At 39.5% G+C, this 265,147-nt stretch overlaps 1 protein-coding gene and 1 long non-coding RNA gene across 5 annotated transcripts; one reads left to right on the top strand and one right to left on the bottom strand.

Annotated features, from left to right (window-relative positions):
* Window positions 1-37,114: 37,114 nt before the first annotated feature.
* LOC130906121 (seizure protein 6 homolog) lies at window positions 37,115-264,343 on the bottom strand. Of its 3 annotated transcripts, XM_057820081.1 has the most exons (18): window positions 263,910-264,343; window positions 133,745-134,422; window positions 129,120-129,241; window positions 102,297-102,489; window positions 81,534-81,719; window positions 75,631-75,799; window positions 72,528-72,694; window positions 72,266-72,460; window positions 66,716-66,854; window positions 54,840-55,036; window positions 50,353-50,547; window positions 50,086-50,277; window positions 45,474-45,668; window positions 43,699-43,737; window positions 43,482-43,590; window positions 43,299-43,392; window positions 39,945-40,017; window positions 37,119-38,022 (listed from the first exon to the last, which is right to left on the bottom strand). In XM_057820081.1, exons 1-17 carry the CDS (start codon window positions 263,995-263,997, stop codon window positions 39,991-39,993), a joined length of 2,985 nt encoding a protein of 994 aa, XP_057676064.1. In that variant the 5' UTR covers window positions 263,998-264,343; the 3' UTR covers window positions 37,119-38,022; window positions 39,945-39,990. The 3 variants fall into 3 exon arrangements, with proteins under 3 accessions (XP_057676062.1, XP_057676063.1, XP_057676064.1); XM_057820080.1 differs by having other exon boundaries at window positions 37,118-40,017; XM_057820079.1 differs by having other exon boundaries at window positions 37,115-43,392.
* On the top strand, window positions 99,686-123,516 carry LOC130906124 (uncharacterized). Of its 2 annotated transcripts, none has more exons than XR_009061225.1 (4): window positions 99,686-99,899; window positions 99,995-100,207; window positions 115,960-116,064; window positions 123,248-123,516. It is a non-coding gene; the product is annotated as an uncharacterized LOC130906124 (long non-coding RNA). The 2 variants fall into 2 exon arrangements; XR_009061224.1 differs by lacking the exon at window positions 123,248-123,516 and adding an exon at window positions 118,093-119,021.
* Window positions 264,344-265,147: the final 804 nt, after the last annotated feature.

The following is a 265,147-nucleotide window of genomic DNA, read 5'->3' as shown; positions in this document are numbered from 1 at the left end:
TTGACAATTACAGGCCTCTGTAATATTTTCAAGTGGGAGAACTTGCACAATTAGTGGTTGGCTAAATACTTATTTGCCCCACTGTAATCAATCAGGGAATAGTGTCGTTTCTCGTATTTACTGTTTGACTGTTTTTATTATCACTTAACACACCCAATATAAAATCAATAGCACTTATACCATAGTTTAAGGAAAACAAGCAGAATATAGGGCATAAGAGATAAACATCTTATCTTAACTTCTTATCACGGAAGCCCAGTGCATGCGTCATGCAACTGACTAAGCATGATTGACGCACCAACTCTCGCAATCAGTTCTCCCTGACAGTCCAGAACAAATGGCGGGACGCTCTGTCCCAACACAAGGAACACCGGAGAACGCCCGATATCCAACTGATAACACGACTGACAAGACTCCAAGATCCCTTTTGACGCTGAGGTGGCAAAATCCACAAGCCTCGTTGCCCTGACAACAGTAACTCCCGAATCTTCCTGTCCAATCCACAAACAGACAATAATCTTAAACAAACACACCCTTCTACCTGCCCATGGCCCGCCCAGCGAGAGCTTTCAAAAGATTGAATGTTTAACTAAGCACCACACACATCATACTCCACAGGAGAGCTCTGGCAAAGGGCGGTGGGACGGACAGTTGGGCTGAATTTCCATGCTGCGGTCCCACTGCCCCAAGCCAAACGCTCCTTTTTTAATGCATACATTGCACTACCCTCCCCTCACAATCCCATCACGGTGCTGGGTTATGGCTGCCAGCCGGGAACCTGGCAGCCACAGTAATAGGGTGGTAGGTGGGTCCCACACTTTATTTTTCTATGGCATGGCTCCCGAGGCGTGGCCTCCTCTCTGCCTGGGCTGACGGCCGCAGGATTGGGGGGAGGCCAGGGCACCGGTCTTGCATCGCCCCATGGTGGCTCCTCGGCGACTCCTCGGCGTTCTCCTGCTTCCGCCTTCCCCTCTCTTCTCTAACTGGGTATCCGCCCTGTGCTCCACCGCAGATCGCTGGCTGGGCGGCGGTGTATCGGCTGGATGTTGCCCGCTACGGCGGGGGACCCTGCCCTGCCCTGGGCTTGGTGGGCCGCTGGGGGCCCCGTGGCGTGCCGTGCCGGCTGGGGGGCTGCGGCGGCAGCTCGGGGCCCGGGTGGGCGGACGGGGTTGGGGACGGGCGTGGGGTTGGTGGTGCGACCCCTCTTGCCATCCCTGAAGGCCGGTAGATGGGTGCGCGGGTGACCCAGGGGACCACCCTGGATTCCGGGGGGGTGGGGGGTGGCCTCCTTTGCTGGGCAGCGGGAGGAGGGATGGGCTGCGCTGCCCCCCCCGGCACCGCCCTCCCTCCCCGGACTGGCTGGGTGGGGGCCGTGGCCCTGTGTCGGCGCCCGCGTGGCGTCTTCGCTCGTCTACGTGGCTGTTGCGTGCCCGGTGGGGCTTGCGTGCGGCTGGATGTGGTTGGGCACGCTCGGGCGGGGGGGACTGGCGATGGGGCGGCGTAGGGTCGGTCGCCAACAGGCTTACACTCACAAGGGATTCACACGATTACTGGGTTTTAGATCACAGAGATGATTTGTGTACACTCTACCCCTTTCTATCACTTAGCTTATAGACTCTCCCACCTCCTTCCCCCTCTTTCCCTGGTCAACAGGCCTCCCACTTGGTGTCAACCGGAAATACATTTAGCTGACGATAGCACCAACATATTAGAAGTTAGTGTAGTTAGGCGTTCAATGTATTTCTTGTTGCTGTTTGTGTTTCTTTTCTTTCTTCTCTTGTGTTTCTTTTCTTCAGTTCCCCCCTTAACCTCGTCCTGTTCAAGAATGTTTAACTAAGCGTTGTCATTTTTCTCGGGAACCTTTTGTTGACGTGTGATAGGGTGACCTTGCCTTAGTTGAATTCTGTGACTGCAAATACTTAAGGGTTTTCATAATTATTTCGATTCTGTCGTGTACAAAGCGCGCTTTGCATGTAACCAACACAAAACAACACACGTCTGTTTTTTCTTTCGTCTCTGCTAATCGGTGATGAGGAATACATAGCGGCTCTACCTTTTAGGAGTTGTTAGGCAAGTGGAGCGAAGCGGTGGGGGCGAGCTCTGTTTGTGTTGACAATTGCCATCTCTCGGCCTCTAATGATGGCAAAACAAACAAGCGTGAGTTGCACGACAAGCTCAGTGTGTGTCACTTCATAATTTAATAGCATTTTGATTGCCGGCTCTGCAGGCGGTGGAATTATCAATTGGATAGCACCGCTGCTGTTGTGCCGTCTCTGTTATTGGTGGAGCATAGATAACGCATTATAGAGACCATTTGCCCAACAATCAAGTCTTTTGTTTTTCCAGACATTTTTTTTTTTTACTGCCATTCTCTATATACGCAGCACGCTATGGGTTTCTGGCTGAGAAAGAGCCATTGTTGGTAAAATGATAATGTGTGAGCATGCTATGCATTTCTTTGGGGTGGGGATATCTGACTTTAGGCGAGCCAAATTTGCTATTAATGCATGCAGCCTTCTTTGTATCAGTGTTCACCTTTGGCTCGTCACTGGAAATGCCGAAGCTGCCCTTTGTGATGGCAGAACGGAGGTGAGCTAGATGGTTTGTCTCACGGAGGTATTTCAAATGGCTTCATTTACATGATAGTGTTGCCACATTGTTACTACCGCCTCGCCGGAGGGCCAGGTGGCTGAACTATAGCTTGACACGTGTAAGAGATTGCAGAGGTTATCGGAATGAGCGCACCCAAAAGAAAATAAGGTTGCCGTATTCCCAAGAATACGTGATAATGACAGCGATACACCAACAAGCAGAAGTGGGTAGAGTAGACAAAAATTTGACTCAAGTAAGAGTAGCGTTACTTCTAAAAAATATTACTAAAGTAAAAGTAGTCATCTAAAAGTTTACTACATTACAAATAAAAAAGTATTCGTTGAAAAGAATGCTCAAGTAATGAGTAACATTGCGAGTGACTGCTTACAATGTCTGCTTTTTAAAAATAATGGTGTACTGTGTTTTTTTTTTTTTTTCTCTCAGCACAGCTTCATTTTCAGGGGTCGGCAATCCAAAATGTTGAGCCATATTGGACCAAAACAACAAAAAACAAATATGTCTGTAAAAAAAAATAAAAACCTTAGATAAGCCTAATAATGACGGCAACACATGCTGTAGGTAACTATATTAGCTTGAAGGAGATAGTAACTTTTCTCGTCAGCACCGTCTAACTGTTTGCGTTAGTTAACACACTTAATATCATCAATCAGGGGATAGTATTGTTTCTCATATTTACGGTATGACTTTGTATTACTCTAACACACCCAATATAAAATAAATACCACTTATACCACAGTTTAATGAAAACAAGCAGAATATAGGGCATAAGAGGTAAACAACGCCTTATTATCACGAAAGCCCAGCGCATGCGTCATACAACTAACTGCACCACCAAGTCTCGCAACCAGTTCTCCTGGACTGTCCACAACAAATGGCGGGACGTTCTGTCCGAACACAAGGAGCACCAGAGAGCGCCCGGTATCCAACTGATAACACGACTGATGAGAATCCAAGAGCCCCTTTGACACTGAGGTGGCAAAATCCACAACCCTCGTTGTACAACAGTAACTCCCGAATCCTCCTGTCCAATCCACAAACAGACAATAATCCCAAACACACCCTTCTTCCTGCCCACGGCCCGCCACGCGAGAGCCTTCAAAAGACTGAATGTTTAACTAAGCGTTGTCATTTTTTTCTCGGGAACTTCTGATATGGTGACTTTGGAACGAGTTTGCCTCCTAACCTGAGTGTTTCTGTTTCGCCTTGCTGTTTTGATCTCTGTTGATCCTGAATAAATTGCCATCTTGTTTTCAGTGAGCCTCCTTTAAACCTTTCTAAAATGGAGTCAGTACAAAGGGTTAAGACTAAGGTGAACGCGTGGAGTTTGCCCTTCTGGCCGGATTGCCGGGGTACCCTCGGCCCGGACCGTTGGATTTGTGCCAGCGCGGATCCGGCGGTTCGGCTGGCGTGATTCCAGCGATCTGGCTAGAAGGTCAGATTCCTTCAAGCTATATTAACCTACTATCCAAATGACTAAGTCAGCTAAAAATACATAATTAGCCTTCATGATTTAATGTTTATTTTCCCTGCAGTGCATCCAACGCACCATGTGACTAGTGACTAGTTTAAATTCATTACAATATTAATGACTTGTTTCATTGCTATTATGCAATTATAGAAATGCAATAAAGAAATCTGATTTTTGATATCATTTTTATTTTTGAGCTTTCAAAAACAACAAAATGAAATGTGCATAACATGCCCCTTATCTGGGCATTTATTTGATTTTCTTTAGTATCTCGGTTTTGTTTTTGAAGTCTGCAAATAGGTGTTCTGATATGTTGATGAACGTCTCCTTCATGTACTCACCATCTGTGAACGGTTTTCCACGCTTTATATCTCCCGCGTTGCAACAAAACATGCAGCGGTTGTGGAGTTTGGCGATGCAATCCACTTCTTAAATCTATTTTTGAGCTCCTCTAGGTTCTGCAGAAGTCATGGAATCGCACTTTTTCTCTCACTCCTAACTGGGTACTTGGCTGCTGGTTTGTTTACAATAGCCACCTTCCAGGTAACATGTCTGGGAATGGTTGATTTAAACTGCGGCTAGGAGAAATCCCCGAAGACCCGAAATGGCTCAAAATAGACAGGAAGTGAGCCGAGATCAACCATCACAGCGAAGCCACCATCGTAATTTCTCCATGTTAGGAATCCTGCCCCCTGAGCCCTGCTCCTCCTCTTGTGTGAGTGAGTGCGTGTGTGTGTGTGTGTGTCTGCCTTGATTGCAGGATTGGACAGATGAGTGAGCCTGGGACCAGGTGCAGGTCATCATCGTTTACGGGTTACTTAAACCAGGCCCTAGCCTCACCTCATCGCCAGATCAACAACTCAGCTCAACGAGTTCGGGACTCCAGCCTCAGTCAGAAAACCTGAAAATCTGCTATTTAGCTAATTTTTCTTCTGTTCCCTAGATCCTGTAAAACCTGCCTGCTTGCTCATCTGCTCACCCACTGCAAAGGCTCACCTGACTGATACCTTCTACCAAACCTGTCAATAAATTGTTGTCACTGCTAGTTATGCCTATCATCTCTTCGATTGTTGACCTTGTAATGATCAGAATTCATCATTTTTGGTCAAATTTGTTAAAACACCAATGGAGTTTGCTCAAGTTTATCAACAAATGTTCAACAGATTATATGGATTAAATATAATGAATATAGAAAACATTTTGCCGCGCATATTTTGCCAATATTCATTGGAATTAAATCGACAGATCGCTATATCGATTCATTCCGGTGTATGATGAATCCATTGTCTCTGTCTCATTTGCACATGCTGAGTGTAAGGCGGCCGTGTTCTCCGCTTCATCTCGAAAGACACCCGGGCGGGCAAGACTCGGTAACACCCATTAAGGGCAGGGGGCCTTTCTCTACTTTCTTGATCCTTGATTTTCTTTCATTGCTTTTCCCCTCCTCCTGCCACGACGGCGTGATTAAGCATCAGCCGCACAATGGGGGCACATGTCCCCGTGGCCGCGGACAGTTCCCGCAGACCTGCGAGTCCTAATAAGGATTAGGCGAGAAGTTAACAATGAGTCCTTCAGGGGCCGCTAATGCTATTCCACTCAGTGTCACTTCTCATCCACGGCTATTCACGATTCCATGTTTGAACATTAGCTATAATCCTCTTATATATCAAAGGTGAACAAATCATATTAATTTAGACATTGCCACCTCATGGCACATTATGCACTCCCTGCAGAAAGCCAAATCTGGCCATCTGCTCTACCTTCTCCACTTCCTAGTAACCCTGTGTACCTCAAATTGGCTTCTTTGTCCATGTTTTTACACTTGATTCCTAAATTTTGTTGCAATTTCAAATATATAAGGCGGAAAACACAGACAAGGCTGAAAAAGCAGTTTCTGCTCTTTAAAAAAAACTGCTGTATTTAAAGCCAAAAGAACTGTTGTGTTTGATAGAACAATATGTCTATATGCTGCCATAGCAGTTTTGTGACGCATTAAGCCCCCAAACTGTTTTTAATCTGTTGTTTACAGACACAGCAATCACTTTGTTTCAACCCAGCCATAGAAAGAAGGTAAGTAATTACATTTATTATTCGTAATTTCCATCATTTTTAGCTTAGGATCATTTATTGATTTAGAAATATGACTTTATAAAATCATTCCCTCGCGTATTTTAAACATTTAAACAAATTACGTCACAATGAAAAAAATAGTGTCTGTAAATAGGTCACACATACAGTGCTGGCCAAAAGTATTGGCAACCCTGCAATTCTGTCCTAAATTCTAACCCAAATGCTCAATTTCGCCCAGAAAATGATTGCAATTACAAATGCTTTGGTAGTAATAGCTTCATTTAGTTTGTTTGCAACGAAAAAACAAATAAGTGAATTAAAAAAATGAAATCTTTACCATTTTACACAAAACTCCAAAAATGGGCCGGACAAAAGTATTGGCACCCTCAGCCTAATACTAGGTAGGACAAACTTTAGACAAAATAACTGCGAACAACCGCTTCCAGTATCCATCAATTAGATTCTTAGAATGCTCAACTGGAATTTTAGACCATTCTTCTTTGGCCAATTGCTCCAGGTCTCTGAGATTTAAAGGGTGCAGTTGTCAGATCTCTCCACAGGTGGTCTAAGGGATTCAGGTCTGGACTCATTGCTGGCCACTTTAGAAGTCTCCAGTGCTTTCCCGCAAACCATCTTCTAGTGCTTTTTGAAGTGTGTTTTGGGTCATTGTCCTGCTGGAAGACCCATGACCTCTGAGGGAGACCCAGCTTTCTCACATTATGCTGCAAAATTTGTTGGTCGTCTTCAAATTTCATAATGCCATGCACACAGTCAAGCAGTCCAGTCCCAGAGAAAGCAAAGCAAGCCCAAATCATCAGGGATTCTCAGCCATGTTTGACTTTGGGGACCGTGTTCTTTTCTTGAAAGGCCTGTTTTTTCCCCCCGTAAACTCTTTGTTGATGCCTTTTCCCAAAAAGCTCTACTTTTGTCTCATCTGACCAAAGAACATTCTTCTAAAACGTTTTTGGCTTTCTCAAGTAAGTTTTGGCAAACTCCAGCCTGGCTTTTTTATGTCTCATGGTCAGAAGTGGGGTGTTCTTGGTTAGAGTCCCTTTTCATTCAGACACCGACGGATAGTACGGGTTGACACTATTGTACCCTTGGACTGCAGGACAGGTTGGACTTATTTGAATGTTAGTCGAGTTTCTTTATCCATCATCCGCACATTCTCTCGTTGAAATCTCTCGTCAGTTTTTCTTTTCTGTCCACATCTAGGGAGGTTAGCCAGAGTGCATTGGGCTTTACACGTATTGATGCTACTAGGCACGGTAGACACAGGAACATTTAGGTCTTTGGAGATGGACTTTTAGCCTTGAGATAGCCCATGCTTCCTCACAATTTTGCTTCTCAAGTCCTCGGACAGTTCTTTGGTCTTCTTTCATTTCTTCATGCTCAGTGTGGTACATTCAAGGACACAGGATAGAGGTCAAGTCAACTTTAAAATGTAGGGCTGTCGAACGATTACATTTTTTTAATCGAGTTAATTGCAGCTTAAAAATTAATTAATCGTAATTAATCGCAATTCAAACCATGTATAAAATATGCCACATTTTTCTGTAAATTATCGTTGGAATGGAAAGATAAGACACAAGACGGATATATACATTTAACATACGGGACATAAGTACTGTATTTGTTTATTATAACAATAAATCAACAAGATGGCATTAACATTATTAACATTGTCTTAAAGCGATCCGTGGATAGAAAGAATTGTAGTTCTTAAAAGATAAATGTTAGTACAAGTTATAGATATTTTATATTAAAACCTCTCTTAATGTTTTCGTTTTATTAAAATTTGTAAAATTTTCAATCAAAAAATAAACTAGTAGCTCGCCATTGTTGATGTCAATAATTACACCATTCTCACCCGTTGTGCTGAAAGCGCCAGCAGAGGGCGCCAAACATCAAAAAACAAGTAACAAGAGGACATTACACTGCTGTCATTTTAATCTGAGCGGGGCATGTGCATTAATTGCGTCAAATATTTTAACGTGATTGATTAAAAAAATTAATTACCGCCTGTTAACGCGATAATTTTGACAGCCCCAGTAAAATGATAATGATTTAAACAAATTCTCCATTTTCTTTTGGTTTTTTTCATCGCAAGCAAAATAAATGAAGATATCACTACCAAAGCATTTGTAATTTCAATCATTTTCTGGGAGAAATTGAAACCCTAACCCTACCCTACCCTAAATAAAATGAATTTCTCAGATTTATTACTTACCAAAAATATTTTGTATTCCAAGATAAGAATTAACGCGACTATTTTGGGTTCTGGTTATCTTCCTTGTTGACTTGTTGTCTCTTGACATAACATAGTTCATGCAATATTGTCTCATCACGAGATTTACACGCCTATCAAAATATGATGCCTGAAATGTTCTACTTAGGCGGTACCGTGTGACCTGCGGACGGCTCGAAGCAGACCACGTGAAAATTTTCACCTCGGGCTACCTCAAAAATGACCTTTTTCAAAGCAATCTATTTCCCGTTGTTGCTTTTGTTCCCCCGTCTTTGTCGGGAGTGACGCAACACTGTGCCCCCCGGCTTTTGTTTATACTCACAAAATTGGACCTGTTAAGGAACAAAATCTAGCACCAATCTGAGCAACAATTCGACGGTTTGCACCCTTTCATTTACTGAAGAAAAAAAAAGTCTATATTGTTCCCATTAAATGTGTTGTACTGTACCTGAAAATAAATAGCATGATTGCAGTAGTTAGGTGGGTAAAAGCTCTCTAAGCTGCCATTAGAGGCCAGGAGAAGGAGCACAGAAAGCAGACGGCAAGGCGACGTGCAGTCGTCCCCGTCAATTATCCATAATAGTGGTACCATTTGCTGTCTCCCGCCGAGGATCATTTAAACAGTTTGTGGAGTTTGATGGGAAGTTGTTTTGGCTTTACGCTGTTAAGTCCATGTACGCCGTGAGGTGAACCTTTTGACAAATATATTTTCACTCTTTTGTTTTAGTGAAGCATAGACTTCATAACCTATTGACATGACACGGGAAACAGGGCCAATTCGTAGTAGGCCTATTTTCAAAAAAAAAAATGTAATTCAAATATTTACAAACTCAAAGCTGCTACCAACCTAAAACCAAAACAGGCACCTATCTTAGCCATGTACGAGTCTCCATGAGCAGCGTTACCTAAAAATTCAAATTCATTCCCTTCTAAAATCATGATTATTTTCTATATAAGTAAATAATATAACACAACTTCAATGGCTATAAAAGTCTCGGATTTAACACTGGATGCACAAAAATCACCAAATGCAGAGGTAATCACCTATATTTTCATTATCAATAGCAATATTTGACATACCATATAAGTTTTTGACCAAAATAGCAACTTTTTTTTTTATTTACTGCAAATTTTCAACAGCTAATAAATCACTCAATTTAACATCAGAATCTTAATACTTGAGGAAAACATGCAGAATCAATTAGAATAATATATAAATTGATTATTAACAAATTCTATATACAACCACTTATTATAGAATAGAATAGCCCCTTATTATTATTATTATTATTTTTCACTATATACTGTTAGCGAATGAGACTAGCAGCCGCTTGGCGAAAAAGGAGCTTTTCTGGCGAAAATTCTTGTGAAGAAATGCTTAAATCCTGGAATTCTTTAAAGATATGGATGTCAAACAGTCTTGATTCTTGGTTAAAAGCAAAGAAACCGTGAAGTTCGCGTTTATTTTACGTATATTGACGAAGCACAATGCTACTATGTTAGCAAATGAGGCTAGCGGCCGCCTGGCTGAAAGGAGCTTTTCTGGTGAAAATTCTTGTGAATAAATGCTTAAATCCCCGAATTCTTCATAGATATACACATAAAACAGTCTTGATTATTAGTTAAAAGCAAAGAAACCGTGCAGTTAGTGTTTTAATTTACGTCTATTGACGAAGTACAATGCTACTATGTTAGCAAATGAGGCTAGCGGCCGCCTGGCTGAAAGGAGCTTTTCTGGTGAAAATTCTTGTGAATAAATGCTTAAATCCCCGAATTCTTCATAGATATACACATAAAACAGTCTTGATTATTAGTTAAAAGCAAAGAAACCGTGCAGTTAGTGTTTTATTTTACGTCTATTGACGAAGTACAATGCTACTTTGTTAACGAATGAGGCTAGCGACCGCCTGGCTGAAAGGAGCTTTTCTGGCGAAAATTCTTGTGAATAAATGCTTAAATCCCCGAATTCTTAATAGATATGGACGTAAAACAGTCTCGATTCATGGTTAAAAGCAAAGATACCGCGAAGTTAGCATTTATTTTACGTATATTGACGGAGTACAATGCTACTATGTTAGCGAATGAGGCTAGCGGCCGCATGGCTAAAAGGAGCTTTTCTGGCGAAAATTCTTGTGAATAAATGCTTAAATCCTGGAATTCTTTATAGATATGGACATAAAACAGTCTCTAGTCTTGGTTAAAAGTAAACTATGAGGCTAGTCAGCAACGAAAATTAGCGGCCTCCATGTGTAAACAAAGAAGAAAATTGCGAATAAATGCTTCAATCACGCATGCATGGTACGAAATATACAATATTTACCTTGAATCCTTGAACAAATCACTCCTTAGACAATCCTTCCTTTTTGTATGTGGTACAACTTTCGTAGTTAAATCCAATCGTAAATAAATCCAAGCTTAAATCCGACATGAGTGTGTGCCGTCTTCGGCTATTACTTAATGACGCTCGGCCCCCTCTGATAAGGCATTGCGCAAAGAATGAGGAAGTGACACGTCAATAGTGATGATGTCTATGAGTGAGGCACCTTTTGCCAGGAAGAGAAGGGACATCTCATCCCAATCATTGTCTCCTTAATTACCAGTAAGAGCTTTTAATTTGCGATTTGTTACACGTGTTAAAACGAGGTTGATGGGACCTCTTTGATTAGTCTGTCCACTTCGTGGTAAAACCAAAGAGCGGTTTGTGACTTGTTCAATGTAAAGAAGTGGAGCGTTTGCTGGCGGCAATAACATCCTATATATGTATATATATACTGTATCTTATTATTATAATCATTATTACCGTATTGGCCGGAATATTAGACGGTGTTTTTTGCATTGAAATAAGACTGAGAAAGTGGGGGTCGTCTTATATTCACCGTCTAGACATTATACCCATTTACGACGATAGATGGTGCCAGATATCATTGAAGTGATGCTCTGTCATGACAGATCTCTGCTACTCTCAAGTTTAAGCAATTTGCATTTTTTTTAATTGCAATGTTTTTCCTTATTCAGATTTGTTTCAAGACTACAGTTAGTTAGAATTCACTTTGACAATTTTGTTGCTTCATCACAATAGATTTGTTTATTTACATTTCAAAAACCAGAAGCCATTCATTTACAAATGTGATTGCACTTTAGTTTACATATTTAGATTTTCAGATTAGGGCTGTCAAAATTATCGCGTTAACGGGCGGTAATTAATTTTTTAGATTAATCACGTTAAAATATTTGACGCAATTAACGCACATGCCCTGCTCAAACAGATTAAAATGACAGCACTTGCCACGTTTACATGGAGCCAAATATTCCAATTACAATCGGAATATTTGTTCAAACCGAATAAATGTGTTCCATATAAACACCTCATTCGGAATGAACAGGCCCAAACCGAATGGAATTTCATTCCGATTCACAGGGGTGGAATATTCCTTTTCCCAAACCGATTAGAAGTAAAATTATATCATGTAAACAGGGAAGCGGAATGGTGTCTGGTTGCGTTCTTTCTGCGCATTCTCCGTACTGACGTGGTGACGTCACTCGGTGACGTAAGTAACGTCACTTGCAACATGGCTTCCAAGCACACGCACAGCGCACCCACACAACTTTTTAAATGAACGGCGTATCATTCTGAAGTTTTGTTTCCACTCGAAAAGTTAAAACAGCAGCTGATCTGACGATCGATCTCCATGTTTTGCACCGTGACGCTTTGTTTTGATTAATCTGCGCATGTCAGACGGCAGTTGTCAAACGTCCTTTCGGAATAAAGGCAGTCACATGTAAACGCTGGATCGGAATAGATGAAGTGACATGTAAACAGCTGATCTGAAATTTCCATTCGGAATGATTTGAATCGGTATGAATGAAAGTCAGCATGTAAACGTGGCTAGTGTAATGTCCACTTGTTACTTGTGTTTTTTGTCTCCCTCTGCTGGCGCTTGGGTGCGACTGATTTTATGCACCATGAGCATTGTGTAATTATTGACATCAACAATGGCGAGCTACTAGTTTATTTTTTGATTGAAAATTTTACAAATGTTATTAAAATGAAAACATTAAGAGGGGTTTTAATATAAAATTACTATAACTTGTACTCAAATTTATCTTTTAAGAACTACAAGTCTTTCTATCCGTGGATCCCTTTAACAGAAAATGTCAATAATGTTAATGCCATCTTGTGGATTTATTGTTTTAATAAACAAATATAGTACTTATGTACAGTATGTTGAATATATATCCGTCTTCTTTGTGTCTTCTTTCCATTTCAACAATAATTTACAGAAAAATGTGGCATATTTTATAGATGGTTTGAATTGCGATTAATTATGATTAATTAATTTTTAAGCTGGGATTAACTCAGTTAAAAATTGTAATCATTTGACAGCCCTAGTTCAGATATTAAGATTTGAATGGGGCAAAATAACATGCCTTTTCTCTCAAATATATTGTTATAATCATTTTTTTCAGATGCACTGTAATTATTTACTGTATAAAAATTAATTTGGTGTTCAAAAACTCTTTTTTCAAACTTGAGTCTTGAAAAGAGGGGGTTGTTTTATAACCAGGGCCGTTTTATATTCGGGCCAATACAGTATTAGCATTTTCGCGTCATGTTAGAATGGACACAACGAGGCAAACATAAAATCAACACAATGACTTGTATCGCAATAATGTTTGCTCTTCAGGGTCATTTTGACTGCAGACAGAATTTTATTCATTTCACAAGCTAAGATTTACTTGTAATATAAAATAAGTTAGTCTATTAGAAGGCCTCGAAAGCCGCTCATCCACCCCTTCACGCCGATTTTCTTTTCATTAAATTCGCCTTGTGTCTTATTGGTTGTCCATTTCTACATTTATTGTGTCAAAGTCCAAAAATTAAATGTCCAATTTGTAAGAGCTGAGGTATTGATTATTTGGGCAATGTGCGATTTGCACTGTTGCAGTGTTTGCTGTCATTTATTCGTGCTGTATTAAATCAGTCTTGATAACAAACATACATTTATTGTTATGTCACACTAACCATGAAAATCAATCACTGGGATAACATTTATAACCGAGAATGTAATAATCATGTCATTGTAATCCATCTATTTTCTACCACTTATTCAATGAAGAAAATAGATGTGGGGATTTATTTTTCCCAGTAACTGCAGCAAGCCCAGAGTTAGGTATTGTCATTGTGCATCCAGTATACACTGCTGGCCAAAAGTATTTGCACCCCTGCAATTCTGTCAGATAATGCTCAATTTTCTCCCAGAAAATGATGGCAATTACAAATGCTTTGGTAATAATATCTTCATTTGTTTTGCTTGCAATGAAAAAACACAAAAGAGAATGGATTTTTTCTCTAAAAATCATGATCATTTTACACAAAACACCCAAAATTAGCTGCACAAAAGTATTCGCACCCTTTGAAAAGTCATGTGATGCTTCTCTTAATTGTGTAATTAACAGCACCTGTTACTTACCTGTGGCACATAACAGGTGGTGGCAATAACTAAATCACACTTGCAGTCAGTTAAAATGGATTCAAGTTGGCTCAACCTCTGTCCTGTGTCTTTGTGCGTACCACATTGAGCATGGAGAAAAGAAAGAAGACTAAAGAACTGTCTGAGGACTTGAGAAGCAAAATTGTGTGGAAGCTTGGGCTCCATAGACCTGAATGTTCCTGTGTCTATCGTGCGCAGTGTCATCAATAGGAGTAAAGCCCACGGCACTGTGGCGAACCTCCCTAGATGTGAACGGAAAAGAAAAATTGACGAGAGATTTCATCGAAAGATTGTGCGGATGGTGGATAAAGAACCTGGACTAACATCCAAACAAGTTCAAGCTGTCCCGCAGTCCGAGGGTACAACAATGTCAACTCATACTATCCGTCGGCATCTGGATGAAAAGCGACTCTATGGTAGGATACCCAGGAAGACCCCACTTCTGACCCAGAGACATAAAAAAGCCAGGCTGGCGTTTGCCAAAACTTATATGAGAAAGCCAAAAACGTTTTGGAAAATGTTCTCTAATTAGATGACACTAAAGTAGCGCTTTTTGGGATAAGCCATCAACATCGAGTTTACAGGGGGAAAAAAAAAAGGTCTTCAAAGAAAAGAACACGGTCCCCACAGTCCAACATGGTGGAGGTTCCTTGATGTTTAGGGGCTGCTTTGCTGCCTCTGGCACTGGACTGCTTGACCATGTGCATGGCATTATGAAAACTACCAAGAAATTTTGCAGCTTAATATAGGGCCCAGTTGTGTTGGTTCCCTCCGAGTGTGTTCCTGTGACATGTCTGAACCTGTTCTCGCCAGTTTTCTCCAAGCCCTCGTGTTCCCCTCAGTAAGTTTTGAGACCCAGCCTTTTGCTAGTAACCTGAGTTTTGTTTGCTGCTGTGTTTTTTGGGATCTCGTCATTATTTGTTGGTCCTTTGTTATTTGCTTGCCGTAATTAAATCATTTTTGCACCCTCAATCTGCATTTGGGTCCACACACCACCTGCCTGCCCGTTTCCTGACACCAGTGTGAGAAAGGTGAGAGGTCATGGGTCTTCCAGAAGGACAATGACCCAAAAAGCACTAGAAAATGGTTTGAGAGAAAGCACTGGAGACTTGGCCAGCAATGAGTCCAGACCTGAATCCCATAGAACACCTGTGGAGGGATCTGAAAATGGCACCCTTCAAATCTCAGAGACCTGGCGCAGATGGCCACAGAATGGTCTAAAATTCCAGAAGAGCATTGTAAGAAACTCATTGATGGATACCGGAAGTTGTTGTTCGCATTTATTTTGTCTAAAGGTTGTGCTACCAAGTATTAGGCTGAGGGTGCCAATACTCTTGTCCGGCCCATTTTTAGAGTAAAATGATCATGATTTAAATTTTTTCCCCCCATTCTCTTTTGTGTTTTTTCATTGCAAGCAAAATAAATGAATATATTACTACCAAAGAATTTGTAATTGCAATCATTTTCTGGGAGAAATTGATCTGACAGAATTGCAGGGGTGCCTATACTTTTGGCCAGCACTGTATGTATGTAGTATTAGCAGTGCAACGGTTTGCGGTTCAAAGCCGAACCGTACGGTTCGCCCTGTACGGTTCAATACGCCTTTATGAACCGCGCCTTTTCGGTTTTGCAATTAATTTATTCCGATCGCTTGTGGAATGAATTGGTCGAGCTCTGTGTGCCTGTGTGTGACATGAAGCACCGCTGTGGAGAAATTCACGCCCCGCAAGTAAATGTCCGATCGCGTGTGTGTGTAATAGAAGCCAAGTAACGCCCTCTCTCGCTTACGAGCGAAGTGAAAGTGAATCAAGAAAGAAAACAAAAAGCTAAGGCGAGCACAGGAGTGGAGAGACTGAATTTTGAGGAAGCACTGGCTTCTTTCAAATCTGCGGTGTGGCAACATTTCGGTTTCCCCATGGACTACAACGCGGTGGGAGAGAAAATAGGAGGGAGAGAAAATATTGAAAAAAACCAAAACAATTTGCCAGCATTGCTCAGCGCTTGTTCCCTATGCTAATGGCAACACTTATAACATGACTCCGGCACCTCAGCCGGCATCACCCACAGATATCACTTTCTCAGAGCAGGACAACCCCGAAGAGGACACCAGTGAAAACACACGGCGGGCTTCATTAATTTATTTGTAACGCTTGACCCGCGTTACATTGTTCTCTTGCGGACATATTTCTCCAACAACGTAATTCCCGACATTTATGAAATGGCACGCAAAGCCATCGAAGATGATTTCGCTAAAGCACATTGTTTCGCCCTGACCACTGATAGTTGGTTGCCCGTGCTACAGAGTGCTGCTACCTAACTGTGACGGTCCACTATAAAAAGTTGTACGGTCTTGGCGTAATTTGTACAAGTGAGCACTGATTTTTAAATGTGTCACCGTACGTTACGTTCAAAATCTGTACGTTTTTCTTGCATTACGTTTTGTTTTCCTCCGTTCAGATTTTATCACCGTTTCGGCAACGAGACAACGTGCGTTAATACGTTGGTTGAATGACGCGAGAAAAGTCAGAGACACGGAGAGGGAAGAGTGTTTGTTATGACGCTCTAGCAAACGCGATGGTAGGCTAGGTGGCTCCAATATTTCCTGACTGTAGCCGACAGCCTACAACCTGCGCCTAGATATCTCATGCATATAGAACTATATGTGAAATGACAGACTCGGTAGCGTTAGTAAACAGCCGCCATTTTAGAGCAGTAAACTTCTCAGAAAGGCTCTGTTGGAGTGAACCTTCCTAGCGAACCTAAGTAACTTTTTATCTAAAATACTCCTAAATCGGCAAAATCTTGACTTGAGTCTATCTTTAAAGGATGAAACAGTTTTAAAATGTTCATGTGTCAAAAGTAGACAGAAGGGAACTAATGCAAAAACGGGAGCATTTGTATCAACTTTAACGGTTGATTCACAACATTAAATGACCTCCAAACATAGCAAAGGTTACTATGTTTTTTGTTGTTGTTGAAAAAATGAAAAAAAAAAACATGAAAGGCTTTTTTACTACTGTGTGTGTATTTCAGTAGTCAGTCACTACACTAGCCAAAGAGCTAAGAGGTATTTTAACAGTCGAAAATTTTTACATTTTAAGTGTTTATTTAATTTTCTTAAAAGCAAAATAAAGGCAGTTTAAAAAAAGAAAAAAATGCAAAACGTGAACCGAAACCGTGATCCCAAAACCGAGGTTCAAACCAAACCGCGGGCAAACTGAACCGTTGCACCCCTATGTAGTATGTGTATGATGGGCCTCAAATCCTAAACCTCATTAAACAGGCAGACATTTTTCTTCCAATGATGATATATACTTCGACATGAATACTTGGTTATATTAGACTTGAATAAGTGAGCGTTGAGATAATAAACTCTACATCTAATCATATAGTGTACACTTCAATTAAACTGTGACTGAAAATGAACAGTAGCCACGACAGTCAGAATGTAAGGACAATCAGTAATTACCAGTATTATTCTGATTAATGTATATATATGAGGAAAAGTATATCCATAGCAGTCCAGATAATTGGAGCAACATGCCAAATCCAAACGAACAAAAAGTATCATCCAATATTGCGTTAGCCCATTAAGGAAATATGATGCATGAGACACTAAAATCAATGGTCGTGCTTCAGCACCATTAGCGGCAATAGACGTCCAACCAGTGCAGCCAGCGGGCAGTTCATATTTGATGGAAACACTGCATAAATGTTCCCTGCTATATAATTTCAAACGATAAGTATTTTGGTTAATCCTCGCCTTCCGCCCTTTTTGTTTGACTTGAAACAGAAAGGGACTAATGATAGTCATTTGGAAAAGCGTGCTGAAAATTCATCCATCAAGTCACATGATTAACATATTAAGGAATGTGTTAATATTTCATGTTTAATTAAAATGAAATATTTATCAGCTTTCAGCTTCCAGGTGCTGACGCTCATTCCTAATGTGCAGTCGTAATGGTGGCAGTGTTTTATAAAATGAAAATGTCTGCGTTCAATAGGTTACCTAAATGTGCGTATTTCTGGAATGATTTTAGTTTAATATATCTGCATCGAGTACATCACGGTTTGTCATACGGCGGAATACACAGACAAGACTGAAAAAGCAGTTTCTGCTCTTGCAACGCTCTTTAAAACGAACTGCTGTATTTTAAGCCAAAAGAACTGTTGTGTTTGATAGAACAACATGTCTATATGCTGCCATAGCAGATTCATGGCGCATGAAGCCCCCAAACTGTTTTTAATTTGTCCGTTTTACCCTGAAAACCCCCATTTACAGACGCTTTTGTTTCAACCCAGCCCTAAAACGAAGGTAATTAATTATACAGTGCCTTGCAAAAGTATTCGGCCCCCTTGAATCTTGCAACCTTTCGCCACATTTCAGGCTTCAAACATAAAGATATGAAATTTAATTTTTTTGTCAAGAATCAACAACAAGTGGGACACAATCGTGAAGTGGAACAACATTTATTGGATAATTTAAACTTTTTTAACAAATAAAAAACTGAAAAGTGGGGCGTGCAATATTATTCGGCCCCTTTACTTTCAGTGCAGCAAACTCACTCCAGAAGTTCAGTGAGGATCTCTGAATGATCCAATGTTGTCCTAAATGACCGATGATGATAAATAGAATCCACCTGTGTGTAATCAAGTCTCCGTATAAATGCACCTGCTCTGTGATAGTCTCAGGGTTCTGTTTAAAGTGCAGAGAGCATTATGAAAACCAAGGAACACACCAGGCAGGTCCAAGATACTGTTGTGGAGAAGTTTAAAGCCGGAATTGGATACAAAAAGATTTTCCCAAGCTTTAAACATCTCAAGGAGCACTGTGCAAGCCATCATATTGAAATGGAAGGAGCATCAGACCACTGCAAATCTACCAAGACCCGGCCGTCCTTCCAAACTTTCTTCTCAAACAAGGAGAAAACTGATCAGAGATGCAGCCAAGAGGCCCATGATCACTCTGGATGAACTGCAAAGATCTGCAGCTGAGGTGGGAGAGTCTGTCCATAGGACAACAATCAGTCGTACACTGCACAAATCTGGCCTTTATGGAAGAGTGGCAAGAAGAAAGCCATTTCTCAAAGATATCCATAAAAAGTCTCGTTTAAAGTTTGCCACAAGCCACCTGGGAGACACACCAAACATGTGGAAGAAGGTGCTCTGGTCAGATGAAACCAAAATTGAACTTTTTGGCCACAATGCAAAACGATATGTTTGGCGTAAAAGCAACACAGCTCATCACCCTGAACACACCATCCCCACTGTCAAACATGGTGGTGGCAGCATCATGGTTTGGGCCTGCTTTTCTTCAGCAGGGACAGGGAAGATGGTTAAAATTGACGGGAAGATGGATGCAGCCAAATACAGGAACATTCTGGAAGAAAACCTGTTGGTATCTGCACAAGACCTGAGACTGGGACGGAGATTTATCTTCCAACAGGACAATGATCCAAAACATAAAGCCAAATCTACAATGGAATGGTTCAAAAATAAACGTATCCAGGCGTTAGAATGGCCAAGTCAAAGTCCAGACCTGAATCCAATGGAGAATCTGTGGAAAGAGCTGAAGACTGCTGTTCACAAACACTCTCCATCCAACCTCACTGAGCGCGAGCTGTTTTGCAAGGAAGAATGGGCAAGAATGTCAGTCTCTCGATGTGCAAAACTGATACCCCAAGCGACTTGCAGCTGTAATTGGAGCAAAAGGTGGCGCTACAAAGTATTAACGCAAGAGGGCCGAATAATATTGCACGCCCCACTTTTCAGTTTTTTATTTGTTAAAAAAGTTGAAATTATCCAATAAATTTTGTTCCACTTCGCGATTGTGTCCCACTTGTAGTTGATTCTCGACAAAAAAATTAAAATTTTATATCTTTATGTTTGAAGCCTGAAATGTGGCGAAAGGTTGCAAGGTTCAAGGGGGCCGAATACTTTTGCAAGGCACTGTATTACTCAAAATGTCTGTCGTTTTTAGCTTAGGTTAGGGTTAGCGACTTTTGTTTAAAAAAAAAAAAAAAGACTTAAAAAAATTATTCATCCACATATTTTAAACTTTCAAACAAAGTATGTCACAATGAAAAAAAAGGCGTCTGTAAAGATGTCACGGATATCTACCTCATAACTATCACTTTATTGTATTTTTTTTTTTTTTTTTACTGTCGCATTTTCTCCGATATGTTAGATGATAAATAATCGATCAAAAAAAAAAAAAAAAGTTTAAAATGGGAAATATATGAAAAAGAAAATCTCGACCACTCCTTGATGTCTGCGATTTCTGCATCGCGACCCTTGCTATATGACCATGTTTCACCCATAAAATCCCCCAAAAATCCAGCTGTAGCCATTCACAGCTGTGTCTTGACACTCGATGATACATGCTACATGGAGTTTTTGGATCGAAAAAAGGTCAGTAATTGATATCTCCTTAAAGTCATGGCGTCTGTAATTCTGCTCTCGCGTGCTCTCACCTCCAGATGGGGTTTTGCTGTCTAAAAAACATGCCCTCTTGTTCAAAATTTTTCTCCCCCGAGAAAATTGAGATTTTAGCCTTTTCAATGATGTATCACACATGCATATCGGACAATTTTGAAAGTTAGCTAAATTTGGTCTCAGAGCGGAACTTCAAGTCACCTCAGTGTTTTCCGCCATACGGAAAATTTACCTAATGAACTTAACAAGCTGTCAAATGTCATGTTGATAAGCATAGTTAAAATTGGCCTATGCACTGTTGGTGTTTTGTTTTTTTTCTCCTATTTTATTTTGATTAAATTCCATATCAGGAATTTGTGTTTATGCACTAGAAGCAAACATCTTTGGCTTTGGATGCAATGAGCCAAAACATATGTAAGTGCTTGTTCATGATAATCATTGTTTTCTTTCAATTTCCTGCTGCTTATGATTCTCTCCGGTGGTCACACACACACACAAAAAAATAAGATGCGAAGGCGCATGCTCTGCAAACTATGCGCTGTTTACTCCCCTTTGCATCTCATGCATCCAAATTAAGCAGCAAAACAAATTTTTGCCCATGCCATAAATTAGGGGATATTTGAGAAGGACTGTGTAGTGATATTAAACCAGAGGTAGGATTTTACTGTTACATTTAAATTCAATGAAAAATGTACTTCCAAGAGTAGTTTTAGCATGCCGTACTTATGAGTTTTACTCTTTCAGATTCGTGAAGTACAAACCCTACTCTTACTCTTGAAGGAATCTGACCCTTTAGCCAGATTGCCGGAATCACGCCAGCCGAACCGCCGGACCCGTGCTGGCGCAGCTCCAACGACCCGGGCCGGCGGAAATCCGACAACCCGGGCAAAAGGCCAAACTCCGCGCGTTCACCTTAGTCTTAACCCCTTGTACTGACTCCATTTTGAAAGCTGGAAAGGGACTTTGAAGCACAAGTTGACAATCAACGGCAAGGCGAAACAGAAAAAGACCCAGGCAGGGAGGCAAGATCACCCTATCACACGTCGACAAAAGGTTCCCGAGAAAAATGACAACGCTAGCTTAAACATTCAGTCTTTTGAAGGCTCTCGCCGGGCAGGCAGTGGGCAGGAAGAAGGGAGTGTTTGGGCATTGTTTAAAGTGCCTACGACAGGAGAAAAAAAGTCTTAAAAAGCATTATTATGCGAATTAGAATCATGTTTTGAGATGATTCAACTATATACAACAATTTAGCAAAGTTCAGATGACGAGAAATTTGTCTTTTAATCTGCCGTTTAGCCACGCCTACCATTATAGGCCCTACTCACGTGACGTCACAGCCACGCCCCCGCGCCATGTTGTCCGTCTACTCGTCATGTTAATGCATTAGCGCTTCGTAAATTCCTCCTATTATGGCGTGTTTTTCTGCTCGTTAACATTAATAATCAAAATGGTGAAGTCGTGTGTGGCGGTCGGTTGCAAAAACAGAGAAGATAGACGGAGAGACTTGAAGTTTTACCGTATTCCGAGAGACCCGGAGAGGAACGCGAGATGGACTGCTGCAATTCGACGAAAAAACTGGGCTCCAAACGACTACCACGGATTATGTAGGAGTCATTTTATATCTGGTAAGATGCATTTAATATATATTTAGAGGGTTTTGGGGTGACAACCACAATTAAGATCATTGCTAGGCTAATCGCCGACAACATACACTCAGACGTTGTGAATGAACTACCTGAAAATATGTAATTATAAGGGGATAATAAGACAGTTGTCATACAATTAATTTACAATTTCACTATTGAGGTCAAAAGCCAAAAAATAAATTCAACTAGGGACAATCTGGAGTAGTGCTATCGCACTTCATATTTATTACATATTATATATGTATGTAGTGAGAGTGTTATCGCTAAACCATATAAACATTAAAAGCCCTAGCTCCATTGACAAATGACATGAAATACATTAGACTTGACGGTGGATGTTAGCAAGAACAAAAGATTTTGAATTGAAAATTTCGTAACTCACCTTCCCGAGCACAAGATAGATTCCTGCCGAATTTTCGTGGACGAGGACCTGTTTCACCCAACCAGCAACGAAGTATTTATAAGCCTCCAAGGTCTGAAAGTTTTTCAAACTTTCGTGAGAATAGGCTGATTTTGTGTGGACAAGATAGTTGTAAATATCAGGGTAGCAGATGTCAAGCAAAGACGGCGAAGACAGCGGGTCGAAAAACATCGATTTAGGCATCAAATATGGATCTGGCGAATGAATAAACTGAAGCTTTTCCACATAACGCCTTTTATGCAACGCATCCAATGAGTTTACAGCGTCAGATAACACCGGGGCTTCCATGAATTGCTCTATAACTTGCACGACTAATTGAAAACAATGAGAATAGGTCTAAAAAATACGGACAATATGGCGGCCGGATACAGCGACACGTCATTTTGTGACGTAGGTGAGTAGGGTCTATAGGGCTCTAGCGTCCTAAACAGGAGGATGATGTCGGCAGGGTCATGGTTTCGTCTGATTTAGAATTCAGCCCATTGAGGGGGAATTATTTAAAACGAGGAAAATGTGACGAAGATAGCCGCAAATGTCATTGTTTCAGTCTCTCTTTTTTAAAAAAAATTTTTTAGGGCTGTCAAACGATTAAAATTTTTAATCGAGTTAATTACAGCTTAAAAATTAATTCATCGTAATTAATCGCAATTCAAACCATCTATAAAATATGCCATATTTTTCTGTAAATTATTGTTGGAATGGAAAGATAAGACACAAGATGGATATATACATTCAACATACGGTACATAAGTACTGTATTTGTTTATTATAACAATAAATCAACAAGATGGCATGAACATTATTAACATTCTGTTAAAGCGATTCATGGATAGAAAGACTTGTAGTTCTTAAAAGATAAATGTTAGTACAAGTTATAGAAATTTTATATTAAAACCCCTCTTAATGTTTTCGTTTTAATAAAATTAGTAAAATTTTCAATCAAAAAATAGACTAGTAGCCCGCCATTGTTGATGTCAATAATTACACAATGCTCATGGGTGCTTAAGCCCATAAAATCAGTCGCAGCCAAGCGCCAGCAGAGGGCGACAAAACTCCAAAAACATTGCACATGATCACTTGGACATTGCACTGTGCTGTCATTTTAATCTGAGCGGGGCATGTGCATTAATTGCGTCAAATATTTTAACGTGATTAATTTAAAAAATTAACTACCGCCCGTTAACGCGATAATTTTGACAGCCCTAGTTTTTTTTTTCCTTTCTCCTTTATTTGGATTTAATCCTCCGTTGAAGAAAGACCATTGACTTCTTTTACTTGAGTAATATTATTTGGAAGTAACCATACTCTTACACGAGTCAAATAATTGGTTACTCTATGCTACTACTCTACTAACCGAAATGAGCCAGCTATTGTTCCTCTCATAGCAGAGAGGATCTTAAAAGGAAAAATCATGATTTATGTCAGCGGTAGGAGGGATGCCGGCTTGAGCGAGGAATGGAGGTACGAGTCAATAATGATAAATACCCCCTTTCACATCAGCGGCCAACCCCCAGTATTCACACCATGATTAGATGAAAAGATTTGACGACCCCTGTGTCCTATTTTCACACTTTCGTGATCCGGTCTTCCGTAATTTTCCCTCGAATAATATATGCGTCTTTTTCTTTTTTGAACAGAGGAGTCTCTGTTTTTTGCCTGCTGTCTGATATGTATGTGTAAATAGGGGTAGTATCTGTGATGTATTCCAATGATTCAGTACTTTGAGGAGCAAAACAACCCCTTCCAACAGCGTAATCTGTCCATGTCAGACGTCTTCTGTCAACAATGTGCAACACAGAGAACATAGGGAGAAAGAAAATGGGTGCATATAGTATACTGTTTGCGCCGTCTCATCTGATATTCAAACGTATTATTAAAAACAACAATTACCATTTACAACCGAACTAAAACGTGTTTAACACTTTGATCCTCATATCCATTTTTAGTTAGTGAGTTTACAGCTCGTACTACCTTTATTTTAATGTGTGAATAAAAATTCCTGAGGAACACCGGCGAGCTACACACACTGGTGTCGTCGTGTATTTTTCTCATGCGACCTATATTTTGCAGGTACCATACAATTCTGAATTACGGGCAGAAGTGGGTAGAGTAGCCAAAAATCTGACTCAAGTAAGAGTAGGGTTACCGTAATTTCCCGAATATATAAGGCGCACCCGTGTATAATGCGCACCCCAAATTTACTTGTAAAATCTAGGGGAAATTATTGTACCCGTTTATAACGCGCACCTTAATTTTAGCACCAATAAATAGAAGAATACAAGAAAACAGAGCTCGTGCACAGATACAGAAATGTCATTTTACTGACTGGTGAAACACAGCACAAGCATAGCATATTGGTAGTTCAAAACATTACCATAAACTGACAATATTTACGGTAATAATATGATTTGACAACTTCTCCAACTTACCGGAATCTAGGAGAAAACAAAACAGATGTAACTTTTCTTTTAAAGGGTGCTGTATAACTTGCTTGTTTCATCATGATGAATGAATGTTTCTTCCATGGATTGATACGGTAAAATGAAAGTGAGAACGTAAGTCGGAAATCCGAGAGAGCTCATCGCTGTCGACACGACGGTAACAATAGGAACTATTGTTATTTGGGTTTGAGTTTCCCGAGGGACAGATATAGTTGACGGACACACACAGGATGTCTGTGTTGTTATGTTTGTTACGGTCCGAGTTGCGGAGCTGCAATAAACGTTGACTCAAATGAGTTCAAGAAACTAAATTATGTGCTTTATGAAAAGTGAAAAAAGCAGAATTTAACACAGATGAAATCATTCGGCCGATTAGAGTGAAGTATTACCGAAACAAAATGGTGACGTCAGGTACCGTAATGGCCGGCAACGGATCCCCGCATACGTTTCTTCAACACAACGTGGCCGTGTCAAAAAAAAAAAAAATAATCGGTTTGTATATATTTATGATATATATATATTTCTGGCTAGTCTATTCGGAAAAGTACGGTACTTCTAAATAATATTACTCAACTAAAAAGAAAAAGCAGTCATCCAAAAATTTACTCAAGTACAAGTAAAAAAGTATTAGCTGAAAAGAATACTCAAGTAATGAGTAACATTGTGAGTAACCGCTTACAATGTCTGATTTTTAAAAATAATTAACATTGTGAGTAACTGCTTGGAATGTGTTTTTTTTTTTTTTTTTTTTCTCAAAATAATGCTATTTTTTCTTCTCAGCACAACTTCATCTAAATGAACTGTTATTATTATACTAGTACTGTACTATAACCTTTCACATGGCCATATTAGGCCAAAAAGATGACACAAAAACCATCAAATTCAGACCAGTACAACAATTCAATTCAATTCAATTCAATTCAATTCAATTTTATTTGTATAGCCCTCAATCACAACAGAAGTCTCAAAGGGCTTTACAGAGGCAATATGATACACAATTAGAAATGAAGCAACAAAGATGAATAGATACAGTTCAAGTCCTGGGTATCCCCTATCCTTAAGACCCTCCATGCCGGCAAGGAAAAACTCCAAAAACTCCAGAGTCAATTGGGAGAAAAATGAGAAACCTTGGGGAGTACCACAGTCAGGAGAGATCCACTCCCAGGACGGATAGACAGGAACCCCAGAACGGCTAATGGGAATTAGCAAGCGAAATTATAGTCCGTAAAAATACAGTGGAGTGAAGTGAAGTGAACACTATGAAACATCACCTGTCCAAAGAGCATAGTTTTGCGACGTCTCACGGCCGCTGTCGGCATCTCTGGCAAAAATAAAATCCTAGTGTAGAATGAACAGGAAAAATGTAACGACTCAAGTCTAGCCCAAACTAGCCGCCTATTTCTTCACAAATCCACTGAAGTAAAATGTATTGTGTGGTAAAACTACTCTAAGAAGTACAATTCCATCCGCGAGTCTCAAGTCGTTTTTTTTTTTTTTTTTTAGTCGCGTAAACAGTACCTTATTGTACCTTATAGTATCTTATTTTTTACTTTACTTTATAAATATGACGTATTCTGTCCTCACTGAACTTCACGTGAAGTTGTTTAGCTACACAGTGAAGGAATCTGACCTTGTAGCCAGACTGCTGGAATCGCGCCAGCCGAACCGCCAGACCCACGCTGGCGCAGCTTTAACGGCCCGGGCCGGCGGAATCCGAAAGTCCGGCCAGAAGGCCAAACTCTGCGCGTTCACCTTAGTCTTAACCTTTTGTACCGACTCCATTTTGAAAGGTTTAAAGAAGGCTCACCGAAAACAGGTTGACAATTTATTCAGGTCGACAGTGATCAAAATGACAAGGCGAAAAGAAACACTCTGGCGGGGAGGCAAGGTCACCCTATCACACGTAAACAAAAGGTTTCCGAGAAAAATGACAATGATTAGTTAAACATTCAGTCTTTTGAAGGCTCTCGCTGGGCGGGCCGTGGGCAGGAAGAAGGGTGTGTTAAGAGTGTTGCCTCTTTGTGGATTGGACAGGAGGATTCGGGAGTTACTGTTGTCCGGGCAACGAGGGTTGTGGATTTTGCCACCTCAGCGTCAAAGGTGCTCTTAGAGTCTTTCGTGTATCAGTTGGCTATCGGGTGTTCCTTGTGTTGGGACAGAAAGTCCCGCCATTTGTTCTGGAATGTCCAGGAGAACTGATTGCGGGACTTGCTGGTGCAGATGTGGGCTTGTCAGCGTCAATCTTGCTCAATTAGTTGCATGATGCACACGTTGGGCTTCCGTAATAAGAAGGTGTCATGTAGCTCTTATGCCCTATATTCTGCTTGTTTGCCTTAAACTATGGTATAAGTGCTATTCATTTTATATTGGGTGTGTTAGAGTAATACAAACAGTCAAACAGTAAATACGACAAACGATACTATTCCCTGATCGATTATATTAGGTGTGTTAGAATAATGCAAACCGTTAGACGGCTCCTACGAGAAAAGGTACTATCTCATTCTACAGACAGCAAACAAGGCAATTATGCTTTAAGAAGCTTTTTGCTTCCTTCATGCTTCACAATTCGTAAAGCTGTAACACACATGTGTACACTTATGTTCCAAATGACACTTATTTTGACAACAAAACACTTGCTACAAAACAGTATGTGTTCAAATGTCCATCTAGTCTGATCAATATATCAATTTAATAGTTTAAATTCGACCAATTTTCCTAACAATCGTCCGCTAGCTTAAATGCTACGAATGCTATGGTATTTACAATTCTCATTAAAAAATTGCTCACACTTATCTACACAAACTGTAGCTATAGACTTAATTACAAATGCATACACAAACATGTATTAGCTGAAACAACTTACAGCCTCATGTGGGCCAAACCAGAGCACAGCTGTCCTTTATCAATGTCAGATGAGAGTCTGCTCCTCAGTCATAAGGCGACAGACCAGCCAGACCCAACGCTGTCACCAGAGGGCAGTGTATCCTGCATCATTAAAAAAAAATACAATACTTTTGGACTTTTGAACCCTTTGAGAAACACTGAACTAACCGCTTAAATTAAATTCAAGTCTCACTGCCATAAAAGAACAATAAAATTGACCCTTTGAACATGAAACATGTTGTTTGTAGTGTGTTCAATTGAATAGAGATTGAAAAGGATTTTCAAATTATTTTATGTCACAGTAAACAAAAATATTTTTTGGTGTGTGTGTGTGTGTGAGGGGGGGGGCATTTCTGGCACTGTTCTCCTCTTTAATTCATTACAGACAATAAGTGGATCCAATTTTGTTTGCTTGACATTTCCAGTCTAAGTAATGATCTTACCCTAATTACTATTGAATTTAGTGTCAATGGCAGCTTGATTTGTTATAGAGTTATTGAACTGCTCATAAGTGAAATATCGGATGAAAGTGAGCGTGGCGTTATCAACATTCATTAATCACCCATCATCAGTGAGGATGATCCAGTAGGATGATTTTCTACCGATTGGACGCAGAAATGATGCTGACTTATCGTGATGCCGACCCGGACTTGTGCTTCAATTTGGTTGAAAAATTGTGATCAAAATTATCTCTCTCTCTCGAGTCCGCAGTGGACTAACTTAAAAAATATATATATATATATATAAAGCACATGGCGGAAAACACTCAGGTGACTCAAAGTTCCGCTCTGAGACCCCCAATTTAGCCAGCTTTCAAAATTGTCTGATATGCATGCGTGATACATCATTGGAAAGATTAAAATCTCAATTTTCTGGGGAAAGAAAATTTTGAGCAGGAGGGCATTTAATTAAAAAAAAAAAAATAATAAATAAAATAAACAGCAAAACCCTATCTGGAGGTGAGAGCACGCGAGAGCAGAATTACAGATGCCATGACTTTAACGAGATATTATCGCATACTTACTTTGTTTCGATCCCAAAACTCCATGTAGCATGTATCACTGAGTGTCAAGACACAGCAGTGAATGGCCAAAGCTGGATTTTTGGGGGGATTTTATGGGTGAAACATGGTCATATAACAAAGGTCGCGATGCAAAAATCGCAGACATCAAGGAGTGGTCGAAATGTTCTTTTTCATATATTTACCCTTTTAAAAGTTTTTTTTTCATCTTTTTTTTTTTTGTTTGGATCAATTATTTATCATCTAACATATCAGAGAAAATGTGGCAGTAACAAAAAAAATAAAATAAAAAATAAAAAATAAAATTAACCCTTTAATGCCACCAATATGAAGCAATTAGAATCCCAAAATTTGGAAAAATAAGGTCCTAATGAAACCTTTTTTTCAAATTTGTAAAAAGAAAAGTCAAAGTGAATATGTGTAATAAGCGCTCAGATATCTATAACCCTTGCTAAATCCTATTTGTGTTTTTTCATGGAACCTGCAGATGCATGTGTTGACTTGCATCCATCTTTTTTTTTTTCAAAAAGAAATGTCAAAATTCTGAATTAGTCTCAAAATCATGAAATTTTAAGTGTATCAAATGTGATACATTTGGCAATATAGGGTTAAGCGATAGTTATGAGGTAGATATCTATGACTTTTTTTACAGACGCCATTTTTTTTAATTGTGACATAATTTGTTTAAAAGTTTAAAATATGTGAGTGAATTTTTTTTTTTTAAGTCGTTCTTTTTTTTCAAACGAAATATGAGACATCAATGAATGATTCTAAGCTTAAAACTACAGACATTTTGAATAATAAATATAATTAATTTGTTTTATGGCTGGGTTGAAACAAAAGCGGTTGCACAACATCTGTAAACGGGGGTTTTCAGGGTAAAACGGACAAATTAAAAATAGTTCGGGGGCTTAATGTGCCAGGAATCTGCAATGGCAGCATATAGACATATTGCGCTATCAAACACAACAGTTGTTTTAGCTTAAAATACAGCAGTTTCTTTTAAAGAGGAGTACAAGAGCAGAAACGGCTTTTTCGGTTGTTTGTGTTTTCCGCCATTTAAAAAAAAAAAAAAAGTTTTAAAATTCTCACTATTTTGCACATTATATAACCTGTTTTGACCATAATACGTGTAAAGGTCAAAAACGCCTATGACCATACCTGCTGTTTGTGTTGAATTGTCAAACATAAAACTATTCAGTCTTATCTTTTTCTATTGAATGTTCATGCTAACAACATGAATAAATATTATCAAGCTTCAAAACAGTTGGTTGAGCATGTTTGGTTGTCAATGGGACATCAACATGACACATTTTTTTCAGTCTTGTCTGTGTTTTCCGCCATATACACGTGATATTTTATAGGCATTTCTGTAAAATTGCAATTTAAAAAGTAATGCCATAGTTTTAATCAACCATGAGAATGGAACCCTAACATGCAAATACCATTTTACAATTAGGCAAACATTATTTCACTTGTCATGCATTTATGAATGAAAATAAGTCATTTATTTGATTGGCAAATAAAATAGAAGCTGCTTAATATGCTGGGGTGCTTAAGTAAATAATTTTGTCATGAAGAAGTCCCACCACACGCTTTATATTTGCAATGCGGACCACGCATTCTTTAGTCTTAAGCCTCAAGCAAACAGAACTGGGTGCTGGATGTTTAAGCGGAATAATGATGACACCATTTAGATGGAGTTTTTGCTATTCAGATTTCTTCAAATTAGACTATAATAATAAAAAAAAAAAAGGATTTATTTAATAATATTTAAAATATTTAGTATGTCACTACAAAGGACTTTAAGAGTGCCGTCTCTAGTTAGGAAGATAAAAATTGGCAGAGCACGGCACTTCATTTATTCGTCTTCTATGAGCTGAAGAAGAACAATAGCAGCGACAGCTGACAAAAACGTCCCTTCCGAGTAGGAACATGTTGAAAATACTAATCAAACATCATTTACAACATGCTTTTATTGAGGCTCCTAAGAGAGCGGCTCATCCCGCTTCTTCGCCATGGTAACCGGGGATTCATTTCAGAGGTGTCATGCTGCATTATCATCTCACCGGTTCATCCGCTCCCCTCCGCCCGCCCTCTGCCTTGCTTGCTTTTGTCCCCCCTCTGTTCAGAGCCCTCAATCTCAAACCTGCTCAGCGTCCTGGAAGGAAAACATCTCGTACAAAGCTTCATCATGTGCGGACGGACTCACAATCGCGCGCTTGCATACAGATCCATTCCGCACAGACAAATGGTTTTAGTTGTGTGATAGAGCATTGCGCAAATCAAACAACGCTCTATGCTCAAATACGGGGCAAGGTTCAGACTCTGCCTAGCTGTGCTCATAGGCTACACAAGTCCTCAGGAAAATATGTTTTGAGTTAGATTTTTGTGCGTATTCAAACTCAAAATTGGCATGCTGATTCCAAAATTGCAGTCATTTTTTTAGCATGTGCCTCCTCCACCCATCCTTACCTTGTTACTATTTTGACTGGGACACATAATAGACATAGTTTAGCTTAGGGTGACCAAACGTCCTCTTTTGCCCGGACAAGTCCTACTTTCACGTAGCATCCTCGTCGTCCGGGCGGGTTTTATAAATTCATAAAAAGGTCCGGTTTTTAATGTTTTTTCACGGGACCAATTTGTAGAGAATCCCTCCGGCCGCTGGGTGGCAGCAGTTGACATGGCTCCTACTAGAGGGGAGGGAAGGAGTAGTTCTTCTTGTTTTTGTTGGCAGTTTACCCCTATCATGAGGCATTACCGCCATCTACTGGGTTGACGATTTGGCCACAACGCCTGAAGTTTTTTTACGATAAATCCGTATATAATGGCAACTGTTGACTTCTGTCGGAGCTTTGACTGTAAAATCCCATTTGGTGTCGCATCGTTGCGCTGCCGATGATTGTAAACTTTTCTAGTAAAGTTTGATTTTTGCCTCAGCTAGCGATCAGTAAGCTAAACCATGCTAGGCATTATGGGAAACGTAGTTTTGAACTGCTACGTTTGAATAGTTTTATAGTTGTTGAATAGTTTGTCAGTTTACTTCGGTTATTGTTTGTGTGCAATCCAGAACATTGAATGAGAATATCAATTGAATGGGAATAACAATTTGTCAAGGACAATTGTCGTGATAGTAATTTATAAAAATGTTTAGTTGACACATATCCTACTGTGTGTATGTGTATTGACTGGACAGCATTTCTATGGGTCTGCATATATATATATATATACATATATAATTTTTTAAAAGTCATTATTTTATTTGTTTTATTTTTTTCAAACTGCATTTTTCCATCCAGAGTGAGGGGGCACACTTTAAATATATTAAAGGGATATAGGCATCTTTGAGCGAACTTCCAGTAAAATTCAAGTATCTTGAGGCCGGGCTGAGTGTCCTCTTTTTTGGAAATCAAAATATGGTCACCCTAGTTTAGCTTAGCTTCATGAGACTCACTCAATAGTGGGGCATAGACTTCGTAATGTATTAACGGGGCACGGGGCCGATGAATAGGTGGCCTGCGTTGTTGGCGAGCCCGTCAAAGCTGAAGGAGTGGAATCACAGACAGCTTTTTTCCTTGAAAATTCTAGTGAATAAATGCTTGAATCCCAGATTTCTTTTTAGATATGGACGTAAAACGGTCTTGATTCTTGGTTAAAAGCAAAAAACCAATGTGCAGTTAGCATTTATTTTACGTTAATATGTCGAAATACAATGCTAGTCTGTTAGTGAATGTAGCTAGCGGCTGCCTTATTTAAACAGAGCTTTCCCGATGAAAATTCTTGTGAATAAATGCTTAAATCCCCGAATTCTTTATAGATATGGACGTAAAACAGTCTCGATTCTTGGTTAAAAGCAAAAAACAACGTGCAGTTACAGTAGCATTTATTTTACGTAATCATGTCAAAGTACAATGCTAGTCTGTTAGTGAATGTAGCTAGCGGTTGCCTGATGTAAACAGAGCTTTTCCGGTGAAAATTCTTGTGAATAAATGCTTAAATCCCTGAATTCTTTATAGCTATGGACGTAAAACAGTCTCACTTCTTGGGTAAAAGCAAAAAAAAGTGCATTTAGCATTTATTTTACGTAAATATGTCAAAGTACAATGCTAGTCTGTTAGTGAATGTAGCTAGCGGCCGCCTGATGTAAACAGAGCTTTCCCGGTGAAAATTCTTGTGAATAAATGCTTAAATCCCTGAATTCTTTTTAGATACGAAAAACAGTCTCGATTTTTGGTTAAAAGCAAAAAAAAACCAAAAAAAAAACAACAAAAAAAAACATGCAGGTAGCATTTATTTTACGTAAATATTGCGAACTATGAGGTAAGGAAAGTAAGTAAATTAGCGGCCCCCAAATCTAAACAAAGAGCTTTTTCCGTTGAAAATTCTTGCAAATAAATACCTGAATCCCCGATTTCTTTATAGATATGGATGTAAAACGGTCTCGATTCTTGGTTAAAAAAAAAAACAACAACAACGTGCAGGTAGCACGTAAACATGTCAAAGTACAATGCTAGTCTGTTAGTGAATGTTGCTAGCGGCCGCCCGATGTAAACAAAGCTTTTCTGGTGAAAATCATTGTGAATAAATGCTTAAATCCCTGAATTCTTTATAGATATGAGCGTAAAACAGTCTTGATTCTTAGTTGAAAGCAAAAAAAAAAAAAAAAAAGTCAGTAGTTATTTTACGTAAATATTGCGAACTATGATGCCAATGCAGTAGCGGCTAATTTCTCCCATTGTTTTTTTCACAACGTTTCAAAATGCATGCATGCATGGTACGAAAAATATAAAAATGACCTTGAATCCTCGAACAAATCACTCCTGAGACAATCCTTCCTGTTTGTATGCGCTACAGCTTTTGTACTTTTTCAAGCCCTACTTGAATTAGAGGTCTGGTGCATGACCAATCTGACCCGTCAACAAGCCCTACTTGAATTAGAGGTGCAGTGCATGACCAGTTCGACCTGTCAATACATTATGAAGTCTATGAGTGGTGAATAAACATAAGCTCTATATTTCTTCTGTATTTTATTGCATGGCTGTCACCCCAGGAGGAAGCCTCTTCTGAAGACGGTACACAAGAAAGCCCGCAAGCAGTTTGCTGAAGACATGTCAACAAAGCACATGGATTACTGGGACCATGTCCTATGGTCTGATGGGACAGGCGGGCTTTCTTGTGTACAGTCTTCAGAAGAGGCTTCCTGCTGGGGTGACAGTCGTACACACCAATTTGATGTAGAGTGCGGCGTATGGTCTGAGCATTAACAGGCTGACCCCCCACCTCTTCAATCTCTGCAGCAATGCTGACAGCACTCCTATAATGGGTCACATGACATTTTGGAGGGAAAATGACAAGCAGTACTCAATTTGGACATTTAGGGATGTAAGTAGTTTCTATGGGGCGTACTCACTTTTGTTGCCAGGGGTTTAGATATTAATGGCTGTATTTTGAGTTATTTTGAGGGGAAAATAAATTAACTCCATTATATAAGCTGCACACAGACTGCTTTTCATCGTGTCAAAGTGTCAGTGTTGTTCCATGAAAAGATATACTTAAATATCTGCAGAAATGCGAGGGGTGTACTCACTTTTGTGATACACAGTATATTGGGTACGTTAGAGTAATACAAACAGTCAACCAGTAAATACGAGAAAAGATACTATTCCTTCAGCACCCACAAAAGTCAGACGTAAGAATATTGTGGTTACAGATACAAATGCCTAAATATTAATATGAATGCATAAATAAGAGCATGAATCATTTTGACAGCTATCTTACTGCATATATCTACCGTATTTTCCCAAATATAACGCGCACTTTTTCCCCCAAAATCAACTTGTGAAATCATGGTGCGCATTATACGCGAGACAGAAATATATATATCTATATTATATATATATATATATATATATATATATATAAAAAACGATTTTTTTTTTTATTGACACGGCCATGTTGTGTTGAAGAAACGTATGCGGCGATCCGTTGCCGTCCATTACGGTACGTGACGTCACCATTTTGTTTCAGTAATACTTCACTCTGATTGGTCGAATGATTTCGCCTGTGTTAAATTCTGCTTTTTTCACTCTTCATAATGCACAGAATTTAGTTTCTTGAACGCATTTGAGTCAATGTTTATTGCAGCTCCGCAATTCGGACCACAACAAACGTAACACAACACAGACTCCCTGTGTCCGTCAACTATATCTGTCCCTCGGGAAACTCAAACCCAAATAACAATAGTTCCTATTGTTACTGTCGTGTCGACATCGATGAGCTCTCACGGATTTCCGACTTATGTTCTCACTTTCCTTTTACCGTATCAATCCATGGAAGAAACATTCATTCATCATGATGAAACGAGCAAGTTATACACCAGCCTTTAAAAGAAAAGTCACATCTGTTTTGTTTTCTCCTGGATTCTGGTAAGTAGAAGAAGTTGTCAGATCATATTATTACGTTACATATTGTCAGTTTACGGTAATGTTTTGAACTACCAATGTGCTATGCTGGTGCTGTGTTTCCCCAGTCAGTAAAATGACATTTCTGTATCTCTGTTTTCTTGTATTCTTCTATTTATTGGTGCTAAAATTAGGGTGCGCATTATAGACGGGTACAATAATTTCCCCTAGATTTTACAAGCAAATTTGGGGTGCGCGTTATACACGGGTGTGCCTTATATTCGGGGAATTACGGTATACTTTCATTCTGTTAGTGAGATCTATGAGCTGTTTCTTTTCGTAACCCCAAAAGAAACAATGCAATCTGCATTTGCTCCAAGACAAAGACATAAATACGGCCAAAATGTATTTTCGCTAAACAGTACTGTCCTTATTTTCAGACTGTTTGTAATGAATTTACATACACACGCACAGGCACTATTGCTAAATACTACTATTGAACGAGTCATTAGCCCCAATTAAACGATGTCTCATAAAATGTATCCCACAGTGCATGGAAAGTGTACTGTCTAACCCCCTCCTGGGCTGCACACACTTAGCGGGAGGTCTAATGGGCATGCCCTGCTCTCCATTGGATTGAGAGCTCATTTTCATTGGGAACAACCGAGTAGACGACGTGAGTCATGCGTGAGATACTTGCCTCGGTACTTGGTTGCCATCTGCTGGTAGGAAGTAGAAGTACTCTTGCTCAGATTTAGCAAAATTAAAAAATCTCACTCACTAGCAGCTAGAAGACTTGCAATCAAGACTGTACGTCGTGATGTAACAGGGGTATATCAAACTTGCAAATATTGTATGTTTCTATTTTATAATTACACAAAATTGATTGTTATCTTATTTTCTATTTTATTTTTGTCAATCCTCCTTCAAAGTTGGAACTTTTTGTTTGTATGTTGTTTGTTTCCCCTATGTCGGTTATTACTGCGACACCTGCTGCTTTAAATTGAGTGCACTTTATTAGTTCTCCCCTTTTTCTGTGTGGATGTCGAAGGGGAGATTGGTGGCATTTAGGTGCAGAGAGTTTTGTAGGAAAATGTGACTTCCAGGCATGCACTCATGTATAAAAATTGCATTGCATCTCTTTTTTTATTTATTTTGAATAGGGGCACATTGTTAAAGCCGTGTTTAACGGGAGGATCGACATTTTCTGACTGTTATCAGATAAAAAGCAAGTCACACCGCACTTTTGACTCCCGTCGTCATTCCAAACTACACATACAACGCAGAGTCGAAACCCACCGGTCACACTGATTTGTTGATTTACTGTACAGCATAAGCGGAGTTTAAGGGGGGGTGGGGGGTTTCATTGCATGTAATTGACTTTCCTATATTTATAAAAGTTGTAACGCAGTAAAACAAACAACAAAAATGAATGAACAAATCATGTAACGAGCACCTTAGACAGTGATTTGCTTTGCATACTATTTTCAACAACAACAACAAAAAATTAGAGGAGGGAAATTTTATTTTTCAAATGATATTTTTCTTTGTTTGAAAATATTTTTTTGATTGAAGCAACTTTTTGGGGGCTTGAATGATTTAGACACAAATGTCCTAGCCAAAATGTGGCCAAATGCAAAACATTACGCTCAGATGTTCAATAAACGCGAATGTTGTAATGATTTTGTAAGATTTCTCAAATTATATAATTATACTTAATAATAATATATATATATATATATATATATATTTACATTAGGGCTGTCAAACGATTCAAATTTTTAATCGAGTTAATTACAGTTTAAAAATTAATTAATCGCAATTCAAACCATCTATAAAATATGCCATATTTTTCTGTAAATTATTGTTGGAATAGAAAGATAAGACACAATACGGATATATACATTCAACATACGGTACATAAGTACTGAATTTGTTTATTATAACAATAAATCAACAAGATGGCATTAACATTATTAACAATCTCTTAGAGCGATCCATGGATAAAAAGACTTGTAGTTCTTAAAAGATAAATGTTAGTACAAGTTATAGAAATTTTATATTAAAACCCCTCTTAATGTTTTCGTTTTATTCAAATTTAAAAAAAATTTTCAATCAAAAAATAAACTAGTAGCTCGCCATTGTTTATGTCAATAATAACACCATGCTCGCTCATTGTGCTGAAACCTATAAAATCATTTGGGCCGAAGCGCCAGCAGAGGGCGCCAAACACACACACACACACACACACACACACACACACACACACACACACACACACACACACACACACACACACACAAAAGTAGCAAGCGGACATTACTCTGCTGTCATTTTAATCTGTTTGAGCGGGGCATGTGTGTTAATTGCGTCAAATATTTTAACGTGATTAATTTAAAAAATATAATTACCGCCCGTTAACGCGATCATTTTGACAGCCCTATATATGTGTATATATATATATACATATATATGTATATATAATAATTATATAAATTATAGTCAGGCAGGACACATGTATTGGGCAGGCAGTTTATTTACAAAGAGCAGATCCAGACAGGCAAAGAAAATACAGTAATATCGACAATTTGACAAAGGAAGCTAAATGGAAGGAATTTGTGACTAAAGTCCCTTTTCTCTTAAGGTCTGCTACTGAGGGAGTCAGGGCAGCGAAAATACAGAGATATCAAGCGATCACCTTCTGTCATCAATCAGTTTAGTTTATAAAAATATCACCATGGTGATCCACAGACAGTCAAAGACATATTTACAAGATCCTCAAAGATGAAGAGTGCAGAGGGAGATTCCAAAAGGCAAAGCTTGAGAAATGCAAGGTCTCTAAATTGACACCTTTTAATCTTTTTTTTTTTCTCATTAGTCCTGTAAAGACCAGACACATAAATTAGTGTTACATTGTTATATACATATTTGTACAGAATACAAAGAATGTCTTTATTTGTAACATACAAAGGCCAAATAATACGCCAGCCAGGTGTCAATTCAGATATATGGCATCGTGCTCACAGTGCAGAAACACTACTACCGTACCCCAAAAATATCATAGACAAGATTAAACAAATACATAGATATTGTTAACCGGTTGATTATTTGTTTCATACCCATTTTCATGGTTTTCACATGGTGTTAGATACCATACAAGAAGCAGAAATTTGTCCATTTTTAGTGCAGGGATGTCAAACTCGTTTTGTTTCACAGGTCACATTTATGGCAATATGATGTCATGTGGGCTGGACTACCCGTATTTTGCGCCAAAATAGCATTTGTTCATAGATAAGCCGCACCGGACTATAAACCGCAGCTGTTCTCATTGTACTAAGGGATATTTACACCAAATGATATTGAGCGGTAACACTTTATTTGACAGTAGCGTCATAAGACTGTCATATAACCAAATGAACCACCATGAAGCTTTGAACCAATTAGCTGCAAAGCTTCACTGCTTCAAGAAGCTTCATTTGGCCATCACTGCTCCCGTAGAAGGAGACAGTCAAGCTCTGCTGCCACCTGCTGTCGACTTGTCGTCCAACAGACCTCCTAGCATGCATTGCAGTGCTACAGATGTAAATACCAATTACAATTCATGTTCTGCGCTTATTATTTCTTCAGTTACTGTTCCAGTTTTTCATTAGTTGCTAGTTACAATATGTGGTAACACTTTATTTGACTGTGGCGCAATGAAGCTTTGAACCAATTGGCTACAAAGCGTCATTGCTTCAAGAAGCTTCATTTGGCCATCACTGCTCCCTTAGGGGAGACACTCCGCCTCTGCTATCACCTACTGTCAACACTGTTGTCGTCCAACATGCTTCCTAGCATGTATTGCAGCGCTACAGATGTCAATAACAATCAAAATTTTGTTCTATGCTAATTATTTCTTCAGTTACTGTTCCAGTTGTTTCATTAGGTGCTAGTTACAATATTTGGTAACACTTTATTTGATGGTGGCGCCATAAGACTGTCATAAGACCAAATGAACCACAATGAAGCTTTGAACCAATTGGCTGCAATAGTTTAAGTAGCTTCATTTGGCTATCACTGCTCCCTTGGGGGAGACAGTCAACCTATGCTAACACCTGCTCTCAACCCTTGTCGTTCAACATGCCTCCTAGCATGCATTGCAGCACTACAGATGTCAATAACAATCACAATTCATGTTCTGCGCTAATTATTTCTTCAGTTACGGTTCCAGTTGTTTCATTAGTTGCTAGTTACAATATTTGGTAACACTTTATTTGACGGTGGTGCCATAAGACTATAATAAGACCATCATATTTATGACATGACACTGCCGTGAGCATTAATGAATGCTTACGACCGATGTCATTTTGTGTCATCCAGCAAAGTATCTCACTTTTGAATGGTTGTAATAGATCCAAACTGGACATAAATGGAATTAGTGACAACATTTGATGGATGACACTGAATGACATCTGTCATAAGCATTCATGACAGAGTCATGTCATAATTATGACAGATTGTGGCATAATTGAATATTTATTGCCATTGACGGCAAAAAGTCCAAATGGATTGGACGTCTGTCACCGTCAATGGCAGCCGGTACCGGTTAATGGTCAATGTGGAACAAATACTGTTCTTCTGACGTTAGTGTTCATTGGTATGTGTTGATGAAGTGGTGGTGCAGCTGTTTTACGGCATTAATTTTTCATCAAGATATGAAACGATATGAAAGTTTTAGAAGAGGTAGTCAACATCATGGTCTGGCATCATGGCACAGGTGACAGAGACTTGGATGTGCTGTCAGCAACGCCCGGAGATCTCACCTCTTAGTTGTTGTGAAGTGGAGCCAACGTGAACATAGTGCTAGCATTAGTATCTAGAATGTGCTTGCCAGTGCTGAAGGAGAAGAGGAGAGGGGTCCTTTATTCAGACATGTAACGTCATGCGTGAGCATGTCATCATCAGAGGTGGGTGGTAACCATAAGCGGAGTTTAAGGGGGAGCCAGGGGGGCCAGCCCCCCCATGGCCGAAAAGTGTCATTGCATGTAATTCACTTTCCTATATACCGTATATAATAGTTGTAAAGCAATAAAGCAAGCAACAAAAATAAATGAAATGAACAAAAAAATATATTTTTATAAAGGGTCAAAATTATTTTTCGAAGAGATTATGTGACTAGCACCTTAGACGGTCATTTACTTTGCATATGATTATAAATAAATAAATAATAGAGGAGGGCAATTTTATTTTTCAAATGATTTTTTTTCTTTATTTGGAATTTTTTTGGGGGGGATTGAATGATTTAGACACAAATGTTCTACCCATAATATGGGCCAAACACAAAAAGGATAGCTAAAATCAAAGAAAACTTTTTAAAATAAAAATTAATTGTTCAAATGCAAATATTTGAGTCTCAAATATTTTTTTTGCCTTCAAAAACTTTCTGTGATTGAATTTTTTTTATTTTTTAATTGAAGTGATTTTTCGTTTGAAAATATATATTTTTGTCTGAAGCAAATAATTTTTTTGATTAACAAAGACACAAATGTCCAAGCCATAATGTAGCCCAAGCGCAAAACAACATTACTTCAATTAAAAAAAAGGTGCTTCAAATAAAGAAATTGACTTCAATCAAAAAAAAAAAAAAAAAAAAAAAAATCAAAGAAAAATAGCTTTCAAATGCATTTTTTCCCCAGTTTCAAATTTATTTTTACATTTAAACTCTTTTTTTTTGATCGAATAATGAAGACACAAATCTACCTCCATATGGCTCCCCCCAGGGGATACAAATGTTGACTGGGGTAACTACATTGGCACGACACCGGCGGGCGTACCATATTCAATGGATGACAATCTTAGTGAAGGTATAGCTGTCTAAGGTAAGCAGCCTGATTTAGAATTCTCCTCAAGAATGATGGGAAACAAAAACACGCTCATTTTCAACGTATTATTATAAATATTATTGTAAGTTTTGAGGTCATCAACATGTTGTGCCCCCCGGCCCAAAAGTCAAACTCTGCCTATGGTGGAAGCGCGTTACATTTAATGCTACTCTTACTTGAGTCATGTTTTTGGCTACTCTACCCACCTCTGTTAATACTGTGATGTGATGGTGACACAAATGGAATGATGCATTTGAAATAATGCAGGAAAAAAAAAACATGCACCCTAAAGACAACAGTTGTGAGAAACTTAATAAGCTTGTGATTTCAAATAATTTAAAACAATTTTTTTGTGCATATATTTATGTGAACGCTCTGCAGCACTCTGTAACGAATGTGGCTCAATGGATGACGAGTGTTAAAGAGCAATTCTGTGATTCTCAAAGTGGTACGTGGGCTTCCTCTAGTGGTAAGTGAAAGAATTACGTCCATTTGTACTCCACACACTGTACATACATCAACTTCAGTACATTTCAATGACGTACCGCAAGCAACACGGCACTTTTGCTCATTAATATTCATGACGTTAGCAATTGTTGCCAACCTCCCGTTTGTCCCTAATTGTAAATGTGTGCAAATAGTGTACGAACGAGATGTTTACTGAGCTAAACCTACCAATTCTGTGCGAAAATGATGTCCCTGGTGCAAAATTCACTGGTAAAGATGTGGAAGAACATACAAATGTTCAGTTAACACTGGAAGTTTTTTTTGGGGGGGGCTATAAAGAAATACCAGAAAGGCGTCAAATGACCCCGATACCAAACTCACTACTTTGTTTTGTCAAATAAAAGATCACTCAAACAGGCAATCAAGCAGCCTAGGTGTAAAGGAGCGGTTTCATTCTGGATAGCTGCAATTAGCATCTTGAATATTAGCAATTCCAGACTTTTTAACTCCTGGGTTTGTGTAAAAATGATGAGAGGGCCATGTCGCATGAAACTAAGACTAGAATCCAGAACTGTAGCTAAACCAGACTGTCTACATTTTAGAAAATTGAGTGTCTTGACTTGTCTTGACAAGTCCAACATTCAGTTGTCAAGGTTCATGGTTTATCATGTTGAAGCACACAATGACCAAAGAACTTTCCACAGCAGCTCAAACAGCTGTTTTGTCACAGCAAACACAAGATTTAATATACAGTTCATACTGTAAAAAGGTTGTCCACCCGATTGCCTGCCTGAGCGGTCCACTGTCTGACAAAGCCAAGGCAGCCCTGACCTGCAAACACTCAATGACATTCTCCTGTTTCAACAATCTATCCTTTACCACCATATGCCCTGTCTGTCTTATATATCATATCCTCTGGTTGTCTTAAGTCTCTGACTGTTCTTGGGGGCATTTTACATAGCTATTTTTGTGTAGCGATCGCAAATGCTACTCAGTGACAGCCAATGAACACTTTTAATTTTTTCATTAATAACAAATCTTAATTCTATAATTTATTTACACTTCCACTTACTTTTTTTTTTTTTTTTTTTTTTTTACAACAGAAAAGGTAAAAGTGGCAGTCAGATACCATTTAAATTTTTTCCAGGTCATTCATTGTCAGACAGAAGCAGCACGGCAAAACGCCACGCTAAAAAACAAGTCAAAATATCAAAATGGCTTACCTCTTCGTCCTCTGCAGGACCATGACCCCCAACAAAATGTTTACTGCACATTAAATGTGAATGGCTTCACATTGCTGGCGTTAAACTGGTCTTTTGGACGTCCGTGCAAGTTGATCGGTTCGTCACATTTTTTTCCTCTGAGTTTTTTGGTTTTGGGAAACGTATGAAGAAAACATCCTTCATATGTCGTCATGTCTAGAATCGTTTCTACAAGTTCCATAGCAGCAGTGTTTGATCGGCATGTTAGTTTTTGAAAGATTAACAAGAGAAAACAAGCAGAAATAACACGGTTGTATGCGAGGGCGTGTCTATAATGACCCACTTCCGCGTTACGATGGCAACGTCACAGTCTAAAATTAGCATTTGTGCGGTACGCTATTGTACTGACATTTGATGTATTTGGTGTCAACAATGGTATGCTCTTCTATATATTGCGAAGCAGGGACAAATAGCACTTGTTAACAGGCTACTGCTTGCAGCTGATGGAAGATGGTGATGAGACGATGAGTAGAGGGTGTCCTCTTGTGGTGTGACATGAAATGACCAGCCACACAGATGGCATTCAAGAAAGCACACTGGTGTTTTGTGAGTCCACATCTTGCAGGGTCACCACATCTGTACTTACTCCTCTGTCATAAACCGGGTTGTCGAAGGCCGATTCCTCTGCCATGTTGTCATACGGCGGCGACGACGACAAGCTGATAGCCTTCCCTTGTATTCTGAATGGCAATTCAACAAAGGGAACATCATGTAAATGGGATTTCTTTTGGCAAAGGTCAATCATAAACTGTTGAGTACAAGCGCTTACTTTGTTGCACAAACATAAATCCCGAGAACAATCACCAAGATAATTGCGGTTGGGATAAAGACAGCCAGTGTAATATTGGTTCCTTCGTCGCCATAATTGTTATTGACAACTGTGGGGTCAGAACACAAGTGCAAAAAAAGCGAAATGACAGCTCCGCAAATTATCACAAAAGTGACAGTGATGCATTGTTGTGGCCATTTTTCAAAGTGTGACTCACGCTCCAGCCTATCTTCATATAAGTATTGACGCGATGAAGCTGCAAAGAGACAATTAGTCAATGTTTGGTGCATTTCATTGTTGCTACACAAAGCAAAGCAACACTTGAGCAATGAAAAACTGTATTTTCCAGCAAAAAAAAAAAAAAAAGTATTAAATCAATCGCTTATGAAATTGGAGACAGAGCGAGAAGCAAAAAGTGGTATTTGCCATGTGGCAAAAAGGATTTTGCCATGTGGCCTTTTTATGCCATGTGGCAAAATTGATTTTGCCAAGAGGCAGTTTTTCTTTGCCATGTGGTATTTTTTTTTTGCCACGTGGCAAAATGGATTTTGCCATGTGGCATTTTTTTGCCATGTGGCATTTTTTTGCCCTGTGGCAAAATTGATTTTGCCAAGAGGCAGTTTTTCTTTGCCATGTGGTATTTTTTTTTTGCCACATGGCAAAATGGATTTTGCCATGTGGCATTTTTTTGCCATGTGGCAAAATGGATTTTGCCATATGGCACTTTTTTGCCATGTGGCAAAATGGATTTTGCCATGTGGCCTTTTTTTTGCCATGCGGCAAAATGGATTTTGCCATGTGGCATTTTTTTTGCCATGTGGCATTTTTTTTGCCAGACGGCAAAATGGATTTTGCCATGTGGCATTTTTGTTTTGCCATGTGGCAAAATTGATTTAGCCATGTAGCATTTTTTCTTTGCCATGTGGCATTTTTTTGCCATGTGGCAAAATGGATTTTGCCACGTGGCATTTTTTTTTTTTTGCCATGTGGCACTTTTTTTTGCCATGTGGCATTTTTTTTGCCATGTGGCATTTTTTGCCCTGTGGCAAAATGGATTTTGCCACGTGGCACTTTTTTTTGCCATATGGCACTTTTTTGCCACGTGGCAAAATTGATTTTGCCATGTGGCATTGTTTTTGCCATGTGGCAAAATTCATTTTGACATGTGGCATTTTTTTGCCATGTGGCAAAATTCATTTTGACATGTGGCATTTTTTATTGGTAGGTGGCAAAATGGATTTAGGTTTGTGGCATTTTTTGCCGTGTGACAAAATTGATTTTGCCATGTAGCAGTTGTTTTGCCATGTGGCAAAAGTGATGTCACCATGTGGCATTTTTTTGCCATGTGGCAAAATATATTTTGACATGTGGCATTTTTATTGGTATATGGCAAAATGGATTTTGGTTTGTGGCATATTTTTTTTGTATGGGGCATTTTTTGGGGTATCTGGTATTTTTGCAGGCCACGCACGTCCAAATTTTCCATTCACTTTAAATGGCAGAAAAACATGTGTGGCTGTGATTTTTGACTATACACTTACCATTAGAGCGCATTGACATTCAACTGGCATCCAAGTAAGGCTATGCCATCGATGGCTATGAACGTCCAAATTTTCCATTCATATTAAATAGCAGAAAAAACATGTGGCTGTGATTTTTGACCATACACTTACCATTACAGTGCATTGACATTCAACTGGCATCCAAGTCAGGCTATGCGACTGACTGCTATGCACGTCCAAATTTTCCATTCATTTTGAATGGAAGAAAAACGTGTGGTTGTGATTTTGACCCTACGCTTTATACTACAGCGCATCTTTTTTGCCACATACCAAAAAAAAAAAAAAAAAATGCCACATGTCAAAATATATTTTGCCACATGGCAAAAAAAAAAAAGTCACATGGCAAAATCCAAATTGCCACATGGGAAGTACCACTTTTCGTTCTCGGCCCTGCTGTGAAATTGTCAGCTTCAAAGCATTTGCTTTTTACCTCGACAAGCAGGCGGCGTGCTGTTCCACTGCGAAGGATGCCCGGGAATGCAGTAAATGGCGGCCTGCCCCTGCAGCTCGTAACCCGGGTGGCAGGAGAAGGTCAGCGTCTCACCTGCTTGATAAAAGGCCTTCTCAGAACTTAGCGCACTGGTGGAGGCGGCGCCGGGGTTCCTGCAGGGCTCGTACTTTTCGGCTGAAAGACGGAACATATGCAAATATTGCTGCAGTTCTTAGCAAGAGATGGCAACAAAAGCAGTCTCAAACAGCGGCGCAGGAAGTCACTCACAGCAGGGGGTGCTGAGGATCTTTTTTTAGTTTATCCCATCACAAAACAGCGGTTTCGGTCCAAATTTGTCACGCTCGCGCGCTTTCTCCATACAAGGCATTCACTAGAGCTGGGAATCTTTGGGCACCTAACGATTCGATTACGATTCAGAGGCTCCGATTCGATTATAAAACGATTATTGATGCACCCCCCTCCTTTATTTATTTATTTATTATTTTTTTAAAATTTATTTTAAAAAAATGTTTTGTACATTAGTTCCAAAATTGTTCAAAACTCCTCTCAGGCTAAACCAAACTACTATTTCAGTATCAAGTTAACATATAACAGTAAACAAAAATATAAAAAAATAACAGTAAATAAAAAAACTCCAGTCCCCATTCTGTATCAGCAGCTTTAAACTACATTCAATTAATTTAATGTTGTGAATCAACTGTTACAGTTGTTAAAATTGCTCCCGTTATTCCATAATTTCCCTTCTGTCTACTTTTGTCAAAGTTTTAAAACTATTTCATCATTTAAAGATAGATTCAAGACAAGATTCTGCCGATGTAGGAGTATTTTAGATAAAAAGTTAATTAGGTTCGCTACAACAGAGCCTTCTAGAGAGGTCTACTGCTTTAAGATGGCGGCTGTTAACTTACGCCGGAAAGTCTGTCATTTCACATCTCTGTTCAATAATACATGTTCTAACACCGACGTCGTCTGTCATTTTGCATCTAGTTCTATATGATATCTACTGTAGCCGTACGTTTGTAGCAACTAGCAACTGGTTGTTGTTTGTAGCGGCTGTCGGCCGCAGTCAGGTATGATTGTTTTTTTATCTAGCAGCATGAGTTGAACCTGATATTTACTCTCGGTCATTTCCTCATTGCGTCCCAAAGACCGCCCTGACTGTGTTTTACTTCCGCTTTACCTGGTATAATTCAATAATCAGAATTTGGATATTTGTGAATCGTTCTCGAATCTTCCACGGCCGAATCGTGAATAATCTAAGAATCGGAAATTTCGCACGCTTCTCGCGTTCACAATGGCATTACACACGCACGCTGGATAGTTTATGTACTACTACTAGGCTTCTACAAAGACAGCGTTCTATTTCACCTACAGTGTGTGTTAGAGTTTTTGTACTGGAAATAAAAGTGCCCTTGTATTACAATGCAAATCCCCGCAGCTAGAATGCACAATGACACACGAAAACATTTGAAAACTAAAAGGGCCAATAAGCCTCTGTTTAAAACCATCCGATTCACAACACTAAAATTGCACACAAATATCCAACAGGGTTCTGTAGCTCAACAGCAGCAACAAACAATAATATGGCTACAATGCAAGCATGTCTTACCTATTTGAAGACACCAAAGGACAATCATCTTTATTTTCGACCTCGTATTGAACTTTTAAAGAAAAAAAAAATCGCTAATTCGTTTTTGTGCCATGTTAACGCCTCCTCTGTCAACAGTTTACTTTTCCGTTCCAATAGCAAATTATTCACCGTGACCCGTTAGCAAGCAAGGTGTCAGGTGGTGTTGTTAACAACAACAAAAAAAAACTTTTTCAACATATATGTTTAATCCCCAAGTTAAATATGCTGTGGTTTCAACATGTTTTATTTATTTATCTAACAACAACAACAGAAAAAGAATCTACTAGGGGTTTAACTAACAATTATCTTTCATAATCGATTAATTGACCAATTAATTAATTGATTACTTGATTAATTGCATGAATGTCACTTTTTTAAATTACCTTCACAGCTTAAGTTGAAGTTGCATTAGGCATGCTGTCACGAACAATGAAGACAAAATCCAACTTCGAAGCACACTCTCTTGTATGACAATTAACAGTTTTAATAGGAGTTTGTGTTGAGACTCTAAGCTGTTATAGGAATGTGTTTATGTGTGTGGTTTCTATATAAAAAGGAATTTACAATCAACTTTACTATCTAACAATTAGTCAAGCGCTTCTCTAAAACACAGTACAAACGTACGCTTAGGACACTGATGAACAAAATTGCTAACTAGCTTAGTGCTCCATGATAACTTGTAACATCTCATCAACAAATAATACAAACAATGCAACTGGCTTCATTAACTCACCTTTGACGGAGACACACTGGCTCAAACTACGCAAAAGACAATCAAATTCTCAACATTTGATAATATTGATTCAGCAACCCAACCTGAGTGTAGCAGTGAACTCGCTCTTTCTCCAATCACTGATGCGCACTTAGCCGCACGTTACACACAAACAAGGACCCAAACGGGACTGCTCAGAGCTGCCGGCAAAAATCGATTATCAAATTCGTTGGTAACTAATTTATTAATCAATTTACTCGATTAGTTGTCGCAGCCTCATTAACAAGATAGTTTAGATAGCAAAATGTCTGAAAATTGGCAAAAATGTGAATTGTTGTTTTCCAAAGTAAAAGCAGATTTTTTCATGTACTACTTTGACTTAACAAAATTATCATGAAAAATCTGACAATATTTACAACTGAGAAGGTATATACAGTGCTGGCCAAAAGTATTGGCACCCCTGCAATTCTGTCAGATAATGCTCAATTTATCCCAGAAAAGAATTGCAATTGCAAAATGTTTGGTAGTAATATCTTCATTTATATTGCTTGCAATGAAAAAACACAAAAGAGAATGAGAAAAAAAAAAAAATTTACATTAAACTCCAAAAATGGACCGGACAAAAGTATTACCACCCTTTGAAAAATCATGTGATGCTTCTCTAATTTGTGTAATTAATAGTACCGGTTACTTACCTGTGGCACATAACACAATAACTAAATAACACTTGCAGCCAGTTAAAATGGATTAAAGTTGACTCAACCTCTATCCTGTGTCCTTGAATGTACCACATTGAGCATGAAGAAAAGAAAGCAGATGGAAGAACTGTCTGAGGACTTGAGAAGCAAATTTGTCAGCAAGCATAGGCAATCTCAAGGCTACAAGTCCGTCTCCAAAGACCTGAATGTTCCTTTGTCTACCATGCTCAGTGTCATCAATAATTGTAAAGCTCACGGCACTGTGGCTAACCTCCCTAGTTGTGGACGGAAAAGAAAAATTGACAAGAGATTTCAACCAAAGATTGTGCGGATGGTGGATACAGAACTTTGACTAACATCCAAACAACTTCAAGCTGTCCTGCAGTCCGATGGTACAACAGTGTCAACCCGTACTATCCGTCGCCGTCTGAATGAAAAGGGACTCTATGGTAGGATACGCTGGAAGACCCAACTTCTGACTCAGAGACATAAAAAAGCCAGGCTGGAGTTTGCAAAAACTTTCCCCGAAAAGCCAAAAATGTTTTGGAAGAATGTATTCTGGTCAGATGAGACAAAAGTAGAGCTTTTTGGGAAAAGGCATAGAGTTTACAGGAAAAAAAAAACCCAAGGCCTTCAAAGAAAAGAACACGGTCCCCACAGTAAAACATGGCGGAGGTTCCCTGATGTTTTGGGGTTGCTTTGCTACCTCTGGCACTGGACTGCTTGACCCGTTGCATGGCATTATGATGTCTGAAGACTACCAACAAATTTTGCAGCATAATGTGGGGGCCAGTGTGAGAAAGCTAGGTCTCCATTAGAGGTCTTCCAGCAGGACAATGACCCAAAACACACTTCAAAAAGCACTAGAAAATGGTTTTAGAGAAAGCACTGGAGAATTGGCCAGCAATGAGTCCAGACCTGAATCCCATAGAACACTTGTGGAGATATCTGAAAATGGCACCCTTCAAAACTCAGAGACCTGGAGCAGTTGGCCAAAGAAGAATGGTCTAAAATTCCAGCAGAGCATTGTAAGAAACTCATTGATGGATACCAGAAGCGGTTATTCGCAGTGTCTAAAGATTGTGCTACCAATTATTAGGCTGAGGGTGCCAATACTTTTGTCCGGCCCATTTTTGGAGTTTTGTGTAAAATGATCATGATTTACTTTGTTTTCATCTTCTTGTGTTTTTTCATTGCAAGCAAAATAAATGAAGATATTACTACCAAAGTATTTGTAATTGCAATCATTTTCTGGGAGAAATTGAGCATTTTCTGACAGAATTGCAGGGGTTTCAATACTTTTGGCCAGCACTGTATATGCTAGAAATGGAATTTCGAAAATTTAGACAAGTTTATGGTGGAGAAAATCCTAAAGGATTAATTGGTTATCAAAAGAGTTGTCGATGAATTTGCTAATCGATTAGTTGTTGATTAATTGTTGCATCTCTAGAATCTTCCAAAACACTTTTTCTCCCCAACACCAGGGGGTGTTGCAGCATCCTCAGTACCCCCCTTCCCGCCCCACTGGTCCAAAATCTCAGTTTGACTTACGAACACACTTTGGCGGCCGATCGCTCCACTTAGGTTTGGCAGAGTCGCGGTTGTAGCAGGTAAGCGAGCTGCTGCCTGACAGAATGTAGCCTTTATTACAGTAATACTGCACTGAAGATCCAACAGCAAAGCGGGTGCCTGTGTTCACCCGCCGACTGTGCTCCACATTTCCCGGGTCCTGACAAGTCATCACTAGTGGATAAAAAAAGGCAAATATTAGGAGCTATTACTTCACACTTTATTTTCTCTGCAAGCACACAAGCTCACCTTCCTGACATCTGGGCACATCTCCGCTCCAACTGAGATCCCATTGGCACATGAGGATCTCTGAGCCCGCCATCTCAAATCCAGGGTAGCACTGGTATGTGACGACGGTGCCGTGGATGAGGTCTGGGTGAGATGTGCTTTTCCAGCCGTTGGTAATCTCCGGCAACTCGGAGCAAGTATCGTTCCTTGGCACCTCTGTTGATATCGGTCAGGAAATAGTACAATAAAGAACGGTGTGAAATGTCAGTGTTGTCGTTTCCAACTTACAAAAACTTCCTTTTATATCATTCTCACGCTAAAAAGATGGTACTTTCTTGATCCATACAGTACCGTCTTGCCAACCTCAACTGTCCAACCACTTCCCCTGGCATCTGATGTTCGAGCCAATCAGGGGAAAGAGGCGTGGACAGGAAGCAATTATCTGCTTGAATACTGCAGCGCAATGGAAAGCGGTACTTGTAGATCGGTCAATTTCCCAAGTTTTTCATGGAACATGACTTAAACTAGAACTACCAAGGGTGGATCAGTTGATACAAATCACTTTTGTAACCAGAGAAGGATCATTTGACCCTAATCAGCATATTTTTTGTGACCCAATTAGCATCTCGAGTAGTTGCAGGGCAGGGCTGCCTTGGCTTTGTTGGACAGTGGACTGCTCAGGCAGGCAGTCGGGCGGACAACCATTTTACATATTCCAAAAGCAGCAGATTACCTACTGAATGTACTGCATACTGAAGCTTGTGTTTGCTGTGGCAAAACAGCTGTTTGTGCTACTGTGGAAAGTTCTTTGGTATTTGTGTGCTTCAACATAATACACTGTGAACCTTGACAACCAAATGTTGGACTTGTCAAGACAAAGTGGGATTTGTCCCAGATGTTTTAACACTGAATTTTCTAAAATGTAGACAGTCTGGTTTAGCTACAGCTCTGGATGCTAGTCATACCGCATGGCCCTCTCATTTTTTTCCCACTAACCCAGGAGTTAACAAGTCTGGATTGGCAAATATTCAAGATGGTAATTGCAGCTATCCAGAGTGAAGCCCCCACCCCTCTTCACACCTACGCTGCTTTATTGCTTGTTTGAGTGGTCTATTGTTTGACAAAGCCAAGTAGTCAGTTTTTTACAGTCGTATCGGTTTATCGTTCTCAAGCTTACTAAAAGAGCCGCATGCGGCTCTTAAACCACGGGTTGCTGATGCATAACACAACCACCCCAACTACTAGTACTGCTAGTGCGCCTTATAATGCGGTGCGCCCTATACATACATAACAGTTTTAAAATAGGCCATTCATTGAAGGTGCATCTTAACCCCCTTCCAGATTTATATGCCAGTAAATTCCAGTGTAAAGTGACGTGGGACACACCCGCCTCATGGCTTCCAGACATGGAGAGATGTCCTGGGAATCACCCAGGTTGGACTTTCACAGAGTTGCCCAGTGTTGGCCCGCCATGATACAGTGTATCTCAAAAGTGAGTACACCCCTCGCATTTCTGCAGATATTTAAGTACATCTTTTCATAGGACAACACTGACAAAATGACACTTTGACATGATGAAAAGTCATCTGTGTGCAGCTTATATAATAGAGTTCATTTATTTTTCCCTCAAAATAACTCAAAAAATAGCCATTAATATCTAAACCCCTGGCAAAAAAGTGAGTACACCCCTTAGAAACGACATCCCTAAGTGTCTAAATTGAGTACTGATTGTCATTTTCCCTCCAAATGTCATGTGACTCGTTACAGGAGTGCTATCAACATTGCTGCAGAGATTGAAGAGGTGGGGGGTCAGCCTGTTAGTGCTCAGACCATATGCCGTACTCTGCATCAAACTGGTGTGCATGGCTGTCACCCCAGGAGGAAGCCTCTTCTGAAGTCGGTACACTAGAAAGCTAGCGAACAGTTTGCTGAAACCATGTCAACAAAGCACACGGATTACTGGAACTATGTGCTATGGTATGATGAGACGAAGATTAATTTGTTTGGTTCCGATTGTCTCAAGCGTGTGTGACGGCGACCAGGTGAGGAGTACAAAGATTAGTGTGTCATGCCTACAGTCAAGCATGGTCCTGGGAATTACCTCTTTGTCCTCTGAAAGACCATGACATCCCAACAAAATGTTTACTGCATATTGAATGTGAATGGATTCACCGAGCTGGTGTTAAAGTCCGCGCAAGTTGATTCGATCTTCACATTTCTTCCTCCCGAGTTTTTAATTTCCGGAAACGTATGAAGAAAACATCCTTCATGTGTTGTAATGTCTAGAGTCGTTTCTACAAGTTCCAAAAAAGCAATGTGTGATCGGCATGTTCGTTTTTGAAAGATTACCGGCAAAAAGTAGCACAAATTAAGTTGTTTCTATGCGAGGGCGGGTCTATAATGTCCCACTTCGTCTTTACTTCCGCTTTACGATACGACGTCACGGTCTAAAAATAGTATGTGTGTGGTACACCATTTGGACATTTAGGGATGTACGTAGTTCCCATGCGGTGTACTCACTTTTGTTGCCAGGAGTTTGGATATTAATACCTTTATTTTGAGTGGAAAATAAATGAACTCTATAATATAAGCTGCACACAAACTACTTTTCATTGTGTCAAAGTGTCATTTTGTCAGTGTTGTCCCATGAAAAGATATACTTAAATATCTGCAGAGGGGTGTACTCACTTTGTGATTAGAGCTGAAACGAGTACTCGAGCAACTGGAGTAACACGAGTTAAAAAACTGATCCGAGTAATTTTATTCACCTCGAGGAATCGTTTAATTTTGCCAGCTCTAAACATCACATTTTGCTCAGAGTACTTTTAATGCAGGACAACGCGCTGAGGTCACGTGCATAGAGGAAGAACCAATATAAAAAAATACCTTACTGCAGCTGACAGCCGCTACAAGCTACGCCGACGTTGCTAAAAACTACGCCCGCATGATGCTACGGTGGTAGCGGGTAGCTAAGTTCTGATGCGTCTCTTAGATATATGTAAGTAGATGCGAAATGACAGACAGGGCGGCGTTAGTAAACAGCCGCCATCTTAAAGCAGTAGACTACATAGCACTAATAAATAAGATTAACGTTACTGTCACTAGCTCACGTAACGTTAGCGCTGCTGAGGGCTAGTTTTCTAATAATTATGACCACTGTCGATGTGTGGCTAACGTGTCTTACATACAGACTTTATTTAATCTGTGAAAACATAGCGCTGTAGAGTGATGAGGGTGTAAAATAAAAAATAATGCTAACTGTCAATTTTAGCTCAGTAGCTATTTCTGGATAAAACACCAAGTAGCACTGATCCCTAATGTGCTCCAATACAGCAGGTATCATACGTACATTTATTTTGAACACTGCAAAAACTCAAAATCCTATCAGGATCATCATTTTTTTATATGATCCAGAAGTTTTTTAAGTAAAAGCAGTGAATTAGTCTTTTTTTTTTTTTTTTTTTTAAGTCACATTTGAGATTGCAATTGTTGGCTGTTTTCAACAATGTACATTGAAAATAAAGACATTGATTGAATGAAAATGGTTCAAGATTAGATGAAATGTCTTGTTTTCTCATGTATATTAATAATTGCTCTTTACCTAAAAAAAAATGTTTTATCCAATTACTCGATTAATCGATAGAATTTTCAGTCGATTACTCGATTACTAAAATATTCGATAGCTGCAGCCCTATTTGTGATACATTGTATTTACGTCATCAGCCTTCGTGCTGTGACCCGGGAATTAAACACAGGCTTTCACACATTTTGCTTCCCGTGCAAGTCCAAGACATTACACAAGGACGCGACCCGGTAAATGTCCTTGTTATCACCGTCTCGGACGACCCGGGAAATTGCTTTCACACATAAGGGCTTCCCGTTTAAATCCCGGGAATTAACCGGAGTTCAGGTATGCGTGAAAGGGACTTTATATTCCCATGAGCCTTGTAGTGCGGAAAATATGGTAACCGCGTCATATATTGTTTCAAGTGAAAGAGTCAAATCGAAGGAATTGGAACGAATGGAGAACTGGATGCAGTGTTTTTACCTATTTCTCTGATTTGAGTATTGAATATTTTCCCTTAGCTAAAATCTTTTAGAAATGTGATGCTAATCCACCAGCAGTTGATATGCACAGCAAACGACAGTGTCTCAATGCTTTGTAAAGAGAGAAATTCATGTAAGAGCAGAGATATAAATGCAAGCTTTTCTATTTGAACAAAACGAGAGTGTTTCGGGAGGCAAATGCAAACAAAGGCTGGAAATGTTTCCCGCGAGGAACGCAGCAGGCGGCTCGGCACCGCTCGACGCACATGGCAAATAACACAAAGCGTCAGGCAAAGCAGCCCACAATTAAGTGTACCCAATTATAGTGTTTGTCATTGTTATCGACCGCTGCACACCTGCGATGAGCCAAACAAACACAGCAAAGAAATCAATGCGACGAGACAATATCTTGACAATTTTTTTTAGTGCATGTTGTCGGCTTTCGTATGCTTAAATCTCACCGAAAAAGTGCACCACAAATCCATTGTTGTAGCCGTAGATATTGGTGGCGGGATCGGATTGAAACTGTACGGTGACATCTGCCATGGACGTGAAAAGCTTGAAGTGAGGACGTTTACCGCTGTATTGCCCGAGAATGTTGGCGGACAAGTCATCGCCGTCGTAGAAGGTCAGAAGGTCGTTTTTGCCCAAGTTGAGCCTAAAATGCACAATGAAATATGGATTATTTCCCTATCAACTGATATTTTTTACCACCGTGGAAAATTAAAAACAAAACAAATTGACATGTTCTTGGGCAGTGGTGGAATCTGACGAAGTAAAAGTACTTCTTTACTGTACCTAAGTAACATTTTTTTTGTGCATATGTACCGTAATTTTCGGACTATAAACCGCTCCTTTTCCCTTCATTTTGAATCCTGCGGCTTATCGTCCAGTGCGGCTTATTTGTTGATTTATTTGGGTTAGTAGGTAACACTTTATTCACAGCGATGTCATAACACTGTCATAAAACCGTCATAATTAATGAAATGACACGATCATGGGCCTCACTGAATGCTCATGTTTTAGAACAGAATAGAATAGAATAGAATAGAATAGAATAGAATAGAATAGAATAGAATAGAAAGTGTCATCCGCCAAATTATGTCACTAACTCCATTTATGTCCAGCTTGGATCTTTTAAATCCATTCAAAAGTGAGATAATTTGCCGGATAACACTAAATGACATATGTTATAAGCATTCATTAACGCCCAGGACAGTGTCATGTCATAATTATGATTGTCTTATGACAGTCTTATGGCAACACTGTCATATAAAGTCTTACCAAATACCATAACTAGCAAGTAATGAAATAACTGGAACAGAAACTGAAGAAATAATTAGCACATAACATTAATTGTGATTCTGTAGTGCTGCAATGCATGCTAGGAGGCATGTTGGACAACAAAAGTGTTGACAGCAGGAGCACTGATGGCCAAATGAAGCTTCTTGAAGCAATGACGCTTTGCAGCCAATTAGTTCAAAGCTTCATTGTGGTTTATTTGGTCTTATGGCAGTCATATGATGCCACTGTCAAAGTGTTACCGGTTAATATCTTTTGCTGTGAATTTCCCATAATACAGTGAGGACAGCTGAGGCTTATAGTCCAGTGCGGCTTATCTATGAACAAATTCCGTTTTCGTGCCAAATGTGGTGGGTAGCGGCTTATAGTCAGGTGCGCCTTATAGTGCGAAAATTACGGTACTTGAGTACGATTATGTAGTGGTACTTTTTGGAAAAGACGTGTCTCTTGCAATTGTAATGTTGCAGTTGGCTTTTAAACTTTATGCTTTCATGTACAACTTTAAATGTGCTGTGATGATATTTTGTGGTTTTGAGTACGCCACAACAAGACGCTGGATTTAAAAAAAAAAAAAAAGTACAACTTTCCAGAATATTACTAAGGGATCATTTCAGCTGGATATCTTAATCTCTATAAAGGCAAGTTTGCAGCACGGCCGAGAACGAAAAGTGGTATTTGCCATGTGGCATTTTTTTTTTTTTTTTTTGCAATGTGGCAAAAATGAATTTCGCCTTGTGGCATTTTTTTTTTTTTTTTTTGCCATGTGGCAAAATTGAATTTGCAATGTGGTACTTATTTTTGCAATGTGGCATTTTTTTGCCATGTGGTAAAAATGAATTTCGCCATGTGGCATTTATTTATTTATTTATTTTTTGCCATGTGGCAAAATTGAATTTGCCATGTGGTATTTATTTTTGCCATGTGGCAAAATGTAATTTGACATGTAGCATTTTTTGTTGGTATGTGGCAAAATGGATGCGCTGTAATGTCGTGTATGGTCAAAAATCACATCTGCCATTCAAAATGAATGCAAAATTTGGACGTGCACAGCCGTCAATGGCATAGCCGTACTTGGGAGCCAGTTGAATGTCAATGTGCTCTAATGGTAAGTGTATAGTTAACAATTACAGCCACACATGCTTTTCTGCCATTTAAAATTAATGGAAAATTTGGACGTGCATGGCCGTCAATGGCATGGACATGCATGGCCTGCAAAAATGCCATATACCCCAAAAAATTGATGCACACAAACCAAAATCCATTTTGCCACATACCAATAAAAATGCCACATGGCAAAATCCATTTTGCCACATGGCAAAAAAAAAAAAGCCACACAGCAAAATCAATTTTGCCACATGGAAAATACCACTTTTGGTTCTCGCTGTCTCTCCAAGTTTGTCTGTGTGGCTGTCTGTGTGTTTGACCACATTGCAGGTCGGAGTCTTGCTGTGGACCATTTTTTTCCATTTCCACCACAGGTTTTCAACAGGGTTGAGATCTGGGATATTTGCAGGCCATGCCATTGACTGGATGAGTCTTTCTCCAAGGAGTGCTTTAACAGTTTTAGCTCTGTGGCATGATGCATTGTCATCTTGGAAAATCAGAAACATATTTTCAATTGAAGAGATAAGAAAGCTGTCTAAAATTTCAATGTAAACTTCTGCATTTATTGAAGATTGAAGATTTATTGAAGATTTAACCACAGCCATCTCCCCTGTGCCTCTGCTTCACATGCAGGGAATTTTGACGTTTACTTCAGGCAGTCATCTTTGTAAATCTCACTGGAACAGCACCAAACAAAAGTTCCAGCATCATTACCTTGTTGAATGCAGATTCTTGACTCATCACTGAAAATAACCTTTCTTGAAGAAAGACTTATCTAGTCAGTGCCATGGCCTGCAAATAGCCCAGATCTCAACCCTATTGAAAACCTGTGGTGGAAATTGAAATACATGGTCCACACCAAGGCTCCGACCTGCAACAATGGTCTGGCAACTGCGATCAAAGAGAGTTGGCACCAAATTGATGAAGAATACTTCTCATGTCCATGCCTCAGAGACTGCAAGCTGTCATAAAAGCCAGAGGTGGTGCTACTAAATACTAGAGATGTGTTTTGATTAGTGATGCACGATAATGCATTTTTCAGCCGATAACCGATAATTTCCTCCTCGTTCCAACTGATAACCGATAATGTCAAGCCGATAATTTTATTAAAAGATTCATGTAAAATTTTAAAGTATACACAAGAGAAAATATTACTGTGCAAAAATAATATTGCTCTTTTTTTTCCAACATCAAATGTGAACAAGTAGTAAATTCCAACATCTAAATAAAGACAGATTGTCTGACATTGTGTAATGGTAAACTTTTGGCAACAATTACTTACAGAGTAAATACATAAGTTGCACAAAAATTGCTTTAAAAGTAAGCCATTCCTAAAGTATAACATTACGACACAGCAAAAACACAACTCCTTAAAACTAGTTAAATTCCCTTGTTTTCAGGGTAAATCTATTGGAAATAAGTTATATTAACTGCCAGCACTTCAAGTATATTTCACTCAGATTTCTTGAAGAAAAATGGCCAGCTGAAAATAAGTTTAACAGCCTTATTTTAAGCAATAAATTATTATACATAATCCTAAAAAAAAAAAAAAAAAAAACTTGTCAGAAATGTTCTTTATTCAAGAATATGTATGGTTCAAAACATTATTTGAAAGCAATTTTTTCTTGATTTAGGTGAAAAATGACCATATATATATATTTTTTTTTAGATGTTTGGGCTTCAGAACAAATGGCAATATTTAGTTCAAGTAAGTGGAATTATCTGGCAAATTCATCTGTGTTTTATGGCCGGCAAAACGGCTGAGTGGATTTTGACAAAATTTTACACAGTTTTATTTTATGTGTCTAGGAGTGTTGTTAGAATTATTTGACCTCTGTAGGCCTCCATTTAGTGTGGAAAATTCATTCGAAACTCCACAAATTATCATAGAAAATGCCAATTTTCACTTTTTCACCCGAGCCACACTAAGTCATACTGCTCAATAAATCCATCTAGTATACATTAAAAAAAAAAAAATCATGGAGAAGCCCGGATTTCAAGGTTTCTTATGTATACATTGAAGGAATCTGACCTTTTAGCAGATTGCCGGAATCACGCCAGCCGAACCCGCGCTGACGCAGCTCCAACGACCCGGGCCGACGAGACCCGACAACCCTGTCAAAAGGCCAAACTCCGGCCGTTCACCTTACTCTTAACTAGAGGTGGGAATCTTTGGGCACCTAACGATTCGATTATGATTACGATTCAGAGGCTCCGATTCCATTATAAATCGATTATTGATGCACCACAAGCCCCCCCCCCCCCTTTTTAATTTTTTGTACACTAGTTCCAAAATTGTTCAAAAATCCTCTCAGGCTAAACAAACTACTATTTCAGTATCAAGTTAGCCGTTAAAAACAGTGAATAAAATACTCAAGTCCCCATTCTGTATTGACATTCAATTAATTTAATGTTGTGAATCAATCGTTAAAATTGCTCCCGTTATTCCATACTTTCCCTTCGGTCTACTTTCGACGTGAAAGTTTTAAAACGGTTTCATCATTTAAAGACAGATTCAAGTCAAAATTTTGCCGATTTTTTTTTCGGGATAAAAAGTAATTAGGTTTGCTACATCAGAGCCTTCTATAGAAGTCTACCGCTTTAAGATGGCGCCTGTTTACTAGCGCGGGAAAGTCTGTCATTTCGCATCTAGTTCTTGGTATATGATCTAACATGGCTGTCATCTGTCATTTCACATCTAGTTCTAGATATATGTGATATCTACCATAGCCGTATGTTGCCGTATATATGTAGCAACTAGCAACTGGGTGCTGTTTGTAGCGGCTGACGGCCGCAGTCAGGTATTTATTTATTTTTTTTCTATCTAGCGGCATGAGTTGAACATGATATTTACTCTATGTCCGTTCCTCATTGCGTCCTGAAGACCGCACTGACTGTGTTTTATTTCCGCTTTACCTGGTATAATTCAATAATCACAATTTGGATGTTTGTGAATCGTTCTCGAATCTTCCACGGCCGAATCGCGAATAATCTAAGAATTGGAAATTTCGCACGCCTCTATTGCTAACACTAGCGAAGATATGCTTTGCCCAAAGGTGGTACTTTAGGCTAGTTGTGCTTCGATGGAAGGACAGTTCATCACAGCAGTATGTGCACACAACTTTTGTTTTATCCAGATTTCCATTAGGCAATGGAATTTGCCATGGAGCAGTCCTTGGTCATCATCCTCACTCATCGTGGCGGGCTGCATTTTGTCCTGCATTGCCGCGCGGAGAACGTAAACATCACCGTGTGGGACTACGGGAGGCAGTTGTGGCCAAACTTAGTGTGAGCGGTAAATTGCGTTATTTTTTTTTAATGCGTTAATATTTCCAGATTAATGATGGTCGTTAACGCGTTATTGTTGACAGGCATAATATATATATATATATATATATATATATATATATATATATATATATATATATATTAGGGGTGTCAAACGATTAACATTTTTAATCGAGTTAATTACAGCTTAAAAATTAATTAATCGTAATTAATCGCAATTAATCGCAATTCAAACCATCTATAAAATATGCCATATTTTTCTGTAAATTATTGTTGAAATGGAAAGATAAGACACGAGATGGATATATACATTCAACATACGGTACATAAGGACTATTTGTTTATGATAACAATAAATCAACAAGATGGCATTAACATTGTTAACATTCTGTTAAAGCGATCCATGGATAGAAAGACTTGTAGTTCTTAAAAGAGAAATGTTAGTAGAAGTTGTAGAAATTTTATATTAAAACCCCTCTTAATGTTTTCATTTTAATAAAATTTGTAAAATTTTCAATCAAAAAATAAACTAGTAGCCCGCCATTGTTGATGTCAATAATTACTTACACAATGCTCATGGATGCTGAAGCCTATAAAAACTCCGGCAAAACTCCGAAAAACACAACAAGTACACCTTTCACTGTGCTGTCATTTTAATCTGTTTGAGCGGGGCATTTGTGCGTTAATTGCGTCAAATATTTTAACGGGATTAATTAAAAAATTAATTATCGCTCGTTAACGCGATAATTTTGACAGCCCTAATATGTTGATATATATATATATATATATATATATATATATATATATATTTTTTTTTTTTTTTTTAAAGTCATTATTTATTTATTTATTTGTTTTTCAAACTGCATTGGAAAACAAAATATGGTCACCCTAAGTAACTTATATGCTTGTAACTTGTCTTCATGGATTCATGGAGGCACAAGTACTGCACTTTTTCTAAATGGCTCCGTTTTTATGTGCAATCGGGGCCTTGAGACCAAAAACTACTATCCTGGTTCTGCACAGACACAACCCAGGATATCGAAATGGCCTTCATCACACATTATTCAGTACAGTAGTTAAACACGAGCAGCCCCTGAACTGGCCTCACTATAGCAACCTGGCATTGACTTGACTGAAAGCCGTTTCCGTTCATTTCATGTTCTCACTTCTAACGACAATTTACTGTCATGCGGTGCAAAGCAATTTTCTAGAAAGCGCATTTTCTCCCTTCAATGCTGTGCGGGACTTTGCGTGTTTAGCTTGAGGGGTCTTTTGGGGGGGAAAAAAAATCTATTTTTGAATAACAATGACATGGGCTGAACAATGTAAGTGAGCCTTTTGAATGTGACCTGCCACGTCTAAAGAGGCCAGCATTATCTAAGAGTCTAAATTGCTCTCAGTGTCACGCTTTGAAAAGACAGTATTGCAATATTTCTCATATTTGACAGCTAAATTGCTGGCTTGGCGCTCACAGGTTACGGTGTAGTGCTGTTAGCTTCCACGAGAGGGCTCCCCGAACCCAATGTGTGCAATGAAAAGCTTTTAAACACATTCCCTATTGTGGAAAACAGTACTGTACTGTTTAACATTTTTATAAAGCCTTGTGCAGGTGCAGATCAGCTGCAACCTCTCGTCTGCCGCCATGCTAATTAGTGAGGAGCCAGCCCTCCTGTTTGGCCCAAATTAATCAGTCCTCATTATGCACGCTGCTCCTCTGTCACTTTCAGCACAAGCACAGTGATGAATGATAATACGGAAAATGTTCTCATTAATGTGGGGAGGTGTGGACCACCTCTCCTTTAATACAGAGACAGTGTTGCCAGATTGGGTGAGTTCCCGCTGGCTCGGGGCGGGAAAAAAATGCTTTGGGCGTGTTGATCAAATTTGGGCTAATTTTAACAGAATTTTGCAGTTCGTTTTAACAGTACAATATGTGTGGTGTAAGCATGCGCGGAGTTTGAGGGGAGGCAGACGGGGCAGAGACCCCCCTCTCCCCAGTGGCCGAAAAATGTAATTGCATGCAATTGACTTGCCTATATATGATTTTACAATAAAGACCTAGCCGGTAAAATGTTGTCTATAAAAGTTGTAAAGCAATAAAATAAACAACAAAAATGAATAAAATGAACAATGATCTTACAAACTATTTCATGATGGGTGAAAATTATTTTTTGAACAGATCATGGGACTACCACCTTAGCTTTGGTTCGCCAAAATTACACCTGAGTAAGCAAGATGGATATTTAGAATTTCTTTAAACCTAAGCTTTCAAAAGCTTCAACAACAACTGAGCTTGAACTGAGGATTGAACTTAAGATGTATATATACATACATAGATCTAATAAGTTAATTTTATTGCTGACACTGCGTTTCAGGGTTATCAACATTTCACGATCATCAACTCAGTCAATGGCTCTAAGTTCACCTACATTGCTTTCTTACAACAGTATCTCAGTTGCTCTAATTCAGTACTTCTGAAATAGTGGGGCGGGGCGGGGCGCCCCCCCCCCCCCCGGGGGGGCGCAGAGTGATGCTGGGGGTGGCGCATGTGACCTTTGGGAACATACTTTTTTGCCGAACTAGAATAAAGTGTAATTGCACATCTGCTGAGTGGGTGGCGCTCTCATTTTCAGCATGTGCGCAGTATTTTTGAACCAGACAAGAGCACACAGCAAAGAGCACTGGAGATATGAAAAGCTAAGACAAAGAAATATGACGAAGCGTACATAGCATTTGGCTTTTGACTTTTAGTACAGTGGGAGACTAGGAAAGACCAGTCTGTTTACTTTGTCTAAAAATGTTCGCAGCGGACATATTGTCAACAATTGTCCCGTTTTGTCAGTGTTACATCAGTAAACCAGCGAGCACTGTCAGCATCACATAAGGTGGCATACCAAGTTGCTCAATGCAAAATAACCCAACACCACAGCAAAGGAGCTGATACTGCCTGCAGCAAATATAAAAACTGTTCCTCTTCCAATGACACTGTCGTTTTTGTTCTATTAATTTTTGTTTTTTTTTTCAGTCTAATGGTTTGGCATATTGTCCTCTTGAGTTAATGTTGCTAATCAATTTGACTTTCGGATTTTTTTTTTGATTTGATTTGATTTTTTTCAGTATCAAATGGTCAAAAAATGTATCTTGAGTCTATTTTTACAGAATGGATGTGTTCTTTTTTTAACACTTTATTTTTTCTTCTTTAATATTAAAAAGTACACAATGTTATGCAGAGGTGTACTTACATTATAATAATAAGAATTCTGTAGACAAACGATAGTACAGTATATTTACAGTGGCGGCAGAGAGTTGGGGGGGGCACGGAGCGTTTACGTCTTCCTGTGGGGGGGCGTAACAGAAAATAATTGAGAAGCACTGCTCTAATTGTATCTGGCATTTTAGTGCCTCACAGTGTGTGGAGATATGAACTGCATGCTATTTCTGATTTGTAGGTACAGTACATAGAGGTTTCCAACTATTTCTAACGAACATTGACAGACAAGCACATATTGCACACTGTAGAAAAAAAAAAGGTTCGGTCAACTCAAAATTTCAAGGCCAGAAACTTCGATAAAATTTTCAGTTGGAAAATTGAACTAAATATTTTAAGTTTTGCTTCTGAGTTTGCTTAACTCTGAGTTTTGATTTTTATCAACAGTGAGTTCTACTAACTTACAATTTTACACTGTAATAACTTCAGCTAACTTTCCTCCAAAATTGGAGTAACTTATAATTTTACATTGTAATAATTTTTTATTGTTATTTGCGCTAACTCGCTCCAAAATTCTACTAACTGATAATTTTACATTGTAATAACTTAAAGTGTGTATGACACCAAAAAGCATGTTTCTTTCATATTTCACTCGGTGTTTTATGCTCCTGAATGAAATGGACCGCTTGGACTTGTTTGGAAGTGATCGTTTTATATATTCAATTTTTGAATCCCGCGCCATGAAAATGAGTGACTTCCGGCTTCAGTCTCAGGTTTAGGATGATCGGCGAAGACAATCGACAGCCCCACCGCCGTGTGATATGATTCGGGCTGGTTTTGTGTGATTTTTCGCTATGACATAAGCTGCTATTTAAGACTTTTTTTTATCCTGTCTTACGCACTTTAAATGTTACTGGTGCTTACTCTCGCCTAAATTCTAACCTAATATTTTACATTGTAATAAAATTAAATCCTTACTTCTACTAACTGTCCTGTACATTGTACTACTTTATAATTTTATATTGTAATGACGCCACAGAATGCACTTTAGTTGAGTTAGGTATAGCATCTACAAGGACAGCGCCAACTTGGTGATTATATACACCAGGGGTCCCAAAACTACGGCCCGCGGTCCGAATATGGATTTTGATTTTTTTTTTTCTTCTTCCAATAGTGTTATTTATTTCCTGGCTTTTTTTCTGTGAAGAACCCAGAGAGGGTTATTTAGTTATTATCTATTTAATTAATAGTGGTATTATTATATGATATGATATTATATTATATTATATTTAGGGCTGTCAAATGATTAAAATTTTTAATCGAATTAATTACAGCTTAAAAATTAAATAATCGTAATTAATCGCAATTCAAACCATCTATAAAATATGCCATATTTTTCTGTAAATTATTGTTGGAATGGAAAGATAAGACACAATACGGATATATACATTCAACATACGGTACATAAGTACTGTATTTGTTTATTATAACCATAAATCAACAAGATGGCATTAAAATTATTAACATTCTCTTAAAGCGATCCATGGACAGAAAAACGTGTAGTTCTTAAAAGATAAATGTTAGTACAAGTTATAGAAATTTTATATTAAAACCCCTCTTAATGTTTTTGTTTTATTAAAATTTGTAAAATGTTCAAACAAAAAATAAACTAGTAGCTCGCCATTGCTGATGTCAATAATTACACCATGCTCACTCCCCAAACCCATAAAATCATTTGGACCCAAGCGCCAGCAGAGGGCGCCAAACAACAAAAAATAAGTAACAAGCGGACATTACACTGCTGTCATTTTAATCTGTTTGAGCGGGGCATGTGCGTTAATAGCGTCAAATATTTTAATGTGATTAATTTAAAAAAATAATAACCGCCCGTTAACGCGATAATTTTGACAGCCCTAATTATATTATATTGTATTATATTATTTACTTTTGTTCAGTGAAGAATCCAGAAAGGATTATTTGATTGTGGCTTTCTGAAAAACAATAAATTTTTACATTTAGGCACTCCTACAATCGTCACACCTTTTCTTTTACAAACTGACCTCGGCCCCTCATCAGAGAAGGGAAAAGTTATGTGGCCCTCACAGGAAAAAGTTTGGGGACCCCTGATATCCACACTCAACAGGAAAACAGTACATTATTTTCATTTAATTATAGCCACCTAGACTGTATGTGAAAAAAGTTGAGAGTAGAGGACGCTCGCCGTTAGCATTAGCCTAATGTTAACGTGAACGCGAATGCTATGGTAACGCTACGAGATACATTTAGTGTGTGTTGCAGAGCCCCATCTAATAAGGTTAATTATTGCTTATTGTGTTTGTGGAAATAACCCCCCCCCCCCCCCAAAAAAAAATAAAAATAAAAAAACCCTGCATTTTTTTTTTTGGTGAATGGAAATTTCTGGGGTGGCAAACTAAAGACAGCCTGCGTGACATGAGAATTCCAGTCGTTGTCGGTGGGTCAAACTGTTTTGGCTGGGTGGCGTGCTGAAGAAATGCCATTGGAAAAAAAAAACCCAGAATATTATAGATGGTAGCTTTTGCATTTCAGGCAAAGCTACCATCAATTTTTAACAAGACACATATTTTATTTACCTCATGCGAACAACACTGTAGCAAGCAGGAATGCATTGATAAGGTGCGTACAATGTGGCATAAAAGCTTAAATGCGCACGTGAATAGCATGCCCAATAACCAACAATAGTCTGTGATAGCTATTGTCTGCGAGTCAATTTTTCTATAGCCTGCGGCGGCATTCCAGCTGGTTTAAATTTAACCTCCCCCTGCCCTCCTGTGTGCGAGTGCTTCAGGCAATAACATCATCACTTATACAATTTTTTTTTGCCGCGTACGGCTGCGGAAAAAGAAGAATCGTTCTGATGAAAAAGCAGCTAGTTTTTGAGTGCAGGAATATGAGCAACATGTTTTATGATGCGGTCTGTCTTAAACTCTGTTGGTAACTCCTATTTCCGGGGCGTGTTAGCTTAAGAGTAACGGTCGGGGGCTAACACGTCTGCGTGCGCCTAATGTCGACATCCGTGTGCATGTGTGTTGAGTTCCAGTTGGGAGGGCCGGATAAGTGGCTCACGGTAGTTCACTGCCAGAGCATATTCATTTCAAAGCCAACTCTGAGACACACCAGGGAAGTGAGAGTAGGAAGGCTTACTGGCTAATCTGGTCGGAGAACGAGCTGAAAGCAAGGCAGAATGCTTAATGTAGAGGAGGGGGAAAAAAATCTAATTAGCGACTGCAACTATAGAAACACTTCCCCGTGTGCCTGTCATAGTGTGTCGGTGTGAGTGGAAGGGAGCGAGAGACAGCGTCTGGAGACGCCGCATTCATTGTCTCAAGGTCACCGTGACCCCTCGAGACCGCGACGTGTGAGTTACAACTCGTGTACGTGTTTTCGGTGCCTTACACTTGAATATCCAGCATGATCCTCTTGTCCTCTTCTACATGGATGCCCCAGATGCAGTCCTGGCCCTTGTCGTAGGCTTCGGGCCAGTTAGGAGACAGGACCACGCCAGCGGAGTCGGTCATCTCACCGCTGCACACGGCTACAACGCAAAAACACGCCCGGTGTTTATTATACATTTTACTTGCATTGATGTTACCAGAGTTGTCAGATTGGAAGATGAGAAGAAGAGAACCATATTAGCACTTGAGTTACTGTTAGATAGTAAATTTGTCTAATTTCTTTTTCGAAAGTAACCACACACATATGACAGCTTAGAGCACACATGTCTAAAGTCCGGCCCGGGGGCCAAATGCAGCCTGTGGTCAAGTTTCATCCGGCCCCCAGCCTCTGTCATAAAATCAATAACATCTGGCCCGCACACAGACTTAATAATTTGGTCAGCAGTACTGCTACCAGCATATGAAGTAGCTTACACACTAAATGCTACTCATCATTTACCCACTAAAAGGCAGCAGCACTCTAAGCAACATTACCCAGTGTGACCCTTTACTTCCAATTTTCTAAAATGGCGACAATCAATAAAAAAAAAAGAAAGTTGACGCTTCAAGGATAGGTGGAAATTGAACTATTTCTTCACTAAAATACGCAACAACAGTGTCTGCCTCATTTGCAAAGAGACAATGTGAGGCGATATTACCAAACAAGACACGCTGACATGTACAAGATTACAGGGAAGATACGCAGCGAGAAATTGAAGCAACTTGAAGCTAGTTTAATTTCACAGCAGCAGTATTTCGCAAGAGCCCGAGAGTCGAAAGAGAACGCCACAAAGGCTAGTTGCGAGATTGTTGAAACTATGAATTGAAAAAAAATAATAAAGCAAATGTGAAACACAGAATGGCTTGCTACAATTTGTTTAAATATATTGTTCTACGTAAAGGACGTCAGCCAAGGTCGGCCCCCACCATTTTTACCACACCAAATCTGGCCCCCTTTGCAAAAAGTTTGGACACCCCTGGATTAGAGTCTCCTTTCAACACAGACGCAAACTGTAAGTTGTCATACAAGAGAGTGTGCTTTGAAATTGGATTTGGATTGTATTTATGAACAACAGTTTGAAAAAGAAAACGGATTGATTACCGTCTGCCTCCTCTTATTCGATTTTGTTGCTTAGTTTGTTTAAAAAAAAACAAACGAGTCATTGACCCAATTTATATCAGCGCTTTGTCCACAAGAAAAAAATGTCAATCAGCAGCATTTTTTTTTTTTAATTGCTTGAACAGGATTTTTGTCTGATTTGTGTACTGAGAAATTATTTTTATGGTTTACAGTGTTGGCCAAAAGTATTGGCACCCCTGCAATTCTGTCAGGTAATGCTTGATTTCTCCCAGAAAATGTTTGCAATTACAAATGCTTTAGTAGTAATATCTTCATTTATTTTGCTTGCAATGAAAAACAAAACAAAAGAGAATGGAAAGGAAAAAAAACATTATCATTTTACACAAAACTCCAAAAATTTGGGCCGGACAAAAGTATTTCCACCGTTTGAAAAATCATGTGATGCTTCTCTAATTTGTGTAATTAACAGCACCTGTTACTTACTTGTGGCACATAACAGGTAGTGGCAAAGTAACTAAATCACACGTGCAGCCAGTTAAAATGGATTAAAGTTGACTCAACCTCTGCCCTGTGTTCTTGTGTGTACCACATTGAACATGGAGTAAACAAAGAAGACCAAAGAACTGTCGGAGGACTTGAGAAGCAAAATTGTGAGGGAGCATGGGCAATCTCAAGGCTACAAGTCTATCTCCAAAAACCTGAATGTTCCTGTGTCTACCATACGCAGTGTCATCAATAAGTGTAAAGCCCACGGCACTGTGGCTAACCTCCCTACATGTGGACGGAAAAGAAAAATTGACGAGAGATTTCAACCAAAGATTGTGCGCATGGTGGATGAAGAACCTCGACTAACATCCTAAGAAGTTCAAGCTGTCCCGCAGTCCGAGTGTACAACAGTGTCAACCCGTACTATCCGTCGGCGTCTGAATGAAAAGGGACTCTATGGTAGGATACTCAGGTAGACCCCACTTCTGACCCGGAGACATAAAAAAAGCCAGGCTAGAGTTTGCCAAAACTTAACTTAGAAAGATGATGTTCTCTGGTCAGATGAGACAAAAGTAGAGTTTTTCGGGAAAAGGCATCAAGATAGAGTTTACAGGAAAAAAACCCCAAGGCCTTCAAAGAAAAGGACACGGTTCCCTCAGTCAAACATGGCGGAGGTTCCCTGATGTTTTGGGGTTGCTTTGCTGCCTCTGGGACTGGACTGCTTGGTTGTGTGCATGGCATTATGAAGTCTGAAGACAACTAACAAATTTTGCAGTATAATGTAGGGCTCAGTGTTAGAAAGCTGGGTCTCCCTCAGAGGTGATGGGTCGTCCAGCAGGACAATGACCCAGAACACACTTCAAAAAGCACGAGTTTGAGAGAAAGCACTGGAGACTTTTAAAATGGCCAGACCTGAATCCCATAGAAGACCTGTGGAGAGATCTGAAAATGGCTCCCTTCAAATCTCAGACCTGGAGCAGTTGAGAATGGTCTAAAATTCCAGCAGAGCATTTTAAGAAACTCATTGATGGATACCGGAAATGGTTGTTCGCAGTTATTTTGTCTAAAGTTGTGCCACCAAGTATTAGGCTGAGGGTGCCAAATAATTTTGTCTGGCCCATTTTGGGAGTTTTATGTAAATGATAAGGCTTTTCATTCTCTTTTGTGTTTTTTCATTGCAAGCAAAATAAATGAAGATATTACTACCAAAGCATTTGTAATTGCAATCATTTTCTGGGAGAAATTGAGCATTATCTGACAAAATTGTAGGGGTGCCAATACTTTTGGCCAGCACTGTAAACACGTTATCTTTACGCTGTGATTGGGTTGGAGACCGTCTTTTCCATCTAGCAACTGTGGTCAACATTTGGTAATTTTTGAACAAGACAGGTTATGGCTGTGAAGGGAGGTGAAAATTTACATTCTGAACTCATGAATAATATGCATTTATAGCAATAAGATATCAAATGAAAGATCAACTCGAATTAGAATGCAGTACACACATGTAGGCTTCTCTAAATGGAGGGGAAAATGCAATTTAGCAGTAAACCACAGGGTGACCGTGACCCGAGGGTGGTGCAAACAATTATTTTATTTTTTTTCCCCCTCCCATTTTCTTGATCTGAGCTTTACAGGAACGTTTTTCAATTTTGCTGTGTTGCAAAACGAACCTGCTGGCTTGCGGTAAGGTCATTGTGCCGTGTGTGTCGATTGAGAATGAAAAGCTTGTATGAAAGCATGAAACCTATGTACAGTGGTATGAAAAAGGTATCTGAACCTTTTGGAATTTCTCACATTTCTGCATAAAATCACCATCAAATGTGATCTGATCTTTGTCAAAATCACACGGATGAAAACAGTGTCTTTTTTAACTAAAACCACCCAAACATTTATAGGTTTTCATATTTTAATGAGGATAGCATTCAAACAATGACAGAAGGGGGAAAATAAGTAAGTGAACCCTCTGCCTAAGGAGACTTAAAGAGCAATTGACAGCAATTTTTTCAAAACATTTGAAGTCAGGCGTGTGCCCAATCACTGATGTGTGGTTTAAAGCTGCCCTGCCCACTACAAAACACACACCTGGTAAGAAATGTCTTGATGAGAAGCAATGGCTGATGTGCATCATGGCTCGGTCACTGAAGACCTGCGATCAAGGATTGTTGCTTTGTATAAAAATGGGAAAGGATACAAAATCATCTCTATAAGTCATCAATCGACAGTCAGAGGAGCTGTCTACAAATGGAGAGAGTTTGGCACTGTTGCATCCCCCTCAAGGAGTGGCCGTCCACCAAAGAGGATGCCAAGAGTTCAGCATAGAATACTCAGAGAGGTAAAAAGGAACCCTAGAATGTCTCCTAAAGACTTACTAAAATCACTGGCACAGTCCAGTATCTCTGTGCACACATCAACTATGTGTATAACAATGACCAAGAATGGTGCTCATGGGAGGACTCCACAAAGGAAGCAACTGCTGTCAAAAAAAAAAACCCAACACTGTTTCTCGTTTAATGTTCGCAAAAAGACACTTGGACACTCCACAGAAGTTTTGGCAAAATATTTTGTGGACTGATGAAACCAAAGTTGAATTGTTTGGGAGTAACACACAACGTCATATGTGGAGGAAAAATGGTACAACATCAACACCTCATCCCCACCCATAAGCATGGTGGAGGGAGCATCATGATTTGTGGCTGTTTTGCTGCATCGGGGCCTTGACAACTTGAAAACATCAATAGAAGAATGAATTCAGAAGTTTATCAGGATGTTTGGCCGGAAAACCTGAGGCCGTCCGTCAGACAGCTGAAGCTAAAAAGAGGATGGATGCTGCAAGAAGACAATGATCCAAAACACAGAAGTAAATCAACTTCAGAATGGTTTCAAAAGAACAAAATACACGTTCTGGAGTGGCCAAGTCAAAGTCCAGACTTGAACCCCATTGAGATGCTTTGGCATGACCTAAAGATAGCGATTTATGCAAGACATCCCAGGAATCTGACTGAACTACAGCAGTTTTGTGGAGAAGAATGGGTCTAGATTAGTATTAATCGATGTGCGAGACTGATCAGCATCTACAGGAAGCGTCTGGTTGAAGTTATTGCTGCCAAAGGGGGGGCCACAAAATATTAAATTTGATGGTTCACTTAATTATTTTCCCCCTTCTGTCATTTTCTGCATACTATCCTCATTAAAATATGAAAACCTATAAATGTTTGGGTGGTTTTAGTTAAAGCAGACACTATTTTTTTATCCGTGTGAGTCTGACAAAGATCAGATCAGATCAGATGGTGATTTTATGCAGGAATGTGAGAAATGGACTGATGAAACCAAAGCTGAATTGTTTGGTAGTAACACACAACGTCATGTGTGGAGAAATAATGGAACAGCTCTACAACATCAACACCTCATCCCCACCCATAAGCATGGTGGAGGGAGCATCATGATTTGGGGCTGTTTTGCAGCCTCAGGGCCTGGACAACTTGAAAACATCAATGGAAGAATTAATTTTATCAGAAGTTTATCAGGATGTTTGGCCAGAAAACCTGAGGCCTTTTGTCAGACAGTTGAAGCTAAAAAAGAGGATACACACAAAATATTAAATGTGATGGTTCACTTCATTATTTTTCCCCCCTTCTGTCATTTTCTGCATACTATCCTCATTAAAATATGAAAACCTATAAATGTTAGGGTGGTTTTAGTTAACGCAGACACTGTTTTTTCATCTGTGTGCTTTTGACATAGATCAGCTCACATTTGATGGAGATGCAGAAATGTGAGAAATTCCAAAAGGTTCAGATACTTTTTCATATCACTGTATATATATATATGTATGTATTCAAGGGGGATTTTTCTTTTTCTTTAAATCCCAGTGAAGTCCAACATGAAAGCCTAGGCTCATTCATTCGATGGTATCAAGAATCCAAAAGGATCAATCAGATAGCTCACCCCTACAAGCCGGCTCGGTTTCATTCCACTGAGTGCTTTCGGCATCGGTGCACTCGATGACTACAGAGCCTTGCTCCAGCGTGTAACCGGGGTCACACGAGAATTCCACCACAGCCCCGACGCTATAGGTGGAGTCGCTGCTGCTGAAATTGCCGTACTTGACAAAGGGCTCGTAGCACTTTCCTTTTGCAAAAGCTAAGGGGGGAAATGACAATGATGAGCGAGCAGAGTGCGCAAGTGTTTTAGTCAGTGTTCAACTTGCCTTCATATCTGATGGCTGCACCCGTGGAGGTCAGCGTCCCATCTGTGGTAAACTCTACAAACAGATAACGTCCTGTGCTCAGGACTCCCTCGATAGGCAAATACTCCACCTCATACGAGTCGTACACAGGGGGTGAGTCGATATTGTTGCCGTTCTTGATCAGCAGTCTAAAAAAAAAGATGCGATGATGAAAATAGATGTAAGAGTTACCCTTGTGAGTTAAGAAATGCATAAAAGATGTGGAGCTGCGATAACGTTGTCTACCACCTTAAATTGAGGTGAAAAGTGTGGGTGATGATTGTGATTTATGCGTTCAGTTTCTCACTTTTTTTTCATATTTGCATGAAGGAAAGATGATAAAGCTTACTCGCAGCGTTGTGATCGTCAAAAATGACGATACCGAAAATACTTCGTCGTCGGACATTTGTTTTTCATGAAGATGACGAGCTAAAAACGTGGTTTGGGAGACAGGTTTTTTTTTTTTTTCGCTTTTAACCAAGAATCGAGACTGTTTTACGTCCATATCCTTAAAGAGGATTAGAGCATTTATTCACAAGAATTTTCAACGGAAAAAGGCCACTAATTTGCTTACACACTAGCATCATAGTTCGCAACATTTACGTAAAATAACTGCAACTACACGTTTTTTTTTGCTTATAACCAAGAATCAAGACTGTTTTACATCCATATCTATAAAGAATTCTGGGATTTAGGCATTTATTCACAAGAATTTTCAACAAAAAAAGCTTTGTTTACATGTGGCGGCCCCTAATTTGCTTACCGACTAGCATCATAGTTCGCAATATTTACCTGAAATAAATGCTAACTGCGCGTTTTTTTGTTTTAACCAACAATCGTGACTGTTTTACGTCCATATCTATAAAGAATTCAGGGATTGAAGCATTTATTCACAAGAATTTAACGGAAAAAGGTCTTTGTCTGTGATATGGTGGCCGCTTATTTGCTGCTTACTGACTAGCATCATAGTTCGCAATATTTACGTGAAATGAATGCTAACTGCAGGTTTTTTTTTTTTTTTTTGCTTTTAACAAAGAATCGAGACTGTTTTACGTCCATATATATAAAGAATTCAGGGATTTAAGCATTTATTCACAATAATTTTCAACAGAAAAAGCTGTTTGTTTACATATAGAGGCCGCTAATTTGCTTACTGACTAGCATCATAGTTCGTAATATTTACGTAAAATAAATGCTAACTTCACCTTTGTTTTTTGCTTTCAACCAAGAATCTTGAGTGTTTTACGTCCATATCTCAAAAGAATTCAGGGATTGAAGCATTCATTCACAAGAATTTAATGGAAAAAGGTCTTTATCCGTGATATGGCAGCCGCTAATTTGCTTACCTACTAGCATCATAGTTCGCAAAATTTACGTAAAATAAATGCTAACTGCAGGTTTTTTTTTTTTTTTTGCTTTTAACCAAAACTCGAGACTGTTTTACGTCCATACTATAAAGAATTCAGGGATTTAAGCATTTATTCACAATAATTTTCAACAGAAAAAGCTCTTTGTTTACATATAGAGGCCGCTAATTTGCTTACTGACTAGCATCATAGTTCGTAATACATACGTAAAATAAATGCTAACTTCACGTTTTTTTTTTTTTGCTTTCAACCAAGAATCGAGAGTGTTTTACATCCATATCTATAAAGAATTCAGGGATTTAAACATTTATTCACAAGAATTTTCAACAGAAAAAGCTCTTTGTTTACATATATTCATTCATTCATTCTCCATGCCGCTTATTCCTCACGAGGGTCGCGGAGGTGCTGGAGCCTATCCCAGCTAACTTCGGGCAGTAGGCAGGGGACACCCTGAATTGGTTGCCAGCCAATCGCAGGGCACAAGGAGACACACAACCATTCACGCACATACTCACACCTACGGACAATTTAGAGTGTTCAATCAGCCTACCATGCATGTTTTTGGGATGTGGGAGGAAACCGGAGTTCCCGGAGGAAACCCACGCAGGCACGGGGAGAACATGCAAACTCCACACAGGAAGGCCGAAGCCCGGGATTGAACCCTTGATCTCAGAACTGTGAGGCAGACGTGCTAACCACTCAGCCACCGTGCCGCCGTGTTTACATATAGAGGCCGCTAATTTGCTTACTGACTAGCATCGTAGTTCGTAATACTTACTTAAAAATAGATGCTAACCTCACGTTTGTTTGTTTTTTTTTGCTTTCAACCAAGAATTGAGACTGTTTTGCGTCCATATCTATAAAGAATTCAGGGATTTAAGCATTTATTCACGAGAATTTTCAACATAAAAAGCTTTGTTTACATGTGGCGGCCGCTAATTTGCTTACTGACTAGCATCATAGTTCGTAATATTTACATAAAATACCTGCAAACTGCACGTTTTTTTGCTTTTAACCAAGAATTGAGACTGGTTTACATTCATATCTATAATCAATTCAGGGATTTAAAGATTTATTCACAAGAATTTTCACTGGAAAAACTGTTTACGTATATGGCGGCCACCACATTGATGAACAGACTAGCGTTGTACTTCAACATATTTACTGTATGTAAAATAAATGCTAATTGCACGTTTTTTTTTTTTTTTGCTTTTAACCAAGAATTGAGGCTGTTTTACATCCATATCTATAAAAATGCAGGGATTTAAGCATTTATTCACAAGAATTTAAGCTAAGCTAAGCTAATTTGCTTACCGACGTGCATCATAGTTCACAATATTTACGTAAAATAAATGCTAACTGCAGGTATTTTTTTTTTTTTTGCTTTTAACCAAGAATCGAGACTGTTTTACGTCCATATTTAGAAAGAATTCAGGGATTTAAGCATTTATTCACAAGAATTTTCAACGGAAAAAACTCTTTGTCTGTGTTTCCATTTGGTCAACTTTGATGGAAATAGGCCCCCTATGAATCAGCCCCACCCCCCGTGTCCTGTCAATACATTATGAAGTCTATGTTAAGACTAAAAACTGCTAATATGTAGCTTGCCCTTTTTCTACGAAAAATGTCGGCAATGTCACTGCAGGCGTGCTTGAACCACAAGCCAACTGGCTTTTCACGTGAGTGCACGAGCATGTGTGTGCGTGTGTTTTAGCCACCTGTCATCATCCTCTGCCAAAGCCACCTTTTCGAAGTGAATATGTAGCCGATGGTCTTCGGGGGCCTCCAGGACCCAGTGGCATGTCAGGTTGTTGCTGTAGTTGCCAGGAAATCCAGGAGAAACAATGCGACCAGTGGTTGCGTTTTTCATCATCCCACCGCAGGATGCTGTATGGGGGCGTGAAAAAAGTACCATATGAGCTACGCTAATCACATGAACTAGAGGGACCTCCAGCGGACTTCAGCGTGCGGGGTATTTGTTAAAAATGGCAGCAGCGGTGGCGCTATCAGTTCAGAGCAGCTGTACGCGGGCACGGAGTAAGTCCGGATTTGGTGGATGAGCTTTTTACCAGCACGACAGGGAAAGTCATGCAACCCGGTTCTAATTAAGGCAGCCAGGTGCTAAGTGCCTCCAGACAATAACTGTCTGTGCTTCTAATCGTACAAAAACACATTCATTTGGCCCCGGATTGTACAGTCATCAAGCCACGGAAAATAACCAAGCCAGTCACAATAGACCTCCAATCCATTGGAACAGCAAGAGCTGGCATCGAGGTCGATAGACGTCTGAGCCGTCTGGACTGGGATGGGATCATGATTTCTTTTAATTAAATGTTTAAATATTGTAATATACAATATAATAAATCAAAATAGATACAAAATATAGACGATGAAATAAAACTTTAAAAGTGACACATTATTTTTAGGGCTGTCAAACGATTAAAAATTTTAATCGAGTTAATCACAGCTTAAAAATTAATTATTCGTAATTAATCGCAATTCAAACCATCTATAAAATATGCCATATTTTTCTGTAAATTATTGTTGGAATGGAAAGATAAGCCACAAGACTGATATATACATTCAGCATGCTGTACATAAGTACTGTACTTGTTTATTATAACAATAAATCAACAAGATGGCATTAACATTATTAACATTCTGTTAAAGCGATCCATGGATAGAAAGACTTGTAGTTCTTAAAAGATAAATGTTAGTACAAGTTATAGAAAATTTATATTAAAACCCCTCTTAATGTTTTCGTTTTAATAAAATTTGTAAAATTTTCAAATCAAAAAATAAACTAGTAGCTCGCCATTGTTGATGTCAATAATTACACAATGCTCATTGTGCTTAAACCTATAAAATCAGTCTCACCAAAGCGGCAGCAGAGGGAGACAAAAAACACAAGTAACAAGTGGCCGTCACACTGTGCTGTCATTTTAACCTGTTTGAGCGGGGAATGTGCGTTAATTGCGTCAAATATTTTAACGTGATTATTTTAAAAAATTAATTACCGCCCGTTAACGCGACCATTTTGACAGCCCTAATTATTTTATATTACATTACTGGGAGTTCTAAAATTGACAGTTTGCTTTATTATGTTTTTATTTTACACCCTCATCACTCCACAGCGCTGTGTTTTTATTAATTAAATAAATCCTGAACAAAAGACACGTTAGCCACACATCGACAGTAGTCATACGGTGCTGGCCAAAAGTATTGGCACGCCTGCAATTCTGTCAGATAATGCTCAGTTTCTCCCAGAAAATGTTTGCAATCACAAATGCTTTGGTAGTAATATCTTCATTTAGTTTGCTTGCGATTAAAAAACACAAAAGAGAATGAAAAAAAATTAAATCATTATCATTTTACACAAAAGTCCAAAAATGGGTCGGACAAAAGTATTGGCACCCCCAACCTAATACTTGGTAGCACAACCTTTAGACACAATAACTGCGAACAACCGCTTCCAATATCCACCGATGAGTTTCTTACAATGTTCTGCGGGAATTTTAAACCGTTCTTCTTCGGCCCGGCCAACTGCTCCAGGTCCCTGAGATTTGAAGGTTGCCTTTTCCAAACTGCCATTTTCAGCTCTTTATAAGTCTCCAGTGATTTCTCTCAAACCATTTTTTAGTGCTTTTTAAAGTGTGTTTTGGGTCTTTGTCCTGCTGGAAAATCCTCTGAGGGAGATCCAGCTTTCTCACACTGGGCCCTACATTGTGCTGCAAAATTTGTTGGTAGTCTTCAGACTTCATAATGCCATGCAACAGTCCAGTGCCAGAGGCAGCAAAGCAACCCACATTTTTCCTGTAAACTCTATGTTGATGCCTTTTCCCAAAAAGCTCTACTTTTCTCTCATTTGACCAGAGAACATTCTTCCAAAACGTTTTTGGCTTTCTCAGGTAAGTTTTGGCAAACTCCAGCCTGGCTTTTTTATGTCTCTCGGTCAGAAATGGGGTCTTCCTGGGTATACTACCATAGAGTTCCTTTTCATTCAGTTGCCGACGGATAGTATGGTTTGACACTGTTGTACCCTCAGACTGCAGGTCAGCTTGAACTTGTTTGTTAGTTGAGGTTCTTTCTCCACCGTCAGCACAATCTTTCATTGAAATGTCTTGTTAATTTTTCTTTTCCATCCACATCTAGCGAGGTTAGCCACAGTGCTGTGGGCTTGACACTTGTTCATGACACTGCGCACGGTAGACACAGGAACATTCAGGTCTTTGGAGATGGACTTGTAGCCTTGAGATTGCCCATGCTTCCTCACAATTGTGCTTCTCATGTCCTCAGACAGTTCTTTGGTCTTGTTTCTTTTTTCCATGCTCAATGTGGTACACACAAGGACATAGGTTGAGTCAACTTTAATCCATTTTAACTGGCTGCAAGTCTGATTTAGTTACTGTCACCACCTGTTATGTGCCGCAGGTAAGTAAAAGGTGTTGTTAATTACACAAATTACAGAAGCTCCACATGATTTTTCAAAGGGTGCCAATACTTTTGTCCGACCCATTTTGAGAGTTTTGTGTAAAATGATAATGATTTCATTTTTTTCTAACTACCAAAGCATTTGTAATTGCAATCATTTTCTGGGAGAAATTGAGCATTATCTGACAGAATTGCAGGGGTGCCAATACTTTTGGCCAGCACTGTATGTCATGTACTAGTATTTTATTGTTCTCATTCCAAATATTTTTGACGTAAATTTCGACTTAAACCGTGAAATCTAACTTACGTGGAATTCGGATGACGTCGCCAGCGTAGAACAGAACTCTGTCATAACTCAACGACTCCCTGTATTTGAACTATTTCTCTATATATTAGCACTGAGTGCCTTTCTCATTGAATCAATGCAAGCTCCCCGTGACCCCATCAACGCTCTCATAAATACAGTGTATCACAAAAGTGAGTACACCCCTTGCATTTCTGCAGATATTTAAGTATATTTTCATGGGACAACACTGAAAAAAATCACACTTTGACACAATGAAAAGTAGTCTGTTTTTTTTTTTTATTCCGTGTCATTTATTTTCCCCTCAAAATAACTCAAAATATAGCCATTAACATCCAAACCCCTGGCAACAAAAGTGAGTACACCGCATGGGAACTACATACATCCCTAAATGTCCAAATTGAGTACTGCTTGTCATTTTCCCTCCAAAATGTCATGTGACTCATTAAAGGAGTGCTGTCAGCATTGCTGCAGAGATTGAAGAGGTGGTGGTGGTGGTGGTGGTGGTGGTGGTGGTGGTGGGGGGGGGGGGGTCATTCCCATCAACATGCTTGACTGTAGGCATGACACACTTATCTTTGTACTCCTCACCTGGTTGCCGTCACACATGCTTGAGACATTCGGAACCAAGCAAATTAATCTTCGTCTCATCAGACCATATGATTCCAGTAATCCATGTGCTTTGTTGACATTTCTTCAGGAAACTGTTTGCGGGCTTTCTAGTGTACCGTCTTCAGAATTTGACGTATGGTCTGAGCACTAACAGACTGACCCCCCACCTCTTCAATCTCTGCAGCAAAGCTGACAGCACTCCTGTAACGAGTCTCGGGCGGCACAAGCAGTTATAATTTATACATTTAGGGATGCAGTTTCTAAGGGGTGTACTCACTTTTGTTGCCAGGGGTTTAGACGTTAAGGGCTGTATTTGAGGGGAGATAATTCTCTCTCAACTCTATAATGTAAGCTGCACACAGACTACTTTTTATTGTGTCAAAGTGTCATTTTTTTCAGTGTTGTCCCATGAAAAGTAATAATTAAGTACAGTGGTACCTCTACATACGATCGCTTCGACACACGAACTTTTCGACATCCGACGAAAAATTTGACTCGCCATTTGTTTCTACATCCGACGACATGCTCGAAATACGACGACAATGGCAGCACCGCAGACGAATGCACGGCGGATTTTCTTGTGTGACAAATCAACACAGGTTTCAGAAAAGGTTGGTACAGGTGGTGAAACAAGGAAAAAGTTGATGCTTACCTTCGAAATGAAGATGCAAATGACAGAAAAATATGAGCGTGGGGTGGGCATCCGTGAAATGGCTCAACAATACATCTCCACGGTCCTCCTCCGACCATCGTTCGCCAGTCTTTATAAATTAAGCTGACAATTCTTATTGTCTCCAAAGAAATCGCCAGCTTTCATCATTTCTTTCACAACTTATTCAACACAAAACGCCTGCTGTCTGCCGCAATTGACGGTGTTCTCAAGAGAACATTCAAAGTGAAAGTGAAACTCAAGCTCACCGGTCCGTCTCTGGCACGTGAGCCCCGCGGTGCGTTCAGGTACACAAAAAAACGTCCGCCTTATTAGAACCCGATTCGTTACACTATTACAGGAATTATTATTATTCTTTTTATTACATTATTCCAATTTTGATTTATAATTTATTTGTTTTGCTACGTGTAATTGCCATTTGTAATAGCACCAGCAGTATTTTTTAAGGATTTAGTGCAGGTTTTTGGGCTGTGGAACGAATTAATGGAATTATAATGTATTCCTATGGGAAAATCCTGCTCGACATACGACCATTTCGACTTACAAACAAGGTCCTGGAACGGATTAACTTCGTATGTAGAGGTACCACTGTATCTGCAAAAATGCGAGGGGTGTACTCACTTTTGTGATACACTGTACTGTAGATTTGACGTCGACTCCATTTTTCAGTGACTGCGAGTTACCGTAATTTCCCGAATATAAGGCGCACCCGTGTATAATGCGCACCCCAAATTTACTTGTAAAATCTAGGGGAAATTATTGTACGCGTGTATAACGCAGACCCTAATTTTAGCACCAATAAATAGAAGAATACAAGAAAACAGAGCTCGTGTACAGATACAGAAATGTCATTTTACTGACTGGTGAAACACAGCACAAGCATAGCACATTGGTAGTTCAAAACATTCCCATAAACTGACAATATTTACGGTAATAATATGATTTCAGAACTTCTCCAACTTACCAGAATCTAGGAGAAAACAAAACAGATGTGACTTTTCTTTTAAAGGCTGCTGTATAACTTGCTCGTTTCATCATGATGAATAAATGTTTCTTCCATGAATTGATACGGTAAAATGAAAGTGAGAACGTAAGTCAAAAATCCGAGTAGAGCTCATCGCTGTCGACACAACAATAACAATAGGAACTATTGCTATTTGGGTTTGAGTTTCCCGAGGGACAGATAGAGTTGGAAGTACAGGAAGTTTGTGTTGTTACGTTTGTTATGGTCCGAGTTGCGGAGCTGCAATAAACGTTGACTCTAATGAGTTTAAGAAACTAAATTCTGCGCTTTATGAAGAGTGAAAAAAAGCAGAATTTAACACAGACGAAATCACTCGGCCGATCAGAGTGAAGTATTACCGAAACAAAATGGTGACGTCACGTACCGTAATGGTCGGCAACGGATCGCTGCATACATTTCTTCAACACAACGTGGCCGTGTCAATAATAAAAAATCTGTTTTAATATATATATATGTAACATATACTATATATATTTCTGTCTCCATCCATGTACCCGTTTCTAATGCGCACCATGATTTTACAAGTTGATTTTGGGGGAAAAAAAGTGTGCGTTATATTCTGGAAATTACGGTATCTTACCAATGCACTGGGGTTCTTTCCCGCTCCAGTAGGGCGTGGTGGCGTTGCGGCAAGTGAGCGTCTTCGGTCCTTTCAACCTGTAGCCTGTAAAGCAGTTGAAGTAAGCTTCTCCACTAGCGTAGAGGTGCGTTACGGAAACTTCTCCACCGGCGGGCTCCTTGGGGAAGGAACAGCTCAGCACAAAGGCTAAATAAGAGAAACAAAGGAAAGAGTTTTTAGACCTGAATATATTTCGCAGTCACTTGCAGCTCAGTGTCAATGACCCAAGACCAGATCGTCCAAGTTTTAAATCAACCAACAGCATGCAATAGGATGAAGCTCTCCGGTGGAAACCGAGTCTAATGGAAGCTATTAAGCAAGCTCTCTTCCTGTCTAATAAGCGCACGGTTCTACCTCATTAACGAAGGCCTTCTAATGACAGCAATACAACTTTTAAACTCCAGGAAATGTGTTAGCACCACAACAAGTAAACATAATTAGACCCGCAATGGCTCCCCCGCAATAAAAGCTATTGAGTAGCAAGCAAAATTACAGAAATAGTTTGAACTTTGCCGATAGTTTTAGCGTGGCAACTTTCTGCTTAATGAGCTCGCGCAAATCCTTGGCGATGACTAATGTTATGTCGACAAATATTGAATATTGAAAGATAAGATCTGCATAAGTGCACTACTAAAGTCGTGATCAAATGAACTTCCCAGATATATGGAAATTAAGTCTGGCCAAAATCAATTGTAAAAAAAAAAAACTTTCAGAAACAGCATTTATGGCTTGTTTAAAGGGGAATTTTTGACATCAGGCTTAATCTTCGATTTAGCACGGGTTTAATTAGTTGGTGGAGTTGATTTCAACCATAGACTTCATAATGTATTGACGGGACACGGGGCGCAGGGCCGATTCATAGGGGGGCCTATCACCGTCAAAGCTCACCGAGTGGAAACAGACAAAGAGCTTTTTCCGTTGAAAATTCTTGTGAATAAATGCTTAAATCCCTGAATCCTTTGTAGATATGGACGTAAAAGAGTCTTGAATTTTGGTTAAAAGCAAAAAAAAAAAAAGTGCAGTTAGCATGTATTTTTATGTAAATATTGCGAACAATGCTGCTAGTCAGTAAGCAAATTAGGGGCTGCCATATCTAAACAAAGAATTTTTTCCCGGTAAATTCTTGTAGATAAATGCTTTAATCCCGGAATTCTTTATTGATATGGATGTAAAACAGTCTCGATTCTTGGTTAAATGCAAAAAAAAAAAAAAAGTGCAGGTAGCATTTACTTTACGTAAATACTGCGAACTATGCTGCTAGTCAGTAAGCAAATTAGTAGCCGCCATATCATAGACAAAGAGCTTTTTCTGTTGAAAATTCTTGGGATAAATGCTTAAATTCCTGAATTTTTCTTTACATATGGACATACAACAACACAACATCTCGATTCTTGCTTAAAAGCAAAAAAAAAAAAAAACGTGCAGTTAGAATTTATTTCACATAAATATTGCAAACTATGATGCTCGTCGGTAAGCAAATTAGCGGCCGCCATATGTAAACAAAGATCTTTTTCCGGTGAAAATTCTTGTGAATGAATGATTAAATCCCGGACTTCTTTATAGATATGGACATAAAACAGTCTCAATTCTTGGTTAAAAGCAAAAAACAAAAAAAACATGCAGGTGGCATTTATTTTACATAAATATTGCAAACAAAGAGGCTAGTCAGTAAGGAAATTAGCGGTCGACATATGTAAACAAAGAGCTTTTTCCGTTGAAACTTGTTGTGAGTAAATACTTAAATCCCTGAATTCTTTTTAGATGTGGACTTTAACCCTTTAACACCTAAGCCTATTTTGGCCGAATTTGCATGCCTTTGATGTTGCCTTTATATTTCAAAGAAAAATCTGTTCACAAAGGCCAAGTTGGGTCCCTTTTTTCAGGATACCTTGAACTTCATGTCCAAACTGTTGTTTTCTTCACTGACCAACTCTATTCCACATTTTGGACCCAAAAACACAAACAAAAAAAATCTCAAAATCTTTTTTCAAAATTTGTAATATTGAAGTCCCACTGACAACCAAACATGCTCGACCAACCGTTTTGAAGCTTGATAATATTTATTTAACTTGCTAGGATAAACATTCAATAGAAAAAAATAAGATTGCATTGTTTTATGTTTGACAATTCAACACAAACAGCAGTTATGGTCATAGGCGTTTTTGGCCTTCACACATACTATGGTCAAAACATGTTATATGCAGTGCAAAATAGTGAGAAAAAAAATATATATTATCCAACACAAAAAGGGTTTGGAGGATATCTCTTTGTGAAGTTAGGTATTGTACCCATCACCTTATCAAAGGTATATATGTACATGCAATCAAGCTTCTCGAACACATATCTATATAAAAATTGAAAAGATTCATCGTGAAGAAAAAATAACAAACATTGAAAAAAAAAGTATTTTCAAAAATATTGACAAGTAGCTCAGTTCAATTCAAATTTTTGTAGGCATGCGACCCAATAAAGTTTTTTCTTTTTTTTTCGCACTCAATAAAGATTGTTTTTGAATATGTCGCTAAGCTGCGTCACATACAACGTCACACAGCCTGTTTGCGCGCTGCTGTCACTTCTACTCGCCGAGACGCCGACTGATCCGAGGAAAACAATGACAAATACAGCTCATCCTATTCCTTTGAGTTAATGAAATAATGCATTAGCTTGCGCTAAATTTAGTTTTTGATTCATTCTGCACGTTTCAAAGTCGCTCGCTAAATCCAATCCAGCTGTTGCTTGCTACGAGTGTCTCCTTTCCCTTAGTTGGCGCCTTGCTCGTCAGTTTATTAAAAATGTTCACATTAGGTTCGTCCATTTTGACATCATAATGGCTCTTGGGATATGTAGTCTTTTGTGCTGCTTTCGGTTTTGAAAAAAGGACAAGAAATGATGGAAATATGGAGATAAACAAATGGTCCATGCAGAGTTTTAATGCATATTTATGAGTGCAATAAAACTATAAAACTCAAATGACATTATCTCCCGTTTTACTTGGTCGATTGACTTCAAATAATATCTGGTGTGAACATCAACTTCCGTACTTTCAAACGAGAGCAACCAGGGGCACGTGGGTGACGTAATTACAGCGTTACGAGGCTTCAAAGATGATATGCGTAAACGTGTCGCATCCGACACGTTCGGTGTTAAAGGGTTAAATAGTCTCGATTCTTGGTTAAACCCTCGCTAACTCGAAGATTAAGCCTGATGTCAAAAATTCTGAACTTCCCCTTTAATATTTACATCCCGAAGAAACAAAAATGAACTACATTATTTATGTCTGCATTAAATTGACCTATGACTTGTCTTTCCATGAACCCGTTTATGTTTAACATGCTCGCACTGAAAGATTTTCTCATTTTTTTGGTTAACATTTGGATTGTGACAAATGCGCTTTTTAAGCCAGCAAAATAAGGTGAAACCAAGCCCATCGATTCACAAAGACATCCAGATCTTGATACAGAGCCAGATTGCAACACTTGAATCGCTTTAGATGACTGCATGCTTTTAATATTAAAAATGATGATTGCAAAACTGCACAAAAAAGACTGTTTTCTATCCAGGCGCTTATCTCGGCGATGAAATTTGGACTGTATGGGAACTAGAACTCTATATTAGACGTGCCCGTGGTGGAAATTAACCTCAAGGGAAAATAGCCATGAGTGCCTAATGGCCATAAACCGCTTGTAAAAGTGCCCCTATCACTTGTTTTTAATTGAATGACTTAGGTTTTTCTTCTACGCGAGCCATTGCTTTCCCAGCGCTAATGAAACGGCGAGACCCCTCCCCCCCGCCCGGCCGGCGGCAAATCGGCGAGCCACGGGGATGGGCCGCGCTGGCCTCGGGTCGTCCGTTCAATTCATCGTTTATCACTAGCTCCAATGAAGCTAGTTATTGCTATTATCTTCCGAGCATTTACATCCCTATTGAGCGTGCGGCGGAAGAGCCCGGGGCAAAACTTGTAGAGCCAATTCCAGAAGTATTAAATTTTGTGCTGCTTCTATTCCACTAGTTGCTGGGCCATAAAGTCTGATTATTTAGCTATTACAAATAATAGCCGGACCGCACTAGAGATTCGCCGTTGGAATCGTTAAGCCGCAGATGTACGGCTTAAGTTTTCAATTGGCTGAAATTCACTGTGGTCACTTATTTCTTCCCCTCAAACATATAAGAACTTCGGACTGTTAACGTGTTCAAGTCACAGTGTAAAACATATCTATTTTGACAGATGTATTCTCCTTGATGTTTCTATTTCATGTTTTTTTTGGACTGTATGTGCGCATTTGACTTGATTCTTATTTTCTATTTGTACGTACACTGTAAAAAATGTCCGTAGAATTAACAGGGGAATACTGTGAATTCATGACATTAAAACAATGTAAATGGGAAAAAATGTTTTTCATTGTCAAGCTTACGGTTATATTCTGCAAAATACAGAACAAAGCACAACTGTTAATTCAAGGGGTATTTATATGTAAAAATAACTATACTTGTCTGTATAATGTACGGTGTACTGTAAATTAAACGCAAAATAAACATAATAAAATAAGCAATACAATACAGTAAAATTTACAAGGTGCTGAAAATATGTTTTTTGGTGTAGATTTTTCCAATAGGCTTTCCAAAAGAATAAAAACAACAAATCAATGTAATAAATTCATATGTCCTAATTTACGAATGATTATTATATATATATACATATATATATATATATATATATATATGGCTGTCCATGTTATATGATGTGTTCCGCCTCTTTGTAGAGCAGCGATTCTTGGGGTTGATTAGTGAGGAAAGAACAATGCGGCATGAATGAAGTAGAAGCGAATTGTGTGATATTCTTCCACACATTGCTTGATGCATAAACTTGGCAAAGCAATGATATTTAAAAACCAAGCGAATATCTTTTTTAATTTTTTGTTTATTTGTTTTATTTATTTATCTATTTTGATTTAAAAGCAACACGTTCGTGCTGATTTTACAGCAAATAGCTGTTGGATTTACTGGTTAAAAGTGTATTCATTTTAATTCATTTTTAAAACAGATTTTAACTGTAAAATATACACATTTTCTGTAATGGTATTAACAGTTCAACTGTATTTTTTAGGGAATTTCTCTGGCAACTACAGCTGCCAGGTTTTTCCCGTAAAATTTACGAGATTTTTTTTACACTGTATTATCTGGTACGGTGACCTTGAGTGTCATGAAATAAAATGTCTTAATGTTATGAGAGTAGATTTATGATTATTAAAGCATCCAGTTGGGCTTCACAATACAATTAGCAATAATATGCTAAGTTCACGACCGCATACAGTGGTACCTCTACTGAATAAATTGGTTCTGTAAGTAGTTTCATAACATAAAAATTCTGTAAGTAGAGACGTGTTTTCCATATAAATACCCTAGTCCCCCAAAATTCAGACATAAATCTTTTATAATGCATAAAAGTGCATCAAAACATGTGACAAATACATGTTTCAATTATGTTAGTCAAAGCTGACAAAGTGGAAACACAAAAAGCTTCTTTCATTGAAAATTCTTGTGAATAAATGCTTAAATCCCTGAATTTTTAGATATGGACACAAAACAGTCTCGTTTCTTGGTTAAAAGCCAAAAAAAAAGTGCAGTTAGCATTCATTTTACATGAATATGTCGATGTACGATGCTAGTCTGTTAGTCAATGTGAAGCCCGCCTTATGTAAACAGTTTTCCTGGTAAAAATTCTTGTGAATAAATGCTTAAATCCCCCAAATCTTTATAGATATGGACATAAAACAGTCTCGGCTGTTTGTTAAAAGAGCAAAAAAATAGGCAGTTAGCAGTTATTTCATGTAAATATGTCGAAGTACGATGCTTGTCTGTTAGTCAATGTGGCAGCTGCCATATGTAAACAGTTTTTCCAGTAAAAAATTGTAAATAAATGCTTTAAATCCCCGAATTCTTTATAGATATGGACATAAAACAGTCTCAATTCTTTGTTAAAAGAGCAAAAAAACAAGCAGTTAGCATTTATTTTACTTAAATATGTCGAAGAATGATGCTAGTCTGGTAGACAATGTGGCGGCAGCTTTACAACAAAGAGCTTTTTACGTTGAAAATTCTTGTGAAAAAACGAAAAATGTAATAATTACCTTGAATCCTCAAACAAATAACTCCTGAGACAATCCTTCCTTTTTCTATGCGGTACAGGTGTTGTGCCTTTTCAACCGAAATCCGGCATTGGATCGCAGCATGTGTCGTTGCGACCGACTGCGTATAACTGAAGCGGATTGTAGGATGGCCCCCTACTTGAAGGCATGGAGCAGTGAAGGTGGCATCTGACCCATCAATATCATTATGAAGTCTATGCTTATCCTTTTCTTCTTTTTTTTAAATTTTTTTATTATTTTTTTTATGGCTGTGCTTATGACTGTGTAAAAGCCGAGTTCAAGCTAGGCGCTAATGCTAATGCACAGCTCCATCCCTGCCGTAGATCGCCTTTTTCGCTCTTTGCTGACGTAATTGCTGCATGAATTTCGATGCTAGTCTGTTAGCCCCCTATTAATCGGCCCCATGTCCTGTCAATATATTATAAAGTCTATGTACCACTGTATATTGGTATCGGTTTGATATCTGTATCGGTTAAAAAGTCATTATCGGACACCTCTAATTAATATTCTACAAGGTAACTATTATATTTTACGGTTCAAATGAAATTGAATATGACATTCAAATATTGTCTGTGACAATATGTATGGATACTGCAATTGTGGCATTATTAGAAATAAGACTAAATTAAATAACTATTTATGTTTAAAATGTGGTCATGAAACGGCTTTATTTTAGTTGTTTTGAACTAGAATACTGTTACAAATCGAGTTAAAATGCTATTAAATATCCTTTTAATCAAAGATTATGAAAAAAAAAAAACCTAACCCTAAAACCAACCCGGCGAATGCCGATTAGATCCATTGGTTACACGTTAAAGAAATTGCAACATCATGGACAAATATATGATGGACCTGTTTGAAATGTTATTATGACTCACATCCGCATCAGGCAGGGTGACACATGTTTGAACTCGACAGTGTGTGGGTAAAATATCGTAGGTGTCCTTTTATGATGTCATGAGGTGAAGGCAAAGTGACCTGAAATGCGTTTGCATTTAAATGAAGCCCATTTATGTTGTTAAATATTCACTGATTCAGATGTTATTCGAGAAATTGAACAAACTGGCCAATTTATAGTTTTATGGTTGGAAATAACTTTATAGGTCCTCTGATATCATCGCTTGCCAATAAAGCTTGTGCTTCAATCCCAATGAGTTCTGAAGAAAACCAATGTTTGGTGTTGTAATGGTCTATAAATTTTAAGAACCCTACAATTACAGTGGTATGAAAAAGTATCTTAGGCTTCTGGAATTTCTCACATTTCTGCATAAAATCCCCATCAAAGATCTGATCTTTGTCAAAATCACACAGATGAAAATACAGTGTCTGCTTCAACTAAAACCACTCAAACATTTATAGGTTTTCATATTTTAATGAGGATAGTATGCAAACAATGACATAAGGGATAATATAAGTAAGTGAACCCTCTGCCTAAGCAGACTTAAAGAGCAATTGAAAATAATTTTTGCCAAACATTTTGAGTCAGGAGTGTGTCCAATCACTGATGAGTGGTTTAAAGCTGCCCTGCCCACTATAAAACACACACCTGGTAAGAAATGTCTTGATGAGAAGCATTGTCTGATGTGCATCATGGCTCAGTCAAAAGCGCTGTCTGAAGATCTGCGATTAAGGATTGTTGATTTGTATAAAGCTGGGAAAGGATACAAAACCATCTGTAAAAGTCTGGATGTTCACCTATTGACAGTCAGAGAAGTTGTCTACAAATGGAGAGAGTTTAGCAGTGTTGCTTCTCTCCCAAGGAGTGGCCGTCCATCAGAGATGACTCCAAGAGTTCAGCGCAGAATAATCAGGGAGGTAAAAAAGACTTCCAGAATTCACTGGCACAGTCCAATATCTCTGTGCACACGTCGACTTTATGTAAAACTATGGCCAAGAATGGTGTTCAGGGGAGGACTCCATGGAAGAAGCCACAGCTGTCTAAAAATACATTGTTGCCTGGTTTAATGTTGGCAAAAAGCCACTTGGACACTCCACAGAAGTTTTGGCAAAATATTTTGTGGACTGATGAAACCAAAGTTGATTTGTTTGGGAGTAACACACAACGTCATGTGTGGAGGAAAAATGGAACAGCTCACCAACATCAACACTGGTGGAGGGAGCATCATGATTTGGGGCTGTTTTGCTGCCTCAGAGCCTGGACAACTTGCAATCATTAATGGAAGAATGAATTCAAACGTTTTGCAGGAAAAACTGAGGCCGTCTGTCAGACAGTTGAAGCTGGATGCTGCAACAAGACAATGATCCAAAACACAGAAGTAAATCAACTTCAGAATGGTTTCAGAAGAACAAAATACACTTCCTGGAGTGGCCAAGTCAAAGTCCAGATTTGAACCCCATTGAGATGCTGTGGTATGACCTAAAGACAGTGATTTATGGAAGACATCCTAGGAATCCGACTGAACTACGGCAGTTTTGTAGAGAGGAATGGGCCATGATTAGTCCTGATCGATGTGCCAGACTGATCTGCAGTTACAGGAAGCGTCTGGTTGAAATTATTGCTGCCTAATGGGGGGCACAAAATAATAAATGCGATGGTTCACTTATTTTATTCACCCTTCTGTCATTGTTTGCATACTATCCTCATTATAATATGAAAACCTATTTGGGTGGTTTTAGTTAAAGCAGACACAGTTTTTTCATCTGTGTGATTTTGATAAAGATCAAATCACATATGATGCTGATTTTATGCAGAAATGGGAGGAATTCCAAAAGGTTCAGAATCTTTTTCATACCACTGCACATATAGTAAATTTAAAATATCACATAAGAGGGAAAAGGCATTGAATTTGAAAAGTCTGCCATTAACACACCTCCATGCCAGATTGTGTACTTGCTGTGGCAGACGCAACCCTGAGATGTTCCCGTTTCCCGTCAAATCTGGCAATCCTAGTATTCTCCTGTCAATTTAACCATATTCCCTCTCACTCATCCTGGCCTACTGTTCAGCTATAATTTACTAGAATACAGGGCCATCATCCATCTGTGCTGACTCCAGACTATAGTAGCTCTTTAACTAATCACACCCGTGCATTACCGTTCCCGCTGCTTATTAAGGTAATAAGCTAATTTATTTCAGCACTCTAGAGCTTAAGTGTCAAATTTACGAGCACAAGATGGAAAATGCATCAATTAAAGTGAAGGGAAAAAAATATTTGACTGAAACTTTTTTTTGGTATTTGAGGTGCTTAATTCAGTTCAGGTAAATCAACCTATTTTCATTGATTCATAATAAAATTAGGGCTGTCAAAATTATCGCAGTAATTAATTTTTAAAATTAATCATGTTAAAATATTTGACGCAATTAACGCACATGCCCCGCTCAAACAGATTAAAATGACAGCACAGTGAAATGTCATGTTGTTAATTGTGTTTTTTGGAGTTTTGTCGCCCTCTGCTGGCGCTTGGGTGCGACTGATTTTAAAGGCTTCAGCACCCATGAGCATTGTGTAAGTAATTATTGACATCAACAATGGCGGGCTACTAGTTTATTTTTTTGATTGAATTTTTTACAAATTTTACTAAAACGAAAACATTAAGAGGGGTTTTAATATAAAATTTCTATAACTTGTACTAACATTTATCTTTTAAGAACTACAAGTCTTTCTATCCATGGATCGCTTTAACAGAATGTTAATAATGTTAATGCCATCTTGTTGATTTATTGTTATAATAAACAAATACAGTACTTATGTACCGTATGTTGAATGTATATATCCATCTTGTGTCTTATCTTTCCATTCCAACAATAATTTACAGAAAAATATGGCATATTTTAGAGATGGTTTGAATTGCGATTAATTACGATAAATTAATTTTTAAGCTGTAATTAACTCAATTAAAAATTGTAATCTTTTGACACCCTTGAATAAAATGTTCAGTGTAATTGTATTACAGTAACAATACTTCAGTAACCTATGCGGTAATAAACAAGAAAAGGTGCTCTTACAGACCAATTGCATCACTCGAATGATAGCCTCAATCTTTGAAAGTTATCATCACAGTCGCATCGTTTCCCCTACTTCTTGAGGAAGACCACAACCTTCCTTCGTGTGTCCTGACACAGGCTTGTTTGATGCCTAGGTCCGTTTTTGGTGAATCAGTAAAAATGAGTAGCCCAATAAGAATTTATAAATGAGGCCAGAACCTTAAAGGTCAATGACAAAAATAGGAACTGGGAAATGATCAGGGGCAAACTACATATACTGTAATCTTTTGCTACTTTGCGATTCAAACTTTGCGCCCTAAGTCCATCGCGGATTTTTTTCTTCAATAAATAAATAAATAGTTTATAGTGCTGTCCCGATCCCATCAATTGATCTTACTCTCCCTCCTGCTGCTTTTCTTGGTCAGGCAGTGCACTAGAGTTGTTTGTTAAATTTAAGAATGATTGACGGGCGTTAAGGTTTGATCTTGCCAGAGAGGCTCGGAAGCCGAAACTTCAAGGCGCCTAATGTGTCAATCATCGTTTAGCTTGTGAAACACTTGCTGTGGCAACTCATTGTGTGTACTGTAAGTGAGCAGCGTGATTCCATTCAATGAAGCATTTCATAAAGACAAGCATTTTTCTACATTATTGTTGTTTAAAAATAATTCAGCGGGACAGTAACATGTTTAAAACTTATAATTATTACATTTAATACATACAAGATGGCGGAAAAAACAGACAAAGCTGAAAAAGCAGTTTCTGCCCTTTCACCCCTCTTTAAAATAAACTGCTGTATTTGAAGCCAAAAGAACTGTTGTGTTTGATAGAACAATATGTCTATATGCTGCCATAGCAGATTCATGGCGCATTAAGCCCCCGAACTATTTTTAATTTGTCCGTTTTACCCTGGAAACCCCCGTTTACAGACGTCGTGCAATGGCTTTTGTTTCAACCAAGCCATAAAATGAAGGTAAGTAATTATATTTATTATTCGAAATGTCTGTCATTTTTAGCTCAGAATAATTAATTGATGTCTAATTTTAGGTTAAAAAATGACTTTAAAAAATTAGTCACTCGCATATTTTAAACTTTTAAACATATGACGTCACGATGAAAAAAATAGTGTCTGTAAATAGGTCACGGATGTCACCTCATAACGAGAGAGAAAGCGAGAACCAAAAGTGGTATTTGCCATGTGGCAAAATTGATTTTGCCATTTGGCATTTTTTTGCCATGTGGCAAAACGGATTTTGGTTTGTAGCATTTTTCTGGGGTATATAGCAGTTTTGCAGGTCATGCACGTCCAAATTTTCCATTCATTTTAAATGGCAGAAAAACATGTGTGGCTGTGATTTTTGAATGGAAAATTTGGACGTGCGTGGCCGTCAATGGCATGGACGTGCAATTTAGTATGTTTACTTTGTAAATATGAATGTGTGTGTGAATAAATTGAAATTGAAATTTTGCCTCATACCCAAAAAAAAATAAAAAAAATGGCACATGGCAAAAAAAAAAAAGCGACAAGTCAAAACCCATTTTGCCACATGGCAAAAAAAAAAAAAAAAGCAAAATGGCAAAATCCATTTTGCCACTTACCAAAAAAATGACACATGGCCAAATCAATTTTGCCACGCGGTGAAAAAAAATCCACATGGCAAAATCCATTTTGCCACATGGCAAAAAAAAAAAACATTGCCACATGGCAAAAACCTGCCACATGGCAAAATCCATTTTGCCACATGGCAAATACCACTTTTGGTACTCGGCCCTGCTGCATAACTATTGTTTAATTTTTTTTGTTGTTGTTGTTACTGTCGCATTTTCCCCGATATTTTATATGATAAATAATCGATCCAAATAGAGAAAATTTGAAGAAAATTTTTTTTTTAAAGGGTAAATGTTTGAAAAAGAAAATCTCAACCACTCCTTGATGTCTGCGATATCTGCATTGCGACCCTTGTTATATTACCATGTTTCACCCATATAATCCTCAAAAACTGTTTTTGAGTTTTGAGTTTGAGTTTTTGGATTGAAACAAGGTAAGTATGCGATAATATCTTGTTAAAATCATGGTGTCTCATGCTCTCACCCCCAGTTAGGGTTTGTAGGCCTGTTTTTTTTTTTTTTTTTTTTTTTTAATGCCCTCCTGTTCAAACTTTTTACCCCCAAAATATTGAGATTTTAAGCTTTCCAATGATGTATCACACATGCATATAGGACAATTTTTGAAATTTGGCCAAATTAGGGGTCTCAGGGCGGAACTTCCATGTCACCTGAGTGTTTTCCGCCTAATACATTTTTTCAAATGATACTTTGGAGGATGAAAATTGAAAAAACATGTCATACATGTATATCTGTCCAGTGATAAATCTGAATAAATCAATTGAACACACGTGGTTTGCTACGTGTTTCACTGTGACTGTTGTACACATTTGATTCTTTTCCACTGAATTGCCTTGTTGGTTTATAATAATCGAGCCTAATTAATGAAGGGAAATTTAGAACCCTAAACTCAGCAGTGAGCTGTAAACGCACAACAAACCTAATATAGTACCAAAAAAAAAAAAAAACAAGATGATTGAAAAAAACAACAACTGTAACAATCACTAATGCTTGTAAAATGAATCATAGGCCCTATTCTCTCATGCATCACAACCAACCAGGACCCTCTGCTGATTGATTCCCGCCACTACAACGGAAATGTGAAGCCCATCCTATGACGTTACGTGTACGTGTAATACTAGATTAAGAGATACATTTTCCCTCGAAGAGATACTCTCCTGCAAAGTTTGTGTGTATCTCAACAATGATGTTATAGAGGCATCCATCAGTAGCAGGGCAGTGCTGATACTGCGGCAGATATTAATTACTTCTAGCCGAGGCCAAGTCTACACAACTCCATCCGCCCGCTTCTTCCATGCTTGTCCAATCACATTTCTCACAGCCCATTATAAAGGACAAGGTGCCGCTGAGGCTTGGTGGGCAGACCAACACAAATTGAAATATCTGCAGCGGCTCCAGTATGTGCACCCTCCCCATTTAGTTTTCTTTCATTTGGATGGAATTAAGTTGAAAGTAGAACTTCTGCCAAGGTCAAACAATTGGAATTTAGACCAGGGGTGTCAAATTTACGGCCCGCGGGGCGTAAGTGTCCAGCCAGGTGCACCAATCACGCCCGCCAGAGCTCATTTTACTGTATGTACAAAATCACATGCATTTATTTTGACACTGGCGCCGTAAAACCTGAGATCTGTGTGATAGACTATAACTACACTTGGCTGACTCTTACGTTCATTCGCCTCCTCCCAGTTAGAATGCATTGGAAGTCAATGGCAGCCAGTGAGTTGACAACAAAGTGACTCCAAAATGCCTCAAAACTAAAAGGAAGTGGCACCAAATCAACAGGAAGTCACCTGGATAAAAGAAAAATTCAACTGCAGTGTTATGAAAAAGTATCTGAACCTTTTGGAATTTCTCACATTTCTGCATGAAATCACATTCAAATGTGATGTGATCTTCGTCAAAATCACACAGATGAAAAAACTGTCTGCTTTAACTAAAACCACCCAAACATTTATCGGTTGCATATTTTAATGAGGATAGTATGCAAACAATGACAGAAAGGGGAAAAATAAGTAAGTGAACCATCACATTTAATATTTTGTGGCCCCCCTTTTGGTAGCAATAACTTCAACCAGATGCTTCTTGTAGCTGCAGATCAGTCTGGCACATCGATCAGGACTAATCTTGGCCCATTCTTCTCTAAAAAACTGCTGTGGTTCAGATTCCTGGAATGTCTGGCATTAATCCATGTCATTAGGTCATGCCACAGTATCTCAATGGGGTTCAAGTCTGGACTTTGACTTGGCCAGTCCAGAACGTGTATTTTGTTCTTTTGAAACCATTCTGAAGTTGATTTACTTCTGTGTTTTGGATCATTGTCTTGTTGCAGAATCCAGCTTCAACTGTCTGACAGACTGCCTCCGGTTTTCCTGCAAAACTTTTGTATTCATTCTTCCATTCATGATTGCAAGTTGTCCAAGCCCTAAGGTAGCAAAACAGCCCCATATCCTGATGCTCCCTTCACTATGCTTCACAGTGGGGATGAGGTGTTAATGTTGGTGAGCTGTTCTATTTTTCCTCCATGTCACATCATGGGGGAGTTGTGTCACGTCATTTCCTGTTTTATTTTGAAGGCTTCACCCTCCTTGTGTCTGTACACTTGCCCTTCCTCTTGTCACCTAATCACCTATTGTTTCCACATGTTCCCCATTACCTCTTGTGTATAAATAGTCTGCATCTCCCTTGTCTTGTGCCAAATTGTCTTACTACTACCCATGTTAGTCACGTCGGCCTGGTTTCACAGCAGTCATAGTTGTCTAGATTTTATCCTCCATTTGGAGTGCTTTTGGTTTGAACTTTTGATCATAGTTATCTTGGGTTTTTCCTCCATTGGGAGCGTTTTATGTTTGTAATTTTCCTCCTTTCGGAGTGCTTTTTGTTTGAGCTTTTGATCGTGATTGTCCTGACCTATTCCTCCGTTTGGAGCGCTTTTTGTTGGTATTTTCTTCATCCCCGCATGCCTGCGGAAGAACCTCTGTTTTCTCAACAAAAGGTTTTGCCTGAAACTCCGCAGCTGAGCCCGCCTCGTCATCTCGGCCTGACACTCCACACGTCGTTGTGTGTTACTCCCAAAAAATCAACTTTGGTTTCATCAGTACACAAAATGTTTTGCCAAAACTTCTGTAGAGTGTCCAAGTGCCTTTTTGCGAACATTAAATGAGCAACCATGTTGTTTTTTTTGTTGTTGTTTTTTTTGGAGAGCAGTGGCTTCCTCCGTGGAGTCCTTCCATGAACACCATTATTCGCTATCGTTTTACATATGGTTGATGTGTGCGCATAGATATTGGGCTATGCCAGTGATTTCTGCAAGTCTTTAGCAGACACTCTATTGTTCTTTTTTGCCTCTCTGAGTATTCTGCGCTGAACTCTTGGTGTCATTTTTGGTGGACGGCCACTCCTTGGGAGAGAAGCAACAGTGCCAAACTCTCTCTATTTGTAGACAACTTCCCTGACTGTCGACTGATGAACATCCAGACTTTTAGAGATGGTCATCAAGACAGTTCTTACCAGGTGTGTATTTTATAGTGGGCAGGGCAGCTTTAAACCACTCATCCGTATTGGGCACACACCTGACTTATATTGTTAGGTAAAAATTGGTTTCAATTGCTCTTTAAGTCCCCTTAGGCAGAGGGTGTACTTACTTTCCCCCTTCTGTCATTGTTTGCATGCTATCCTCATTAAAATATGAAAACCTTGATATGTTTGGGTGCTTTTAGTTAGAGCAGACACTGTTTTTTCATCTGTGTGATTTTGACAAAGATCAGATCACGTTTGATGGTGAATTTATGCAGAAATGTGAGACATTCCAAAAGGTTCAGATACTTTTTCATACCACTGTAATTAACAGTAAATGATTCCAAATGTACTGGAAGTGAGCCGTAAGTCTTAAAATGAAATGGAAGTGAAGCACAATAAAATACCATTGACAACAATAGACGTCCAATTCACTTAAACTGCTAGGGCTGGCTGTGAAATCTTCTAGTTCCACTGAGTTCACCTATGTCTGCCAAAAATAAACCAGTCATCAGCTCTAATTGCCATAAATGTGGCCATTTGTGACACTCCCGGTTTAGTACATACACAGCCCATTTCGCTAAAATGTATCGGGTTAAATAGGAAAATGTGATAGCCAAGGTAGCATATTGTATTGTAGGCCTTTTAGTATTTGTAATGCCATATGGCATCTGCGCTGACCGCTCAATGTTATAATCAAGTCTGACCACACACGGCAACAGAGCGCAAGCGGCAGAGATGGGCTGATTTATTTCCCATTGGTGGCGATGTTTGCACGATGCCTTTCATTTTAGAGCTGATGAAAGTTGCCGTAATGTGGTGGAATGAATGTTTTGTTGACCAGCTCCACCATCAACTCAAATCGATGGGGCATGTAATTGGTGGCCACTTTGTGAGATTGCTACAATAAATAGACATTGTTGTTGACATGGAAGATCAATGTTGCACACACACACATAGACATGCACACACACGGTAAATTAAAGACAAATTTAGGAGCTATCATATACTGTATATGTTCCCTAAACACACCAACAAATTATGCTAATCTGAGGTATTTGGGTTAATCACTTTTTCCATTTTTATTTTAACAATCAATATAGACGAGTTAGTACATTATTAGATTAGTATAAACAGTGTTGGGAGTAACGCTGTTATAAATAACGCCGTTACGTAACGGCGATATTTTTTCAGTAACGGGGTAATCTAACTAATTACTTTTTCCCGCTGTTACAACGCCGTTACCGTTACTGACGGTCAAAAGCGGTGCGTTTACTTACTCTGAATAAATTGAAGAAAATACCAGCCGTGTCGAGTCGACTCTCTGCTCTGTTGATTTGTCATCCAAGACTTGGGGTGCGTTCAGGTTCGAGAATAGCGCACGTACTTCTGACTCCAAGCTGTTTGTCCCTGCTCATTCAATTAGACAATGCTTTCCAAAGTTTGGTAACGTTTCTGTGTTTACTACACCTGATGCTAGCCTCGTTCCCATCTCCCACTGTCAGCCAGCAATAATTCTGCTTCCATCTTGAGGACGGCAGACGCTTTGAAGGTGACGTGAATTGTCGGAAAACGAGCCAACCTAATGCAGCCCCTCGAGAGATGCGATGGAAGTGATTGTGATTGGCTGAGGGTTAGAGTCATGTGTCGTGGTAAGCCAATCAGAGCCGGCTTTTCAGCGCTAATAAATATATCGTTACTGTCACTCGCTCACGTAACGTTAGCCCTTCGGAGGGCTAGGTTTCTATTGATTATGACCACTGTGTCTTACATACAGGCTTTATTTAATCTGTAAAAACACACAGCGCTGTAGAGTGATGAGGGTGTAAAATTAAAACATAATGAAGCTAACGGTCAGTTTTAGCTCAGTAGTCATTGCTGAATAAAACACCAAGTAGCACTGGTTCCTGATGTGCTCCAACACAGCAGGTATCATACATTTATTTTGAACACTGCAAAAACTCAAAATCCTACCAGTACTTACAGTTTAGACCAGGGGTGGGCAAACCGGTCCTCAAGGGCCGCAGTGGGTCCTGGTCTTTGTTCCAACTGACCCAGCACTGATAGTATAACCAATGAGGTTTCAGCAGAAATGAGGAGCACCTGACTGCAATCGACTGATTGCACTTGTAAAACAGCAGATTGGTGAAAATGTGTCCTCTTAATGGGTTGCAACAAAAACTCGCACCCACTGCGGCCCTTTGTGGAATAGTTTGCCCGCCCCTGGTTTAGACTAACTTAAAACTTAACTAGAACTTAAAAATAGCCTGACACAAATGGAAATTCAATTGAAACACGTGGGAAAAACACGTAGGTTTCAAGTGATGTGTGTTATGAAGCGTAATTACATTTTTAGGTAAGAAATATGTTTGTTTTTTTTTTGTTTGTTTTTATAAGATCTAGAAGTTTTATGAGAGAAAGCAGTGAATTTTTTTTCCTAGTAACATCTGAGATGCAATTGTTGGCTGTTTTCAACAATGTACATTGAAAATAAAGACATTGATTGACTGAAACTGGTTCAGTATTGGATTCAATGTCTTGTTTTCTCATGTATATTTATAAATGCTCCTTGCCCCCCCCCCCTAAAAATGTTTTATGCGATTATTCGATTATTCGATAGAATTTTCCGTCGATTACTCGATTTCTAAAATATTCGATAGCTGCAGCTCTAGGTAAAATAACAGTTAGACGGTACCTCCTTCACAGTGTGAGCGTGTCTTAAGCGGTAAATCTATAAATCAGGGGTCCCCGAACTATTCCACATCGGGTCGCAAAGGGTGCAGGAATTCTTTCCAACAAAACAGGACGACATTCATCCAAGGTGTCCTACAAGTGTAATCAGTTGATTGTAGTCAGGTGCTGCTTGTTTTAGCGGAAACCTCATTGTTAAACAGTCTGTGCTCGACCGGTAGGAACAAAAAACCAAAACCAAGAGAGGCCCTTGAAGACTGGTGTGGGCACCGTTGCTATAAACAAATTGTTGGTTCTATTCGTATTTTAGGGATTTACTGTGTTACACCTCTTTGCTTGTATTGTTTGTTTGGAGTCTGTTGTGGGTGGTTGATATATCCAAGATTGCGCCCTGGAAGGCAAATGGAGGTAGGAGGAAATTAAGCAGAAATGTATTTTATTGTTGTTGTTGGATTATGTTTTAATTGGACACCACTCTTACATTTTGTGTATTTTTTTTCTAGTTTTCACAGTGTCAGCAAAAATGAAAGCGTGACGAATAAAGAAACACCCAGCGAGGCTCTCAGCGTGTCGAATCGTTCCAAGTGGGGTGGCACAGTGAAAACACGATGGCAACTAGCGAAAATTCCCAAGCTGGGCTGACGCCATTCTACCTGAAATTCATTGACCGACCTGCTACCGCCCGCTGACTCCGCTTGCAAAGACATCTTGCTCAGGTATGATTAGGGCCGTGCACTGAAGGTAAACTACAATGCTTAAATGACACTTAGAGGAGTTACACTCACCCGATCTTAAACAGTGGTATGAAAAAGTATCTGAATCTTTTGGAATTTCTTACATTTCTGCATGAAATTGCCATCAAATGTGATCTGATCTTTGTCTAAATCACACAGATGAAAAAACTGCTTTAACTAAACCATCCAAACATATATAGGTTTTCATATTTCAATGCTTGGGGGAAATTGGGGGAAAATAAATAAGTGAACCATCACATTTAATATTTTATGGCCCTCCCCCCCCCCACACACTTTGGCAGAGATAACTTCAACCAGATGCTTCCTGTAGCTGCAGATCAGTCTGGCTGATCAATCAGGACTAGTCTTGGCCCATTCTTCTCTACAAAACTGCAGTAGTTCAGTCAGATTCGTGGCATGACTGGCATGAATCGCTGTCTTTAGGTCATGCCACAGCATCTCAATGGGGTTCAAGTCTGGACTTTACTTAGCCACTCCAGAATGTGTATTTTGCTCTTCTGAAGTTGATTTACTTCTGTGTTTTGGATCATTGTCTTGTTGCAGCATCATTCCTCTTTTTAGCTTCAACTTTCTGACAGACAGCCACAGGTTTTCCTGCAAAACATCCTGATAAACTTTTGAATTCATTCATCCAATAATGATTGCAAACTGTCCAGGCCCTGAGGCAGCAAAACAGACCCAAATCATGATTCTCCCTCCACCATGCTTCACACTGGGGATGAGGTGTTGATGTTGGTGAGCTGTTCCATTTTTCCTCCACACAGGACGTTGTGTGTTACTCCCAAACAATTCAACTTTGGTTTCATCAGTCCACAAAATATTTTGCCAAAACGTCTGTGGAGTGTCCAAATGCCTTTTTGGGAACATTAAACGAGCAACAATGTCTTTTTGTTTTTTGGGCCATAGTTTTTAATATAGTTGATGTGTGCATAGAGATATTGGACTGTGTCAGTGATTTCTGTAAGTCTAGAGGACACTGTAGGGTTCTTTTTTACCTGAGTATCCTGCGCTGAACTCTTGGTGTCATCTTTGATGGACGGCCACTCCTTGGGTGGAAAGCAACAGTGCCACACTCTCTCCATTTGTGACAACTTCTCTGACTGTCGATTGGTGAACATCCAGACTTTTAGAGATGGTTTTGTATCCTTTCCCAGATTTATACAAATCAACAATCCTTGATCGCAGGTCTTGAGACAGCTCTTTTGACCGAGCCATGATGCTCATCAGACAGTGCTTCTCATCAAGACATTTCTTACCAGGTGTGTGTTTTATAGTGGGAAGGCTCGCTTTAAACCACTCAGCAGTGATTGGGCACAAACCTGACTTAAAATGTTTGGTAAAAATTGATTTTAGTTGCTCTTTAAGTCTCCTTATGCAGAGGGTTCACTTATTCCCCCCCCCCCCCCCCCCAATCCGTCATTGTTTGCATGCTATCCTCATTAAAATATGAAAAATTATACATTTTTATGTGCTTTTAGTTAAAGCAGACACTGTATTTTCATCTGTGTGATTTTGACAAAGATCAGATTACATTTGATGGTGATTTTATGCAGAACTGTGAGAAATTCCAAAAGGTTCAGATACTTTTTCATACCACTGTAGTGGAACAGAAGCGCTGTGAATGCTCGTGTTATATTGAAGTCAAAAGGTGACTGTTGTTTCATATGTTTATGCAAGTATTACATGGGACATTTCTATTCATAAATAGGAAAGCATTGAAGCTCTATATCTATTAATGCCTACAGTGCTCATTTATGGCATCATGAGTGTCACTGTTTATGCTCAAATTCCCTTTGAACGTCCATACTCTTTGAATGCTTGATATTGTGGTGAAAGATGACAACAGCTTCAAAATGAAAATGTGCATTCTACCATGTTCTTGTTGGCTTTGGCTACACGTGTCTTCTTGTATTATTTTGCGATGGTATGCTCACAATGAGTTCTGCCGGTGCTACTAATGCCCTAAAAAGATGAAAATGAGCGAGTCTGGTTCATGTTAGCATTTGGCCAATTCATCATAGACATATTAGATCAGGAATCATCATCTCACCTTGGTAATGAAGCTGAATGACTCCCGAGTGGTGCTGTTGGTCGCTACGGAAACGAATGGAGATCTGATTGCTCCGACTGCGTAGCACAAGACCACGTATTAAAACTGACTCGTTGGCGAGAACAAAGGATTCCCGGCCACCCGTGTCCTCCAGGGTCACGCGCTGTCCCTCCGACATACTTGCATTCACCACCTGAAATAAAACCACAGAACATATACACATTGTTCCATTATATCTATTGCAATATGCTAAACCATTTCAAGTCCATCTTTGTTTTCTGGTCAATGAAGTGAAAAACACACAGCCGTAAAGTCCCAAACGTCCGTGACGTCAAATTTTGAAAGACAACAGTGCCATCTAGCACGCCGCATGCTCTGAAAACCGATGGTGTCATTGGGAGATGTGTTATGCCGCTGAGCTGAAAATGTGTTGCCTGCCAAGTGATATGTGAGTGAGGCGGTTTGAAAGAGCCGAGACGGTGGGCAATGTGAGCACACCGCACCGGAGCGGCAACAACAAAATGAATGCGCTCGCCTTGACAAACTATCACTCTAGCCGACAATAAGCGCAGGGAGGCTAATGGACTCTTGGCGACTGAGTTTGGAGGTGACCTCTTCTGGAATTATCCGTGAGGTCAGACACTGATTGATTTGATTTTTATCGCAGCTCACCATGACACCGCTGCGCTCAGCTGCTCGTCTTCAAACCTTCAGACAAGGACAACATTCAATGCACTTTATTTTTCGTTCCTCACAAAAGAACCTCAAACTGTCTCAGTGACTTCAAAGGACATCATCTCAAATCAGATTTTCCCATTAAAATGAATGGAATTGCTATTAATCAGTTGTATGGCCTTAAAGGGAAAATGTCTTTTTGCTAACATGCTAATCAATAATCAGACATACATGCTTCTATTGTTTTAGTTCATAATAAAATGAAGATACTAAAACCATAGTCAGGGCCGGCCCAGCCTATACGCAGACTATGCAGCTGCTTAGGGCCCCTGACCAGTAGGGGGGCCCCCAATCTGGCAATTGTTTTATTTTTATTCTATTTTGTTTACTACAGTTTGCTTTATTTGACTTTTGTGAGCTTTGATACTTGATTACAAGCTTTAAAAAAATAAAAATTCTTAACTTTTCTTTCCACTTTTAGAAAAAGGTTTGGTGCTATCTACTGTAACTACTGACAATCATTTGGGGAGAGAAGTTTGAAGTATGCAGTGCAACAAAATCTGATTAATATACAAAATATGGACGTATGGGTTGGATTGCATGTATGGGTTTCACAGTACACTGTGACGAAATGGTGGGCCAAAAATATGTGCCCTTTTGCGTTATTTTGCTTAGGGACCCCAAATGGCCTGGGGCGGCCCTGACCATAGTGTTATCAACAATAAAATACATCTAAAATGTGAATGCATGAGAAAGAATGTTTGGCCAGACAAAACAGCCCCTTATGTGCAAGAAATAAGTTACTAAGGCTATGTTCATACCGCAAAACTTAATGCAATTCTGATTTTTTTGGTCATACAGTGCTGGGCAAAAATTCTGTCAGATAATGCTCAATTTCTCACATAAAATGATTGCAATTACAAATGCTTTGGTAGTAATATCTTCATTTATTTTGCTTGCTAGGAAAAAAAACACAAAGATAATTTTTAATCATTTTACGCAAACCCCCAAAAATGGCCCGGATAAAAGTATTGGCACCCTTTGAAAAATCATGTGATGCTTCTCCAATTTGTGTATTTAACAACACCTGTTACTTACCTGTGACACATAACAGGTGGTGGCAATAACTAAATCGCACTTGCAGCCAGTTAAATTGGATTAAAGTTGACTCCAACTCTGTCCTGTGGCCTTGTGTGTACCACATTGAGCATAGAGAAAAGAAAAAAGACCAAAGAACTGCCTGAGGACTTCAAAAGCAAAATTGTGAGGAAGCATGGGCAAATCTAAAAGTCCATCTCCAAAGACTTGAATGTTCCTGTGTCTACCGTGCGCAGTGTCATCAATAAGTGTAAAGCCCACGGGACTGTGGACGGAAAAGAAAAATTGACGCTAGATTTCAATGAAAGATTGTGGGGATGGTGGATAAAGAACCTTGACTAACACCCAAACAAGTTCAAGCTGTCCCGCAGTCCAAGGGTACAACAGTGTCAACCCGTACTATGCATTGGTGTCTGAATAAAAAGGGACTCTATGGCAGGATACCCAGGAAGACCCCACTTCTGACCCAGAGACATAAAAAAGCCAGACTGGAGTTTGCCAAAACTTACCTGAGAAAGCCAAAAGTTTTGGAAGAATGTTCTCTGGTCAGATGAGACAAAAGTAGAGCTTTTTGGGAAAAGGCATCAACATAGAGTTTAAAGGAAAAAAAAAAAAAACGAGGCCTGGACATGTACTTTCTTCAGCATGGGGACACTAATAGTAGCCTTTGTTACTATGGTCCCAGCTCTCTGTAGGTCCCCCCGTGTGCTTCTTGGATTTTTGCTTACCGTTCTTGTTATCATTTTGACTCCACGGAGTGAGGAGGGAGTTGAAAGTCAGTGTTGCCCAACGACAGCCCCAAAACATCAATGCTCTAGAGCAGGGGTCCCCAACCTTTTTTGCTCCACGGACCAGTGTTATTTGGGTCTTTTTTTTTCATGGACCGGTGTTCTGACAAATTTTGCAACCCATCAAAAATTGCAACGATGCGGTTCTGCGCATGCGCGTAACGTTAACCATAGCCGCAAAATGCGCAAATGCAGCGATTCCAAAGTAAACACTACAAACTTTCTTGAAAGAAAGGAATATTAACTTACGTTTGGTCATGGAAGGACTTGTAGAAAAGTTCTCCTCCGATACAACCTGCCATGTAAGCTGCACCCAACAACTGCACACCGCTCTCACCATTAACGACTTCGCCTTGTCGTTAAACATTAATTAAGAAGCCCGCTTCACAAAGATACGATGTTGGAAATTGTAGCAAGGTTTTCAACGCTCTTGTCGCGATGTCAGGATATTCCAGAATGACTTTAATCCAGAACCTCGGTAGAGTTGTTGTCTCAAATGTACGTTTAATAAGGTCGCCGTCATTTGCGATCTCTTCAAGTTGATCTTCCTGTTGCACAGACATGCTCGAATCACTCGGTTTATTCACAAACGGGTCACGAATCCACTCCTTCGCAGTTCGTGGGTCTTCTAGGTTGTAGGCTCGTCAGGTGCCCTTTTCGCCGTAAAAATATCCTTTTCGCCATAAAAATATCTCCAAAGATGTCTGTTTTCCAGTTATCTTCGCTCGTGTGGGGACTAATTATTTCCGGGAACAAATGTGCTGCGCCCGCGGCCTAGTAATACGTTATTATCGAGGACAAGCGCACATAGATATATTATATACACAAACAAGATGTACTGCTAGCAGTCCAATCAATGGATTTCTATGACGACATTGTAATCTATCACGTAGTATTATATCTAGAGTAGACAGGGATATTGGTGTGTTAAGCTGGGGCACAGGGTTAATTTGGCCAGAATGCGGTCGTTATTAAATTATTATTTCTGTGCGGCCCGGTCGCAAATGCGCCACGGACCGGTACCGGTCCACGGCCCGGCAGATGCGGACCCCTGCTCTAGAGGAGATCTGCATGGAGGAATGGGCCAAAATACCAGCAACAGTGTGAAGAGTTACAGAAAACGTTTGGCCTCCGTTATTGCCAACAAAGGGTACATAACAAAGTACTGAGATGAACTTTTGGTATTGACCAAATACTTATCTTCCACCATGATTTCTTTAAAAATCAAACAATGTGATTTTCTGTTGTTTTTTTTTTTTTCCCCCCAGATTCTGTCTCTCATGGTTGACGTTTACCCATGTTGACAATTACAGGCCTCTCTAATAGACTGTACTCACATGACGTCACAACCACGCCTCCGCGCCATGTTGTCCGTCTACTTGTCGTGTTGACGCATTACCGCTACGTAAATTCCTCCTATTATGGCGTGTTTTTCTGCTCGTTAACGTTAATAATCAAAATGGTGAAGGCGTGTGTGGCGGTTGGTTGCAATAACAGAGAAGATAGACGGAGAGACTTGAAGTTCTACCGTATTCCGAGAGACCCGGAGAGGAGAGCGAGATGGACTGCTGCAAGTCGACGAGAAAACTGGGCTCCAAACGATTACCACTGATTATGTAGTAGTCATTTTATTTCTGGTAAGATGCATTTAATATACATTTAGAGGGTTTTGGGCTGACAACCACAATTAAGATCATTGCGAGGCTAATCGCCGACAACATACAGTTTCAAATTCAAGATGCTTATTTCTTCCACCATCATTACATTTTGAATAATATTTAGCTGGTACCAAGTGAAAGAAGCTGGCCTCGTCTACGGATCATCAGTTAAACAGGTGTGTCCAAACCTTTTGCAAAGGGGGCCTGGATTTGGTGTGGTAAAAATGTGGGGGGCTACCTTGGCTGATTTACATAGAACAATATATTTAAACAAATGTTAGCAAGCCCTTCTGTGTGTCACATTTGCTTTATTTTTTTTTTAACAGTCTCGTCTTTGTGGCGTTCTCTTTCGACACTCGGGCTCTTGCGAAATACTGCTGCTGTGAAATGAAACTAGCTTCAAGTTGCTATAATTTCTTGCTGCGTATCTTCCCTGTAATGGTGTCGTACATGTTAGCGTGTCTCGTTCGGTAATATTATCGCGTCACATCGAACTCTTTGAAAACAGCGACTGTCTCTTTGCAAATGATGCAGACACAGTTGTTGCGTGTTTTATTGAAGAAATAGTCCACTATCCACCTATCCTTGAAGCGTCGGCCATCGCAGTCAACTTTTTTTTTTTTTTTTGATTGTCGCCATTTTAGAAATCACACAGGGTAATGTTGCTTAGAGTGCTGCTCTTAATGTTTTTCAAAGTTTCGTGAAAATAGGTCGAGTTTCTGTGGAAAAGATAGTTGTATATATCAGGGTAGCAGATGTCAGGCAGAGAGGGCAAAGACAGCGGATCGAAAAATATCGATTTAGGCATCAAATATGGATCGGGCGAATGGATAGACTGAAGCTTTTCCACATAACGACTTTTATGCAACGCATCCAATGAGTTTACAGCGTCTGAAAGCACCGGGGCTTCCATGAATTGCACTATAAATTGCACAACAAATTGAAACCATTGAGAATACGGATAAACAAAGACGGACAATATGGCGGCCGGATACAGCGACACGTCATTCTGTGACGTTGGTGAGTAGGGTCTATATTTTCAAGTGGGTGAACTTGCACAATTAGTCGTTGACTAAATACTTATTTGCCCCACTGTATACATATAAATATGAGTTGATGACTTTGACTTGGTCATTTCATTAGTAGCTCACCACATACAATGCTGCTAATCTTTTCAAGGCGCCCCAACACACACAACTCCACTACCCACCAACCCAGGTTTTTTCCTGAAAAAGTAGATTTTGGAGCAAAAAATTGTGAGCACCCCTGCAGTCTTGCAACCAGTCTGCCAGTCCGCCTACTCTCGGGTGACGCTGACAGAAGGTAATCAGTGTCGCCTTCAACGCAGACACGCACAAACTCTTTTGCCCAGTCCAAGACTGACACCCCGCCTCCCATCCGTGGGCGCTAGACGTCCAATCTATTTTGACTGAGAGTTCCCCACAACAAACGATGACCTTATACAAGTATCTCAATAGCAGAGAGAAACTAATTATTATATAGCCATCACTCTGTAGCAACAAGTGACCCCTTTTATTTACAAGTGGCTTGATATCGTTGCATTTACGGTCAATTGTGTCAGACTGCTGTTGCTTCTAATGCGCTTAATAACCTTTAACGTTTGTTATATAAAACACTCTCAAGTGAAATAAGGGTGCACGGGTTAATCCAGTAAAGAGCTATGACAAATTTGGTTTGAGTTTTTCCAATATTTGCCGGCCTTGTGTGGGTTGGGTTGATGGAGATAGACGGGCAGTAAATTGCTCGGCTGCGTGGGAGGATAGGGACAGTCTTAGGTTTGTATGGAAATTCATTTTATAAAGGTTATTGGAATTAATTTTCTGTGTTAATGTGTATGTTTCCTGGCATTTGCAATTCCTCAAACGGCTAATTTACCGCAGGAGTCTTTAGACCATGTGTGAGCTTTGTCTGCCTGCCTCTGGAGAGCCAAGATAAGTCTTGACTGAGTATACTCTTTCTGAAGTGAGTACTTTTTTCCAAGGACCACAGAGGCTCTTACCTGCACAGGCATACCCGAGCGAAGACATTTGATGTCGAAGCTGTGAAGCGTCACATATTTTCTCAGCGCATTTGACAAAATATTCATTGGATTCTTTGAAGTCACAAGTACAAGAAAGACGGTTTCCGTCACCCATACTGATGAGCTGATTAGGAAGGCTGAACTTTTTAGACCGGTGGGTGCATGACACAACCGATGAAAGTAAAGCCACGGACTTCATTTCTTTTCAAAAGAGACGTATTGAAGGCAAGCGTGTAATTCCCAGACTCATTAGCATTCATGTCATTTTTTTTTTCCTTAGGGCAATTCATGTTTCATACTTGTGGCAAGTTTAGATTTCAATTTTTAGAGTTATTGTTTCAAAAATTAAGAGCTATTTCATAATTATTGGTACAATTTCAACAAAGAAGCATAGGCGGAGTTTGACTTTTGGGGCAGGGGGGGGCACAACATGTTGATGAACCCGAAACACAGTTTCAGCAATAAAATTAACTTCCAAGAATAATTATAATAATATGTTGAAAATAAGGTTTTTTTTGTTTCCCATCATTTTTAGGGGAATTCTAAATCAGGCTGCTTAGGACAGCTAAACATTTGGCCAAGATCGTCATCCAGTGAAGATGGTACGCCCGCCAGTGTTAACAGGTGTTCTGTCAAATTTTGCACCCAATCAGAAATTGCAACTTTTTGTTAAATATTGCCCACGAATACAGCGGTTACAAAGTAAACACTACGAAATTTTTTTGAATAGAGGAATATTTACTTACAGTGGGGCAAATAAGTATTTAGCCAACCACCAATTGTGCAAGTTCTCCTACTTGAAAAGATTAGAGAGGCCTATAATTGTCAACATGGGTAAACCTCAACCATGAGAGACAGAATGTGGGGGGGGGGGAACAGAAAATCACATTGTTTGATTGTGATGGGGGAAAATATTATGTGATGTCTTAACATTAGCACATTATGCCTTTGTGATGAATGATTGCCTCTGTGACCTAGATTGTAACAACTTCTCCTTGTTTCCACTTCAACGCCTGTTATTGTTTTTCACCTTGGGTTCCATAGTTAGGAGGGAATCTCACGAGATAACTTGTTTTGCAACCATAATATTTCCCGCGGGGATAGAACATCTGGTACCAGGACGGCACAACTTGTTGACCATGTGAGAAGCCCTTTTTCAAGGGGCTGAACCAAAAGTAGCTTTAATATTTGTCATTTGGGCAAGGCGTGCGCCTCCTGGGGGCGGGGGTTGGCCGTCCCCGCCCGCACGGGGCGCGTTCCTACAAGAACCGGACATTTCCGGGCGACCCGTGAAGTCCGCTGGAGGATCACATACGGATCGCTCGGCTTTGTTCCTTCGCCGCTTTACCGGAGCGTTGGCTCCCCGCTCATTTGTCACGGTAAGCGATTTTTATTGCTAAGGAACATCTTGTTGTGCTGTAACGGTAGCGCGGGGATTCTGGGATTGACAAGCTAGATCTAGCGTCATCGTTACCACTTGTTATGCTTGTTTTGATGTTTTTTTTGCTTGCTCTTGTGGGATTGTAGTCAATAAATCTCATTTATTCTGCATTTTCTAATCAATGAACATCGTATATTTCGCAAAAGTGTGCCTGTTGCTGACTCACTGCGAACCCGTAAATTTCGGAAAACGGATTGTTAAAGAATTTATTTCCAAATTAGAGTGGAAAATAAGTATTTGGTCACCTACAAACAAGATTTCTGGCTGTCAAAGAGGTCTAACTTCTTCTAACGAGGCTCCACTCGTTACCTGTATTAATGGCACCTGTTTTAACTCATTATCGGTATAAAATACACCTGTCCACAACCTCAGTCAGTCACACTCCAAGCTCCACGATGGCCAAGACCAAAGAGCTGTCGAAGGACACCGGAGACAAAATTGTAGACCTGCACCGGGCTGGGAAGACTGAATCTGCAATAGGTAAAACGCTCGGTGTAAAAAAATCAACTGTGGGAGCAATTATTAGAAAATGGAAGACATACAAGACCACTGATAATCTCCCTCGATCTGGGGCTCCATGCAAGATCTCACCCCATGGCATCAAAATGATAAGAACGGTGAGCAAAAATCCTAGAACTACACGGGGGGACCTAGTAACCCTGACCTACAGAGAGCTGGGACCACAGTAACAAAGACTACTATCAAATACACAATGCGCTGCCAGACGTGTCCCCCTGCTAAAGCCAGTACACGTCCAGGCCCGTCTGCGGTTTGCTAGAGAGCATTTGGATGATCCAGAAGAGGACTGGAAGAATGTTATGGTCAGATGAAACCAAAATAGAACTTTTTGGTAGAAACACAGGTTCTCATATTTGGAGGAGAAAAAATCCTGAATTGCATCCGAAAAACACCATACCCACTGTGAAGCATGGGGGTGGAAAAATCATGCATTGGGGCTGCAAAGGGACTAGGACGACTGATCTGTGTAAAGGAAAAAATGAATGGGGCCATGTATCGAGAGATTTTGAGTGAAAATCTCCTTCCATCAGCAAGGGCATGGAAGATAAGACGTGGCTGGGTCTTTCAGCATGACAATGATCCCAAACACACAGCCAGGGCAACAAAGGAGTGGCTTCATAAGAAGCATTTCAAGGTCCTAGAGTGGCCTAGCCAGTCTCCAGATCTCAACCCCATAGAAAATCTGTGGAGGGAGTTGAAAGTCCGTGTTGCCCAACGACAGCCCCAAAACATCACTGCTCTAGAGGAGTGCATGGAGGAATGGGCGAAAATACCAGCAACAGTGTGTGAAAAGCTTGTGAAGAGTTACAGAAAACGTTTGGCCTCCGTTAGTGCCAACAAAGGGTACATAACAAAGTATTGAAATGAACTTTTGGTATTGACCAAATACTTATTTTCCACCATGATTTGCAAATAAATTATTTCAAAATCAAACAATGTGATTTTCTGTTTGTTTTTTCCCCCCCAGATTCTGTCTCTCCTGGTTGAGGTTTACCCATGTTGACAATTACAGGCCTCTCTAATATTTTCAAGTGGGAGAACTTGCACAATTAGTGGTTAACTAAATACTTATTTGCCCCACTGTACGTTTGATCATGGACGGATTGTCATGGTCATGTAGAAAACTTCTCTTACACATTCTGCCATGTTAGCTACACACAATAACTGCACGCCGCTCTCTCACTGTTTGTCTTTGCCGTGTTGTTAAGCATTAATTTACGCCATATTTTGGTTGACCGTGTATGTTTACGATGTTACTTGTTTATTTAGCACTTTGAGAGTCCAGTTGAATGTAAAAGCGGGCTTATTCACCGCTACAACAGCTTTGGGAGCAAAATTTTATAAGGGTGGAAAATTTGTTGTACAATTAGCATCTTTAGTGGGGCAAACTGAAACTCCGCTCAATATTTGGCCGGTTCACTCTGGCTTTACATGGTCCACATTTTCAATCCTTGGTTCTTGCTCAGTAGTTGTTGTCGCTTTTGAAAGCTTAGGTATGAAAAAAAAAATCACATATATCCATCTTGCCTCTTTGTTCCTCAGGTGGTTTTGGCTGAGCAAAGCAAATGACCGTCTAAGGTGCTAGTTGTTACTTTGTATTTGTGGGTTTCTTGAATAGACAACTTACTGAAAGGGTTGACATTTTTAACTGACAGATCTTACAGAACAGAAGAGGGGCATCATCATCACTTTCCACTAGTGGGCTTTATATCAGCTCTCTCGAGCTTCCGTGTGCTGTGACGAGCAGACGTTACTTATCGAGCATGCAGATACGATTTGCTCATATCATTACAATAGTCACATGATCTGTTCGAAAAATAATTTTCACCCATTATAAAATTTTGTTGTTCATTTCATTCATTTTTGTTGTTTTATTGCTTTAGAACTTTTATAGACAATATTTTACCGGAAATTTTTAAAATTTTGAAATCATATATCGTATAGGAAAGTCAATTACGTGCAATGACACTTTTCGGCCATCCGGTGGGGGCCCGCCCCCCCCCTTAAAATCCACTAATGCAAAGAAGGTAGTCGGTGCTTCAATTTTAAATGCGTGCTTCTTCTCCTCATTTGGTGAGTTCCTCTTTTCATCATGTTGTGCGAAGTCATTTTGGTGATACTAATCTCTCTTTAATCATAGTATCCAATAAGGAAAGAGCCAAGCCATGAACTGTCGGTGGAGCGAGTAAATTGATTGCTTCCACTTTCCTGATGAATTTATTTGCCGTTTTCTCTGGAGGACCTAGACACCCCACGTACCCGCTCATTGATGGTAGCTACCATATATAATACACTGCTGGCCAAAAGTATTGGCACCCCTGCAATTCTGTCACATAATGCTGAATTTCTCAAATGGCAAATGGATTGCCATTACAAATGCTTTGGTAGTAATATCTTCATTTATTTTGCTTGCAACGAAAAAACACAAAAGAGAATGGAAAAAAAAAAATCATTATAATTTTACACAAAACTCCAAAAATGGGCCGGACAAAAGTATTGGCAGCCTCAGCCTAATATTTGGTAGCTCAACCTTTAGTCAAAATAACTGCGAACAACAGAAATCTTCAGACTTCATAATGCCAGGCACATGGTCAAGCAGTCCAGTGCTAGAGGTAGCAAAGCAACCCAAAAATATCAGGGAATCTCTGCCATGTCTGACTGTGGGGACCGTGTTCTTTTCTTTGAAGGCCTCGTTTTTTTTTTTTTCCTGTAAACTCTATGTTGATGCCTTTTCCCCAAAAGCTGTACTTTTTTCTCATATGACCAGAGAACATTCTTTCAAAACGTTTTTGGCTTTCTCAGGTATGTTTTGGCAAACTGCAGCTTGGCTTTTTTTATGTCTCTACCAGGAAAAATCTCATTAACACCCCACACGAATTGGGAGGCCATAGTCGCGAAGTCAGGGGAAAAAAAAAATGTAACCCAACTTCACAAGTTGCTTCAATCTGACGTCTCTCGACAAAATGGCGCTGCCCGTCGAAAAGTAGACAGTCAATAGTAGACTAAAGAAGGCAGTTTACAGTGTATGCTATTTATCTTAGCCGTTTTTCCTCACTATTTGATCGCTTACGAGAAGGCTGGTTTGCCGGAGATCAAAATGTCTTTTGATGGCCAAAATAAGAAACAACTTGATCCGCTATCTCGGAACGCTTTAAAGGGATCCTCTATTTTTAAGACAAGTAATTCTTAAAAGATAAATGTTAGTATGAGTTATAATAATTTGATATTAAAACCCCTCTTAATGTTTTTGTTTTAGTAAAGTTTGTAAAATTATTTTAAGTGATAGGTCGCCATTCTTGTTACGTCGCAGTGCGTGACGTCACCGGGCCCGTTGCCGAAATTCCAGCGTGTCACTCGTTAGCTTTCCCAACATGTCGTCGGTTCTACCCTTCCTATTTGAACCAGATCTGAAAAGTGAGGAGCAGGACAGCACTGCCGGTCGTTCACAAGACAAGCTTCAGGGAAAAATGTGTGCAGCAAATACCTGATAAGACAAAAGTTGGGCAAAACTGGTGATGCGAGAGTGTATGCTGTTGGGAACTCCGGTTTTATTAGCAGATATTCAAGGTAAGGATATTGCGTTTTCAATAGGACTGTGAAACGATTAAAATTTTTAATCGAGTTAATTACAGATTAAAAATTACTTGTAATTAATCGCAATTAATTGCAATTCAAACCATCTATATAATATGCCATATTTTTCTGTAAATTATTGTTGGAATGGAAAGACAAGATGGATATATACATTCAACATACGGTACATAAGGACTGTATTTGTTTATTATAATAATAAATCCACAAGATGGCATTAACATTATGTTGAAGCGATCCATGGGTAGAAAGACTTGTAGTTCTTAATAGAAAAATGTTAGTACAAGTTATAGAAATTTTATATTAAAACCCCTCTTAATGTTTTTGTTTTAATAAGATTTGTAAAATTTTCAATCAAAAATAAACTAGTAGCCCGCCATTGTTGATGTCATTACTTGCACAATGCTCATGGGTGCTGAAGCCTATAAAATCTGTCGCGCCCAAGCGCCAGCAGAGGGCGGCAAAACTCCATAAAACACAATTAACAAGTGAGCGTTTCACTGGACTGTCATTTAAATTTGTCTGAGCGGGGCATCTGCGTTAATTGCGTCAAATATTTTAACGTGATTAATTAAAAAAATTAACGCCCGTTAACGCGATAATTTTGACAGCCCTAGTTTTCAAACTTATCCCAATATAATTATGTAGATTGTTAGCATCCAGAGCTGTCGTGTGCTTTACATACAGTACAGGCCAAAGAGCACACCTTGTGTAATCCATGTCTTGTACATTGTAACGCGTGATAGCTAGGATATGTGTATAAAAGTACCAAAAAGGGGAGAAGCTTCCACCTATGCAAATTTTATTCACAAAAAATATTTCCACCTTGACCACTCTTCACTCGGGAGCTCAGCAGTGCGCAAACACGCGTTCCCTGACGAACTCCAACATTGTTGTAAGGTCCACGTCAGAGTCACTGTCGTCACTGTAGCGTGCCATAGTGCTTTGATTATTTGGTATGATTAGGGGAAAACTCCCACGAAGAATAGTCAACAAAAAAGAGGCACTTTGAAGTGCACGCAACGTTACTCTTGTTTTGGTCACGTGAGGCGGGAGTGTGATAGAGAGGCACAGCCCCTATCTATCGCTCCGCACAGCCTGCCGAGAGCCCCAAGCCGTGTTCGTACTGTTAGCTCCATGTGTTAATAAAGAAACAAAGTTGTCAGCACGTCGTGTGTTCGATACCTTTGTCAACAAAAAGCTCATAACAAGACACTATGCATGATCCGTTTAAGAGACGCTGGGACTGGAGTGCTGTGAGTAGTAGGAGACGAGGGGGAGATGAGCGAGAAGCAAAACTTCGCGGTCGAATGCGGCAGCAGTCCGCTATTTTGTTTTCTTATTGTTGCCACAATAAAGTGCAGAAAGCCATCAACGACTCATCTCCTTACCCCCAATGTTTTTATATTATTATTTTATATGCACGAGAGCTGCCGGATCTGCCAAAATGAACATGAAGTCTGATTTTTTTTTTTTTTTTTTAACAATGTCATCAAATAGACAAAAACATAAAATTATGTGCAAATGCCTGCATCTTCAAATCATGAAAATAATAACAGTCTATATTTTACCAATCTTGTAATCTCGATGGGTCTTGTCTCCATTCCATGTCAGGTAGTCTAGGCACATTGTTTGCGTCTGGCTGTTAGGTCCAACATAAAATTCCAACCTCCTCTTCTTCCTCCAACTCTTCAAAAACTTATATCGAGCGCAAGGGAAGAGATCCATCGCTTATATCGCTGTTTGAATCATTGTTTGAAGGGCTTTGTATGGCGGCAGTATGGAGCCAAGTCAGGCCCCTGAATGAAAACTCACCATTTTGAAAATCTAACATCTCATGTCTCATCAACAGTCTTACCAGTTTTGAGGAGGATCCAACTAACTCCCTAGAAGAGACGGTTCACGGGCGTGCACACCACGCTCATATTTTTCTGTCATTTCCATCTTCATTTCAATGGTAAGCCTCACCTTTTTATTTTTTTCATCCGGCTGCACTAACCTTCAAAATCATCATGTTTCGAGCATGTCGTCAGATGTAGAAACAAATTGCGAGTCAAGTTTTACATCGGCTATCAAAAAGATCGTGTTGCGACGCGATCATGTGTCGAGGTGCCATTGCACTTAATTTTAACAAGAAGAAAAACAAAAAAAATCTACCAATCTATTTTTTTCCCCCCAACACGAGGGGTTGCTGCAGCACCCTCAGCACTCCACTGCCCGCGTCACAACACTGGTTATCATGTAATTCAATTGGCCCTTTTTACATGATGTTTTAACATGATTCAGGCGTGGAAAAAAACCCAACTCCAGTCATATTAATACTCTCTAACAGTCCAGTCTCAATCATTTGTTCATTAATGGACTATTTTGAAGCGCTGAGTCAGAACAACATGCATGTTTGATGCTGATGGAGCGAGTCAAACTGGTGATTACATATTTAATTCAAAGGCCAAAAGACCCATAGCCTATTAAGAGTTGAAAGCTTTCCACTCGAAAGCATGCTGATTGAGGCGCCGGACAAATGGGGAAAGTGTGGCATTAGTATGGAAATGGGAAACAAGAAAAGAACTGAAGAAGAAATTGCATTCACAGTATTGAACACAAAATCTATCCCTACCATCTTCTTGAACGCTGCTGCCTTAAGCCTGTCAGAAAATGGAAACACTCCTCCAATCATGCTTTGTGGCAGAGGGAGAAATTGCCCCTGTCTGGGCTCCTAACCCCTTAAATGCATCAAACTCCCTCAGAATTCATTGCTCTTTTGCCAAGAATGCAGAGTTACTACTAGGAGGGCAACATCCGCGCAAAGATGTAAGGGCCTTGAGACTGTACTGTTAAGCAGGGTATGTGGAATTAGAACAGACAAAAAGCTGATGGTCAAATCAGACAAGCTCAAAAACAGTTTTCAGACAGGAAGAAAGTGGGCGAGCGAGAGAGAGGGAGCGAGTTAGGTGAGAGTTGGGAAAATGCACGGGTAGCGCTGAGTTAAATGGGTGCATCCCCCACGTTTTTGTTTTGGTCAATACAAGTATCAATAAAAAGCCATCCGACACCTCTTGGTGTTTTTATGCACGCCTCCGCCTTCCTGAGGAGGAAATCGGACGAACCGATGGCAACGAGCCAAGTGAATTGCCGGTTCACTCCTCACTACAGCGAGGAGTTGAACACCGCCAATTACGAAGAAGGGCAGAATTGGTAACACGGTGAAAGCGGCATAAAGCCAAAAAAGCGGGCCAGGAATTATTTCAAGGAAAATATGGAGGATGCCGCTGTGTCTACTCTTTGCTAAGCTCGCATACTACGGTAGCACGTCGGCTAAGAACGAACACTTGAAGTGCCGTCACCCACGTGTAATTTTGGAAGACAACGAGCTAGCGGATTGTAAGTCCATACAACTTTCTAACGATTTTTTAAAAAATTGAATTTGCCTATATGTGCGTCGTTATCAATGTGCATTTTTATTTAATAAAATAATAAATAAATTTTATATATATATAATATTTTACTTAATTATTATTAAATTAGGATCATGGAAGCTCCCTCTTGGGGAAAAAATATATATTCTGTAAATACATAATATTATAAAAATATATATGGAAACGGCACTGCCCTGTTTACTGTAATCCATGACTGCACTAATGTTAGTTACTTTGTTATAAAGTATTATTGTGTATATACATATAGTAGTGTGTATATATATAATATATAGTAGTATACTATGAAATTAATACTATATAACTTTTTGATTATACACACTCAGCAGGAAAACTACATAACAGTATTTTCAATTAATTCTACCCACCTAGACGCCACCAACTGTATATAAAAAAAAGTTGTCTGAGAGTTTGAGTGTGTTCGCCATTAGCATTAACCTATTAATAACGTGAATGCTATGCTAACGCTACGAGTTACATTAGTGTGTTATGATCACTGAGCACAGACCTTTTGAAGGCTAAAGCAACATTTCATATTCTCTCTCGCCAAGAAAACCAATTTTACCGTGTGTGTAAGCCTCATGGAGACTGGAGACGACACACTGGTGAGTCGAGTAAGGGGGCGGAGCACGTCAGCAGTGGCACAACCAGACACTGAAGATGGAGGCTAACTTCACATAAAATGTCACACATTGTAAACACGTGACAGAAAATATGGCGCATTTTTGTCTCGTCAGACGAAAACTAGCATGTGCCTCATTATGTTTTAGTCTCCTACAATACGATTTTAGCTCGGCATTTTTTTCCCCCTTGGAAAATTGTTTTATATTTGTGTAAAAATAATCAAATTACAAAAATGATCAATTTTTAAAGAGGTCTCCAATTCTGTGCCGGTTGTATTTGAGTATTTTCAGATGATGGATAGGAAAAAGTAAAAGACGAAAGGAATGTTTAAATGGACGAGGGCGGCTCATGAAGGACACAGGGGGATGCAGCCAGCATAGAGCATTTGGACTGAGCCCCTGAGGGCTCTGTCATCTGTCACCTTCCCTGGGACCTGTCAGTGCGGCCGGCAACAGCTGTCCTGCCTCAATTATGAATCATTGGCCATGTCGGGAGACATCACACCGCCTTAAATTCAGAGCTACTGCAGCCAAATGCCCAGAGGGACAGCTCTCTTGCTCACCTGTCCATTCTCTTACTGGCTTACTGCTGTGTAAATTTTTGCATTTTCTCCCACACTTCTAACCATAATGCTTCAATAGTCCTCACCATCTCCGGGATGCCAGCCAGGCTTCAAATTAAAATTGGAAATTCATTCACCGTCATGTAAATTGGGGAATAAAAAAACAACAACCTTATCCATGTTTTAAAGTTAAGATTAGTTAGTTGTCATTTGAATGGGAGGGACGGAGCCATTTTTTTTTCTCAGACTGCATCAGTGTACTCTCACTTGAAAATGTAACCTGTGTATTTTAGTATAGTGATCCCTAACCACCGGGCCAGGGACTGTTACCGGTCCGTGGCGCATTTGCTACCGGGCCACAGAGAAGTTATCAATAATTTGTTAACGAATCTAATCTAGCATGTACCTCTTGACACATCAATATGCCAGTCTACTCTTTTGACTAATCTGAGTAGAGATTTGTGTAAGTCGCCCTCGAGTGGCTGGGGTGTTTGCACACCGGAAGCAGCCCAGCGTCAGTCAATGTAAACAGTAACGTTAAATGTTTACGGTGTTTGATTTTTTTTTTTTTTTCTTAGCACAAAGTTATCTATATGAACTTTTATTATTACACTGTACTATAACCTATTACATATCAACATTAAGCCAAATAAGTACAACATTTTGAAAAATCATTGAATTCCAGCTAGAGACAAAAAATCTACCGAAAGAAAGCAACATTTGTCCAAAAAGCATGAGTGCCCTCTAGTGGATAAAAGCCATATTGGCCCGAATATAAGATGGCCCTGATTATAAGACGACTCCCTCTTTTTCAAGAGTCAAGTTTGGGGGGGGGGGGGGAAAGACTTTTTGAACACTAAATTAATTTTTATACAGAAAATAATTACAGTACATCTGAAACATGATTATAACAATATATTTGAGAGAAAAAGCATGTTATTTTGACTCATTCAAATCTTTATATCTAAACATTTAAATATGTAAACTATAGTGCAATCACATTCGTAAATGAATGGCTTCTGGTTTTTGAAATGTAAATAAACCAATCTATTGTGATAAAACAACAAAATTGTAATAACTGCATTAACCATTAAAGTGAAGTCTAATTCTAGTCTTGAAACAAATATGAATAAGGAAAAACATTGCAATAAAATAATGCAAACTGGTTAAACTTGAGAGTAGCTGAGATCTGTCATGACAGAACATTGCTTCAATGATATCTGGTGCCATTTAGCGTCGTGAATGGGTATAATGTCTAGACTGCGAATATAAGACGACCCCCACTTTTTCAGTCTTATTTCAATGCAAAAACATAGTCTTATATTCGGGCCAATACGGTAGTTATGATCCTTTTAATTTCATAATAGGAACTTATCTCCAGTTTTCTTTGGTCAATCGGTGCCAAATAAAAACTTCAAAATAGATTAAAATCTGCGCTTTTGAGTCATGTTGAGGGTAGCGCTCTGTTTTTTTCACTTTTTTTTTTTTTTTTTTTTGCTTTTAACCGAGAATTGGGACTGTTTTACCTCCACATCTATAAAGAATTCATGGATTTAAGCATTTATTCACAAGAATTTCAACGTAACAAGCTCTTTGTTGTGATCAGGCGGCGCCACAGTGGCTTGAAGACTAGCAGCACATTTGACATATTTACATAAAATAAATGCTAACTGCCCAGGCTTTAAAAAAATTTTTTTTTTTTTTTTTACTTCTAACCAACAATTGACCGTTTTACGTCAATATATATAAAGAATTCATGGATTTAAGCATTTACTCACAAAAATTTTCAACGGAAAAAGCTCGTTTTCATAAGGCAGCCGCTACATTTGCTTACTGACTAGCATCATAGTTTGCAATATTTACGTAAAATAAATGCTAACTGCACGTTTTTTTTTTTTTTTTTTTTTTTTTTTTGCTTTTAACTATGAATCGACTGTTTTACCTCCATATCTATAAAGAATTCAGGGATTTAAGCATTTATTTACAAGAATTTTTCAACAAAAAATGCTTGTTGTCTGTGATTCCACTCGGTCAGCTTTGACAGCCACGCCAACAATGCAGGCCCCCTATTAATCGGCCCCCCACAATGTGTCCCATCGATATCATTATGAAATCAATGCGCTCTATGTCAAGTACTTCATTTTTTGCGGTGCTTTAAAGCCGCCACATGATTGAACAACACGGCGTGATCATAGAACAGCAAGCTTGAGTCTGTAATGGACAACAGTTTTTTTTTTTTTTTTTTCAATGTACATAGTTATGATTACGTTGTGTTTTGTGAGCAACATTTGAGGTTATGCAGCACCTGTCTCTCTCACTAAGCAGCTTCTTGCCCACGTTTTTCTGGTTTGATAGTTTCCAGCAGAGTTCACTACATTTCAGTTTAATTCTCGTTAACAGTAGAAAACACAAACAGAAGGACACTTCTCTTTTAGCAGCTTCCTACTCAAGTTTTGCAGGTCAGCAACTTCACACAGTTTATGTTGCTGTTATGCCTACTCTGATGCAGGTCGAACTTTCAGTAGCAAAATTAGTGGTGTGTTTCCCATCTCCACAACATTGGCGTCTTTTTAAATTACTAACAGTGGCAGCTGCTGGCCGAAAAGATTTTCTAATATCCCTCGTCTTCAAAGGGGGTGGAGGAGGCGGCATGTTGTCGACATGTATTCCTATCTGGGCTGTGTGAGCATGCGTGTGTTTTTTGGGGCTGGGTCAAGTCATCAGCTTATCAAACGTGTGTTTGAGGTGGTGGGGGGGGGATGGACAGGCACATTCAGCAAGTGAAAACGGGTAAATGTAAGGGGCAGTTTACATGGTGACTCTGCGACACAAAGACGCAATGACTAAGTAGCGGACTCGCCTCGCGTGCATATGGTGTCGGCGAAGACTAAAAATTCCGAATCCTACCTCCAAAGTGGAAGAATCCGATTGCCGGGGTTTGAGGGGAGCTCCTCGGCATGCATATCAAAGGCTCCCACGGCGCGAGACCGCGCCGTAAACGTCAGCACTCATACACGTCACATCGGGCGTGCGCAGTGGTGCTACTAAACATTAAAAACAGCAAATATGGCGGAATGTCTGCTTTAATTTACTGTTTTAATATTTTTAAATTAAATATGTTAAATGTTTCAATTTTTGTACCTTTTTGAACAAAAGAAAAATGCCATTGCTTCGAGTGGGCGGGCATATTTTTTTCCGGGCTGAGGGAGCTTGTTGGGGTCAAAGTGCATCATTCTCTGTCGCCCTGTTAATCTGCACTGCCCCCTAGGGCCTGGCATGAATACTACATCGTTTTCATGCGAAATTGCGACATTGTTCAAATGGAGACTCAAATGCAAATTTGAAATGTTTCGTATTCTTCGAGGATCACCATGTAAACGGCCCCTAAGTTTGAACACAATGAAGATATTTCACTTCATAATGGTAGGGTCAATTGTTTCCTTACAACAAGTGGGAAGACAATCTAAATTACCTGTATAGCTGAAGTCTTTATATAATGCATATAAGGTTGCTTGAGGGTTGGTGGGGACAATTTGAGCATCCTGAAAAGTTGGTAGTGTAATGCCCCTACCATCCATATGCAAACCTACACCCTTGTGACAAGATTAGCCAAAAGTAGTGGAGAAAGAGTAGCATTTCTTCTTCACAAATCTACTCAAGTAAAAAGTATAGCTTACTAATACTATTCTTAGAAGTACGTTTTTCCTCAAAGTTACTCAATTAAATGTAATGGAGTAAATGCAACTGTGTTCCTACCCGCCTCTGGTCATTTGAATGGTTAAACAATGGCCCTGGGAAGGAACGCCGTTGAAAAACAAAGGAATATTAGAAATGCTAGCTTTTGCATTACGTGCAAAGCTAGCGTCAATTAACTTTCCACGGAGGCCAATCAGTTATTGTGAAATCATCTGCCGGGGCTCCGTAATGAACATTTTACAGTGACTCTTAGGAGTCATCGCCCATGCTGGAATGAGCGCTATGTAATCAAACTCATCCCACTATACATGGAAATTAAACGACCCTGCAGCTGTGGGGAGGGGGCGATAAATCAACAGCTTTTGGGCTCGGCAGCTGCGGAGACCTCATTATGATGATGAAACCTACTGACCGATACACTGAAGCATTCACGGAGGCTACCTGCCTCATCGCCCTCCATTTTTACATGCTCATTTCTCCATCACGGGGTGAATAAGCCACCTCCAGGTGGTGTTTTCTGTGCGCCTTGATAAATTCATTTGAAAACACTCATTCCTGCGCGTGCTATGCGAAAACCATTATCTCAATCCAACACGCGCCTTCATACAAATAAGCCACGGCTATTTCCTGTTTTACCGGCTGTCGAAAACAATAACTCCTTACCGACCAGCCAAAACCTGAGCGCTAATGAGAATATGCCAGAGGCTGTGGCTGAATTCCGCAATAAATGGTTTGTTTTGACTCATTCCACATTTTGGCTGGCATACTTATTCACCTGTGACAGAGCTCTTGCACATAGTTAGCACCTTCTTTATTACTTCCAGATCTTGACAGCGTAGCACCGCTTCCTCGTCCGTCTTTGGGTCGTGTCCTGCAGTGCAGCAGCGTTACATCTATTTGTTGTTCTAACATTTATGAGTGATGTCAATGCTTAATGTTCCACGCGAGTTCAACCGAGCTGAAGAGGTCTAGGGAGTATACTAGGTCAAACAAAGCCGTTCCTTCTGTTTGGGAGCGATGCAGTCCCTTCTTGTAAAAGCACAGACACAAGTCTTCAATCTTATTTATGAGATGAGCTTCTTACTTTCCAATAAACTATTTCTTCAATGGCTCTCAAGCCGTGACATTTGAGTTTATTTACGGCGGCGTGCACTTCCAAAGATTTCAATTTTTGCCTGGCGGATTAGTTTTCGTGTTTTCAAGCGTGCATCTTTTTTTTCCCCATGGTGACATGGTGTGTTTGTGAGAGCACAACCTCTGCCAGGCAAAGCCTTCTCCTTTTATGACAGCTTGATGGGTGCAGCGGCAATTAGTGTCACCTGAAAGGCATTCCTCTCAAGATGGCTAGGCCTCATGAAAACTCATCTCCGCAAAGCCCTGACACCCTAAAAAGCTCGTCAAGATCAAACCGGTCTTTATGTCCTGTCTCGTTCCCAAAAGGCACAATATGAAGAAGGCTACGTACCTTCTACTAACCCGTCTGCTTTTGAAACCAACTCACTGAAGCGATTGTTACATCAGTTGCCAGGTCCCGGCTTCTCACGGGCTATACCACTGGTTAGTGGTGTGCTCTACCACGAGATGGGCTATTTTATAATCATGATCAGTGCTTAATTTGTAAATAATAAGGTGCCGTAATGCAAAGTACAGGGGATGATGAGACGGGCACAGGTCCCGGAACATACGCAGACAATGGTGCTGAAAACAACACGCAAATGCCCATTTGCCATGCTGTGGGACTTACAAGCAGGGGGGAAAGTGGCTTGAATTTCTTCTCCTAAAACCAATGAAATGCTGATAAAACTGCTTTTGGCAGTTATTCCTATAAAAAATTCAAACAAAATCATGCTTTTCACTCAAAATTGTTTTTTTTTTCTTCTTTTTTTTTAAATCAATGATTTGCAAAATAACAGTTAACAAAAATGGCAGTGACCTCAACCTTCATCTAGTTTCCCCCCCCAATTTCCTAAATTCAAAACCTAAATTTTAATCATTTAAGAGCATTGGATGTACATTGAAATTGAAGCTAATGTCAATGTTTGTTTTTTGTTTAATTAAAATATACGTCAAACGTTCCTCCAGTACAATAAATGTGTAATTTTATTGTTGCAACGATTAATCGATTACGATTAGAATAAAAAAAGATTCAAATTAAATTTGCTCCTTCGAGTATTCGTTTAATTTAAGTGGCGTTGTAATAGTTTGTTTTGAAAGTGTTTGCATTTAGTTGTATTTATTAGGGTGGATAAACTGCTCTCTAGTGTGCCTCATTTAACAAAGCTGAATCCACTTGCTCCCTGTTAAGACCAACATAAGTTTTTGTTTGAGCTAATGTTATTTTTTAATGCACTCGTAACTTAGTTGATAGGTATATTCAGCCGTTTTTTTTGTAGGAATGTGTCTGACCCATTTGTTAAGAGCAATTAAAAAAAAAAAAAAAAAAGTGAGCATTTTATATCATTTAAGCTAGCGGACTTTTGCTATGAAAGTTAGCCAATTGTGCTTTTATAGTACATAGATCCTCATTTATTTTTTTATACCGTTTGAGGCTTAGCTCGGGTATTTTAATTTTTTATGTTCCTTATTCGATGACTCGATTATTTGAACTATTTCATTGATTATTCGAGTACTGCAGCCCTAGTAAATTTAGTAAATCATCGGCCCAATCTGCAAAATAAAGTCTGCTAGATTAGATGCTATGAATGCTAACGTATTTACACTTCCCTCATCGCAAATCGCTAAACACAACTAAACAAACAGTATCGCCAAACTTAACCGCAAATGCCGACACCAACATACATCAACTGAAAAGCATTCCTCTTAAGATGGCTAGCCCTCATGAAAACTCATCTCCGCAAAGCCCTGACACCCTAAAAAGCTCGTCAAGATCAAGCCGGTCTTTATGCCCAGTCTCGTTCCCAAAAGACACAATATGAAGAAGGCTACCTTCTACTACCCCGTCTACTTTTAAAACAGACTCACGGAAGCGATTGTTACATCTTTTGCCAAGTCCTGGCTTCTCACTGGCTATACCATTGGCTAGTGGTGTGCGACATGGGGAAAAATCCTCTACCACGAGATGGGCTATTATATGTCATGATCAGTGCTTAATTTGTAAATCATAAGGTGCCGGAACACATAGTACATATGACAGCACATGGATGACGAGACGGGCACAGGTTCCGGAACATACGCAGAAAATGGTGCTGAAAACAACACGCAAATGCCCACTTGCCATGCTGTTGGACTTACGAGCAGGGGTGAAAGTGGCTTGAATTTCTTGCCGGAACTCTTGGGGGATCGGGGGCTGATCAAACCTCCTAAAACCACAGTTATTCCTATAACACATTCAAACAAAATAATGCTTTTCTTTCAAAAAAATTTCAATGATTTGCAAAATAAAAGTTAACAAAAACAGCAGTAACCTTAACCTCCATCTCCTAATTTCCCCCCACATTTCCTAAATTGCAAAACCTAAATTTTAAATTGTGTTGTTACACTTGTATAGGGGGGAGAATCGAATCTACAACATCTGGGTTGGGAAACGACTACACTACCACTGAGCCACGTCATCCCCAATGCCCGTCAATAAAATTTAGGGGTGCACGATATCCATTTTTTGAAACCGATATCGATAACTTCCTGCTCCTCAAAGCCAATACCGATATCGATAACCGATAATAAATATATAATTTTTTAAATGTATGACCTGAGTTTTTGAACATCTGGAGGTTGAAAAAAAATAGTGGTGGATTCAACATAGATTTGCCTTTGATCTCATCAGATTTTTCATAATGACATGAACAAAACGGTGCGTTTCACTTCTGCACTGCCCGACAGCCAGCTAAGAATGAATGCACTTCCATAAACCACAAGGCTTGGTCTTTTCTTGCTTTTATGGGAAGACACTCATCTTAATATTGTGAAAGTACAACAGAAAAATACACATATTCAATACTCAATATACAACAAACTGCACAATACACTTATATACACAACTATTATATGTATAGCATAGCACACTAGCTTGAGCTACTAAAGCATTGGCTGTGTTCTATAACACAACTTATGAAGTTCTGTACATATGACCCTTCACCACAGAAGTAAACATATTTTGCACATCCATATGTAATAGTAAACATAAAATACTTAGATATATTTCCGAGGTGGAAACGTAACAGAAAGCATTCACGACTGTCAATGCTACCGCTAGACACCGCAATGTGTAAGTGATTGAACCAAACTACTGTAACAAAAAATAGGTGCATTGAATTATTCTGACCAGCAGGTGGGAGCAATGCCCCGCAAATGGTCAACTGATTTCCCATAGTATCCCGATACGTTGTACCGATGTCTCGCTTCATTCAGTGGAAAAACACCTGGCTGCGGAAGCGAAGCGTTTTAATGTCACACACGTGTCGGCCGTGACCGTGGACGTGTCACTCAGGTAGCAAGGGGTTGAGTCAGTCAATTTAGTTCAAACTCACAATGCTTATAAAAAGGGGAAATATCGCTCAAAATGTTGTGGGTTGTGAGGAGAGCTTTTGCGCGCATTACGTCATATTGAGAACGAGGGAGAGACAAGTGAAATTAGATCAAATTACACATTAGAGTAATTTGCAAATGCACAAAGTATAGGCATTCATTGACACACTATACACTGATTTATGCAATACGCACACACACGCACCCCCCCCAAACACACGTTTTTGTGTCTGTCAGTTTTTTTTTTTTTTTTTTTTTGTGTGTCTGTCTGTCAGTTTTTGTGTTTGTTTGTCTATCTGCTAGTTTGTATATTTCTTCGTGCCATGTGAGAGAATATTCTCAAAAGCTGGAGAGGTCATGAGCAAAAAGAGGAACCGGCTTAAACCAAATGCTGCTGAGATGTTTTTTTTTTTTTTTTAATAAAAATTTGTGAAACACCCAAATCCCCATCCCAGTGTCACTAGCATTCTATACACCTACCATTGAGAGTTCCTTATTGCACAAGCATTTCCGTATTTCATTTAAAAGTAACACAACAGCTTTTTTTTTTTTTTTTGGTTTTCGTTATTATTACTATTTTTAAAAATTAATTTGGGGGAAGAATACATTTCAGGCTAGGGGTCGAACCCACTACTACTTGCACATCAGACAAAGTATATAACCACCATACCACCCACAGGTTTATCATTCAGATGACACTTAGTCATTTGGTTAATGAAAATTCAATATATTTTTATCCAGAAGATGTCACCACACTGAATTGTGTCAAATGCCTCGTAGCACTGAACCATTTCAATACATTTGCTTCAGCGGCACAGAAAGCAGTGGTGAAGCAGTGTCATGACTCACCACACTGATTCGTGACAAATGCTTCATAACACTGAACCATTTCGACACATTGCTTAATTTTGGTTTACTGCTTCAGAAAACTTCGGTTTCTCCATCACTAGTAACGAGTGTAGCCTCGTTAGACCTCGATAGAAGAAGTTAGACCTGTTTGACAGCCAGAAATCTTGCTTGTTTGTAGGTGACCAAATACTTATTTTCCACTCTAATTTGGAAATAAATTCTTTAAAAATCAAACAATGTGATTTTCTGTTTTTCTCATGGTTGAGGTTTACCCATGTTGACAATTACAGGCCTCTCTAATCTTTTCAAGTAGGAGAACTTGCACAGTTGGTGGTTGATTAAATACTTATTTGCCCCACTGTATTCAAAGGGACCTTGTAACAATACAAATAGAAAAAGGAGAAGAACATAAGGCATACTGAACATTGTGTTTAATGTATATTTTAGTGTTGACAGAATGTAATACGCATTGTCCTGTTCGTGCGATGAAAGCGCTTGTGGTCAATTAACAGGAACAAAAGAAAAGTCATTTCCTGGCTCATCCGTCACGCTCAACCGGGGTCAATGTCACGGTCATTTTTTTCTTTGGCAAAAACGCACTGAAATTAAAGTAAGACTACTCGGATCGATAAAGCAATTCACCCGGATCTGTGAGGAGGCTGCGTGTCAAGTGTTAGTGCTGCTTATTAAAATGACTATTGATTGGAGTCAGAAGAGCGTGGACACAGAGGTAACATCGACAAACAATTGTTTAACCACAAAAGACTCAGCTGTGAACGCATGACATGCCGCATGTCAAAGTGCGTTTGGTTTTACATTTTTAAAGACAATACTTAGTTCTTATGCTGCTGCAGATTCTGATTTTTGTTTTGACGTGTTATCAGTGTTGTTCTTCCAAAAAATAAACTAGTACCTCGCCATTGTTGATGTCAATAATTACACAATGCTCATTGTGCATAAAATCAGTCACACCGAAGCGCCAGCAGAGGGAGACAAAAAACACAAGTAACAAGTGGAGATGACACTCTGCTGTCATTTTAATCTGTTTGAGCGGGGCATGTGCGTTAATTGCGTCAAATATTTTAACGTGATTAATGAAGAAAATTAATTACCGCCCGTTAACGTGATAATTTCGACAGCCCTAGTAGAAACAGATCTTGTTCAATAGCAGCCAATGAGTTAACGCCACAAATATGCAAGGTTAGTCAGCTACAGTTAAGAAACCCTGGCAACATGACTCAGGCTGGCAAAACCCAGCCTACTTGTACCTGGAGGTGGCCAGATGGTATTTACACAACTCAATCACTTCATCAAATGTCTGCAAGTGTTCCGCAAGAATAAGACTGGGTTCTGAGCACTCACCTGGACCTCGATGCCGTACCCCAGGTAGACGGTAATCAAGTAGTTGCACTCCATTGCTGTGTCAAGCTGCTGCAGGATTTCAATGTTGCCCTCGGGGTCAGTGAAATTTAGGCCGCACGGCTCTGTGGGAGACAGCCAAAAGACGTGTGATTCCCTTTTCCTTCACTCCACTGACTCTTGCTGACAGCCCACCTGTGTCTCCGACTATCTCTGTGGATGGGCTCGACGGCTACAAAATGGTCAGGCAGGACAAATCAGATTGTCTTTGACACATGAGCGACTCCGTTATGCCTAGCGAGAGATGAATAGCTTTTTTGCGGCATGGAAAATGAACAGACGGGATGCTGAAAATCTGCCGCTATGAGATGGTGGTGTGCGATACAGGGAAAAATCCTCTATTTGCAATAAGGGCTAATATATATCACGATAGCAATATGCCACGATATAATGTAGTGTTTAATCATTTCATGAAAAAACATACTATGACAACTTTCCCCCTTCATTTTTCTCATTCTTCTTTGCCACATAGATAAAACAACTGCATGCCTGTAGACAATATTATTAAGATATAAGCTTGTGAACTTGAAGTTTAGCTGAAGTGCTCAACTGACCAGTAAGTGAATAAGGCCTGCCAGCTTCTACATTTACTTTCTGCCCAAAATATCACGATGTTTTTGATATAAGATCCTCATAATGATGTCATTTCATATCATTCTGACTATACATACAATGGTATGAAAAAGTCAAAAGTCGCAATCAAATGTGATCTGATCTTTGTCAAAATCACACGGATGAAAATACAGTGTCTGCTTTAACTAAAACCGCCCAAACATTTATAGGTTTTCATATTTTAAAGTGAATAAGGCCTGCCGGCTTGTACATTTACTTTCTGCACAACATATCACGATGTTTTTGATATAAGGTCCTCATATCGATGTCAGTTCATATCATTCTGACTATATATACAATGGTATGTAAAAGTCAAAAGTCGCAATCAAATGTGATCTGATCTTTGTCAAAATCACACAGATGAAAGTAGTGTCTGCTTTAACTAAAACCACCCAAACATTTATAAGTTTTCATATTTGAAAGTGAATAAGGCCTGCGTGCTTGTACATTTACTTTCTGCCCAACATATCACGATGTTTTTGATATAAGATCCTCATAACGATGTCATTTCATATCATTCTGACTACATATACACAATGGTATGTAAAAGTCAAAAGTCGCAATCAAATGTGATCAGATCTTTGTCAAAATCACACAAATGAAAATACAGTGTCTACTTTAACTAAAACCACCCAAACATTTATAGGTTTTCATATTTTAAAGTCAATAAGACCTGCCAGCTTGTACATTTACTTTCTGCACAACATATCACAATGTTTTTGATATAAGATCCTCATAACGATGTCATTTCATATCATTCTGACTACATATACACAATGGTATGTAAAAGTCAAAAGTCGCAATCAAATGTGATCAGATCTTTGTCAAAATCACACAAATGAAAATACAGTGTCTACTTTAACTAAAACCACCCAAACATTTATAGGTTTTCATATTTTAAAGTCAATAAGACCTGCCGGCTTGTACATTTACTTTCTGCACAACATATCACAATGTTTTTGATATAAGATCCTCATAACGATGTCATTTCATATCATTCTGACTATATATACAATGGTATGAAAACATCAAAAGTCGCAATCAAATGTGATCTGATCTTTGTCAAAACCACACAGATGAAAATACAGTGTCTGCTTTAACTAAAACCACCCAAACATTTATAGGTTTTCATATTTTTAATGATAGCATGCAAACAATGACTGAAGGTTAGTACCGTAAGTGAACCCCTTGCCTAAGGAGACTTAAAGAGCAACTGAAACAAAATTTACCAAATATTTTAAGTCAGGTCATAGACTTCATTACCTATTGACATGACACTCCGTCATTCTTTGCAACACGCGTTATCAGAGGGCGGCGAGCTTCATTTAGTATAGTCAGGCGAAGATGGCACACGCTCATGTCTAAGCTGGATTCAAGCTTGGATTTTTGAAGAAGTACTAAAGCTGTACAGTAGGAGCGGTACCTCACGATACGATACGATCTGCGATTCAAAGTTCACGATAACGATGATCTGACGACATGGCGATACAACGATTATCAATACATTGTTCAGGAAATCATTCTAGGATATTCTCCAAACAACTAATGAACAGAAAATCAAGCTTTTGCTGTGAATTGGAATGAATTTATCACTAGTAGACGTCCAATCCGCTTGAAGTGGGAGGGAAGGTCTGCTAAAGACTTACAGAAATCCCTGGCACAGTCCAATTTCTCTGCACACATCAACTACATGTCGTACTATGGCCAAGAATGGTGTTTATGGTGGTTCACAATGGAGGGCTCGACAGAGGAAGCCACTGCTGTCTAATAATAAATAAAAAAAAAAATTTAAACATTGTTGCTCCTTTAATGTCCGCAAAAAGGCACTTGGACACTCCACAGAAGTTTTGGCAAAATATATGTGGACTGATGAAACCAAAGTTGAATTGTTTGGGAGTAACCCACAACGTCATGTGTGGAGGAAAAATGAAACGGCTCACCAACATCAACACCTCATCACCACTGTGAAGCATGGTGGAAGGAGCTAATGATTTGGGGTTGTTTTGCTGCCTCAGGGCCTGGACAACTTGCAATCATTAATAGAAGAATGAATTCAAAAGTTTTTCAGGAAAACCTGAGGCCATCTGTCAGACAGTTGAAGCTAAAAAGAGGATGGATGCCGCAACAAGACAATGAACCAAAACACAGAAGTAAATAAACTTCAGAATGGTTTCAGAAGAAAATGCACGTTCTGGAGTGGCCAAGTCAAAGTCCAGACTTGAACCCCATTGAGATGCGGTGGCATGACATGATGACGGCGCTTCATGCCAGACATCCCAGGAATCTGACTGAACTTTAGCAGTTTTGAAATGGCTCAAGATTGGTCCTGATCAATGTGCCAGACTGATCTGCAGCTACATGAAGCGTCCGGTTGCCAGACTATTCTCCCTGTATTTTTCAAACACTGGGAAAAGAGTCTGGGACCCATCTCCTATTGGCCTCTCGAGCCAGAATGAAATCATCCGTGCAATCAGATTCGTTATTTGCGTTTTTTATTTTTAAGGAGCAACGTCACTCTTGCGCGTTGTAAGTCGTCTCCACAACAACACAGATGGCGAACGGGAGAGCCGAGAATATGTTCCAGTCTGCAGTAAATTGTTTTAAATGACCAAAAACACATCGAGTCGCTAAAACCAACAGTCTCTCGCGCTAGCCGCGTTGGATAAATTTGTCCGTTCTCTGCTCTCCTCGTATGTTTTTTCCCTCGTGCTAGTTTCTTGTGCTTTATTGATGGGGGAAAATATTACATTATGCCTTTTGGATGTATGATTGCCTCTGTGACCTAGATTGTCCGCCACTTCGACACCATAGTATTGTTTTTCACCGTGGGTTCCATAGTTAGGAGGGAATCTCACGAGATAACTTGTTTTGCACTCATAATATTTACCGTGGGAACACAACATCTGCTACCGAACGGCACAACCTGGGAGCCATGCAAAGAAAAGCCCCTTTTTCGAGGGGCTGAACCAAAAGTAGCTTTAATGTTTGTCATTGGACGGGGCCGCGCCGCCTGGGTTCGGAGGTTGGCCGTCCAACTTTGGCCAACCTCTGCCCCCGTGTGGCTCGTTCCTACAAAAACCGGTCATTTCCGGGCAACCAGTGAAGTTCGCCAATTGTTCACGTACAGATCGCCTGGCTTTGTTCCTTCGCCGCCTTACCGGAGCGTTGGCTCCCGCTCATTTGTCACGGTAAGCGATTTTCATTGCTAAGGAACTCCTGGTTGTGCTGTAACGGTAGCGCGGGGATTCTGGGATCCACAAACTCAATCTAGCGTCATCGTTACCCTTGTTATGCTTGTTTTTGATACTTGTTTGCGTGCTTTTGTGGGATTGTAATCAATAAATCAAATTTATTCTGCATTTTCTAATCAATAAACATTGTCTATTTTGCAAAAGTGTGCCTGTTACTGATTCTCCGCGAACCCGGAAATTTCGGAAAACATTTATCAACAGCACGTCCACCCGTCCCTGATTGGTCCACTCCGCTGTCTGCTTGCTGTGGCTTGCTCCGCCTTGGGAATTTGATCTGCCGAACAGTCGCCAGACTCTATAGCTGAAACAACGGTAAATCTGGTGTACCAGGCAATATTTTCCCCCCCTTTTGTCATTGTGTGCATACTACCCTGATTAAAATTTGAAAACCTATAAATGTTTGGATGGTTTTACTTAAAGCAGATACTGTTTTTTTCATCTGTGTGTTTTTGACAAAGATCAGATCATATTTGATGGTGTCTTTATGGAGAAATATGAGAAATTCCAAAAGGTTCAGATACTTTTTCATACCACTGTGTATATACTGTATATCGTACATCACTGAGATGTGTCAAATCATAATGGGACGATACTCCAAACCTTTAATATCCTTTGGAGTTAAGCTTATTGTGATGTGGCTTTCACAACCTGTTTTCCATAACCTAGTGTCTAGAATTAGTCAGAGGAATTGGGAAATGCACTCACCAGATGTTTGCACAGTGGTGATGGTTGTCGTCGTTATCACAGAGGTTGACGTGGCCTCCGTTCGGAATGATGAAGTAAGGTTTGGAAGGGACTGATTAGGACCGCTTTTGTCTTTGGCTGTGATTTCCCCCACCTGCCCTTTTGCCATCCTCATTGTGGAGGGTGCAAGACCGGACTGCTCGGAAAAATCCCTCCAAGGGTGAAGTTGATCTCGCCGCAATGATAAGGAAGCAGCCGCTTCGTCGTCGTTCGGCATCGCTTGCGGCGTCTGCCTGCGTTTGTTTCTTTCTTCGTGTGACTTCTGAAGGAGAGGTTTGGGTGTTGTAGGAGAGAACGTCGTCAGTGACGACGTAGCGGCCACGGTGGCGGTAGAGGCCATATCCGAAAAAGCGGGAGCTTCCTCGTGGGGAACTATTTGCGTGACCGGGTGAGCGGCTCCCGCTCTGGTGGGGTACGCCGCCGCGGAGCCGTCGCTCCTGAAAAAGTGTTGGTCGCCCTCAAAGTCCCTCAAGAGAAGGTGCTCTTGAAGCATCAAGCCTTTGAGGACGGGCCGGTGGTCTGGGCTGTTCATGGGCGACGGGGTGGTGACCCAGTGAACCTCACCTTCTCGGTCTTGGGTTGAGGGGGGGGTGACGTGATCTCCAGTCCTCCCTTTGGTGCCATCACTCTCATTTGGACCTAGAAGTAAAGAAAAGATTCTCATGACACATTTCATCTCACTTTAATAACACTTGAAATAATAATCGCTTAGGCGTAATTGCGACCCACTCAATAATCCAATCCCCAATATCATATAATTATCAGAGTTGTCTTAATATATATTACAGTACTTAGAAGCCACAAACTGTATGTTAAAAAAAAAAAAAAAGTCAGAGCTTACAGCATCCTCTCGACTTAATGACAAGAAAAGCCAAGTGGCTCAGCTTCAGACTGTCCAGTATTTTAGGAGTATGTTAGCCATTCTGGAGCTAATGCAAATGCTACGCCAACGCTAGGAGTTGCATTTACCGTCTGATGATTACCCAGCACAGGCCTTTAAAGGCTAAAGGAACAGTCTCTCTTACCAAGATAAGAAAAAAATAAATAATTTTGGGAGTTTTGTGTAAAATGATAATGATTTTTCCCCCCATTCTCTTTTGTGTTTTTTCATTTCAAGCAAAATAAATGAAGATATTACTACCAAAGCATTTGTAATGGCAATCAATTTTCTAGGAGAAATTAAGCATTATCTGATAGAATTGCAGGGGTGCCAATACTTTTGGCCAGCACTGTATCTATATTAGTATTTTATCGGCCGATAAAAGCATTTCAAAATGATATCTGATAATATCAACATTGGTTTTTCATTATCGGCTATGGGCAAACATGCATGTTGCCTTCAAAGTGAATGTAGAAGTCTTCTGCCTTTATACAAGAATGCTTATTTTGAAAACCTTAAAGTTGTTACATTTATCATTATTTTTAGGGCATCACAGTAAAATTAGACATAATATGTTAAGTCCACAACCGCTTATATCTGTATCAGATTTTTGGAGCTGGACAATAGCGGTCAAAAAGTCATTATCGGACAACTCTAACAATGATTTCAAGTAATTATTAGCTATTATAAAATCGACAATGTAGTAGATGTTCGCAATAGCTGTCAAAATTTGTGACATTGTTTGGGGAAAAGAATGAAATGTCCTCCCCAACAGGATACTGCTAGGGCTCCAGTCCCGCCCACCACTCACAAATCAGATGTTGAATCAATGACAAATTTGTGCTGTGATGAGACTTAGCTATCATGCAAACTAACCAGCAGTAGTGGGTATATTAGCTAAAAAGTTTAATCATGACTAGTGTAACATAGTTAAAAATACATCAGTATTTTCAAACAAATGTTATATTAATAGTTGGAGAAATAAAAGTTTATAAGGTTTACATCCATTAACCACCAAGTTATGTGTTTACTATATATTATGAGAAAAAAATATATTCTGTAAAATTATTACATGTTTGTAATTTATTTTTTCATTTAAACAGTTTTTGAGATGTTTTGCACAATTATATGTAAAAAGAGATGTATATTTAGATTTAAAAAATGTTGATTGCATGACAGTTTGGGAGTAAGGACTTCCGGGGTTGCGTGAGAGCGAGCGAAGAGAGAGAGGGAGAAGAACGTTCGAGAAGGCTGAGTGGAAAGTAGTGACGGGATCTGTCGTTCACTTGAGTAAACGAATCCATTCCGGTTCGTTCAGTAAAACGATTCGTTCAAACGAATCGTTCAACGAATCGTTCGCCCCCCTCATCTCCCTCCCCACCCAAATGAATCGTTCGGTTAGTGAACGGGAAGTGACGTTGCCGAACGAATCACCAAAGACCGCTTCGCAGTATAACTGAACGGGAAGTGACATTGCTTGGTCCCTCCCTCTCTTGCACATTGACCACTCGTCGTAGTTTCAGAAATGAGTGACAGGCGATATCATTCTGCTCTCAGAGACAGCCTCGTCTCCCTCCCGCTGCTGCAAAAGCGAGGGAGGACTTCCGCGTCGTCTGTCCTAGTTCTATGGGCTCAAAGTCATGGCTCGTGCTTGCATTTCGAATTAGGACACGGTTGAACATTTTCCTTTTGAGGGGGAAGTCGGGGTTTGGGGTCGGGGGCGCACGGACTTTCTTTAGCATGATCTTGCTCACATATACAATGCTGCTGCTAACAGCCAACGCGGCATGCTTGCTGTCACGAAAATAAAAATAAATCGAAAGTTTAATTTCTAATTATGGAACGGCCAACACATCATATTAACCTCTCGCTCTGTTGTATTTTTGTTTTTTATTATTAAGATGATCGTTTTGAATTTTTGCACTGGTATTAATAAATAAAATAATCCGGTCAGCTCCCCTGTCGTCCCCGCATCTCAGATCGTCAAATGCTGACGAGAAATAATTGTTTGCTTTATGATTTCGCCTTTCTACTCTTATTAGTCTGTTAAGAAAAATGTAGACATATTGCGACATCTCCCGTGTCCGCGCGCTTTGTTTTTGGGGCGCTTGAGTAGCACAAGATGGACGGATTGACATAATTTGTCAAACCAACCGACACCCTCTGACACGAAAAAAAAAAAAAACCCTCGGAAAAAATTGACATGTATATACAGTTTCATTGCAAATCAGTATTATGGTGATCATACTAAATATTATTTTTTTTCTGTGCACATATGAGGTACATATCGCTGCCATGAAGCCTCCATATAGTGACAGTTCTCTGCCCGCTTCACTGCCGTCACGCGACCGCAGCTCAGGTTTTGTTTGCCTCGTAGCTACGTGTGTTTTAAATTACTGTAAATTTGATAGTATATCGTCATAGGCACAGTCCCGAGTCTGTTGAGAAAAGTAGAACACTAAACCATGCTCGCTAGATTTGTGTGGTGTTTTTGTCTTTTTGAGCAGCATTTGATAGGCTCCACGTTAACAAATATGTGACAAAGTCGTTTCCTTTCATTTTATGACTCGTTCACCGCATAGTCATTACTGGAAAGTCAAGTTAGCAGCAAGCTAGGTCAGGAACCGGAGGACCGAATCACTGAACGGGAAGTGACAAAACTCAGTCTTTCCCCCCTGCCTGCACGCTGGCTGCTTATTGGCCACACGTGGAAATGAGTGACATACGCCATGATTCTGTTTCCGCTCCCTCCCCTGCCCACGATGAGGCTGGCGTCTGATTGGTCGTGTGCGATGTCAGAAGACGCTGCCGCTTGCTCAACGCCCTCCCACGCAGCGAACAAGCGCCACCAACTTCATAGAACGAATCAGTGCAGATGGTGATTAGTTCGGTCTCGTTCACCCAAACAATTCGTTCAAAAAGAACGAATCGTTCGCGACCGATACAACACTAGTGGAAAGACGTTCGGTAACGGCCGAGTGCAAGAGCTGAGAAATTGTGGACTTTGTTGATTGACTTTTGGCGAAAGTGCTCAAAAAGAGGACTTTGAGGACGTCAACCATCATTGTTGGATGCTTTGAGTGGTCTACTCAAGCGGGACGAGTGGAGCTGGTCGCTAAAAAAGAGGCTAACAGTCGCTCGTCGCTAACACAGAGGCTAACGGCCGCGCGTCGCTAACCGAGAAGCTAGCGACGCCCGTCGCTAACAAAGAGACTCGTGGTGAGCCCCAACATTTGGCTAAACGTCTAGCGGCCTGCTAAACAAGTGAGCGAAGCGTTTGTGGACGAACCAACTGGGAGAAGGGACACTCGACGCCGAAGCCGACGAGGAGGACGACGCCGACCCGCCGACGGAGAGGGATTCTACGGGCATCGTGAGAGAGTGGAGCATCGCCTGTTCAACGAACATTTGCCTTTCTGAGTGTTTGGAGGAAACAACATTCATTAAGGTACCCTCAGTTTTTTTTGGCCTTCGGGTGAAGGAGCCATTTTGTTTAAGGCTACTACGCACGCAAGCAGCGAATCTGGCCAGCCACGTAAGACAAATTTAGTTAATTTTTGCCGGCTTTAGACTTATTAATTTGGGCCCATAGCTTAGCTTGTGTGTATGGACAATTTGTGTTAAAACTTATATTTTGGAGAACAAATTTTATTTAACAACTGCCTATTTTTTTCATTAAATGTATATAGTTCATACATAACTGGTGTGTTTATTAAGCCATTTGGTAAGAGGTTTGTGAGGGTTGAATTGGAATTTTAAACTGCAATAGTGAGAAACTAGGGAAAAGAAATCGAACACTGATAATTTAATAGAAAATATTTATTTTCAAAATTCACAGTGAATGCCTATATAACAGATAGTAAGAATTAAGATAATTGAATTGTGATTTTTCTAAAAAGGGAAAGAACTCAGGTTAGCCACCTCTCATAATAGTTTGTCACACTAGAGAGGCGCTACATAAAAATGGAGGCACCGCTGGGATAATTTGTAGTTTTTGTGCATTCTGTGAAAATTTGTAAGTAAATTGTGTAAATTAGTCAGTGATTCATTTAAACCCAAAATGGAAACTCAAGTGCAGTTAGTACAAAAATTAAAAGATTGGTGCCAAAGTGAGTCTTTAGAGCAGGCTCATGCGGTCTTGGTGCTCATGTTTGAAGATGTGAACACAGAAGCCATTGAAGAAACAATGGAAACGGTGAAGAGTCTTGGACGTGTACGTGTTCGAGCTAGAACGTCAAGCCTACAACAGAAACAATTTCTAGCTTTGTGTGAATGCAAAGAAACTGTCGAACGTAAATCGGTCCCAGTTGATGTTTACCCCATTGATGGTGGAGGACCTTGGACTGTGCTCACAGCTGATCACTTTCCAGTAACTAGTGAAACACACCGGAAAATGACCGAACAAGTGCAAGCAGATAGCAATCCCACAACGAACGCGCATGCACCATCACCCAACACCGAGGAGGCGGCTAAGTCTACAGCAGCCATTCTACAAGCAGTGAGTGAGTTGCTCGGCAAAACTAAACCGTCGAACGATTTAGGAAGCTATCGCCGTCTACGAACATTTTCAGGATTGTTGCCCACTCCGGCTGGAGAGGAACAATTTGAACACTGGTTAAGTCAGGCACGACTACTTGTGGAAGAGTGCGAATGCTCTGGCAAAGAAAAGAGGCGAAGATTGATGGAAAGTTTGCGAGGACCAGCCCTTGATATTGTTCAGGCAGCACGCACTGGTGATCCTGAAGTAAGTCCAGAAGACTGTTTAGAAGCACTTGAGCATGCTTTTGGGACAGCAGAATCAGGAGAAGAGCTGTATTTTGCCTTTCGTTTGTTGCAGCAGCAGCCAGCGGAGAAACTCTCAGACTTCCTCAGACGTCTAGAACAGTCGTTGAGTAGGGTGGTGCAAAGAGGTGGTCTTTTGGCTAATTGTGCTGACAAAGTAAGGTTAGAACAGTTGTTGCGGGGTGCAGTTGCCTCAGATATGATGCTGGTTAATCTTCGACTAAGAGAAAGAAAAGCTAAACCCCCATCGTTTCTCCAATTGCTAAAGGAGATTCGCACAGAAGAAGAATATGAAGCTTCAAGAAGAAAACATTTTCCTGTTGTACAAAGTTCACATGTACAACAAGCTGTTGATGTAAAAACAACTGAAATACAACAATTAAAATCTGAGATAAAGGAATTGAAAGCTTTAGTAGCTGCAGTAGTCTCAAACCCGACTCCCGAAGCCGCAAATGCTCCAAAGAGTCCCGTTAATGCAAAAGACAGTGATAGTAACGCTGATCGAGAAGTTGCTGCTTTGAAGAAAGAGTTAAAACGCTTGCAACAAAAAGTCAGCAATAAAGTGTTGGAACCTCAAGTGGCTGTCTCATCAGTGAAAATGTCCCAACCAGCTAGCACCTATCCACAACGCCAGCAACAAAGTTCGGAGGAGCGATTTTGCTATAAATGCGGAGAAGGTGGACACTTTGCTGCCAAGTGCCCAAATTCGGAAAACAAAGCTAAAGTGATAAAGAAGCTCATTCAAGCGCTGAATTTGTCAAAAAACAGTCAAGCATGCAATCAGGCCAAAACAACTCAGGTGAACTGTTCAGTCACACAAAGTGCAATTGATGTGCCAAAAATATCTGGAATTCCTGAGGGGTTGGTTGGACCACCTAGCTTGGTGACATTGAAAGTAAATGGGCACGAAGGTACTGCTTTGATGGATAGTGGTTCCCAGGTGACAATAATATTTGAGTCCTGGTACCAGCAACATTTGGCTGATGTTCCCATTTCTCCAGTTGAAGGACTAGATTTATGGGGATTAAGTCTGACAGATGTTAGCTACCCGTACCGTGGATATGTTGTAGTCGACTTTGAATATCCAGCTGAGGTGTTTGGGACAAGTCAAATAGTCACTGTCTTAGCCCTCATATGTCCCAGTCCAAGAGTGGAAGGACAAGCCTCAATAATTGTTGGCACCAACACAAGCCACGTCAGACGTTTGGCCTACCAGTTTAAAGACAATGCTAATGTCATGAGTGCACTAGGGCTTCGTGTTTCTGTCGGCACAAATAAAAGTACGCCGTCAAGTGTTGAGCTACCAGCTCAAGAAGGCGACGAAGCTGGGCGTGTTCGATGGATGGGACCAGGTCCTTTGTTGCTGTCACCAGATAAAGCGATGCAAATTGTGTGCAAAGTTGACCTAAAGCACCCAGTTGAGCAAGAAATCCTGATGATGGACACGGCACCAGTAACCACATTACCTGCTGACGTGTTTATTCATCCAATGATTGTGCCCAGTGAAGCATTAGAAATCAACAGTTTCCGAATACTGGTAAAAAATGAATCAACAAGAGACATTTCTCTTCCAGTGGGAACAGTAATTGGGAGTATGTTTCACATTGACTCAGTGGAGAACATTCCACCCAAAGAGGAGACTCCCTCAGAGTTTGATGCAAGCCAAATCAACTTCGGGGATTCCACAATATCTGAACAATGGAAGAACAGACTACGACGAAAGCTTGCCCAGAAGTCTCATGTCTTCTCAGTACAGGAGTGGGATGTGGGATTGGCAAAAGGGACCGAGCACAGCATCCGATTAACAGATTCCAGGCCTTTTCGGCAACGATCTCGTCGATTAGCACCAGCAGACATTGAAGATGTAAGAAAGCATTTGCAAGAACTGCTAAAAGCTGGCATCATCAAAGAGTCTCGCAGCCCCTATGCTTCTCCAATAGTCGTTGTCAGGAAAAAGAATGGGACTGTGAGAATGTGCATTGACTACAGATTATTGAACAGTCGTACAATACCTGATCAATATACGACGCCATGCATTGAAGATGCTTTGAACGCTCTGACAGGAAGTCAGTGGTTCTCCGTGCTTGATCTGCGCTCAGGGTATTACCAGATTCCTATGTCAGAAGAGGACAAAGAAAAAACGGCGTTCATTTGCCCGTTAGGATTTTTCCAGTTTGAACGAATGCCTCAAGGCATCACAGGAGCGCCAGCAACATTTCAGAGGTTAATGGAGAAAGCTGTGGGAGACATGAACCTTTTGCAAGTTCTAGTGTACCTTGACGACCTAATTGTTTTCGGTAGAACACTTGAAGAGCACGAAGAAAGGCTGCTCAAGGTCCTAGACAGACTTGGAGAGGTCGGGTTAAAACTTTCAGTCGACAAGTGTCAAATCTGTCTTCCTAGAGTTAAATATCTGGGGCATATAGTGTCAGCCGATGGTGTCACCCCTGACCCAGAAAAGATAGAAGCGGTAACCACCTGGCCCATGCCAACAAATCTGAAGACGCTGCAATCGTTTCTAGGTTTTTGTGGCTACTACAGAAGATTCATCCAAAGTTATGCAGAAATAGTCAGGCCGCTGACTGAACTCACCAAAGGCTATGCACCTACTCAGAAGAGTAAGAAGAAAGCCCCGGATGCAAACAAAGTCTATCTGAAAGAGTCAGAGCCCTTTGGAGAAAGGTGGAACAAGTCTTGCACTGGCGCGTTCCACAAAATCATACATTGCCTAACCCATGCACCTGTATTGGCTTTCGCAAATCCACAAAAGCCTTATATTCTGCATGTGGACGCAAGCTTGAAGGGACTTGGGGCAGTACTCTACCAAGAATACCCAGAAGGTCTGCGCCCGGTTGCTTTCGCAAGCAGAAAGTTAAGCATATCTGAACGAAACTACGCTATTCATCAGTTGGAGTTTTTGTCCCTTAAGTGGGCAGTTGTGGACAAATTCCATGACTATTTGTATGGAGCAAGATTCACGGTACGTACTGATAACAACCCTCTAACGTACGTACTATCAACTGCCAAGCTCAATGCGGTGGGGCACCGTTGGCTCGCTGCCTTGTCCACATATGAGTTTGATGTCCAGTATAGACCAGGGCGACAGAACATCGACGCTGACCTGCTGTCAAGAAACCAAGTCAATTCTGAAGATGACGATTGGGTGACGATACCACAGTCTGGGGTCAAGACCCTTTGTCATCCTGCCTGCAATTCAGAACCCACATATACTACTCCAGTGTATGTCGCTCAGTTAGGTGCATCGTCCAAGTGCATTCCAGACCTGTATGCACATCCCACACAAATTCAGTTGAATTCCCTTGAACAGATGTCAAAGCAAAGTCTGACAAGAGCTCAAGAGGAAGACGAAGCCATCAGAGAAGCTGTAAAGGCCATAAAGCATGGACACTGGCCTGATGCACCCACAAATTCTGAAATAGTTAGACTTCAAAGAGAAGCAGGAAAACTTTCGTTAAAAGATGGATTGTTGTACCGCCTAAGCAAAAAACCTTCTGGAGAAGAGGTCAGTCAACTGGTTCTTCCGAAAATTTTCCGCAAGAATGTTATGCAAGCCATGCATGATGATCTTGGGCACCTTGGACAAGAAAAAACTGTTGATCTGCTCCGGAGTAGATTTTTTTGGCCCAAGATGGCATCGGAAGTGGAAGAGTACATTCGAAATTGTGGCGAGTGTGTCACTCACAAGACATCTGCGCAAAGATCAGCTCCATTGCAACAGATCATAAGCCATGGACCCATGGATTTGGTGTGCATGGACTTTCTATCAATGGAACCAGACTCAAAGGGGATCAGTAACGTCCTAGTAGTCACTGACCATTTCACCAGATACGCACAGGCATTTCCGACCAAAAGCCAAAAGGCACAAGTTGTGGCAAAGACACTTGTGGAAAAGTATTTTGTGCATTATGGACTTCCTGCAAGAATACATTCTGATCAAGGTAGAGACTTTGAAAGTCGTCTGATAAAAGAAATGTTGAACCTAATGGGTATTCGAAAATCAAGAACCACGCCATATCATCCTCAAGGTGACCCACAGCCAGAGAGGTTCAACAGAACTCTGATCTCCATGCTTGGTACGCTTGGTCGAGAGAAAAAACGTAGCTGGAGTCAGCATGTGCCCTATCTCGTCCACGCATACAACAGCACAAAATGTGATTCAACGGGGTACTCGCCTTATCACCTAATGTTTGGTAGGGAAGCGAGACTACCAGTTGATCTCTGTTTTGGTACGTCCCCTGATGGCATAGAGAGTGCATGCCACAGTCGCTACGTCGCAAAGCTAAAAGAAGACTTGAAGCAAGCATACAAGTTGGCCTCTGATGCTGCAGACAAAAGACACCAGAGAAACAAAAAACTGTATGACCGGAGAGTAACTTTTCAGTCCATAGAGATGGGCGACAGAGTTCTACTCCGAAATTTGGGCCTGAGAGGAAAACACAAGTTGGAGAGCAAGTGGAATCCTGAACCCTATGTGGTAATAGGAAGGATGCCAAATCTGCCTGTGTTCAAAATCAAACGCGAGGATGGACGGCCAGGGACAAAGACAATCCACAGGGATCATCTTCTGCCTATTGGACAGTTTGTTAGAATGCCATCTGAGTGTCAGGCTGAAGAGCCACCTGCCAGGCCCAAGACCAGATCAAACAGTTCCAGAAATCATCCGAGAGTTCCAAGTCGAGAGACGAGAGAGCTACAAGAAACCTCAGATTCATCGTCTGATATGGAGTATTTCATTATTCCCCAAACTGCCAAGTCACCTACAGCACACAGAGTGAGGAAAGCTGCTAGATCAGAGAATACAGAGAATGACATTGAATTCGACCATGATCCTATCTTTGAATCCCCACTTGAACAAAATTCTGAGTCAGAATCAGATCTTGATTTAATTGAACAGGAGCATCTTGAAGAGGAATCTGTAGAAGAGGATGGATTGGATCCAGAGAGTTTAGACCATGACTCTGAAGACAAGAAAGAAGAAGAAAGTGATGAGAATTCAGAAGAGGAAAATGAAGTGGAGTTGGAGTCAGATGAAGAAGTTCCCAAGAATGAAGATTCAGAAGGCAGTCTTGCACCCAAGACTCGTTCTGAGCCTGAGCCTAAAAGACTCCGTAAACCTACTCTTAGATTTACATATGACGAGCTCGGTAAACCTAGTGAAAAGCCTTTGACTATAGTTCACCGTGGTATTGTCATTAAGATCGGTAAACATTAAATTGTTTCCCAAACCAGTACCCAAATTTAGTGTCTGGTGAGGACACAGACATTTTAAAAGGGGGAGGGTGTAACATAGTTAAAAATACATCAGTATTTTCAAACAAATGTTATATTAATAGTTGGAGAAATAAAAGTTTATAAGGTTTACATCCATTAACCACCAAGTTATGTGTTTACTATATATTATGAGAAAAAAATATATTCTGTAAAATTATTACATGTTTGTAATTTATTTTTTCATTTAAACAGTTTTTGAGATGTTTTGCACAATTATATGTAAAAAGAGATGTATATTTAGATTTAAAAAATGTTGATTGCATGACAGTTTGGGAGTAAGGACTTCCGGGGTTGCGTGAGAGCGAGCGAAGAGAGAGAGGGAGAAGAACGTTCGAGAAGGCTGAGTGGAAAGACGTCCGGTAACGGCCGAGTGCAAGAGCTGAGAAATTGTGGACTTTGTTGATTGACTTTTGGCGAAAGTGCTCAAAAAGAGGACTTTGAGGACGTCAACCATCATTGTTGGATGCTTTGAGTGGTCTACTCAAGCGGGACGAGTGGAGCTGGTCGCTAAAAAAGAGGCTAACAGTCGCTCGTCGCTAACACAGAGGCTAACGGCCGCGCGTCGCTAACCGAGAAGCTAGCGACGCCCGTCGCTAACAAAGAGACTCGTGGTGAGCCCCAACATTTGGCTAAACGTCTAGCGGCCTGCTAAACAAGTGAGCGAAGCGTTTGTGGACGAACCAACTGGGAGAAGGGACACTCGACGCCGAAGCCGACGAGGAGGACGACGCCGACCCGCCGACGGAGAGGGATTCTACGGGCATCGTGAGAGAGTGGAGCATCGCCTGTTCAACGAACATTTGCCTTTCTGAGTGTTTGGAGGAAACAACATTCATTAAGGTACCCTCAGTTTTTTTTGGCCTTCGGGTGAAGGAGCCATTTTGTTTAAGGCTACTACGCACGCAAGCAGCGAATCTGGCCAGCCACGTAAGACAAATTTAGTTAATTTTTGCCGGCTTTAGACTTATTAATTTGGGCCCATAGCTTAGCTTGTGTGTATGGACAATTTGTGTTAAAACTTATATTTTGGAGAACAAATTTTATTTAACAACTGCCTATTTTTTTCATTAAATGTATATAGTTCATACATAACTGGTGTGTTTATTAAGCCATTTGGTAAGAGGTTTGTGAGGGTTGAATTGGAATTTTAAACTGCAATAGTGAGAAACTAGGGAAAAGAAATCGAACACTGATAATTTAATAGAAAATATTTATTTTCAAAATTCACAGTGAATGCCTATATAACAGATAGTAAGAATTAAGATAATTGAATTGTGATTTTTCTAAAAAGGGAAAGAACTCAGGTTAGCCACCTCTCATAATAGTTTGTCACACTAGAGAGGCGCTACACTAGCGTTACTTCTAAATAATGTTATTCAAATAAAAGTAGTCACCCAAAAATGTACTCAAGTACAAGTAAAAAAGTATTTCTTGCAAAGAATAATCAAGTCATGAGTAACGTAACTGTTTACAATGTCGAATTAATAAAAAAACAATTTTTTTGTTTGTTTTTTAAATGGTATTACCGTATTGGCCCAAATATAAGACTGTCCTGATTATTTAAGATGACCCCCTCTTTTTCAAGACTGAAGTTTAAAAAAAGACTGAACACCAAATTATTTTTTATACGGAAAATAATTATAGTACATCCGAAACAAATGATTATAACGATATATTTGAGAGAAAAAGCATGGTATTTTGCGTCATTCAAATCTTAATATCTGAACATTTAAATATGTCAACTAAAGTGCAATCACATTCGTAAATGAATGGCTTCTGGTTTTTGAAATATAAATAAACCAATCTATTGTGATATAACAAAAAAAATTGTAATAACTGCATTAAGCAAGTCTAACTGTAGTCTTGAAACAAATCTGAATAAGGAAAAACATTGCAATGAAATAATGCAATCTGGTTAAACATGAGAGTAGCTGAGATCTGTCATGACAGAACATCGCTTCAATGATATCTGGCGCCATCTAGCGTCGTGAATGGATATAATGTCTAGACCGCGAATATAAGACGACCCCCAATTTTTTGGGTCTCATTTCAATGCAAAAAACACAGTCTTATATTCGGGCCAATTCGGTATATCACATAGTGGAGGGGAACTTTTTTTTTTTTTTTCCAAATTCACCCTTTTTGTGTTAGATGGGTTATAATTTTTCCACTGTTTTGCAATGTATGCACTGTATTTGACCAGAGCATTTATAAAGGCCAAAAACACCTATGACTATACCTGCTGCTTATGTTGAATTATCAAATATAAAACTATTTATTCATATTTTGGGGAGAATTTTTTGTATTTTTGGTCCCAAAATGTGTGCGCGTATGAATACAAACATGGCAAGCGAGTAAGGTGGATGGAGAGTGGTGGTGACGGAGAGTGTTATTTGTGGTTTTCTTATTATAATGGTGCAATTTTGTAAGCCCGTTTTTGTTTGCAAACTTGTTTAAATCTGTCAAAAAAAAACTGTTGCGGCTCAATATTGATTCATCTATAAGGATTATAAGGCGCACTGTCGGCTTTTGAGAAAATTTAAGGCTTTTAGGTGCACCTTTTAGTGCGGAAAATACAGTAGGTACTTTTGCGAGTGGGCATTTGCAGGTTGTTTTCAGCACCATTTTCTGCGTCTGTTCCGGGACCTGTGCCCGTCTCGTCATCCCTGCGCTGTCATATGTACTTTGCGCTTCAGCACCTTATGATTTACAAATTACCGCATTTTTCGGACTACAAGTCGCACCTGAGTATAAGTCGCACCAGCCATAAAATGCCCATCAAAGAGAAAAAAAACATAACAGTCGCATTTTGGGGGAAAATCTACTTGATAAAATCGACACATAGAACAGAGATGTCATCTTGAAAGGCAATTTAATACAAAACTACAATAGAGAACAACATGCTGAATAAATGTACAGTGCATAAACAACGAAATGTGAATATACTGTCCTCACCAGGACGCTACGGCTCGGCCCTGGCTATACAGCGAGCTAAACTCCCAAATGACGATGCTGGACGTCCGTATAATTTTACTGAATCAATTTCATCCTCGATACCAAACAGGTTCGCATCAACGTAAAAAAATAATAATTAGGTGCTATTACAGCAATGGCACAAACGGTTAGCATGCGTCGGCTAGCCTTAGCACATTGTTCAAACAACCACACAAGTGTCCGATCACGGGTGGAAAACACAACAACAACAACAACAGAAAAGATGATACACACAGGCGTTGCCCCTCTAGAGATATTTTACAAGCATAAACAATAAACGTAGGTTCGCAGCCGTGTTTCTCTCTCGCTAACTCGCCCACTCACTCAGAGCTGCGTAGCTGTCTTCTGGCGTGAGCCCTCTTCTTCACGTAAACAAGTGCGAGTGCGCCCCTCGTGGGCGTGAAAGTGCCACAAACTAAAAGCATGCATTTCAATATAAAAAATTCAACAATAGAATTGAACACACATTGCCAAAGGCAGAACGCGAACGTGGCCACAGCTATTAAGAGTTATTCCGATAACTATAGCATAAAGAACATGCTAACAAGTTTACCAAACTATCAGGGTCACTCCAAAACACCAAAATAACATGTGAAATGATATCATAATATGTTAATAATTTCACACACAAGTCGCACCCACAGCCAAACTATGGAGAAAAACAAAAAAAAACTGTGACTTATAGTCCAAAAAATACGGTAAGCACTGACTGTAACCTAACACATTGTAGGATAGTGTACAGTTTTTTTTCTTGTCAGTTAGCTGGTAAGCAAGAAAACACTGATGCTCAGAAAATATATTTTTTGCCTTCCTCTAACAGGAGTGACGCTCAACTATGAGAAAAGTCCTGTAAATATTTCTGCAGTTTCTCTATTCTTTGCACGTATCCGCTATTGGAAGAGAAATTTGAAAACATCAGTTTGAAAAAAAAATCTTGTATTCACCGTTGTACAGCTTATCCTAGTGGTTAGTCAGATTTTGGGATGAAAACACTACTGTTAGAATCATAGGCGAAATACTGTATGTTCAAGTGGTTGCCTAGTATGATCTTTTCACGCACTTGTAGCCCTTTTCTCCAAAGAATGATAATGTTTCCATTTCATTGAACACAGAAATAATCAGCAACCTCTGAACGAAGCAGCCAATTAATGTTTAATTAAGATACTTTGATAATTTTTTTTTAAAAAAGCATCATTTCATTGGAGGGAGGTAAACAACACGACTCTGACAGGATTATTGTTGTACCTTTGACCTACATCTGTTGAAGTGACTGCTGAAATCTGTGTACAGTGTAATCAACTACAGTTAAGTGGCGCATAATTGAATTGTGCGTCTTTTCACCCGCACTGTTTGCCTGAAAATGGCTTCTGAAGCAGCCAAATACTGCTAATGTTCATGTCTACAGAATATTTGACAGGAACAAACCAACAATTGTCTCCATATTAAAATGTTTACTAATTGCTTGTTATTCCACACTATATTATTTTGGCAAGATTTGAATGTGAAAACACAACCAATACCACTGAGTGTCTTTTAGATCGAGAGGTCAATTTATCATCAGAACAGTTTTTTTTTTTTTTATGCACTGTTGCATTGAAATTGCATTTCTGCGTGGGGAATAGATGCTTGAAACTATTTGCTTAGGAAACAAGCAAATATTTACTCGGAAAATATGACTGCTACATTATTGATCTTCTGAGAACAAACCTTGCATTTGAACGTCATATGGGACACACGCCTTAGCTGAATACAAAACAAACCACAAGAAAAGCCCTGACCTCTTAATATGAGCGCAGTCGTGCCACATTTGACTTGCATTTTGGCTGTTATTGTCCTACTTGTTATGTTTTTCCTCTTCTTCCAGTCACAGTTGCCATGTGCGTTCTCCATTTTAAGCTTTCGACCATCCGGCTGTCTCCTAGCAGTAGAATATCGAGTGGTGCGGAAAGCTAGAGTGAGGATCTCGGTTAAAGCAGAGTTTCTCATGCAAAGATCGATGCAAAATCAATGTGTACAGGTTGGAGACCCCAGTGTGGTGATTACTGTGCTACCACAATGTTCTCTGAACCCTAATTGGATGTTTTCACCAGAAATACTACTTGGACTTGCTGTGTTTTGTTATATAAATATTTTCTATCCATCCAATTTTTATCCGAGATCAGGTCGCGAGGGCAGCAGCTTCAGAAGGGAAGCCTAGACTTCTGTCTCCCCAGCCACTTCAGCCAGCTCTTCTTGGGGGATCCCAAGGCGTTCTCAAGCCAGCTGGGAGACATATACTGGGTTCATACTGTAGGTCTTAACTATAAGCTGATTTTAAGGGGGGGGCAGGGGGGCCAGGCCCCCTCTGGTGGCCGAAAAGTGTCATTGCATGGAATTGACGTTCCCATCTCTCTCTATCTCTATCTCTATCTATATATATGGCGGAAAACACTCAGGTGACTTTAAGTTCCGCTCTGAGACCCCCAATTTGGCCAAATTTCAAAATTTTCCATGTGTGATACATCATTGGAAAAATTAAAATCTCAATTTTCTGGGGGAAGAAAAAATTTGGACAAAAGGGCATTTAAAAAAAAAAAGTTTCACCCTATCTGGAGGTGAGGGCACGCGAGAGCAGAATTACAGACGCCATGACTTTAACGAGATATTATTGCGTACTTATCTTGTTTCGATCCAAAAACTCCATGTCGCATGTATCACTGAGTGTCAAAACACAGCTGTGATGGCCACAGCTGTATTTTCTTGGGGATTTTATGGGTGAAACATCGGAATACAACAAGGGTCGCGATGCAGAAATCGCAGACATCAAGGAGTGGTCAAGATGTTCTTTTTCATATACTTACCCTTTTAAACGTTTTTTGACTGGGGTAACTACATTGGCACGACACCGGCGGGCGTACCATATTCAATGGATGACAATTTTGGCGATAAGTATTGCCTAAGCAGCCTGATTTAGAATTGCCCTCAAGAATGATGGGAAACAAAAAACGCTCACCTTATTATTATAAATATTATTGTAAGTTAATTTTATTGCTGACCCTGCGTTTCGGGGTCATCAACATGTTGTGCCCCCCTCTGCCCAAAAAGTCAAACTCTGCCTATGGTCTTAACCCTTTAACACCTAAGCCTATTTTGGCCAAATTTGCATGCCTTTGATGTTGCCTTTATATTTCAAAGAAAAAAATTGTTCACAATGGCCAGTTTGGGTCCCTTTTTTTCAGGACACCATAGCCTTCATGTCCAAACTGTTGTTTTCTTCACTGACCAATTATAATCAACACTTTGGACCCCAAAAAGTAAAAATAAAACCCATGTTTATTTTTTAAGATTTGTAATGTTGATTTTCCATTGACAACCAACCGTTTTGAAGCTTGATAGTATTTATTCCCCTTGTTAGGATAAACATTCAACAGAAAAAAATAAGACTGAATAGTTTTATGTTTGACAATTCAACACACACACAGTTGTGAATGGCCACAGCTGGACTTTTGGGAGATTTCCTGGGTGAAACGCAGTAATATAACAAGCGTTGCGATGCAGAAATCGCAGTTATCGAGGAATGGTCGAGATTTTCTTTTTTTTCCAATTTTTCTTTGTTTGGATCGATTATTTATCATCTAACACATCGTGGAAAATGCGACAATAGCAGAAAAAAAATACAATTAGGAGAGAGGTCACGGATATCTACGGATATCTATGGACTTTTTTCTTTTTTACAAATTTGAAAAAAAGGTTTTATTAAGACCTTATTTTTCAAATTTTGTGATTCTCTGACAATTGCTTCATATTGCAGGCATTAAAGGGTTAAAAGACGACCCCTCTTTTTCAAGGCTCCAGTTTGAAAAAAGACTTTTTGAACACCAAATTAATTTTTATACAGACAATAATTAGAGTGCATCCGAAACAAATGATTATAACAATATATTTGAGAGAAAAAGCATGTTATTTTGCCTCATTCAAATCTTAATATCTGAACGTTTACCGTAAATAAGTAAACTAAAGTGCAATCACATTTGTAAATGAATGGCTTATGGTTTTTCAAATGTAAATAAACCAATCTATTGTGATAAAACAACAAAATTGCAATAACTGCATTAACCTTCAACGTGAAGTCTATCTGTATTCTTGAAACAAATCTGAGTAAGGAAAAACAGTGCAATAAAATCATGCAAACTGGTTAAACTTGAGAGTAGCTGAGATCTGTCTTGACAGAACATCACTTCAATGATATCTGGCGCCATCTAGCGGTGTGCATTGTACTTCACGGTTATTTGAGTGCCGGCTTCACAACGTTCAAGACCTCTGATAGTTTGTATATTGTGACTAAATATTGCCATCCAGTGTATTTGTTGAACTAAACGAAATGTTTGAATAGAGTTTGACCAAAGTCTGAGTAAGTTTTATGTGTATTTTGCATAGCTTCTTTGATTGGGAATGCCAGTTCTCTTTGCACTGTTGTTTAACTGGGTGAGAATAAGGCCTCATTAATACAGATTGAAGCGCTTTTCTTTTGTGAACATTATTGTTATTATTTTTTTTGGATATTATTTTTGTTGTGCTTTCACTAAATGATTCTCATGTTTGTGGTGAAAGAGTTGCAGAAGCTTATGCCAATGAACGGCGCGGTCCAATGAACGCCTGTGTCCACTCGCCTATTGTAATATTCTGATATAGAATTATCCGAGGCACCCTGAAGTGCACGCGGCGCCAATGCTGTTTACTCACATGATGCAGGAGTGGGAGTTGTTAGCTGTGTTAATGTTGAAGCCGAATGTGCTTATAAAGAAACAAAGTGCCAGCACGTTGCTTGTGGTAAACCTTTGTTAACCTTTCTCTGCCTCTTAGCTCTCAAGTGCGTCATTGTAATCTGTTTGATGCAATGCATGAGAGGGTCATTCCGCGCATGCATTAACTGCGTCAAATATTTTAACGTGATTAATAAAAAAAAAATAATTACCGCCCATTAACGCGATAAATTTGACAGCACTAGAAAATAGTTTATAAAGGTTGAAAAGTTGCCGAGTGTTGCTTTAAAACTGCTATTAGAAAAGTATGTAAAACGATTTATTTACCCTTCAGGCATGACAATTCCAAACAAACATACAGCATTTATATGTGTTTACAATTAATTCAACCCGAAAAGAAGGGCTGACGGGAGAAGCCGAAGCTTATTGAAACCCGTCCCCAGAATACCATATAGGACACAGAAAATATCGAATACCAATTTTTGACATTCAGATTTCGAAGTGATTACAAGTTTTTAATTATATTTATTTTTATTATTTTTATTTTTTAATTTTTATTTTTTTAAAATTTAATTTTAATTTATTTTTTATTATTTTATTTTTTTAACGATAAAAATGGAGCTTATTAATGTTTGTGCCACTCCCCCAAAACAAGTTGTGATGCTTGTGGAAAATATTTTGAAATAAAAAAATTAGGGCTGTCAAAATTATCGCGTTAACGCGCGGTAATTAATTTTTTTAATTAATCACGTTAAAATATTTGACACAATTAACGCACATGTCCCGCCCAGACAGTATTCTGCCTTTTGGTAAGTTTTACAGCAAGGTTTTTTGTGCTGTCTAACAGCGAACTCTTGTGGTCGCTTTGCGACATGGTTTATTGCTTTCTTGCCAGTTCAATATGGCTGCACGACGTCTCGGGCTGATAATGTTGTGCTTATATGATCCTTGGACAAGATTTGTCCGTAAGTATGGTTGTTGTAAAGAATGCACATATTATGTTAGTAAGCGAAATGTTATATTTTTTGTATGAGACACTTTTTGTTTATGTTTAGTGAACCTGTATAGCGTGCTAAGCTAACGTTGTTGCTAATGCAATGCTTGTGTACTTTTTTTTGTAGTTTCACTACGGTCTAAAGAGGACAGTGGTTTGAGGCCATTTTATTAATAAATCAGATGAAAAAGGAAGAAGTCTGATTATTAAGGCGTCGTTCACTAGATGTCTAGCTTTGGAAAAAGTAGACGCTTCGGAGTGAGGACAGCATAGACAGATTTAAATGACAGTAGAGTGAAATGCCCACTACAGTCCTTATGTATATATCCATCTTGTGTCTTATCTTTCCATTCCAACAAATTATTTTACAGAATATATATACAATTTACAGAAAAATATGGCATATTTTATAGCTGGTTTGAATTGTGATTAATTGCGATTAATTACGATTAATTAATTTTTAAGCTGTAATTAACTCGATTAAAATTTTTAATCGTTTGACAGCCCTAAAAAAAGATGGATAAAATGCAAAACACGACAGCGTCAGTAACCATTTTTCTTCACCATGTTAGACATGAAATGGCTATTATTTACTATACTTTTGCCAAAAAGCCGGTACAATCATTATTTTTGGGGAAATTTCTTATGGCTGCCTCTGAAAACTACTTCTAACGTCTTCTAGTGTTAAAATAGCTCAAATGACTCAATGTGATGCCAGTTTAAAAACTTCTAAGTACTGGCTAACTTGTATTAGCATGAAAATACATTTGCATTTTGAAATCTTCTCAATGAGTCTTGAGCACAAAGAATTTGGGCCTTGTTTTTCCATCACAATGACTATTTGCTGTCATTTTGGCTCCATAAGCACAGAAGGGCCCCTCTGTCACCCGGTCGACTCCATAGACGGAACATCTCACTCTACTGCCAGCCAATTTAAATTCATCGCGCTTGAAGGACTCCAATCAAGTGTAGATGTACTGTAATGTGCCGATTTAAGCATCCGAGTGTCAGAAACAAGGTGATCTTCATGGGTTCTGTCAGCTTCACAAGATGGGCGTACCGCCATCGTATTTAACCATCCCAGTGATCAATGGCTTAAAAAGAAACGACAGATGTTTTCTTTTAGGGAACTTGGATGAAAAATGCAATGTTTTTTTGTTTTTTTTTAAAAACTGCTCGCGGTCCAGATTGCGACGCTCTGGAGGAGGGCCGACGATATCGAGGCAGGCGTGTGCTCATTTAATGCTACGGCTAAAAGTAGATCCCTGAGCTCAACCGCTTAAGAGGTTATGTGTGTAACTGCGTCAAGTCACATGACACCAAGGCTTGTTAATTAGAGCGTATTCATAAATTAAAGTGCCACGACAGAATGAGATTATAGTTATTGTAGCGTTTAGTCTTCTTACTCAGTGGTGGCACAAATGCAGTAAGGTGCAATTTATTGTCCGTGGGGGAATTTAGGTCATGAAAAGACGCTTCATATACAGGATACATTTTTACTTTTATTGGGTCTCACGGGTAGCAATAGAACCCTATTTTTGTACAATGTGCCCATGTGACGCAAGTGGATTTCCAGCCCACGCCGCATGTTTTGCAATTTGGTAGCACACATTTATGGGGTGCCGTTTGTAAAGCAGCACATGCTGAAAATTACGACAACATTTTCTCACATTTAGCGCCACACAGTGTTCAAAACAGTGTGGAATTTTTAGTCACTTTTTTTGTTGTTGTTGCACATTTACAACATTATTTAGCAACTTATATATTTATTTTTTAAAATACGTTTTTGACCGGATTGTTTAAATCCAGAAGTAAATATTGAATTTAAATCTTAAATTTATATCCTATATCCTAAATGTTAAATCAGGAAAGGAAGTAACAAAATAAAAGCTGGTGGAGCAGCTCAGACTGTTTGTTTACGTTGCTTGAAAATGAATAAAACATACTGAACGGTGGCAGTCTGCTCTTGAACATGAGTCATTGTGATAATAAAAATATATAGTTAAAATACATATTTAGGAGAAACTATTTTAAAAGTATTTTGTGTGCTCCAGCTTTTGTTACTTCCGTTCTCCAGTCATGTGAATTTGCATATTAAGCTAAATATTTAGTTCCAACCGTTTCCAGATTTAGCATTTAGGATATAGGATATAAATTTAAGATTTAAATTAACTATTAAGTACTGGATTTAAACATTCAAGTCCAAAACTTCCTCTTTAACACTAGAAAACCCAGCAGAGGCCGACTCGGTCTTTCCCAAGACAAACACTCCTAATATTCCCTAGCAATGGCCGATTTGGCCTCTCCTCCGTGACTCGTGATAGTTTGTGTCAGTTCAAGTCAAGCTCCTATACTCCACACATGATGACAGAAAGAATGGCCCAAATGTGTACATTGTTTTGAAGAAGAAAAAAAACGCGTTTTAGAACTGCAATTTAAGTGTAAAGCAGGAATTGTTTCTATAGTTTAGAAGGACTGAATCAGGGGCATGGAGTACGGATTGTGGTCGTTGTGTCTGAAGTTAATGTATGTCTAGTGGTTGCATATCCATATGAACGGCTGTTGTCTGTCCGACAACGACTTGCCAATTCAAAACCACTTGGGTCATTTTTGCCACCCCTGGGTTTTCCGGGGGAGAGGCCATATCGGCCATTGTTTGGGACTAGTAGGAGTACCAGAATTCTCTGGGACTTCTAATGTTAAAAATGAATACTTAGGTTGCTAAATAATGTTGTAAACGTGCAAAAAAAAGTGACTCTAAAAATTTCACACCACGTTTTCAACTCTGTGTGGTGCTAAATGTGAGGAAATGTTGTCGTAATTTTCAGCATGTGCTGCTTTACAAACGGCGCCCCATAAACATTGGGTGTACAGCAAGTACTACAGAGTGGCTAAGAAATAAGTTCATTGATAAAAATACGTTTTAGTTGATCGATAAAACGAAAAAGCTCAGCGCTATTTTCCGTTTAACCTCGGTTGGTTTTAGCAGTCCCAGCTTCTGTAGTTAAGAGAAGCGAGGGGGGAAATAATCCCCCCCCTAATAGTGAGACTTCTAACAACTCTAAATAAATTCCACTCAAGCTTCTATCCGCACAGCTCTATAGGGACTGAAAAAAGTACAAAAGAAATGTTGTTCTGCGTCATCCTGATCTTTCATTCCCCCCCCCCATTTTTTCTGCAAATCAGTGCCTTCGACATACAATACAGCACATATACAGCATGTTGAATGTAAACTAGAAATGCCAAGTCAACAAAGGCTGTCAGTCATCTATAAACTCAAAGTACTACTAGTCCATCTAAAAAAAAAATAGCATATTGTGATAAATTTCATTATTTTCTGTAATGTACTGATAAACATTAGACTTTCATATATTTTAGATTACACACAACTGAAGTAGTTCAAGCCTTTTATTGTTTTAATATTGATGATTCCGGCAAAAAAGTCGAGAAAAACCAAAAATCCCTATCTATTCGATATTTTAAAAAATGTAATTTTCTCAGTTTTCTACTTCTCAGAATAAAATGTCAACTTGTGTTCGAAGCCTTCTTCCAGCTTTCAAAATGGAGTCAGTACAAGGAGTTAAGACTAACGTGAACGCGCGGAAATTGGCCTTTCGGCTGGGTTGTCGGGGTCCCGCCGGTCCGGGTCGTTGGAGCTGCACCAGCGCGGGTCCGGCAGTTCGGCTGGCATGATTCCAGCAATCTGGCTAAAGGGTCAGATTCCTTCATCTTTGATAGAGTATTAACAGGAGGTTGGGTGCAACATATACTAGTCCTTCAAAAAAAAAATAGCATATTGTTCATTATTTTCTGTAATGTACTAATAAACATTAGACTTTCATATATTTTAGATTCATTACACACAACTGAAGCAGTTCAAGCCTTTTATTGTTTTAATATTGATGATTGTGGCAAAAAAAGTCAAGAAAAACCCAAAAATCCCTATCTAAAAAAAATTGCATATTTCATGCGACCAATACAAAAAAGTGCTTTTCAATACAGAAAAAAGTCAACCTTCAATTAATTATACCAGCTATGCACTCAATACTTAGTCGAGAATCCTTTTGCAGAAATGACTGCTTCAATGCGGCAATCAGCCTGTGGCACTGGTTAGGTGTTATGGAGGCCCAGGATGCTTCGATAGCGGCCTTAAGCTCATTCGCAGAGTTGGATCTGGGGTTTCTCAACTTCCTCTTCACAATATCCCACAGATTCTCTTTGGGGTTCAGGTCAGGAGAGTTGGCAGGCCAATTGAGCACAATAATGCCATGGTCAGTAAACCATTTTCCAGTGGTTTTGGCACTGTGAGCAGGTGCCAGGTCGTGCTGAAAAATTAAATCTTCATCTCCATAAAGTTTTTCATCAGATGGAAGCATGAAGTGCTCCAAAATCTCCTGATAGCTAGCTGCATTGACCCTGCCCTTGATAAAACACAGTAGACCAACACCATCAGCTGACATGGCACCCCAGACCATCACTGACTGTGGGTACTTGACACTGGACATTTCCTTCTCCCCAGTCTTCCTCCAAACTCTGGCACCTTGATTTCCGAATGACATGCAAAATTTGCTTTCATCTGAAAAAAGTACTTTGGACCACTGAGCAACAGTCCAGTGCTGCTTTTCTGTAGCCCAGGTCAGGCGCTTCTGCAGCTGTTTCAGGTTCAAAAGTGGCTTGACCTGGGGAATGTGGCACCTGTAGCCCATTTCCGGCACACGCTGGTTCTGGATGTTTCTACTCCAGACTCAGTCCACTGTTTCTGCAGGTCCCCCAAGGTCTGGAATTGGCCCTTCTCCACAATCTTTCTCAGGGTGCGGTCCCCTCTTCTGGTTGTGCAGCGTTTCCTGCCACACTTTTTCCTTCCCACTGAGGTGCCTTGATACAGCACTCTGGGAACAGCCTATTCGCTCAGAAATTTCTTTCTGTGTCTTAGCCTCTTGCTTGAGAGTGTCAATGATGGTCTTCTGGACAGCAGTCAGGTCGGCTGTCTTGCCCATGACTTCGGTTTTGAGAAATGAACCAGGCTGGAAGTTTTTAAAAGCCTCAGGAATCTTTCGCAGGGGTTTTGAGTTAATTCGTTGATTCACATGATTAGGTAAGTAGCTTCTTTAGAGTACCTTTTCATGATATGCAAATTTTTTTTAGATAGGGATTTTTGGTTTTTCTTGACTTATGTGCCAAAATCATCAATATTAAAACAATAAAAGGCTTGAACTACATCAGTTGTGTGTAATGAATCTAAAATATTTGAAAGTCTAATGTTTATCAGTACATTACTGAAAATAATGAACTTTATCACAATATACTATTTTTTTTTTTTTTTTTTTAGAAGGACTAGTATATGTTGCACCCAACCTCCTGCTAATACTCTATCAAAGTTGAAGGAATCTGACCCTTTAGCCAGATTGCCGGAATCATGCCAACGACCCGGGCCGGCGGGACCCCGACAACCCAGCCAAAAGGCCAATTTCCGCGCGTTCACGTTAGTCTCAACTCCTTGTACTGACTCCATTTTGAAAGCTGGAAGAAGGTTTCGAAACACACGTTGACAATTTATTCTGAGAAGTAGAAAACGTAGAAAACTGTGAGAAAATTACATATTATTATTTTTTTTAAAATCCCCACAATAAACCTGGTGTAAGAATTTTCACAAATTTTCACTAAACATAGTATAATAGGGTAACACCGTTTGTTTTCAACCACCAGATGTCCTCAGACTCCTCACCACACACCCAGGTCAAAGAACAAGGGGGGTGGGGGGGCGTGGCTAAGTGGCACACATAGCTTAGCGGGACACAGAAAGCTTTTTAAAATTTGCACACACATACGCACAAAAAAACAACAAGCCCAGTCAAAAGGCCCATTTTGGGCATGTAGGGGCAAAGGGGCAGGTGCTCAAGCACCCTCCGACCCCTGCACGTGCCTGGTGTACCTTTCCCTTTGCAAAGTTAGAAGCCCCGTAGGATGATAACGGTATGCAAAATTTAGCCTGGGAAAAAAAACCAACCAAAAAACAGTGATCTAATTTCAAGCGCGAACAAGCTGCGACTTTGTTCCGATACATCTGCGTATCCATGACAATCTATCTGGCTGGCTGTCGTCGACAACTGTAGCAACGGAGTGAGCAATCACAAGGGACTCCTCCTTAAGATGGCATGAGACAAGCTTCTCTCTTCACTTGCATATCAATGGAGTCATCAGAGAACACTCGGTGCATGGAGAGCGCGTTAATAAGATGGGACAAGCCACACTTGAGGCGGGCTGCTGATTGACATCAATCTCCTTTATAGCCAGGGGCTTTATTTCCTTATTTTTACACGGAGCCTCTAGACGAGCAAATCAATTGACAGCTTCCATTGGGCCCGCGCGCGTTTTCCAAACTCTCCGCGGAGGAAATGAAAATGTCCTCGCTCTGACACGTGCGCCGTACCTGTAGCATTTGTTTGGACTACGGCGATAAAGAAAGACGACAGGACATAATGAGCTGAATCTGATAAATGATTCCATTAGGCGACTTAATGAATTGATAATTTAATTAGGCTGGTGGGTGTCACAGGTGCACGGAAGTGGAAATAAATAAAGTGTTGGGAGGGAAATGGAGAAAATTCAATTAGGAAAGTGTCGGCCGGGAGAACGAGCTAGCTTTTGGAGAAGGTAAAAAAACAGACGGTAAACTCCACCTCAGGGTCGTCGAACTCAGTTTGCTTCGCGGGCCGCATTCAGAAATGTCACCGGTTCATTTTTGGACCAATAAGTAAACTCGCCGGCTGCCATTGACGCTGCAAGACGTCCGCTGGATGTCCCCGACCACCCGGCCAAAAGGCTAACCTAGTCTTAACCCCTTGTTCTGACTCCATTTTGAAAGCTGGAAGAAGGCTTCGAAACACAAGTTGACAATTTATTCCGAGTCGACGGGAATCCTACACCATAGAGGGACCCAGGCGAGGATCCAGGGTCGCCATATCACAAGTCAACAAAAGATTCTCAAGAAAAATGACAATGATTAGTGAAACATTCAGTCTTTTAAAGGTTCTGGTGAGGCGGGCTGTGGTCCGGAAGAAGGGTGTGTTTGGGCGTTGTTTACAATTATTGTTTGTCAGGAGAATTCGGGCGTTACTGTTATCAGGGCAACGAGGGTTAAGATTTTGTCACCTCAGCGCCACTTGAGTGCTGAGTGTTCACTTCTCAGTCGCGGGATCCTCCATATCAGATGTTCCTTGTGGCAAGACAAGATGTCCTGCCATTTGTTCTGGACTGTCCGAAAGAACTATTAGCGGGAGGTCATGGTGCAGACGAGGGCTTGTAGATGTCTTGCCTATCACATGGTTGTCAGCGTCAATCTTGCTTAGTCAGCTGCGTGACTTGGGCTTCTGTGGTCAGAAGGAGTCCTGTATCTTTCTGTCCTTATCTGCCCGTTGACTTGTTGTCAAGTTCTAATCATTCCAAGTGCAACTGTTCATAATATCAAATATATTCTGCTTGTTTTTCATTTCCTTGTAATTCAGTGCTTCTCAATTATTTTCTGTCATGCCACCCGCCCAACCCCAGTAAACGTTTCGCACCTCCCCAAATCTCTGCCGCCGCCACTGTGAATAGTATCATTTGTCTATCAATTTTTATTTACCTCTGCATAACATTGTGTCCTTTTTAATATTAAAGAAAAAAGTACGATAGATCAACTTACAATAAAGTATAACTTTATAAACAGACACCTTTTAAAAACGATATATCAATTCTTGGTGGGAGCATATCGATAACCTTTTGGGCTACAAAGTACCAGGATATATCACCTTTTTCAATATATTGTCACATCCCTGCTTTGGACTGGGCACTGTTATTTTCACCAGGTGCCAACCACTACTTTAATCAAAAATTGATGGAAGATTTTTTTATTTAATTCAAACTTCCCCATCTCTGCACATACTCTGCAGGCCAAAACTATTGGCACCCCTGCAATTCTTTCAGATAACGCTCAATTTCTCCCAGAAAATGATTGCAATTACAAATATTTTGGTAGTAATATCTTCATTTATTTTGCTTGCAATGCAAAAAAATATATACATTATAAGCATTTTACACAAAACTAAAAATGGGCCGGACAAAACCATTGGCACCCTTTGAAAGTTCATGTGATGTTTCTCTAATTTGTGTCATTAACAGCACCTATTACTTACCAATGGCACATAACAGGTGGTGGCAATTACTAAGTCACACTTGCAGTGAGTTAAAATGGATTAAAGTTGACTCAACCTGTGTCCTTGTGTGTACCACATTGAGCATGGAAAAAAGAAAAAAGACCAAAAAACTGTCTGAGGGCTTGAGAAGCAAAATTGTGAGGAATCCAGGCAATCTCAAGGCTAAAAGTCCATCTCCAAAGACCTGAATCTGTATCTACCGTGCGCAGTGTCATCAATACGTTTAAAGCCCACGGCACTGTGGCTAACCTCCCAAGATGTGGACGGAAAACAAAAATTGACAAGAGGTTTCAACGAAAGACTGTGCGGATGGTGGATAAAGAACCTCGACTAACATCGAAACAAGTTCCAGCTGTCCCGCAGTCCAAGGGTACAACAGTATCAACTCGTACGATCCGTCGTCGTCTGAATGAAAAGGGACTCTATGGTAGGATACCAAGGAAGACCCCACTTCTGACCCAGAGACATAAAAAAAGAACGGAGAAGGAGTTTGTCAAAACTTACCTGAGAAAGCCAAAAATGTTTTGGAAGAATGTTCTCTGGTCAGATGAGACAAAAGTAGAGGTTTGTGGAAAAATACATCAACATAGGATTTACAGGAAAAAAAAAACAAGGCCTTCAAAGAAAAGAACACGGTCCTCACAGTCAAATATGGCGCAGGTTCCCTGATGTTTTGGGGTTGCTTTGCTGCCTCTGTCACTGGACTGCTTGACCATGTGCATGGCGTTATGAAGTCTGAAGACAAATTTTGCAGCAGAATGTAGGGCCCAGTGTGGGAAAGCTGGGTCTCCCTCAGAGGTCATGGGTGTTCCAGCAGGACAATGACCCAAAACACACTTCAAACAGCATTAGAAGATGGTTTGAGAGAAAGCACTGGAGACTTGGCCAGCAATGAGTGAATGATGAATGAGAACATCTGTGGGGAGATCTGAAAATGGCACCCTTCAAATCTGAGACCTGGAGCAGTTGGCCAAAGAAGAATGGTCTAAAATTCCAGCAGAGTATTGTAAGAAACTCACTGATGGATACCGGAAGCCGTTGTTCGCAGTTATTTTGTCTGAAGGTTGTGCTACCAAGTATTAGGCTGAGGGTGCCAATACTTTTGTCCGGCCCATTTTTGGAGTTTTGTGTAAAATTATCATGATTTCAAATTTTTTCATTTGTGTTTTTTTCATTGCAAGCAAAATAAATGAAGATATTACTACCAAAGTATTTGTAATAGCAATCATTTTCTGGGGGCAATTGCGCATTTTCTGACAGAATTGTCGGGGTGCCAATATTTTTGGCCAGCAGGGTAGGCAAACTGCAGCTTTTGGAAGATGTAAAAAGGTTGTCCGCCCGATTGCCTGCCTGAGGAGTCCACTGTCTGACAAAGCCCTGCCCTGCAAGCAACTCAAGATGCTAATTGGAGCAATCCAACCCTGTGGTTTTGCAAGTGTGAATGGGAATGACTAATGAGGACCATAGTGCTCACAAAACATATGCTGATTAGGGTCAGATGATCCTTCTCTGCTTACAAAAGTAATTTGTATCAACTGATCTACCTTGGTAGTTCTAGTGTTAGAGCCTACTAGCCTTTAAGTCTGAGGTTCCCTTTGAGACAATTTAACCCTTTATTGCCAAATGTATCACATTTGATACACCTATAATTTCACGATTTTGAGACTAATTCAGACTTTTGACATTTCTTTTTGATTAAAAAAAAAATGATGGATGCAAGTCAAAACATGCACCTGCTGGTTCCATGAGGGGAAAAAAACAGGATTCAGCAAGGATTATAGATATTAGAGTGCTTATTACACATATTCATTTTGACTTTTCTAATTACAAATTTGAAAAAAAGGTTTCATTAGGACCTTATTTTTCAAATTATGGGATTCTCTGATAATTGCTTCATGTTGCAGGTATTTAAGGGTTAAGACTTAAGACCTTGATTATCTAGATTTTAAATGTAAGACATTTTAAGACTTTTTAAGGACCTGCGGGAACCCTGTCCCTGCTCTACCTTGAAGGAAAAATATGGCTCAGCCCAGGTGACCTTGCATAATCCGTATTTTAAAAGCATCATATTAATGTATTTGCAATATATCTAGCCGGTGAGTTGTGATGATAATAATATAATAAGATGGAGTTTTCTCGTTCTTCTTTTGCCCTTTGACTTCATTGAGCGGAACCATAACTTTTCCATGTCATTTATAACGTTGCGCTCGGATGAGCTCGGTCCTTCAGGCTCCAAACAAGCAAAGTCTTAATAGAAGCTCATAAGACCTGACCTTTAGCCGGAGCGGAACAAAAACAGAGCGACACGGCGCCCTATTTGCATGGGAGACGCCGCCTGACCGCGTGGCAAAGAAGCTTCCATGTGGCTTCGCTCATGTTAAATAGAAAATATTGCCATTCCGTTTCTTTTGCGCATATTTAGCTTATCTTTATCCGGCACAAGTGAAGCGGCGAGAGTACATCTTGTTGCTTTGTGTTAGCGGCCCACATCTCACATACTATAGAAGGATCTTTCTTGTAATTCAATTTAGCAACGCCGCGCATCCGAGAAAACACTGGGAGAAAATGTCTCTTACACACTTCATTTCCTTCCATTACTGTAATTTATCTTTTCATTTTCTTCTCATTGACTTCACGCTGGAGTCAATTAAGAGGAGAGCTCGGGGTGAAACGGGAACCACAACTTTAAAATGGATGGCTGTCGTCTTCTAAATCTGCGTATATTGCTCCATTGTAGGGTATTTACAGATGTCGAATATGATGTTAGCGTCACACATCGTGACCGATCGGACTCCTGGCTAATATTTTGAAATGTTAAATTCACTGTAAAGCACACAAATAGGTCTTTCATAAAACCAAAATGCAACATTTTATCAGAGGTAGGAAGAGCAGCTAAAAATTTGACTCAAGTAAGAGCAGCGTTACTTCAAAATAATATCACTAAAGTAAAAGTAGTCATCCAAAAAGTGGAGTCAAGTTCAGTGGTGGTACCTCTACTTAGGAACTTCTCTAGATACAGAATTTTCCGATTTAGACACGCCTAAACGGGAAAACATTGCCTCTTGTTATAAAAGAATTTCAGCACATGAAAGGCAAAAATGGAAGTGGGAGGGGCCTTTTTGAAATGGTAGGGGCATAAACTTCCTAATATATTGACGGGACACGGGGCACTGACACCTTTGGGTAGGAGGCCTGCCCACCCCTAGCATCAAGAGGAGTTATTCTCAAAAACACGCACGCAGCGATCTAACGCCGGATTTACAGGAAGAATTGTCTCAGGAGTGATTTCGAGGATTCAAGGTCATTATTATATGTTTTGTACCATGCACGTATTTTGAAACAATAATAATAATAATAATAACAATAAAACAATGGGAGAAATTAGCCACTACAGCATTGGCGTTATACTTCGACATATTAACATAAAATAAATGCTAACTGCATGGATTTTTTTTTCCCTTTTTACAAAGAATCTAGACTTTTACGTTCATATCTATAAAGAATTCAGGGATTTAAGCATTTATTTACAAGAATTTTCAACGCAAAAAGCTCTTTGTTGTACAAAGGGGGCCGCCACATTGGCTAACAGGCTAGCATCACATTCGACATATTTACGTAAACTAAATGCTAACTGCCCGTTTTTTTTTTTTTGCTTTTAATCAAGACTCGAGACAATTTTACATCCCTATCTATAAAGAATTCAGGGATTTAAGCATTTATTAACAAGAATTTCAACGTAAAAAGCTCTTTTTGGTGACAAGGCGGCGCCACAATGACAGACTAGCACAGTCGTCATGTTTTTTTGTTTTTTTTGCTTTTATCCAAGAATCGAGACTGTTTTAGTCCATATCTATAAAGCATTAGGGATTTAAGCATTTATTCACAAGAATTTCAATATAAAAAGCTCTTTGTTGTACTAAGGGGGCCACCACATTGACTATCAGACTAGCATTACATTCGACATATTTACGTAAAATAAATGCAAACTGGCGTTTTTTTTTTTTTTTGCTTTTAAACAAGAATCGAGACGGTTTTACGGCCATATCTATAAAGAATTCAGGATTTAAGCATTTATTTACAAGAATTTCAATGTAAAAAGCTCTTTGTTGTACTAAGGGGGCCGCCACATTGGCTAACAGGCTAGCATCACATTCGACATATTTACGTAAAATAAATTCTAACTGCACGTTTTTTTTTTGCTTTCAACCAAGAATCGAGACTGTTTTACGGCCATATCTGTTACGAATTCAGGGATTTATGCATTTGCTTACAAGAATTTCAATGTAAAAAGCTCTTTGTGGTGACAAGGCGGTGCCACAGTGACATCAAGACTAGCATTGCATTCGACATATTTACGTAAAATAAATGCAAACTGCGGGGTTTTTGTTGTTTTTTTTTTTTTTTGCTTTAACCAAGAATCGAGACTGTTTTACATCCATATCTATAAAGAATTCAGGGATTGAAGCATTTTTTCACAAGAATTTTCAACGGAAAAAGCTCTTTGTTGTACTAAGGGGGCCGCCACATTGGCTTACAGACTAGCATCACATTCAATATATTTATGTAAAAAAATATAAATAAAAAGCTTTTTGTGGTGACAAAGCGGCCACACAGTGACATAAACACTAGCAGCACATTTGACATATTCAAATAAAATAAATGCTAACTGCCCGTTTTTTGTTTTGCTTTTAACTAAGAATCGAGACTGTTTATGGCCATATCTATAAAGAATTCAGGGATTTAAGCATTTAATCACAAGAATGTTCAACGCTAAAAGTGCTTTGCTGTTCTAAGTGGGCCGCCACATTGCCTAACAGACTAGCATCACATTTGACATATTTACGTATAATAAATGCAAACTGCCTGATTTTTGTTGTTGTTGCTTTTAACCAAGAATCGAGATTGTTTTACAACCATATCTATGAAGAATTCAGGGATTTAAGCATTTATTCACAAGAATTTTCAACGGAAAAAGCTCCTTGTGTTCCCACTCTATCAGCTCTGACGGAGCTAGGCCCTCTATTAATCGGCCCCGCGCCCCGTCGTTATCATTATAAAGTCTAGGGGAGGGGTTAATTTGCTGTCAACCTCTCAGTTCAAATGGATTGGATGTCTACGAAAGATAAACTTACAGCAGAAGGATGTGGATAGCTTGTTTTTCTGTTTATAAGTTGTTTCGTAGAATGATTTGCTGACCAATGTGTCAATAATCGTTGTATCGTCATATCGTGAGATCATCGTTATCGTGAGCTTTGTATCACGTGTCATATCGTGAGGTACCAAGAGATTACCACCACTAGTGGTCACGTAACTGTACTGTTATGTCTGATTGGTTATCGTGGAGTCATGTGATTATTGTGGTCGAGCTGATGTCGGCATGTCTGGCAAAAAAGTAAAAAATGTAAAGACTCTAGTTCCATAAAAGTTGCTTTTGTTCTTCACGAATCTACTCAAGTAAAACCACAAAGTATGGTGTGGTAAAACTACTCTTAGAGGTACATTTTTCTCCCAAAAATACTCAAGTAAATGTAACGGAGTAAAACCTAATGCGTTACAACCCACCTTTTAATAAACCAGGTCTCTCTATGAAATAATTAAAAGACTTTCAGTTTAATAATGGAGAATTAAAGAGTACTTGACCGACTAGCCATCTTGTGAAAATGATTTATAGGAAGTCATGAAAAGTCAACAAAAAAAAAGAACAGATTAGGGTGAAAGGATGAAATCTGTGCGGCACTTTCTTCTTTTCTGTTTGAAAAGCATTCCAGCAAACTATTTTTATTGGCGTTCTTGACAAAGACACAGCGGCGTAATGAAAGTGAGATAGACTTAAAAGGCGGACATTTTTACACTATACGCTGACTGCGTGTCATTTGAAAATGGCTTTTGTTTGTTTTTCGGCAGTAGGGTGTCAGAGAGCAAATCCAGGTGAGCGCCTGTGTGCACAAGTCTGAAAACATAAAGCCTGTAAACCAGAACACAAGCTGCCTACGGGGAGGCGCGGCGATACAAATAATAACGCTGACAGTGATATATGACGCTGCTCCCTGTGGCACTTTCAAGCATACATGGCTTTTTTAGAGTGGAGAAGGCACTACGCTCTTGATTAAAACATGTATTTTCCCCTTGCCTAGTCAAGTCAAACGTGCCGTCTATTGTTTTTGGAGAGACTTAACATTGATGGATGAAACGGCCTCATCCCCTTGGTAACTGCAACAGAAATGACTACAGTAGCTATGCATTCAATATTTATTCTGATATCATACAATCACACTGGGTTTAACACTTGAGACGGAAACGGCATCAATCCTAAACATCTTAACTAAGCTAAGCTTAAATGTTTTTAGAGCACAAAGTAGCTTTTTCGTAAACTCTGTCCTTTAGTGTAAACAATTCATTCGACATATTTGTCCCTCCGGAGCCACTCGTGTATATCGAGCTGATGCCGAAAACTGCGGCTACGGCTCTTGAGGACAATAAACCGTGTAACGGTTAATCAAGTAGGGATGCCTGGCAAATGTCTTTTTTAAAATATAAAATAAGGAACGGTTGCAAATTCATTCAATTCTGGCAGCAAAATCACTTGCTGTCACAGGCTTGCAGATGATACTATGTCCTTGTGATTTCTCTGTGGTGACTGATTGTATACCATTTGGTTGAAACTAGACAATAAAACATCATATCATAATTAGTCTTCCACACCCCCACTCCTGCTAGGCAGTTGAAAGCGATAGTACTGTTTCTCGTAGGCACCGTCTAACTGTTTGATTATATTAAGTGTGTTAGAATAATGCATCAGGGAATCTTTCTCGTATTTACTGTTTGACTGTTTGTATTACTCCTACACACCCGATATAAAATAAATAGCACTATACAATAGTTTAACGAAAACAAGCAGAGTATAGGGCATAAGAGATACATGACGCCTTCTTATTACGGTGTGCGTCATGCAGCTGACTGAGCAAGACTGACGTTGACTACCTGGTGATAGGCAAGACATCTACAAGCCCACGTCTCCATGTCAATTCTTCCGGACAGTCCAGAACAAATGGCGGAACGTCCTGTCCCAACACAAACACCAGAGAACGCCTGATATCCAAATGATTACACAACTAATAAGCCCCTTTGACTCTGAGGTAGGCAAAATCTCTCACTGCGGTTGCCCCTTTTAACGGTGACCCAGCAACTGTGACGCACGAAATAAACAGCCCAAACTGCGATAGAAGATTATCCTAAATACACCCTTCTTCCTGCCCACATCCCGCCCAGCGAGAGCCTTCAAAAGACAATGTTTAACTAAGCATTGCCATTTTTTTCTCGGGAACCTTTTGTTGACTTGTGATATGGTGTCCCTGAATCCTCGCCTGGGTAAATTCTCAACTTGTGTTTTGAAGCCTTTTTCCAGCTTTCAAAATGGAGTCACTACAAGGGGTTAAGACCAGGGGTGAAAGTGGTTAGAATTTCTTGTTCCCCGAAGTGAAAGTCACCACGGAGCCATATTTTTCTTGGGGGCGGGGGTGTCAAAACTACTGAAATGCAAAGAAAACGGTTTTGGTCAGTTATTTCTTTAACACATACAAACACTGATTTTCATTCAAAATTGTATTTTTTTTCAATGATTTGCAAAATAAAAGTTGACAAAAACAGCTATAACCCCAATCTCCATCTCCTAATTTCTATTTTCCCTCATTTCCTCACATACTACATGCCAAATCTCAATTTTAACTACTTAAGAACATAAGATGTATATTGAAATTGAAGATAATGTAAACATTTACTTTTTGTTTTGTTTTTTAATAATAAAGATATCAGTAACATACATTCAGAAAAAATAAGTACAAATGACTTATATTATGCAGAGTGAAATGGAATATATTTTGAAGATCACACAAACATTTACTTTTTTAAATCATAAGGAAATGAATAGGTAGCCTAACACAAATTAACAAATATAAGTCCAAAGCGCACATTGACAGCTAAGATGTTCTGAACCTCCCTATCAGAGCAAATGAAACAAAATATGATCAATAAGCCACCTTAGCTATTTCCTTGCTCTTAAAGATATGATCCATTTTCTGTTGCATTGCCCTATTTTTTTTTCATTTTCATTTTTTTTTTCTTTTTTTTGCTATTTCAGAAAAAATGCACATCTGAACCAATCAGAGCTAACCATCTCTGGTGAGAACATGTCAGTATGTCAGCCAATTGAACGGCTAAATGAGTCCAGGCGGCTGGGGAAACCTCCATGCCGTCCGTGGGATAAAATAAATAATAAATATTGTTGGAAACGGATTACCCTGCACAGCACAGCATATGCTTGTTGTTAACACTTATGTATGTAAATTTGATGTTGGTAGATTGTTTTCTTCTTGGAGATGAAATGCATGTGTGGCAGCTTTGTATTTTTCTTTTTTTACATACCGTTTTGACAGTTGCCGTCATATTTTCAGACTCAAAGCACCGTATACCGGAACTGCGTTCCAGCCCTGAATCTTATACCGTAACTGCGTTCCTGACTGTTCCCGCTCACTTTCACCCCTGGTTAAGACCAAGGTGAACGCGCTGAGTTTGGCTTTTTGGTCGGGTTCTCGGGGTCTTGCCAACCAGGGTCGTTGGAGCTACGCCAGTGTGGGTCCGGCGGTTTGGCTGGCGTGGTTTCGGCAGTCTGGCTAAGAGGTCAGATTCCTTCACAGTGCAGCCAAACTGTCCAGTGCAGATTGCGTTTGGTACTTAAAGTTAACGATGATTAACAGGTTTGTAGCTTTGATCTTGCCAGAGAAGCTTGGTACGATCTGAGGCACAAATGTGTCAATCGTCGTTAAACTTGCTGCCCAGTCATAAGTGCGGCGCGGCAACTCATTTGAGTGGACTCACTCAATGAAGCATTTGACAAAGACAAGCATTTTTCCACATTATTGTTGTTTATAAATTTACATTATTAAGGCAGCACGGTGGGACAGTAAATGTTTGGAACTTTTGTTCAAACAAAAAATTCGGTATCGAATCGGGACTCTGTATCGAAAGATTCTCAAAATCAGGGGACTGGGTTAGGGTTAGTCAAACACACGCTGTGTTCTAACGCCGGATTTAGGTGGAAACAGGACGAACGTTTTAGTGTATACGAGCAGGCAGGAGTGTCTCAAGAGTGATTTGGTCGAGGAATCAAGGTAATTATAGTAATTACAGAGTAATTATAAAATAGTACCGTGCGAGCACTTTGAAATGAATGGGAAAAAATTAGCATAGCTCGAAATATTTACATAAAATGAATGATAACTGCTGAGTTTTGGCTTTTAACCAAGAATCTGGACTGTTTTATGTTCATATCTATAGAAATTCCAGGATTTACGCTTTTACTTAAAAGAATTTTTATTGTGATGGCCGCCATGTTGGATTTTGTATCCATACACTTTACATTCAAATAATCAGGTAATTTTCGACCAACTGCCCATTTTTTGGCAATAAAAAATAGTAATTTAGACATTTATGCGTTCATACAAAAAAAAAAAATTCTGCTTTTACGTCTTTTATTTTATGTAACATTTCAATCTAAAAATGACGAGTGCCAGATAGCCGGCAAAACGTGCTGAGGCAATAGTGACAAGTTGTGATTGTATATAGGAAAATGCCCAAATTTGCATGCTCTCCGCAAGTATTAAGTTTCTGATGTGAAAATTAAGTGATTTATTAGCTGTTGAGAACTCAAAATGTCACAAAATTTAAAAAATTTAAAAAATTAAGTCGCTATTTCGGGCAAAAACATATATGATGTGTTAAATATAGCTATTGATCCTGAAAATATAGGTGATTATCCCTGCATCTAGTGATTTTTGTGCATGTAGTGTCAAATCTGAGAATTTTATCACTGTTTTGTTTATAAAAAATAACGAACCGGGTTTTTATTAGGGAACGACTTTGCATTTTTTGATGCCGCTGCTCGTGGAGACTCATATATGCCTGTTTTGGTTTTAGGTTGCTAGTGGCTTTGGTTTTGAAAATATTTGAATTTAAAGTTTTTGAAAATAGGCCCCCTACGGAGTGGCCCCACACTCCGTCAACTGATAGTGAAGTGTATGGATGACGTTGTGCTGATAAAAAATTTTTTCCAACATTGTTTAAAGATGATCAGACCTTGTAAGCGGTTACTCACAATGTTACTCGCAACTTGAGTATCATTTTTACCGAATACTTTTTTACTTAGTGCTACAAATTTTACTTGAGTCATTTTTTTGTTTAAGTAACGGTAGTCTTACTCGTCAAAATTTTGGCTGCTCTACTCACCTCTGTAAGCCAATATACCCATCTAGCAATTTAAAGGCTGGTATTCTTCCCTTGCCAGTGGCTGCTTTGCCTAGAGTAAAAGTTGCAAAAGCCTCACAAAGTTCACGTCGTGCAGTTCATACATAACGATGTCAAGTTATGATAATTAAAAAAGCTTATCAGCATTTATCACATTGCTTCTGGCTGGTTCCACAAACATGACCCAAAAACAGTTTTCCAAGTAATGCGCCCTGACAGCAGCAGTATCATGCATGAAGCCAGGCTGAATAATTCAACGTGTATTTAAAAAGGACAAAAGAGTGACAACTACTCAGTGGCTGATTAAACAATAGATCAAACAGCTCTGCAAACAGATGTTGCTAACCTTGATTTTCTTTTTAAAACAAGAAAATGACGGAAATATAAATCAGTTGCCGCATACGAACGAAGACCGAGTCGATACAAAATGGGGTCACAGAGAGATGCATAGGTGAAAAGATGTTTAATGCTGACTAACATTGGCTCGGAATGCCTTCGGCTAGAATGTGACTCATTCCGGCTCCTGTCAAAGTGAACTCTGCCCATGTGTCCAAAATGGCAGTCATGCTGAAGGGGAGTTACACGGACGAGTGAGAGGGTGCAAAGCGTAACCAGGAGCAACCAGCAGCCACACTCTGCTATGATTTGACAGTTTATGGTCAGTGCATTTATCACAAATGTCAGCCTTTATCACTACTCGCCTCTATCACAAATAGGGCGTGCATACAGAATGCGCTGCGCCAATGGATCAAGTTGTCAAGCGTTTTTACACTACATCTTGATACTCTATAGCCAACACACCCAAAAATGTAGATAAAGAGCAGTGAGAAATATGATTTTCTTTTCAAAAAAGGCTTGCAAAACTCTGTATATTAATTATAATAATAATTATATAATATTATTATTATTATTATAATAAATATATATATTTATATAATAATTATAATATTTCTGTTTATGTTATGTCTCATTTTCATTGAACTCTTTTTTTTACCACTGCCAGTTTGCCCTTGACTCGTAAAAATAGGTCATCTTTAATTGGATTTGCTTGTTCCAATTAAAATATTTTGTGAAAAAAAAACATTGTATTGTTATGGTGCATTAATATGTTAGCTTTAGGGCTGCAGCTATCGATTATTTTAGAATAGTATAGTATAGTATAGTAGTATCTATTTACATATTATTCATAATTGATTCTGCATGTTTTCCTCAAGTATTAAGTTCCTGATGTTAAATTGAGTGATTTATTAGCTGTTGAAAACTTACAGTAAATTAAACAAAAGTTGCTATTTTGGTCAAAAACTATATTCAGTAGGTGATTCTCTGCATTCAGGGATTTTTGTGCATCTAGTGTCAAATCTGAGAATTTTAGGGTTAGGGTTAGGGTTAGGGTTAACCCTAACACCCACGGACACGCTCTGCTCACCCAAAGAAAACTGGATGTAGTACGGCAGTCTGGGCACCGCGTATGGTATCCCATTCATATAGTACTGATGTGTTCAAAGTTTTAACTCTTGCATTACCTCCTCTTTCACCTTGAAAAAAAATGAAAAACGAAATGTTGGTTTTACCTAGGGGTGCTACACACATTTACGCATTTTCATTCATTCATTCATTCATTCATTTTCCATGCTGCTTTTCCTCACGAGGGTTGCAGAGGTGCTGGAGCCTATCCCAGCAGGGCACAAGGAGAAAAACAACCATTCACACATACACTCATACCTACGGACAATTTAGAGCAGGCATGTCCAAAGTCCGGCCTGGGGGCCAAATGCGGCCCTTGGTCAAATTTCATCCGGCCCCAGGCTTCTGTCATAAAATCAATCATGTCTGGTCCGCACACAGACTTAATAAATTGGTCAGCAGTACTGCTACCAGCATATTAAGTAGCTTACACACTAAATGCTGCTCCTCATTTACCCACTAAAAGGCAGCAGCACTCTAAGCAACATTACCCCGCGTGACCCTTTATTCCCAATGTTCTAAAATGGCGACAATCAAAACAAAAAAAAGTTGACTGCGATGGCCAACACGTCAACGATAGGTGGAAATTGGACTACTTCTTGACTAAAATATGCAACAACTGTGTCTGCCTCATTTGCAAAGGGACAGTCGCTGTTTTTAAAGAGTTGAATGGGAGGCGATATTACCAAACAAGACACGCTGACATTTACGACAAGATTACAGAGAAGATATGTAGCGAGAAGTTCAAGCAACTTGAAGCTAGTTTAATTTTACAGCAGCAGTATTTCACAAGAGCCCGAGAGTCGAAAAAGAACGTCACATAGGCTAGTTGCCAGATTGTGGAAATTATTAATAAAAAATAATAATAATAAAGCAAATGTGACACACGGAATGGCGTGCTAAAATTTGCTTAAATTTATTGTTCTATGTAAAGGACGTCAGCCAAGGTTGGCCCCCCACATTTTTACCGTACCAAATCTGGCCCCCTTTGCAAAAAGTTTGGACAACCCTGATTTAGAGTGTTCAATCAGCCTACCATGCATGTTTTTGGGTTGTGGGAGGAAACCGGAGTTCCCGGAGAAAACCCACGCAGGCACGGGGAGAACATGCAAACTCGACACAGGAAGGCCGAAGCCCGGGGTTGAACCCTTGATCTCAGAACTGTGAGGTGGACGAGCTAACCACTCAGCCACCTTTATGCATTTAAAACTTTTTTTTTTTTTTTTTTTACATTTTATCAACGTTTTCACCAGTGTTCACCTGGCTGTTGAATTTGGTGAGTTTTGAAGCATTTTGAGGTGGGTCAAAGTAGGGCTCAAAGCGTCGGTGGGACAAAGAATGACTGCTAGGGGGCGCTACATAGTGTATTTGGAATTTGTCTTTACACGGATTTCACCTGTCTTGACCTGCCTGTCGATTTTGGTGCATTTTGAAGCATTTTAAGGGGGTCAAATTGAGCTCAAAGGGGCTGCGGAACAAAGAATAACTATACTAATAATAATAAAACCGAGGAACCACAATAGGTTACATTAAAAAAAAAACATTGCCAACTGCATGTCCATACTGTTCAGTTATGGATGTGTTCTAAGTCAAATAAAAATCAACTTTAATTTGTTTAGACCAAATCACAACAACAGTTATGTCAAGGAGAAAACAAAACATGTTTTAAGATGTAGTAGCCCTACGCTGGATTTCGACCTACTTGAGCATTGTAGATTTTTATTTTTTTGCCCCCCCCCCCCCAGGTAAGACTAATGCCCACCCACACCTGGCATCCTGGTAAAACCAAAATCATTCGCTGCTTAGTCTTCACCGTGTACAGACGCACTATCTGAGCTCTTAACCGATAAGCGCTCAGGGCCAGCAAGCTCGACTCCCAGTATGGCTCCAAAGAATTTGAAACCTGGAGACTTGGATGAAATAAAATCCTCCATACAGAAGTTGGAGGTCTCCTTGACTGGCTTGATTCAAAACCAGAATCAAGAAATCGTCAGAGAGCTCCAGTTAATTCGCGCTGAAAACGAGAAACTCAAGCAGGCGGTCGAGGAGAGAGATGTTCGCATCAAGAGGCTGGAAATTTTGGCTGACGATCTCGACCAGTGCCGACGCGCAAATGAGCTCATCATTTCTGGATTACAGCCCAGGGGACACAGTGGTGCAACTGGCAATTGCTAAGCTGAAAGAGTATGGAATAAACATGGAACCGCTGGACATCCGTCGCTGCCTTCTGCTCCCATCTGGGGGGAGAGGACCGGCGACGGTGCTCTGATGTATGTACCATGTCTGAATGTGCGTCTTTAGTTGTATGGGGGACGGGAAACTGATAAGCATATGCTTCCTCCCGTCCGCCTTTGTCTTCTTCTTCTTCGGTTCCTTCGGGCAAATCATATCACATTTTGTAATTGTCAATGATTGTCAATGATACCGATGATGATGAAAATAAAATGTCATTCATTCAAAAAAAAAAACAACAAAAAAAAAAAAAACATGACGTCTAGCACTGTCAATGGCTGCCAAGGAGTTAACAAGGAAATTACAAAAAAAAAAAAGTGACGCAAAATGAACTCATTGGCTGCCATAGATAATGATAGATATCCAATTTACTTAAACTGGGAGGACTGGCTGTGAATATGAATGTGAGTGAGCTAAATTATTTGACCAGATATAAACTAGTGTTGCCCACATACGATCTAATTGCCATCAATGTGGCCCGCAAACCAAAACGAGTTTCCCTGTTTTAAAGGATATTTATATAAATACTGTATATTCCATCTGAAGTATCATCCATCAATAAAAAACAGTTTTACCGTTACACGCAGCAACAATTGTCTCGTTAAACCGAGTGGAAATGTCTTGAAAGAGCCAAGGACGATGCAAGAAATGAAAACAAACGCAACATCGCCGCTTTGCTATTCTATTAACGGCTCGAAAGGAAAAGTTCAAATGCTTGACAGACTCAATCTGTCAATGACGCCTACACTGATTTGTTTTTCCACTAACCATTTCAGGCTCGGGCTTTGTATGAAATAAATGCATATTCGCTGATAAGAAATGCGCTGTCCTCTGACCTCAGGATTGAAAGGATTTTCATATTGGGTTTAGCTGGAGGGGGTTTAATCGTGAAAACAATAAGATTAAGTTGAATATATATATATAATAGAATCTGCAGTTCCCTTCAAAATGAATTTCGAGTGACTGAAGCACTGCTACTTTTACTTACGTAACGTCCTCTGCAATTGGCATTGATTTCGGTCAGGTTTCAGTGATGTTTTGACTGGGAGGAGCTATAATAACCCAGTAGAGAAAAATAGATATCGTAATTTGCGGACTATAAGGCGCACCTGAGTATAAGCAGCCACTCACCAAATTTTACACGAAAATGCCACTGCTGTCCTTACTGTATTATGGGATATTTACAGTACACCAGAAGATATCAACTGGTAACACTTTATTTGACAGCGGGATCATAAACTGTCATAAAACCAAATGAACCACCATGAAGCTTTGAACCAATTGACGGCTGACCTTCATTGCTTCAAAAAGCTTCATTTGGCCATCACTGCTCACTTGGCGGAGACAGTCAACCTCTGCTGCCACCGGCTGTCAATTCTGTTTTCATCCAACATGCCTCCTAGCATGCATTGCAGCGCTACAGACGTAAAAAGCAATAAAAAATCATGTTCATTGCTAATTATTTCTTCAGTTACTGTTCTAGTTTCATTAATTGCTAGTTCCAGAATTTGGTGACACTTTATTTGACAGTGGCGCTATAAGACTGTCATAAGACCATCATAATTATGACATGACACTGCTAAATGCTTATGACAGATGTCATTTTGTGTCATCCGGCAAAATCGCCATTTTCAATGGTTATGAAAGATCCTAGCTGGACATAAATGGAGTGACATAATTGAGACTTGATGACATCTGTAATAAGCATTCATTAATGCCCATGACAATGTCATGTTATATTTATGACAGTCTTATGGCAGTCTCATGACTCTGCTATCAAATGTTACCTATTAACCCAAATAAATCAATAAATCAGCCGCACTGGACTATAAGATTCAAAATGAGGGGGAAAAAGTAGCGACTGATAGTCCGAAAATTACGGTATTTAGCAAAGGTGGGTAGTAACACGTTTACATTTACTTGAGTCACTTTGAGGACATTTTTTTTTTTTTAACCTGAGTACACTCTAAAGAAGAAGCTTACTCTACTCTTACTCTACTTCACTATAGTTGTTACATTTTATTAATTTTTGCCAGAGATGGCTAGAACTGCTTTCACCAATAGACGTCGCAACAATAATCACATGACTTCATTGCAGCAATCAGATGTAACAATAGTCAATTAACCACACACAAGCTTGCAGTAGGAAGTCCTATGATTCTGCTGGCCTTTTAAATCAGTCTTTAAAGCGCTATAAAAATTACTATTTGACATGGTCAACATTACTCAAACACATGGATTTCAATCTCTCTCCCAATTTTTATTTGGCCCCAACAGACCACAGAAAACCGGAGATATGAATATTTTCATTTCATTGTAGGGCTAGTGTTTGACGAAAAATGTTTTTTTCTCCACTAAAGAAATGATTTATTAGCCTAATATGGTCATGTAATCGCTTATAGTACAGTATAAGCATAAATGTTTATACAGTAGACTTGGTGAGAAAAAAAATACCATTGTCATAGACTTCATAATGATATTGACGGGACACGGGGCGCAGGGCCGATTAATAGGGGGCTTGTATTGTTGGCGTGGCCGTCAAAGCTGACCAAGTGGTATAAGAGACAGCTTTTTTTGTTGAAAATTCTTGTGAATAAATGCTTAAAACCCTGAATTTTTTCTAGAGATGTACGTAGGAGTCTCGATTCTTGGTTAAAAGCAAAACAAAACAAAACAAAAAAAAACATGCAGTTAGCATTTATTTTATGTAAATATGTCGAAGAATGATGCTAGTCTGTTAGTCAATGTGGCGGCCGCCTTATGCAAGCAGAGCTTTTCCAGTGAAAATTTCCTTTGAATAAATGCTTAAATCCCTGAATTCTTTATAGATATGGACGTAAAATAGTCTCGATTCTTCGTTAAAAGCAAAAAAAAATGAATAAATAAATCAAAAATAATGTGCAGTTAGCATTTATTTTACATAAAAATGTCAAAGAATGATGCTAGTCAGTTAGCAAATGTAGCTAGCAGCCACCTGATGTAAACAGAGCTTTTCCGGTGAAAATTCTTGTGAATAAATTCTTAAATCCCTGAATTCTTTGTAGATATGGACGTAAAACAGTCTCGATTCTTGGTTAAAAGCAAGAAAAAAAAAACTGCTCGCCTGTTAGTGAATGTAGCTAGAAGCCGCTTTATGTAAAGCAAAGCTTTTCCGGTGAAAATTCTTGTGAATAAATGCTTAAATAAAAAAATAATAATTAAAAAAAAAAAAAACGTGCAGTTAGCATTTACTTAACGTAAATATGTTGAAGTATGATGCTAGTCTGTCAATCAATGTGGCGGCCGCCGTGAAAATTCTTGTGAATAAACACTTAAATCCCTGAATTCTCTATAGATATGGATGTAAAACAGTTTCGATTCTTGGTTAAAAGCATGCATTCTAGCATCTATTTTACGTAAATGGTAAATGGTGTTATACTTATATAGCGCTTTTCCACCTTTCAAGGCGCTCAAAGCGCTTTACACTATCTCGCCATCCACCTACTGGTGACTCAGCACCAGGAGCAACGTGGGGTTCAGTGTCTTGCTCAAGGACACTTAGGCGAGTTCATCAGGGCGGAGAATTGAACCCACAACCTCTGAGTTGGGGGGGACAACTACTCTACCACTGAGCCACACCACCCCATGATAAATATGAAGTACGAGGCTAGTCTGTTAGACAATGTGGCGGCAGCTTTACAACAAAGAGCTTTTTAAGTTGAAAATTCTTGTGAAAAAATGAAAAATATAATAATTACCTTGAATCCTCGAACAAATCACTCCTGTAACAATCCTTCCTGTTTGTATGCGATACAGCTTTCATACTTTTTCAACATAGATCCGGCGTTGGATCACTGCATGTGTCGCTGCGACCAACTGCGAATAACTGAAGCGGATTGTAGGATGGCCTCCTACTTGAAGGCATGGAGCAGTGAAGGTAGCATCTGACCCATCAATATCATTATGAAGTCTGATATATTTTTAAACCGTTTGAAGAAGTGTAGCCCAAGAGTGTATATGCAATGTTTTTTTCAGAGTCATTCAAAGAAAATCCAAAACAGTCCATTTTTTAATCTCAATTAGCGATTGTTCAGCCATGTATTGACTATAGAACAACTGTTTACACAAGCAAAGTCCATCTAAAAAATGTGTACGTTTTTGTATTAATCTGATGTGGGGAAAAGAAATCCTTGTCATGGTGGTTCAGGGTTAAGCGCTCTGTAGCGCCATGGAAAATATAACTCCGCTTTAATCCTTTAAATCTTGGAATATACCGGCTCAGGGGACAAGGGAAAAAATTGCAAGCGGCAGCACAACGGGAAAGGGCGACGCTCTTATACACGTTGTTTCCATCTTCATTTTTGAATTGTTGTTAAAGATCATTTTCATATGGTCACTCGATATTTCTTTGGCAGTACAGCATGCATGCATGTCATTACAATAACCATATAAATCCTCTCTTGGCTTTATGTCGGCAATGCGTATTTTGAATTACCGCCAATATTCATGCATATATAATTATGCAGTGTTTAGGTTTCACAACAAATGATTTGGTAGTCAGGTGTTTAACGAAGCCTGAAAGGACTCACATTTTGTGTCTTAAATACTTCAGACATCATCTGTCATCACAACAAAGTCACTGAGCATTCTCCCTCGACTCCTGCTACCTGTCAGCTCGGTTCTGTTGGGAGAGTGGGCGGCGATGCGGGGGAAGGGGGAACTCGAGTAAGCAAAGCAGCCCGACACATCAGAGCGTCGGCGCTGAGAGCGGTGCCAACAACCACTCTGAAAGGACGGCGACCTTTACAAACAGCTGTTCGCAGAGGTTATGTACAAAGTCATGTCCGTACAGCCTGTAAGGTAGCACCAGATAATCCCGGTTTCATCATGTTCACTCGAGGACAAAATGGGAGAGTAGATAATGGAGATCATTATTATCCCGTCAAAAATTTGAGATAAAATTCATCCTCTTGTCTGACGCGGGTAGAGGGCGGCTGCACTCTGGTTTGGCCCACATAAAGCTGTAAGTTGTTTCAGCTAATATGTTTGTGTGTGCATTTGTAATTATGTTTACAGCTACAATTTCTGGCATGTTGCTGTAAGAATTGTAAATACGTTAGCATTCATAGCATTTAAGATAACGGACTTTTGTGAGGCAAATTAGGCTAATTTATTCTAGTACATATGGCGGAAAACCATGTTTCACCCATAAAATCCCCCCAAAATGTTGCCATTCACAGCTGTGTCTTGACACTTAGTGATACATGCTATATGGAGTTTTTGGATCAAAACAAGGTAATTACGCGATAATATCTCGTTAGTCTTGGCATCTGTCATTCTGCTCTCGCGTGCTCTCACCTCCGGATCGGGTTTTGCTGTTTAAAAAAAAAAAAAAAAGCCCTCCTGTTCAAAAATTTTCTTCCCGCAGAAAATTGATATTTTAAGCTTTCCAATGATGTATCACACATGCATATCTGATATGCATGTCTATATTTTTTTTGTCTATTCCCTGACTTATTATAGTAAGTGTGTTAGAGTAATACAAAAAGTTGTTCGGTAAATACGAGAAAAGATACTATCCCCTTCAGTTAGAACAAAAAAACAACAACAACAACTGGAGATAAAATGGCAGACGAGACTCCCGCGTTGTAAAGTCCAAATCGCATAAGTTAAGTATGTCGTAACCTAGGGTATACCCAGGGGTGAAAGTGGGCCAGAACAGTCAGGAATGCAGTTCCGGTATAAGATTCAGGGCAGGAACGCAGTTCCGGTATAAGATTCAGGGCCGGAATACTGTTCCGGTACACGGTGCTTTGATTCCAAAAATATGACGGCAACTGTCAAAACGTTATGTAAAAAATGTTTTTTTAAATGCTGAGCTGTCACACATGCATTTCATCTCCAAGAAGAAAACAATCTACCAACATCAGATTTACATGCACAAGTGTTAATAACAAGCATAATAAAGTGCTTGTGTAGCGTAATCCGTTTCCACCTATATTTATTATTGATTTTATTCCACGGACGGCATGGAGGTTCCCCCAGCTGCTGCAGTTGTCCGAGTCTGAAGATGATGAGTCACGTCAATGTGCAAATGCACGTGGCAAAGTAAAACGCCTGGACTCATTTATCCGTTCAATTGGCTGACATACTGACATGTGATCAACAGAGATAGTTAGCTAGCTAGTGCATGTTTTCTGGAACAGCAGCAACAACAACAACAACAAAAATGGGCGGTGCAACAGAAAATGGATCAAATCTTTAAGAGCAAGGAAAGAGTTGAGGAGGCTTATTTATCATATGTAGTTTTATTCGCGCTGATGGGGAGGTTCAGAACATCTTAGCTGTCAATGTGCACTTTGGACTTATATTTGTTCAGTTATGTTAGGCTACTTATTCATTTCCTTATGATTCAAAAAAGTCAATGCTTGCGCGAGTGTATACCATTTCACTCTGCATAATATGAGCCATTTGTACTTATTTTTCTGAATGTATGTTTCTTATATCTTTAAAAAAAAAAAAAGTAAATTTCAATTTTAATGTGCATCCTATCTTCTTAAGTAGTTAAATTTGAGATGTGGCATTTAGTACGTGAGGAAATGAGGGAAAATAAAAATTAGGAGTTGGAGGTTGGGATCATTGCTGTTTTGGTTAACTTTTATTTTGCAAATCATTGAAAAAATACAATTTTGAATGAAAATCAGTTTTTGTATGAGTTATAGAAATAACTGTGCCAAAACAGTTTTCTTTGCATTTCAGTAGTTTTAGGAGGTTTGCACCTCCCCGCCCAAAGTAAAAAATAAATAAAGAAACAAAATTTCTGGTTCCGTGGCGACCTTCACGTCGGGGAGTTCCTGCAAGAAATTCTAGCCACTTTCACCCCTGGGTATACCTGGATATCATGGCATATCGTGTTATATCCATATTGACATGGTGGCATCACACAGTTGGTTCAAATTTGTCGGCTGCACATCCATGATGCCAATCTCCCGTTCCACCACATCCCAAAGATGTTCTATTGGATTGAGATCTGGTGACTGTGGATGCCATTTGAGTGCAGTGCACTCATTGTCATGTTCAAGAAATCAGTCTGAGATGATTCCAGCTTTATGAAATGGCGCATTATCCGGCTGAAAGTAGCCATCAGAAGTTGGGTACATTGTGGTTGTAACCCCTTTTTCTTTGTCTGCTGCGATTTGGAGCGTCGAACCCCTGGACTCTGCGTTGTGTTGTGTTTTAATTTAGTTCCAGGAGACGTGGATGGTTTTTGACTTTTTATTGTCTGCATAACACACCTACACGATGCGAACTGGTCACTCTCACGGGCCTTGCCACAACATGTTAAAGAATAATTGACAGTGGTTAGCTCTTTGGGACTAAGCTAATAGCAACTTAGCAATGCTATCCAACTCACCTTTGCTGATGACAAATTACAACTGGCGCCATCTGCGGCACGCCCAGCTATTTATAGTCACCACATGAGTTGGGGGCGCTATTGTGCCTTCTAATGTGGACAAGTGGAATCACACATATCCATAATAACTCTGTTACATGGTCATAAAGGGATGGACATGGTCAGCAACAATACTCAGGTAGGCTGTGGCGTTCCAACGATGCTCAGTTGGTACCAAGGGGCCCAAAGAGTGCCAAGAAAATATTCCCCACACCATTACACCACCACCACCAGCCTGAATCATTGATGCAAGGCAGGATGGATCCATGCTTTCATGTTGTTGACGCCAAATTCTGACCCTACCATCCGAATGTCGCAGCAGAAATCGAGACTCATCAGACCAGGCAACGTTTTTCCTATCTTCTATTGTCCAATTTCGATGAGCTTGTGCAAATTGTAGCCTCAGTTTCCTGTTCTTAGCTGAAAGCAGTGGCACCCGGCGTGGTCTTCTGCTGCTGTAGCCCATCTGCCTCAAAGTTCGAGATGCTCTTCTGCCTAGCTTGGTTGTAACGGGTGGTTATTTGAGTCACTGTTGCCTTTCTATCAGCTCGAACCAGTCTGGCCATTCTCCTCTGACCTCTGGCATCAACAAGGCATTTCCGCCCACAGAACTGCCACTCACTGGATATTTTTCTCTTTTCTGGACCATTCTCTGTAAACCCTAGAGATGGTTGTGCTTGAAAATCCCAGTAGATCAGCAGTTTCTGAAATGCTCAGACCAGCCCTTCCGGATCCAACAACCATGCCATGTTCAAAGTCACTCAAATCACCTTTCTTCCCCATACTGATGCTTGGTTTGAACTGCAGGAGATTGTCTTAAACCATGTCTACATGCCTAAATGCACCGAGTTGCCGCCATGTGATTGGCTGATTAGAAATTAAGTGTTAACGAGCAGTTGGACAGTTGTACCTAATAAAGCGGCCGGTGAGTGTAAATTGCCCATTTCGGACACAAGTACATACCAACCGACCTTAGTTTTTCATGGCAAAATAGCTCTGCATTGTCACCATTGTACCTCATCATAGGGCTTTTGTACAGTTTAAAAACAATGACTGCGTTTCTTCAAAGACGATTGGAATTAACCACTGTTTCCCTTTTTGAAGTCTCTAATTACTTTTGTCTCATTGCATTTTTGTCAGCTCTGCTATGTCACATTTTATTGCTAAAATGCAAAACAGCCCTTCGCGCACGCTGAGCGCACCGACACGTTTGCTCTATCTCTTGATCCTTAGGCTATTTTGACACAAATATGTCTCCTTTAATAATAACAGACTACAGCAAAATTGCAAACCAATGATGGCACACGGTAATGCTGGAGTCCTATGCTTTGAATGAGACTTCCTCTTCCAGGATGTGCTATAATCAACGACAAAAAAAAACACCTTGCTGCATGCGCTGAGGTGTATTTTCTCTCGTGGACTACGAGGATTTTATTTGGCATTTTCCTAAGCCAGAAGCCAACTGCTCACTGAAGCGCAGTTAAGTTCTCCGCCGACCTGCATCTACCACACTCGTTAGTCAGCGGCATCGATGATGGCTAAACTTTTCGGATCAAAAAGCACGGAAGACACTTTTGCTTTTTGCTAAATAATTACAGTCATCAACAAAGTGCCTACGACCATTAGCGGATTTTAAGGGGGAGGCCTGGCCCCCCCTCGTGTCCGAAAAGTGTCATTGCATAATAACACTAGGGCTGTCAAACGATTAAAATTTGGAATCAAGTTAATCACATCTTAAAAATTAATTAATTGTAATTAATCGCAATTCAAACTATCTATAAAATATGCCATATTTTCTGTAAATTATTGTTGGAATGGAAAGATAAGACACAAGACGGATGTATACATTCAACATATTGTAGAGGGGAATTCTAAAAAAGGCTGCTTAGGCAATACTTTTCACCAACATCGTCATCCACTGAATATGGTACGCCTGTGGGTGTCGTGCCAATGTAGTTACCCAGTCAAAAATTGTATCCCCTGGGCGGAGCCAAATGGAGGTAGATTTGTGTCTTTATTATTCAACCAAAAAAATGTTGCTTTAATTAAAAAAAAATGTGTTTGACTGCTAAAATAAATTTGAAACTAAAAAAAATGCATGTGAAAGCTATTTTTCTTTTTGATTGAAGTAATGTTGATTTGTTTTTGGGCCAAATTTTGGCTACGACATTTTTGTTTCTATTATTCAATCAAAAAATAAGTTGCTTTAAAAAAATATATAGATTTTCAAAAAGAAAATCACTTCAATCGAAAAAAGAACATTTTCAATCGTAGAAAAAGTTTTTGAATGCGAAAAAATATTTGAGATTGAAAAATTTGCATTTGATTACTTAATTTTTCATTGAAAAAGTTTTGATTGAAGCAATCCTTTTTGTGTTTGGACCATTTTATGATTAGGACATTTGTGTCTAAATCATTCAAACCCCAAAAAGTTGCTCCAATCAAAAAAATATTTTTGATTGAAGAAAAAAAATCTTTTTTTAAATTATTTTTTTCTATTTTTTTTTCTTCTTTTTTTCTAATGACCGTCTAAGGTGCTTGAAAAATAATTTTGACCCATTATAAAAATATATAAAAAATAAAATAATAAAATAAAAAAAATTTCATTTATTTTTGTCGCAGTTTTATTTAGGGCAGTCATAATTATCGCGTTAACGGGCGGTAATTAATTTTTTAAATTAATCACGTTAAAATATTTGATGCAATTAACGCACATGCCCCGTTCAAACAGATTAAAATGACAGCACAGTGTCATGCCCACTTGTTACTTGTGTTTTTTGTCGCCCATTGCTGGCGCTTTGGTGCGACTGATTTTATGGGTTTAAGCACTGAACATCGTGTAATTATTGACATCAACAATGGCGGGCTACTAGTTTATTTTTTGATTGAAAATTTTACAAATTTTATTAAAATGAAAACACATAGAGGGGTTTTAATACAAAAATTTCTATAACTTGTACTAACATTTATTTTTTAAGAACTACAAGTCTTTCTATCCATGGATCGCTTTAACAGAATGTTAATAATGTTAATGCCATCTTGTGGATTTATTGTTAAAATAAACAAATACAGTACTTATGTACCTTATGTTGAATGTATATATCCATCATGTCTTATCTTTCCATTCCAACAATAATTTACAGAAAAATATGACATATTTTGTAGATGGTTTGAATTGCGATTAATTACGATTAATTTTTAAGCTGTAATTAACTCGATTAAAAATTTTAATCGTTTGACAGCCCTACTTTTAACCAAACCAGCGCTTACGATCCAAGCCCTCGTTTTTGACCTGCCGACAGGGTAGCAACACGCTCCCTCTTATCGGCCGCCACTTTGTCAGTGCGTGTCGTCCAATAGCATCTTTAACAGATACATTTCTTTATCTCTTCACGTCTGACGGCGGAGGACGGAAAGTTTAGGTCACGCGGCTGTTACAGTTGGAAAAAAAACCCATGAGACAATGTTACAAAGGCATTGTTTATGGCTGACAAAAGGTCACAAAATTGGGTGCAGTCGGGGCTCGGGGGTAATAAAACGACGTGATTTAGGGAAATCCCAAATAAAACTGAGTGATGAAGGGACAATGTCGTGTCATTCCGGAAAGTCATTCTGCAAAACGTTCTCAACTATTCATCTTCCATAATTCCAAATTTGCTTATGCGCCGAGTTGAAGGTATTACTTTGTGGATTGCTACAATATAACCATGCCTTTATCTTTTCTCATTAATCAATGTACCGTTTTGTTCCGAATATAAGACGGCCCTGATTATAAGACAACCCCCTCTTTTTCAAGACTCAAGTTTGAAAAAAGACTTTTTGAACACCAAATTAATTTTTATACAGAAAATAATTACAGTACATCTGAAACAAATGTTTATAACAATATACAGTGCCTTGCAAAAGTATTCGGCCCCCTTGAATCTTGCAACCTTTCGCCACATTTCAGGCTTCAAACATAAAGATATGAAATTTAATTTTTTTGTCAAGAATCAACAACAAGTGGGACACAATCGTGACGTGGAACAACATTTATTGGATAACTTAAACTTTTTTAACAAATAAAAAACTGAAAAGTGGGGCGTGCAATATTATTCGGCCCCTTTACTTTCAGTGCAGCAAACTCACTCCAGAAGTTCAGTGAGGATCTCTGAATGATCCAATGTTGTCCTAAATGACCAATGATGATAAATAGAATCCGCCTGTGTGTAATCAAGTCTCCATATAAATGCACCTGCTCTGTGATAGTCTCAGGGTTCTGTTTAAAGTGCAGAGAGCATTATGAAAACCAAGGAACACACCAGGCAGGTCCGAGATACTGTTGTGGAAAAGTTTAAAGCCGGATTTGGATACAAAAAGATTTCCCAAGCTTTAAACATCTCAAGGAGCACTGTGCAAGCCATCATATTGAAATGGAAGGAGCATCAGTCCACTGCAAATCTACCAAGACCCGGCCATCCTTCCAAACTTTCTTCTCAAACAAGGAGAAAACTGATCAGAGATGCAGCCAAGAGGCCCATGATCACTCTGGATGAACTGCAGAGATCTACAGCTGAGGTGGGAGAGTCTGTCCATAGGACAAAAATCAGTCGTACACTGCACAAATCTGGCCTTTATGGAAGAGTGGCAAGAAGAAAGCCATTTCTCAAAGATATCCATAAAAAGTCTCGTTTAAAGTTTGCCACAAGCCACCTGGGAGACACACCAAACATGTGGAAGAAGGTGCTCTGGTCAGATGAAACCAAAATTGAACTTTTTGGCCACAATGCAAAACGATATGTTTGGCGTAAAAGCAACACAGCTCATCACCCTGAACACACCATCCCCACTGTCAAACATGGTGGTGGCAGCATCATGGTTTGGGCCTGCTTTTCTTCAGCAGGGACAGGGAAGATGGTTAAAATTGACGGGAAGATGGATGCAGCCAAATACAGGAACATTCTGGATGAAAACCTGTTGGTATCTGCACAAGACCCGAGACTGGGACGGAGATTTATCTTCCAACAGGACAATGATCCAAAACATAAAGCCAAATCTACAATGGAATGGTTCAAAAATAAACATATCCAGGTGTTAGAATGGCCAAGTCAAAGTCCAGACCTGAATCCAATGGAGAATCTGTGGAAAGAGCTGAAGACTGCTGTTCACAAACACTCTCCATCCAACCTCACTGAGCTCGAGCTGTTTTGCAAGGAAGAATGGGCAAGAATGTCAGTCTCTCGATGTGCAAAACTGATACCCCAAGCGACTTGCAGCTGTAATTGGAGCAAAAGGTGGCGCTACAAAGTATTAACGCAAGGGGGCCGAATAATATTGCACGCCCCACTTTTCAGTTTTTTATTTGTTAAAAAAGTTTAAATTATCCAATAAATGTTGTTCCACATCACAATTGTGTCCCACTTGTTGTTGATTCTTGACAAAAAAATTAAATTTCATATCTTTATGTTTGAAGCCTGAAATGTGGTGAAAGGTTGCAAGGTTCAAGGGGGCCGAATACTTTTGCAAGGCACTGTATTTGAGAGAAAAAGCATGTTATTTTGCCTCATTCAAATCTTAATATCTGAACATTTAAATATGTAAACTAAAGTGCAAACACATTCGTAAATGAATGGCTTCTGGTTTTTAAATGTAAATAAACCAATCTATTGTGATCAAAGTATTGTCATATTGTCATCAAAGTGAAGTTTAACTGTAACTGTAGTCTTGAAACAAATCTGAATAAGGAAAAACTGCAATAAAATAATGCAAACTGGTTAAACTTGAGAGTAGCCGAGATCTGTCATGAGAGAACATCGCTTCAATGATATTTGGCGCCATCTAGCATCGTGAATGGGTATAATGTCTAGACTCCGAAAATAAGACGACCTCCACTTTGTCTTATTTCAATGCAAAAAACACCGTCTTATATTCGTGCTAATACGGTAATTTCTTTTTTTTTCATTCTGCAAGTGTTGATGTCATGTGCAGCTGAATAAAGTCAGCAAACCACACAGATGTCTGACATCGTCATTTCGGAGATTAGCTCAATGTCTAGCTAGGACTTAGCTCCAACATCTTGCGAGAACAGTACAATGAAGTAAAAATCACTAGAACAACCAAGGGTGGATCAGTTGATACAAAACCCTTTTGTATCCAGTTAAGGGTCATCTGACCCAAATCAGCACATCTTTTGTGAGCATTGAGATCCGCATTAGTCATTCCCATTCACACTCCCAAAACCACAGGGTTGGATTGCTCAATTAGCATCTTGAGTGTTTGCAGGGCATGGGTGCCTTGGCTTTGTCGGACAGTGGACCGCTCAGGCAGGCAATCGGGCCGACAACCTTTTTACATCTCCCAAAAGCTTCAGTTTGCCTACTACAAGGGAAGGACGGTGTAATGACATATGACACTTTGCCCTTTTCTCGGGCTAGGTGCTAGAGGTTGTTGCCGAAGCAGTTTTTCCTTCTTTGCGCCCACATAAGAATGACCCAGTTCCTTTGCAAGAACCACCAAGAAGTCCACCCCTCTCTTTTGCCTGATGCCTGATACAACACATATGTATTCAGTGCTGCCATGTCAATCATATTTGTCCGTGTTTGACAAAGCAAAGGGATCCCTGGATTTGCAAATATTCAAGATGCTAATTGCAGCTATCCAGAGTGAAACCCCCCCTTCACACCTAGGCACAGACTAGCTTTTGCATTACATGCCAAGCTACCATCACTTATTTTACACGTTTCACATCATATATCGAAATAACTTGCAAAATACACAACAAGATATGCAAAGCCTAAAGCTGTCAGCTGTAATGCAAGATCTTGCAACAGTTCTTTCTAGATTTGCAGAATTAAATCATCAATCTGAAAGTGTCACTGGTGATTACAGAAAAGAGACAATGACAGATTGATGGAGGTCATCCGTAGGTCTGTCACGTATTACTGGAGAAAGAACTCTGAATGAATAAACTAGACTCCGGCACTACCTTTGCATACTGCTGATGCTGCAGCAAGATATGCAATGGTTTTTCCTTCTGTTTGTGATTGAATGCAATTGTCAAGATATGAGCGGCACAGTCATAAAATGCCCGCGTGCCAGCGAGGCAATCTCAGACAGGCATATTTGTCTTTTGAAAAAAAAAAAAAAAAAAAAAAAATCTTTTCAGACACTTGCCCTCATGATTCACTGTATGACTACAGCTCAGTACATACCCATTGGCTCAGATTTTAATCAACTTTTTTGTTTTATCTAGGCCTTTGAAAAAGACCGGATAGTGTTGTCCTGCAACATTATTATTTTTATTTTAGCAATGACTTCTCAGCATTTTTTCGGCGCACCGCCAGCCCGAACCATTTGACCAACCGTAGCCGTTCATGTAGCGACACTAACAGAATTTTCGCGTGACGCAGGGACTTTTTCGAACCACCCCAAAATATTTTTCGTTGGCCGTTAACGCCGATTTAAAAAAAAAAAAAAATTGAAAATGCTACTTGTCCAACAATTTTTGACCACATCCCATAATTTGGACATTAGAAATTCTGGGACAGTGAGGGGCATAAAGAATGTATACAGAATTTGGAAAAACTTTACGGTTCCCCGGTATTTGCCAAAAAGTTTCCCATTCATTTTTAACGGGAAATTTCCCATTCACTTCCAATGGAATTTCCAATGGAATTTACATATCATTGATGCCATTGACGGCCATGTATGTTGAATTTATTGATGCAAATGTACTTGGATTCCATTGATGCCATTGACGGCCATGGACGTCCAAAATTTTTCCCATTCATTTTCAATGGGAAAAAAGATACAATGTCCCCAAATCAACAGGAAATGACCAGATATCAATAGAACGTGTCCCCCAAACTTCCCCGATTCCATTGACGCTTAAGATGGGTGCTGCCGTTGACGGCCATGGACGTCCAAATTTCCCATTATTTCTAATGGCATTTACTTTGTTTAATGCCATTGATGCGCATGTTTGTCAATTCTGTTGACGGCAATGTGCTCGGATTTCATTGACGCCTACAGAAGTAGAAGCCATTTTTCCCATTCATTTTCAATTGCAAAAAAAAAAAAAAAAGTCCCCAAATCAACAGGAAATGACCGGATTCCCAAATGACCTGATATGACCAGGCCACGTCCCCCAAATGTCCCCAAATGACCTGATATGACTAGGCCACGCCTCCCAAAGGTCCCCAAATGACCTGATATGACCAGGCCACGCCCCCGAAATGTCGCCAAATGACCTGATATGACCAGGCCATGCCTCCCGAATGTCCCCAAATCCACAGAAAGTGACCTTATGTTGTCCCTGAAATGTCTTCAAACCAACCTGGGCGGGGCTAAGATCTGTATCTCCACACAGCAAAAACCCAGAGTAATTTCAAATTACTAGTTTATTAGTAAATTTTTACTTCACTACTTGATAGTACATGAACTGCTTGAATCAGGGTGGCAAATGTACGGGCCATGGGCCGGAAGCGGCCCGCTAAAGGGTCCAATCTTGCCCGTGGGGTATTTTGTCCAGACAGGCATGTTCGTAACTCATTTATACTGAATCGCATGCTTTTACTTTGACACTGGCGTTGAGAAACCAGAAATGTGTGACTTGTGTGATCGAATTGAGATCTCACCGACAACAATGTGACCCGCCACTCAGTTTGACTTAAATAACCTTTTTCAACAACAACTGCAAAACATTGTAAATAGAGCACGAAGATTATTTTTGGTTCAGGCCGGTCCTCTCAGTCCATCATTGTCAGCTTCAACTAACAATTCTCCAGGAGGCTTTAAGTGTGGATACGTAGCTTTCAGTCTTCAAATTGACAAAAGTGTAATTGATTAAAACCTTTGAGAGGAGCGGAGGGTGACAGTCAGTCAGTCGGTCTGTGGGATACACAGACGGCACGCCATGTTTAGAGGAGACGGCGAGAGAAACTCCGGCCATCCGGCGGAATTTTAATTACTGCACGCGGCAGCGCTTCTCACAGACTAATCTCCTCCACAGTAGGATTTATGGCCACTACTGATGCTGACAAAGTGATCGCTCGAGGACAGATAAAACATTACAAAATAAAGCGTGTAACTGGATATGGGCGACACTTGCTCCTGCAGTAAGGTTCTTTTAATACAAGTTATTACTCTAAACTGAATTGCTTATCCACACGCTCTTTATGATATGATTGCAACTGCGTATTTTGGACTAGAAGATGTACTTATCTTTTTTCTGGCAATTCTGTAAATAGATTTTCCGAAAACAAATATGTGTCTACTTTATCTAACAACAACAACAACAAAAAACTCCACACGGGCTAGTAAGAGAAAAATGTTGCATTGCAAGCATTTGTAATAGGAAAACGCTCCACTTTAATCGAATCATAGACTTCATAACTTATTGACGTGACATGGGAAACGGGCCGATTTGTAGGGGGACTATTTTCAAAAACTTCAAACATTTACAAAAGCTGCTATCGACTTAAAACCAAAACAGGCACCAATCTTAGCCATACGATTAGCCATATGAGTTTCCATGAGCAGCGTGTAACCCCCGATTCGAGATGACAGGGTTCGGCTGTGAATGCAATCGTGTTTGGTAGCGGTGCAACGGTTTGCGGTTCAAAGCCGAACCGTACGGTTCGCCCTGTATGGTTCAATACGCCTTTATGAACCACGCCTTTTTGGTTTTGCAATTAATGTATTCCGAACGCTTGTGGAATGAATTGGTCGAGCTCTGTGTGCGACGTGAAGCACAGCTGAGGAGAAATTCCTGCCCCGCCGCAAGTAAGTGTCCGATCGCTGTCAAGCACCTGTGTAATAGAAGCCGAGTAACGCCCTCTCTCGCTTACGAGCGAAGTGAAAGTGAAACGAAAGAAAACAAATAGCTATGGCGAGCGGGGGAGTGGAGAGAACGAATTTTGAGGAAGAACCGGCTTTTTTCAAATCTGTGGTGTGGCAACATTTTGGTTTCCCCTTGGACTACAATGTGGAGGGAGAGAAAATATTGAAAAAAAAAACAATTGCAAGCATTGCTCAGCGCTTGTTCCCCATGCTAATGGCAACACTTTTATACCATGACTCCGGCACCTCAGCCGGCATCACCCTCTGATATCACTTTCTCAGGGTAGGACAACCCAATGAAAACACACGGCGATTGACCCGCATTACATTGACATATTTCTTCAACAACGTAATCCCCGACATTTATGAAACGGCACGCAAAGCCATCGAAGATGATTTCGCTAAAGCACATAGTAGTTTCGCCCTGACCACTGATAGTTGGACGTCCCGTGCTACAGATTGCTACTACCTAACTGTGACGGTCCACTACAATTCATACCTGTCAAGTTGTACGGTCTCGGCGTAATTTGTACAAGTGAGCACTGATTTTTAAATGTGTACGCCGTACGTTACGTTCAAAATCTGCACGTTTTTCGTGCATTACGTTTTTTTTTTTTTTATCCGTTCGGATTTGGTCACCGTTTCTGCAACGAGACAATGTTCGTTAATACGTTGGTTGAATGACGCGAGAAAAGTTCAGAGACACGGAGATAATTTGTTAATTTTTTTATGACTGTTGTCAAGCCCGGCCCTTCCCCTAAAGCCGTGCTCAATGCAAGCTAGGCGCTAACGAATGCGAGCTAGGCGCTAATAACGCACAGCTGCACCGCTACCGTAGCGTCTCTCTCGCTCTTCGATGACGTAATTGCTGCATGAATTCCGATTTGGGAGACTTGACAGTACAGACCGCCGCGACATTCTGGAAAAATGTGACCCAGATTGGATTTAAACCACATACGAAAGTGACCCAGATCAGATTTGAAATGGTCCACTTCTATGCGACTTGTCACGTTCAGACCGTGAAGTTAATGCCTGACTCAAGTTGGAAAAACACAAAAAAATCGAATTCGTGCATTAAGACCTGTAATATGAACCTAGCCATAGAGAGTTGGCACCAAATTGATGACGAATACTCATCAAGTCTATGCCTCTGAGACTGCAAGCTGTCATAAAAACCAGAGGTAGTGCTACTAAATACTAGAGATGTGTTTTGATTGTTATTTCTTTGTTTGTTTCTCATGATCCCATATTTTTTTCCTCAGATTAGAGTGATTACATATATATATTTCCCAGCACTTGCTCTATAAAAGTAACATTTACTGACCACCACAATGTTTTTCATTCATTTCTTTTAGTGTTTCTGATTGCTAATGAGTTGCTGTCAAGTTCAAAAATAGACCCTTAGGTAGACAATTGTAAAATTACCCAAAAATAAGGAGAGAAGACACTCAGTTTTCTTGGCCAAGGAGAACAAAGAGGGACTAGACAGAGGAATGCTAGATTACGCTGTATAGTCACCAAAATTGATCTCAGGAAAAAAACCCTCTTTGCTCTTTTTACTAGGGGTTTGTCCTAACACAGAAGGGTGCCGCCCTGAAGGGAGGGGGAAAGCAAGCTGGAGACACCCATGTGATTTTTGGTTGGCTATGTGTGAGCATGTAGGTGGAACTAACTAAATACATGTGTGTAAGCAAAGGCACAGGTAAAAAATGGTCAGAATGACCCAGACACTTCAGTTATGCAACGCTGCGGCCATGGAAGATGTCCTCGAATGAAAAATTGTCCTTGAAGGTCTAGACGAAAGTCCAGACGCCAGGTGCTGAAGATGTCCCGGAAGGTCTAGTTACGCAATGATGGCCATGAAGCAAGGCAGTTGTCATCCCGACCCTCTTTACTCTTTGTAACACTTAAACATTATACTACGACCTAGTATAGCAAGCAATAATCATTTACTGGTTATATCAATAAGAAAAAAATATGCCAATGTATCATGTATGGTATATATGAGCACAAGCAAATATTCAATCAATCAACCAAATATTCAATCAATCAACCCTCGATAATTACCTCAACAGTTTCACTTTTGAACTAATTCATTATTTCTTTGCAAGGTTTTTATCTGAGTTTGTTCTACATGATAAAATGTCTTAGTGAGTGCTCGTCCGAGACTGGCGATTCAATACTTTTTGCTAGGGGTTGTAGCATACAGCTAGTTTACGTAACTGCTTTCTCAGCAGCTCAGGTTTGTCCTCTGTGCATCATGAAATCCAACCGGAGCAATCATTAAACATAACAACCCTTGAAGTTCTTTGTCTGGGAAAAATGTTACTTTTCTCAGAACAGCATCAAAGGCAATAGTAACTTGTTTGACGCAGATGTATTTGTTTAGCGGGGTGAAGCTTGCCTCCGGTTAAAGAAGCAGACAGGCAAATGAAAGTTAGTCTAGAACTCTAGCTGGCCGGGTGATGGAAATGAATGAGTAACGTATGTTTCTGTGGCGAGCCTCAAGCTCATTTGAGGATTATATGTAATCTTACTTTCCTCTACGATGTTTGCCTCCAGGATGAAAATAATTGGGGGCTGTACATCAACATACCGGGAAGTAGTGGCATGTGTAATGCGATGACATGGGGATATTTTATATCACCAAAGCAATATGCCAGGATATAATGTATTTTTTAATCATTTGATAAACTAGTATATATATGGAGGAAAACACAAACGAGACTAAAAAAGCAGTTTCTGCTCTTATACTCCTCTTTAAAAGAAACTGCTGTATTTTAAGCCAAAAGTACTGTTGTGTTTGATAGAACAATATGTCTATAGGCTGCCATAGATTTATGGCGCATTGAGCCCCAAAACTATTCTTAATATGTCCGTTTTACTCTGGAAACCCCCGTTTACAGATGTCACGCAGCTGCCTTTGTTTCAACCCAGCCGTTAAAAGAATGACCGTACTGGCCCTGATTATAAGACGAGCCCCTCTTTTTCAAGACTCAAGTTTGAAAAAAAGACTTTTGAACACCGAATTAATTTTTATACAGAAAATAATTACAGTACATCCGAAACAAATGATTATAACAATATACAGTGGGGAGAACAAGTATTTGATACACTGCCGATTTTGCTGGTTTTCCCACCTGCAAGGCATATAGAGGTCTGTAATTTGTATCAAAAGTTCTCTTCAGCTGTGATGGACGGAATCTAATACAAAAATCCAGAAAATCACATTGTATGATTTTTAAATAATAAATTTGTATTTAACTGCATGAACTAAGTATTTGATACATTACCAAATAGTAAATATTTCGGCTCTTAGTTCTTTTTAAGAACCCCTCCTGTTCTCCACTCATTACCGGAAGTAACTGCACCTGTTTGAACTTGTTACCTGTATAAAAGACACCTGTTCACATGCTCAAACAAACAAACTCCAACCTCTCCACAATGGCCAAGACCAAAGAGCTGTGTAAGGACATTAGGGATAAAATAATAGACCTGCACAAGGCTGGGATGGGCTACAGCAAAATAAGCAAGCAGCTTGGTGAGAAGGTAACAACTGTTGGAGCGATTACTAGAAAATGGAAGAAGTTCAAGTTGACGGTCAGTCTGCCTCGTTCTGGGGCTCCATACAAGATCTCACCTCGTGGGGCATCACTGATCATGAGGAAGGTGAGGGATCAACCCAGAACTACACAGCAGGACCTGGTCAATGACCTGAAGAGAACTGGAACCAAAGTCTCGAAGAAAACCATCAGAAACACATTACGCCGTCATGGATTAAAATCCTACAGCGCACGCAAGGTCCCGCTGCTGAAGCCAGTGCATGTCCAGACACGTCTGAAGTTTGCCACTGACCATCTGGATGATCCAGAGGAGCAATGGGAGAAGGTCATGTGGTCGGATGAGACCAAAATGGAACTTTTTGGTTTAAACTCGGCTCGCCGTGTTTTGAGGAAAAAGAAGGATGAGTACAGCCCCAAGAACACCATCCCAACCGTGAAACATGGAGGAGGAAACATCATTTTTTGGGGCTGCTTCTCTGCCAAGGGTACAGGATGACTGCACCGTATTGAGGGGAGGAAGGATGGGGCTATATATCGCCAGATCTTGGCTGACAACCTCCTTCCTTCAGTGAGAGCCCTGAAGATGGGTCGTGGCTGGGTCTTCCAGCATGACAATGACCCAAAGCACACAGCCAAGGCAACTAAAGAGTGGCTCCGTAAGAAGCATCTTAAGGTCCTGGAGTGGCCTAGCCAGTCACCAGATCTGAACCCGATAGAAAATCTATGGAGGGAGCTGAAAGTCCGTGTTGCCTGGCAGCAGCCCCGAAACCTGAAGGCTCTGGAGAAGATCTGCATGGAGGAATGGGCTAAAATCCCTGCTGCAGTGTGTGCAAACCTTGTCAAGGACTACAGGAAACGTTTGGTATCTGTAATAGCAAACAAAGGTTTCTGTACCAAATATTAAGTTCAATTTTTATAATGTATCAAATACTTATTTCATGCAGTTAAATGCAAATTTATTATTTAAAAATCATACGTGATTTCCTGTTTTTTTGTATTAGATTCCGTCCCTCACAGTTGAAGAGAACATATGATACAAATGACAGACCTCTACATGCTTTGCAAGTGGGAAAACCAGCAAAATCGGCAGTGTATCAAATACTTGTTCTCCCCACTGTATTTGAGAGAAAAAGCATGTTATTTTGCCTCATTCAAATCTTGATATCTGAACATTTAAATATGTCAACTAAAGTGCAATCACATTCGTAAATGAATGACTTCTGGTTTTTGAAGTGTAAATAAACCAATCTATTGTGATAAAATGACAAAATTGCAATAACTGCATTAACCATCAAAGTGAAGTCTAACTGTAACTGTAGTCTTGAAACTGATCTGAATAAGGAAAAACATTGCAATGAAATAATGCAAAGTGGTTAAACTAAAAAGAGTAGCATCGCTTGCTTCAGTGATATCTGGCGCCATCTAGCGTCATGAATGGGGAGAGTAGCTGAGATCTGTCATGACAGAGCATCGCTTCAATGATATTTGGCGCCATCTAGCGTTGTGAATGGGTATAAAGTCTAGACTGCGAATATAAGACGACCCCCCCTCTTTTTCACTCTTATTTCAATGCAAAAAACACAGTACTTCAATATGGGATATTTTTTTCAAAATGTCTCATTTTTAGCTGAGAATGATTAATTGATGTCTAATATTTCGTTAAAAAAAACAACAACAACAAAAAAACATGACTTTAAAAATGTATTCACTCACATATTTTAAACAAATTATACAGTCTGAAGACGCCACTGTCAAATAGTGTTAACCCCGATCGTTTTCACCTGATTCCGATCTTCTAAAAATGACGCACTCGGCCCCATTTCCGATCATGTGATCGGAACGGGGACGTCCCTATCAGCAATATTGAGGTTGTTCAGGGTAATACACTTCACGCCACTGTTGAAAACATTCGACTCCATTGTCTATAAAATCCCTGAAGCGGGGATTACGCCACTCCTTGCATTGTGGCCTACTCCTAATCCCCTTTGCTTTCCTTAAATGTAGTCCTCCTGCCACATAATGAAACAAGGGCAGGGAAGAAGCCCGTATTTCCAACAAGCCGAGACAGCGGGCACGTTTGCATCCTGAGGGACGGTCCGGCTGATTTCCCTTCAGCCCCGGCGGCCGGCTTTGCGGGCCACGAGGCGAATTTCGAGGGCTCTCATTACCGCCGCGTCCATGTAAAGCTGTTCACATCCGCCTGAAGCCGTCTGCGCGAGAAGTCTAAATTGAGAGCTACAGCAACGATAATGGATAACCTTGCCCGGGCTACAGATGGCTCCTGCAGGGGGGCTCCCCCTCGGGAACAGTCCGTCGGGTTGAGGACCGCGTTTTGACAGACCGCTTTCTTGCCGAGTAACATACGGCGGCACCGAGCCATCTATAAAAATGGCACGGACGAAACAAGTACCGAGCATATAATCAATAAAATGAAGCTCCCTGTGCAGCTGGTCAATACTCAAAGGTACAATTATCTTTTTTTTTCCATCACTTGTTAAAAAATGGCACACGCTCATGGCAGTATAATGGTGGATTTGGCTCACTTGGCTAATTAGCTTTCAATTCTGGATAAAATACTAGACATTTACAGTAAAAATCATCGTCGGAACTAACACTTTGTTACGTTACGTAACAAAACGACCTTATGCTGTAAGTTGCAACGTTAACACGTTAAATTTTCACATCCCATAACTGCCAAATGGTTATTAACGAGTGCATTTTTTGTAGCAGATTTGGTCTTAGGACAAGTACATTTACTCTGAATCTACACTGCTGGCCAAAAGTATTGGCACTAGTGCGAAATTGAGCATTATCTGACAGAATTGCAGGGGTACCAGCATTGAAATAGTATTGAGCTGTGGGTTTAGGCTAGGGATGTCCTGATCCAGGTTTCTGCACTTCCGATACCGATACTGGCCGATACCGATACCGGCCTATCTGAGCATGTGTTAAAGTTTAAAGTTTAGCTTCCTTACTTAGTTGTCAGTCTCACGTTGAAAAAGGTTTTAGTACTCTTGATAACAACTAGCCAGCTGAATTAGGTGAGTTTGAATAACACACAACGGTTGGTAACAAGAAACTGACCTGTTTATTCAGTGACAAACACAAAACATTATAAATAACAAACAGAAATGGCATAGTCAGTCAGTAAAACGTGCAAATAATATTGTAAACTGTCTTAAGAAAGCAAAACACACCAACAACCTCAGTGGAAAATCCCACAAACCCCCCAAGCTATTAGATGCTTTTAATGTTTCGTGCATTAGTTAAATAAAACTGTATAAAAAGCCTCTCAGGTTTAAATAAACGACTATTTCAGTATCAAGTTAACATTTTAAAACAGTAAATAAAATACTCAAGTCCCCATTCTGTATCAGCAGCTTTAAACTACATTCAATTCATTTCATTTTGCGAATCAACTGTTAAAGTTGTTAAAATTGCTCCCGTTATTCCATAATTTCCCTTCTGTCTACTTTCAACATGTGAAAGTTTTGAAACTGTTTTGTAGATAGATTCAATTTAGAATTTTGCCGATTTAGGAGTATTTTGGATAAAAAGTTAATTAGGTTCGCTTGGAAGGTTCACAACAGCCTACTCGGGAAGTCTCCTGCTTTAAGATGGCGACTGTTTACTAACGCAACTAGTTTTTAATACTTCAATGTTGCTAACGCCGTTGAGTCTGTCATTTGCATCTTGTTCTATATACATATGATATCTATTATCTACAGTAAAATGACGACGTAGTTTGTAGCGGCTGTCAGCAGCAGTAAGGTATTCTTGTGTTTTTTATCCAGTGGCATGTGTTGAGCTAAAGCCGTGAGTCGAGCATTGGCATTACCCGGGTCTATGATAAGCATGATGTTTACTCTCGGGACGCAATGTAGTCCGTTTCTCATTGCGTCCCGAAGACCGCGCTGTGTATTAGTTTCGCTTTACTTGACATATTTCAATAATCGGAATTTAGATGTTTGTGAATCGTTCTCGAATCTTTCGCGGCCGAATCGCTCAAGGATGCAAAGACGGCTGGGTATGTTGTACCGTGGTTCTAAGTGTTGGATGGTGCGTCTTTACTCACGAGAGATAATGGCTCGTCATCCAGAATGAATTCTTCGGCAATGACTCCTGTTATTACCTGGGCTTTGGGATTGTCGAGTGCCAGTTTGTCACGCATAGCAAAAGTTTCTGCCAGTGTTAGTTGTGTAGGACCTTTCTTTTTTTCTTGGGTTTTCTTAACATACTCCTCATATTGTTTGTGGTGCTATTTCGCTAAATGCTTGATTAGGCTGGTTGTATTAAAACTTCTTACAGCTTTACCACCACACTTGACTTTATTGTGGCATATGTTGCACTCTGCCTCTTTGTCTTTGTCGTCCTTTAAGGTGAAATGATCCCACACAGCCGACATTTTTACCGATAAAGTCTCTCGGTAAATTGGGAGACGGTAATGTAAATGTAGTGTGTTGAAGGTGTGCCGTAAAATGCGGACCGGATTTTAGGGAAACCGAAGCAAAAACAGGAATGGATTATGTAAATCGGTGCGCTGGAAAACCCGGACCTGGACTTTAAAAAAAAAAAAACTGGATCGGAAGTCTGGATCGGAATTTTTCTGTGTGGGCCGATCCGATACCGACGCGCATTTTTTTGCCCATATCGGCGCCCAATCCAATCCAAATATCGGATCGGGACATCTTTAGTTTAGGCTCACCTAAAGACTGCATTTATTTTCATTTGATTTCGAATACTATATTTTATAAAAATGTATATTTAATTAAATTTAAGCTTAAATTTATTAAACTATATATCTATAAATTAGATTTATACTTATGTTCCAATTTGCTAGTATGTTGTTTTGATAAAAATCCTGCTAAATGGGAAAAAAAATTAACCCAGACATCTCAAAATAACACATTTTAGAGCTGTATTTACATGACGGTGATATTTTTACTCAAGGTTATCATCCCGTCAGAATCTCATCCCTGGCACATGCCTATATACAGTATATTGTTCCTCCCTATTGTATGGACTGTGTGTCGATAGAGTGCATATTGACGACAATGTTGCCACAGCAACCCGTACAGAAAGTTCACAACAGAGCCCTGATGTGAATGCATAGTAATCCACTTACATTATCTGTATCTCTTCAACACTTGATTTTTCAGTCCCTGGTGTCTCATTGTAAAATTGAATTAGAGGTCCAAGTACTCCCTTTCACGATTGGCCTCGTACGACATGATTAATGAAATACTTTGGAGAGGAACTATCCCAGGGCTTTCTGCAAAGAAATAGCATTCATCCAATGAACCCAGTGCGTTTTAATACCCCTCGTATTGGATTACTCCTGTTTATTCGCCAAGATTTGTGAACAGATGTTGTTCTTGCTATTTTTAGGCAAACCTGCCACCAGTGGGGCTCCGGTCTTTTATTTTCATCACACATCCAGTAATGATGCCGTTCCTTCCCATTTGTTCAACTGGCAGCTGGATTTCCGTTAGCCAGAAATCATGTTGTAAAGGACAAATATAGCATGCAGCAAAAAACAAAATCATATGCTGGCAATTTTATTTCAGCCTTGGTTTAAGGCAGTGGTTCTTTACCTTGCTTAAACTAGCGAACCCCTTGAGTTTGTAAGGTGCATTCACAAATTCAGAAGCGATATATCAAAGATAGCAAACTAATATGTAAGCAAATTCCTGTTCAAAATTCTTTTAGACAGCATGTTTTCTCATAAATGAAATTGGTAACACTTTACAATAAGGGTCCCTTAATTAACATTAGTTAACGCATTTTTAGACAGTAACTCATGTTTAAGTAACATGACAATAATTCATTTAATCCCTTATCTAACATTTATTAATATAATAATTAACATGAGATAATGCATTAGTGACTGCATTTTAAGACTAATGTTTAAGTAACATTACAATAATTAATATCATTGCTTAGCTAACATTTATTAATATATTAATTAACATGAGTTACTGTCTGGTTATGCATTAAGTGATGCATTAACTAATTGTTTGGTAAAATTAAAAACATATATAAGCCCATATAGGGTTAGGGTTTAGGGTTAGGGTTTGTTAACTTCAGTATTTATAATTTCTTAGTTAAAGGACATATGTGCTACACTTTACAATAAGGGTCCAAAAAGCATTCAGTAATGGTTAATAAAGGTTAAGAGGGGGAACTTAAGCATTTATAATTTCTTAGTTAAGGGATACGTGTGCTACACTTTACAATAAGGGTCCAAAAAAAATCCAGTAATGGTTAACCTTTTAACACCGAACGAGTCGGATGCGACACGTTTACGCATATCATCTTTGAAGCCTTGTCACGCTGTAAATACGTCACCCACGTGCCGCTGGTTGCTCTCATTTGAAAGTACGAAAGTTGATGTCCACACCAGTTTTTATTTTAAATCGATCGACCAAGTAAAACGGCAGATAATGTCATTTGAGTTTTATAGTTTTATTGCACTCGTAAATATGCATTAAAACGCTGCATGGACCATGTGGCGATCTCCATATTTCCGTCATTTTTTGTCCTTTTTCAAAACCGAAAGCAGCACAAAAGACTACATATCCCAAGAGCCGTTGTGATGTCAAGAAGGACGAACCTAATGTGAACATTTTTAATAAATTGCCGAGCCAGGCGCCAACTAATAAGGAAAGGTAGGCATGCGAAGCAAGCAACCGCCGGTTGGATTGAACGAGCGACTTTGACACATGCAGAATGAATCGAAAACTAAATTTCACGCAAGCTAATGCATTATTTCATTAACTCAAGAAAGAGGATGAGCTGTATTTGTCGTTGTTTTCCTGGGATGAGTCGGCGTCTCGGCGAGTAGACGTGACAGCAGCGCGCAAGCGGCGGATGAGAAGGCTGTGTGACATTGTGTGTGATGCAGCTCAGTGACCTGTTCAAGACCAAAATTTATTGAGTGCGCAAAAAAAAAAAAAAAAAAACCTTTATTGGGCTGCATGCCTGAAAATTTTGAACTGAGCTATGTACTTGTCAATATTTTTGAAAATACTTTTTTTCAATATATATTTTTCCTCACTATGAATCTTTTCCATTTTTATATAGATGTGTGTTTGAGAAGCTTGATTGCATGTACATATATACCTTTGATAAGGTGATGGGTACAATACCTAACTTCACAAAGAGATTTCCTACAAACCCTTTTTGTGTAAGATGATATGAAAACCTATAAATGTTTGGGTGGTTTTAGTTAAAGCAGACAGTTTTTTCATCTGTGTGATTTTGAAAAAAATCACATTTGATGGTGATTTTATGCAGAAATGTGAGAAATTCCAAAAGCTTCAGATACTTTTTCATACCACTGTAAATCCTGTAGAAGAGTCAAACCGTTGCCTGAATTTATTCACCGTACAAAAATAGAGCCCTGCGTGTCTTCACTTTCACTGAACCCCTGGGGTTCAATCGAATACAGGTTATAAAAAAACTGTTAAGGCTATGCAACTCATAAAAAGATCATTAAAAATTCGAGTTCCTGTAACTAAACAGCGCAAACCAGTAATACCATTCTTTAAAAGTAATTGGCTTGTCCTCACATTATTTAACAGAAGGAGCAAAACAGCTGACGATGATTATGGACGCAATGTCGTCTCTCACCCTTAAAGGTTGTGCGTTCATTGCAAGGTGAGACGGATAGAGACGATATACTTTGCCTGTAAACATATCAGAATGGTGAGCTGTGAAATTGACTTTGGAGTGTGAAATTAAAAGCAAAGCCGAGTGGCTCTGACTCTGATTTGCTTAGAGGCGGGGCAACTGTACTGCAATTCAATTCACGCCCTTGATCATTTAAAACAAGTCTGATGGGGCGCAGCCATGAAAAAAAAAAGCGTGAGACAGATTGGCTTAGATCATTAGGAGTTTTCCGAGTAGATCACTTACGATAGCCTCTTCACAGCCGAAGAGCAAAGCAACCTTTTCAATCCATTTAACGGAGAGAAAAAAACTTGCCGTGCATGATAACTACTGACGAGAACAACATTTTCGAGCGGGCGCAGTGTGGTAATCCAATCCAAAATGGATTAGAAATCAAATACTGTAGTTTGGTGTGTGTGCAAATGTGAGCGGGAGGACGGAGAGAAGGCCAGAGAAATGCCGGTAGGATTAAGCCTGAACGGATATTGTGCGGCCGCGGAGGCAGAGTTGCTGCTTCTCAATAATAGAAATGTCAAGAAGGAAAAACAGGGTGAGGCGGATGTCCTGACTGCGAGTCTTGGAAATTGCACAGCAGTGGGGAATCCATCATTCCTCCTCCTCACATGTATCTTTTTTTTTTTTAATGACATTACCTTTCACTGTGCAGGAAATTCACTTTTTGGGGGAGAGATTTTTGTCTGAGAAGCAGAATCAATATTACTTACAGACAGGGCCGGATGCATGGGGGGGGGGGGGGGGGGGCACGGCCCACCCAGACGCGAGTCGTGCTCCCACCCAATCAAAATGTCGTGAATATCTATTGTAGTGCGCACTGGATATAGAGAAGGCCCGGAGAGTTGGTCCCACCTACTTTTTTATTGCAGGATGTCACATTCGCATTCGTCCTAAACCCGAGACTGGAGCCGGAAGTTACTCATTTTCATGGTGCGGGATTCAAAAATTGAATATATAAAACAGTCGCTTCCACACACATCCAAGCAGTCCATTTCATTCAGGAGCATAAAACACAACATGTAATATGAAATAAACATGTTTTTTGGTGTCATTCCCACTTTCGGGCAAAACACTACCACTTTTGTCCACCTGTGTCGCTAAAATCAACCAAAACTGAAAAGTTACCTAGTGCTGCAGATGTGTATTTATTGTGTGCTTGAAATTGTGTCAGATCTGAAATACCTTACTGAAGTGCACTTGTTGCTGTGCATGAATTGATACATCCCAATCAAAAAGAGACCCTGGGACCACCAGTGATAATTCAGCGCGACCATAAATAAATCTTCACGGCGAGCGGCTCAACCGACCCGAGAGAACGTGCGCCGTATGTCACTTTGATCGAAGAGGCCGGGGGGGCGGCCGGTAATACAGCGCGGGCGTTTGACGAAGGCCTCCGGGTCACGTGTCTTTGAGCCCTGCCCTTTGAATAAGCCTGGCCTCGTCGGTCCCGGCCGCCCTGGCTCACTGGTTGTTATAGGTATGGCTAATCAGAGACACTGGCACCGTGTCCGTGCACCGACACCTGAATAAAACATGACGCGAAAAAAATTTAATCAAGGCGAGGGCATCTGCAGCAGTCTCCGGCTGCCGACACTCCGGCTATTCGCCGCGTGTCCTCATACTAATGACAAGCCTAAAAGAAGGCAGAGGTCAACCTCTTCTCATAATCAAAGTGTTTTTATTCATGACATGTCTATTAATTAGTTTGGAATAGTCAGCACTATGTGCTCTGGAGAATTTTAATTGGCTGAAAAGGATTTGCCCTTTCTCAGTCAAGCCAATGATTTCTTGGCATGCCTTTCGCAACAGTGAGGGACAAAGAGTATGTTGGGTGGGTGAGGAGACAAGGACAGAGAAAGGGCCAAGTGTCCTTCTGTCTGTCCTGCTTTTTCACTGAAAAAACTCACAACCCTTACTCAGAAATCCCGTCACAACTCAGCTCAGCCAATGCCTGCCGTCTACATCCGGTCCGTACACCCGCATGCACAAATGGACGAGAGCACGTTCTATTTCCAGTCTGCTGCGTGCTAAACGGCAGGACTTGAACCGGCCTCAGGTTGACAGATGATGTGGACCACCTCGCATTGATTGATATCAAAACCTATTTGTTGCGTCGTTCGCAGGTGGTGAATATCTTTTTTAGTTCCATCCAAAAACAGCCGTTTCGGCGTGTTTTCTCCATACAAGCCTTACACAATGGCAGTACACACGCATGCTGGATACTTTACGTGCTACTACTAGGCTACTACAAAGACAGCGTTCTATTTTACCTACAGTATGTGTTGGAGTTTTTGTATTGGAAACGGAAGTACCCGTGTATTATGATGCAAATCCCCAAAGCTTGACGGCGTAATGACACACAAACACCTTTGAAAACTAAAAACGTCCGATAAATCTTTTCACAACGTTAAAAAAAGTTGCACACAAACGTCCAACAGCGCTCTGCACGGCGGCAGCTCAACAGCAACAACAAACAATAATATGGCTTCAATGCAAGCATGCTAGGGCGTAAGTTTGGTCTCTACATTGGTAGGGACGATATAACAGCATAACCTGCATGTACACTTTTCGCTGGGGACGGAACATTAATAAGACCACACGGATTGCTTGAACGAAGGTTAGAGCAGCATTTCTCCCGAATATGAACCTAATTATTTAAAGGCTAAATGATGGTGATGAACTTTCATAGGTATTAGTTCAAGTGATACATCGTTTGATTCAAACTTTGTTTTCAAAAGACTAGTAAAGAAACATTTTGAAAACTTAAAATGTCTGAATTTTTTTTTTTTTTTTTTTAGCAAATTTAAAAATTACAATACTTGAACAGCATTTACATTATATTAACATACACGATAATCTCTTAACTATCCAGGAATGCAAAAAAAATAAACAATTTTATTTTGTTTATTTTATTGACCACTCAACATTGTCGAAATAAATCAATAAAATATAACTGAAAAATGATCTTAGCGTATAACAAAAATAAATAAAAATGGAGCCTTCCTTCAGGTAAAACACAACTGCTTTTGTCCACAAACACAACCAAAAAAAAAAAAAAAGCTCCCTTGGGCTGCTTTAAGACCACATAAATAAACTAAAAATGAAAATTGGGGAGAAAGGTTAAACCTCGGCTCACTACATTTCTCACAATTAACGTCAACAGTAGAAAACATACTGAAGGACACTTCTCTCTAAACAGCTTCCTACTCGAGTTTTGCAGGTCAGCGAACTTTTACAGTTTAATGTTATGCTAACTCTGATGCAGGTCGGACTTTCAGTAGCAAAATTAGTGCTTTCTTCCCCACTTCCACAACATTGATTTATTTCTACATTACTTACAGTGGTTGCTGCTGCTGCTGGCTAAAATAATATTCTAATATCCCTCGTCTTCGAAGGGGGCGGAGAAGGTGGCATGTTGTCGATATGTTATATCTCTGTCTGGGCTGTGAGTGCGTGTGTGTGCGGGTGGGGGGGGGGGGTCATGTCATCAGCCAATCAACGTGTGTTTGAGGAAAAAAATGGACTGGCACATTCAGCAAGTGAAAAGGGGTAAATGTCAGCCTGAACATAATGAAAGTAATTTACTTAATAATGGTAGGGTCAATTCTATCCATACAACATCTGGAAAGACTATCTAAATTATCTATATAACTGAACGTATGATATAATGCCAATAAGGTTGCTTAAAAGTTGGGGACAATTTGAGCATCCTGAAAAGTTGGCAGTGTCATGTCCCTACCGTGCAAATCTACCATCCTTGCAAGCATTTCTTACCTATTCGAAGACACTTAAGAACAATCTTCATTTTGGACCTCGATTCGAATTTTAGAAAATGTTACTGTTTTGTACATTAAAAAATCGCTAATTTGTTTTTGTGGCTTGTTAACACCTCCTCTGTCAACAGTTAGCTTTTCCGTTGCAATAGCACCTTATCCAACATGACAGGGGAGCAAGCAAGGTGTGAGTTGGTATTATTAACAACAACAACAACAACAATTCAACATATATTTGATCGCCAAAGTTGAATACGCTATTGTTTCAATGTTTTATTTTATATATGGCGGAAAACACAGACAAGACTGAAAAAGCAGTTTCTGCTCTTGCACTCCTCTTTAAAAGAAACTGCTGTATTTTAAGCCAAAAGAACTGTTGTGTTTGATAGAACAATATGTCTATATGCTGCCATAGCAGATTCATGGCGCATTAAGCCCCCCAACTATTTTTAATTTGTCGGTTTTACCCTGGACACCCCCGTTTACCAACGTCGCGCAATCGCTTTTGTTTCAACACAGCCTTTAAAAGAAGGTAAGTAATTATATTTATCATTCAAAATGTCTGTCATTTTTAGCTTAGAATCATTCATGTCTTATATTTCGTTTAAAAATAAAACGACTTAAAAAAAAAATCTTCACTCGCATATTTTAAACTTTTAAACAAATGACGTCACAATGAAAAAAATGGTGTCTGTAAATAAGTCACGGCTATCTACCTCATAACTATCGCTTAATTGTATTTTTTTTTTTTGTTACTGTCGCATTTTCCTTGATATGTTAGATAAATAATCGATCCAAACAAAGAAAAATTGAAAAATTTATAAAAAAGAAAATGTCAACCACTCCTTGATGTCTGTGATTTCTGCATTGCGACCCTTGTTATATGACCATGTTTCACCCATAAAATCCCCCAAAAATCCAGCTGTGGCCATTCACAGCTGTGTCTTGACACTCAGTGATACATGCTACATGGAGTTTTTGGATCTAAACAAGGTAAGTACTAGGGGTGCAACGGTTCAGTTAGCCCACGGTTCAGTTTGAACCTCGGTTTTGGGATCACGGTTTTGGTTCGGTTTCGGTTTGCGTTTTAGCATTTTTTTTTTTTAAACTGCCTTTATTTTGCTTTTTAAAAAAATGAAATCAACAATTAAAATGTAAACATTTTCGACTGTTAAAATGCCTCTTAGCTCTTTGGCTAGTGTAGTGACTGACTACTGAAATACACACACAGTAGTAAAAAAGTTACTTGGCAAAGTAACTGGTGATACCTTTCATGTTTGTTTTTTTTTTCCATTAAAAAAAAAACAAAAAAAAAACCATTGTAACCTTTGCTATGTTTGGAGGTCATTTAATGTTGTGAATCAACCGTTAAAGTTGATAAATTGCTCCCGTTTTTGCATTAGTTCCCTTCTGTCTACTTTCGACATGTGAAAAATTTAAAACTGTTTCATCCTTTAAAGATAGACTCATGTCAAGATTTTGCCGATTTAGGAGTATTTTAGATAAAAAGTTGCTTCGGTTCGCTCGTAAGGTTTACTACAGCAGAGCCTTTCTGAGAAGTTTACTGCTCTAAAATGGCGGCTGTTTACTAACGTTACCGAGTCTGTCATTTCGCATGTAGTTCTATATGCATGAGATATCTAGGCGTAGATTGTATGTTGTCGGCTAAGTCAGGTAATATTGGAGCCACCGAGCCTAGCATCGCGTTTGCTACAGCGTCTCAACACTCTTCCCTCTCCGAGTCTCTGACTTTTCTCGCGTCATTCCACCAACGCATTGTCTCGTTGCAGAAACGGTGACCAAATCCGAACGGATAAAAAAAAAAAATTAAAAAAAACGCAATGCACAAAAAACGTGCAGATTTTGAACGTAACGTACGGCGTACACATTTAAAAATGAGTGCTCACTTGTACAAATTACGACGAGACCGTACAATTTGACAGGTATGAATTATAGTGGCCTGTCACGGTAGTAGCACTCTTTAGCACGGGACTTCCAACTATCAGTGGTCAGGGTGAAACTATGTGCTTTAGCGAAATCATCTTCGATGGCTTTGCATGCCATTTCATAAATGTCGGGGATTACGTTGTTGGAGAAATACGTCCGCGAGGGAACAATGTAACGCGGGTCAAGCATTGCAAATAAATTAACAAAGCCCGCCGTGTGTTTTCACTGGTGTCATCTTCAGGGTTGTCCTACCCTGAGAAAGTGATATCTGTGGGTGATGCTGGCTGAGGTGCCGGAGTCATGTTGTAAAAGTGTTGCCGTTAGCATGGGGAACAAGCGCTGAGCAATGCTTGCAATTTTTTCTTCTTCATTATTTTCCCTCCCTCCGCATTGTAATCCACGGGGAAATCGAAATGTTGCCACACCGCAGATTTGAAAGAAGCCGGTGCTTCCGCAAAATTTGGTCTCTTCACTCCTCCGCTCGCCATAGCTATTTGTTTTCTTTCTTGTTTCACTTTCACTTCGCTCGTAAGCAAGAGAGGGCGTTACTCGGCTTCTATTACACAGGTGCTTGACAGCGATCCGACTTTTACTTGCGGGGCGGGGATTTCTCCACAGCGGTGCTTCACGTCACACACAGGCACACAGATCTCGATCAATTAATTCCACAAGCGTTCGGAATACATTAATTGCAAAACCGAAAAGGCGCGGTTCATAAAGTCGTATTGAACCGTACAGGGCGAACCGAACAGTTCGGCTTTGAACCGCAAACAGTTGCACCGCTAGTAAGTACGCGATAATATCTCGTTAAAGTCACGGCGTCTGTAATTCTGCTCTCGCGTGCTCTCACCTCCTGATAGAATTTTGCTGTTTAAATTTTTTTTTTTTTTTTTTAAATGCCCTCTTGTTAAAAATTTCTTTCCCCAGAAAATTGAGGTTTTAAGCTTTTCAATGATGTATCACACATGCATATCGGACAATATTGAAATTTGGCCAAATTAGGGGTCTCAGAGCAGAACTTCAAGTCACCTGTGTGTTTTCCGCCATATATTTTTTTAAAAGGCATGTGCAGAAAAGGCTACAATTTGCCAATCAACACACCGCAGACAGTGGAATACATTTGCCTGGCTGCATATTCTTAAAAAGTCCCCTACCAGAATTTATTTGTTCGACACTATTGTGGAGTTTCATAATAATACGGGACTTCAATACGAATGATTTCGTTTATCAAGGGACGGTTAGCAAGCCTGTTTGTGACTCACTTCCACTGACAAAAGATGGCATCAATGCAGTACTTGTGTACATGTGTTCAATTCAAGAAGAAGAAGAGAGGGGGGAAATAGACGTGCAGAATTGACACTTGTCAAAGCGTAATCTACATTGATATTTTAGTCACGGTAGATGACGAAACAGCAGACTAATTGTTTGCTAAATCTCATTTCATACTCCCAATGTGAAATCAGGCAGGCACGCAGAGCAACATGCAACAATGGCCTGGCTCGCTGCGTAACGCCAAATTATCTTTCCCCAGGCTTAATTATTCATTAGGCAAACATAATTAATTTAAGACGCTTCTCTCACAAGGGAGGTTTAAAATAAAAGCCAAGAAGGACGGCATTATGCTTAATGATTAACACAACAAAGTATAGCGACGACGACCTGCAACGGTCTGAAAGTTGGTATCTGCATCATCTCGGTTGTTAGCAACAATTTCGGGAGGTTTAAATCTAAATAGAAAACCTTAATTTTAACTGTTTAAGAACATAGGATGGACATTAAAATTTTTCTATGCCACCAAAAAGCATGTTTATTTCATATTTCACGTGGTGTTTTATGCTCCTGAATAAAATGGACCGCTGGGATGTGTGTGGAAGCTATTGTTTTATATATTCATTTTTTGAATCCCGCGCCATGAAAATGAGTGAATTCCGGCTTCAGTCTCGGGTTTAGGACGAATGAGAATGTGACGTCACCTGGATCAGCGTCTCACAATACAGCATTGCTTTATAGCATGCAGATAGACTGCGGATTCAGCTGATTTTGCGGATTATTTGGTTATTTTTCGCATCATGCCAACCAAACGGCTGCAGAAAATTGTTGCTGCACCGGGGAGAGGCGTGTGCCGTTCACCGCGAATATTGGTCAAAACAAGCCCTACTACTGTGGGACCAATGGACTTAAGAGGAAGTGAGTAAACATATTTTGTGTTGTGTCAAATACTGGGATCATGGCACATGTTTTAATACAGAGGTGGCTTGGATTTTGTGGCTGATTATCCACCGAAAATGCCACTCGGCTGACGACCGGTGGCTTGTCACACACCCCCCCGCCAGGAGAGCGCTATACTCAGCTTATTGCCCTCTTCGTGTGCCCGGTGTTCTGTCAAATTTTCAACCGAATCAGAAATTGTGTTAAAAATAGCCACGAATACAGCGATTACAAACTAAACACTACAAACTTTCTTTAAATAAAGGACTGTTTACGTACGTTTGATCATGGACGGACATGTAGAAAAGTTCTCCTCAGACACATCCTACCATGTTAGCTGCACAACTGTACGCCGCTCTGTTTACGTCTTCGCTGTGTAATAAAGCATCATTTTACGCCATATTCGTGTTGACCAAGTGGCAGCTACGTGCTCCTCCGACGTCCCTCTAGCTGCTTCCCCGGCAAGTTCTCCTGACGAGCTGTAACTTGCTCGCCACCGGGCAGGTTGCCGATCGGCGAAGATAATCGAGAACCCACCGCCGTGTGAATGTACGGGCTTGTTTGGTGGGATTTTTCGCTTCGGAAAGCGAAAATAAGATTTTGAGACGTCACTCCGTTTGGGTTAGCATATCGGCTATCTCTGTTTGTTTACATTCTCTGAGGCCGGGGCAGGGAAATGACAAAAGCCTGACTAACTACGGTGGCATAAAATATCGTTCGGGAGGTGCGACAATAAGGGTGAAGTCGACAGTTTTGACCATTATGGAGTAATTTTGCCATGTCATACTGAATAATGTATTTTTATTATTTCAAATTCCATTTAGCACAAGACTGTTATTTGTCATGACCATACCATTTATTTAGCAATTGGGGAAAAATAGTTGGTTAAAAAGAAAATCCTGCAAAAATATTAGAGTTGAGAGACTGAAACAATGACATTTTGCAGCTTTCTTCGTCCCATTTTCCTCGTTCTGAATAATTCTCCCTCAATGGGTTGGATTCTAAATCGGATGAAACCGTGACCCTGCCGACGTCATCCTCCTGTTGGGGACGCTAGAGCCCTATAATGGTAGGCGTGGCTAAACGGCGGATTAAAAGACTAATTTCTCGTCATCTGCGCTTTGCCAAATTGTTGCATATAGTCAAATCGTTTCAAAATATGATTCTAATTTACATTATAATGCTATTTAAGACTTTTATATGGAGTCACAGGAGTGCCAAAATTAAAAATAAATAAATAAATGAATGAATAAATATAAAGAGAAATAAATATATAAATAAGTAAATGAATAGGTAAATAAATGAACGAATAAATAAATATAAAGAGGAATAAATATATAAATAAATAAAAATATAACGGTATACTTTGTCATTGACATTTACTTTTGATCATTAACAACCACAAACGGAAAAAACAATGACAATATTTTTCATTGACTTTTACTTTCTGTCATTGAACACCACAAACGGAAAAAACAATGACAATTGTATTTTTTGCCTTTTCTGTTTGGCTTTTACATTGTCATTTGTCGATCGCCTTTCCTCTTCGGGAATGTAAATGGCAAATGCGCAGAGAAACGGTCTGTCAATCAAATGACGTTGGGCGGGGCTTTCCTATGCCTTGATTTAACACCATACTTTCCAACCAGGAATAGTAGTCGATAACTGATTATTCCTAGTTTACCTGAAGGAAAATGACGTCGGTTATCAAGTTGCACGTGCGGTTTTTATGGATAGGATAGACTGGATAGATATGGATATGGATAGACTTTTTTACGTGATAGATTCAATGATAGAAATACATTTTAAAATATATTATTCGACACACATGCCAGACCATTCAAAGAATAATTATTTTCTATGTCCGAATCTTTGCGTTTATAATCATGACAACATTGGAGGAAGTGGCGTAGTGCAGTGACACAAAACAGCCGCGGTCGCGCTTGGGTAGTCGTACGGCGCATGTGCGGAAAGTTAAACCAGGAATAATCAGTTATCGACTACTATTCCTGGTTGTAAAGCCCCTCCCAACGTCATTTGATTGACAGACCGTTTCTCGGCGCATTTGCCATTTACATTCCCAGAGGAAAGGCGATCGACAAATGACAATGACAATGTGAAAGCCAAACAGAAAAGGCAAAGGCAAAAACTACAATTGTCATTGTTTTTTCCGTTTGTGGTGTTCAATGACAGAAAGTAAAAGTCAATGAAAAATATTGTCATCGTTTTTTCCGTTTGTGGTTGTTAATGACCAAAAGTAAATGTCAATGACAAAGTATACCGTTATATTTTTATTTATTTATATATTTATTTCTCTTTATATTTATTTATTCATTCATTTATTTACCTATGTATTTCTCTTTATATTTATTCATTCATTTATTTATTTATTCATTTATTTATTTATTTTTAATTTTGGCACTCCTGTGACTCCATACTTTTATCCTGTCGCAAGGCAAAAAACTACCGCTTTTGTCCACCGGTGGTGCTAAAATCAACCAAAACTGAAAGTTCCCTCGTGTTGTTTTGACAGTCGGCGTCATATATTCAGGATTAAAGCACCGTTCTGCCTCGTTCTGGCCCCAAATCTTTTAGCGGAACGGTGTTATGGACCATTCCGGCCCACTTTCACCCCTGGTCTTCAGGACAAAACATTTATTAGTCAGAGGCATACTTGCCAATGGTTTTTATTTGCACTTGGAAGCATGACTACTGTGAACAACAAAACCAAAACAACACCAGAACAGTTTAAGAGGATGCTAAAGTTAATGCTAAACTAATAGTTTTATTGACTGTGTGATGATCACTCAGCACACTGCTGCAATGCAGGCTGACGTACTAAAATGAATATAAGAAAATGTCACGCATGGTGAACATATGAAATAAACTGTCGCATTTTGATGTCGTTCTTGTTTTGTCAGACGAAAACTGGGATTAGTCTCGTGATGTTTGTCTCCCAAGACACGTTTTTAGCTTGCTATTGTCATGAATTTTTTTTTTCGTCGACTAATTATTTTTGTTAGCGTTGATGAAACAGTTTCCTAGCACGCACTTGAAAACACCAATTAAAAAGACCACTAACTGTGCTTTAAAGGGTTTCTTTGGCACAAAATATTGACTTTACTTCATCTTTTCCATTGGATCACCAACTCCCACAAAAAAAGAAGGCTCATTGTAGAGCGCGAGCACACAGATAGCAACTTTGCCCTCCGTCGTCCTCCTTCATCTCGCTTTCCCTCCCTCGATCTTCAGGACTCTAACGAAAGCATCTTAGTCAGACGGCACGGGCTTTGATCTGTCTTGGATGCTGAGCTTTCAGATGCGTGGCGGGTTTGTCTTCGCTAACAATTCCACGGGGAGCCCGAGACAAAGAGCAAACATAGGAAAAAGTGCCGCTTGAGATCCATTTGCAGTAATGACACAGCTGCCTATCGGCTGGATCCAAGGCTTGACCCTTTTTCATCTTTCCTCCATTTGTGCCACTCCTTTCCAAATAATCAAGCCGGTCTTCTTTCAAATCATTCTTGACGTCACCTCGTTTTTTTTTTTGTTTTTTTTGTATGGTAGCTTTGCATGAAATGCAAATGCAACAATCTATAATATTCCTTCTTTTTATTTTTTATTTTATTTTTTAATCTATTTCTTTTCAGCCAAAACCGTTAGACCCACTGACACCGTTCAAACACTAAAATGAAAGTAATTGTGTTACTAACTGAGTTACCTGAATGTAAAAGTAATTAGTTACTGTAATGTCCTGAATATAACGCACACTTTTTTCCCCAAAATCAACTCGTAAAATCATGGTGCGCATTATAATGGATGGAGACAGAAATATATGTATATAAGGGTGACCATATTTTGATTTCCAAAAAAGAGGACACTCAGCCCGGCCTCAAGATACTTGAATTTTACTCAGAGTTCACTCAAAGATGCCTATATCACTTTAATATATTTAAAGTGTGCCCCCTCACTCTGGATAGAAAAATGCAGTTTGGAAAAAAAAAAAAAAAAAAAAAAAAAGACTAAAAAAAATATACAGTATATATATATAATTTAATGCAGACCCATGGAAATGTAGTCTGGTCAATACACATACACACAGTAGGCTTATAAATTACTATCACGACAATTGCCCTTGACAAATTGTTATTCCCATTCAATTGATATTGTCATTCAATGTTCTAGATTGCACACAAACAATGACCGAAATAAACTGACAAACTATTCAACCAGGATGTTTCCTAACGGAGCAGTTCAAAACTACGTTTCCCATAATGCCTAGCGTGGTTTAGCTTACTAATTGCTAGCTGAGGCAAAAATCAAACTTTGCTACAAAAGTTTACAATCATCGGCAGCGCAACGATGGGACACCAAACAGGATTTTACAGTCAAAGCTCCGACAGAAGTCAACAGTTGCCATCATATACGTATTTATCGTAAAAAACTTAATAATTGGGCAGGCGTTGTGGCCAAATCATCAACCCAGCAGATGGCGGTAATGCCTAATGATAGAGGTAAACTGCCAACAAAAACCAGAAGAACGATTTCTTCCCTCCCTACTACTAGGAACCATGTCATCGCAGGCAGGCGCTGCCACCCAGCAGCCAGAGGGATTCTCTTCAAATTGGTCCTGTGAAAAATCATAAAAATCGGACATTTTTATGGATTTATAAAACCCGCCCGGACGACGAGGATACTACGTGAAAGTAGGACTTGTCCAGGCAAAAGAGGACGTTTGGTCACCCTATATATACACACATATATATATATATATACATATATATATATATATGTATATTATACGATTAGGGTTGTCAAACGATTAAAATTTTTAAACGAGTTAATTACAGCTTAAAAATTAATCGTAATTAATCGCAATTCCAACCATCTATAAAATATGCCATATTTTTCTGTAAATTATTGTTGGAATGGAAAGATAAGACACAACATGGATATATACATTCAACATACGGTACATAAGGACTGAATTTGTTTATTATAACAATAAATCAACAAGATGCCATTAACATTATTAACATTCTGTTAAAGCGATCCATGGATAGAAAGACTTGTAGTTCTTAAAAGATCAATGTTAGTACAAATTATAGAAATTTTATATTAAAACCCCTCTTAATGTTTTCATTTGAATAAAATTTGTAAAATTTTCAATCAAAAAATATAAATCAGTAGCCCGCCATTGTTGATGTCAATAATTACTTACACAATGCTCATGAGTGCTGAAGCCTATAAAATCAGTCACACCCAAGCGCCAGCAGAGGGTGGCAAAACTCCATAAAACACAACTAACAAGCAGGCATTTCACTGTACTGTCATTTAAGTCTGTCTGAGCAGCGCATGTGCGTTAATTGCGTCAAATATTTTAACGTGATTAATTAAGAAAATTAATTACTGCTTGTTAACGCGATAATTTTGACAGCCCTCATATATATATATACAGTACTGTGCAAAAGTTTTAGGCAGGACACCTGCCTAAAACTTTTGCAAAGTACTGTATATATATATTTTTTAATTATTAAATTTATTAGGATCATGGAAGCTTCCACTTGGGGAAAATATATACATACAGTATATCCTGTATATACGTAATATAATAAAAAGAACATATTAATTATTAATTGTTAATTAATTAATTAACAGATTTCTTTTATTTTTTATTGACACGGCCACATTGTGTTGAAGAAACGTATGCGGCGATCCGTTGCCGACCATTACGGTACGTGACGTCACCATTTTGTTTCGGTAATACTTCACTCTGATTGGCCGAATGATTTTGTCTGTGTTAAATTCTACTTTTTTCACTCTACATAAAGCACAGAATTTAGTTTCTTGAACTCATTTGAGTCAACGTTTATTGCAGCTGCGCAACTCGGACCGTAACAAACGTAACAACATAGACTTCCTGTGTGTGTGCATCAATTATATCTGTCCCTCGGGAAACTCAAACCCAAATAACAATAGTTCCTATTGTTACCGTCGTGTCGACAGCGATGAGCTCTCCCGGATTTCTGACTTACGTTCTCACTTTCATTTTACTGTATCAATCCATGTAAGAAACGTTTATTCATCATGATGAAACGAGCAAGTTATACAGCAGGCTTTAAAAGAAAAGTCACATCTGTTTTGTTTTCTCCTAGATTCTGGTAAGTTGGAGAAGTTGTCAAATCATATTATTACCGTAAATATTGTCAGTTTATGGTAATGTTTTGAACTACCAATATGCTATGCTTGTGCTGTGTTTCACCATTCAGTAAAATGACATTTCTGTATCTGCACACGAGCCCTGTTTTCTTCCACTTATTGGTGCCATAATTCGGGTGCGTGTTATAAACGGGTACAATAATTTCCCCTAGATTTTACAAGCAAATTTGGGGTGCGCATTATACACGGGTCTGCCTTATATTCAGGAAATTACGGTACTTAGCAAAGTAATTGGTGATAATTTTCATGTTTTTGTTTTCTCAAAAAAAAAAAAAAAAAAAAAAAAAAAACAGGTCACACAATGTGATGTTTAAAGTGTTTTTGGGACAACTGGCCATAGCTCAATTCTTTACCCTAAACTTAACTAGACACAGGGGTATTGCGGATATTGCGATAACTAGATAGTAACGTCTGCTATATGTGGAAGTCCTTTAATGTTGTGAATCAACCGTTAAAGATGTTATAATTGGTCCCGTTATTGCATTAGTTCCCTTCTGTCTACTTTCGACATGTGTAAGTTTTAAAATTGTTTCATTATTTAAAGACAGATTTAAGTCAAGATTTTGCCGATTTATTTTAAAGTTGAATTTTATTTTAAGTCGCAGTTTTTTTTCATCGTTTGGCTAGGGGTCCGACTTATACTCTGGAGTGATTTATGTGTTAGGTTTGGTGAACTTGTCAGCATGTTCTTTATGCTATAATTATTTGAATAACTCTTAATAGCTACGTTGTGTCATGCATCATGTAACATTATCATATTGTACACTTATTCGGCATATTGTTCTCAATTGTATTTTTATATTGAATTGCCTTTCAAGATGACATATCTGTTCTATGTGTTGGATTTTATCAAGTAAATTTCCCCCAAAAATGACTTATACTCCTTACTTACAGTGCTGCTCGAAAGTTTGTGAACCCCACAGCGATGGTCAGATTTTTTGTAAAAAAAACTAAAATAACCTTATTAAATGTTAAGTTATACCCAAATCCACAATACTGACATTCCAAATAATGGACTGAAACAAAAGAAATAGTTATATTGTCATTCTTTATTTAACAAAAGTGGTTGATTTAAGAAAAACTCAGATATCATGTGTGCAAAAGTATGTGAACCCCTTCAGTTAATAGGATATTGCGCCTCCTTTTGCAGAGATTACCTCAACCAAACGGTTTCTGTAGTGACTAATCAGCCTCTCACATCTACTTTGGGGGATTTTTGCCCATTCTTCCTTGCAGAACGCAGTCAGTTGAGAGAGGTTTGATGGGCGTCTGGCATGAACTGCTCGCTTCAGGTCCCGCCACAGCATTTCAATGGGATTTAGGTCAGGACTTTGACTGGGCCAGTCCAGAACACAAATCTTCTTCTTTTTCAGCCATTCCTTGGTTGTATTGCTGGAATGCTTTGGATCATTATCATGTTGCATGATCCACCTTCTGCCAAGCTTTAACTTCAAAACAGATGGCGTCAGGTTATGTTCTAGGATTTGACAATATTCCTCAGAATTCATGATTCCCTGGACTATGTGGAGTTGTCCAGGTCCTGAGGATGAAAAGCAAGCCCAGATCTTGACATTCCCACCTCCATGCTTCACTGTTGGGAGAAGGTTCTTTTGGTGGTATGCAGTGTTGACTTTTCGCCAGACATGGCGGTTTTGGTTGTGACCAAACAGTTCAATTTTGCACCTACATCAGTTGATGAAAACTCTTTTTAATTTAGTCTCGACAACACAACTGTTAAAAAAAACAAAAAAAAACTACTGAATTGATTGATTAGGAAATCAGGTTGAAATAATAGAAAATTCCAAAATGTTGAGGGGGTTCACAAACTTTTGAGCAGCACTGTATATATGTTTTTTTTTTTCTTTCGTTGGGCATTTTATGGCCGGTGCGACTTATACTCAGGTGTGACTTATAGTACGAAAAATACGGTATACATAAAAAAAAAAAATCAGAAAGCTAAGGGGCACAAAAATTATATAGTTTTAGCCCATAACGTACGGTTCGGCCACATTTTGCCAAAAACCTTCACTCATTCATTTCTAACGGTCAAAATTCCCCATTCAATATATTAGCATACACAATAATCTCTTAACTATCCAGGAATGCAAAAAAATAAACAATTTTATTTTATCATTTTATTGACCACTCAACATTGTCTAAATAAATCAATAAAATATAACTGAAAAATGATCTTAGCGTATTACAAAAATAAATAAAAATGGAGCCTTCCTTCAGGTAAAACACAACTGCTTTTGTCCACAAACCCAACCAAACTTGACACAAAAAAGCTCCTTTGGGCTGCATTAAGAACACATAAATAAAAATGAAAATTGGGGAGAAGGGTTAAACCTCGGTTCACTACATTTCTCACAGTTAACGTTAACTGAAGGACATTTCTCTCTAAGCAGCTTCCTACTCGTCAGCAAACTTTTACAGTTTAATGTTATGCTAACTCTGATGCAGGTTATACTTTCAGTAGCAAAATTAGTGCTTTCTTCCCCACCTCCACAGCATTGATTTATTTTTACATTACTTACAGTGCTTGCTGCTGCTGCTGCTGGCTAAAATAAAATTCTAATATCCCTCGTCTTCGAAGGGGGCGGAGAAGGCGGCATGTTGTCGACATGTTGTATCTCTGGGCTGTGAGTGCGTGTGTGTGTTGGGTGGGGTTCATGTCATCAGCCAATCAAACGTGTGTTTGAGGTATAAAATGGACTGGCACATTCAGCAAGTGAAAAGGGGTAAATGTCAGCCCGAACATAATGAAAGTAATTCACTTAATAATGGTAGGGTCAATTTTATCCATACAACATCTGGACAGACAATCTAAATTAGCTATATAACTGAACTCATAAGGTTGCTTAAAAGTTGGGGACAATTTGAGCATCCTGAAAAGTTGGTAGTGTCATGTCCCTACTGTCCCCATGCAAATCTACGCCCTTGCAAGCATTTCTTACCTATTTGAAGACACTAAAGAACAATATTCATTTTGGACCTTGATTCAAATTTTAGAAAATGTTACTGTTTTGTACATAAAAAAAATCCCTATTTCATTTTTGTGGCTTGCTTACACCTCCTCTTTCAACAGTTAGCTTTTCCGTTCCAATAGCACCTTATCCAACATGACAGGGGAGCAAGCAAGGTGCGAGTTGGTATTATTAATACTCAGGTGTGACTTATAGTACGAAAAATACGGTACACATTTAAAAAATCAGGAAGCTAAGGGGCACAAAAATTATATAGTTTTAGCCCAAAACGTATGGTTCGTTCACATTTTGCCAAAAACCTTCACCCATTCATTTCAATGGCGCAGACTTTTCACTCCAATTGATTTCCAATCCAGATTTGCAAAAATCTGCATTGGCACACCCAAAAATCATCCGGAAGCAACAGATATTAACGGGCACTGAACCCGAAAAGCCTGAAAATCAACAGGAAGCTGATTTTCCAAAAATTCAGGATATTAATCAGCACAAGGCTATTACATTTTTTTTTTTTTAAAGAATAGCATTTCTCCCTCGCCGGCTGTGCATTAGGTTTAGATGTGCATGGGCTGGACGGGAGCCAGGGCCGGTCCCCGCAGCCTCTCAGGCGAAGCAGCTTTGTCAAACTCAGTTAGCCGCCTCTGAGGAGAAACACCTCCTTTCACAGTAATTCTCCAACTATTCACATCATGCCTCTGCCTCTGCTTCAGCCACCTCATCAATCCACATGGCAACAAAGGTAAACAGCCTCACACCTTTTTGCTTTCTCTTTTTTTGTTGTTGTTGTTGACACAATGTATGTGTGAAGCACATGGAGCTCTCAGGACACACTGCGCTTCATTTACAGAAGGTAATTGCACTGGAGCCAAGCGCTGCAGAGATATATTTATTTATTCCGCTTTGCGAAAACCTTGACGGGATTTGCTTACTGGGTGGAAGAATGTGCTTTAACAGAGGCAGTCAGAAACACAAACTGACATCTGCCTCGTGACTGACGGCAAATAATTGTGAAATGAAGAAGTAATGAAGAAGCAAATTTCCGCGTAAGTTGGAATGAACCCTTTAGGCACCCTTCAATACCCCCCAAATCTCAAAATAACTATCCAAAAACATGTATTATAGGTCATTGTACTGTCCTCACCAAGACGTTGGAGCTAATTCCTAGCTAGACAGCGAGCTAAGCTCCGAAATGACGTCAAACATCCGTGTGGTTTGTTGACTAATAGACTTCATAATGTATTGACAGGGCGCGGGGCCGATTAATAGGGGGCCTGCATTGTTGGCGTGGCCGTCAAAGCTGACCACGTGGAATCACAGACAAAGAGTTTTTTCCGTTAAAAAATTCTTGTGAATAAATGCTTAAATCCCTGAATTCTTTATACAGTCCCTGACAAGTCTAGTCGCTTATTGGCCGCCACATTGACTGACAGACTAGCATCGTACTTCGACATATTTACGTAAAATAAATGCGAACTGCACTGTTTTTTTTTTTTTTTTGCTTTTTTGGTTTTAACCAAGAAACGAGACTGTCTACGTCAGTGGTGTCCAAACTATTCCACATAGGGCCGCAGTGGGTGCAGGTTTTTGTTCAAACCCATCATGGGGAGAACCTTTTACCAATCTGGTGTCTCACAGGGGTAATCAGTTGATTGCGGTCAGGTGCTGCTTGTTTTAGCACAAACTTCATTGGTTAAACTGTCTGTGCTCGATAGGTAGGAACAAAAACCAGGACCCACAGCAGCCCTTGAGGACAGGTTTGGACACCCATGGTCTACGTCCACATCTACAGTCCCTGACAAAAGTCTTGTCGCTTATCCATTATGTAGGAACAATTACTAATAACCTGACTTTTAATGATTCACTTGGTTTCAGAAATGGCTCATATGAAAGCTAAGACCCTCCCAAATGATGTTGAATGTACAAAAATATATTTGTTTCACTGAAAAAAAGATGTATCATTTAATGAAGACATAAAGGTCAAATTTTGGCAAGACAAAAGTTTTGTCGCCTTCAGAAAGTAGTGTCAAAATTGAACAAAAACTGTACTTCAAATACAAAAATGTTACATAACAAAAGCCAATTCAGTAGTGGTGCTGTGAGATCCAAATTTAATATTTTGTAAGACTTCCATGGGTTTCGGCTAGGATTCATACAATTTATTGACGAAGTCATCAGGAACATCAAAGAAAGCAGTCTTGCACGCCTCCCAGAGTTCATCAACATTCTTGGGTTTCGTCTTCCATGCATCCCCATTCATCCTACCCCAGACATGCTCAATGATGTTCATGTCTGGTGACTGGGCTGGCCAGTCCTGGAGGATCTTGATCTTTTTCCACTGCAGCAGAGCTCCATGAGAACTGGTCACCTGAAGTCCCTGTGTCAACCAGAACAGTCTGTCGAATTCTGTCTAGAAATGGCCTCCATGGTCGAATCCGTGCCCAGAAACCAGCATTAAACAAAAGACAATTAAAAAACCGTGTGGCATATGCCAAGGCCCACAGCCTGTCAAAAGGATGGCCCTGGAAAAGTGGCAAAAGGTGGATTTTTCAGATGAATCTTCCATTGAATTACACCACAGTCGCCGCAAATATTGTCGGAGACCTACTGTAGCCCGCATGGATCCGAGATTCACTCAGAAAACAGTAAAGTTTGGTGGTGGAAAAATCATGGTCTGGGGTTACATCCAGTATGGGGGTGTGCGAGAGATCTGCAGGGTGGAAGGCAACATAAATAGTCTGGAATATCAACAAATCTTAGCTGCCTCTTACATTCCGAACCATAAAAAGGGACAAATTCTGCAGCAGGATGTTGCTCCATCGCATACTTCCATCTCTACCTCAAAGTTCCACAAGGCAAAGAAGATCAAAATCCTCGAGGACTGGCCAGCCCAGTCACTAGACATCAACATCATTGAGCATGTCTGGGGTAGGATGAAAGAGGATGCATGGAAGACGAAACCCAAGAATGTTAATGAACTCTGGGAGGCATGCAAGGCTGCTTTCTTTGATCTTCCTGATGACTTCATCAATAAATCGTATGAATTCTTGCCGAACCGCATTGATGCAGTCCTTCAAGCCCATGGAAGTCATACAAAATATTAAATTTGGATCTCACAGCACCACTACTTAATTTGCTTATGTTATGTAACATATTTTTGTATTTGTAGTACATTTATTGTTCAATTTTCACACTACTTTCTGTAGCAACAAACCTTTTGTCTTGCCAAAATTTGACCTTTATTTCTTTATTAAATGATCAATCTTTTTTCAGTGAAACTAATAAATTTTTGTACATTCAACATCATTTGGGAGGGTCTTAACTTTCATATGAGCCATTTCTGAAACCAATTGAATAATTAAAAGTCAGGTTATAAGTAGTTGTTTCTACAAAATGGATAAGCGACAAGACTTTTGTCAGGGACTGTAGATATGGACGTAAACAGTCTCGATTCTTGGTTAAAAGCAACAACAACAAAAAAACTGCAGTTAGCATTTATTTTACGTAAATATGTCGAAGAACGATGCTAGTCTGTCAGTCAATGTGGCCGCCGCCATACGTAAACAGAGCTTTTCCGGTGAAAATTCTTGTGAACAAATGCCTAAATCCCTGAATTCTTTATAGTTATGGACGTAAGACAGTCTCGAACCGCACCCACATTTGTGGAACAATCTGCTCACCCCTGTTATACATGCAAAGCTAACATCAATAAAAAGTCGTAGTAAAGCCTTCCAGTAAATAATTGTAGGAAAACACTCCTAGACCATTTTTAGGGAAACAGTCAAACAAAAAACATGAAGTATGGCGGAAAGGTAACGCTTTGGCATGACAAAAGAAATGATAGTGCTTGATAGCTACAGCGAGACTGGAGCAAAGATGAAAGATCTAGACGTCGTGCGACTACAGGCAGGCTGCGACAAATCTCGAGCAGTGTCAGATATTCAGAGATGTCGACTTCTACCATCACTGACAGCGAACCAACCGATAGGGACGCCACAAGAGGACGTGAATGTCATCGCGTCCATTCAGTCACAGCCGCTATGCCAAACAAAACAGAGGGGAGAAAAAAGGTGGGAACCGAGACCGTGTGACAACTATGGGCGTCTCCAGACATATTTGACTGGGGCACGTGCCCCAGTATTGATCTGCAGTGCCTCAGTATAAACTTCACCAGTTTAAAAAAATACTTTGGAGTTTTAAAGTGCCTATGACAGCAAAAAGCATGTTTATTTCATATTTCGCACGGTATTTTGTGCCCTTGAATGGACCGCTTGGATGTGTGTGGAAGAGATTGAAATATTTATTCAATTTTTTGAATCCATGAAAATGAATGGCTTCCTGGATAGACGAAGAATCCGAATGTGACGTCAGCGAGCCAATCATCTTCCGTAAACAGCCAGTACTACAGTATGCAGAGCGACTGCGGATTCAGCTGATTTTGCGAATTATTTCATTTATTATTCCGCATTATGCCAGCACAATGTGCTGCAGGCTTTTGTTGCTGCACCAGAGAGAGGCGTGTGAGCCTTTTTGGGTTTCAAAAAGTTCCAGTTCACAGCGGATAATGGCCAAAACAAGTCCGACAACTGTGGGACCATTGTGAGGTGAGTAAGCTACGTGTTTTATATTATGTCAAATACTCGTATCATGGCACACGTTTTAATGAAGAGGTGGCTTGCATTTTGTGGGTGACAATACTGTCCACCGAGAAGGCCACATCGCCGATGACCGGCGGCTTGTCGCACACCATGGTCGCCGGCCGAAAAAGGCGTACCCGCCTAGAATGCACTTTCCTTGGTTTGGCCACGAGCAGACCCTCGCTCCGATGTTGGAAGGTTTGTCCGGCGGTCATTTTCCAGCTGTGTCCCTGGCAACGAGCACTCCTTCCCGCAGTAGGGGAACACCGAGCTGAAACTAGCTCACCGCCGGGGGCTGGCCAATCGGTGGAGACGATCAACCTCACCGCCATGTGTGACATGAGTCCGAAAGGCGTAGACTTAAGATTTGGAAAATTTGATTTGGAAAGATTTGGTTAGCATGTCGGCTAGCTGTCTTGCCTCCTGTGTTGTTTATGCTCTTTCCTCAGTCTCCGAAGCAGGAGGCAGGGAAATGATAAAAGCCGGACTAACTCCGGTGGCATAAAATACCATTTAGGAGAGGAAGAAGTTGGCAGTTTTGACCATTATGCAGTAATTTTTCCCTGTCGTACTGAATAAATGCATTTTGAATATTTCATATTCCATTTAGCACAAGACTTATTTGTCATAACCATACCATTTCATTTAGCAATTGGGGAAAAATACTATCCTATCCTATCCTTTAAAAATGTTGGAGAGATTGAAACAATCATGACATTTTGCTGCTCTCTGTCGTATTATCCCCGTTCTGAATCTTCCCCCTCAATGGGCTGAATTCTAAATCATATGAAAATGTGACCCTGCTGACATCATCCTCCAGCTGGGGACGCTAGAGCGCTATAATGACAGGCGGGTCTAAACGGCAGATGAAAAGACTCATTTCTTGTCATCTGCACTCTGCTGTGTTTATATGGTTATATGCTGTGTTTAATTGTTGTATATAGTCGAATCGTCTCAAAATATGATTCTAATTCACATAATAATGCTATTTAAGATGTTTTTTTTTTTACGCTGTCACAGGCACTTTAAGTCAACATAGCATAATGTACTGAATGTACCCATTTAATATGGTCATTTATGCACGTAACCTTGGCTGTGAAAGTCATTTAAGTTGACACTTCTGTGAAGCACTTTCAGAACACCGTTCTGATCTGTTGAAAAGTCATAATGTGTTCGTTTCTGTCAAAAATGAACATTTAAAAAATATATATACATATAAATAAAATATTTTGAAAGGCAGAAACCCCCAAATCTCTATAGAAAATGGGACATCTACTGTATTGGCGCCAATTAACAACAAAGTCATCATGGCACCGGTATCGTAATGGTTTATTTCACCCCCTCTCCCGTTCCGAGTTCAACCATTTTGCCTCCATTCAAAGTGTGACCTTTAAAGTTTGCTGTTAAGAGAATCACACGAGGGAGTATTAAATTGACATAAAACATTTGTCCTCTTCTCAGTTTACTGTGCCCGTGCTGCGTGAAAGGCCGTGTCCTTGGCAAGAATCAGCCCTTACTGTCACAGTCTCTTCTCATCTGTTTGCTTTTATAATTCACACGTAATCGCAGCACGCACGCACACGCAGACACACCAAACCTGGCTTCATGAAGAGAATATACGCTATGCTCCTCTTGGCAAACCGCTGAGCCGTGTTGAGCCACTGATGTCCGGGTTAAATAAGTCAAACAGGGATTTGAAATGTTGTACAATAATTAGCACCTATTTAACTTAGGTTTTTTTTTTTTTTTCCCAGATTGACTGAGAACACCTTTTTAAAAGGTGGAGAAAAAAGAATTTTACTCAGTTAAATATTTCATTGGATTTCATTTCAATTTTGGTCAAATAAATATTTGCTATGTATATGAAAAATATAGGGACCCTAAAGGGACATCAACAGAAATAAATTGAAGTAATCTGGTGAGCACCAGAAACAATCTGGTAAACATTAGCATTATACAGCATTTAAGCTAGTGGACTATGCAAGTTAGCCAATTGTTGCATTGTTGCAATTGGCTAACTTGCATAGCAAAAGTCCGCTAGCTTAAATGCTATATTAAGCTAATCTTTACAACAATTGGCTAACTTGCATATCTAAAGTCTGCTAGCCTAAATGATAGCCTATATAATGCTAATGTTGACCAGATTGTTTCTGGTGTACACTAGAAAAAATCTGGTAAACATTAGCATAATTAGCCAATTGTTGCATATTTGCAATTGGCTAACTTGCATAGCAAAAGTCTACTCGCTTAAATGCTGTATTATGCTAATGTTTACCTAGGGTGACCAAACGTCCTCTTTTGCCCGGACAAGTCCTACTTTCACGCAGTATCCTCGTTGTCCGGGCGGGTTTGATAAATTCATAAAAATGTCCGGTTTTTATGATTTTTTTTTTACGGGACCAACTTGAAGAGAATTCCTCCGGCCGCTAGGGGGCAGCGCTTGCCTGCGTTGATGTTGCTCCTACTCGTAGGGGCGGGAGAAGGAGTAGATCATCATCTTCTTTTTTGTTGGCTGTTCACCCTTTGTTTCATGGGGAATTACCACCATCTACTGACGGTTTGGCGAGAGCTCAGACTACAGTAAGGAGTTCAATAAGAAGTTCTAAAAGACGTGGCTCCATACACCTTTCTGTAAGTTTCTCCTGTTAATGTCGATCACGTGTCTTCTGTTGTACATAGGGTTATATGTGTACACAGAGATGCAGTATATTGTATGAGTCTTGTAATTGTTCTGCGTTAGTTAGTGGTTGAATGCTAGTATAGCTAAATAGCTGTGTTGCTTATGTTTTTTTTTTTTACGATAAATGCGTATGTAATGGCAACTGTTGACTTCTGTCGGAGATTTGTACTGGTGTAATCTGTAAAATCCCGTTTGTTGTCACATTTTTGCGCTGCCGATGGTAGTAAACTTTTATAGCAAAGTCTGATTTTGCCTCGGCTCCCGTATTCGCTAATAGGGTAGCAATCAGTGAGCTCAGCTGCGCTAGGCATTATGGGCAATGTAGTTTTGCATTTGAACTGCTGCGTTTGGAAACATGCTGGTTGAATCGCTTGTCAGTTTATTTCAGTTATTGTTTGCGTACAATTTAGAACATTGTATGAGAATAAAAATTGAGTGGGAATAACATTTTGTCAACGACAATTGTCGTGATCATAATTTTAAAAAATGTTGAGTTGGCACATAGCCAACTGTGTGTGTGTATTAACTGGACTAGATTTCCATGAGTCTGCATTATATTTTTTAAATAATTCTTCTTTTATTTTATTTATTTATTTATTTATTTTTATTGTTTGATTATTTTTTTTAGGAAGAATAAAGCCTGTTGAGTAAAAAAAAAAAAGTGGGAGATATATGCATCTTTGAGTGATCTTCGAGTAAAATTCAAATATCTCGAGGCCGGGCCGAGTGTCCTCTTTTTTTGGAAATCAAAATATGGTCACCCTAGTTTACCAGATACAGTAGTTTCTGGTACTTACTGGAAACAACAAACTTGCATACCAAAAGTTTGGTAGCTTAAATGCTATATAATGCTAATGTTTACTAGATTGTTTCTAGTAAGCACCAGAAACTATCTGGTAAACATTAGCATAATATAGCATTTAAGCTAGCAGACTTTTGGTATGCAAGCTAGCCAATTGTTGCAATAGGCTAACTTGCGTAGCAAAAGTCCGCTAGCTTAAATACTACATCATGCTAATGTTTACAACAATTGCCTAACTTGCAAACCAAAAGTCTGCTATCTTAAATACTATATAATGCTATTGTTTACCAGATCTGGTAAGCATTAGCATAATAATATAACATTTAAGCTAGCACACTTTTGGTATGAAAGTTAGCCAATTGTTGGACTTGCAGACTTTTGGTAGCCTACAATTGGCCAACTTACATCGCAAAAGTCCACTAGCTTAAAAATACCAAATAGTTTCAAGTGCGCACCAGAAACTATCTGGTAAACAATAGCATAATATAGCATTTAAGCTAGCTAGGGGGCTCCGTAAAAAAAAAAAAAAAATGCCTACACTATTCTGGATTTTTTTTTTAAATAAAAAACAAAAAAAAACATTTGTAGTCCGGTATGTAAGTAATTTTAAAAATAAGACTGAATTTTATAAATGTAAGCATGTATTTTGTATTATGTTATTGTATTATGTTTTTTTTTTTAATTTTGTATTTGTTGACATTTGCTTTTAGAAAGAAACCCTAAAATATGTGTACAATTATTCAATGTTCAGGCCTCCAAAAAGTCATACAAATCATTATGCCGCTGTTTTATTAAACATGGGTGCACGATTTTGTCATAAAAGAAAAGCAAAATGCCAAATTTTTACCACATTTCCGTGTGTTCAGCGAGTCAAGACACGGATTTCAATCTGTTAAACAGTGCAAAAGTCAATCTAATGATGGCGTTTCAGATGGTATGTGAGTGAAAAACCTTGCTCACATTGCCACCACCGAGGTTACGCCAAAATGCGTCGGGTGTTGAATGTTATCTGCTACGCCTGCCCTTAAATGCCAGCCTTTGTTTATTTTATAAGATGTGGGCCTAATGTAAAAAATAAAGAAAAAACACAAGCACATTGCAGATAAATGTCATGATATTACTGGAAAAGTTCAGTTCAGGGAACATTTTCAAAACAGCGGCCGCAATGACCTCTGCTTCAGTGTATGCGTTAAGGCCAATCGCTACGTTAGCCAATTGGGTGATTCTCATGAAAGCGATGCATTACGGTAATGAAGGACAATGACCAAAGTTAGCTTGAAATAGCACAATGCTGTGATGACTACCATTTTTTTCTCATCAGCAGTTTGCGCTCCTTAATATTTTATTTACAGTAAAAATTTGATTACTGTAAAAAAAAAAAAAAAAAAAAACATGCAATATTACACACCATGCAAATGATCACCTATGGTGGGGAAGTAGGCATATAAACCTAACTATTAGCAATTTCTAAAAATGCCCAAACAATCTTTTGTCTTGCTTTCTTTGTGGTGCATAATGGGTCAGAAAAACTTTATTAGTGCTGCAACGATTATTGGGTTAACTCGAGTTAATCGATTAGAAAAAAGCTTCGAATCAAATTTTGCTGCTTTGCGTATTCGTTTAATTAGAGTGGCGTTGTAATGGTTTGTTTTGAAAGTGTTTGCATTTATTTTTATTGATTTTGAGCAGATACACTGACCTCCAGTGGCAAAAGTGAATACCACACAGCTCATTTAACATGGTTGAGTCCAGCTGCTCCCTGTTAAGACCAACATAAGGTAAGTTTTTGTTTGAGTTAATGTTTAGTTAATAGTTGAGCTAATGTCGAACGGAACTTGTTGGTAACCCAGGGACTACATCTATGTTTTTTTAATTAAATTGATTGAATCATAGACTTCACAATGGTATATGTTATTGACGGGACACGGGGCGCTGGGCCGACTTTTTTGTTAAATTCTTGTGAATAAATGCTTAAATCCCTGAATTCTGTATAGATATGGACGCAAAACAGTCGATTCATGGTTAAAAGCAGAAAAACGGGCAGTTAGCATTCATTTTACCTAAATTTGTCGAATGTGCTGCTAGTCTTTAAGCCACTGTGGCGGCTATATCTAAACAGAGCTTCTTGTGAATAAATGCCTAAATCCCTGAATTCTTTATAGATATCGACACAAAACAGTCGCAATTCTTGGTTAAAAGCAAAAAAAAAAGTGCAGTTAGCATTTATTTTACATAGATATGCAGAAGTGCGATGCTAGTCTGTTAGTCAATGTGGCAGCCGCCATAAGTAAACAGAGCTTTTCCGGTGAAAATTCTTGTGAATAAATGCTTAAATACCTGAATTTTTATAGATATGGACGTAAAACAGTCTAGATTCTTGGTGAAAAGCAAAAAAAAAAAAAAAAAAAAATTTCAGTTAGCATTTATTTTATGTAAAAATATCAAAGTACGATGCTAGCGCGAGACAGACTGTTGTCAGTGACTTGTGTCGATGTGTTTTTGGTCATTTAAAACTGATTTTATCGCGGATTGGAACATATTCTCGGCTCCCCCGTTCGGCATCTGTGTTGTTGTGGAGACGACTTTCGGCGCGCAAGAGTGACGTTGCTCGTTAAGAACACGTCATGCAAATAAACTAATCTGATTGGACGGTTGATTTTGTGCTTGCTCGAGAGGCCGTTAATGGGCTGGGTCCCAGACTATTCTCATAGTGTTTGAAAAATACAGGGAGAATAGTCTGGCGGTGCCAGGCAAGATTCTTGGTGAAAAGGAAAAAAAAAAGTGCAGTTAGCATTTATTTTATGTAAAATAATCGAAGTGCAATGTTGGTCTGTTAGTCAATGTTGCGTTTTACATTCACAGTTCTTGTGAATAAATGCTTAAATCCCAGAATTCATTATAGATATTGACACAAAACAGTCTCGATTCTTGGTTGAAAGAGCACAAAAACGGGCAGTTAGCATTTATTTTACGTAAATATGTCAAAGAATGATGCTGGTCCGTAACGGTTTATTTCTCCCATTGATTTTTGTCACAAGATTTCAAAAAATATATTAATTACCTTGAATCCTCGAACAAATCACTCCTGAGACAATCCTTCCTGTTTGTATGCGGTACAGCTATCGTACTTTTTTATTCTAAATCCGGTGGTCGATCGCTGCATGTGTTTGAAAATAACTGCGACCGACTTTGACCGACTGAAGCGAAGTGTGAAACGGCCCCCTACTTGAACGCGTAGCGCAGTGGCTGACGGATGTGACCCGTCAATCAAAATATTGAAGTCTATAATTGAATATTTATGGTGCTGTATTAAGGTGAAAACATCAAAGCCTTACATGGACAGTTGGTAATTTATGATCATCATCAGTTAATAAACAATCAAAAATACTATTATGGACCACATAATAGATAAAACTATATTTCAACACAAAATAAGAACAATTTCAGATTTTCATAACCCTTCTAAGACATAGTTTAGGTTAGCTTCAAGAGAATCACCCAATTAGACTGGTGTTTTTAAACATCTCTCTATGGAGAAATGTGACATTAGCATCATCGTGAACACAAAAGGATCCTTCCCGCTCAGCAGTCGGTGCTGCGGTCCACCTGCGTTGCAGCTGTTCTCTTGCTCAGTAATCCATTCTGTAAGCGCGGGTATTGGTCTTCAAAGGCATCTCGTTGCTCTGACAGATGGAAAGCACGACAAAGAGCCAGACAGCTTTTCATCACCGCGAGAGGCGCAGGTCTCGCTCGCAACTGACAGACAATTGCCAGACCCGGCGGGAGTGACGATGTTCGATATTTTTCAAGACGGGGGTCGATGTTAGAACCTCAAAATTATACAAAAGGCACTCCGGAGACCTCATTTCAATACTTCTCACCAAAGATATTGCAGCCCGACTACTCTGTGGGTTTTGTGCGGACTAAAAACACCAGGCGGAATATTGAATTCAAATGGATTGCAAGCCGACAGCGCTTTGCTTCACAATAGCCTCAATCACATTCTGGTGGCATGCTGGCTTCATCATTTACTATACACCCCCCCCCCCCCCCCCCAAAATATGTACAGTGGTACCTCTAGATACGAAAGCTTAGGTGCGTAAAAAATCATTTTCATCATTTTTTTTTTCGCTTCGCATTATGAAAGATGATTCATCTTACGAAAGATAATACATACCATAGACTTCATAATGTATTGACGGGACACGAGGCACAGGGCCGATAAATAGGGGGCTTGCATTTTTGGCAAGGCCGTCATAGCTGACCGAGTGGAATCACAGACAAAGAGCTTTTACCGTTGAAAATTCTTGTGAATAAATGCTTAAATCCCCGAATTCTTCATAGATATCTACATTAAACAGTCTTGATTCTTAGTTAAAAGCAAAAAAAACTGCAGTTAGCATTCATTTTACGTAAATATGTCGAAGTACAATGCTAGTCTGTAACTCAATGAGGCGGCAGTCTTATGTAAACAGAGCTTTTCCGGTGACAATTCTTGTGAATAAATGCTTAAATCCCTGAATTCTTTATAGATATGGACGTAAAACAGTCTTGATTCATGGTTAAAAGCAAAAAAACTGCGCAATTAGCATTAATTCTACGTAAATATGTCAACGTACGATGCTAGTCTGTTACTCAATGAGGCGGCCGCCTTATGTAAACAGCTTTTTTCGTTGAAAATTATTCTGAATAAATGCTTAAATCCCCGAATTCTTTATAGATATGGACGTAAAACTGTCTCGATTCTTGGTAAAAAGAAAAAAAAAAAACGTGCAGTTAGCATTTATTTTCCGTAAATATTGCGAACTATGATGCCAATGCCGTAGCGGCTAATGTCTCCCACTGATTTTTTTCCCCATAACATTTCAAAATGCATGCATGGTACGAAAAACATAATAATTACCGTAATTTCCCGAATATAACGCACACTTTTTTTCCCCAAAAATCAACTTGTAAAATCATGGTGCGCATTATAAACGGGTACATGGTTGGAGACATATATATATATATTAGGGGTGTCAAACGATGAAAATTTTTAATCGAGTTAATTACAGCTTAAAAATTAATCATAATTAATCACAATTAATCGCAATTCAAACCATCTATATAATATGCCATATTTTTGTTCTTAAAAGACAAGTTATAGAAATGTTATATCAAAACCCCTCTTCATGTTTTCATTTTAATAAAATTTGTAAAATTTTCAATCAAAAAATAAACTAGTAGCCCGCCATTGTTGATGTCAATAATTACTTACACAATGCTCATGGGTGCTGAAGCCTGTAAAATCAGTCGCACCCAAGCGCCAGCAGAGGGCGGCAAAACTCCGAAAAACACGACAAGTACTCCTTCCACTGTGCTCTCATTTTAATCTTTTTGAGCGGGGCATTTGTGCGTTAATTTTTTTTATTGACACGGCCATGTTGTTTTGAAGAAACGTCGATCCGTTGCCGACCATTACGGTACATGACGTCACCATTTTGTTTCGGTAATACTTCACTCTGATCGGCAGAATGATTTCGTCTGTGTTAAATTCTGCTCTTTTTCACTCTTCATAAAGCACAGAATTTAGTTTCTTGAACTCATTTGAGTCAACGTTAATTGTAGCTCCGCAACTCAGACCATGACAAACGTAAGCACACAGACTTCCCGTGTCCGTCAACTATATCTGTCCCTCATAAAACTCAAACCCAAATAACAATAGTTCCTATTGTTACTGTCGTGTCGACAGCGATGAGCTCTCTCGGATTTCCGACTTATGTTCTCACTTTCATTTTACCGTATCAATCCATGGAAGAAACATTTATTCATCATGATGAAACGAGCAAGTGATACAGCAGCCTTTAAAAGAAGCGTCACATCTGTTTTGTTTTCTCCTGGATTCTGGTAAATTGGAGAAGTTGTCAAATCATATTATTACCGTAAGTAATGTCAGTTTATGGCAATGTTTTGAACTACCAATGTGCTATGCTTGTGCTGTGTAGTAGAAAGATTGAAACAATGACATTTTGCTGCCCACTTCCTTTGCAGCCCATGCATTTTCCTCGCTCTGAATCTTCCCCCTCAATGGGCTGAATTCTAAATCAGATAAAATCTGCCGACGTCATCCTCCAGCTGGGGACGCTAGAGCGCTAAAATGACAGGCGGTAATAAACGGCAGATTAAAAGACTAATTTCTCGTCATCTGCCCTTTGCAAAATTTTTGTATATAGTCGAATCGTCTCAAAATATGATTCTAATTCACATAATAATGCTATTTAAGACTTTTTTTATCCTGTTACAGGCACTTTAAGTGTCCGTTGACACGAGAAAACGCACAACAAACAGTATAAAACATGTTACATACAGATTTTGCTTTTGCCGATGTTTTACAACCATCAAAAGGCGCACGTAAGCTACAAGATATTACTGGTTGGGTGTATATTATCTACAAAAAAATCTTTTTAAAGGCAATACTGATGATACTACATACTTGGACGCTTGTAGTTTTACCAAAGTAATACATCACAGCAAATCTGATCTTAACAGAAGTGAGAGAGAAAAAAAGAGGAGAAATTAAAAGTTTCTTCAGGCCTCGCGCACCTCTTGTTTGTCTTCGCTATTTTCAATTACTCTCGGCGATACAATTCCCTTCCTTGATCCATCCGCGACAGCGTTATCTTTCTCTGCTACTTATAATATGTTTACTCATCCCGATGAATTCAATTACATCTTTTGGGAGGAAATTACTGCGGGGGTGGCACCGCCCGCCAGAGGTCAGGACTGACTGTGAATACTAAAAAGGACTCCCTCCAAACATATTACACAGGCTATTACCTGCTGCTTTCCACACAGTGCTGAGCCACCTCGCATGCGCCTTCCCACCGCCACAGATGAAATGCTTTCTAGATGGAATCTGGCACAGAGAAGAGGGAAAGAGTGCAGGAGCTGTCCCCGAGCCTAATCGCTTCAGAGAGGCAGCCACAAAGCGCGCCAGTCCAGATTAGAGAGGTGTGTTCACGGACAGACTGAGCGTGAAAGGTACGGAGAGCGGCCTCGGCCTTTGGGGAGGAAGACAGTCCTTTGGCCGAGCAGGTACAAAGTCAGGTGGCGATGACAAAGCCATCGCTTCATTTACAGCTGGGTGATTGTCCTCAAGCTAACTCGGACTAAGGACTTTCAGGATATACGGTCCCTGACAAAAGTCTTGTCGCTTATCCATTTTGTAGAAACAATTGCTAATAACCTGACTTTTAATAATTCAATTGGTTTCAGAAATGGCTCACATGAAAGCTAAGACCCTCCCAAATGATGCTGCGTGTACAAAAATATATTTGTTTCACTGAAAAAAGATGCATCATTTAATGAAGACATAAAGGTCCAATTTTGGCAAGACAAAAGTTTTGTCGCCTACAGAAAGTGTGAAAATTGAACCAAAAAATGTACTTCAAATACAAAAATATGTTAGATCAGGGGTCCCCAACGACCGGGCCGCAGACCAGTACCGGTCCGTGGCGCATTTGGTACCGGGCCGCGCAGAAATAATAAATAATTTATTAACGACTGCATTCTGGCCGATTGACTTTGGCCTGTGCCGCTTAACACACCAATATCCCTGTCTACTCTAGATGTACAACTACAGGATTGGAGGTCGTCATAGAAATGCATTGATTGGGCTGTTAGCACTAAATCTCGTTTTGTATATCTATGCGCGCTTGGACTCGATAACAACGTATGACGTAGGTCGTCGCCAATCACATTTCTTCCCGGAAATAATTAGCCCCCACACTAGAATGACTGAATAACAAACGTCTTTGGACAGACTTTTTACGGGGAAAAGGGAACCTGACGAGCCAGAAGATTTGCCTACAACCTCGAAGAAAACAAAATTTATGCTACTTCCCAATCACTAAAGACCCACGAACTGCGAAGGAGTGAATTCGTGACCCGTATGTGAATAAACCGAGTGATATTAGCATGTCTGTGCAACAGGAATATCAGCTTGTAGAGATCGCAAATCACGGCGACCTTAAACGTACATTTGAGACAACAACTCTACCGAAGTTCTGGATTAAAGTCATTTTGGAATATCTTGACATTGCTACGAGCGCGCTGAAAACTGTGCTACAATTTCCAACATCGTGTACTTGTGATGCTAGCTTCTCTCACTCTCCTATCTCGGGACCATCTCGTCTCAACAAAACAAACTCAGGCCTCCCACCGATTCAGCGGGTGAGTTGTATTTTTCCCTGCACTTAACACGACGGGGCTAAAAACAAATGCTATTTTATATTTGCTGTATTTTTCTGGCGCACATTGCCGGTGTTTTGACAAAGTTGGCATGCGCGTAACGTTAAAAAGGACCGCGAATGCAGCGATTCCAAAGTGCACACTACAAACTGTCTTTAAAGACAGGAATATTAACTTACGTTTGCCATGTTAGGTGCACACAACAACTGCACGTAGCCCTCTCACTTAACGACTTCGCCGTGTCGTTAAGCATTCATTTACGGCATTTCCGTGTTGCACATGTATGTTTATGATGTAAATAGTTTTTTAGCACCATTGGATAACATTGAGAGTCCAACTGAATATAAAAGAGGGCTTTTTTCACCACTTTTTGCACCCATTTTGGGAGCAAAATTTTATAAGGTTGCAAAATTTTATGAGGGTGCAAAATTTGACAGAACACCGGTCCATAAAAAAAAGACCCAAATCACACCGGTCCGTGGTGCAAAAAAGGTTGGGGACCCCTGTGTTAGATAACATAAACCAATTAAGTAGTGGTGCTGTGAGATCCAAATTTGATATTTTGCATGACTTCCATGGGCTTGAAGGACTGCATTCATGCGGTTCGGCAAGGATACGTACAATCTATTGATGAAGTTATCAGGAACATCAAAGAAAGCAGTCTTGCATGCCTCCCAGAGTTCATCAATATTCTTGGGTTTTGTCTTCCATGCTTCCTCTTTCATTCTGTTCATGTCTGGTGACTAAGCTGGCCAGTCCTGGAGGATCTTGATCGTCTTTGCCCTGAGGAACTTTGAGGTAGATATTGAAATATGCAATGGAGCACCATCCTGCTGCAGAATTTGTCCCTTTTTATGGTTAGGAATGTAAGAGGCAGCTAAGATTTGTTGATATTTCAGGCTATTTATGTTGCCTTCCACCCAGCAGATCTCTCCCACACCCTCATACTGGATGTAACCCCAGACCATGAATTTGCCACCACCAAATTTCACCGTTTTGTGGCAAAAGGTGGATTTTTCAGATGAATCTTCCATTGAATTACACCAGTCGCCGCAAATATTGCAGGAGACCTACCGGAGCCCACATGGATCCGAGATTCACTCAGAAAACAGTGAAGTTTAAGCATTTAAGCTAGTGGATATTTTCTATGCAAGTTAGCCAATTGTTCTTCTCGTTTTTGTTTGGGCTAAATATGTTTAAGTATTCGTAATTTAGCTTATCGGTGTATTTAGCAGTCTTTTGTGGGAATATATGTTTTAACGTTTTCTTAATAGCATTGTTGCAGTATTAAATTGGTGTTGTAATAGTTTGTTTTGAAAGTGTTTGCATTTAGTCTTATTTATTTGGGTGGATACACTGCCCTCTAGTGGCGACATAACTCACTTCACATGGAATCCAGCTGCTTCCTGGTAAAACCAACATTAAGCTAAGTTTTTGTGTCAGCTAATGCTTTTTTTTTTTAATGCGTTCGTAATTTAGTATTAGTAAGTAAAAAGAACGTTAGCATTTTATAGCATTTAAGCTAGTGGATATTTTCTATGCAAGTTAATCAATTGTTCTTCTAGTTTTTGTTTGCGCTAATGTTTTTTTTAAGAATTCGTAATTTAGTTTGTCGGTATACTACGCCGTTTTTTGTGGGAATATGTGTTTGAACCAATTTTTAAGAGTGTTGTAAAAAAAATGTTAGTATTTTATAGCATTTAAGCTAGCGGACTTTTGCCATGTAAGTTGGCCAAATGTTATTTTGTTGTACATAGATCTTTTTTAATACTGTTTGAGGCTCAGCTCAGGTATTTTAATTTTACATGTTCCTTATCCGATGACATGATTATTCGAACTAACTAGTTCATCGATTAATCGACTACTAAAATAATCGATAGCTGCATCCCTACTCAAAACACTGTAAAATCCATCTACAAGAAGTGCATTGCACCCCGACATTGTATTCAAGCAGATATTTGCTTACTGGTCACGCCTCTTTCTCCTGATTGGCTGGAACAGTTGAAGTTTGCAAGACGCGAGTGTATGATGACTCATGAAGTACCGTCTTTCTTGCAAGGCTACGAAAATGCTATCACTCATTCAACATTGTACTTCAACATCCTTCCACGTGTGATTTCCCCTAGGATTGAGCAATGAGCTTTACGGTCTACTCTTTACGCCGCGAGCCGTGACATCCCTAAAAATATTCTTTGTCTTTTGCCTAATAAAACTTCCCACTTTTGAGGGAAGTATACATGTGACGAGGACTGGAATTAGAATGCATGCAACATTCTGCTAGAGCCAGAGAGGCATTTGCACATGAAGAGATGAAAATGAGGCGCATTCAGCCAAGCTGCGAGCTCCACCTAGGAGGCGGCCAAAGAGACGGAGAAGGCGGCGAGGAAGGCGTCGCCGCATCCGAGGCTGCGGAAGGGGGCTTCCTGCTATAATGACTCTCATTTACGAGTGACACAGCTTGGTAAAATTCAACTAATTATGACAGCACACAGATGCTGAATAGCCCTTGATGAACTTAATCACGAGCAATCCAACAAACAGGTGTTGCATGATTTCTATTACCTCCCCCCAAATTACAGGCGACGCCGCTTGAAGCAACAATTTATCTCGAGGGTGAAAAAAAAAAAAAAGGTTGTCTTCTCGCTGTACATCCGCACGCTCCTTCTCGAACGATTTAGACAATTTAGCACTGAATTTGAAAACATGAATTTTAAAAATTGGCTCTTCAAGTACCGTAATTTCCTGAATATAAGGCGCACCCGTGTATAATGCGCACCCCAAATTTACTTGTAAAATTTAGGGGAAATTATTGTACCTGTTTAAAACGTGCACCCTAATTTTAGCACCAATAAATAGAAGAATACAAGAAAACAGAGCTTGTGTACAGATACAGAAATGTCATTTCACTGACTGGTGAAACACAGCACAAGCATAGCACATTAGTAGTTCGAAACACTACCATAAACTGACAATATTTACGGTAATAATATGATTTGACAACTTCTCCAACTTACCAGAATCTAGGAGAAAACAAAACAGATGTGACTTTTCTTTTAAAGGCTGCTGTATAACTTGCTCGTTTCATCATGATGAATAAACGTTTCTTCCATGGATTGATACGGTAAAATGAAAGTGAGAACGTTTAAGTCAGAAATCCATGAGAGCTCATCACCGTCAACACGACTGTAACAATAGGAACTATTGTTATTTGGATTTGAGTTTCCCAAGGGACAGATATACAGTAGTTGATGGACACACACAGGAAGTCTGTGTTGTTACGTTTGTTATGGTCCGAGTTGCGGAGCTGCAATAAACGTTGACTCAAATGAGTTCAAGAAACTAAATTCTGTGCTTTATGAAGAGTGAAAAAAAGCATAATTTATCAATCATTGGGCCGATTACAGTGACGTCACGTACCGTAATGGTCGGCAACGGGTCGCCGCATATGTTTCTTCAACACAACGTGGCCGTGTCAAATAAAGAAAATCCGTTTTATATATATATATATATATATATATATATATATTTATATATTTCTGTCTCCATCCATGTACACGTTTATAATGCGCACCATGATTTTACAAGTTGATTTTGGGGAAAAAGAGTGCGCTTTATATTTGGGAAATTACGGTATAATGACAGAACTACAGTAGGCCTAATATTTCATCATTGACGGTGCTAGACGTCCAATTCGTTCGAATATGGCGAAAAAAAACTTGAAGTTCTGCTCTGAAACCCCCAATTTGGCCAACTTTCAAAATTGTCCCATATGCATGTGTGATGGAAAGCTTATAATCTCAATTTTCTGGGGAAGAAAATTTTTTAACTGGAGTGCATATTTGAAAAAAAAAAAAACAACAATTTTTAAACAGAAAAACCCTAACTGGAGGTGAGAGCACGCGAGAGCAGAATTAAAGACACTATGACTTTAACGAGAAATTATCGCATACTTACCTTGTTTCCATCCAAAAACTCCATGTAGCATTGTATCAACGAGTGTCAGCTGTGAATGGCCACAGCTGGATTTTTGGGAGATTTTATGGTTGAAACATGGTAATATAACAAGGGTCGGGATGCAGAAATTGCAGACATTAAGGAGTGGACGAGATGTTCATGTATTTACCCTTTTAAACGTTTTATTCTTTTTGTCTCAATTTTTCTTTGTTTGGATTGATTATTTATCAGCTACCATATCAGGGGAAAATGCTAAAGTAACAAAAAAAGAACAAAAAAAATACATTTAAGTAAGAGTTATGAGGTAGCTATCCATGACTTTTTTGCAGACACCAATTTTTTCATTGTGACGTCATTTGTTTAAAAGTTTAAAATATGCGAGTGAATAATTTTTTTTAGAGTCGTTTGTCTTTTTTTAACGAAAGATTATACAGCAATTAATGATTAAGTTAAAAATGACATTTTGTAAAATATAATTACCTTCGTTTTATGGCTGGGTTCAAACAAAAGCTGTTGCGCGATGTCTGTAAACGGGGGTTTCCAGGGTAAAACGGACATTAAAAATAGTTCGGGGGCTTCACGCTCCACGAATCTGCTATGGCAGCATACAGACATATTGTTCTATCAAACAAAACAGTTGTTTTGGCTTAAAATACAGCGGTTTCTTTTTAAGAGGAGTGCAAGAGCAGAAACTGCTTTCTCAGTCTTTTCTGTATTTTCCGCCATATACAAATGTAACTGCAAACACCAAAGTGAGCCAAATTCAGTCAGGCAAATTGCAAATCTCCGGTTTGATGGTGCCAATGTCAACATAAAAGCATGTGATTTTGTATGTGTAGTATGAATGAGCGACAACGTGCATAACAGTCAGAACAACCCATTCATTTGACACCTCTTATCTACATCACTGGCAGCCATTTATAAATGTGCCTTGAAGGAATCCGACCTTTTAGCCAAACTGCCGGAATCGCACCAGCCGAACCGCTGGACCAGCGCTGGACCAGCTCCAACGACCCGGGCCATTGGTACTCCGACATCCCAGCCAAAAGGCCAAACTCTTAGCCTTAACCAGTGTTGGGAATAACGGCGTTACGTAACGGCGTTATTTTTTCATTAACGGGGTAATCTAATTACTTTTTCCGCCGTTACAACGCCGTTACCGTTACTGACGGTCAACAGCGGTGCGTTACTTACTCTGAATAAATTGAAGAAACTACCAGCCGTGTCGAGTCGACTCTCTGCTCTGTTGATTTGTCATCCGAGACTTGGGGTGCGTTCAGGTTCGAGAATAGCGCACGTTCTTCTGACTCCAAGCTGTTTGTCCCTGCTCATTCAATTAGACAATGCTTTCCAAAGTTTGGTAACGTTTCTGTGTTTGCTACACCTGATGCTAGCATCATTCCCATCTCCCACTGTCAGCCAGCAATAATTCTGCTTCCATCTTGAGGACGGCAGATGCTTTGAAGGTGACGTGAATTGTCGGGAAACCAGCCTACCTGAATGCAGCCCCTCGAGAGATGCGATGGAAGTGATGGAAGATGGTGGAAGTGACTGAGGGTTAGAGTCATGTGTCGTGGTAAGCCAATCAGAGCCGGTGATTTCACAAGCAAACCGGAGCAGCGCGTGTGGCAAACACACACACAAAACAGATGCACAGGGTCGGGATGGCAGAGCATTCAGAAGCAAAATTGTCCTTTAAGAGGTGGAGATATAGACACTATTTCAAGTTTGTCGAAATTAAAGGAAAGAACCTGCATGTAATGTGTAATTTATGTCCCGGGGCAAAGCTTTTGTCGACATCTGTGGTAAGCAATTCAAATCTGCTGAAGCACCTAACAAGTTAACTACCTGTCTGTTCTTCTCTATTCCACTTGCTGGAATACTGCTCAGAAAATTTCAAATTCTTTGACATACAACAAGTTCTTTTTAAAGTAACGGAAATAGTTACTTTCCCTGGTAACTAGTTACTTTTACTATAGAGTAATTCAGTTACTAACTCAGTTACTTTTTGGAAGACGTAGTGAGTAATGTAACTAATTACTTTTTTAAAGTAACGTGCCCAACACTGGCCTTAACTCTTTACTCTGACTCCATTTTGAAAGCTGGTAAAAGGCTACGAAGCACAAGTTGACAATTTATTAAGGCCAACAGGGGATCAAACGGCAAGGCAAAACAGCAACAGACCCAGGTGAGGAGGCAGACTCGTTCCAGGGTCACCATATCACAAGTCAACAAAAGGTTCTTGAGAAAAAATGACAACGCTTAATTAAACATTCAGTCTTTTGAAGGCTCTCGCTGGGCAGGCTGTAGGCAGGAAGAAGGGTGTGTTTGGGTGTTGTTTAGGATTATTGTCTGTTTGTGGATTGGACAGGAGGATTCGTGAGTTACTGTTGTCAGGGCAACGAAAGTTGTGGATTTTGCCACCTGATGGGAATAGTTATCTTTCTCGCACACACCATATAATTGTTTGCATTACTCCAACACACGCAATATAAGGGAATCAGGGAATAGTATCATTTCTCATATTTACCGTAGGACAGTTTGTATTACTCTAACACACCTAATTTGAAATAAATAGCACTTACACCATAGTTTAATGAAAAGAAGCAGAATAGAGGGCATAAAAGATACACAACGCCATCTTATTACAGAAGCCCAACGTGTCATGAGCAAGATTGGCGCACCAACTCTTCCAATCAGTTCTTCCGGGCACTCCAGGACAAAGAGCAGGACGCTCAGTCCTAAAACAAGTAGCATCGGAGAACACCCTCGCCCAACCAGGATAACAAGCTGATAGCGCGGGCGCCTTGGCCATCAGGACCTGCGTTGGTCGCCGTGGCAACCACGTCCCAGCCATGAAGAATGACGCACGAACTTCACCGCCCAAACCTGCCACAGAGGGATGATCCCAAGACGACACCCAGCCACGCCTTCGGCCCGGCCCACTCCTCCGCAGCTTTCAAAAAGAACTGAATATTTAGATAACACGGTCCCTGCTCTGGAACATTTCTATGTAACCTTGTTTTGCCGACCCTGGATCCGGCAGGGTCTCTCCGTTGTCTGTTTTTGCCTTGTTTTTGACCATTGTCGACGAATAAATTGTCAATCTATTTTTGATGAGCCTTCTTCAAATTTTAGAACATGGAGTCAGTACAAAGAGTTAACACCGGAGTGAACGCGCGGAGTTTTGGCCGACTTGCAGGAGCGGTGCCAGCGAAACACTATTTCGTTCAGCTGGCGCTGTTTCCACGGCTTGGCGGGGGGGCGAATTCCTTCACACCTCAGCGTCAAACGGGCTCTTGGAGTCTTGTTAGTCGTGTTATCACTTGGATATCTGGCATTCTCCAGTGTTCCTTGTGCTGGGACAGGGCGTCCCGCCATTTGTTCTGGACTGTCTGGGTAGAACTGATTGCGAGAGTTGGTGGTGCAGACGTGTGCTTGTCAGCGTCAATCTTGCTCAGTCAGTTGCATGACGTACTTGTTGGGCTTTGTGATAAGGTGTCATGTATTCTTATGCCCTATAGCCTGCTTGTTTTCTTTAATCTACGGTACAAGTGCTATTTATTTTATATTGGGTTTGTTAGAGTAATACAAACAGTCAATACGAGAAACGATACTATTCCCTGATTAATTATTTTAAGTGTGTTAGAATAATGCAAACAGTTAGACCGTGACTACAAGAAAAGGTATCCTTCAGCATTTACCGACGGAAAAGTAAATTACAGCAGAAAACTGGATACTTCATTAGAAAATGGCCGAGTACACCGTAGTCAATCTACTAATGCCTATTTCGGAATGAGGAAATCGTTTCTGCCCTAAAACAAGTAAGAGAGAAGTTATTATTAGCTTGTGAATTACTTGCAAGGCACCATCCTGGACACATTTGTCATACCTTGAGCAGGATGTCATGGAGAGCGCCATCAACTCCTCATAACTCATTTAATGAGCTTTAAGATACATAAAACATGCGTCACTCTCTGACTCCCAGCACACTGCTGATCATTGTTAACTGAAAGTGATAATGTGTGGGCATAAAGATAATGGCTTTCACTGAATGTCGTTAAACTTTATAAAACGCTAAAAGTGTCTCTCAACAGCAAAAAAAACCTCCAAGGCGCACATTACATGTCTGCAAAGATTTTAAGAGAAATCATCTTTTCAATATGCAGATTCCTTGCAAAAGAATTTCGTGTTCCGGACCGTTCTGGCCCACTTTCACCCCTGGTTCTATCACATACATTCAGATAAAGCTATAAGTTCAGACTTTAGCAAATACTGTACAGTGATCCCTCGTTTTTTTCGCACCCTCCCCACCATGTTTTTTTCAGTTTCTTGCTTCAAAGTATAACTAAAAACAACTTCAAATCAGATAAATGTTTTTTAAGCACTTCAGATGTAATAATTCTGATCAGTTTTAAACGTTACCGTCCCACCAAATTATTTTTAAACAAGAATAAAGTAGAAAAATGCTTCATTGAGTGAGCCCACTCAAATCGCGCTCAAGCGTCTCACTTACACACAATGAGTTGCCACGGCAACTGTTTAACAAGTTAAACGATGATTGACGCATGCGGCGCTTTGTTGTTTCGGCTGAAGAGCGCCTCAACTGAAAATTACATCGATTTATCGAGTGATCGGATAAAACAAATCTTTTTTTTTTTTTTTTTTAGTTAAAGAGCAATTATAGATATACATGAGAAAACAAGACATTTCATCTAATATTGAACCATTTTTAGACAATGTCTTTATTGTAGATGTACATTGTTGAAAACAGCCTACAATTGCATCTCAGATGTTACTAGAAAAAAAAAAATTCACTGCTTTCACTCAAAAAAATTCTAAATCTTATTAAAAAAAAATTTTTTTTTTAAACTCATTTCTTACCTAAAAGTGTCATTATCCTTGATAACACACATCACTTAAGTTAGGTGTTTTTTTTCCACGTGTAATAATTGAATTTCCATTTGTGTCAAGCTATTTTTAAGTTCTACTTAAGTTTTAAGTTTAAGTCTAAATTGTAAGTCCTGATAGTTGTATAGAGTTCATTTTGCCTACACTTATAAATTCTTCAAACCTTTTCTTTTATCTCAGGCAATAGTAGGTGGTTTTATTTACCTGACATGTTTCGGCGAGCACTTCCGTGACGAAGGCGGAAGTGCAGTTTGTCTTTGGCGCTTTATTGCGCGCATTTCACTCGCTATCCGAGCGTGTCGAGGCTTCTTGTGAGGGAAAATAGTTGGAACAGCATTTGATTTTAGTCTCCACTTACAGTGGGGAGAACAAGTATTTGCTACACTGCCAATACTTGTTCTCCCCACTGTATATCCAGCCGCTCTGGTGAGCCCTTTCATAAGTTGTCGTCGACTATAAGCCTGGAACGCGGTAGGAGAAAAATGCCGAGAACAAAGCATTGGGTTTTTGGGAAGTTTTGTCAGTCGACAGGCATTTTCCCAAACCTTTCACCTCTTCTATTCAGTATGAAATCTGTGGAGACTCACATCACTCCCCTTGTTTCCATTTGACTGGAAATTGCATCCAAAAGCAGCACATTGTGGCATTTTACTTAACGAGTTTAGGCAGCAATACACAATTGGAAACGTCCCAATTACGTTATCACTCCAAGCCCACAAAACATGGCGCCAACTATCGGTCAAACTATGTACTAAATATTATAAAATATTGCCATTGATTTAATGTTTTATGTATTTCTAACAACATATTTTAGTACAAGAGAACAATTGTGGTTTATTAGAGCCTACATGTCTTTAACATGGCGGAAAACACAGACAAGACTGAAAAAGCAGTTTCTGCTCTTGCACTCCTCTTTAAAAGAAACTGCTGTATTTTAAGCCAAAAGAACTGTTGTTTGATAGAATTCAATTCAATTCAATTCAATTTTATTTGTATAGCCCTCAATCACAACAGAAGTCTCAAAGGGCTTTACAGATAGATAGAACAATATGTCTATATGCTGCCATTGCAGATTCATGGCGCATGAAGCCCCCGAACTATTTTTAATTTGCCCGTTTTACCCTGAAAACCCCTGTTTACAGACGTCGCGCAACCGCTTTTGTTTCAACCCAGCCATAAAACCAAGGTAATTAATCATATTTATTATTCAAAATGTCTGCCGTTTTTAGCTTAGATTCAATAGTTGATGTGTAATATTTCGTTAAAAAAAAACAAAAAAAACACACACTTTAAAAAATTATTCACTCGCATATTTTTAACTTTTAAAAAAGTTATGTCACAATGAAAAAAATGGTGTCTGTAAAGTAAGTCACGGATATTTACCTCATAACTATCGTTTATTGTATTTTTTTTTTTTTGTTTCTGTCGCATTTTTCCGATATGTTAGATGATAAATAATCGATCCAATCAAAAAAAAAAATGGGGAAAAAACATTTAAAAAGGTAAATATATAAATATATAATATTTAATATAAAAAGAAAATCTCGACCACTCGTTGATGTCTGCGATTTCTGCATCGCGACCCTTGTTATATGACCATGTTTCACCCATAAAATTCCCCCAAAATCCAGCTGTGGCCATTCACAGCTGTGTCTTGACACGCAGTGATATGTGCTACGTGGAGTTTTTGGATCGAAACAAGGTAAGAACGAGATAATATCTCGTCAAAGTCATGGCGTCTGCGATTCTGCTCTCGCGTGCTCTCGCATCCAGATAGGGTTTTGCTGTTTAATTTTTTTTTTTTTTTCCCAAAATGCCCTCCTGTTCAAAAATTCTTCCCCCAGAAAATTGAGATTTTAAGCTTTCCAACGGTGTATCACACATGCATATCAGACACTTTTGAAATTTGGCCAAATTGGGGGTCTCAGAGCGGAACTTCAAGTCACCTGAGCATTTTCTGCCATATATTAAGTAAGGCGTACCTTAGTTTCTATTGGCACAATTGAGGTTAGCCTGTTTGTGCGTCTCCTTATGACAAGCGTTCCAGTTTCTAACATGCCAAAATTGAAAAATATGCCCTCATCATCTCTCATCTCCCCCCAGTGCCAATTGCAATTCTGTCAGTGGTTTGGAAGGAAAATATCATTCAGTATTAATTGCTATAATGTGTGGCAGACGCTAAGCGAACAGATGTCACACTTTGCAAAAAGTTTGCAACTCATTATTAATGTGTTCCGCATGTAACGTTGTCACAGAGCGCTCGGCTTATCAAACTCATTAAGTTATCTAGGGAAAGCAATCAAGGGGGGGGGGGGGGGGAATCATTCGGAAAAAAACAAAAATCCTCTTATTTCAGTATTGAAAATAATAAAGGTATATCAAAAACAAGCCTTATCAAAGAAAACTAATTAACTAAGGCATGAAATGAAAGCAGTGTTGAATGAAAATTTCAGACAAAAACATTGTGAAGCTCATACAATGACACTATTGATGACTGGAATATAACCTGACCGCAGGTTTTTAGCTTCTTAAAACACCGACTCCTCGATGATTAAAAATTCAAAAACTAGCAGCGGAGCTTTTGCTGGCTAAGCAGCAAATTCACTAATGGAAGCTGTAAATTTTTATTTGCGCTCTAAAAATAGTTGCCTGCTGTATTTTCCTTCTCCCTGGAGTTTTGAGTCCTGAGCACACGGAGCAGGTGTGTTCTCGGGGCTGAAAACACGCAATTATTCCGACGTCTTCCTTAACCACCGTTGCGCGCCCGGCGTTAGTGTTTACTCAATCAAACATTCGTCAAAGGCTATCACACGGACAGAATTTTTGCGTATCTCAAGTGAGAACTCAAAGAGAGGCTTTTTTAACCCCGCCTGATATTTAAATCAGTCTTGTCAGAAATGCTCTTGGGCTATTTTCTAGGTCTGCAACTAGCAATTAGTTAAGTAAGTGATTAATCTATCAATTATTTAGTTCGAAGGGATTGGGAAAATTCAATGCGTTGCAGAATGAATTTTATCGATGTAAAACAAAGGCTAGGTAAGATTGCACTTTCATCGGAGCATTAAACACGAATATAAAATTAAAATTCCCGAGTGTTTTTTCAAACTATGCAGAATTGCACTTTCCTTTCACAAGAGCAATAAATGCATTTAAAAATAAATTAAATTACCTGTGCTTAGCCCAGGGCCGGCCCAGGCCATTTGGGGGCGCTAAGCAAAATAATGCAAAGGGGCCCATATTTTTGGCCCACCATTTCGTCACAGTGTACTGTGAAACCCATACATGCAATCCAACCCATACGTCCATATTTTGTATATTAATCAGATTTTGTTGCACTGCATTAGAGCTGTCCCGACGAGTCGACATAGTCGACGTCATCGATGACGTAAATCCGTCGACGAGCACAACATCCCGTCGACGGTTAATGAAGGGTTAAAAAAATATATGCGTGGAAAGTTCAGAATGTCGGATGCTCTGTATCCAAGCGGGGAAAGCGGCACAAAGCAAAAAAAAAAAAAAGCGCACCAGCGTGTCCAAAACATTGACTTATTTCAAAGAAACAAAGGAGGGTACACTCTTCTGTCCTGTCTCTTCAATGCCAAGCTTGGCTGCATGTCGGCCGTGAATAAACACCTCAAGCGCTGTCACCGTTTGTAAAAAAAAATTTTTTTTTTCATTTTTTGTACACCAGAGGGTGCTGTCGCCTTACTAAATAATAATGTTTAATTGACAATGGGCCTATAAGTGCTATTAGTATTATTCTTAATGCTAACTGAAAGGTTTATTTCATGTTATGGTTTATTTTATGGTATAGAAAATTATATAAGGTTAAAAGGTCATAAATATATACAGTATATACAGTGATTGCGCTCAAGGGAGAGATTGTCAATGATAAGGTAATAAATTAAGGTAAAGGCAATTCATATAGGCAATTCATTGATATATAAATAAGGTTTAAAAGGAAAAAGGTGAAAAGTTTTTGTTAATTTCTAATTGTGTTGTTTTATTTGTGTGCACCGCAGCTCTTACGGTGTGATTACATCAAGGATGGAATAAAAGTTGTAAACCATCAGTTTAAGAGAGCATCTTTTCAATCGGGACGCTACACTAGTTATTTCTATCGGCATTTGAACTCATTGTTTATTTGCGATTTATTATTATTATTTACGTGTTTATTTGTACTTTAATAAATAATTTAAGTGTTCCAATATGTTTTTTTGTGAATTGATAAGCGTCAACAAAAATTTTGTTGCTAAATTAGTTTTTTAAAAAAAAATACATATATATACTGGACTGTCTCAGAAAATTAGAATACACAATATTCTAATTTTTTGAGACAGTCCTGTGTATATATACAGGACTGTCTCAGGAAATTAGAATACACAATATTCTAATTTTTTGAGACAGTCAGGAAATTAGAATATTGTGTATTCTAATTTCCTGTCTCAGAAAATTAGAATACACAATATTCTAATTTTTTGAGACAGTCCTGTGTATATATACAGGACTGTCTCAGGAAATTAGAATACACAATATTCTAATTTCCTGACTGTCTCAGGAAATTAGAATATTGTGTATTCAATATTCTAATTTCCTGACTGTCTCAGGAAATTAGAATATTGTGTATTCTAATTTCCTGAGACAGTCCTGTATATATACACAGGACTGTCTCAAAAAATTAGAATATTGTGTATTCTAATTTTCTGAGACAGTCCAGTATATATTAATTATTAGATTAGTCGACTAATCGTAAAAATAGTCGGCTGACTAATCGGGAGAAAATGAGTCGTTTGGGACAGCCCTACACTGCATACTTCAAACTTCTCACCCCAAATGATTCCCAGTACTTACAGTAGATAGCGCCAAACCTTTTTCTAAAAGAGGGAAGAAAGAGGTTAAGGAAGAACTTTTATTTTTTTAGGCTTGTAATCAAGTCTCAAAACTCACAAAAGTCAAATAAAGCAAACTGGAGTAAACAAAATAGAATACAAATTAAACAATTGCCAGATTGGGGGGCCCCCTAGTGGTCAGGGGCCCTAAGCAGCTGCATAGTCTGCGTATAGGCTGGGCCGGCCCTGGCTTAGCCTTAAGCGGTGTAAAAGGATTAATGTGGATCAAAGTGCAACAAAAGAACAATTGGCTAACTTGCATAGCAAAAGTCTGCTAACTTAAATCATAGACTTCATAATATAGACGAGACGTGTGTGTGTGGGGGGGGGGGGGGGTAATTGACCCCAATCGCGTGACGTCACAACTCCGCCCCCCTGACTGGTGCCGCCATATTGTCCGTCAGCTCATATTACCGCTACGTACAATCCTCCTATTACTGCATGTTTTTCTGCTTGTCTAAGGAATCACCGCCTAGTAAACGAACCCAAAAAACCTTCCTGACAATCGTTAACATTGATTCATCAAAATGGTGAAGGCATGTGTGTCGGTTGGTTGCAGTAACAGAGAAGATAAACGGTCATTTTAGTAGTTACTGCGTGGCCATTGTTAAAAGTGCAAATCTCTAAAGCAGCACGGTTTGTTATCTCGGTCCATGATGCGTTTGTGTCGACAGCCGTCAGACAGCAGCGAAAACATCAATATGATGCCAACACGATTGCAGACATCATCACGCCACGGTCGCGCAGCAAGAAGGCGAGCGCAACAGGTGTTCGGCACAACAACAGGTGTTGTGCCGAAAAATAGCCGCCCTGCGTGAAATGTCCCCCCTGACGAGAGCGCCCACACGGAAACGACTTTCTTGTACCGTGAATATGTATTATTTTACTCTGCTTGAACTAACAAATGTCATACCTGTGTCATTGTCATTGGGATATGGTCGTGAAAACCTGTACATTTGTTATGTGGCCCAGTCCACGATTTGTTACTAAAATACACTACTAATTTAATGATTTCAAACTGATCTTACAGTCGTAAACCCATTACTGTAATGCGTCTATGAAAACATTTGATGTTTTCACCTCAATAAAGCGTTATAAATAAGCGCTCCCGTCAGGGGGGACATTTCAGGCGGGGCAGCTATTTTTCGGCACACACCGGCCCGTTGTCGAGTTTCATTTTACAATCGTGGCAACGGTAACGCTCAGCTGACCAAATGTCGGTTTATATTCGGGCCGGTGCAGATTTTGGGTACCCGACTCCTCATCGTGACATAAACTGGAGTATGATTGGAAGTTTTGTGGTCTCAAGACGAGCTCTGACGCACGGGACGGGACCGGACGGGAGGAAACATCGGTTTGGGCATCAAATATGGATCTGGCGACTGGATCGACCGACGCTTTTCCAAATAACGGCTTTTATGCAACTCATCCAATGGGTTTACAGCGTCTGAAAGCATCGGGGCTTCCAAGTGAATCCACCTTTAGAAACTACAATTAAAGATGTCCCGATCGGACCCGATCACGTCGTTTTCTAAGACTCGGAATCGGCAAAAAAATACAAAAAAAAAACAATTTCTAATTGTATTTAACGTTACAGACAAAATGTCTTACACTCATCCAGAGTAGTTCTGGCTTAAAGTAGGGCTATCAAATTTATTGCGTTAACGGCGGTAATTAATTTTTTTAAATTAATCACGTTAAGTAATTAACGCATGCACTGCACGACCCACTCACGCATTGTCGCGTTCAATAATACGCCGTTTTGCCTATAGATAGCGCTTAAAGGAAGCGTATAATGAGTAGAGAGAATTTTGACAGCCTTTGGAGCCATTTTTTATGTGGCTAAAACCTTACAATACCTCTCTCAGCAATTAAATATAACGTGGGAATGTGGGGAAGAAAGGCAGTAGTTGATCATTCTCTTAACACCCTTAATCTTTCAAAATGCAAAGATATATCAATTGGTAGCCCTACGCACACTCCTGGTTGCACTTCCCATCATGCATTTGGGCAGAAGTTAAATGGCTGAATTATCATTTACTGAAAGCTCATAAAAATCCACTAGATGGCAATATTTAGTCACAATATAAGAAGTCACATTTATTCTTTAAGAATTACAAGTCTTTTGATCCGTGGATCCCTCTCACAGAAAGAATGTTAATAATGTAAATGCCATCTTGAGGATTTATTGTCATAACAAACAAATACAGTACTTATGTACTGTATGTTGAATGTATATATTCGTACGAGTTTTATTCATTTTTTTCATGATGCATTGCCAAAATGTATATGATCGGGAAAAATGATTGGAATTGAATCGGGAGCAAAAAAAAAAAAAAAGCAATCGGATCGGGAAATATCGGGATCGGCAGATACTCAAACTATAACGATCGGGATCGGGAGCAAAAAAACATGATCGGAACAACCCTAACTACGATCATTGACAATACGGACACACAATGACGGACAATGTGGCGGCACAATACAGCGATCACGTGATTGTGTGACGTTGGTGATTGGGGTCTATAGGGGGCCTATCTCCGTCAAAGCTGACCGAGTGGAAACACAGACAAAGAGCTTTTTACGTTGAAATTTCTTGTGAATAAATACGTAAAATCTCTCAATTCTTTATAGACATGGACGTAAAACAAAAAGTCTCGATTCTTTGTTAAAAGCGAAGAGAAAAAATCGGGCAGTTAGCATTTATTTTATATAAATATGTCGAATGTGCTGCTAGTCTTTAAGCCACTGTAGCGCCGCCTCATCACCACAAAGAGCTTTTTCCGTTGAAAATTCTTGTGAATAAATGTTTAAATCTCTGAATTCTTTATAGATATAGAAGTAAAACAATCTATATTTTTGGTTAAAAGCAAAAAAACAGGAAGTTAGCATTTATTTTACGTAAATACAGTATCACAAAAGTGAGTACACCCCTGGCATTGCTGCAGATATTTAAGTATATCTTTCAATGGGACAAAACTGACAAAATGACACTTTGACACAATGAAAAGTAGTCTGTGTGCAGCTTATATAATAGAGTTCATTTATTTTCCCCTCAAAATATAGCCATTAATATCTAAACCCCTGGCAACAAAAGTGAGTACTTCCCTTAGAAACTACGTACATCCCTAAATGTCCGAATTGAGTACAGCTTGTCATTTTCCCTCCAAAATGTCATGTGACTTGTTACAGGACTGCTGTCAGCATTGCTGCAGAGATTGAAGAGGTGGGGGGTCAGCCTGTTAGTGCTCAGACCATACATAAAATTGGTGTGCATGGCTGTCACCCCAGGAGGAAGCCTCTTCTGAAGACTGTACACAAGAAAGCCTGCAAACAGTTTTCTGAAGACATGTCAACAAAGCACATGGATTACTGACACCATGACCTATGGTCTGATGAGACGAAGATTAATTTGTTTGGTTCCGATGGTCTCAAGCATGTGTGACGGCGACCAGGTGAGGAGTACAAAGATAAGTGTGTCGTGCCTACAATCAAGCATGGTGGTGGGAATGACCCCGTTCCCACCTCTTCAATCTCTGCAGCAATGCTGACAGCACTCCTGTAACGAGTCACATGACATTTTGGAGGGAAAATGACAAGCAGTACTCAATTTGGACATTTAGGGATGTACGTTTTTTCAAAGGGGTGTACTCACTTTTGTTGCCAGGGGTTTAGATATTAATGGCTATATTTTGAGGGGAAAATAAATGGACTCTATTATATAAGCTGCACACAGACTACTTTTCATTGTGTTAAAGTGTCATTTTGTCAGTGTTCTCCTATGAAAAGATATAGTTAAATATCTGCAGAATGCGAGGGGTGGTCTCACTTTTGTGATACACTGTATGTCGAATGTGCTGCCAGTCTTTAAGCCACTGTAGCGCCGCCTCATCACCACAAAGAGCTTTTTCTTTTATTCACAAAATTCTTGTGAATAAATGTTTAAATCCCTGAATTCTTTATAGATATGGAAGTAAAACAGTCTCTTCTTGGTTAAAAGCAAAAAAAACGGGGAAGTTAGCACTTATTTTACGTAAATATTTCGAAGTATGACGCCCATACCGTAGCGGCTAATTTCTCCCATTGATTTTTTTTTCCCCACAACATTTCAAAATACACGCATGGCACGAAAAATTGAATAATTACCGAACAAATTACTCCTGAGACAATCCTTCCTGTTTGCATGCGGGACAGCTTTCGTACCTTTTCAACCTAAATCCGGCATTAGATCGCTGCGTGCGTGTTTGAGAATAACTCCTCTTAATGTGGGCAGGCCCCCTACTTGAAGGCGAGGCGCAGTGTATGACGGATATGACCTGTCAATATAATTATGAAGTCTATGCTTAAATGCTAATTTTGTTATATATATATATATATATATATTTTTTTTTTAACAATGTTCTTAACAAATCTTTTTAACACATATTCCCACAAAAAAAAAAAAAAAAAAAAAAAAAAAACTGCTAATTATACCCAGTGCTTAATTTTTAAATCATAAGATGCCGCAATGCAAAGTACATATGACAGCACAGGGATGACGAGACGGGCACAGGTCCCGGAACATAAGCAGAAATGGTGCTTAAACAGCATGCAACTGCCCACTTGCCATGCTGTGGGACTTATAAGCCTCAATTTCAGATAATATTAATAATAATAATACATTGTATTTAACGCCACGCAAAGACGCTTCACAAGAGACATGGAATCATAGTACCAGCAAAATAATCATAAAAAGATTAAAAGCATGACTTAGAGTGGTGGTTTCTAGTCTTATGTAATGTGTGCTCTGTTCGGTAAAGCGCACTGATTCTTGGCGTTATTTAATGTAGGGGGTGCTAGCGTGTTAAGTGATGATGAGTTCATCGAATCTTATTGCCCTCCACGTCGCTCGCTACAATATTATCATTATTATTTATACACAAGAGGTGCCGGATCGAACTAAATATGTCCCGGAACACATGGAGCCCAAAATCAAGAGGTACCGGAACATGTTCAGACATGATCCGGCTCAAATTAACCCCTGATTATACCTCTAAACTAAATTTCGAATGCATAAACAATCATATTAGCGCAAACAAAAACTTAGAAACTTCTCTTGGTCTTAACAGGGAGCAGCTTTTCTGGTTATGATATCCATATATAGATTGCGTTGTATAACTGAAATGTCGGTTTTCATTTAGGCTGCTTTTTATTCAAGTGGGTGGCTTTTACGCTGAGAGGAGAGCTTCTTTCCCATCCGGCAACCCTGATTGCGTGCGCTAAGACCTGTTATGAACGCTATGAAGTGATTGGACGTCTATCGCTGTCAATATTTTGTCAAACAAAATGATTAATTGACATTGAATCCTTTTTGAAGTTGAGAAGGAATAACACAATACAAAAGTAATTAAGACCAGGCCAATGTGCACGAGTCCACTCAAGTGTGTCAAACAGCTTGGTCAATAATCTTCAGCAATTCCCGCGGATTAGAGTCTTATTACTGAACGCCGTCTGTCACACAGACCTCAGCGGCCAAACAAATCAACTTTTTTTTCTTTTTTTTTTAAACTCCAATCAACTCACAAACACAACACTCGTGTCGAGTTGATGGCATTGCAACGTTGAACACAATAGCATGTTCCGGCCAATTAAGTGGAATTTCTCAGCGTGCGCCGCATTATTAAAGACATCTCGGCAGGATGTGATGGGCAGGACGTAACTGTGCATTTCACCCCTCGGCGTTAAATATGAGGATCAATGTGATTAGTCATACGCTGATGATACAGACTTGGTTTTTTTTTCCCCCTCCAAATACACTTGAGGAAATCCTAAATAGTCAGTGAAATTAGACACATGGTTTAAATGCAATAAACTCTCTCTAAATATCAATAAAACAAGCTACATTGTGTTCCGCTGCCATAAAAAAAGATGTTAAACAAATCTGTCCAAAAATAAACAGGGAAAATTCCTGGGGATCCACATTGACGAGGTCCTTCGTTTTAAAAAGACATAGTTATGATTTTACAACTAAACTGTCGAAATAGGCTGCTCTGTTCTTTAGGTTGAGACATTATCTCCCACTCCCTGCACAATTTCTCCAGCAGAGCAGAGAATGAAAAGTGGTATTTGCCAAGTGGCATAATGGATTTTGCCAAGTGTTTTTTTTTTATTTTTTTTTTTACATGTGGCAAAATGGATTTTGCCAAGTGTCATTTTTTTTGTGTGTGTGTGTGTCATGTGTCATTTTTTTGCTATGTGGCAATTTTGATTTTGCTACGTGTTCTTTATTTGCCATGTGTCAAAATGGACTTTGCCACGTGGCCTTTTTTTTGGCCATGTGGCAAAATGGATTTTGCCATGTGGCATTTTTTTTGACAAGTGTCAAAACGGATTTTTGCCATGTAGCATTTTTTTGGACATGTGGCAAAATGGATTTTGCCATGTGTCTTTTTTTTTTTTTTTTTTTTTTTTTTTGCCATGTGGCAAAATTGGTTTTGGTTTGTGGCATTTTTTTTGTAAGTGGAAAATGGATTTTGCCATGTGGCATTTTTTTTTATTTTTTTATTTTTTTTTTTGGAAGTGGAAAATGGATTTTTCCATGTGGCATTTTTTTGCCATGTGGCATTTTTTTGGCCATGTGGCAAAAAAATGCCACATGGCATAATCCATTTTGCCATGTGTCTTTTTCTCATGTTGCATTTTTTGCCATGTGGCAAAATGGATTTTGCCATGTGGCATTTTTTTGCCATGAGTGATTTTTTTGCCGTGTGGCATTATTTTGGGGTATGTGGCTAAATGGATTTTGGTTTGTGGCATTTTTTTTGTATGTGGAAAATGGATTTTGGTTTGTGGCATTTCATTGGCCTTGTGGCCAAAATGGATTATAATTTGTGGCATTTTATTTTTTCGCCATGTGGCAAAAAAAAATGACACATGGCAAATTCCATTTTGCCACATGGCCAAAAAAAATGCCATATGGCAAAATCCATTTTGTCATATGGCAAAAGAAAAATGCCACAACCAAAATCCATTTAGCCACATACCCCAAAAAAATGTCACATGGAAAAATCCATTTTGTCAAATGTCAAAAAAAAATGTCACATGGCAAAATCAATTTTGTCACATGGCAAATACCACTTTTGGTTCTCTCTGTCTCTCCAAATCCTTATTTCAACCTCATTTACAATATCATATGGTGTAGTGCATTTCCAACTCATCTAAAAAAAAGCTTGAAATACTCCACACCAGGGGTCGCGTTAACCGAATATTTTCCGTCGTTGACCGATTTTTTAAAACGGTGACGGAAAAAACTGAAGTCCATCCGTCATTTTGACCGGTTGCAATTCACACCCCAGACCACAGGGTGGCAAGTGAGCTTATTAATTAGCTATTGTCTCTCTTGATGCATGACGTCGTTGGCCTTACTCTGAAACAATGTCAAGGCAACTGAGTGTCTGAAGTTTCTTCAAAAAGCCCCAAAACGACGATGGTGTTGATAAAAGAGGTGAAAAAACAGGGACTGCACAAGCGGGCACGCAATTCAAGTCCATGCGCACCGGGAGGAAAGTGTGAGACTACGTTCAGGCCACAGCAGGTGAACTGTTAATTTCATTGTTCCATATGCTACATATGGTAGGCTACCTACCTAATGGGGACCACTGTCAGCTGTTTTTGTCACTGCGGAGAAAAAGTTACATATTCATCTGCTTGATGTGTGATGGCACGGTGTGGATTCTCTGTTAAGCTTGTTCGGACAGAATGTTAATTTAAAACGAATGAAAACTAAATACTGTTGAATATGTTGAAGCGGTATGCAATGTTAAGAGTCTTGTTAGCTGTAGGCGCACTATCCTATTCCCCTCACTATCCACTCGCGGTGTCCTGCGCTTGTCAGTGACGATTCTTATTCTCGCTATATGACTATACAACTTTAACATTTGTTAATAATACGCTCTGTGTGTAGTATCATCCATCGCTTTTCCTTTTTAAATGGGCACTTATAAGCGAACGCAAGAAGTAACAACGGGATCATTTTTAAACAGGCATTTCACGGGAGAGCATTTCGACTCTTCGGCCAATCATATAGCGAGAGCGAGTGGATAGTGAGGGGACCGCGCGCGGCTCTTAAGTGTCTCTGTCACGTGACTGTCGTAGCCGGTGTAGGCGCTTGAACCTACACCGGTAACGCGCTCGGCCAAATGGACACACAAGTACGGAAGGTGAATTATGCCAAACAAAGGGTCACCACAATGTCATTATCATCATTTTAAAAATTTAAGTGACGGGTAAAAATAGATTATGACCGGATTTTTATGACCCTGTCAGTCAAAATGACAGACAACGAAAAAGTCTAGCGCAACCTCTGCTCCACACACAAAAAAAACCACAGTTCCAACCTTCACAGCTTTACAGAGTACAACTACTGTGCTTTCAAAATGCTTGTGTAATATATCAGAATATCCACTAACAACCATAAATTAGGTGACCTCGTCCCAATACCACCACAAATAAACATCAAATCACAGGGAACTAAAGTGTACAAGCTTTAGAGGACCACAGATTTGGAAGGAACTTGATGTAATGCTAAAAACGTCACATTCCAACTTCAACAAACAAAATAAAAATTGCAATATATGCAAGGGCGTAGGTTTGCATAGGGACGGTAGGGACATAACACTACCAACTTTTCAGGATGCTCAAATTGTCCCCACCAACTTTGAAGCAAAAGTATTTGCATTCTATAATGACTTCAATTATATATTATTATTTAGATTGTCTTCCCATGTTGTAAGGATAGAATTAACCCTACCATTATTAAGTGAATTACAGTACTTTCAATATGTTCAGATTTCAGACATTAACCCCTTTTTGACTTTTTAAATGGGCCAGTCCATTTTTGACCCTCAAACGCAAGTTTGTTGGCTGACGACTTACCCCAAACACACACACACACACACACACACACATTCACAGCCGGTGTTGTGTCACATTTTTCACCCATGATAATAGTTTGCCCTCGAAGCTTTTGTGGTGGTGAATATGCACTCTTTTACATTCAGTTGGACTCTCAATGCTATTCAAAGGTGTTACGTCATAAACATACACGTGCAACATAAATACGGCAGAAATAAATGCTTAAAGACACCGCAAAGACGTGAACGGTCAGAGAGCGGCGTACAGTTGAGTTGTGTGGAGCCACATGGCAGGATGTGTCTGAGGAGAAGTTTTTTACATGTCCGTCCATGATCAAACATAAGTAAATATTCCTTTATCAAAAGTTTGCAGCGTTGATTTTGGCACCGCTGCCTTCGCAGCCATTTTTAACATTATGTGCATGCGCAGAACCGTTTATTATTTTTTTTTTTTTGCATTCCTGGGTAGTTAAGAAATGATTAACAAGTGTGTATTTCTTGTGGATGATTGTTAATATAATCTGTGTTCGGATATTGTAATTTAAATTTGCTTATGAAATGCAGACACTTATTCAGGAAGTTTTCAAAATGTTTGAGCAGTTTATGAAAACAAAAGTTTGACTCAAATGGTGTACCACCTAAACCAATACATATGCACTGCAAAACCCGAAAAAAAATAAAAATTAAAAAAACTTCCCTTGTCTTCAGTGTAAATGTACTTGTACTTGTAATTTGTGAAATTATCTGCCAGTGCTTTAAAAAATTTTACTCAGATTTGTTGACATAAAATAGCTAGCTGAAAATGAGCTTAACAGACTTATTTTAATCAAAAATGTTTGTATATATAATATTAAAAAAGAAACTTGTTTGTCGGAAATGTTCTTAATTCAAGAATAGATATTGTTGAAAACCTTATTTGAAAGCATTTTTTTCTTGATATAGGTGAAAAATGATCAAGTTTTAGATGGATGGGCTTAATAAGAACAAATACTGTAGTAATATTTATTTAAAGTAGGTGGAAGAATCCAACGCATTAATCTGTTAACTAGCCTTCAACACTTAAAACAAGATGGAGAAAATTATTCGACTAGATTTAAGAAAAAATATCAGATTAACAAATTATACATGCTTAAGAGAGAAAAATTTTATGTGTTCCTTCCATGTGAAAACATCACTGTTAAGGGCATATCTCACCTTTGGAGCAGGTATGTGGCCAAGTCCATGCAGAGGCTAAATGTAGCCTATAATGATTCTTTGAGGCTATTATTGCGTGTGCCTAGATGGCATAGCACCAGCCAATTATTTGTCAGTTCTGGGTTACCCACCTTTAAAGCGCTATTAAAAAATCTGATGTATAAGTTCATGTGTCGATTAAGTGAGTCTGTAAATTGTATTTTAAGGAAAATAACAGACCCTACAAATAGTCAAGCATGTGGCGCCATTGGCGTAAAAGCCTGTTTGTTGCGCACAGATAGTTTGTGGCCTTTTAATGTTCTTTCTTTATTAGTTTCTGTTCCTGTGTTTTCTTATGTCATTTTTCTGTTGGTTTGTGTGCTATGGACATCTGGTGTGACTCCTGAATAAAGATTATATATATATATATATATATATATATTAGGGCTGTCAAATGATTAAAATTTTTTAATCGAGTTAATTACAGCTTAACAATTGATTAATCGTGATTAATCGCAATTCAAACCATCTATAAAATATGCCATATTTTTCTGTAAATTATTGTTGGAACGGAAATATAAGACACAAGATGGATATATACATTCAACATACGGTACATAGGTACTGTATTTGTTTATTATAACAATAAATCAACAAGATGGCATTAACATTATTAACATTCAGTTAAAGCGATCCATGGATAGAAAGACTTGTAGTTCTTAAAAGATAAATGTTAGTACAAGTTATAGAAATTTTATATTAAAACCCGTCTTAATGTTTTCGTTTTAATAAAATTTGTAAAATTTTCAATCAAAAATAAACTAGTAGCTCGCCATTGTTAATGTCAGTAATTACACAATGCTCGTTCATAGTGCTGAAACCCACAGTTGCACCCAAGCGCCAGCAGAGGTTGACAAAACGCCTAAAAACACAAGTAACAAGTGCACATTACACTGGGTTGTCATTTTAATCTGTTTGAGCGGAGCATGTGCGTTAATTGAGTCAAATATTTAACGTCATTAATTTAAAAATTAATTAACGCCCATTAACGCAATAATTTTGACAGCCCTAATATTTATATATATATACTGTAACTACTGTATACTGTAAAAAGGGTGAAAGTTAGTGCAAGTTAATACAGATTTATTTTTGCATTAATCATTTAGCCTATTACTTAGTTAGGTTCGTACTAGAGAGAAATGTAGCCCAATCTGTTTGGTCTTATTAATGTCCTGTCCCCAGCAAAAAGTGTACATGCCGGTTATGCCGTCCCTACCAATCTTGAAACACAAACTACTCCCTTTCTTGATATACTCAAATAAATAAATAAATATCCACAGTTACAACCTTCAAAGGTTTACAGAATACGACTACTGTACTTTCAAAATGCATGTGTAATATCTCAGATATCCACAAACTCAACCATAAATTGGGTGACCTCGTCCCAATACTGCCACAAATAAACATCAAATCACTGGGGGACTAAAGTGTACGAGCTTTAGCGTGGTGTGCAGAGGACCACAGATTTGGAAGAAACTTGATGAAATGCAAAAAAATGTCAAATTCCAACATCAAGAAAAAACTAAAAATTGCAATACATGTGTTAAGATGCAGTAGTATCTTCTTTTGGTTAACACCACTACTGTAGCCCGCATCAAATCCAGTGTTAGAATACTGCGATTGTGCATGGGAAATATTTGTGACTATGTGTATGTTGTCTATATCTATAAAGATATTTTGCCTGTATGTTATATTAATTAAAACGGGCTTGACAGCATTAAATGGCTTCTTTCCACACTATTTAATTGCATATACCTTTTTGTATACACTATGTATTGTATTTTCTGATCATGTGTAAATAAACTACCTTGCTGGCAATGTTGAGACTTAGGGATTTTCTTCATTTGTTGCACACATAAGGAGTCGATCATCCTCAACAATAAGTGTGTTTGTCTCATGTGCAGTTTTGTAAGAAGAGTGGTTATTATAGAAACATTCTGTATTTCGGAAAATGTCTCATTGCTGTTTCCTTTTCAATTAGTATGCACTATTAAAGTTTGCGGAATCATTTTGTTACTAACATTTGTTAACGTTTTGTGATAAAAGTCATTCCCAACATTTATAACAGCTTAAGACACAGCTTTAGTCGCCCAATATTGTAATTTGATTTCATTTGATCTATGCTTGGTTTTCAAAAACATTTTGTTTAATGTACATTTTGTTAAAATTGCGTGATAAGCCATTAAGTTATTTGGGAATGGCTTTAGTCACCCCCTCTTTGTAATTTGATTTCATTTGATGCTTAGTTTTCAAGAGCATTTTCCCGCCCCTATTTTACAGCTAAATAACATTCCAAACTAAACACTCCAACAAATCCGTTGGAGACCTGAGCTGAGCACATTGGCTTTGTTTAGTTTGCCACACTAAGAACCGAAAGAAAGTGCACGCAAGTTCTTACCTCGTCCGCGGCCGGTGGCCACGGCAGCCGCGAGAAGCCACGCCACCAACATGCCCGTCAAGCTGCCATCGCGTCTCGTCCAATTCATCTCTCCTTTAAATCGAGGTCGCGCCGCTATAACAAAAAAAAAAAAAAAAAAAATCTCGTCCTTGTGTTTCGGGAGCGGCGGAAAAACAGCCGAGGTGACTGCGAGGGAGCAAAGCGTCCGTTTAAAGAAAAAAAAAAATGCAAAGTTGAACGGCTTTTCCGCCGCTTCGCTCGGTTGAATTCGCCGATAATAATCAAGGGGAAGGCGGAGGTCCCGCTTTCATTCGGACGGACGCTTCGCTAAGCGGATTGTGGACGAAGACAGCCCAGCGAGTCGACTCGTCAGCACCGAGGACAGCGCTTACTCCTAGCGTCAGAAGACGGAACAACCTCCGTGGAGTTGACTTTAGGTGGGGGAGAGGGAGAGAGCCGACGAGCATTTGTCTCATTTCACACTCACGCCGCACAATGATGGGAGCGCGGTGGAACTCGTCTGACGGTGAGAGACGTCCAATTTGCTTGAACTCTCCTAATTCCAATGGATCAAACGCAAGGGTCCAACTTTGAGAAGGTTTAGCTGTCCGCCTGAAGCAGGTCTAAGGACATACCCTGCACAAAAAAAACAACAACCCAAAAATAAATAAGTTTGTTGTAATATTAGATATATTTTCATCACAAGTAAATAAACATTAACACTAGAGCTGGAAATCTTTGGGCACCTAACGATTCGATTACCGTTACGATTTAGAGGCTCCGATTCGATTATAAAACGATTATTGATGCACCCCCCTCCTTTTTTTTTCTAATTTTTATTTTTTTTAATGTTTTGTACATTAGTTCCAAAATTGTTCAAAAATCCTCTCAGGCTAAACCAAACTACTATTTCAGCATCAAGTTAACATATAACAGTAAACAAATATACAAAAATAACAGTAAATAAAAAACTCCAGTCCCCATTCATAATCAGCAGCTTTAAACTACATTCAATTAATTTAATGTTGTGAATCAACTGTTACAGTTGTTAAAATTGCTCCCGTTATTGCATAATTTTCCTTCTGTCTACTTTTGTCAAAGTTTTAAAACTATTTCATCAATTAAAGACAATATTCTGCCGATTTAGGAGTATTTTAGATAAAAAGTTAATTAAGTTCGCTACAACAGAGCCTTCGAGAGAGGTCTACTGCTTTAAGATGGCGGCTGTTTACTTATGC

This window comes from Corythoichthys intestinalis, chromosome 18 (genome assembly GCF_030265065.1).
Source record: "Corythoichthys intestinalis isolate RoL2023-P3 chromosome 18, ASM3026506v1, whole genome shotgun sequence".
In the NCBI taxonomy this organism is placed as follows: domain Eukaryota; kingdom Metazoa; phylum Chordata; class Actinopteri; order Syngnathiformes; family Syngnathidae; genus Corythoichthys; species Corythoichthys intestinalis.
The sequence above is the reverse complement of the archived record's forward strand: the minus strand, read 5'-3'. Positions and strand labels throughout refer to the sequence as shown.

Coding starts and splice junctions, on each gene's coding strand:
- LOC130906121 (XM_057820079.1), bottom strand. CDS start 263,997: ATGAATTGGACGAGACGCGATGGCAGCTTGACGGGCATGTTGGTGGCG. Junction 66,855..72,265: donor AACCGAGCCGGCTTGTAGGG/GTGAGCTATCTG, acceptor TTTGCGTTGTAG/CCGTGTGCAGCGGTGAGATG. Junction 43,393..43,481: donor ATTTATGTTTGTGCAACAAA/GTAAGCGCTTGT, acceptor ATTGCCATTCAG/AATACAAGGGAAGGCTATCA.